The following is a 228,608-nucleotide window of genomic DNA, read 5'->3' as shown; positions in this document are numbered from 1 at the left end:
ATGGATGTCATGTCAAGCACCACATTCACACTGACTTTAAAACACCTAAGGTGTCATTTACCATGCTGTGAAATGAGCTGCTGAAGATTTTGCTATTTGTGTCTCGGTGAAGAATTAGCCGAGGAAGCATTACTCAAACTGAGGCCCTTTGGCTGTCATCAAGCTTTGTGAAACTTTGCTAAGAGCTGTAAATTACAGTTTAGGCTATACTGCTGCAATGCATTCTTGCCTCTGGCTTGGCTTCTTGCTTCAGTTTTATGGTTATTGTTAAGGCAAATCTTTTGCAATCAGAACCTTTTTCAGGATCTTAGTCAAAGCTGTACAGAAGTGATAGGGTATCACTTATTGTAGGGATTTGGTCACTGTAAGCTACAATCTAAAAACCACTTAAAGTTGTTTTTGTCGCACACAATCATCCAGACCAGTAGACGAAATGTAACAATATCTGTAATGGTTATGCCTCATTTCATGGAGTTTTCATTTCCAATCATGAAAGTTATTGAGAATAGTAAAGACTCACTCTTGTGTGAAATATGCAAAGCAGTTTACTGTGCTACGCATGTTAATTATATCTTATTTTAATGCGACCAAAGCATACACGTCCCAATTATTTATGGTTTATTCATACTGGTTAATGGTTAATATATTTGGGTGTTTTTGATGAGCATCATTAATAGCACACCTTTACCTTACATTCACTGGTAAGGAAGATCAAGACATAGGGAGAGGAGAGAGAGAGATAAGATAGAGGCTATTGTGACTGACATGGAGCAGAACTGATACACTAGAGACCAGTTCACAATGATCCCAAGATGTTTTTGATATACTGTATATAATGTAAAACATTCTTATGAATGAACGCGATGTAATATTATATGGATATTTAAGGTTAAACAGAGTTCAAACAGCCCTTTCATAGCCTTGGCAGCCATCATGTTGTGAAGCAAAAGCAATTTTCACTTCTGCAGGCAATCAAAAAAGTTAATGCAATGTCCAGACAAACAGAGCCACTGCTCTCTTTGATGAGATTCATGTATAAGCATAATGTGAGGGCCAGAATAATAAACCATTATGCACGTCAAGCCTCCCAGCTCATCATATTTACACAGTGGGTTTGCAAGTATAAACAGAATATCATACACCAACTGTCACTCTGAACCCAAGACCAATTTGTTGTTGTTTTAAATCTTCAGAAATTTGAATTAGTGTGGGTAATGTCAGGGCATTGAACATGATGAATCTGACCGTGTCCATTTTGCAGGGTCCATTATCATTGGACATTGGACATTGTAGTGTAATAATCTCTACTGAGAGAACACATGTATATCTGATACTCTTTGCCCACAAATTCAATGCTACATTGGATTAATGCGCAATAATGTCTTTTGTCAGGAAAACAATGTTCCTACACCCTTTGAACAACATGACCACATTAGTGAAAGTACACTAAAGTACGTACAGTATGGTGTTATTTATGGCAGTAAAATAGCACCATAGCACAGAGAAAGATTATTCAGAGGGTAAATGTGGCTGTGTGCGGTTGCTCACAGCTAGAATTCATATTGAAGTCAGAGAGGGAAGGGAGACTCTCCCGTCCCTCAAAAGCAGGCTCCAGGACTTGCGGTTCTGGCCTGATCATTGCTGCAGATTGCTCAAGGATCACGGTAACTTTTATTCTGTTGGACAACTTATTTCACTTTTGAAGGATGCTGCTATTATATTTTCATGTTTTTAGAAAGACTGTAAAAACATTATTCAAGATATTGATACGTCTGTTCTCATCGCTAGGTAACTCGAATGACATAATTCAAAAGTATATTAAAACATCAATCAAGTGTGAAATAATTAATTTTGGTGGAATAGCTCATTTCAGGAGGTTTCAAAACTTTGTCAAACTTTGTCACACATGTGATTGGCAGCCCAGGTTGATACTGCTGCTAGTTTGTGCACTCAACTGATAATTAAATAGCAGCAAGTGACAATCTCAGTAATTGTCACATTGCATTGTATTTTTTCAACAGTAGCAAGCAACCGTCAACCAATACAATAAATATCATTTAATTTAATGGAGCCCAACCATAACAAAATCACTCCAATCAAATGCAGTAGATAGGCTATATTCTAACCAATTAGTAGGTTGCAATCACATGATTGAATGGACAGTCAATAATGTGTGTCTTCTGTACGGGCACATATCATGATTCTATCAAATATTAGAGAAACTGGCATTCAAAAACTGGAAATCATGGTCAATAGAATTTAATGGGAGTCAACTAGAAAAAAGTCTGAAGGACAAGCTTTAAGGCCACAGCATGCTTGATGCATGCACTATGAGTTGTTGCTAGGGTGTTTCTAGGTGGTTGCTAGGGTAAATGAATTGGCTGCTAAGATGTCGCTAGGTGGTTGCTGGGGTACTACTTGGTGGTTGCTAGGGTGTATGGCTCAAGATTGGTGGGGAAATCCTTTGAGGGGAACATAGGGCTGAGGGAACAAAGGGCTCTAAATTGGGAAAACTGCATCGAAGGGACATTCGGCTAAAGAAACAATGGTCTGAGGGAACACAGAGATGACCCTGCTATGTCATGATGCTAGTTAAACAAACTTTTGATAAAATAAAACTGGAAAACTGCAATTGATAAATAATTAAAAATATATTTAAGGAAAACTATTAACCGTCATATTATCAAACTGAGCAGCCAGACTAGCTGAAAGCTCATCAGAGCTAATGAAAAAGGTTTGGTAAGGCTTAAAAACCAGTAAGAGGAGGTCCGTTTGAGAAAATTGTCACCGTGTCACATTGTTATTGGGGCCAAGTTTTAAAAATAAAAACCTATAGGGCCATTATTTTTTTTAATTACATTTTTAAATCTTTTATCTGTTATGTTCATTATATATTTCCATAACTGTGAAGCGTAGGAATTCTTCAACTAATTTTAAAAGTTTGTAAATCTAGTTTTAAAGCTGTAGTTGGACACATTGTTTAAAAATCTGATGTGGAATAATAATCTACGATCAGAAAATAGACAAGCCGACCAAACAATTAGAAAATAGACAGGTTGACTAATTATGTAGTAGAATACTGTCATTTTATATTATAAACATCTGTTTACTGGCATACGTTATAAAGGTCAAGTTTCAAGCAAGATTTACATCACAGCATCGACGGCACAGGTGGCTGCATTACTCTGAGAGACACTGCTAATTGGCCCAGTTTTCCTATATTTCTCTTGAGCTACTTTGTAACTCACAAGCAGACTAGGCACATTTCTTAATGATTTTCTTTTTGCGTTGTAATACCTCATTTTTTTGTTTTGTTGTGTTTACTTTGCCAATGCTGAAATGAATTAACAACATTTTATTTTATTTTGAGGAAACCTTTGTGATACATTGAGTCTGTTCTTCTCTTTACCACTTGCCCACCACCCCAAAACCCTGCCCCAACAAGGCCTCACCTCATCCCAGCCCTCATGTAAATTTTATAATTTATTTTATAATTTAAATTTATATTTATTTTATAATTGTGTCAATTAGAAACTCAGTTTCACTTGACTGTGCAGTTGAAGTGACTATGGGGTCCTCTGGAGGATAACTGTTTCAATGCAAGTTTAAATCCCTGCTGGTCACACCGTGGAGATGAACTAGTGAAGCTCTAATGAATAACTAATGAAGCTCTACCAGAGGCGTCACTAGGGGGGTGCGGGGGGTATGGACCGCACCGGGTGACACCATCAGAGGGGGGTGACACAGAAATGACTGGCAATAATTTTTTTGTCTAGTGTTTTGTGTAGCGCCAAGTTGAAACAGCTAATTTCTCAGATGCAATTTACTGCCGAGAAGTGCTTTGTCGTTTGAATGCATAACACGCCCTTGTGCCCACATCCACCAGCACCCCCCTCCCTGCGACAACATCGGGTGACACCAACGGTTGACCACACCGGGTGTCACCAACCCTAGTGACGCCACTGGGCTCTGCAAAATTCCAGTTTCCTCCGTCAGCCACAACTATGGATGTGCTGTCAGAGGTGAATACACACGGTGTCTCTGGTAAACAGAAGGCTGTGCGGGAGAATATTAGGGGATTGCATATGTGCTCCAAACGCTTTGCTTCCCCCATAGTTCATAGGCTTGTTTCAGGATTTGTCGCCATTTGGCCGAATATGTGGCAGACTCTATGGGTGTTCCTCTTGAGGACAGACAGATAATTGCCAATAAAGGCCAATACAACTCATATTTCACTTACTTATTTCAATTACTTTTCCCCATGACCGTGCACACCATGTAAATGGGAACTGTCTACAGTGGGATACCACACTGCTTTCTGCCTGCCAGCCCAGCTGATGGTTCCCTTTATATTTGCCTTTATATTTTATCCATATCTTGTGCTTCCCACAGAGGAAAGATTGGAATTTGTGTGAAAGTTTTTTGGTCCTGGACCCTTTCATTGACATTGTGTGGTCATCAGAGGCTACACATGTCTGATAAATCCGATAAAGGGTAAAACTGCTAAATCTGACTCAAGCTGTTGGGGACATATGGTGGGTTTTGTAGTATGGCGGGTGCATGGATGATGGCACTGTTGGCAGTGGGTGCGAGCTGCTTGTCTGTTGAATACAGACCAGTGAGGACAACAGAGGCATTGTAATGTGCACTGAAGCGCATGCGCTCTCTCAGACAGAGTTGCTGCAACAGTAGCTGTGTGGCTCCAGAACTTTGTGTTGTGCGGTTCACTCGAGGCACAGCTCCAGGGTTTGTTTGCATGCAGTTTGCATGTCTTGCCTGTGTCAGTGCGGGGTTTCCTTTCAAAGTCTACAAACATGCTGTCTAAGAGAAAAGAGAGAGAGACAAGAGATAGACAGGCAGACAAAGAGAGTGGCAGAGAGAGACAGGCAGAGAGAAAGAGTGGGTGAAAGAGAGAGAGAGAGAGAAAGTGGGTAAGAGAGAGAGTGAAAGTATGAAAGTGAGATTCTTGAAGATTCTTGAAGTTCTTGGTGCAAGGACGAGTTAAAAGTATGGAACTGATCTCTGTGAGGAACTGTGATAGTGCCTTGGAAGTGTAGTATCCAATCCAGGTTGTGGCCAGGTCCAGCTTCATGCCCCGTAATACCAAGATTTGGTGCTAACTTTATTCTTCAACAGAGTAAGGCAGTCATTGAAAAGGGGTTTTCATTACTTTCATAAAATTCACAGCCAAATGTGTTTTTTTTCTGCTGTAAAATTATAATCAGCCAAATGGCATCAATTAAAGGGTTACAAACTCTAATAAATGATGACGTTTATGATGACAACGTGCACTGTGTTTCACTTAAACCAGGAAAATGTAAATGGCTACCTGCTGGTACACTTTGGCTTTTACAGTAGAAGAGACACCTTAATGAAAATGAATGTAGGTGCCGCATCATTAATACATAACATATTCCAGGCCATTCTTCTCATAATTACAACCACATACAATTTTTCTCAGTCTTTTTTCCACCTCAGTCGTCCTCATGAATAACTCATTAGAGTGAAGAGGGCTTGCGTTTCATTTCCATAAAGAGATTTTTCTGATGGACCTTCTACCTGTGGAGGGATGACTCCAGATGAGCCTTTAATGAAGTTATCCGTATGAAACGCAGCGATGCGTGTGCGCAGAGGTGGAGCGGGGGAGTCGACTCAGCTGACAGGTCAATTTGTTCTTCTTTCTCTTCGCACACAAAATATATATCCAAGAATTTGAGGGTCAGGAGGCTTCGCCTGGTGCCGGGCCTATTTTAGAATCAGCCTCCGCACGTCCAGAAATAATGTGGCTTTGTCTGGCAGAGTCCATTGATTTCCGAGGTTTTTCGGTTCAAGCCACTCTCCCTGCCATTCTGATTTGAGCTAAGAGGACAACTGACACGTGGGATAGGTGAGGGGGGAGGGGCTGGGTTATAGTCATTATCGCCTATGGAATTTCTACAGTGCCAAGGGCAGCTGACACCAGGCTTTCACTGAATGAATAACTTTAATGAGGACATTAATGAACTGACCTCACATAGCCTCCAATCTGTATCGATGTACACGTCTGATTAAATGAATACAGTGAGGCTTATACTGTAGCCATTTTTTTGTCTCTGGTTGGAATTGACCCCCTATGCCATGTCAAATATAACTCCTCAATCAAACAGACCGAGTGGATAATTTGGGTAAGCCGCCTATGCCTGTCATCATTTAGCAGAACTTTATTTAGGATCAGCTTCGAAACCGGACAGAACAGAAGATGACATCTGGGTGATAAGGACCAGCTGTGAGAATGAATTGAGGATAATTATTTACCTGATGGAAGAGGACTGTGGTCAGTGGAAAAACAAAAATGATGAGCCTGACCATGCAGATGAACTGATTAGTGACTACACACATACACACTGTACATCTCCCTTTAGTCTTTAATTTAACCAGTTAATTAACAGTTTTTTTGTTTTTTTACATTTTATGTAATTGTTTGCAATATAGCACAATAAGCACTATATAAATGTATTCTTCATGCCATGCATAACTATTTCTGACATAATGTGGCATATTAATCCCTCAAAACATTGAATGCATAATTAAGAAAAATGAACAGCCTCTTAGAATTCTGGGATTGCGATTGTGGTTGGAACAAAAACCGGCATAAACTGGGCTCCCCCAGGACAAAATTTGAGAACCACTGGTGTACAATTCCATCAGAGAGACCCGCAAAAAACTATATGTAAGGACAGAGTCATCGAAAGCTACATTTAAACACAGAAGTATAAGACCTACAGGCAGGCTTACCCTCAAGCTGTTGTTGCTTGTACTGCAGACATCTGATCGCTGTTATGACATGGTGGAAGTTATCCACAAACTCATAACACATCCAAATCTCTACACCACCAGCAACACAAAGATTGACCATACATTGCAGTACTCGATGGCCATTAATAACAGTATTCCCCTGTAGGCTGTCAGTTTAGACAGATAATTTGCATATGAATATTATATTACAAAAAATTACAGATATTTGATTATATATATATTTTTTTGTGCAAAATTTGCAGAATTATTGCACTGCCAGAAACTACGTTTAGGTTCTTCCTGTTATGCATGCAATGTCAAGGTAATGTTCCACTCATAAATTGTTCATGGATGGTGAAAAAACAGAAACCATGTCAAGTCGTTTATTTAAAGTGTATTTACATGCTGCACATTTAAAACAAAATGAAACATAAAAAACGAAACAGTAAATGAGCAAGAAAATAACAGAAATAACAAAAACACCAACAACAGTAATAATAAAAACACTAATTTAAGGGCTGTTCAACTGATAGATGAAACCAGTCATGGTGGGCCATAGGAGAGACTAATAAGTGTCTTAAATGTTGTATAATGAATTAAATAATGCATAAGTGTATTTTAATCCTTATTTATTATATAGGTAAATTGACCGACTGTAATAACAATGACCTTACGTAAACAAAAATCTGGACTATCACGCCATAACATAAAGTCAGTTTAGTTCATGTATCAGAAGTCTATATCATGTATTTGAAACTGACAATTGTATGTTTATTTTATATTTTATTCTATCTACAATATTTTTATTGTGAAAATGTTCTAGGGGACAAAATAGGCTACACTGTAATGAAGAAGTCATGTATTAACACAATCATTCTTATTTTCCAAAAACACAAGTGGGTTCACTTGGTTAGCAGTGAGTGCTGCATGTTTTTATTGGGAATGTTTCCTGCACACTGCTTAAAGAGAAGTGCTGGTCTGCTCAGGTATTCTAAACTATCTGTGCAATGGTTGTCCACCACACAAGAGGATTCTGGTAAGCTGTTAGTTGTGCGTACTTTCCTTACATTATCATCTCTTGCTGCAGAACATTAATTATCTAGGATATCTGCAGCTGTGGGCCCAGCAGATTAAAAACAAGCACAGCAGTACACAAATTTACCACAAGGGGCTACAAAATTCCAATGTGAAAAACTGTTTGACATGGTCAGATTCAGCAGGATATTTCTGCCAGGGTACTGCTGCTAAGCATTCTGTTTCAGTTGAGAATTTTCTAGATTTAACAAATATTCCCTCTGTTCCATATTCAGTGGGAACTTCTGTTTCAATAGAGCTCAAATCTCTCCACTATGGTCCTTCAGGACCATAACAGGACCCCCAGTTTAGTAACTGCTAGATGTCCTCACAATTGTGATAAGGAGCTGAGCTTTTGCTTTATTACTAATTTATCTCCCACATTTTTATCCAGTGGGTTACGCCAACAAGTAACAATAGTTACTAGGCAGTCACTAGGCTTTATTTTGTCTAATTATCCAAAAAAAAAAACAATCTGAGGATGTTTTGTTTACCTCCTCTGATAAAAAAGTGGTGGGGGGTGGGCGGTGGGGACTATCTATGACTATCATCATTGGTTTATACAAATAACTTGAAGTTCACAGGTTCAAGCAAATTGTATGTCTCTTTTTATCCATCTTATGAATGCTTTCAAATGTGTGGCTGAAGATGTAAGACCTCAACCAAATGTTCAAGATTTATTGCCTTTGCACTTTATTGTGAAAATAAAATGCTCTTCAAAAGCCAATAGTAGACTGTGACATATTTACAATGCTCAGGTACACATGTGGATTATTTTCATAAGGGACTATGCTTATTTTTCCATTATACTGTCTCAGACCCAGCCACTACATGGGGAATTCAGTCATCATTTCACTTTGGACTATTTTTCCTTTCATTCTTTCAGATATGTATAAAAAGTAAAAAGTCATATTTTACTGATGAAGCTGATTTTGCAGATTGCTTTGTTTTTTGAATATTTGAAAACCAGTGACACCAGCGTATCAGAGGGGACAGAAAAAGTTATGTGCCATCGGTGTAGCAGTGATGAGACAGGATATGGGAGCAGGTGACAGAGCCAAGAGACTTACTGTAGCGAGTGACAAGAAGTGGACCGGGAACCAAACCCCATCTCGAGCGGTCTCTACACTTGCCCCTCCCCCAACTATATTTTCAGCCACTGCAAGAATATGTCAGAATATGTAGATGTGTACATGTGTATGTATATGTACGTGACATGTATATGTACTTTTGTATGCACATGTAAATGTGCATGTAAATGAGAGTTTTCATTACTGAGATATTCTGCTCATCTGTGAGTATATCTCTATTTACACTTCTCCATGTATTTTCCATTATTATTTGTACTGTCCAGAAAATATTGTTATATAATGCAATACTGCCCTCTAGAGACAGATAATGTACACTGTCCTCAGTACACTTGTAGAGTTCCGGTAATTTCTTTCTACTGCGATTTTACTGATTTTACACTGTAATTATTGGATATACTGTGCACATCTACTCTATTGTCTACATAACCCCTTGAACACTCAAAAGACCTTTCTGTTGGTCTGTCATGTCATGTCATTTCACAGTTTATGTAATGTCCTTCTTTGATTGTAAGGTAATCTTGCTACATATTGCATTTTTTTAGGATAGTAAATATGCAAATTAATGAATTCTGGAATGCATAATATTTATTGAAGTGACAGTGCAGGCAGCGCATGTTGTTATTTACTGTGACATGTTGTACCTGCTGTGCTGTTGAGCAGAATAACTTTTTCCATCATGTACATTTTCAGATACTGTATAAATCATTGCCACTAGGTTAAGCAGAGTTCCAGTTAGACATTATTTTAATGCAAAATAATTCAAAACATTATAACTATCATTTATTATTGTGCATATGCCTCTGTGAAGTTGCTAGTACGATCCATTAATGTACCTACCAGACCTGGGTAAAATACATATTTGTCCTGGTTTGGTTTGAGCTCAAATTAAAGGCCCAAATAAAACTGAATTTGTTAACTACAGAAAAGGAAAGAGGGGTGTGGCAATTCTGGGAATTGTGAGTGGAAGTATCACATTAATAACCAAACCATTAGCATTGCATGAAAATGTATGATAATGCATTGCAAAATAAATTAATAATGCAGAGTGGGGCTTTCATGCCCCACTAAGGACTGTTTACGGTCAAGTCTTCTTACAGATTTCTACCCTGTGATATCTCTCATCTCTCGTCTTTCCTTACTCTCCTTCTCTGATTAGATTTTCTGCAGGTCTGACATTTCAGTTTCCAGCAGAATCCGAGCCTGAGTGTCAGAGAGTGCTGATAGTCTGGTGGAAGTGATAGTGAAAATGGTAATGAACGTATTCATAAGCCTTTTCAGAAGGCAGATGATGTGAATTGAGAGATAGGCTGCAATATCATGCCTTATTGACCTTTCACTCTATGTCAAATATGACCCATTTTATTCAATAAATCAGTTAACTGCATCTTCATCTTACAACTAATAGATTTTAAAAAGTCACCAGGACAAGACTAACATGCAACCAGTTACATGGTTTACTGCAAAAATACAGCCATGCTATGGACTTGCTATGGACTTCCATGCTAGGGAAGCCAAAATATGGTCATTTGTTCACATTTATTTATTCAGTGTGAGAAATGAAATGCTGGTTAATGTATAAATTCTAATTAGAATGTCTAAACAAATTGTTCCTTTATTTCTTCTTTCCCGTTAGAATGAGAGAGTAAACCGCAGCCACTTTGAAATATAATCTGTTTTGCTCCATTACACTTAGACACTCACTCACTTCTGTATTTACATTCATTTGATCTTTTTCCAGTGATCTTCAATGGGCAGTTACCACTATTAGCTTTAATATGTATTCCTTCTATTGTCCTTTGGGCATAAAGCTTGAAACAAAATCCAAAGGCATTTACAATTGCTATAAATCAGTTGATTTGTAACAAACAAATGTAGAACATGGTTTGGGGTAATATCACTTACTGATAATATTAGAGACTGATTAATTGCTAATATGCTCCACATATTATGATGGGTTTCAGTTTAAATAGCTCCGATCTCCAAACAGGGTAATTCAATAATCAGTTATCTATAAGATGAGACCACATGACTCAGTTTGTAGGAAAGCTGTCTCTCAGCCCATATATGAAATCCCAGTCATGCAACCGTCTGTATGCATGTCGGATATTTCATTGTCTGTCCCCTGTGCTATTGAGTAAGCTTGCCCCAAACCTGCCCCAAATAATAAATCCCTTATTATCTAAAGCCTCCTCAATAGATCCTTTCTTATTTCACTTCATCTCATGCTCCTCATAGTTATGCATTTATCCTGAAAATATTGTTAGTAATTATTGTTGTATATAATGCTGATGGAATGCTGAATTGTCATACTTTGAATGAAAAATGAATTGCCTACTAGGGAATAATATTCATATCAGATATAAAGCAAAAATCCACCTAAATTATGCTTAAATACACTTGGAATATTAGAGAAAGCTGTCTAGCTGCTGCATCTGTTGCAAGTAGCTCAGTTACAAAGTATACGGTTTAAGGAAGAAAGAAGCAATGTTCAACTAAGGAGCTGTCGGCCTGTTTTTTTTTTTTTTTTTTTTTCCCAGAGAATATTTTAATTTCAGAGATAATTCTTTTGAGTGTATAAAAGCTAGATTGATAGGTCAAATACTCACTTCTCAGTTTGATTGTTAGGTAGCTGTAGCTTCTGGAAAAGATGCAAGCATGTCCTTTATATGTTATTATTTAGTTACAAGGCTTATTTTCCACTTATGTGGATGCAATATACCCGAAACAGGCAGACATTTAATTCACAATCAGAAATTATGCTGAAGCCTATATCAAATGACAGACATGGAAAATGCAATGATTTGCAAAATCATTAACCTATGACCTTTTCATAGGCTAAGAGCTATACATACGGTTATGGAGGTCTATATTACTAATTTCAATTCTGATCATTTAGGCCTACAATTGGCATTGTTCCCAATATGGAAATAAGGCAAACTCCTCTTTAGGGAACAGCTGATGTGCATTATCTGGCATAGAGTCAAACGTGGCTTACATACTGTGGTCAATTAACTGACGTTTGTTTTGTTTTGGCCTGAAACTGCAGATGGGGCGCCCGTGAGATGGACAGGCAGGTGGACTGCACATGCGTAAAGCACTGCAGCAGCACCATCAGGACCGGAACGCACGGAGAGGCTGTCACAGAGATGAAGTTACATGTGTGAGGTCTCTGTATACATTTTGCAAGCACATTCGTTGCTAGTACTTCCGTTCGGTTTTAATATTTGTGCAGGAATAGATGAGAGAATAGTTCGTAAGAAATTAAACAAACAGCGCGTAGATGATACGTTCAGTACCTATGTGTGTGCAGGAAAAGAAGGTGGCAATAAATCCATGCGATTTGCATCGCCATTTTCACTGACGTTGAACATTGCTGTATTTTGAGAAAGGATAAAAGCGGAATTTCTTTCCCACACCAATGTGAGGAGGTTTCTTGTTTAAATGGACGCTTTTGTCTAGTGGGATGCACATCAATGTGTTGCCGTACTCGCTGTCTGTCGTAATGGCCGCTCTTTATCAGAGCACGGACACCTCCTCTCCAGACAAATATCTGGCGCTCAAAGACGTTAGAGAGGTGAAAGAAGAGACGACACTGGACGAAAAGCTGTTTTTGCTGGCATGCGAGAAAGGTGAGTGATAACATATATTGTAGTCCTGCGTGTAGGAACGTTTTCTGAGATCGCAATGAAGTAAACATTCATAGCTGAGAAGCAGTTTAATCACACTATTGAAAAATGCTACTACATTCCTGCTACGTACACTACTGCTATTACCACAAGTTCTGCTGCAGCTATTATTATTATTATTATTATTATTATTATTATTTTATTTATTTATTATTATTTTTATTATTATTATTAATAAATAATAATAATAATAATAATGTTTGGTTTTTAACTTGAATAAATATATTGTGCTTTAGATGCCAGATAAGTTGATTTAATTTAAAACCATACAAGCAATACAGTGACATAAAACACTTGCCTAGTAGGCCTACAGTAAATGCATGTCTTCCATGTTTTTTTTTTTTTTTTTTTCTAGGGAGGGGGGTTCGTAATTGATTGCTACATTAAAACCACATTGCTTGTAATGTGTACATTCTATCTGAATATATGCTTAACTTTATGTGAGAAAGTTTGCCTTTGGGTGCTGAATGCTATACCCAGCTGCTTGAATGCTCAGAGGAATTTCTCCCAGAGGGAACATTCGCCAGTTACGTTAATAGTTCTCTTTTCAAAGCATAATATCTGTGCATTTTCAGATAGCTCCATTTTTTTTCTATCTCCATGGCAACTATGTCGAATTATTTCAGCCACCTGGCTTCAGCTGTCTGTGAGCTGCTGGAATAACTAGGACAATGTATTAGATTTCAGGTGATAACATATTATTTTTCTTTTGAGCTGTGTGAGTGGAGTAAACAAAGGCTGTCTATGTCTATCGTGTATAAGCCTTGTTTTAGTAAAAGGCACTGATTTCAAGGGGTTATTTTATTATGGTGAAACACAATAGGAGGGTTGGCTGTGAAGCAATATCAGTTCTTAGTTCTTGCAGCTACAACTGAGAGGTAAATCAGCGCTGTCATACCATATAAAGTCACACTAAATTCTCTGTGCAGTCTGTCCTTGCAAGGCGATGTTATTGTTTCAGTTGTCATTGCAGATGTGTAGCCTGGTTTCCTTCTCTTGCCATGTGTACTTGTAGATGTGTGTGTGTGTGTGTGTGTGTGTGTGTGTGCCTGCGTGTGTGTATGCATGTGTGTGTGGGTGTGAGTATGTGAGTGTGAGTGTGTGTGTGTGTGCATGTGTGCATGTGTATGTGTGTGTGTGTGTGTGTGTGTGTCTGTGTGTGTCTGTGTGTGTGTATGTGTGTGCCTGTGTGTCCATGTATGTGTGCTTGTATTTGTGTGTATCTATACGTGTATGGGTAAATGCAAAGGCAATGATGTCTCTTGGTGTAAAGGTGACTACTATATGGTGAAAAAGCTGCTGGAAGAGAAGAAACATGGTGAGCTGAACGTTAACTGTGTAGATGTGCTGGGACGTGATGCTGTCACCATTGCCATAGAGAATGAGAACCTGGACATCCTGCAGCTTCTGCTGGAACATGGCTGCCAGGTGCTGAACCCAGACAGACACACACGCACACACACACGCACGTAGAGTTGCTCCTGCCTTCAGGCATACATACCAAACCCTCTGTTTGGGAGTAACAGGACAGGCTTTGAAGGGTGAAACGTGTAGTATGTGAGTAGCACTTTACAATGAATCTGTGGCTTGTGGAATTTAATCCCATATTTGACATTGCTGTTACTATATATTTTATATTTATATGAATTAGCTACAAAATACAAAAATCATAAACATTCTTAATAGCCTAATGTCAGTGTCATCTGCAAGGAGACCTTTTTACTAACAGTTTCCGCCCCCCCTGAATTCATTTCCCCAGGCAACAGATGCCCTGTTAGTGGCCATAGACTCCGAGGTGGTGGGAGCTGTTGACATCCTGCTAAACCATCGCCCACGGAGGGCCTCCAAGCCCTCTATTGCGGTTAGCTTCCTTTCCAGTTCCTTTCCCCTCCAGCTCTCTCAAAAGCTCTTTTAATGTGTCTTTCAATGGCTCAAAGGGACAATTTTGAACATCAGTCCATTTAATTAGGATTTATCTTTTTCGTAAAAGATTCGTCATCATTCTCATTAGTGATTGGTCATTCTCTCTGACATCATAAAGGCTTTATTGAAATATCTGTAAAAAAAAAATTTTTAAAGACGAGTTCTTTTCAATTACTATGCGATAATGTATACTGGTCAGAAAAGGACAAATTGTTGTTCAAATTAATCACTCTTGTGACTTCCCTTCAAAATATTTCTTCTATTTTTGACAGAACAGCAGATCTGGAAAGCAGTATGTAATGTACAGTGAGCTCTATAATGTTTATGGTAATATTTATAATTCTTCGGTAATCAACTGTAGAGTTCTTCCTTTGCCTACCAGGCCCTTTGTGATTACTGAGCTCATCAGTGCTCTCTTTCTTCTTAATGATGTTCCAAACGGTTGATTTTGGTAAGCCTAAGGTTTGGCCCATGTTTCTGACAGTTTTTTTCCTGTTTCTTTGCCTCATGATGACTTCCTTGACATGCTTTAGTACAACTCTGCTCCTCATGTTGACAAATGCCAATAACAGACTCCAAAGGCAATCAACAGCCTAGAATCAAGACAATATACTGAAAGATCACGTATACCTGCACCAAGGAAGCAACTGAACACACCTGACTAATCAGAAAAGCCTATTAAGCCATTTGTCCCAACCATTATGGTGCCTGGAAATGGAGGGACTATGTATAGAAAGTGCTGTAATTTCTACACAATGAAACCAAAAGGTATACAAGTAGACTTTAATAAAAGCTGAGAATCTGCACTTTAAGCATATTTGTTTGATTACAAATTTAAAATTGTGGAGTACAGAGACAAATTAAGAAAAACATGCCTTTGCCCCAAACATTATGGGGCTCACTGTATATGAGAAGTATGTACTGTTGAATGCCAATGCGTTCAGTAACCCTGAATTTTGCAAGCTTACAGCCATGAGACTGACCTCTTCCCAGATTTTAATATAACATTATGTCTGAGAATTCCCCTTTCTACAAGATTACTGGTGATGTTTTGGCTAAAACACTCTCAGGTATTGAGTTTCGGGGCATGTGTTGAATGAGGTGCAGTTTGTGAAACATGTTGTCCTGTTGGGATTACTGTAGTCATAATTGTGAGGTCAGCAGTTGTTGTGTGCAGATGCAGTTTGGATGGACAACGCTGATTGACTTGACCTGGGTGCTGAAGGTGTTGGGTGGTCTCTCTCTCTCGCAGAAACTGATGCAGCGCATCCAGAACCCGGAGTACTCCACCACCATGGATGTGGCCCCGGTCATCCTGGCAGCCCACCGGAACAACTATGAGATCCTGACCATGCTCCTGAAGCAGGACATCTCTCTGCCCCGGCCACACGCCGTGGGGTGCGAATGCACCCTCTGCAATGCCAAGAACAAGAAGGACAGCCTGCGCCACTCCAGGCATGTGGCAGCCCCAAACCCCCCCCCCCCCCTCCCCCGTCCTCTCAGGCCCCTATCCTCACACCACCCGCAGTGCCTACAACTCCTCCAGTCTGTGGGTTGAAGGGTCATTGCTTGTAATGGGGTGAATCACTCCGAGACATGTTGGTTGTCTGTGGTGTTTTGGTTGTCTGCGGAATCAAGATAAAGGCAAGCATAAAGTACTGTGCTCTAACATGTCTTCAGTCAGTCTATTATGTTTAAAGCGGTCTGTGTTACTGCAGATGGCTGACCTTTAAACCATGGGCATCCTAAATCACTTGCAGGGATCTTTAGAAGGGATTTAACACAATTTTGGGATGTCACATACATTCATCACACTAACAAGATATACTGTGCAGGGTTAAAAACAACACATGGTATGTCTCTTTTAGATAATAGGAGTAAACACTTTAATCTCTCTTTGAAGCAATGCAATCGAGTGCCGTACAACACTTGAGAGAGTGCTGCTTTTTCTCTCACCATGGTATTTAATATATTATTCAAACAGAAGAGGCTTGTAGCACACAGCTTAGTGCATTTTTATGACATACACATCTCCCAGTGGAACAATGTCAGAGGACTGTGATTCAAACATGACACCATACCTTTGGAAGGACTCAGCATCTTCATGGAAAACACAATGAAAATATCACCCATCACAGACACCAAAAGGTCATTTGTTCAGCCTCCAGATTGACTCATACCTCAGGGTATGTGTTAAAATGTTATCCATTGGCTCAATCTGCTGCTTCACAGAGAAGACTGGGTCCAGGGGCCCTGCAGTATTGTGGTGCTGCATCCAGGGGGAGCTGTTGAACATTAAGCTACTTCGAACAATGAAAAGATCATGGTAATATCACAGTCATTGAGGCATCCAGTCTTGAACACAGCCATCCCTTCCACAGGGTTCCATAACACAGTTCCATTGAGCATCTTCAGACAGGAGTGACATCACTGTTCAGAGTGATGGTGTCCATGGCAACAAGAAAATGCGGCATCTCACCCACAACCTTGTACTCCTCTCTCTCTGCCTTTCTCTCTTCACTCACGCAGATTTCGCCTGGATATCTACCGCTGCCTGGCCAGCCCGTCCCTGATCATGCTGACTGAGGAAGACCCCATTTTGCGGGCATTTGAGCTGAGTTCTGACCTGAAGGAGCTCAGCCTAGTGGAAGTGGAATTCAGGTACCGGCAGGGCGGCGTGGGGACCCCTGACTCATGCCCACTGTCATGCTCTGCCCCCAGCTGAGTCACCAAAACAAATTTCCAGCCAGGAAAACCACACAAACTAGCCCTGTTCACAACCAAACAGAAGGGCTTTTCACCTCTCTTTCTGAACTGGAAAGAGCAGGCTTGGTGCATGTACATATATATAGTGTGGATCAGCCCTGAAGCGGTATACTTTCTGGTATTCATTCTTGGAGAGAGAGAGAGAGAGTGAGAGAGGGGGAGAGAGAGAGAACCATAAACCATGGGCCTAGAGGTCTGTTTAAAGTGGAGGAATGCTAGTTTTTCAGACAGCCAAAGGTTGCTGAAAGACATTTAAGAGAGGATCAAGTTTGGAGAATCATTTGAGTCATGGTAGCTACCTGGCTGGGACTGTATGGCAGGTCATGCTTTTTAGGCACAGATACAGAGCCCTCTCATATCTCATCCCCTCCCTGGTTTATCCTGTCTTATCTTTTGTCCTTCATTGGTACATTTTAATTATACTGCCGTGACAAAGTTTTAGACACCCTTCCCTGACAGAAAAAATGTTTGTTTTTATGCAGACTTACTCAACAACTAATGACAGAGGTGGGCAGTCCAGCAGTACGAAAGTCCTGCCATATGTTTGTTCTACCCATGGACTCAGCCAGCTCATTTCACTAAATAGTTCTACCTCCTGGCTGAATAATTGTGCCAATTAGGAAAGTCAGGTGACTGGAACAAAATACTGAGAACTTTTACTTTCTGAATCTGGATTTTCAAGCTCTGGTTAATGATACATGATTGCATTAGCCATGTCTATAAATACAGTGTCAAACAGGGACGTTTATAAGTCAGCAGCAAGTACCTGTCTCAGTTATCACATGCACAGACTTCTTTGAAGGAATGAAGGTATAAAGTGTCTGAAGGTATGGGAGAACAGCATGGCTTCTTAATCATGACTGAGAGCTTCTACTGCTGTTGTTTGCTCTGGAAGAAGCCAGTTGTGTTATTTTTGTCCCTGGACAGGAATGACTACGAGGAGTTGGCCAAGCAGTGTAAAATGTTTGCCAAAGACCTCCTGGCTCAGGCGCGCAACTCACGGGAATTGGAGGTCATCCTCAACCACACTTCCAATGATGAACACATGGACAAGAGGGGCCTGCTGGAGGAGCGTATGAACCTCAGCCGTCTCAAACTGGCCATCAAGTACAACCAGAAAGAGGTGAGGGGTTGTCAAGCTTGACACACTAGGGTCATCTCTGTAAGAGGGTTCTGGGAGCTTTTTTCCCCTACACAACTGATCCAGGATCAGCTCGTTTTATCTTAAAGTTAAATGCGGCCAATTGTGTGGGGTCAGGGACAGGGGCCTACATGTAGTTAGTTTGTCTCGTGTTCGGCCATAAACATTTTGTACACACAACTGTCAAGTGTTTACCACCATATGTCTGCACTATTTGTTCCTACACAGCTTTCGACCACCATTGGCCTTGGGTGATGATGTCTTTCCCTCAGAGTTACATGTCGACATCACTTCAGACATGGTTCCTTATGACACATCAGCAAGTTTAGCTGCCTTCATCACTGAAGCTTGTGCCAAACATGTCCCAACAATCACCCCTCTTTCAAAGTCACTGAGGTCTTGTCCTCTAGCCATTCTAGCCATAATAATAGGCAACTAGGCCTGCTCTGAATTTTTGTACATGAGCCTAAGCATGCTGGGATGCTATTTGCCTAAATAACTCAGGAACCACATCTGTGTAGAAGCAACTGGTTTCAATTTATATTGTGTCCCTCCAATACCTATCCTATGTTTCTATCTTTCTGGCCACTACCTGTATGTTACAATATATTAGGTAATTATGGCTTTGTATATTATATAAAGCAGTACGCATTCAAATCCTTTACTATGAAGTAAATCCTTCATAGTGAAGTATTTAGTATTGTACATGCAATCCATGGATTTGCTTTTTCATCGATGGAATTACTGTGATAGTACTAAATCTTCAACAGGAAGCTGTTTTTTCCTGTGTGCATTACTCAATAGAGCAGGGGAATAAAGCTCACCTGAGTTATATCCTCTTTTTATTCAAGATAGCGGGCTGATTATTTGTGACAGCTCTTTCAGCTCAGCATGTTTGGGGAGTATATCATCAAGCTGCTCATGGGGTCTGTTTGTCTGCGCTGAGGCAGATGGTGTGGCTGTTCTTCACTTCAATCAGATTTCTTACCAAATCACTGAGTATGTCCGCCTGGGTGTAAAATATCATTGGCAGGAAAAAGCATGTCATGTAGCGCAATTAGCATGTAATGTTATTATAGATGGAACTTGCTAGTTGGACAGGGCGCAGCTGTGCACAGCCAAATGACAAATGTTTGATGAGAATGTTTGTAGTCATCTGTAGAAATCGGTTTTATTGCTTGGAATGAATTGGACTGGGTTGTAAATTCTTTCGCTCACTTTCTCTCACTTTCTGTCCTATCCCTCCCCCTCTCCATTTATTTCCTCCTCTGCAATCTTGTTATTTTGCTAAGTTGCGCTACGTAATCCTATTGTATTTTCTAGTTTACAAGTCGATGCTAGGTTTTCTCATTTGTGGTTTCTGAGTATTTACCACCCACCTCTAGGGTTCCCGTTACTATTAATCCTGATTTATGCACTCACCTTCTCATTGTAAGTCGCTATGGATAAGAGCATCTGCCAAACTCCAGTAATGTAATGTAATGTAATGTATTTGCAATCCACCTTCATGCTTGTCACCCCCATCTGACGCCGTCCCCAGTTTGTAGCCCAGTCCAACTGCCAGCAGTTCCTCAACACCGTGTGGTTCGGCGAGACGGCGAGCTACAGGCGAAAGCACACATGCCTGAAGATCCTGACGGTGCTGACCGTGGCAATGCTATGGCCGCTCCTGTCCGTTTGCTACCTGCTGGTGCCCCGCTCCCGTGTGGGACAGGTCATCCACACACCCTTCGTCAAGTTCATCATCCACAGCGCCTCCTACTTCACCTTCCTTCTGCTGCTCAACCTCTACTCGCTGGTGTACAACGAGGGCAAGAAGAACACCATGGGCCCGCCCCTGGAGATGATCGACTACCTGCTCGTCCTCTGGATTATCGGTGGGTTTGTGCCGAGCGCCGTCCTCCCCGCTGCTGCAGGATTCCCCAGGCTGGAGCATTTCCAGAGGCTGTTTTCTCTGTCAGGGAATCGGGGACACACTAGCTCAGCCGCCCAGTTGGCTTCCTGGAACTGTGGCAGGGTTTTTGGTTCATCTCTCATTTCCAGTCCCTCAAGCCCAAAGATCCCTCCCTGGCCTTCCCCTCTTCTGTAAACATTGCAGGACTAGAGTTAACAGTACATCTCTCTCTCTCTCTCTCTCTCTGGGCTGTGGTTTGTGCTCTGTGAATGTGCAGTGGAATGGTTTGAGGGCAATAATGACAGACCATGTTTGGCGAGCAGCATTCATATTGGCATAAAAGAACACTGAGATCAATATCAATCCATTCTGCTCCAGATGAATGTCATGAGAGAAAGAAAGAAGCCATCACATTTATGCACTCTGTCGTCCAGCCTGGTTCCTGCAGGCAGAGAGGCCGTGCTGTCTGCTCTGTTACTTGTGTTGTTTTGTTCTTATTGTGCTGATTTTCCCCTACAGTGCATTTCACCCCTGGAGCTGGGGGCCTTTCACAATGACATAATTGCTTGTTTATATTTCCTTTTACGAAACAATATGGCACGTGTAATAAATCCCCTAAACAAACAAGTGTGACTGGAGGAAATCTGTTGGAGGTTGGGGTGAAGAAGCACTCTGTAAGCACTGTATGTCCAGCAGAACTCCACTGCCATGCAGAGTCTTATAAACCAGATTAAAGACTGCATATATCTCTGTCTGCACTGGCTGCCTTCCAGTCAGACCTCAGCCAGAACGTTAAAGTTAATCCCAAGCCTGGGGCTCTGCAAATGGTGGAGAAAGTTATTTGTGCAACCGGTCTGTGTAAAGATTTGATTTGCTGTTCCCTTTGGCAGTTTAAAGCGATGCACGGGACCGCTGGGCAGCTCTAACTTACCCAGTTGTGAAATGTATTTACCGACCACTGATTAATTAATGTCATTTTTATTCATGTTGGTTTAAAGATTGAACACACCACCGCATTGTGCACATCTGTTCTCATAATGCTGTCTGCATTGATTTCTACATAGGAACCTGCAGTATGCATAGGAACTTGTATCACACCAATGAATGTCGTAATGACAGGGATAAATGTTAAATGACATCTCAGCAGATCTGAGAGGTTAGTGGTGTAAATCTTAAAAATGCGCAGGCAGGAATTTGCGTCACACAGACTCGGGCAGGGCCCGTTTCCGCATAGCCGTTGGACCACGTTCCCCGGAGTCTCTCTGGGAATGCTTAGTGCCTGGATATTGAATCAGGGAGCGATTGTGAAATTCCAGACATGAAGATGATGGCTGACCAGCAGTGCTGGTGCACGTGGGCTAACTGCGGATTTCTTCCCTAGGAATGGTGTGGTCGGACGTGAAGCGGCTCTGGTACGAGGGGCTGGAGGACTTCCTGGAGGAGTCACGCAACCAGCTGAGCTTCGTCATGAACTCCCTCTACCTGGCCACGTTTGCACTCAAAGTGGTGGCGCATAGCAAGGTGACCGTGTGCAGGGGGTGGTCAGGTTCACACCAGGGGCTTAAAGACTGCTCACACTGGATCAACTAGTTAATGCTTGTCTATCTGCATGATTGCTACCCACTCATATTGTATGCTGTACAAAGTGCACAGTAAGTTCAGGATCTAGAAAACTGCAGAAGTTGTGTCTTTTGTATTGGGGGGGGCAACATCTGTAGTGTAGGATGTTGGAACTTAGCATGATATATTTGAGATTATGGCTATTGAGGTGAACCTATTCAAGCAGCATTCAAGGCCATATACAACCCACTCACATTCAGCATTTTGTTCTCAGTTCAAAAACGTGGAGGACACAGAGAGGAAGAACTGGGACGCGTTCCACCCCATCCTGGTGGCAGAGGGGCTGTTTGCCTTTGCCAACGTTCTGAGTTACCTGCGTCTCTTCTTCATGTACACCACCAGCTCAATCCTGGGGCCCTTACAGGTAAGGTTCCCTCATCATCCTCACTATCATTGCCAGGATCATCATGTCAGGTCATGCTTCTCGTTGATACCAATTACCAGTCAGTGGAACATTCCAACTGTTGTGTTGGTTTGGAGGTAGTTATTGTTCGCCTTAAAATATATGCCGCTAATGCAAACATGGTTGCTCGTGCAATGCAATAAATTGAAAATTCTCTTTGCTTTACTCACCCAAATGGATGACCGAAGGCTATTTTTGCAACTGGGATGACCTTTCGAAATGTAATGGTCACAAAAAGCAATGGCCTGCATACAAGGCACTTACCACCACGATCAGATTAGAATCACAGTCACCAGTTCTAGCACCCACAGCATTCCAGTAACCTGATCAGAAACAAAACCTCTTCTAAACCCTTTTTGTCCAAGCAGAAAATTGCTTTTTATTAGCCTATTCTTCCTTTTATTGTTTCTTATTGAGCCACCACTATGATCTGGCTATAATTTTCTCTCTTTCTGTCCTATCACAATCTGTGGTAAGATCTGATTCTCCTGACTATGCAGGCTGTGAACCCATTTTTATTTGTTTCTTTGCTTAATTCTACTCTCTGTCTTATGCGTACAAAACAACATCTTTAATAAATGATTTATGTGTTACATCATGGCTAAAATGTTACATAAAACAGCAGTACAAGTTGCAAATCTAGCAACTCTTTTTTCCATGATAAATTCCCTGCTGTTGTTCTACAGATGTTTCAGTTACTGCAGGTTATAAATACCACCTAGCACAGCTGAATTCTCCCAACACCTTGCTGCTGCTTTCCCCGTAGCCTCTGTCCGGGCAACTCTGACACACATGGATGGAAAGGCAATCAGTGACATCACATGCTGACACGCACCCACTGGTGCACTGTACTCCCACCTCTGACTGAGCAGTCCAGCCGCAGACAGGCTATAGAGTGGGTGGAGGAATGATAAACAGCTGTGGGATTGTTCCAGCTAACCCTCACTTGGGGGGGGCAGGCGGTGATTTCATTGGCTGTATGTGAAATGAGTCACAAACTGTACAGACAAGAATACAGGGGGGGTATGGGACATTTTGTATCGAGGGGTTGATTTTTGTGCACAAGGGTTTTGGGGTTGGTACGTCCAACCTGGTCCACTCCTTTCTGTGTCAGTGCCCCGCAGTGTCAGGGTGAGGGGAGACTGACCCCCTGCATTCCTGCAATGCTTGTACAGTAGACTGGGAGGGTTACGCTGTCAGTGAGCCCAGAAACACCAACTAAAACTAAATCGGTCAAGCACACACATTCTGATTTCTCCCCAACCATTCTCTTCATAGTTTCATGTAAAGAAACACTTACAGTTGTCCAGCTGGTTAGGGTTTCATTGCCAGTGTTGATTTTCCACAGGAAAGTGGATGATCAATCGTCGTATTCACTGTCCTACAAAGTCAGGTCTGTGCCTCACGCTGTGGTCAGGCAGTAAGGGGACTCATCCAGAGCCAGAAAGGCCACCATAGAGGGCTCTGTGGGTTATTTTTAGTGACAGGTACTGGGAACCCAGAACAGCTGCTCTGTCCTCTCGCCAACCTCAACTTGATCAATATTTACCTGGGAGTGTGGTTAAAGCGGAATTAGTCCTGAGCTCTGTGTCGTTTTCAGATGGTACAGCACACACTTCAGAAAGCATGAAATCAGTGAAATATTATATTACTTAAATTTATGTTACAATAATTTATGGTAAAAGAAGACAACTGAAAATTATTACAAAAATAAGCGCAGACTTGTGTGAAAACTTTTTAAGATGTCATTTAGAGTTTCTCATGTTTCCTCCCAAGACTCCTTCAGGGTCAGAAAGCTCAGGTGAGAGAGGCTATCCTGTTGATGGTTGTGCTTGTTTTGTTTACAGATATCAATGGGTCAAATGCTACAGGAGTTTGGAAAGTTCCTTGGTCTCTTTCTGCTGGTTCTCATCTCTTTTACCATCGGGCTGACTCAGCTCTACGGAAAAGACCAGAGGGACCCTGCCAAGAGTGTGGGCAAAGACTGCGAGGGCATTTTCTGCCAGCAACAGAGCAATGACGCCTTCCAAACGTACGTATCGCCCGCCGCTATTACAACCTCTATCCCGCAAACCCCCGATACATGTCATCACCCCCCATTTTTCTCTTCCTACTCCAGGTTCATGGGCACCTGCTATGCCCTGTTCTGGTACATCTTCTCGCTGGCCCACGTGACCCTGTTCGTCACCAGAATCTCCTACAATGAGGAGGTGCGCTCTTTTGTGGGTGCCCTCATCGTGGGAACCTACAACATTGTAGTAGTCATCGTCCTCACCAAGCTTCTAGTGGCGATGCTACACAAGAGCTTCCGACAGATTGCTGTAAGTGGCAAATAGCTATGTTATATCAAATTATGGTTCATTTGTGCATACAAATGCATGATATACCAGCTCCCAGTGTATTTCATATGTTTATTGTCATACCTGATATTAAGTGGAGGTGGCGGGGGTGCTGAAGGAGCAGCCAAAAAATTGCACTCGATGCCTTGTTGATACAGACCTCTGTAGCGAGGGCTTATTTACGATTCACTATGGCAGATAAGAGTTTTTTGTTTTTGTCAAGGACAAAGGTCAACAAGATGTGAGGTGGAGTCAGGGCTTATGAGGGTCAGAGGTCACAAGGATCACACAGGTGCAGAGTATGTGCCAGGCCTTGAGCTGGCTGTGAAGGCAGAACTTCCAGAAGTTTAAATGGTGATGTTAACTGGGGGCAGAACCTTGTGCAGGATGCAGTTGGCGGGTGTACTAAATAGGTTTTGACGAAAGAATTGCAGTTCAATCTCTGTAATTGAAGTTTAATGAAACTCTTTACAAAGACAATGAATTTTATACTTTATGGAAGCATTTGATACTTTTGAATCTACACTAACTGTACAAAAGCCGTTGAACCAAGTCACAGTCCACAAGCTTCGCTGTAATTTAACAGAGCTTTCTGAACACTCTTTCATAATTCAGAACCATGAGGACAAGGAGTGGAAGTTTGCCAGGGCTAAGCTTTGGCTTAGCTATTTTGATGACAAGTGCACCCTGCCGCCTCCCTTCAACATTCTCCCTTCCCCCAAGACCGTCTGCTACCTGGTGACCAGCCTGAGCAAGTGGATCTGCTCACACACCTCCACTGGCAAGGTCAAGAGACAGAACAGTCTGAGGGTGAGTGAGTCTCTGTTGGGGGTGAGGGGAGGGTGTAATTATGCCCCTTAAATCCTCCCATCCCCTTGCTGAAAACTCTGGTTTGTCTGCAGACACAGAGTTGTCAATCTGGATGTTCAACACATGTACGTACCAAACTCCTTCTTAGTCTGAACAAGCCTTGGCAACACATCTAGTGAATGTTACTCTGAGATGTATACGGGCCAAGAAGTAGTGTGCATTTCAATGAGCAAGCAGTTTGTTCCTCTTTACAAAATGGACTGGGAATGGACATTCCCTCTCGGTCTATCACAGTTTCAATTATTTTTTTAATTATTATGATTGACTTTAAGTCAACTCTTGCAAATGTTGACTGAGCATGTCTGTTTGCATCCAGGAATGGAGGAACCTGAAACAGAAGCGTGATGAGAACTATCAGAAAATCATGTGTTGCCTGGTCCATCGGTACCTAACCTCCACCCGCCAGAAGATGCAGAGCACAGACCAGGCCACTGTGGAGAACCTCAACGATCTCCGTCAGGACCTCTCCAAATTCCGCAATGAGATGAGGGACTTGCTGGGTTTCCGTACTTCCAAGTACGCCATGTTTTATCCCAGGAGTTAGGTCCCCCCTCTCGCCATCTTTCCCCCCCGTGGCTAAAATTGACTTAGCATGCATGGAAATTTCCACTGCTCCTGCTCCTGGTGCTCAGAAGGACAGAACGACCTGGAACTCCACTGGAACAAATATTCTCTATTACAGTATCAAAATGTCAGCCTTGTATGATATGTTTTCATTTTACTTGTTTTCTAAAACAACAAATAAAAACGACTCATAAAGATTTATGAATATGACAACTGGCCAACAGTTATTATTTTTTTTACACTGAAGTCTGTCAGAACAAAGAGCCTTCCCACTGCAATTACCAGTGCAGTACAAAACGACAAACCACAAAAAGCATGCAAAAGGCTTTCTCTCTCTCCACGTGACTGCTTTACATTCAAACACAAGTGGAGTGATACTGCTAGTGGTCATGTAGGACTGCACTTCATTAACATATCTGAAGCATGCTGCTTTGATAGTGGCCAGTTAAAAGAAAGTTGCCTGATAAAGCTGTTTTGCAGCTGAGTGTTCAGCCATCAGGAACCCAGCAATTGATTAAACACAGCCTCTATTGCATTCACTAAACTATTCTAACTAAAGTATTATTTGAGATATTCACATCCACATTCCTGTGCCTGCATTATGCTCATATGACTTTTGTCAAGAACGGATCTACCAGATTTCCATAGACAAAATAAACTTGTGATAAGTTTTATTTCAACTGTCCAAAAATCTTTTAATTTAAATTAACATTTATCACTGAGGTTTCATAGGAAAATAATGGCTATGTGTTTCTTAAAGCAAATTACATTACAAACATCAAAATGTTGATGCTAAAAGGAACGTAAAAGATAAGGAGTGCTTTACTTCCAAACACAATAAAAACAATTTCAAAGGGGATTTAACTAATTGTTATGCCAGGAAACAATACGTCAACTTATTGCACATTACATCACCACAAACAATACTCCCCTACATTTTGTTCATTCAACATTGCCAGGAAATTGTGACAAAAAGTAGTTTGTAAGATGAAAAGCTGTGACTGCAGTGAAGAGGAGATGGCACTGATGCATTTCTTAAGCATATCCCTTCTGACAAACTGCCCATGTTTGAAACGTTTGAACTCTGCCCACAGTAACAGGTGAACAGTAAGGATTGTCTGACAGAGCCCCCCCCAGAGTTTGTTCCTGAAAAGAGAAAAGGTCAGACAGCCAAAAAGGTCAGACAAGGTTGTACTGTGCAATTTGTGTCAGGGCCATACAGTATCTGACCCTGGACCTGCCCTTGCTCAAAGCACCATGCCTGAGGAAGACTGTGGGCAGCACTGAGATGTGCTGGGCGGTAGCTTATGGAGGAGGGCCTGGGAGGATTGTAGAGCGAGCTCAGCAGCGCTTGCTCTTCAGCACGTTGAGGCTTTTCTGGTTTTTGGCTTTGAAGGCCATCACAAAGTGGTGCGGGGCAATCTTCCCGCGCCCCTCCTCATCCGCCTGTCCCATGATGATGTAATTCAGACCTGTGGAGGTGGCACAGAAAGAGCCTGAATGCAACAGCGGAATGGCGGAGTCATTCGTGGGACATTCAGGAGGACCGGAGATCAGCATCTCAACATCAATACAAACTTGCTATAATTTTTTACCCTATTTACTGTGAACTGCTCATGCTTAATATTTCCAAAGGCATTATATGCAGCACAACGCAATCAACCTCAGATCCAGTGGAGTTTTCTCACATCGAGTGACTTACAATAATTTCTTCAATCAGAGGTCTTGCCTTTTTGAAAAAAGGAAAGCTCCAGAATCAGCAATAAAGAAAGAACCCCTTCTCTTTGCATACCAGCCTGAGGGGTTGTGCTGGCAAGCAGTGCTGTTTTTTCCTATGCATTGAAAGTGCATTTGGGGCACAGCTGTTTAAAGAGACGCCCCAACGGTGGTAGCTTTCATTCAGACTCTTCCAAACACGCTCTCGTATTTGCCTGAAAAGTGTTAACTTCAAAGGCAACTACTCAGTGTTAATTACCCTCTAACACAGTCAAATCCAGACTAGATGTACTCGATTTGAGTTTTAAATAAATTGGACTATTTTATTGTTTCTTTAACCACACTACCCTTCAAACATGAAGAAAGGTTTGGCTTCATTTGACTAGTCACTTTTAGCCATTTACCTGAGGGTCTTAAGCCCTTAAGTGTCATTGCACCTGCATAATACTGAGAGAATCAGTCAACTGAAGTACATCCCATCATAAGGAAGTAAAACAAGTTATGCAACCAATATTTTCTAAATATAAATTTGTACCACTCTTTATATGAAGCTGGCACTGTTATTCAGTAATGACACACAGCATTGTGCAACTGCTCAGTACACTTTCAGGTTAATTAGAAAAAGGACTAGTACTGTGTACTAATTAGAGGTAAATTTAGGACCGGAACCAGCATTGACATTCCATAGGCTTTGAAAAAGGTTGCCCATCCCTGAAACGGCTTCATTTAAAAAATGTCAGGCAGTCAGTCTGATACAAGAGTTTTTTTTAATCAGACTAAGTAATACTATACATCCATAAAAGGCTAAATCACTTAGCATTTAAAAAAAGAACGAATGCAATGATTATATACAATATAACACATGTACATATACAAATAAGGTGTACATATATACATAGAGAAAAGATCGCCCTACTCTTTACACTCCGTGAACTTAAAATTACAGGGTTCTGTAGGGTTCTGTCAAAAAGAAGTTATTAAAATGAGAATGCTTTACCCTGCCTTTTCGCCATACAACAGATTAAACACCTGAAATTACTTGTTTATTTATGTTGTTATGATACTTGTTTCTCAAGCATGATAAGTTCCTCAAGAATGGTGTCTCAAAACTAAGCTGTCAAGCTAGTTGACCTCACTAATAAGAGCCCAAAACCAAGTCAAACCTCAAGAGAAGGACGTAACCCTGCTAAGAAGAGACAGGACAGCTGGGCGGAGAGTAACTTGGGGGCAACGCCTCCAGCTCCTCCCAGACTCACCTCGTCGGATGAAAGGACACTTCTTGCAGAGGATGACGATCTTGGTGCTCATGGTCTTCCCTGCTTGCTGGATGGCGAGGTTCCCCTCCTTGTAGACATTGATGATGGAGATGGTGGCGTACATGCTGCCTCCCCGCGCCACCGCGGTGATGACCGTGCCCGTTATCACTGGGGGCGTAACATACAGAGATTAAGCATGATGGTGGCATCAGCAAGTGCTGCTAGCAGCCCTTAATGATACCGACCCACTACTATTTTACTAAAGCAACACTCAAGGAATTTAACTGCGAAAGAAGCACGCGGCCTTCGGTATCTGGGTCAATCTGAAATGAAATTCATTCATTTCATTACTGATTTACTAAAACATTTAGGAATAAAAAGCACAGTAATAATTTAACAATAAAATAACATATATAAGTGAGTATGTGTGCACATACATTTGTATATTTTATAGTAAAGATATGTGTCAAATTTTGAGAGCCATTAATTTATATTACATTATAATTAAGAACGAGCATTTACTGTGACCCATACTTCCTTATAATAAATATTTTCAATATTCAAGTCCGAGTAAACCTGCTGAGAAATCGCAATTAAATATCTCCTTCATTTCAAGATCTCCTGGACACAAGCACATAAAGTTGTTCCCAGACCAGAAGCCTGCCAAGCTACAGGACTGAATCAACACTTTCATTTACCAACAGTTTACCTACAGTTTAGCCCCGCTGGTTTACACTAAGGTAACTGTGTCCGATACACAAATTCACTGTTCCTTCTGAAAATTCTCAAGGAAGCTTTTGAGAAGCACTGAAACAAAACAGAAGGCCAAAGATAGTGTGGCGCGGGAACCGTGAAAACCAGCTCTTGTTTGAGAGCGAGGACCGTTTTTGGAGCGACGCGGGGGCAGGTCTCGGCCATTTCTCTCACACTCAGGCCCGCGTTTTATGTCCGTGCGGAAATGCAGGGGTTCCTCACCGAAGTTGCTGGAACAGTAATTGCTCTCAAGGGTTCCACTCCTCTTGCATTTCTGCTGGCACAGAGCAGCCGAATACTTCAACGCTGGCGAGACACACAGAGGTACACCTTCACTATATGTGGCCATTGCTTTTACCCTTCCTGCTAACTCTCTCCATTGGATATTCTCAAGGTAAACCTCAGAGGACAGCCCAGCATGTGGGTGGGCAGTAGTCGTGTTAAACTCACAGTGTATTCTGCATGCGTCATTTCTAGAGTAATCCAGCTAACATCTGTTTTAAATGTTATGTCAACTACTTGTACTCATAAGGACCATGCAGAACAGCTAACAGAAAAAAAAGGCAACAGAAAAATAAAGCCCGAATTCACATGTTATTCTAACTGCGAGAAAGAATAAAGAGAGAGAGAGAAGTGAAGCAGCAGACAGTGTGGTAGTGAGCTCATTGATAACTAGCCAAAGCGATTGCCCCAGTTTGTTTTTAATACTGCAGGTTTCGGTTTACACAAAGGGAAAACAATACAGAGAAGCTGACGCAGATAGGGCCCCATCTATCTGCCCAAGGTCAGCGGACAGGCAGATAGACGCACAGCACATTAATACAGCCACCCCTCTCTAAGCGTAACACAATGCCACAAAGCCACCAATATGAGAAGACTGCCCTCTCTTTGCTAGACCCCGTCAGTGCGTTGACATCAGCATCAGAGTCCAAGGACAGCATGAGCCGGGGAGAAAAAAGCCAGCATTTAATCTTCTGCTTTGTTTTATGATCAAATGGGCATTCCACATATAGTGCACAGCAAATGTAATCTTAATCACCGGGGGGGGGGGGGGGGATCTGCGCCTCTCAAATCTAGGACTTAAGTAAGAGTATGCATAGTTCAGGAAGCCATTCTTGCCCTCTTTTAATCAAGAGGGCAAGGATGAGACTGACTGAGAAGTACAAACAGGCAATAGAGAAAGAGAACGCGAGCAGAACCAGGGAAGGAAGAAAAACTTCTCCTACTTGCGGCTCTGGTTGTGGGCATCGGGGTGGTGGTGGTTGGGGGCACGGTTGTAGTGGGGAATTTCTTGGGCCTGAATTTGTAGTGGCCGATGAAGCCATCCGCAGTCAGACTCAGGTCTGACAGGAACTGAATTAGGAGCTGGTTCCCAGCAGAGAAGATTGGACTAATAAGATAAGAAGGGTGACAATGTACAGAGTGCAACAGCAAACAAAACATATATGCTTTTAATGCGCACAATAAGGCTGTTAAATACAGTATTCGGCTGCGGAGGTTCTGGCCAGTTTATATCATTGATCAGTAATTTGTTCGAAATTTTAAAATATGTAGTTGGACAGAATGGCTAACAGACAGAGAAGGGACCACAGCAGAGAAGGGGGATTGAAGCCCCCCACTCGTGTACGAGAAATCACACGGACAAGAGTCGCCACCCGATGGACCGTGCCACACATCTCCCCAAGGAAGCTTTTCAAACAATAAACCGGGATGTTGAGCTTAGCTTGTGAAGAGATTTGCAAGACATTCAGTGCAGAACACTAATGTGATCCATGTCCTCTGTGTTTAGAGCACAACTACAGAGGCAGATCTGCCACTAGTCAAACCACAGTTTTATTGCCCAAAGGAATTTGGTCACAGCAGCAACACGACTGTTCGTCAGCAACTTACTCTGGAGGACTGTCCCCACAGTATTTCCCAATTCGTTTAGCGTCGTTTATTTCTCCCCCATTGAAAAAGGCCACATAATCATAGCGGCAGTAGTTATCTCGCTCCACGTCAAATTTCTCAAACTTCACCTCGATAATCTGGGAGGGTGGGAAAGTCATTGGAAGGGAGAGAAATGCCATATTAATAAGAACCAAAGGCACAGAGAAGTTTTATGACTACGAGAAAAGGAACAGTATGTCTGAAGCAAATGGGTGCACATTTTACAATTAACCAATTTAGGAATAGAAGAACTACCAAGCTCGGCAGGCTGTTAACGTGATCAACACAATTACATTTCAAAGCTGAATATCAAATGACATTGTACTAGTAGGTTAGCAAGGAAATTAATGTATTTTCAACATATGCTCCACTTAGATACCTGACCATGTGCTAGCAAACATCTCACCTGATTTCGAGGAGCCACAATATGCCAGGAGCACGTGACCCCTGCTGGGTAATCCTTCTCTGGCCAATTTGGCGTCTTGAAGGATCCGGACGGCTTGTCTAAGCGACCTCCGCAGTACTGATCCCCTGTTGTGCAAAACCACACGGACAAACAACATCGACCACTGGAGACTGTTTCAAAGACAACTGAAAGCACAGATCTTCTGACAGCTGATGGGTTGATGGGCACGGCCTCAGTCTTCACTTCACATCAAATTAGAGGGTAATCATGGCTCTCTGGTTAAATGCTGATTTCTTTGTATTTGTGCTTTCATGCAAGCTCCTATGATACTGAATAGCGCTATCAGGCCTCCGTCTTTAGGTATGGTGTAATCCCCTGCAACGTGTATTTAAAAGAGGGAGTGCATGTTGCCGGTGTCATTAAGTCTCATGGTGAGAACAGGCCCATAATGGCAATAATTAGCTCGTTGTAAGGCTAAACCCACGACTGCTTCTCCTAAATCAATCAGTCATCTGAAGACACACAGTACACATAAGTGATATTTTCACAGAGCACACCAAATGCAGCCTGAATTAAAAGAACATATCTGCACAGCCCTAATAGGAGATGCAGACACAGACCCAGGCACAGCAATTGCATAAAACATGTACGATCACCACTGACACCAGTGACATCACTGCGAATAAACAGTATTACACTCTCATCAAAATTCCAGAAAATTTGTAGCAGAGGAGACATTCCCCCGTGAATGAGAAACAGACTGGCCCCAAGCTGTCACTCCAGGAAATGCTTGAGAGAAATTCCATGTCATATTGTGAAATGCTAGCGGCAATCTCTTTCACCCCTCCCCTGCCTCGGACAAGCTATGAGCAACAGTCCGGCAACAGACCCTAAAATCATTTTTAATGAGCGACAGCAAAAGCACTTTCTCCTTTTCACTCGACGAAGTGCCATAAAGCGCGCATTGACGATTTACTGTGCAGCGAGTATATCCTGGGACATAAATTCTGCCTGTCATCATTTGGGATCCTGCAAGTCCAGGCCATTTTTTCGCAGTACCCCCCTTGTCCTTTCAGACACGCCTTAGTTAGCATGTTGAATAACCAAAAAAATGTTCCTGCTATTCTATGCCATTTGAGAAAAAGAGGGCAAAGCTGGGGTGCAAGACTTGAGACTACAGTCCATGCGCCACCCCTGTGCCTCGGAATCCAGGTAGAGGGCCAGGAGCGCGCCCACCGCCCTACCGCATCGGTGCTCACCTCGCTCGTGCGGGTGGGCGGCGGAGTAAACCGCCAGGAAGCCGCTTCCGGCAGTGTTGGCATCGGACATCATCTGCACCAGCATCTTGTTGCCAGTGGAGACGAGGGCACCCGGCCGGAAGGTGCCGCAGAAGCGGCCCAGCCGCTGCCTGTTGGCGTGCCCGTTATACACGTCCACGTAGTCGTATCGGCACAGGTTGTCATTCTCCAAGTCGATGGAGCGGAAGGAGAGGACAACCACCTTCCCTTCGGGGACCTGTGGGCAGTCAGTAGAGAGAGCAGAACAATTAGAGGGAGCACAGTCTGCCCATCAGGGGAATAAACAGCACATTCCCAGAACATTTTACACAGCGTAATGCAGCATGTGCTATTTAATGCTGCATAGAGAAGGTACTGTTTAGTAACAGAATCCCTACAAGTGATGTGGATCCTGGTCAAGATGTGAATACTGCTCTCAGTATATAAGTATTCATGATGCATCACTGACACACTAACATAGAACTGAACTGACAGCCTGTCATCCGATTGGTATGACAGATCAAGACCCTGAGGGAACACTTAAATCTACAGCTTGTAAACAGCATCTTAAAACCTCTAAGAAACTGTCAGTCAACTGTGTTATCAAAATGCAATTACATTAAGATCCATTACTGACTCGTGATATCATATGTAATTACGCTCTACAATCACAGGTAGCTATATTTAAATTACTGAATTCCCTCTCAGTCCTTATGTTAAACAAGAGCTAATCCCATAAAAATGTGCAGATATTAACATAACTGCTGCGTTTAGTGTGTTAACACTGTAGTGGTTGCAACATCATCCAATAAAGCAAGCAGTAGCCTATGTATGTCTATTCTAAACATCAAGCAAGAAAAAAATCATGAAGGGACAAGTAAATGTTAAAATACTAAATACTCAGATTACAGTGTATGGGTTAGCAGATAAATGTATATGGCTTTTTTCAGGCATTCTAATTTTGGTACGCATAGTGTTGCAACAGTTTCCTTTTAAATCTCACGCTGTATTACTGTAAACTGACTATGGTCTAAATAAAGATAAAACAGCAACGTACCGTAATTGTCCAAACACATTTTGTATTTGGAGGGTAAACCCCGGGATATCCCTGGCTACCGATGACCCCAGAGTCCCCAGTTATATTTCCGCCACATGTAAATACGGGTCTGAAAACCAATATTGAGGTATAGTCAGGAAGACACTCGACTCATGTGCATGTAAGGTCCAGGGAAATACTCCAAATCACAACACATTATTCTATAATGCGCAAGTGGCACTGTACATCAACACATCTGTCAGTACATTGTTTATTTTTAAGTTACTCCAAATATTGTAGATTGATACTGTAATTTGGATGCGCAAATACGCGTCGGTTTCAGCCACTTCACGTGCTGGTGCAGTACGTTCTGCCAAAACTCCTAGAAAGCAAATACCTCTTCGTTAATCCAGGCACTGGTACATTTATATTGTTTACATCATAGGCCGAAGCTTCGACAGATCAAAGAAAATGTCATCAACATTAAAAATAGATATATAAAAACATGGAAATAGATTTGAAAACCAACTGTACCTTCGCTGAGTTTGTGCGTGGACTTCAGTTAAAAAAAGCAGACTCAAGGTACAACAAACGATACTCCTCATTTTCAGTGGAGAGGCTACTTTTTTAACGTCAAAAGAATTTCGAAGGTAATACTGTCGCTCGAGTGCGGAGAAAAAGTAAGATTCCTTGAGGGAGTTAACTTGGTTGCAAGCTGGAGCAGATGAATATAGCGTTTGTTCTGAGGGGAGGAGGGAGCAGCCGGCAGCTGCCTCTCCAAAATTTGGGATCAAAGAGATTGGACGTGACGGGGGCGGGGCGGGGGTCTCTCGCGTAGCTTCTTTGGATGAACACCTGACATACTTGGATTTAAGCACTCCAGTAGCAACATTCGTATAAAACATTACGGTTTCTGTCAAGATTGTTATAAGTGTGTGTATTTGTGCGTGTGTGTCCAAGCGCGTGCGGTCATTACGCCTATTAAATGTCCATTATGTCTCACTAGATACATCATCCATCGATGTTGATAGTAATTCCGAATTTAACCCTCTATGGTACCGCGTTGCCTCTAGGTAACATACCCATTTTTGGACTTCTACACTCACACAATACATCCTTATTTATGATGCAATACTTTTTTAAAAAGGGAGGGCCCCAAGGAAACTAATAGCAGTGTTTTAATTTGTCACATAACTCTCTAGAGGCCAAGTTGAATCCCTTTTTTGCGGCCTTCGTCACATGGCTCAGCTCCATCATCTCTCTCCACAAAATTGGTCTGAAAATGTCTTTTTCTGTCATTTTACAATCTGGAAAAAATTGGATTCACAATAATAGGATAGTAAAGTTTCATTTTTATTTGTTTAATGTACTTTATTTGATAATTAAGTAATGGAAAATTGTTAAAATGCAAATGTTGCCTTGAAGTAACACCATACCATTATGAATTCCTACCATGACATTTTTTGGTATTGTGTATTTAGATTTAAATACTGTACAAAAGCATAACAGTCATCATAATGTTTTTTTGGTGAGGAGATTGAATATTTTCCATTAGTATAGTAATAAATTTTATTCAAATTTTAAACAGTAACTCTCTTTTTTCATTCCTTACCATTATGGTACGGTGTTGCTTTAAGGTAACGCACCCCAAAGTGTACCCCAAAAAAATTATTTCTTGAAAATTTCTTTAAATTATGTTTACTTGATCTATTTTATGACAAGAAAACAGTGCAAACATTTTTTTATAAACTGGCATCATAATGCGTACCATAGAGGGTTAACACTGCGTTTACTATAAAATACAAAATGAAACTAATTGTGTGGATGTTTAACAGATTGTAATTTGCACATCAGTATTCCTCGGTCAGGAGGACTATTACAGTGTATTTATCGTTGAAAGCAGTGATGAGGATCACGATTGTTGATATGTATTTTATTAAATCGAAACGCACGCTATTCTTCAAGCACGCTTCAAGATGTTTTCACTCACTAACAAACTTTTTTTTTCAGTCGCGATCTTTGCCTAAATGAAACGCATTTGCAAGAGAATACAACGAAAAGTCACATTTTAAGCCATACTACATTTACTTTAGAATTAAACCCCAAATCTTAGCCTAAATGTATGAAAAGTTAATGAAAATGTACCATCATTATGTGAGTGGCCCCACACGTAAAACACAATATATTTACAAAGTTATTTATATAGTGAAGTTCGTATTTTGACAGTGGCATAGTGTTTTGGCTTTGTAACCCAGCACATTGAATTTGAAATGAATCGATGGATATGAGCTTTAATTGTCGACTGTCATCTTTTATTTGACGAATAAATATCATCTTAAATAAAGTCGTCATATCTAGTAATAGGCTGGAAATCGTTGCATTTAATTGCTACCTGAAGTCTGCAACATACAAACATCACCAGACACTTGGTATATTTCCTGGCCTGCTAGGCTTGTATTGCAGCCACTTTCAGGTCCTGTTTATTTTCTGTGCTTTTCGTCTTCAGTGTAGCAGCACGTGAAATGCATTTTCAGTTGGATTGAGGTCAGGTGATTGACTTGACCAATCAAGAATATTCCACTTTTTAACCCTGAAAAACTTATTGGTTCCTTTAGCAGCAGTTTGGCGGTCGTTGTCCAGCTGCAAATTGAAAGACTGTCCAATGAGTGCTGAGGCATTTGATTTGAGCAGATTAGATGTTTCTGATCACTTCAGAATTTATCCTGCTGCCATGCCATCAATGAAGACAAGTGACCCAGTTTCAGTGGCAACCATACATGCCCAAAACAAAACACTACCTTCACCATGTTTCACAGATAAGGGGTGAGGGGTGGGGTGATTTGGATCTTGAACAGTTCCTTTCTTTCTCCACACTTTTGTCTTTCCTTCACTCTGGTACTGGTGAATACTCATCACATCTATCCACAAGAATTTGTTCCAGACTTCAACAGTTTTTCAGCAAAATGTAGCCAGGCAGTTCTGTTCTGGAGGTTTGCATCTTGCAGTGAACCCTCTGGTTATGCTGATGCTGTCTTCTTTATTTCAGTCTTTGAGACATCTATGCCTGCATCCTAGAGAGAGTTCTTGATCTGTTTAATAGTTGAAAGGGTTTTTTTCCTCATTCTTTGGTCATCCACAACAGTGGTCTTTCCCTGTACTACTGCTGAGCTCACCATTCTTGTACCAAACAATTGATTTTGACATAGCCAATATTTTGGCTGTGTCTCTGGTTGATTTATTAGATATTATGCTATGAGACAAAAGCAAATGACACCAATTGTAAACACCACATCCAGAATCAATTCTAGACCTTTTGATAGATCTCTGGCACATATACATGCATACATAGGCCTACATACGTATAAGGTAGATCAACATGATATTAAGACATTTTTTAAAGTGGTAGTGACATCTAGTGGTAAAATCTATGCTATTCTCATAGAAAAGATTTTGTCATAGCAATTATTTTTTTGTTTGCTTAGCAAACACCCTTAAATTGTTTTACATTTAAAATTTTACCCTAAATATGAAAAGTAGGATATTTACTGACATAAATCATATTGTATATGAGCATGCATTTAACTGACTACATCTACTTCACTAACTGCTACATCACATTTTCACAATATCCAAAGGCGTTGGGATTATATTGAGCTCAAGGACATTTTGAGTGTTTGCTTGAGGAGACAATACTTCAAAATATGTGTCTGCATCACTGCACCCAAATGTGATTTTTTAATTAATTATTTTATTTTATTTTTTTTACTGCAGTGGAGTGGAGTTATGACAACAACCTATTTAGCAGGCATTCTCTTGGACATAATAAATTCACAGGGCAAAGATTCTGTTCTGACATTACAAAAGCTTATTTATTAATATCTCAATAGTTTTCTTTCCACAAATAAGCTTTAAAAGCCTTACATAAAATATGATCTAATTGCTTTTAGGATTAATCCTGACTGAAAGCAAGACTGAACTTCTCTTTGATCTCTTTACAGTGAATCATTTTTTATAAAGAATATACCCCCATGCACCCTAGTTCTGTGTAAATAATGATTTATGCAAGAAAGTTTGGAATTTGTATGAATATTGCATCATGAAAACTGTATTCAAATATGAAGTGAATTGAAATTTGCACATGAATAGCACATTTTCATCTTCCATTTCCCATGTGATGAGTGAACTGATGGAGTGTATGTAAAAGACTGATAACACCTCATCTTTCCTCACTGGTTTTTGCTGTATAGGTTAGCCTACATGCAATTCAACATATTTGTATCTGCCTACCAGAAACTAAAGGCTATAGCTTCATCCTATCTATCCACCACACCCAATCAGAATGATCTGTGTACAATTTAACCATTCATACCATCAGTTCTGTCTCTGTTGCAGGAAACACCAGAAGAGTTTACTGCCCATTGAATTTAATGTAGAAATCCAAGGTGATTTAGCAAGCAAAGAAAACCTCATCGGTCCATTTTTGTTATCATAAATTGTATTATGTGCAGCAGTTTCTGAAACAATGGTTGTTTTGGTGCATAAGTCTTGAAAAATATTTATTAAAATGTGTATATTTCATTCAGGCCTACATAATGCATGTGTTCAATCTGCTTTTCATATGAAACGTAACGGTCGTTAATCGAGTTTCAAAATGCCACCAAGGGCGTTTTATTTTGCCTTCAACGGCTTGCCATATCCGTTCTACTTGCCGGCTGCTTTGTGGGGAATCCAGAAATCGGCAATCGATTACATCACTGAACCCAGAGGCAAGATGGCGGACAAAACACCTGGTGGGGCACAGAAAGCCAGCGCAAAGGTGAATGAATATACAATTTAAACACTATAATTACAGTTGAAGGACGCGAAACCAAGTATTATAAACAGTATATAAATATTACTATAATCAATCTCGATATTGGTTTTTGTGTATTTAGTCTGCGTATGATCACGCGCGAGCTACCGGGAAAAGTAGAGCATTGTGTAGCCGTGTAGAGACATGCTAACACTCCGACTGGCTAGCAGTAGCTGGCTATTTGGCTAGTTTGCTAGCTATCATTGTGATATAGGCCGGGGTTAGGATTTCATAGCTAGTTATTTATTATGCAGACTATTACTATATTTTCTGAACTGATTCGTTCATAAAATGGTACACGATGTATACTAGCTATGACCACCGTAAGGTACTACTAAGCCACAATTGCAAGGACCGATCATTTTAGCAAGCTCGTGAACACTAGCTTCCTGGGATACAAACGGCAGATATGGCCATCTTGGCAGCTAAAGCCATGTAGATACTCATTTCGCTCTAAATAAAATTACTTGTGTTTGCCAGCTCGTATTCTGGCCAACATGGTCTGCTTAATTGATATGCTAGGTTAAATCTTAGCGACAATTACTGGGATGGCTGGATTGGCGCCACAGCTGGCTACGTAGATTGAAACAAGTAATGCATTTTAATCATGTGAATACATTTTGATCACGCATTCTACCTGGTATCCTGGCTAACTATTCGTGTTAATCGTGTGACTTTGATTCGCTTATATTAGCTAGCGGTATCAAGGTTTGCTTGTGAAAATGAAAGGGTACTTGGCGGTACGTTAGCGTAAGTTTCTTGCTTTGCATTACCAAACCCATTGGATGCGACGTTTCGCAATGCACCTTCAGAATACAAATGTTTTGGAGTGTAGTGGAGTGTTTAATTTGTCCGTGTTATATATCTTAAATGGTTTGTTTTCATTTTAGTCAAATATAGCAAAACTAGCTGCAAAATGCTGTTTCGTTTGACTGCCTGAGGTTCGTTTTGCGAAAGCGATATGCGACTAATTTATTTTTACGTTTTTAAAAACGTAAAAATATCTTGGACATATTGTCGCTGGCCATTTACAAACAAATCGGCAACAATTTTAGGGTTGCCGTTAACTCACCCACTTCTCCAAATCATGGCGGTGGAGTTGCTTGTATAGGTTGGGTGAACACAAACCACGATCCCGAGAGAATCTTTCGTGATCGTGCTCATTCGTTTTTGTACTTTTGTTTTAGCCCAATAGATTACCGCGATCAGAAATTATGTTTTGTGTCATGCGCCGAACTCACTTAGCTAGATTTTTAGTTAACTATTGACAGATCATTGGGAGAACCTGCAATGTTCTGAGCTTTTTGTACTCGTGTAATCTTTAATTGCACCCATGGGCCCGTGCATTATGGAAGCAGTAGTCTAATACAAGTCATAAGCTTATCATTATGTTGTCCTCATAAGAACGTGCATACGGAGGATACAGTGCTGCTTTAAGTCAATATGGTTTTAACATGTGATTCAGGCACTTCTGGAGAGCAAACTGAAGTCCTTCACCATTGGCAAAATGGCTGTAGCAAAGAGAACCCTCAGCAAAAAGGAACAGGATGAAATAAAAAAGAAGGTAAGACATTTTGGTGCAATTTACATTACATTTTGAATAGTTTTGATGCAGCAAACCTGCATGACAAATGCAGACTGCAAAGTTTTGTAATACTCCTGTGCTGGATTTAAAATCGGATCTTCCAAGTGAAGGCTTAAACTGCAAGTTTATGTCTGGATGCAAGGTGAGGAGTGACCATGTCATACGAGCCAGGTGATTTATTTACTATATAATTACAGTTTCTGTCCCATTTTCCCAATAGGAGGACGAACGAGCTGCTGCAGAGATCTATGAAGAATTCTTGGCCGCCTTTGAGGGAGGGGAGGGCAAAGTCAAAGCTTTTGTCAGAGGAGGTTTTGCCAATGCAGCAAAGGGTAAACGAGCAGCATGCACATCATATGTTAAACACTGGCTGGATTTGATAACAATGGCATGTCAAAATGGAATGGAACAGTGTTCTTCATCTTTGAATATTTTCCTTGCCTGCAGAGGAGTCTGCTTCTGATGAGAAGAAAGGGAAGCTGTACAAACCCAAGTCTCGCTTTGAAGCCAAAAGCTTTTTGCCTTTGGAAACCCCCCCACAGTTTTTACCAATAGATAAGCGGCATGTAAGTGTTTTTTATTATTTATTTTGTGCTTATCTTTGTGTTTGTCGAGTGGATTTACCTGTGTGCTCTAAACTATTGCTGAATTTTTTTATAGACAGTTAAAAAGACTGGTGAAAAGGAGAAAAAGAAGAGTAACTTGGAGCTCTTTAAAGAAGAACTGAAACAGTATGTATGGCGTCACCCTTGGTCATTCATTGCTGAAAACAGCTGAACCCGCTGTCACAATGTGACACTTACTGTTCATAATTGAAATCAGCAGTATGTAGACATGAACTGAAATGTCATCACCATTATTTAGTCTTGAGATACTATGAAGGTGTCTTAGAGATGATTCTCTTTTCTTGTTTTCATGGCACATTCTCTAGGATACAAGAAGAGCGAGATGAAAGACACAAGACTAAAGGTCGTGTCAGCAGATTTGAGCCCCTCTCTGGCATGGATGGAAGACGCTCCTGTGAGTTAGCCGTCGCGCCATAACGTCTGTTAGCCTAGCCTCCTCTAGCCCGTTAAGCGGAGCCCCTTGCTTTCTGTTGGTCAACCGCCCCTCAGTGCCCGTAGCAAACCTCGCCCTACTTATTGTGAAACAAAATTTACACAGATTTTCTGCTTCTTTTAGCGGATGGTTCTTCACGAAGAAACCGTCCGTCCAGTGGTAATTTGACTTTATATTGTGGCATGCTCATTACTTCAAGTAGCTGCGAGAGTGCAGAGATTGTGGAGGATGAGACGGTCACCTGGCTCCTCTGTTTTGCAGTTCTGGATGAATCCGCGCCGGGCTCTCACGATGTTGGAGACCCCTCGACCACTAACTTGTATCTCGGCAACATAAATCCCCAGGTAACGAGAAACGCCAAGTTTTTTTTTGCAGGGAATTAACGTACGTAAACGTAAATTTGATGAGGTTGATTCAGGCATCAGCATGTGGGTGGCTTTGCCGTTTCCACCCTTTGAGGTCTTAAATGCAATCTTAATCTCCCGTCTCGTTGGTTGTCGTTTACCAGATGAACGAAGAGATGCTTTGTCAGGAGTTTGGCCGCTATGGCCCCTTGGCCAGCGTGAAGATCATGTGGCCCAGGACGGATGAGGAGCGGGCCAGGGAGAGAAACTGCGGCTTTGTCGCTTTCATGACCAGGAGAGATGCGGAGCGAGCGCTGAAGCATTTAAATGGTAAGGGCCTCTGTCCTGTTGCATGTTACGAGAACCTAACCGGGCAGGATTTATGGGTCGGCTTTTCTGGGTTTATTTTTCTGCCAACTGCCAGCTGAGTAGCTCAGAAGCTGCTTTTGTTGATTCAGATACTGCGCATACCAACACAGTATCAATATAGTATTCACACATTCACACAAAACTTCAGTTCAGGTTTGTTTGCCATATTCAGTAGAAACTGAATTGGAATTGGGGTGTGCAGAGCTTAAAAGAGAAAGATACAAATGCTTTTAAATAATCTACAATACAGACATTACACTAAAGAGAAAAAACAGACATTGGACAAGGTAAAACCAAAGGGGAGAAAAATGCACCTCATATTAAATTATGGTGGATTAATTTAGCAGATGGTCTTATGTAGAGCAACTCACAATACAGATCAGCCCTTCAGACTCCTGAATTCTTTGAATAATGTTGTTTTGGGATTTTAAATAAACCCTTTGTATGAAATTATTATTATTCCAGGAAAGACGATCATGAATTTTGAGATGAAGCTCGGGTGGGGTAAAGGCGTTCCAATCCCTCCCCACCCCATATACATTCCACCCTCTATGATGGAGCACACCCTCCCACCGCCACCATCCGGGCTCCCCTTCAACTCTCAGCCCCGGGAGAGATTGAAGAACCCCAACGCGACCCTGCTTCCCCCTCCCAAAAACAAGGAGGAGTTCGACAAGGTAATTCATTGTGCCATGCACAGATCATTTAGTGTGACCCTAGATGCAGGAATGCTGGGATGGATACAGACCTATTTGCCTATAGAGCCTTGTGTTTTTCTTATGGAATATTTACGTAAAATTAGTGTTTTTAGGTAAAGTCAGTTTCTTGGTTCGGTTTTCCATCATTATTCCTCGGTTCTGCACTTCAAACATTTATCTTGACACAAAACACTTGAACAAACAGCTGTGAAAATTACTGGTTTTGAAAATAATGTATAAAAGATTGGCACCAAGTTCAGCACAGGATAACTGTTGTATGTAGAATAAAGGGTTGGCTGTATTGTGATGGTAAGTCTCAGGGTGTTATTGCCAAGATAGGACTGAATATTACATTTTCGTATTCTAGAAACTGAATAACTGATTGATATCACAAATTTGTGATAGTTTCACATAGTTTAACATGTTTGACATAAAACAGTAAGAATACTGTGTTGTGTTAACTATTTATGCAGTTTGTGACTTGAGCATATCATTAATCATAAGTTAAGTAGATCATTTTGTAGCGCCGTTGATATAAATTAAAGTAAGTTTTATATGTTAAGACGTGCTGTAAATTGAGATGGGGTTGTTTTAAGTGAAAAATAAACTACTTCAGTTATCACAGTTGTAGTAAAATTTATTTACTACTAAATTAAGCATAGGGTTTAGACACAATATTTTCTTTGTATGTCATTTTAAAGCTGACAGCAATATACATGTTATGCAGTTTTCAATGCATTTTTTTATATTTTGCTTGTTGCTTGTTAACAATACTCACATATTCTATGTTTATTATCTGATGTGACTTCATATACAGACTCTGTCGCAAGCCATAGTCAAAGTGGTTATCCCAACAGAAAGGTACATGTTTTTCTTTTTTAAATTGGTGCAAATTTGTAGAAAAACATCCCATAATAATTTTGTTAAAGTTTGAATCAATTGGCCATTGCATGCTATTGGAGGTTGGTTAGTTTGGGTGAGCAATGGTTGATGAAGAAACATGAAAGTCCTATATGCTTCTGTCATCCAGATGTCATTAAACACCTTAGTATGGAAACGTGAGCAGTGAATGTAGCAGTTGGACTGAAGAGATACAGATGATAATGGAATTTGTCAATAACTGTTAAATACGCTAAATATGTTCATTTTAAACTGCGTTTCCTTTACAGTAATGTAACGAAACTGCACACGCATGTAAACTATGGATATAGTATAACTATGCAGCTGGTTATAAAATGTGGCTATCTATACGTATAGCTACAGATGGTTGTAACAACATTTCAGTTATGTTGTACCATCAGTTTGCTGTCTTGTATACTGAATAATAACTGGAGTTAGAGAAAATGTTTTAATGGAACTACTTTTATTCAATCATGTGCCATGTCACATTCATGTTCTTCATCTGAAGTTGCATGCGCCATGTCTGTGACAAATAGTTTAGTAGAGCAGAGTAGCCAGTAGTTTCTGTCCAGTAGTTTTATCTGTCCATCCATTTTAATACTAATGGAGACTTTAGCATTACTGAAGTCAGGGTCTGTTGTGTGACTATTGCTCACCCCAACTGCACACCCCCTGGCCTCTGTCAGCCACGCACGGGTACAGCCAAACTCCCCGTGCCGAGAATTCCAATCCCCATAGTCTATGCGACCTTTGACATTGGCCTTGGTGAGCAGCACAAGTTGAACTGTCAGCGGCAGCGAGGGACCCGCAAAGCATCATGGGATGGATTGGGAAAGTATACTGAATTTTACCTGACATTGGTACGATCGGCTCCAATTACAAGTAAATGTGATTGTTGTTGTAAATGAAAGGCATCCTTTATTGTTTTGTTGGCCACTTTAGGCTAATTTACAGTATGCAGCCTGCACCCCTTGCCCTTTCTGAAATATCCTTAGATATCACTGTAGCTCTCAACAGAGTTTATTCTTTCTCCCTCTTGGTATTCGCATTTGTTCACTGCCATGTTGACTATAGATGCTCCACAATGTTGTAGCCACCTTTTAGAAAGCTGCAACCACCACAAGAGAAAGGCTTTGTTTAAATGAAAACCTATACTTATCGTATTATGCTTTGGTTCTCAGCATTTAGACTTATTTTTTAACGTTTTCCTAAATGTAAGAAAAGGCTAAAGTTTAAGTACCAGCTTAAAGTTTTTGATGCGTGTATTTTGGTGTGTTAATTTCAGATTATCTCAAATTTAAATTATAGGATAACATTTATAAGTAGCATTACTGGTCATAGACCATGCAGTTTTTGCTTTTTTAATATTGAGTAGATATCAATAAAAGCTGGTTTGGTATTTGATATGCGGGTGATAAGACATAAATCATTTAAGCCAGTTTCTAAAATGTGGCTTGCAGTTTTTTAGTTGTAGTATTTAGTGCAGTCCTTGGGGTATTTTGAAGATCTGAAATGCATATCATATAGCTGGTCTCCCATTCATCCATACAAGTATATAGCTTAAGCATTTAAGCTACCCTAGTTCTATAAGCCTCTGAATTGAAACATTTTGTTGTGAGAGAGGCTAACGTGAAAGGTGGCTACAACACTTAAAAATAGTAAGGACATAGATTGCAGAAGGGCAGTGCATTTGGAGAAGGGCGACCATTCTGAATCTGTTTCGCTTTAACTGTGTTTTTCTTATAGGAATTTGCTCTCTCTGATACATCGAATGATCGAGTTTGTGGTGCGTGAGGGCCCCATGTTTGAAGCCATGATCATGAACCGAGAGATCAGCAACCCCATGTACAGGTGCGTGCGTTTGTGCGCCTTCTCTCGCTGCAGGCGCGTCTCCAGACGTTATCATTGGTTGTTGTTTTAGCACAGCTACTGTCGTATGCCCCGCACACATTTTCATTTCTCTCATTCCTGTCTTTCTAAAACCACAGGTTTCTGTTTGAGAATCAGAGCCCGGCTCACGTGTACTACCGATGGAAACTGTACTCCATCCTGCAGGTCAGCGACTCCTCCCTCAGCGACGGGCATGGCGCTCCGAACGCCGCTCGCATCACCTCTCACGTCTGAACGTTCTTCCGCAGGGCGAGGCTCCCACGAAGTGGCGCACGGAAGAGTTCCGCATGTTCAAGAACGGGTCCTTGTGGCGGCCGCCCCCCCTCAACCCGTACCTGCACGGCACGTACGACGACGAAGAAGACGAGGAAGAGGAGGAGGCTGGCAAAAAAGGCTGCTTAAAAGAAGAGTGCGTTTCCTTCCCGTCCACTGGATCTTTTACGATCGTCACAGCAAGCAGCGTGTGTCAGCGTGTGCATCCAGTTACCATAAGATGGATGCTAGAGTATTTTTATTTGTACTGTTTAGCATTATGTATTTTTCTGTATCCTCAAAATCGAGGGATGGGTTGAGCGCCGTTGAGTAGCTGAGAATCAGGCGGGCCATTCTCACTGAGGTGTCGTCGATGAACGTCAGCTCTGGCATTCCTGCGATTGATTATTTCTGTCTGATCTGCTCTGTGATCGGCTGACTCTCCCTACAGTGAGCGAGACAAGCTGGAGGAGATGCTGCGGGGCCTCACTCCCAGGAAGGGCGACATTGCGGAGGCCATGGTCTTCTGCCTGAGCCACGCCGAGGCTGCTGAGGAGATTGTGGAGTGCATCGCTGAGTCTCTGTCCATACTCAAGACCCCTCTGCCCAAAAAGGTTAGACATGGGGACCACGGGACAGGGGGTTGTACCATTCATAGGAAATGGAGGACTTCATGAACTGTGCTCTGGTAGTCGATAATTTATGTGAACAATGTTTAGGTTTGCCAGTCATTTTTAAAACATGGTAGCTTCGCTAATGTTTTGGATTCATGAAACCTCCTCTGTCATCGCTTGATTATGCCTTTGGGTGAGCGTTGTCTGGCAGGCTGTCAAGGGCTTTAACCTAAACACTCAAGCTAGATGAATAATCAGGCAGCCCTCCACATGGCGAGATGGGTAAATTATCACAATGTCATGAAGTCTTAATGTATGTGCCTGAATCTCAAAAACTGATTATTCTCTGTACCGCACGCTCCTCTCAAATAGAAATGCATTGATGAAGCAGCATCTTGGTTTGTTTTGAATGTAATGTTTCTTTCCTTTCCCTAGATTGCACGGTTATATCTGGTATCAGACGTGCTGTACAACTCCTCTGCTAAAGTGACCAATGCCTCTTATTACCGGAAATAGTAAGTATGCTCTAAGTCTTGATTCATTGTTTGTTTTTGTGTATTACTGGTGAGGGCTGTAGTGCTAGATTAGTCCCATAAACAATGAAAAGGCTTTATATTATGGACATACTAATCTTGAAAGTTGCAAGGAGAAAATTTAGTAGAAGCATTTTAAGTAGTGCATGGACCGAAAGTGCATTGATTTCTTGTGAATGTATAATTCATACTGGAAGTAATTCGCGTGGACCGTTGTTCTGAAAAGAGTATAATTGACTTTAACATCAGTCTACCAATTTAATAAACTTTAGAGAGCATGTGAATGGAAGCAACCGTCTATCCCCTTAATATAATTTTCATTTTTAATGTTTACCCTACAGTTTTGAAACCAAGCTTTGCCAGATATTTTCAGACCTGCACGCCACATACAGGACAATACAAGGACACCTTCAGTCTGAAAATTACAAGGTAATTTCCCATAGTTTTGCAGTGATATTTGTGTTCAGAATTCAGTCAAGACTGAACTGAAGTTTTGGACTGATGTACATAAAGGTAATTTCTTTACAGACAGTATTTAGACGGCATGGAGATTATTGTTTTTCAATGGATGGTTCACATTTTAGAGTTTTTAAAAGTGTAATTTTAGTTTTAGGGTGTATAGCTTTAGATTTAGGCTTTATAATGGCTAGTATGGGGGCATTTGGTTTGTGGTCTAGGGCAAGAAAATACATGTGAAGTGACTCCAAAACAGCTTATAATGCTAAGTTTACAGGACTGCTATGATTGCAGTGATTGAAAGTGAATAATCCCTTTAACAGAAGACAAATATGCACTCTTCTCCTGTGGATAGTTTTAGTAAAAGAAGTGGACTTTAATGCAATTAGATGAATGTTTTTTTTCCTCCCGATTAAAAAAAAATGTGACTTTTATCCCAACCATCACAGCAAAGAGTGATGTCGTGCTTCCGAGCATGGGAGGACTGGACGGTGTACCCTGACCCCTTCCTGATTAAGCTACAGAACATCTTCCTGGGCCTGGTCAACCTGAATGTAGAAAAGGAGGCCCCTGCAGCCATTGTAGAGGTAAGAAAAGGACAAGTCCTCACCTCTCAGAGCAGGGACACCTGTATGCGCAAACTGCATTTGCATTACATTGGTGTGGCTGGGGAAGGCCTAGACCTCTATGATCATCAGGCCTACGCCCTTGTCTGTGATCAACAGGCCGTTCCCGAAGTAGACCTCGATGGGGCCCCCATTGCCGAAGAGCTGGACGGGGCCCCTTTGGAAGATGTGGACGGGTTGCCCATCGACGGGTTGCCCATCGACGGGTTGCCCATCGACGCTGCGCCCATCGACGGAGCGCCCATCGATGGCGCCCCACTCATTGATGGAGCCCCACTCGACGACCTGGACGGGGTTCCCATAAAGGCTGTGGAGGACGATTTGGACGGGGTGCCATGTAAGTATCTGGCTTCTTCAAGGGGGCGTCTTTTGGTCTCTCTGGACTTTGACCTTGAGAAATTAGTGCTTTTTTTTTGTTTTATTTAGTCCTTTTCTCAGTTGGAATTCTACTCTGTAAATCTTTCTTATTTGCATCATGTCAACCGAATAGTATTTTAGACTGTTTAGTGTTTAGGTGGTTTTCTATGGCATTTCCACATGTTGTTGTGGGAATTTAGTAAAGGTTAACATGTTGAAGCTTGTGAATGCGGGTTTCGTGGTGATCGGGTTCTTATACAGTGGGATTGGATTGGCCGTATGATGTCATGTTTCCAGGCGCTAGGTCTGGAGAGATGAGCCATGCAAAATTAAAAGAGTCTCTTGTGTCTGTTTCAGTGGATCATTCTGGGCAGAAAGAGCCAACATTTAAAGTGGCACCTTCCAAATGGGAAGCAGTGGATGAGGCTGAGCTGGAAGCACAAGGTGAGAAACCATCACTTTGAACCAAATGTAGGAAATTTCCATTCATTATGTGTTTTTAATTAAGGGATATTTTTATTCTGTTAATTGATTAGTATTCATTTATGTTTGTATTTTTCTCCCTCAGCTGTCACTACATCGAAGTGGGAGATCTTTGAACAGCCAGAGCTGGTGGAACAAAAGAAGTAAGTGACAGTTCTTGTCACAATACTTCAGCATACTGCAGTGCTGTTCTGAGCACATTCTCGCAAAGACTGTTTAGCACATGCCTGCCAGAACTGATGCTTTCAGCTTTAAACTATAATGACAGCATGTGTGAAAATGTGTCATTCAGTATAGGCAATCTTGTTTCTGAGCTGCCACTTTCCTCCACATTAGAGGTCCTGTCAATAGTAAGAGGGCCTTAAGAACAGACACATTGGATAGCCAGTCCAGTTTCATAACAACAGGTTTTAGGAGCATTGAGCAAGAGTGATCCCTGGACCAGTTATCTTCTCTTAAGAGCAGATGAACAGTGAGACTTGAGTTTGTTATATAGAATTATAATTAGTGTGATGATTAGTGTAATCTGTCTGTGGTATGATCTGCTCAGTTATTTGATAGTGTGTAAACTGTCAACTCTCAGTGAAAAATGCTCAACGTGATTGAAATCATGTTTCCAAAGGGAGGAAGAGGAGAGCGAAGACGAAAATGACACCAAGAGTTCTCAGTCCGAAGAGCAGCAGTCATACTCCAACCCCGTGAAGGAAGACGCATCGGATTCCAAAACAGCAAAGCATTCTGGAATGAACGAGGAGAAGCGCACAAAACTACGGGAAATAGAGGTCAGAGCGTTAGCCATCCACACGCCCAAACCTTCTGTCCCCAGCGCACTGCCTCACCTGCTTATTCACTGGTTCTCCTCCTTTTTGTTCTCAGGTGAAAGTTATGAAGTTTCAAGATGAACTGGAGTCGGGGAAACGACCCAAAAAGCCTGGACAGAGCATTCAGGAGCAAATCCAACACTACCGAGACAAACTCTTACAGAAAGTAAGGAGGTTCTCCCTCAATTCACAGCAACATTTTTAAGTTGCCTTGAACTTAAAGCAGTCGTCTTAAACCATTGGTTCCATCAGATCTCTGATCGTCACTAAGCTAGGCCTGCAGAGTACTGGTTTTCTGAGCAGCAAGCAGAGCTTGGGGCATCTAATTGGATTCGAAGCAAATTTCCACTCAGTCGGGATTGTGCTGGCTGAATGTCAACACAAGGGGGCGCTGATCTCTTGGTTGTTTTAAAAATCACATCCTCAAGTTACCCTAATGGCATTTAAATTGTCTGTGCCCACACCATAATCCAGACAGCATGTAGGTCTACCAAGCCAGTAGATATTTGTTGATATTACTAAACTGACCTTTTGAATGGCCTTTCTAAAGTTAAAATTCCATTACTTTTTCAGAAGAAGGAAAAATAGCTTGGACCACTGCATTTTCCTGGACCAGTGACGTGATTGCGTAACTGCGGCTTCTTGTGCTGAGTGTTTGTGGTGTTTGTTTTGCAGGAAAAAGAAAAGGAGAAAATGGAAAGGGAAAAAGACAAAGAGAAAAAAGACAAAGAAAAAACAGAGGTGCGTTCAAAAGAAAAGGAAAAGGAAGATTCCACACCGACCAGAAAAGACAGGTGAGCAAACTGTGCTTCGGTTAGTAAAACAGTGCTGGAATTAGGCTCAACATTCATTTATTTCCACATTAGTTGATTTATAGTAACTTGGTAAGACCCAAAGCCTTGCAACATCCAATTGGACTTAAACCAAAGGCGATACAGTATGGAAATGCAACACTTATTTTGTGTGGTACATTTTTAACTTATAATTTTAATTTGACCTGTGTTTGACTATCTGTTTTCATCAAGCCGTTGAATTCAAGCTGGAATGTAAATCAGAACACAAGTTTGACCTTAAGTTGTGCTCATTATTTTCTGTGGTATTTGCAAAGGACTGAAGTAGCACATTGAGTGGGTTGGGTGGGTACAGGAGGGTGACTGTTCTGTGTATATTCACTGCGTGTATGTATGTGTATATTCAATTGGGCCACCTGTGACAGGTGTGTGTCTCCCGCTGTGGTTGCCAGGAAGCGGCGGCACAGTGGCTCCCCCAGCCCCGCCCGGAGTAGCGGGCGACGGGGGCGGTCCCCTTCCCCGCGCTCCGAGCGCTCCGAACGTTCCGAACGTTCCGACCGCTCCTACACGAAAGACAGCTCCCGAGGCCGGTCTTCCCACAAGGACTCTCCCCGGATCAGCGGAAAGAAGTCCTCTAAAAGGTACTGCACGCGCCTGTGTGAGCCACAGGTCATAGAGTTTGAGTTCCCACCTGTACACTCTGTGTTTGTAGTGTTGGAGCACTTGCCTTATGCACTGTGTTTGTGGTGTTGGAGCACTTGCCTTATGCAATGTGTTCATAGTGTTGGAGCCACTTGCCTTATGCACTATGTTTGTGGTGTTGGAGCACTTGCCTTATGCACTATGTTTGTAGTGTTTTAGCACTTACCTTATGCACTGTGTTCAGAGTGTTAGAGCAGTACCTAAGGACTGACTGATGTTTCACTTCATTCTTAGGTCACCCTCGCCACCAAGGACACCGAAGCGATCCCGGAGGTCGCGGTCAAGGACACCCAAGAAATCGAGCAAGAAATCTAGGTCAAAGTCCAGGTCTCCACACCGGTCTCACAAGAAGTCAAAGAAGAGCAAGCACTGACAAGTCCTCCTTCAAAAGTAGCGTACAAAATCAGTCCGCTCTATAACAGTGGGCGTAGTGGGTAATTTCATACCCTGATGTTCCTGCAGTGCCACTGGTTACAATTCAAATTGCACTGACTTAATTCCTACTGTCACAGAAATCTCGTGCGCATGCAGTTATCCGGAGTCTCCGTTTCTTACCTGCCAGAATGTTCGTTAAAAAAAAAAAAGAAAATTGAACCAGAAGACACCTGAGCCTCTCACCAGATCGTGTGTACCTCCTACCGTACTGTGTCCCCATGAGTAGAGCCAACACTGTTTTATATTGTAAAATAATGAGCTTACCTTGCGTCCACATGGAGAATCTTCATGGCGGACCACACCTGTATGGGTATGATGACTAGTCGTTGTTTCTTTCCCTCCTTTTTTTGTAGTTCATATTGAGATTGATTCAAAATGAAACATTGCCAGATGTTTGTTTTAATTGTAAAGTAAACTATTTTTCATTAAAGTCACAGTGTGATGTGCTAGCTTTTAAAAGCGCATCCGTATAAATAAAAACATGTCTTTATTTGTCAGTTGCCTTCTCTTTGGATAAATGTGTTATTTCTGCACTGGTTTCATGACTTAGATCTCATATAATATCATCCCATACCCTAATGGTGGGGGTGGCACACGAGTGGAGCGAGGATGCGGCTCGGCAGTAGACCATTATAATTAAAAAAATAAATAAATATATATATATATATATATATATATATATATATAATGATACCTGCTGTTATTTGTGGGGAACACTCACTCTTTTTGGGGAGCACTCCTATTGAGTGTTGATATGACAGCCAATCCAAAGCACAGCCTTGCTGCTACCATGTGACTGACCAAAAACACGTGATCTGACCTTATGAAAGCGTCATTGCCTTGCTGCTGATTGGCTGTCAAACGAACGCCCAAAAGTAGTTAAATATTTCCCCAGAAGAATTCCATATGACCTCTGAAGAGGACCTCCTGCATTAGGTACAGTCAAAGAGAGGATGAAAAGAACGCCAGTAGGCTGCATTGCAGATGTTAGTGTGCTCAAAATTGTTATGGTTCATCAAGCAGCCCAAGGAAGGATGGTTTAGTTGTGCAGGGTGTCTCTGCCTGATCACTTATTAGGATCTATGGTCAATCAGCTCCCTGTTACACTAACATGAGCTAGTAGGAAATTGGCAGCCAGCCAAACACACTGGAGGGCATGCATGCCTGCTCTTCTGAGCTGAAGTGCGTTGCAATGCTAGAATAGGCTTAGAGATAATTGGATGTTCCAGTCTTTCTGATGAGTGATTTACAGGTGTGAAGATAATGTGAAAGTCATATTTTGTGGTTTTTGAAAGACTAAAAATGTATGTAATTGTGGAAGAGCACATTCATTATGGTTATGCGTGCATCTTAGCAAAATATATACATCTTGGAAATACCGGAGATGGATGCTGTTGCTAGTTGCTGTACATAGTTCTAGGGTAGGATTTATATTAAAATAATACTTGTGATGCTGTGTTGTCAAAGTGTTCTGAATCAAAGAGTGCATGTGTTCCTATTTAGTTCTGACACTTCTCTGACTTGCTTTCCCTAGAGAACTTTAAATTATAAAGAATGATAATTAAATTTGTCAGGACAGTGTCACAAATGACACTGCATATTTTAGGGGTCTGCATCACGGGCAACACAAAAACCCCATAGACATGGCATACAGTGCAAATAACTACAAATGACGTGATCAGACCAGGTAGAGACCCTCAAAGCCTGTACCACTCAACAGGCCTTAACCACACTGTATGCTAACTGATATAAAATTAATAACTCACTGTATGCATACTGTCAGTATGCAGAGGTTTGATGGGATTTTACATGGGATTTTGTGTGTATGGTGCCAAGCTAATTACATGCACAAAGCTGCAATTCCATTTCCAGTTAGTCTGGGAATTTCCACTGGGATTGAGTAGATCGCTGCTGACAGCCAATGAGAAATAGCCATTTACCAATGAATGTCAGACAGTCAATCACTTTTTCTAGTCAAGCAAAAGGAAGCAGACTTTGGTAACTATCAGTGGAGAAAAATGTGGTGAAAAGCTAAATATGGTCTGATTGTGGAGTTTCAAGCAAAAGAGTGTTTAAATTTATTTGATTCATACATATTTGCTTGTATTAAAGGAAAACATCAGTGCTGCTATGGCTTTTTTTATTTAAACATATTTTTAGGGAATGGCATTTCCCAGCACACCAATCATCTCCGAATTGCTCCAAAATGGTCTCATTTGTTTGTGCCATAAAAGGTGTCGTTTTGATGCTATGATTTTAGATAAATTACATTTTTGGGCTGTGACATCACAGCCCTCCAACCATCTGCAAATTGCTCCAAAATGGTCTAATTCGTTCGTGCTACATTTGTGCCGATTTGTGCTGTAAAAAGTTTTATTTGTGCCACTATGATTTATTAGATATAAACGTTGCATGTTTGGGTGATGACATCACCCAGCACCCCACCAATCTCCGAATCCAAAAATGGTTTCATTCACTTGTGTCATCTCTGCTAGTCTGTGCCTTAAAAATGTTAGTTTGGTCTGTCGTGCTTTTGGTATAAACATTCCATGTCATTGCAACAACTCTCGACATCAAGAACGCAGCTTTTTCCAAAACAAAGAAAATGGCTTTAGGTTGGACCCTGAAAAGAAACATTTGCGCTACATTATTTCTTGATAGGCCATCTGCATTTCAGCCAGACAACACACGATTTGAATATAAACCAAAATTATAGAGATTAATGAACTTTGACGTCAAGGCTCTGCCTCATATCACTCCCAGTTTGCATAACATTTTTGTAGCTATAAACCAGCCAATTTAACCTGCAGTGACCACTACAAACCCACCACTTCAAATCATTTTTCATCTGTACTGCTGATAGGCAATAATGACCTCTGACACAATTGCTCTTGTGATGCCATGGGTCTATTATGATACGCTGGCTTTGGAGTCCCAGTAGATTTTTTTACGTGATAGATTTAGTGGTTGACTAGATTCTGATATCTAAAATTGTCAAGCACAACTGCAGATCTCTGCTGGACTGTAATTGGCACAAGACTTTTGGTCTGTCACTGTCATTACATAAGAGCACTTTAGGGAGACAGAGCATGGCCTGTGTGGCAGGTTTGATATTCAGCAAGGCTGAGGACCTTAGTCTTTAAGTCCATTTGATCTCCCTATCTCTATTAACCCTTGTGTTGTCTTTGTATTATTTATGCTGTCCATCTCCGTAGCAGTGGTCACGTTAACTGCATTCTATACATGTAGATATTCCAAGGTATTTTTTAATTTTTTAAAAGATTGCAACTGCCGATGGTCCAGACTTAAAACACAAAATAATTACTCCTTGTTTCTTTGAGACAATCATCTTTCAATGACATTTGTGTCATCTATTGATCATATTTACACAGCCATTGGTAGCATTGTGAGATTCAAAGAATGAGCAATTTAAATGAAAAGTTGAAAATGAGATGTCATGCACTAGATAGCTTGCTCAATATCTATCCATCCATCCATTATCTATACCCGCTTATAATGAGCAGGGTCGTGGGGGGTGCTGGAGCCTATCCCAGCATGCATTGGGCGAGAGGCAGGAATACACCCTGGACAGGCCGCCAATCGATCTCAGGGCTTGCTCAACATGTGTAAATTAAAACAGAAATTGTTCTTGCAATTTTTCATATTATTAGCCTGTATCACAAAAGTAATTGGAACGCAAAGCATCTTATTTCATCCCGATCCCACTAATCTCACTGTATTTTCCTACTTCTGTCACAAGTGTCATAATACAATTATGAATGACATGTTCATTGTGTTATTATTCTGAATTGGCATATTATGGCAAAAATAGATATTTTATCAGAACGCAAGTGAGTTAGTGTACAGTGCTGATGTTGAAATGTCCTGCATTCCAAAGACATAGCATTCGATGGGCCAGCGCAACCACTGCCACAGGGTCAAAAATGACCCATCCTCCCCTGATCCCTTGTGATGAAGTCTCTTAATTCATGTAGAAACAACCTGTCACTCATCAATAAATCGGTGAATAACTGTTTTCCTACTTCACAGTCCAGAGAAATTGTATTTCTTCTGTCTACACCACTCATTTTTACTATCACAATAGATTTTTTTATTTTTTGCTGCAATAGATTTGTGATTCTTAACTTCTGATTTCATAACTGCAAGATAAAAAAGACAAATAAGACAATCTTTGTATCCTGATGGTGTACCACTTTTAAAAAAATGTTAAAATGGGTGTTGAACTTTCTCTAATGGTGGGGTCACTCCAGCAAATGTAATCAAATGTAATGCCAAAAAAATTAATTTAGAGTGTTTTCACTGCTGTCAAACTAAGATAAGGGTCATTTTTGACCCTGAGAACCGTTCAAACAGCAATGTCATGTATGATCAAACTGACTGCTGTTGTTGTAACTTTCCTGTGTATCAAATGTTTTACATTCCATTATTTCAACTCTTAGACCACAGGGAACATGAAGGCAGTTATGCATATTCTTTGAAGTGAACATCAAAGCTAGGATATTAATCTCTGAGGTAATGACGAGCATCAATCATTCATTTCATAAGGATTTGCCGGATCATGCTAAAACATTAGCTTACATCAGGGATACTCAAAATCTCTCCCTCAGGGCCAGTACTACTGATGGTTTTCATTCCTCCCCTCTAACCAGATTTAAACCTGCTGTACCAAGGGAGTGTAATCTCTGTCCAATGAGTGACATTATTGCATTATGGTCTACCAGGCAGAAGAGAAAACCGGCAGTACTGCTGACTTTGAGGGCCAGATTTGACTGTCACTGGTTTACATCTTATTTCAGCAGGCTCAATTCTAGTTGTGTCATCTTCGTATTTCAGCCTTTTTTCTTGATGAAAAATGACACTGTGCCTCAAGCCATTATAATGTTGCTATTACAAGTGATCATTGTGTTGGCCGGCAGCATTGTCCTTTTCCCGGTCCTTGGACACTATTGACAATGGCAATGTCATTGAGAAGTGTGATATACAAGAGGCCATCACCCAAGACCACACATGCATGTGCAAATTCCTGTGTACCCTAGAGTTTTCATGCTTGGGGGGGATGACTATTATTATTCTAGACAGAAATAGATGCTTCGTTAGCAGGATTGACTACTGTCAAGAAGGGGTTGGTAGGACCTGAATTACATTCCTGTTTGGATGGTTGTATATTAGAGACCTCCACAGTAATACTACACAGAGCCAACATGCTTAAAACATGATCTGATGCTATTTGCTGTTTCAGGAAATTATTGTAATGGTACATTCTTCAGTGATATTCTAATGCTATTTCTGCTATGTTCTGACCATGTTTTTTCAGTTTGTTGTACTTATAAGTGCATGTCTGTAATACCACTAACTTCTGCTTCAAACCTATTGTCCACCAACACCACCACCCATCTGAAACCACCTCCCTTCTTCCACCCAGTTGCAAATGTGTTCTGCCAGGGCATCACTGCCAGCCCACTTCCGGATCCTTTTCTCTCCTTCCTGCCACAGCTCATGCATGCTAACCTCAAACTTTAAAAATATTTTTTGTCCTTGACTTCACCTCACAAGTAGTGCTAATGCTACTGGCACAGAACAAGTTGCAGCATGACATGGCTGACAGACACACCACCAAGCAGAACTACAGCCCTGCGGTCTCAACTCTAATCTGTGATTCGCACTTTCTCCTTCTGCTGGAAAAGTAAATGGAGACCAAAATGGCCCTCTGTGTCTGTGATTGCTCCAGCCCCATGAAATAGGGCAGGGATGGAAAAGCACTGGTGGATATGCGGACGGCTCCAGTCTCCCGGACCACAGCCATGCAGCTACAGAGGTCCCATTTAGGGAAACTGTGCCTGAGGAAACATTCAGGCTAAGGGGTGGAGCCACAAAAAAGGGGAGGTACCTGCAAGTGTGTGTGTATGAGGTATCAGAGATACTCTCTGACAGTGCTAAAAATCCAAGATCATCCCCATCCCTGTCATTACCCTCAGTTTTGTTTGTGTGCAGGGCTTTTGAAACCATAGCAAATGGACTGAGTACACGCTCTATTTTTGACTGCTGCCCTTGTCTAAAAAACACCAATCCCCCATTCCTGCAACTGACTGTAGCAGGTTTTTAGCTGAAGTGAACATCAGGGGCTTCTGCTATAGAATTCATTCAGGGGGCTCTTGCTCCTTCACTCCAGACTATTAGAGACATATGTCTTGTCAGCAGTGACAGATGTCACTAAGTCTGGGTCACAATGTCACCATACCTCAGAGAGAGTGGCTGAAGCACAAACTACAGAGTGAAACCCTGCAGTTCATACTCTTTACAACAGCATAGTCCTGAGAATGCTACATACCTAGAAACAAGGAGCCAGAACAGGTACACTGAGATTGTATAGTAGAGATAACTCTATTGCTTAGCACTGCAGTGTTTCACTGAAGGAAATCCAGTCAGTGACCTTAGGGGATAGGTTGGGGATTAGCGCTGTTGAAAGTGCCACAGATAAAAACAATATCTTTCTATCAGGTCTAGTGTGTAACCTGCTAACCATGGTATTTATCACTTCAGGCTGCCAAGAAGGCAGATAAAGATATAACAGTTCACATAGTGAGTAATGGCAGTGTAAAAGCTTGACGAGCTGTAATGAGGGAAAACCCCTTGAAACAGCTAAGAGAGCCAAATGTCACATTGTATAGACTTATGTACCTAGTGTAAACACATCTGACCCTTACGTGCAGCCTTAGCATGACTAAATTGAGGTCATTGCGCTTGAACATCCTCTAGTCTATAGATGGTCTGTAAATGGTCTCTCTCATCACTCTACATAAGAGCATCTGCCATATGCCAGGACAATAATGTGATGTTAGAACTCTCAGTTGCTGTATCTGAAGCCCATACACCATTTGATTACCTGCTATAAAGTATTTTGTATTTATACTTTTTAGAGTTATTACTTTTTATAGAACCATAAATAATGACCATGACCAATCGTGAAGCCCATTAAATACCCAATATCTCTGGACCTGAGAGTTGCGATGTTCACTTAGAGGGTCTTTTTGCTGAAGTACTTCATTTGCTTTTGTAAATATCCAGCTGTATCAATGATGACTTATATATTATGTAAAACAATTTATGACATAACATAAACTAACATGAAATATAAAGCATTACGAATTCATCCTTAATAGGTGCTGGGCTCAGCACTGCATCAGCATAATGAAACATAACTGCGAGGCCAAGACAGAAAGTAACATAGTCACTTATGGTTTGAACCGGACTCACGGGTCCTCCATAAACTAGACACCTGGTAGCTCAGCAAATTAACGGTGCTTCACAGCAGGCCTCTGTCACGCAGGGCAACATAGTTTTCTTCCACTGAGCGGAGGAGGGGTCTGGCAGTGTTGTAAAGGTCAGAGCGTGTTTGGTATGGCGCTGGTGATGTGGCAACATGAAACAACAGCGAGCCTATAGCTCAGAATCAACAATTCATCCAAAAATGTATCACACCCAGCCCTGTGCTTTTATCCTCCTTATTTGCCACCCTTGTTCTCAGCTTTCAGCATTCATTTGTGCTTGGTTAGGCTGTTTCTGCGGATGCTCTGTAGGAGCACAGGTGTTTGACTCCACATCTGGAGCATGCTGCACGGCCCCAGCAGGGGTGTCTTACTGCTGCACGATGTACAACAGATAGATGTAAATACTGCACTATATCAGTAGTGTCAAGAACCTCAACTAAAAATTGCACTTCACCGTGTTCTAATACAGAGGCCATCATATCTCTACTCCAAGTTCTATGTCCATCTACTGCAGCTGATACTATTAATTATGTGAGATATTTTACAGATACGTTGTCTCTTATAAAATTCCACAGAAGCCATCGCAGCAGAATAAATGTACTGATAAGAAAGGATTTTAGGTATATTGATTAATTAATTAATTTTTTTAATTAATGAGTAGACCTGTGGAGTAACAGAGTAATAGAGGAGTTATTCATCTTATTGTATGTATTTTTGAACTACAGCCACAGGGTGGCAGTGTATAAACCAAGATTTGGAAAGTGATTTTCTTTTACATATGACATGTTTCGGCATGCTTTCCATGTATGTTTCCTTCATTTGTAATGCATGCTTTGACCTTCAGACTTTTAAAGGCAATATATAGAGCTTAGAGCCCAAGCTTTCATAATGAATCTAATATCCCTCCATGCAGGTTTCTAGGAAACACAGATGATGTACTGTACAGGCCAGTGATAAATGCCCTAAAGGCTGATTTATTTTCGGGACACAGCTGGAACATTAAACCAAATCAAATCAAAACATCAATCTTTCTTTGACTAATTAAACTTATGTGCCATTGACTATTTCTTCCAATCATTAATTTGACCAGAGTTTGCCAGAAGAGGATACACTCAGTGCTTATGTTCACTATCCCACAAAACAAAACAATGCTTACTTAAGCAAATGGATGCAGTTTCCTGTGTCTCTTTAAGACAAATCATCTTCTGCATCTTTGGAGATGTACCTCTACTGTTCTCCAGTAGATTTAATCTGATGACATGATGGATGCTGTGAATATTATGGGTGTTTTTCAATACTTACAATACTTCCTACAGTATCTACTTGTGCAATTGTTTTTCCTCTCATTTTCTATTTTCTGTTCCCTCTATACAATAAAGGAATCAACTGCATAGAAATGTGAGTATGTCTGACTGGTCAAGCCAACAGTACATTTTGTGACAGTTACATTGTTTTGGGATGCAGCTCTTCATGCAAAAACGAAATCAGATCTACCCAATCTAAACAGAAAATACTATTTTACCGTCACAAAACATAGGCTTTCAGTGTTTTAGACAGACCACATTTGCAGTGTATTTTCCAGTTTTGGACACCATATAATTAAGTATAGAAGTACAAGACAATATGTACTGCAGGCCAAACAAGATTGGTCCTAGATGTTGAGCAGGCAACTGACTACATGACGAGAGTCTGAGAGATTTCAATTTTCAGAGAGAGTGTCAGATTTGGATTATCTTTGACAACCTGATTAATAAAATGGATCATTGAAGGAACTGCAGATGAGTTCCATGAACAAAACCAGGGGTACAGGAAATTACTAGAAAGGTCATTTATCTCACAATATAAAGTGTTCTCAAAAATTGTCAAATGCATGGTGCAGCTTTTCAGGACTGGTGATGGAGTCAGAGGCCCTTAGATCCTTCAAGACCAAGCCAGACACAGTGATGGGTCCACCCTAGATATACAGCAGTCAGAATCTGCTTTGTTTTAATATCTGTCTCCAATCTCTATCTTTTCTAAGTAACATTGTATTGCTGTATTTGTTGCTTTATTGAATTTTTAAAGCACCATACATGTTTTTAAATAATTTAAATCTCATATTATAGCCACTGCTGGCTCAATTCCCTGGTGCCATTTGTAAAATGTCCTTAAATGTTATTTTGTGTCTGGTTGATTCATGCCTTTATCATTTTATAACATAATGAGAAAAGTTATTGCAACTGCTCACAAATAGCACTCTCAAATTGAATGAAAGTTTGTGGGAGCTGTTGCCTTTCCTGAGATGCCTGGTTGTGGATGGCTTCTGTTCACTCCTGTCCGGCTCCCAGAAGAAGCTTGTCTCTTTCCGGAGTGAAGTACAGCCTTTTCTCAGCACACTGCCCACTGTGTTCTCAGACGAGCAGTGGAGAGATGGGAGGTTTTTGTCGTGCACTTGAAAATGTGTGGAATTCCAACAGATAAGTGTTTTCCTCTAGCATTCTAGCCTTAATTTGTACCCTTTTTGGTTATTTTTCTTTCCCACTGAACCTAGCTATAAACTTTTTTTTTTTACAAATAAAATAGCACAATTTAAAATAATTTCCCCAATATTTTAGGGCTCAAATGGAAAATTAGATTAAATATGAAATTATTTCAATGTACAATATTATATCACTAAAAATTGCACAATGAATATGCAGTGTAGAGCAATATTTTTATTTGAACTAGCTGGTTTTTGTTGCTAGATTAGATTAATTATGGAATAGTAATGTTTTCAAAAGCTCAGTTTCATTTAGTTTGTAATAGAATATTGTCTTAATTTTCTTTTCACATTAACATTAATCCAGTCCAGAAACCCAATTCCTTGAATTTGGAAAGAACTATTACTCAACATTAACCACTATTTCAAATCAAGATAAAGCCCTTTTCAGTCATTTTGAATTAATTATATTTTTAACCTACAAATTGGTTAGTCGAGGTGTCAAAAACGAATGTGATGTGTTTGCTGTGGCAGAGGTTATGTAAGGTGGCAGGCATCAGTGTGTGTCTATAGCCGCGTTTCCACCAAAATTACCCGGAACTTTCAGTCCCAGGAACTACTTTACCAGGAACTAAAAGGTTCCTTCAGCCAATGGTTGTCTGCGTTTCCACCGGGGTCTAAAGTACCGCGAAGATTAGGCAAATTAGCCCACTGACGTTGTCGTCGGTCCATCTGTCATATGATTTCTTCTGTAACGCCATACTACCACCTAAGTAGCCTACATTATTTTCTAATAACCGGGACAGCCCGAAGGGGTTTATTCCACTTATATACAACGGGTTACCAACAATGACTATATATGGTTACTTTTGTATTTATTGATTTTCATATATCCTCTCAAACACATTCATTAACAGCAGAAAACATGCACACGTTGTAAACAATTTGCTGCTTTATTACTTTCTCGTCGTCAATTCCATATAGGCTAATCGCAAAATGACAAGAATAGAACGAAAACTCGGACTTGCGTGAAAATGTAAATTAGTAGTGGTACAGCCACCGTTTGCTTTCCTTCGAAGTTACTGCTAGCCGAGCAGCGAAGTGTGCCCTCCAGATGCGAACCATGCACCATAAATGAGTCCATAGTCTTCCTGGTCATTTCGTGGAATTGAAAAATGGCAGTAAAATTGAGTAAAATTACGGCAGTCTGAAAAAGCTAAAGGGAAGATTACTAGAATTAGTTATTTTACCCGGATAAAAAGTGCGGAAGGTGATTTACAGTTTGCTTGTACTGTATCACCAATGTTAATTATGCAGAACTACCGCATACCTCACATAACTGTATCAAACGTTTTGAGTCAATTACAACGGGCTAACAAAGAAAATCCGGAAGAAAATATTCAGCAACCGAATTAATCCGTTTGAATGTTTTGGTAGCCTACGTAATATGCTGTCCCAGCACGAATGCTTAGCATTTTATAAAACGAATACTAAAGCAAGAAAAGAACAGAAGAGCACACGTTACAATTCCAAGACGTTGACAGGCTATAACCAAAAGTAGGCTACTGCGCCGCATAACATACAAGTTTGATTTGAAGTTACTATGAAAATAAATTAGTTTTGCGCTGCATATTTTCAAACATGGCGGGTAATGGCGGAAAATAAATACAACACAAATGCTACGAGTACTCGACCAATCAGAAATGTTCAGCGCTGCAAGCTCCACCCAAAAGGTTCCTGTACTTTCGGAAAGTACTACCCCCCGAGCAGGAACGTTTTGGGGGGTAAAACAAAGCCCCCAGAACTAAATTTAGACCCTAGTTCCTGCGGTGGAAACGCACTGAGTTCCTCAAAAGGTTCCTAGTTCCGGGGTATAGTTCCTGCGGTGGAAACTGTGTACTTATGTGCGTCTGAACTGCTCTGTAGATGCTCCTCGGTTTGTGTGGCAGACCCAGACGTGTCCATATGCTGGCCTGCCCTGCCCTCTGTGTTGAGGCCACACGATGCCTCCATTTCAGACCCCTAAATCAAAGATGGATCCCAGCAGCCGGTCTGCAGATGGCCACCCCATCGCAGTGCAGGTAACGTGAAACGGACTGAGCCTGGTTGCTTTCTCCACTTTGAAGACCAATAAAACATCAAATACTCCGGGCTGAAGTTTAAAAATCTGGTCCCCACAGTGGAACATGTGCTACAATTAACAGATTGGTGTCGGGGCAGCGGGGGGCGGGATTGCACCACCCTGCCAAAGGCTTGGAGTAAATGAAAGGGTGGTATTAAATTTCAGCCTCCGGTATGCTGTCCCGGGTCTCAACAATGGAAATGGCCGCCACTGATTATGTGCACAGCATTGCAGAAAACCCATCCCCCTTTCTGCCACCCCCACTGCTATTGTACAGTATTAGCAGAAGGAATACTGGACAAGGGTGCATTTAGAAGTACAGTACATTTACTGAAGTCCAGTGCACAGAACACGCTTATTTGACTTTATATAATGCTGAAAGACACCAATCCAAAAACCTTACCTGTTTAAAAAAATGTTGCTTAAAACATGCTATAAGATCAAAAATAAAATTAGATCAATGGGAATGCTTTTTGTTGTTAAATAAGGATAAATAGTACATAAATGAATGTTGTCAAGAAAGATTTTTTTGTTAAAATATGTGATTACAGGACGAACTTCAAGTCATAATTATTGCATGGAAGATATTCTAAACGTAATACGTTTTGTAAGCCTTGCTTAAGAGAGTGCCTCCCCCACCGTATTGAATGGGAGATTCCATCTTTGAATGGGAGATTCCATCTTCGTGTTCATGAGCTGCATGAGGTCAATGTCTGCTCTGTTATTGAGCTATATTGACAAGTTATATAAGTAATGTTTCTCATTGATTGAAGCCTTGCAACACGGAACAGTACATTACTCAAATTGCACGTGTCCAAAAGGCTACATGAGGCTGGAGGTGTTCATATGTGTGCAAAAGCATTTGCCCCCTGTCCTGGTTTCCTCTATTGTTGCATATTTGTCACACTGTATGGTTTCAGATCTTTAGACAAAATAGGAAACCTGAGTAAACACAAAACAAATTTAAATTATTATTTAATTTATTTAACAAAAAAAGTAATCAAGCACACATATCACCCATGTAAAAAAGTTAATTGCCCCCTTAAATTTAATAACTGGTTGCACCACCTTTAGCAGCAAGAACTGCAACCAAACACTTCCTATTGATATCAGTCTTTCACATTGCTGCGAACAAATTTTAGCCCACTCTTCTCTGTAGAACTGATTTAATTCAGACAAACTGAGCATGAACGTTTTTCAAGCATGAACTGCTCATTTCAGGTCCTGCCACAGCATCAATGAGACGAGCATTGATGTTTCTCTTGGATAGCAGTGGTGCTCTCTCATGAATCCCATTTTTGCCCAGCCCCTTTCTTGCTGTGCAGTCATGATCACTGACCTTAGCTGAGGCTAGAGAGGCCTGCAGTTCTTTGGATGTTCTTCTGGGATCTTTTGTGACTTCCCGGATGAGTTGTTACGGCACCGGTTTTGTAACCCTTTCCAGAGTGATATATTTCAACATCTTGTTTTCTCATCTCTTCAGAAATTTACTTTGATTGAGGCATAGAATGTTTGTAGAAACTTTGTGGTGATTACTTCAAGGTTCAATATGAGAGAGGTTTATATTCAACAGGGCTTGCTGCATTAAGCCTGGCTGTGTTCAATTAGCTGAATGTAATTATCAATTTATTTTGATTTATTGGTTGATTGAGTAACTAAGGGGGCAATGGCTTTTTCACATGGCTGATATGGGTGTTTCATAACAAAATGTGTCTTGTGTTTATTCAGTTTCCCTTTGTCTAATTTAAAATTTTGTCTAAAGTTTTGAAACCATTCATTGTCACAAATATGTAATAACAGAGGCAATTAGGACGGGGGCAAATACTTTTTCAAGGCACTGTATTTTCACCTTAAAATCAGCAATCAGTTTAGACCCAAGAGACCAGGTGAGCTGAGATAACTCTATAATCACCCAAATTTGGGACCAAGGTGAAGACATGTCCATGATGTTATGAGATCTGGGATGGGATCTTCAGGTAAGCTGCATTTGAGAGATTTCTGTATGGATTGGACTACTCTCCCCTTTTCCCACATCCTTTGACACATGTCTGTGTGTGTGTGCGTGTGCCTGTGCATGTGCATATGTGTGAGCATGAATGTGCATGCGTGTAGGGAAAGGTGTTGTGAATATTGTCAGTGAGGCCTTGGATACAGAAATGTGCAGTTATCTAGGAGCAAAGAAGTGCGGTGGGAGGAAGTGTAACAATAGCAGTTTGTGCTCACAGCTGCACGGATCTCTGGGAGGGAGATGGAGATTGGGAAAGCACAGAGCACAGTGAGCTGGTTGTGTTCTCTGCTCCCTAAGCACCTGCAAGTGAGTCCGCTGCACAAAACTGCTCCCTGCACAACAACACACGGTGGTTTTCAATTCAGTTTATACACCAACATCTTGGCAACTACAATTCGCAGTCAATTCGTGAAACTGAAAGACACAATTGTGCAGTGACTATTAAATGTTTTAAGTGTTGAACATCTGCCAGAAAGATATGGGGCAGCCTATATCAGTGTCCTCATCCACACTTTATAGGTAACCTGCCATTTATGTGGATGAATTGACAGGTGTTGCAATAGCACAAACTGCTGTAAATTTATTTGAACGAAGTAGGCTGTACTGTGCTTTCCTAAAAGTCACAAGTGCACGCCCACTTGCTGTCTCGTGTCCTGCGTCTCGCCAGCGCACTGCCTGCAGCTAAAGTTCATCTCAACAGCGCCGCTTTCACTTTGCTCTGTCCAAGTCGGAGAGGAATGACTGCCTACTTTTTGCCACGATGAGGTTCGAAGCGCAAGCAGTGGTAGTAGGCTGTTCTGCCAGGATCATGGTTATCTTGTCCGCTTTATATGTTACTATAAGACAACGGTATCTTTCTTTGACAGTTTTAAATAAAAGTTGCAGTCCAAACTTTTAAAGTACCCGATAAAGTAAACGACGTGGAAGCTGTAACTAGGCAACCACTTATTTTGTTTTTATCGAAACTTTTTTTAATCCAACGTTCCAAAGCGGGATAGACCCGCAGACTCTTTGAAAAGCCAACAAACAAGACTTCTGAAAATCTGACGGCGCCCGCAGTTTAAAGACAGAGGTGGACAGTGCTTGTTGCCTATTATAATTATGTAGTTTGTGCAACAAACGTGGCTTGGGAGATGGACAATAACAGCGTTTACAGCAAGTCGGCTGAGGACAGCTGCGACTCCACTGCGGGCGGTGAGCAGAATAATAATAATACAACAGGTGGTCTGGACGAAGTGCAGATGTACTTAACCTGCCTACCAGAGCGGTACATGCAGGCAAAGTTCACCTTGTCAGCTTACATCCTTTGCTGGACAGTGCTTAAATTATGCCAGGTAAGAGAAAGCCTACTTAAATCCGACACATAGCCTGGCGCTCAGTCATATTACATTTAAATGTTTCTTTTTTTGTTTGTTTGTTTTTTAAATTGGTAAAATTTATTAGATTTTCGCTGGATAGCAAGAGAGAGAGACATCACATTTTGAACACATTCAGTCGGTATAATATGCATACTAACTCTAACTGAAGAAACTACTAAACCTTTTAGACTCTACAGTGTGGAGTCGGTTATATAATATGCAATATTGCTGGTATGAAACTTTATGTTTAGGCCTAATTGTATGTAATAATCGCCTGGCAGTGTCAGGCTTACGTATCTGACTGGCCACCATGCACTCTCTTTCTGAAGTGCCCTGTATTCACATGCACACAAAAAGTTGCTATGGAAACTCGCTTTGATTTATTTTGCTGGCCTCATGCTTTTCAGTTATTTTTGCGAGGGGCCATGGCCAAAATGCATATGAGCATCGCTTTCAACACACCTCTTATTAGGCGTTACATAATAACGCATAATGTGTAGGCTATATGAATAGGATACACGTTGAATGTTTATGGTTGATGTTATTAGCACCGGACGAATTGAACTTGATGTAAAGCTGAAATTGAACTGATTGTGTACCACCATTAGCACCTCTAGCTTTTTAAAGTTAACTCTTAATTTTTTTTTTTTTTTTTTTATTTATATATATGTAGCTACTAAAGCAACCTGCATTTCTGCACATGAATTGTTTTAGGCCAACAATTATGTGTTATACACATTTTTAAACTAAAACAAACTGTGTTCAAGGCAAATGAATGAATATCAAACAGTCTGTCCCCGGGTGCACCCTGTTTGTTATACCTGGCTGTACACAGTAACGTGAACAAGATACAAATTCTGCCTAAACGTCTGATATGTGGAAACACCACCAAGCTTGTTTTAAGATTTGCAACTGCTCAGTAAAACAAACTTAAAATGGGCTGAACTGATGTCAGTTTTCAAACACAGCAGCCAAGCTAATTTACTTGTTTGAATTTATATGGGAACCCAACACTTGTATTGACCAAGTCAGCTTAACGCTGCTAAAAGCCCCTGTTCCCAATGAGAGTCATCTGGCCAATTTTTCACAAGCGTGTGTGTGTGTATAAACACCGCACATTATTTTTTATGTGTAGCGTAAATGTGTCCTAATAGCAAATATCTGGACACACACCTTCATATGAGAGTGAATAATGCAGTATGGTCAGTCATATTACATCCTATCCCTCAGGATCCTATGCTTTAATGTTTTGCCTGTGCTCAGAGGAAATCTGCAAAGTTCATCAGTCCTTGACTCCCACTTGCCCCTACACCTGTCTATCCACCCCATCTCCCCACACTCCATACAGGGTGCACATGCTGCTAAACGCCGGCTTTAGCAGTTTAGTGGATTTCAGTTTGAGAAAGGGGCTACTCTCTCACCATGGTCCCACTTTTTCTGTTATGGTCTATGCACATGGGTCCTACTGTATATGAGTTACATGGGCAGACCACTTAAGTAAACTGCCCAGAATTGTGGTGCTTTGAATAGCTCCTCTGGAAAGGCCCGTTTCCACTGGAATGGCGCGCTGTTTGCTCTGGGGACACTGTTAGGCTGTGGACATCCATTGAAGTGGTGTTGTGGCATGGTCAGGAATGCCTGCCCAACCCTGGGTCTAACGTGCCTTTTCATTCGCAAAGGGTGGCTGCTCGAATGGTCACTGAGCTGAGAGAGACTGACTAAAACAGATTCACGTCAACAAAATGGGTCTTCAGGCCAGCCCAAACGACATGCAAGTTCAGGGCAGGTTAAAGCTCTTCGTTTGCAGCCGTTCAATCCAACAAGCTGCAGTTGATGTGACGGAGGTTACGCATGATGTCATTAAAATTTCCCATCACATCTCTTGGAGTTAAAGCATGTACAAGCCACAGTTCTCTCTGATGTTCTGGGTACTGTACTTTGTGTAGCTGATGCGTTAATATGACTGAAGCCCATTTCCTCCCCCGATCATCTCGCAGGCAGCGTATGGCATCATTTTCTGCTTATGCAGTCAAATAGGCAGTCTAATCTAAGAGATAACACAGATTAGCAGCAATTTATCTGTTCATCTGACTATAGATCATCTGAAGATCATGGACTGGTATGTCTCCTTCGGTAGGTTTTGAGTACCTCTTTCTGTATTTCCCTTCAGCTTTATTTGGAAGATCTCTGTGGTTTTACTGTCAGTGGTATGTGATTTTAAAGTGAAAAGGTTAAGTCTGCAATGGCATACATTACATTACGTTACATTACAGGCATTTAGCAGACACTTTTATCCAGAGCGACTTACACAAGTTTACATTGTGTTATGCCCCCCAAAACCTACATTAAGAATATGGATGAGCAGTTCCCTGTGCAGGCGCTATGTTGCACAGACAGATTAATCTATATAGAGATAGAGTGCAGGAGGGCAGCATCAGAATTCACGGAGGTGTGTCCCTTCAACTCCCTCCATGTGGCACGGCAACAAAAAGGCAAGCAAAGTCATGTTGGGGGAGTCTCCCCTGGGCTCAGCAGCTCATGAAGTAACTGCCATTACCAGCCCTTTGACCCCACTCATCTTTACCTGCCTACACATTCCCCGTTAATTGGCTTCTGTTCCAAGTATTTATTTATGTCACAGAAACCTACTTAAGCTTGTCATGATCCCATTACGTTTCATTGGTTCAGGGGTATGCATTGCTCAATGCACTGTGCTGAAAATGTGGCGCCAGTTTCAGAATGAGTATGGTGTAAGGGACTGGATGTGATGGTTTGGGTAAATAATTTTTTATTTTTTTTGTATTTATTAGCACAAAGTAAATGATAAAAACAGAAGTATATAAAAACAAACATAGCAGGAATTGTGCAGGAGAGGTAAGAAACCCCAAAGGGCTTATAGTAAAAACCTCCCCTCTAGGATTTACAATTTATCCTAATACTATGGAGTATTTAATGCACTCTCCATAGAACTGTGGTCAGATGGGCGGAGGGTCCTGGTCGCAGGGGGGCACACCCTTGCTGATGGAGGAATGTTTTTACGTGGGCGGTGTCTCCGCCAAGCTGCCGGGATTAACGCAGCCCCCCGTCAGCCTGCCTGGCCCCGACCACTCTCCTGGCGTGGCGCGTCACCCCATATGACCAGCTGGCAGGGGTCAGAGGTCATGGTGTCACTGCCCTCATTGGCTTTGTCGTTCAGAAAAGCTGCTGCCCCACGCAGGCTGGCTCCTCTGGGGGGAAACAGCAGGAACATAAACCCAGGCAGATCAAACACACACACGTGCTGTTTACGAGCCGCAGAGAACGCTGCTACCTTATGTGAAACTCCCTTCATTGTTTTGCTTGTGACTTTTAGGACTAACGAGACTCCAGCCATCCAGTTTATGTGTACAGGAGCTCTTAATGGGGCTTTGAACTTCCAACACTTTATTTTATTTGTTTTTATCTCAATGCAGTTTGATAAAATACAAGTAGAAACAATGTTGTTTTGCAAGTCTTGCACGCCCACCCATTGCAGATATCCACGGTGCAATATTAGACTTTTTCTGAAGTAAAAAGATCATTGGATTACCAATGAAAGAGTCATTTTTTCTTGTTGAGACAGGTATTTAGCCAGATCTATTGGGTCAGAATTGAATGTTAGTCAAATATTAGGTTAGTACTGCACTGATTAAGTTACATAGTGCTCTGACAACACCCAGATCAATACCTAACTGAATTCTGCCTCATATTGGTAGATACTGCCATTTACAGCCACTTATGTGAACAGAGTGCTGCCTGTGTGCCATTTTCCCACTTTATCAGAAGCTTTGCTATAATAAGTCCTGATACCTACTGTGATGCCACAGCCGTTTGGGGACCACTAACGAAAGTCACGGTGCTGCTTTAAATTAATTTGAAGACAGGCATCTACATATATGGCTGCCGAGAGCTGGAGAACATGCAGCTCTGGTTCACTGTTTTACAAACTTGAGGTAACTGATGCAGCAAAGACAGGCCTCATCAGAGTTTTCTTCTTTCCTGTTTTTCCAGAGGCTGAGATGCTCTCCTGTCCTGCAACAGGTAGGCCATATTTTCTCCTCTGAGAACAAAAAAACCCTCTCTGTTTTTATTTTACACTATAGTCAACATGCCGAACATTCTCTTCAAAGTTTCATTTGTTAAAAGTAAATCCAATACTTATTTTTGACATTCAGTGCTAATTTTACTTTTGTAGCTCGTATTTCTTTGCTTAACATTTTATAGAAGTGTGCTCTATTGTAAAATGTTTTCTGAAATATAGATCATGAGGACACTCCTCTCGAATAGCAAGTCTTAACATATCAAAGAACAGATCTTCAAGTGCTCTCAGATTCATTCAGTTCACTGGGGCAGCTGGCCTTGAAAGGCAACCCCAGCATTTCATCACCTGACAATCAACCCAATCCTCCATTATACTGTATATCAAAAAAGAGATCTTTCATGGTGGGGCAGAGTGCTTTAATTGCCTTTTTAGTAATTGTGTCAAATGGTCCTCAGAGGTTAAGGAAAGGGGCAGACATTGAAAAGAATGAGGGGCCCTCTTTAAAGACTATGCAGGATTTTTTACTTGAAAATATTATGAAATAACCATGCTAAGGCATATCTATGATGCACTGGCAATCCAAATTCCTGCACCTTTTACCTGTATTTGATATTATTAAATGTGATTAGTTTGGGACATTTATGGGCGTGGCATTCTTTTCTGTGTGGGGACAGGTGGGCGTGGCTACAGAGCTTGTGGTGTGGACAGTGTTGCCATATTGGGCGGATTTTCGCCCAATTGGGCTCCTTTTGATTACGTTGGGCGGGGAAAAATAGCGTTGGGCAGGTAGATGAAATTTGAGCTACTTTCGTCAAAATGAGGCGGGTTTTTGAAAATGTTGTGAAAACAATATTACCAAACAAGTAGCACAGAAAATACCTGTACCGGTTCTCTGATGCAGTTTACTGGCGGTTTAATTAGCGGTATTAGCAGAATGCATAACATGCAATTCCTCACAACCACACCCGCCAAACCCCCGCAATAGCATCCAACAGCACCCCAACCCCCCCCCCCACCCGTCAACCGCATCCATAAAGGCTGCGGCCTGATCCGAAGCAACCCGCAAAATAACTACATACCGAAGGATGTTAGAACAAGTACAGAACACAGGTCAGATACGGCAGCTACAATTCACATAAAGTACCAGTTATCCATAGCCATGAACATATACATATTATGTTGTATTTGAGAAAACAAAGAGGCCAATATTTGAATCTTTAGTGTCTTGACAGCGCTGCTGGATCTGTTGACGGCAGGTTCAAGCCTGTTCCATTCTTCCTCCTAATTCTCTGTATTGAGCTGTGGTTGCATAACTTTTAGCATTCTTCATTACATTTACACAACATGAACCAGTCAGTAAGGTCAGAGATTGTTTTCTGGCTGAATTGTGCTATAGGTTCTACTGATTGGTAGGATTTCAGTGGGTTCCGGTGGGTTTGTTTTATTAGTTTTCAACAAGTTCAAACATTAAAACTGCTCTTTTAAAATTCAAAAGACATGCACAAAACACAACAGGGCAGGGCTTAACTAAAATAACTTTAAACTCAAAAGTGCAGTTATAAATGAAAGAAAAGGAACCACAAAAGGAAAGCGAAAAACAATCACATAACCAACTGAAACTCAAAATTGCATTCACAAAGGCCAGTTAAAAGAAAACAACAATCTTTAAAAAGCAGTGGGTTTGACTGTCCCTGGGATTAAGGAGCATGCTTTTGGTCCCCTCCCCAGCTTTTCCATAACTGAGTTCATTTGGAGCCTTTTGAATAGGATGTACATCATTTAATTTCAATATGCAAACAGTTCATTGAGAATTTTTCTATGCAAGCAGATAACGCTGTTCATACTTCTCATAGCTTCTCAGAGCTGAATCAATTATGGAATTTCTGACCTAGGCATTGGGGTCACCACCAGAAAACCGATCTGGTGCATTATGCAAAAGAGACTAAATGTTTTATAAAGGTTTTAGATTCCAGTGTTCAGCATCCTTTGTTATAAAATGCATAGAAGAAAATGTGACATAAATAAGATAATTTATTAAAATGGAAGTGTCTCCTGGTGTGTTGACAAGGTCTTGTTTATATTGCTGACTTCTGTCAGTCCCTGTGTAGGCCCTTCCAGTTCTAATTGTGCCTTTTAACAATTTTGAAAAACTTTTAAAATGTAGACTTTCTAAGATTCTAAATCATGCTGTCTTTTTGGTTTATTTGTCCAGCAGCTATTTGTACAGACAGAGTTAATCTGTCTGTAGCCTCACGAGCCAGTCTCTTTTTTCACTTCGTTCAGCAGAGCCTGGCCGATGCCTTGACATTCTATCCCGGGATAGTTGTATTTTCCCAACCAATCAGAATATTTTGGCCAGGCATGGTCTGAAACATGCACCGGAAAACATTACCGGAGACAAACTTCCACAGACCCGCATCAATACGCCCTATTTGGGGAAAATGATTGTATTGATTGTAACGGGCAAACAATCAAAACCATTGCTTCTTCTGGCCATTTTTCTGGGTATTTATTCGAAAGCAGACTGCATACCGTAGGCCACGCTTGAAAAATTAAACTTTTGCCAAATCCTGTAGGCAAGCAAGCGAGTATCTCTGTTTGATAACAGCGAATCCAAACATACGTGCTGAAGGTCCTTCAATGAAGTCACGCCATGTATTTGGCAAGTCTATATAATCTATAACAGAATTAAAATCTTCTTCGAATTTGTCCATAATTCTGTTTTAGCAGGTCCATTCCCTCACTTATAAAAAAGGACCGTGAATCTTCAGTGTCGTAAGGAGGAGAGATGATGCATGTGTGTGTTGTGATTGTATGCTTGCAAATGTGTGTACGTGTGTGTTGTGTGTGCATGGGCGGAGGGTTGTGTTGTGTTTGTGTATTTGCATATGCGCATGCATTGTTGTGTAATTACGTCCTCTGTGGGGGCAGAAGATTGAGGTTTCAGATCTGGCATACACTGGGCTCTGAAAAGCATCACCATGGGCACACACTCTCTCTTTTCCCTGGGGGACTGACAGCACAAGGACATACTAATTGATTCACTTCCTGGAACGAATCGCATGTGCAAGTTGAAAGGACTGAAGTGTGAACGCCTCGTTTGTTTGCTGAGGAATTGGTGCAGAGTGGACTGTGGAGGAAAACATGATGGCTGATCAAAGGAGATGAAAAGAGGAAATTGAGCCATTCTCTGGCTCATCACTGCCCCTGTACCCATCAGGCTTTGCAATTCAACCGTTTTTCAGAAGCATTATGCAGCCTTTTAATATTAAGGTTTTTGGTTTCAAGTGCTGTCAACACGCGATTAGTGGCCGAGTTCCCAAAGCACCCAGATTTATCCACCCGTTGATGTGCTGTAAAGACAATACTGATCTCTGTTTTCTGGTACTCTATTTACTGGCTTAGACATAGGCCAGTCGTACTGGTTTCATGCTTGCATACAGATTGCTAGCTTCGTTACAATGAGTCACTTAACTCCAACTGAGGGCAGCTGTAGAATTGTTTAATACTAACATGCGGTTCCCTCACTGAATACCGAAGAAAGGGTACGTTGACAAAAATAAAATTAAGTGCTTACGCGAATCAGAGGCCTGGAGTACACCTTGTTTCACGACTTGAAGCATAATTGGAGAAGTTATTTGAACTGGCTGCCTTTGAAAATCCCTGCCATTGTTTTCTTTTACTTAGCGGAGCGTTCTTACAGCAGGGCAAGGGTGCAGTCTGCCGCAGTCTCCCTGACCCTGTGCTGAACTCCAAAGCCCAGCTCCGCCCTCAGATCTGTCATTGAGCAGCTCGTGGTTTTTTTTGAGTAGATAGAGACGTTCTGCCAACATAAACCTCAGTCCAATCTGGGAAAACTTTTTAAAAAACTTTTCAGGGTAAACAATGAGGAGCCTGTGTAATTTATACTGCAGTGACTCTGACGACAGCCGTTTGCTGCAAAGGGTTAAATTCAGTGGCGTTTTGCTCAAAATGTCGAGAAACCACATAGAAGCAGAAATAAAAAGACGTAGTCACACAGTATCAATGGCTATATCTTCGTTTGCAGTAATGATTTTGTGCATGGCTAGCTTTGAAGAGTACCAGATTATGGTTCAGATTTTTGTGTTTTTACAGAGTTTTTAGAAGAGGTCAAATGGCAAAACACATTAACTACTCAGCAAGACAGCAACCATTGTAATACTTTGGCAAAGTTAAACATAGGTTGAAACTGGCTACTGTTACTGCACAGTATGTGCAGTTTAAATCACAGTTGCCACAGTGACTTTTCTGACACAGCACATTTCCTGACACTTATTAAACTTTCCTGAGTGGTGGAGACCTATTCTGATTGCAAATATAAGTCACATGCCAGTGCTTGAGTAGCAGCCAGCCATGAGACACCCCTTACTGTGGGAATGTTTGCATTGGGATTTGTTGGATGAAATCAAAGGCACAAGTCATATGGTAGCTTGTCCAAGTGCTTTTTTCTCTGTTGCAGAATGCCACTGTTGACATCTCCTAACCAAGCAACACAGAGTAGCGTTTTTCTAACTGAGTGAAGGGAGCTAGCCGGGTACTGAGATTCAGTCTACTCTGCATGTAAGATGGTTTACCCAGACGTTAAATTAAATCCGGCCTAAACTCAGTAAAAATGTATATTCAGGTGGTTTTCTCTGATGATTTAATTTGTTAGAGTTATATTAGTCAGATTGCAAGATTCAATCAGTTCACTCAAGATGGCTGTATGAATCCATTTGCACTTTATTTCATTCTTCCAAAGGGACTAACTAAAAAATAAAGTGCTTATTTGATAGAAATGCTTTTTTTATTTTTCTCTGAATTGGTAAAACATTTGAATGCTCTGGATGAACATGCCATTTTTCTTGGCTAAATCTGTGAAAGTATATCTTCTGTGCTCCCAAGAAAATATTATGAAAGCAGATACTCCTTGTGTTTCTTCACAGACGGCCATGTTTTTTTTTTTTTTAATCTGACCTTTTTCCAACGGGTCTGTTTTCAGTTGCCTGTTTTAACCTCAGCTGAAGCATTGACTGTAGCAGTGGTCTTAACACGATCCATACCTGTCTGATCGGTCAGTCGTCTGGTCACAGTCACTCATTACTCTGGGGGCAGTGCAGACCCTGATTGGTCCTCCTCCTTCACATGAATTCTGCAGTCTTGCTGGGACACTTAATATCCGGACAGAGTAACTCCTCCTTATCTCATTTTTTTTTCTCCAATGTTCCCTGGAGACGAGCTGCTTCTCTGCCTGTGCAGACTGTACTGTCGTCTGTTTGTGTCTGCTTGGGAAGCTCTTGAGTGATGTGTGGATTTAGGAGTCCAATGAGACGGTGTGCGGCAGTGCAGTAGCGTTGCGCGGTCCCTGGCCCTCTGTCTGGCAGTCTGGTCTCAGCCTGAGCCATGTCACAGGTGAGTGCAGAGAGGAAAAATGCTTCACCTATGGAAACGGTGTCTGTACCACCAGATCAGTAGACAGACAGATTGATGCTCAGTAATACTTTCTCTGGTGTCCCAATGAATCATGTCTGGATGAAGTGCTGTAAATGCCTCATTGCCTGTAGTGCTTAGTAAAACAGAGGCAGTCTTTGGCTGTCAGTCAGCTGTTGAGTGCAAGCTTTTTTTTGCAGAGAGTTTCTCACACGAAGGACTTTTTTGTCAGCAGTGACATCTCCGTTGGCATTTTGCTAATGCTTAAATTATTTCTGTTTCTTTCTGGTTGTGGGACTTGGTGACACTGTGGCATGCATAAATACTGTAAATGAAAGGAGAAAAGAGTAAAGAAAACCAGAAAAGGACAGATGCTAATGACGGCATGCTGGGCTCTGAGTTTGCACATTTTTTCAGGCCATGATCAGGAAGCATATTTACTGTACAAAAAACATGCTTGTTATATGAGAAGGGAATGTTTAGAGCACTATGTAAATCATAATAATATGTGATATGTGTCCGTCTGTTTTGCTGTCTGTCTGAATAGCAGATTTATATGCTGGTGAAAGTTGAGAAGTTTATAAAATGAATGTATCTGAAAAAAAGAAAATGCTGGCAGTCCTTAAAACTATGTAAACATTGCAGTTGTAAGCCATGTTGTTTTTCTTCTGTCTTGGTGGACCATCTCTTGATATGCACTTCCATGCTGTAAGAGGGGTAGGCAGTAATGTATAGCTTCTGACACCCATATTGAGAATTTATGTGTGCGTACATGCATTTGTGTGTGTTTGTGTGTGTGTGTGTGTGTGTGTGTGTGTGTCTGGAAACGGACTTGCGTGCGCATATTCATGTATATTTCTGTGTGTGTTTTTTTTTCAGTGTGTACATGTACATGTGAGTGTGGTGCATGTGTCATGAGCCCTTTTTATTACCTGTCAGCCTGTCTTCAGAAAGTTATTATAGCCTTTCCATGCTAATGATCTGTAATTTAAGGACTAATAAAGTTATCCAAGTTTCACTAGCAGAGAACACATTTTACTACCGGTGACCTTTCACTGAACTGCTAACTGGTCAGTGTTGAAAATGTATAAATTCTTTTAAAAAAGTCTTTGCCTGCCATAATGCAAGAACAACAATGAAAATATTAGTGAAATGTTAGTGTTTTTTCACATGGTACATCAGTCCTTCGCCAGCTAGAGGTTGTGATAACCTCTTTGTCGAGTCCCTTCTCAAAGTTATCCCATTTTCACAACCTCAGTATTCTAAGTTGATAAAGTAATTGCCACTATTAAGCACAGCCAATGATTGACAGTGATGTTTACAAGAGACACATTCAGTTTGATTACTTCCTACCGTGGGCATGCTACAGTATTTTTAAATGTTGTACAGGGGCACGATACATTTTGTTAGAAGCAGTGGGAAGTGCCCGCAATAAAATGAGAGCAGTTTTTTTTTAAAGTTAAATACAAAAATGTATTCATGATTTAACTAAGTAAATATGGTCTTCAGTCAAGACCTGAAGTAGAATCAGATGTCTTATTGCTGGGCTGAAACAAAAACTTGCACCCACACCAGCCATTTTTGGATAAGAATGAGAATGACAAAAAGCATAATAATGCTTTATATGGATGCATTTTTCTGTTTATAGCACTGATACAAAATCCTGGTCCTGGAGAGCCACGGAGTCTGCTGGTTTTTGTTTTTCCTTAAGATCAGTGATCAACTCAGACTCAAGAAACCAGGTGACCTGAGTTAACTGTGTAATCAACTGCTTTAATTGATAAATTGCTGTGCTACTCATGTGCTGAGTTGCAACGAAAGCTAGCAGACCCTGCAGCTCTCCAGGACCAGGAGTGAGGACCACTGGCTCTAGGGCATGCTTTTCATGGCGTTTTAACTTCCATCCATGTTCTCTGTCCTCCCTGACTCTCCCCATATCAGATCAACTACCTAATTGTTTATAAATGTCTCAATTAGATACTCAGTTGTACGATTCGTCACTTAACTGTGCTGTTGGAGTGCTTCTGTGGACCGCTTGAAGATAACCAGTGAAATACAAGTTTAAATCCCTACGGGTCACATGGTGGAGACAAACTGGTGGCCCTAATCATACTATCATTCCAGTGTAGTCTCACAGCAGGCTGTTCAGATAAACATTTGGCTATGTTTGTATAGTATGGGTCATGGAAGAGTATGATAAATGAGGTTCATTTGGGATGGCTGGCAGATTATATTCTTCTGTGATAACTGCTTATTCCACATTGTTACATATTTTACATTCCATAATGGTGCATACCATACACATTTTGGGAGCGAGTCCTTTGTTTACTTGGCAAGGCTATTGATTGAGTCCAATCCCAGTTAGACAGTGAGGAATTGGCATGTGACATGACAGAAATTGCAGCACACTTTGTGACACTTTGTGTGCACGAAAGGGGAAAATGTCAAGTGCAGAAGGGTGGCAACATTGATGGAATGTGATTTTATTTTTTATAACCTAGCCAAAAAAAAAACCCTTTGGCATGGAGGGCATGCAAGAGGGTGTGGGGTATGCTAAAAGTTCCTTATGAGGCTGAGAAGAGGGCAAATTGAAAGCACACATATTTCTGCTTGCCTCACAAGCTTCTTATTCAGAAGTTGTCTCCAGAACTTCAGCATTCTTCAGATGAGGGATGAATGTACACATCTGCTTCTGTCACCATGTTAAACTGGGTCTAGGGTCACATTTACATGCAGGTCAGAGATCAGATCAGTGTCCTGGGCAAAATGCAAAGTAGAGAAGAAATGAGAGACCTAGCCTTAAGGTGACTGTAAAGGTAAATCCATGAATAGGACATTGTATGGGATTACTATGGTATGTATGTATGGCAAGAATCAACAATAGTAAGAGAAATCAATTGCATTGCAATATCAACTTATATCAGTCTAAACATTTCCATAAGTTCCTATGTGTGGATTAAATGGGTGGAGTTAAATGTATTACTTGGCTCTGACCTGTGGGTCCAGGTCCTTCATGATGTCATTAAGGCCACCTGACATAACGGCCAATAAATGTTTTAGCCTCATTGCATATCTCCTCCCATAAAGACAAATACATGTATTCTCTCCCACTAAATCAGCCTCTTTGAGTCTGAGTGAAACACTCTTTTTCCATAGAGACTCGTTGTCTGCATTATCAATATAGATAGAATATTCTGCTCTCTTCACAGGTTCATTTGTGTGAGTTAGTAGATAGTGAACAGATTCTATAAAGTTCCAGACTCGTAAAATGAAGTTCAGGTACTTTCTTGATCATTTCTTCTAAAACTGCACAGAAAAGTTTGTTACAAACTTGCATGGTTTCTTTTTTCTTATATCGATGCTTACAGCAATATATCGGAATAAACCCAGGTGATTGGAATAAAATACTGGGAGGACTTTTACTTTCTGAACCTGTATTTTCCGCCTCTGCTACATAACTGAGTTGAAACAGGAGTTAACCTGTCATAAAAGAACATTCCCGAAAGCACGGCAAAGTCATGATCAGGGAAAGCGTTGCCACTTGGCGTGCTGCTTTGGAAGCGCGGCGGCCAGAGATGTGAGCCTGCCGCGCTCCCCGACCCCACCGACATGCCGCTGCTGGACCCGGGGTGGGGCGTGAGCTTGCTGCCCTGTCACCAGGTGCCTCGAGGGCAGCCGTGCCATTGGCTTAACTGCGGATTCGTCCGCGTGAGCAAAAGAGAGAGAGAGATGAGGCTGGCTTCTGGCACACAGCTAGGTCTTCCCAGCCCGAAGGGGTTGTAAAGGTATATGAGCCACTGTGGAAAAGTTTTGGCCCCTCTTGCTCAGTTCTGGGACATCGCACTTCTGTGTTTATCGGTAGCAGGACAGCTGTTGCAGCGCATAGTCACTCCTCGTTTAAAACGAGCTGAAGCAACCGAGTAATGGAATGTGGGCAGGGTCTTAAAATAACAAACAGGCGTGTTATTAGAGGGGCTTCCGGCATCTCCCATTGGCCAGGGAGTGTGGCAGGCCTGCTGCTGCTGTTTCCAGTGAACAGTGCTTCCTCCCTCTGCTTCCTGTACTACAAATTTCCAAACCAAATCTCTTTCATCTGGAGCCAGCTCATTGGCTCAGAGGTCAGAGCAGACAGTGACTACACTGCCCCAGAAAGGCCCACAGTTTGGCCATGCTGATGGGTTGTCCATTTTGTCTTCACTTTACTGTCATTTAGCATGCATTCAGTTCTGAGTTTGTACTATTTTCATACTGTAGGTGGAAACAACATACTGGTATGTTAAAGTACTGTATTATGGATTTATTCTTCTTCTGCCATCAGCATACAAACATCCTCACTCTCAGTCTCTGTCTTTCTCTCTTTTGCTTGCTGTCTCTTATCCATCTAATATGTCCTTCTGTCTCAAAGGTCTATCTTTTTTGGCAACAGGGTAGTATAATGGTTAGGGAACTCAATGTTGTAGGATCAGTTCAAAGGTGGGGCACTGCTGTTGCTCTTCTGAACAAGACAATTGTGCCTGAATTGCTTCAGTATATTTTCAGCTGAATAAATGGATTGTATATGGAATATTGGGCCTCATTCAAAAACTGTTCTTAAATTCTTCTTACTTTTGTTCTTAATAAAAGGTTCCTATGAAAAATCAGTGTGGGATTCATGAAACATGTACGGACCTTCAATTTTGTGTGTATCCCAGGTGTATCAGAGGATGAATACCAATTGTTAAATTGAGTATGCGTGGCTGTTTGTGTTGATTTGCATAAGGAAAAACCGTTGCAATCACATGAAAGGCATGCCACCTGCAGGGTCATGTGCAAACATCTGCCGTTCATTGCTTAAACATACATATCTCAACCTCATATGTAAGGTCCCTAAAGACACGCCCTCCCCAAGGCATAATTAGCCAAGTAATCCAAAAGCAACAAATACACCGTTGCTAAGTGTTCGGTTTGGCTGTACATTTATGGGTCTTTACATACCACTATCAAACATCATAAATCACTTTTATTAATAAACAAAAGGAAATCCTTGTGTTCCCAGCAAGGTTATTTCTGTAAAATAAAAAGAAGAAAAAAGTGCAAAAAAGAAAACATTATGGTGAACTGAAATAAGAATAACTAAAAAAAAAAACTATACTAAAACTACCAAACCTGCTCTTAATAATAAATAAAGCTAAACTGAATTTGAAATCAAAAGCCAGTGAAAAATTTGAGATTTAGCATCTGCTTGCATCTTGCAGCTCATCTCCCAGCTTTTGGGTTATGACCCGGCTGTCATGGTATCCTTGCATGTAGCCCTGCTTGGAATGAGATGGGGATTTGTTAAAACAGGATTCCTTTGCATTACTTCAGTGTAGCCTCTGGGCCCTCACAATGATTTAAGAGGCGTTGAGTTGTGCTTGCTGCATTAAATCTGTGAATGCAGGTGGTACGGAGCACATCATAGAAGCCTTCAAACAGATGCTGGCTTCCTGTCTATTTTTCATTACTTTAAGAGTGTCAGCGTCTGGCACAACTGAGTCAGTGTAAGGGAAGCACTGCGCGTTCCACACTTAGGTGAAGTCCAGTGATTTCCAGGATTGGAACACCTGTTTTTCAGGGTTGTTTTACACTGGGGCTCCTCTAACAGCTGCCAATGGTTGACTTATGTCAACTGAGCATTCTACAGGAACTCAGAGCTCTGACCTCACCCGGTGTAAGAGGAACCAGTTCGAATGGGGCAAGAGGTGAGCTAGTCTGGGGAACGCTAAAGGAAACATGGTTTATTTTCCCACACCTACCTCCCCCCCATTTCTTACAGTTCCCCCATTCCTCACCCTCTGCTGTCCATCTGGAGTTACTCCAGAGTCCATCTCAGAGGAATGGAAAGGTATTATCTGAAAGAAAATATTCCACTCATCAGTGCTGAGCCATTTCCTTGATGTTCTCGAGGCCCGGTGCCCAAGCCGATGGCCAAGCCTGCCAAAGAAAATTCTTCAGGAGGGTGTTCCTTACAGTATTGTGACGAGGGAAAGGCAGAAATGAGAGGGGTGCCTGTAAAGACTGTCTGCCCTTCTATTTCCTGGTCTGTAGGTCATGTAGCCTGCTCATTAGGCTACTGTGTGTCTGAGAGATGGGCTTCAGAAAGATATTATGTGAGGCCAGCGTTATACACCTATGTACTGACTGAGAGAAGCATCATTCACCAGACCGCATGGAACTGGTGCCATTGCTGGCTCATTTGTGTGAATGTGTGTGGGAGTGTGTGTTTGTGAGTGGGTGAATTTATATGTACATTATCTATGTGCATGTGTGTGTGTGCGTGTGCGTGTGTTTACTTCAGATAAAAGTTCAGCTGTTTATTTTTTCCACTGTATGTTCACTGTGCCTTTTAAAGATACACAAATTCCTTTTAGAAAAGCCAGGCTCCCAGAATGGAATGGTGATTTTTCATCACATGGAAACATGGATTACATTTTGGTTTGGCACTGAGCTAAGCTCCAGCGAAGTCTGTTCAGTACATGACAGAATGATGAGACGTTCATGATAGCTGTTGGAGAGTACCATAGCTTGGTCCTGTCTGCATCGCTATGGTGTAAAGACTGGCCTGTCAGTGCGTGCGAATCTATGTTTTGTAAAAGGTTTGTAATGGAAAAAAAAGCTTTATATTGTATTTGGCTGTGATATTTCGCATGATTTATGGGCACTCTGGATTGAACAAAGTGATACCATCAAGGCCACAGTGCAGATATGTCCACATTGTTTAAAGATTCTGCAGTTTGGTGTGCGGTACATCGTGTTTTCATTTCATCTCTGCTTTAAAGAAACAAAAAGGAACATTAAGCTCTGTACGGAGGCAAAGGTGTTTTGCATAAACACTCATGCTCTGATGGCTTACAAGGACTGGCCTTGGACAGGGTTCAAGACCTCATTTGTGATGTAAATAGGGGAGCGAATCTGTAATTATTCCCCATTTGATGGGGTTACTGTGGAGACGCAAGAGCTCCAATCTTTCCGGACCCACAACAAAGATTTTTCGCACTCACCGGGGCCACTGCGCTGGCTTCTCTTCCCGGACCCCGGACCTCCCGGAGACCCGAACCCCGAAAAGGCGCCTTCCAAACACCTGCTCCCGGTATGTTGATCTCAGGTCTGGTCCTCAGGCCCTCTGTCTGCCCCTAGAGGCTAAGGTTTCACACTGGAAGCCTGCCGTTTAGTGCGATGAGATTAAAAGAGTTGTGCTTTACAGTCAGGGCTAGGAATGTTCACCTGGTTTGAGTTTTGGAGCATCTAGTTTGAAAAAACATCAGTGTCAGTATCTGTGCCTGTGTGCATCTTTATGCGACTGGGTTTCTCTTACACTAAATATGGCCATGGTAACAAGTGTGCAGTAAAGAGAAAACTCGACCAGTTAATCGATGGCCTGAAATTGCAACGTGGAGGGAGATACGTCACTATCTACGTAAGGAGCCTAAATCGATGAACTAGCCATTGCGGCTTGAGAAAATCAGTTCTGCAAAAATTGAGTGTTGCATCAGGAATGTGTACGCATTGAAAATGCTGGTTGTTCATTTAACTGCTATACTTAACTGTTACTGCTACACAGCGTAACCTGCCTGTGCTAACACTGTCCTCCGTGGTGCAATGCACAGTGTACTCTGAGCGTGCTGTGACAGGGACATATTGACTGACATGATACACGTGTGACATGTGGACTTGGCGCTCACGTGGCTGCTGTACTACTGCATGCGAAAGGAAGAGCTGTTTGTGTACCCTGCGAATCTATGTTTTCTTTGCACAATCCCTGCCTTGACCTGTTACAGTGGAAATCCTTTCAGCTCTCCAAACAGCCGCAAATCATGTAGCGAGCCTCCTTCAGGTTCCGATCTCCGTCAGCACGTATAGGGCGACGGAGGGGCAGAGGAGGGAAATGTCTCACCGGTGAGATGGAAAGCTCCCCCCCCCCCAAAAAAAAAGGCAGGGTCTCACGGCGTCTGGACCGCGCGCTCCACTCAAGATGGAGCCGTGAGGTTCCTCGCCAGGGGAAGAGAACAATCCGCCGTATTGTCGGGAGGCACGGTCCAGCCTCGGGCCTTTCTCACGCCCTCCGGCCCGACCGGGTCCCGTTCTCACGAAAGAGCAGCTCCGCGCCAAGTGGTCCGCTCCTCTCCACGGCCAGGCACTCTCCCAGTGTAGACCCCGCGGGCTGAGCTGCCTTTAATGATACTGTTACTCCCCAAATAATACATTCCACCCTTGAGAGGACTCAGGGGCAGTTGGGGAAAATGTGGCTTTTCACGTAAAGAAATACTAGTTCAAAAACAACAAAAGAGCGAGGTGATGTCTTGTGTGGGCTAGCTGAGCATGCATTGTGTTGAAAAGGATGAGGTTACTGTCTTATAGTGTCAGTGAAACCCCCACGTCGCTTTACAGTAGTTTGTGCTAATGCATTTTCCCTGCTAGCAAATGCAGGAGAGCATGGAAGGGAGCTCATTATGGAGTCCCCCAAAAGCAAGTCTCCGTTCAGTTTTAACTCCCGCTATTAATTAGCGGCATCGGTGTATTGTTTGTACAGCCAAGCTCAAATCAGCATTTTTTTTGTTGCATGGTGTTACCTTTGTTCTACACAAATTGCTCATATTTACGTGTGAGTGCGTAAGCGTAGGGTGGCTAATTGGAAGAGGGAGTTGGAGGGACACAGTGAAATATGTCCATTGTTTTCACTTCATTTACGTTCTTGTATACATTTATCTTCCTTTCTTTGAATGATTTCCCTTTTCTCATACAAAAGAGCTTGATTAATATCTACCTCTGGTTGCCATCCACCTTGCTGTTATGGCTTGTGAAATCTGTGTGGTTTGTCTTGCAGATTAGTATGTTAAATGGAACCCCTTTAATTTCACTTTGAAACAATATTCATGTTTTTGTATTTTTTCTGTATTGATTATGGTGATCAAAACTGCATCATTCCACATCTTGTCAAAGTTAACGGTGAAGCAGTTAAACAGCTTTTGGATTCGATGCATTGCACTGAACTTATTGAAATATGTGATTTTACAGTCCAGTTCAGCTGACATCAATCCCAGATGTGCAGTGTGTGGTGCAGGGCTGTAGTTCACTGCTGCTGTGAACAAATAACCATCAAATAAAGCTTCTGAAACAGCTAGCTGTCCAAATAGCTAGCCGATTTCCAGAAAGTTGCATTTTCTGTCTTTCTCAGCTTACATGAATGTGCTTGGATAGTAGTGATCAATGGTATTCTCCAGGCATTATTTTTAAAGGCAGCTTATATGAATAATGAGTAACCATATTGATAATGTTAGGTGACATTTTTAAAACACTGACTGATAATTTGGTAGCTTGCTCTTAATTACAGTAAAATATTTTAAGATATACTCAACAATTAATGACATCATTATCATATAATTGATTTTTTCCACGTGAAATTGTTGAACAATTGTTGAGTATCCTAATATAATTGACAAAGAAAGATCATAACCATGTTTATATCTCAACCCATTGTCTCAGAATTTATGTTTCCTGTGATAGTACTATATGGACTATGCTCATTTCAGCCAAATCCCTGATGATGAGTATTAATTTACTTAGCATAAGTGGCAGCCTTTACTCCACAAATAATCATATCTCCACAGAAGTAAATGCAGGCTACATACAGTGCAGACCATGGTGACCCCAGCTCTTCAAGCACTGCACTTTAGTGGTTCACCAGACCTGGGTCAAATATGTATTTGTTTCGAATTCAAATACTTTTCTGTGCTCTGTTGATCTTGCCTGCAACTAAGCCTGCCAATAGGACCAAAAGGTGGGGTTTGCACTTTTTGAGAGAATGTCATAGGTTCCAATACACCAGACAAACTTAGTAAAGTGTAGAAAAGTATTTGAATCCAAAACAAATACATGTTTGAGCCAGGTCTGTGGTTCAAATAGAAGTTTCATGAGTCAGAATCTCACTGCATTAATTTAATACTGCGGTGGGGTCAAAGCAGTGTGACGGGAGTGTTATTTAATGTTCAGCTGCAGCGGTCTCACAGAGGCCCCTGTCACATGGCTGTGGGGGAGAGGAGGGCTGTTATCAGGATGTAATTGTTTGGCTGTAGCTCCTCATTATAACAGTCTCCACTAATAGGACAAGGACACCCTGTAGTGTGGAGACAGACAGAGATGAATGCAATTTTTCTGTTTTTCATTGAATTTCTGAAGTGAACAAAACATCTGAGTTTTGTGACACATAGAGTTTGTCCTTGCATTATCCCTTTTCTCTCAAGATAGTAAGAAGTGGACTTTTTGGAAGTGTTATCTGTATATCTCCCTACCAGGGGTTGGTGGTGAGGCTGAGAAGACCAGCACTGAAGCATTGTAAACTCATGTGTGAAGGATGAGGTTAGACCTGAGGTTATCACAACCATCCACATCCTAGTTTAATGGCAGGTTAGCGCCTGCTGTCCTGCCTCATTTAGCCCGTGTCATATCCGCAGCAAGCTTCCCCCGCAAGGCCTCCCTCTGCTGAACCACCAAACCCTTCCCCCTCCCAGTGATCTCAGAACAGAGTTTACTGTATAATGTCCTGACTGCATAACTGGGAAGAGAGGAAAGTACAGTGTATGACATATTAGAATGAGATGACCTGAGCTGTATTTTTCTTAGGAGGACAGCAAGAACTCCAAAGGGAGCACCTGAAGTCTTCATACCCTGAGTGGAGCATCTAAGGTGTTTAAAATTTCTGAAGAACATTGGTGTCCTAACCCATTTTCGTAATTGAAAAGATGTGTCCATGATGTTTAACTACTGTCAGAGAAACAGTGGTTGTTGGTGTTCAAACACGGCAGTCAAAATCATAATTTTCAGTACCTATGTTATGAATAACGAACCAAAGAATATAAGTACTATTACATTTTGAATAAATTTCTAAATCCTAAAAGGAAAAAAGGTTCTTATATTGTTTGTTTCTTTTATTGTTCTGGGGGATTTGCTATTGGTAGTAGAACACTATGTTTTTGGCTCCATTAACAGGAGCTTCACTCACAAAGACTGCTCAGCTGGCTAGTGTTTCAGTAGGAACAGTGACTAAAGTGACATTTGCAGATCTATGGGAAAGACATCAGTAAATAGGGTCAGATATTGTAGTTGAAAGCACACATTTGATGACTGTGATGCTTGTGCATTAATGTAATATGTAAGGAAAAACAGAAGAGCAATATTCCTCTGATGACTGAGAATGTCGATGGAGGACATGATCAGACTGTGTTAACATGAACAGTCCATCAGCAACTACATAGAGAGGGATGTTACAGTAGGGTTGAAGTGCATAAACCCCTCATTACAAAGGTGAATGCACATTTGAGAGTTCAGTGGTACAAAAACTATAGGCCCTGGTGTACAGAGATATGGAAAAAAAAAGTGATATAGTCAGAAGAGTCATCATTTACCATATTCTCAACAAGTGGGCTAGTGCATGTGTGGTGTACACCAAGAGAACGGTACAGGCCTGAATGCTTGACCCCTACAGTGAGGATATCTGGTGGCTCTGTTATGCTGTGGGGGGCATTTTCCTGGCATGGTTTGGGTCCACTTCACTCTTTAGAGAGACGGGTCACTGTAAATCAATACAAAGTGATCACCTTTATCCTATGTTGAAACATTTCTATGCTGATGGGAGTGGTCTCTTTCAGGATGCCAGTGCCCCCATCCACAGGGCACGATGGGTCACTGAATATTAGTTATGAAAATAATGTGAATCATAGGCTATGGCCTTCGCAGTCACCAGATCTTAACCAAATTGAACACCTTTGGGAGATCTTGGACCGACGTGTTAGACAGCAGTCTCCACCACCATCATCAAAACGCAGAATGAGGGAATATCTTTTGGAAGAATGCTGTTTCATCCCTCTAGAGTTCCAGGGACTTATATAATCTATGCTCAGGCACATTGAAGCTGTTCTGGCAGCTCTTGGTGGCCCAACACTTTACTAAGACACTTTATGTTTGTTTTTCCTTTTATTTAACACCCGTCTGCATGTTTGCTGCATTATTTTTCTGACACTGAAAAATAAATGACTTGCACTTAATGGCTATTTTCAGTGGAAAGTATACAAAGGAAAGGTTGGTCTCTGACTTTTTCACAGTGCTGTACATTTATTGTGTTATTTCTGTAAGTTGGCATATTATGGCAAAAATAGCTATTTTTATCAGAACACAAGTGAATTTGTGTAAAATGCAGATATTGAAACGCCCTGCCTTCCAACGATGCAGCATTCCATGGGCTAGTGTGACCACTGAAATTGGGATATTGATTGAATTTTCTCCTTGATCATGATACTAGTCATTGTAACAGTAATTTATAATATAATGTACTAATAATAGACTGTGTGTTTGAAGTCATTGCACATCAACACTCAGCTGTGTTCTTTTTTAGTGTATGTTTTGGACAGCCTGCTGATATTTCTAACCTCTGTCTCCCTGGCTACCCTGTCTGGGTTCAAAGTGGGAGCAATCGTGTGATAGCGCCTGTCATCAGCTACATTGTGAGAATGCTAAAGCCCATGGCAGAGGCGTGCAGAGGTCAACCCGAGGAAAAGTTGGCAGTGAGAGACAGTTGGCGGGGGGGATGGTTGGTGAGAGCGTTCCTTGGTAACCGTGACCTACCTGAGGGAAAAAGATTTAAGAGGGAAGAGCGAATTCAGCGTTCCTTTAACCCAAGGCGGTACACACAACAGGAGCTGTCACCGGGCTGCATGAGAGAGAGCCTTGACTGCACTTAAGATCAATTATGCGGTGAAAGAAAAGGCCGTGGCCCTCGTGAGAGAGCTGGTCTGGTGCCAGCCCGCGCTGATAGGCAGCGAATCACCACTGCGCTCAGATAATAACCCAGGGTCATTGTTGTCTCCCTGGGAATGGGAAAGAAAAGGAGAGCAGAGGAAACGCAGGGACTGGACCCACACTGTGAGAACGCTGAATTGTCTGTTGTTCCGGGCAGCGGGGGATGGGGTGTGTGTGTACGTGTGTGGGCGCTTGTGCGTATCTTTCAGTGCGTGTGTGTTTCTGTATGCACATTTGTATATGTGTGTGTGTGTGTGTGTGTGTGTGTGGTGCAGTTGGTGGGGGGTGAGGTTCTATTTTTGTCTTTTGTTCTGAAATGGCATGAATAAAACCAAAGCAAAGGGCTGCATTTAGTACACATGACACAAATTCACTCTCCTTTGGGCCCAAAACACAAAACACCTTTTGGGCTGGGTTTGGTGCTTAACAGAAGTGCTCCAGAATGAAATGTGGAGGTTTTGTTAGGATGGAGCAAAGGGGCTCTAAAGCAACCAAAGATTTTTGAGTGCACAATACTGTCTCTATGTGTTTGTATCTGTTTGTCTCTCTGTGCTGTTGAAGTGCTTATGGTTGTCTGGTAGGAGTTGTACATCTGTGCCCTGGGCTGCAGTCTGGTGCCAGGGCACTCACCCGCACTTACACATTAATGCTAGGATTATGGGACTTTCGGGAACGTAGTTGGAGTCTCTTTCCGCGTGTTACTGGCTTCTTCCCCCTCTTTCCCACACGGATAAAAAAAAACACAAAAACTGCAGAACCAGCTTGGCAGCACACAATCCACTGCTCCTGGCATGGAGTCCCCCAGCCTTTTGTCCGAAGGGGCCACAAACAAACCGGTTTGTCTACTGCTTTCGGAAGAGACACAGTAAAAGCCTGATTGTTTCAAAATCTGCCCTCTTAAAGGGTCCAAAGATGTAAGACTTCCACATGTTCCTTATAATGGCACAGTTGTAGTTCTGAAACAGAGCACAAAAGTTGCATTTTATCTGATGACTTTTCACTTCTTTTGATTCAGATTCAGTTTTCACATCTTGCTATAAATACCTTGGGATCTGCCTTGATGATAAGCTTAGTTTTAAAATGCATATACTGTAGATAAATTAATTAATGAACAGAGGACAACATTAGGATTCTATTTTAGGAATCAATCTTGTTTTAGTTATAAAATCAAGAGGAAACTCATTTTAGCTACTTTTTTAAACCTGTTTTTAGCCCATAGAGACATACAGTAGTTTACATGCATACTTCCAACTCTGCTTACATTTAACAAAAAACAACCAGAATTGTAATAACAAGTGTAAAGTGTTCAATCTTGTTACTGGATAAGTTTAATTAACCTGCACGAGATTAGATTTCCCTATTAGGTTCTCTCAAGTCTTAGTAGCCTAGAATGGTTGAAGTGATGAGAACTCACTTCAATATTCGTATACAGTTGCAAGAAAGAATTTGTGAACCCTTTGGAATTACCTGGATTTCTGCATTGATTACTCATTAATTGTCATCTAATCTTCATGTCACAATAACAGACAAACACATTCTGCTTAAACTAATAATACAATCAATTGCACTTTTCAGATCTTTATTGAACACTTACAACTGCCATGTTTATGAATAAAACCTCTTAATGGCTTAATGAAATAGTTACATCCGTAAATAAGCCTCAGTATCAGAAGCATCAGTATCGTTGTGCATCATGTCAGTCCAGAGAAATTAGGATTTCAATTTGGCATTAAAAACCTTGTACAAAACCGTGCGGAAACCTCAATGCTCACGTAAACATAGATGAAAAGAAAATGGCTCCCAAATTCCCAGTAGAAGTTATACCTTATGTTTAATTTGGTTTTCGGTTTCATTCTTTGCGCTGTACAGTTTTCACTCTTTGCCAAAATGAGAATACACACTGTTATATATTTTCTGACAGATTCTCAGCTTGCGCAGGCTTTTCTGTGACATTAGTTCCTAAAGTAATTTCTTGTGTAGATTGCACCAATGTGAGAAAGCTACGGGCTTGCCTTGTAGTGACGATGTGCCTTCTGCAGTGGCACTGGTTCTGCAGACAGCTGTGGATATATTAGCGGGTGAGATCAGGAGTCATCAAAGTCAAAGTGTTTTTATTTGTCAAGTGCACAGTATAACACAGGTCATTCTGAGCAAAGAAATTCTTATGACATGGCAGGCAGCAACTACGTAGAAGCAGAGCAAAAATATCAAAACATATCTAAAATATACATAATATTAAACATAATATTTAAATATTAGCAGCAGTACCAGCCTGTACAGATGGGGGATATGGACAGTGAGAATTGGAGTATTAAATATTTAAATATTAAACATATAAAGTGCAGGAGTGCTGATGAATATGTGCATCCTTTATCTCAAGCATCTGTTTGTCTCACAATAGGAGAGGTCATTGGAGAGCCCCCCCAGTGCCACTTTATGAATTCACCAGTTACACATTCAAAAATTTAGCCTTAAATCATCATATGCAATCTCTAAAGGTTTGATATTTAGGTTGTCTGTCATGTTTTGAATGATAAGGTTATTCACAAGCTAATTTTAAATTAGTAACAGGGATTCAATATAGAAAATTATAATTAATAATGATAAATTATATAAAATTATATAAAAGCCGTGAAAAGGTTGAAGGGTGTTGTGGAAAATTTGAGTGCAGTAGAGATTGAGCAGGGCTAGCTGGGAGAGTGTTTTTACTGACAAAGGGAACTTGGGTAACCGGACTGATAAGTGGACCATTGAGTCTTTCCTCCTAATTAGCTTAGCTACGCAACTGCCGCTAAAACAACTCTTGGAATTGTTCAATTCAAATGGAAGCAGGGTAGCACTTTGAAAGGCATGCTTTGACTCTAAAGTGAGAATGTTTTTTTCCCCTTTTTATGCTTTTCTTCTGGGAAATTTGGGGACTGACTCATTTATGGCTTACAGAAAGATATGTGAGACAGTATGCATGTGCCTGGGATGATTCAGAACATTGCATGCCCTGCAGGGAAATTTAAATGATCAAAATTTTTATTTGAACCACATGAAAGAGTGAAAGTAAAGTCAACTGTGATGCATTGCGGGTTTTAACTATTTCACACAACCTAAACTGGGACTGAATTTACAAAGCACTGTCTTATAGATGCACTACCATTGTTACACAACAGGGGGTGACATACAACAGAAGTCACTGCTGTTCCTGTACACAGTATGGAAACTGTAGTAATGGAAAATGATATAACAGTCAGGTAATTTAATTTGAATGTTTTTGAATACTTTTTTTTTTATTGGATGGTACACTTAGAAAAGAAGCATTTGGGCTTACATGTAAAAAGAAAAAATAAACATAAAGAAATTGCAACCAGCATTTAATGTCTGATGCTTAACATTTAACTTTCATCTAAACCTTTTCTCTGTTTACTGCTTTTATTTAGATTTTTCATTCTGTTATTTACCCTACATGTATACTTCTTTGTTGCTGTCAAACCTCCACAGCTGTCTGCTAGCCCTGTAATTGCTCCATTGCTGTCGTTTTTCTGTTGATAATCTATTTTTAGTGTATGTGTCTGGAATGTGTCAGGACACTGTCCTCTTTTGACTGTCCAGTTGGGAGTTTTCAGTTTCTGTGTTTTTGTGCATTTAAATAAACCAGGCTGCGGGTGACAGTAAACCAAATTCTGCAATCACTATGTCTATGTGTTAGTGTCTGCGTATGCAACAAAAGCCAGATTTGATTTGCTTGTTTTTCCTGGAAGAAATTAAATATAACTACCTGTGTTGATACATTTTCAGAAGTGCAGTTAATTATTCTAGTTTGTAGGTACAATCTTCTCTTATTTTTGGCATTTCTGTATGACTTAAATGTTGTGTCACCTAAAAGTCATCGCTAAATCTCTTCCCCTCACTGTTACTTGAAACTTATCCTCATCCTCACCCTCCCTCCTTTTCACTTTCCCTCTTCCTCTGGTTTTTAAAACTTTGCTCTTCACCACGTTATGCAACTGACGGAGAGAGGGAGCTGAGAGGAATGGCGTTGTAGCTTCTGTATGTTTGTGGTTCTGTGGGTCTGGACCGAGTTATCTGCAAAGTGGAGCAGGGCTGCGCAGATAAGCCCTCATTGCTATGCACCTCCTTAGCATAAGCCGCGAGCACGGCTCCCTCGCTCCCTCCCTCCTGCACCCTCTCCGGTGCTAAGACTGTCCAGAATAGCAACAAGTACTCTGAGCATGCGTCAGTGGTCAGAGTGGAGGCACAGCAGGGCCCAGGAGTAGACCAGGAGAGGGGTCTCCCCTACGCCACTCAAAATGTTGAGTGTCATGTACTTCCTTCGCACTTTCTTCAAGGTAAGGGCTATCAGGTTTCTTCACCATGAATCAACATAGAAGGGATTGCTTTTTCTGTTTCTCTTCTTCTGTTTTCTTATTTAACTTTTTACCGTTAATCTCACGGTGAGCCTCTCTCTCGGTCTCTAGCTTAATTATGCTGTATGATGCAAAGAGATAGGGTACCTATGCGGTGCATGTTGCGGTATTAGTTACTGTGTCTGCAGGACAAAAGCAGTTATTTAGAGTAAAAGTGGAATTGTGGAATTAAAGCTGTGATTTAATGCTTCACAATGTCATGGTCTGTGGGATTATACAAACACCGTTCTCTTTTATCTCAGTGTGCTCCACAAGCTCTGTGTGTCCCCACGCTATCTTTCAATTAAATTGTTACCAGTGTGTGCCTCTTTAAAGAAAAAAGGATCTAAGGGAAAGCTTATTCCTTTTGAGTTGTTGTATTCGTATTATCACATCTGTGATTAATCAGTTACGCTGCTGAGAAGAATTCTTGGAAATTTTTCCCACTAATATGACCAGTCTTTGCGATGGTGCATCGGAGGGAGGGTGATGCTTAGGGGGCAGCGTGGGTGCTGAAGATCATGGGACTCTGTGCCTATTCAGACTAACTTTGGCAAGGCCTGAAGGGTTGCCATGGTTTCCAAGGTCTTGTATGAAACTCTTTGAGTAGTTAAACAAGGAGGGGTTTCGGGCAAACACAGTATAGGCACAGATAAATTCATAAGTGGCGGGGAAATTGAGTCTTTGATGTGTTTTGATTGGTCTATGATTGGCCAGTACGAGGATGAAATGCAAAGTACAGCAGATTATTAAGAGTGGGAAAAAATCTTCTAAAAAGCATTAAGAGTATTTTTTCCCAGAGAGTGTCATGGAAATATCAGCCATTTTTGGAATCAGAGCTCTGCTAAGTACTGTGAAAACCCACAAAGAATGTTGATGGCTAGTGATAACTGCGCAATATTCACTGTTATTACTGTCAGTAATGGGCCGGTGATAAAACTCACAAAGGGCTAATCTCAGACATGGGCCATGATACACCTGTAGCTTTGCCAATGGATGGATCTCATTTTAAGGAATGCAGAGCCCGTCAGCAGGCAGGAAGTTGGGGCCTGACACAGCCGATTTGGGCTTCATCTTGGCGGAACAAGGCATGCCTCTCATAAGAAAAAATGCTTGAACTCCTGCACAGGGTCCTGGAGACACACACTCACTGCAAGCCAGTATCTTGGGCTATGCATATCATTTTTATATATTAACAGCTTTCAACTGAGAGAAGGAGCACACCTGAAAGACATTTTCCAGGATAGTGCTAAAAATTCTCTTTGCAATGAACATTTATTTTAAAGTCCACTAATTGTAAAGGTCATTCTTCATCTCACGTATACACAGGCACACATGCCCGCTCTTTTATTCCTTTATGGTTTTTAGTCTGTTTGATTCACTGTGTTTTAGAGTATCTCAGGGCCCTGTCCCTCATGGCCTGGTGAATCACATTTGGGCCTGAGAGGTAGGTCGGACAGGATCCACCATGCTCTGCAGATCCTAATCTCTTCAGCCCGGGCACAGTCACACCCGCTGGCCTGGCATCGGTTGGGCAGCTGGCACCCCGCTCTGCTGCAGGAGGCGCTAAACCATCCTCATCCTCATCATCACTGATCGCCGATCATCTCTGACAGTCCATCTGCCCACCTGGAGCCAGCGTGAACAACGCCTGATACATGTGCTGTGGTCAACCTGGCCTGTGTTGCCACAGAGACGAGTCGCATGCTGCCAGACAGCTGGCTAGGGACAGACGGGTGTGACAGACAGGTGTGAGAGGGGTGCAGGCGGGGCTACGCCAGGGAAACAGAGTAAGCAGAGGCTATCCTTCTGAGTGTTAATGAGGGTTCAGTGTCTATGACTTTGGGGCCGTGTGACTCCTGTCACTATCCCAGTCAGAGGATGATGTGGAGGCTGCACAGGACAGACTCTTTAGTAGCTGAAGTAACAGCAGCTGACTGCTGTCAGTGCTGGCTCTGACACTCCACATGACATGGCAGCACGTGCTCCTAGGTTCGCAGCTAGGGCCTGGAAGCCATCAACCCTGCCTTACTGCAGCCGTCATACTGTACCTTCCCCTACCTCTGGACATGTGTGTGTGTGTGTGTGTGTGTCTGAATGGTCATGCCTGTATGCGTGTGTATGTGTGTGTGTGTGTGTGTGAATGTGTGCACCTGTATGCATTTGTGCATGTGTGTGTATACTTCTGTTCTAACCCCACCATCACCTGTGTCCTTCTGTATTTCCCCTAGTCAAGCTGCTCCACACATGCTCTGCTCTCACACACACAAACACCCCCCCCCCCCCACACACACACACATGCACACAAGCATGTGTACACACACACATGCACTCAAGCATGTGCTCACACACAAACGTGTACACAGACACGTACACACACACATAGGTGCACACACATACACAGTACAGTAGCCTTGCTTGGGTGTGGGAGATGTCTGTCAGTCAATCATGCCTAACTTCAGCAGGCATGGAGTAGATGAGGTGGAAAACTGGCAGGGTGTGACAAGCGTGTCGGTTTCCTCCAGTGAGCCGGACACACCTCCTGATTTCACACTTTGTGCTGGAGGGAGGTACGATAAGCATGACGCCCTGCACGAGGAATGTGGACATTTCTGTCGAGCCCTGTGGCTCCATAAAGAAGCAGTCAAGGCCCCGAGGACACCTGTGAAGATAAATACTAGTGCTTTAATTAGGTGTTCTTAGAAGACAGAACAAATCAGAAAATTGACATTTGTATGTGTGTATGCCTGTGAGGGTGTGAGCTTTAGTCAAGATTTTCTAGTGTTAGAATTGATAGAATCTTTTTTTTTTTTTTTTTTGAAGTCCAAGACTTGGAGATATATATGAAGCAACATCCACCTGCATGCCCTGGGGGTTGGCACCATATGAGTGACAATCTGAGGGCAGTATGTTCCCATGACTATAAGCCATGACTGTAGGATGACATTTTGTCACTTTGCATTTTACCAGGCAGACATATTTTGAATGAGATACTTATCTCAAGTGCTAAGTATAGCTTTAGTTCATGTGGGATATATGAGTTGTTTTTAAAGATTGTGACATTTTAAAGAATCAGCATTTTATAATTAGAAAATGTGCTCATAGTCCTTTACCCCAAGAGAATTACTAGGCTGAAGTGTGAGCATTTACAATGTGCCTTGTAAATGTCTTGAGTCTTTAAAATGTCACCAGGCACAGACCATCGCTGAATGTAGCTGCAATGGCTGCTGGGATATGGAGCTGGGGGTAGTGCAGCATTTGCTTTAGACAAAGGTTTTTGGACCTATTAACCTGTGAACTGACAGGCAGATGAATATTCACTTAACAGTTCTACTCCTGGGAGTCACTTTCCTGGAAAAATCCTTCAAGATTTAGGATTTTGTTTTTTTGGATATGTGCACTGCCCTTCCCCCCATCCACCCTTGCAATAACTCACTCCCACTGTATTTTCGGGCCACTCGGATGTATGACTTCATGGGTCTCTCTAGATGCTGTTAATATGATTTCACTTTATATTTGTCACAAAAGTGAAATTTTCAGTTTTTCTCCAGAATATGCAAAAATAATTAAATTAAAATCTTTGTGTCACTGACAACAGTGGCTGGCTTCGTGTTACTTATGGAAGGTAAAGCTAATAATTATGAGAGTGAAAATATTAGTGTTAATCACGAAAGTGAAGACTTGGTTGTGTGAGTGAAGTTTGATAGGACAGAAAATATACTTTAATGAAGAGCGAAGGTGGTATTGGGATTCGTGCTTGGGTTTGGGATTTCAGGGAATGGGCTGCTTGACCACTGTGGTCCTGAATGGAGGGAGACATCAGGCTTAAGAAACTCCCCCTGCTGGCTGAGGTGTGTGGGAGCATATTGGACCTGCACGTTGCACAGATACTCAACCCCCAGATGTCTTTTGCATGTGATCATGGTTAACCGCTGAGACTGGTTGACCACAGGCACATCTCGGTGCAAATCCCTTCGGACTCCAGGCTACCAGAGGTCTGGGGACCAAGGTCTGTTTACTGTCTGCAAGAGACCATACAAGTAAACAAGCAGCTCCACTCTGCTGATAATAGCTCCATGGTTTATCCATATCGAGCTTGATAGCTTGTGTTGTAGACCATTGATTACAGAACACATCAGTGGTCCTATAAATAGATACTTCTGGAGACTGGCAGGCCAAATCTAAGTGGTAGAAACTTGAAACTGGCTCTTATCATGTCATGTTTTAGATGTCCTATAAAAGTTACCAGGATTTGTGGTGCATAGCTGCAGTGAAATGAAATGATTTTGTCTTGTTGGTAAAAGGTTTTATTGTGTAATGGAATTATGGCTGATTAAATGTATGGGTCTGGATCAAATAGCAGGGAGGGATGTGCTGAATAAGGAGGCCATGTGTCTGTGTGTGCATGCGTGTGTGTCTTCCCAAAGTGTTGAAGGTTACACAAAGAACACAATGTAACTGGAAAGTCTGTTGGATAATGACTTCAAAGGGGAACACTCCATTGCGTCCTCTTTTCCCAGATAAGATGGAACTTATTGGCCGTGGACCGAGCCTACAATTACTGGGGTATGGGAGATCATACCTGCTTTTTTCATTTATTTATGCTGCACATTTCAAAAGCATTTTTGTATGTGTTCATGCAAGTGTGTGTGTACATCTGTGTGTGTATGTGTGTGTGTGTGTGCACTTCTGTGTCCATGTATATGAACTGGCCATGCAATCATCTTCTGTATCCATATATAAACACACCTTAACTATATAGCAATCTAAACAGTGGTGCTAACAGAGTAGATAATTAATCACTGACTGCAAATTTAATGTATAGGATGTAAATTATTATAAACCATACAGTATGCTTTGAGAAAAGGCACTTGGGGCCCTACAGGAAGAAGGTTCTGGAGGCAGGTTTTCAGGGAGGGAAGGGAGGTCCCACACAGGGGGATTCCCAGCACCCCCGCACTCAGATTAACCTTATGGGGCTGCACATCCTCACCGCATGGTGTCCCTCACATAACCCCCTCAACAGCTTCTGTTTGGAGAGGAGGTGCTCGTAAGGCAAGACAGGGCTCTGGGGAGAGCCAGCGTGGAGGCGGTTTTGGGTGTCACTATTGCATGACCTCTGTTCTGTAAGAATACCGGCCCCGGCTTGTTCACACACAAAGGTGGCAGAAATCTGATCCTTAGAATTTTACTTTTGTTGTACGCACTGTGCGGAAAAACAAAGCTAAACAGATCTTTTCAACACAACCTGTTTTTCCTTGGCTGTGAATGTCCATACAGTAAGCAGCACGTGGTAGGGGAAGAAATGGGCATTTTGTGCATATTTTCATGTAATTGTGGACAGGTACACATAAACTGGCTTATTTCATAGTGAAATATTCGGTACTGCATCTCCACAATTCACAATTCCCCTGGTTTTCTCCCATTTTCGATCAAATTTTCACATACGTTTTTGTTGTTGTTATTGCAACCAGTCTGCAGTGTATAGGCCCTAAAACTCGAGAATTCTACCGTTTCCACCTGGATGACAATGCAGCTACACTACATGTGTCATCTCCATAGTTACGTCTACAGGAAGAGAGCTGCTGTGCTGAGTCACCATTACAGTTCTGAAGTGACCGGATAGTAGCATTTGGTATCGTAACTTCTTTGGAAAACAGTCAGCTTTTAAGTAAAGTTATTTTTCATTTGTTATGTTATTTAGAGGGTCTGAGCCTGAAAACAGTAGCATTGACTACCGTCCCATAGGTGACCTAAATTGACTAATGTTATATCATGAAGTAGCTTCAGTGTAACAACTTTTTAAAAGTAGCTTTAGTTTAGTTAACTACATTTCTCTTACTGGTAGCTGTGCTGTAGTTTAACTACTTCCAGTGTTGTGTAATTGGTAGCTTAGTTTATTACATTTTCAGCAGTAATTTTCATTTACAGTGATTATTTCACTCTATTTCAATGGTATATTTAGATGGATTGTAAAACATGAGTAGGCACCCTTAAATGAGATTTTAGCTAAAACTTGTTTAATTGAAAAGTAGGCCTATTTCACATTAAAATGTTGTTGTAGTGTGCTTATTATTTTATTATTTTCATACTTTAAAAATCACCAGAATCCAGGCAACGAAGTCCTTGAAACTCAAAATTTTCTGGGGATGAACCCCCACACCCCTGTACTGTTATTCATTAAATATCCCTTATTTCTCAGGTTCCAAGGTTGGCAAGTATGGTCACTACAGGTGTCCAGTTTTGAATCTGTCACTGTTTATTTTATTACATGACAGAATTTCCAGCTGAACTGAGAAAAGAAAAAAATGTATTCACAAACGGGGGGTGAGTGTAATTATGATTATTGACAGCACCGGGGAGTAAATCCGGTCTGGAAGCAGCTGGCTGGGTGCCCAGGCAGGAGAATAAAAGGCGGTCTTTATCTCGTGCTGGCTTTGTTTTCACTGGAATCTCAGGGCAGGATGGCAGCTGAACTTATCTGAGTGGAATCGTAAATGTTGACCTTTTCAGTGAGTCCACTGGGGATCGCGCCGCGCTGTTGAGTCGACAAATCCACCCCCCCTGCCCTGGCCGGGCCCCGGCTCCTCGCCCGGCCCCTCGCTCGCCCTCGGAAGGTCGGGCGCGTCAGACGCGCATGCGCCGTCCTGGCGGTGGGCGTACAATGAGCCACGTTGTAGACCCGGTGCCGTGGGCGGGGGACCCCGCCCCTGGCTCTGCCGGCGCTTGGTGGCATTTTCTCTGCGGTTCATCCGCCGTCACCCCTCGTCCCACGCCGGCGGACCGCGAGAGAGGGTGTGGGCGGGCGAAGCGGGTCAAAGCGCGAGTGGGACGGACGGGCTTCACACAAAGGCGGTGCGGATGTGAGCCATATTTGCTCGATTACGTGTGCACTTGCCGTCTTTGCCACGCCCTTACAGTGCCCCTCCACTTGAACAGTTTACTAGATTTGTGATCTGTCCTGAGACTACTGTCTGTAAGGCCTCAGTCTCAAAGCTGAACCTCAAGGTTTAAGAAAGAAGGACAGCAGCAACACACCAACACGGACAGCGCTTGGCAAGGAGGTAATCCTCTTAATCTGGATGCTTTACAAGACTTTCCTATCCTCCACTTGCTATGAGTGTGAAAATAGGAGGGGAGAGACGAAGAAAAGAGAACAGAGAACAGGTGTTAAAGACATAGAGAGGGACAGAGAGAGCTGGCTAAATTCATTTTTCATTGAACTACTGGTTGGTTCATTCTGCTGACTGTGACTTGTAGCTCCACAGGGCAACGTGCAATTGCGATTGCGTCACCTAGGATGTGGGAGGGTTCTGTCGGTAAGTGGTCCTCTTTTCATCAATGTCTAGCGACCCCCGATGGTCGATCGGGCACCTGTGGGCTACATATCAAAGCTAAAATGGTCTTCCTCTGACTATATTCTGTGTAAGCTTGGCTGTAGTCTGCATTGTGAAAAGAAATAGCTGGTGACACCATGTGTTGCAGAGGAGAACTGTGGATGTCTACACTCACCTGAATCAGCTGTGGGGTTCGCACATGAACATGGCTGCAGGTGCAGATAATTGGACATTTCAAATGAGGGTGAGAACTGGACATGTTCAGCCCCACGTTGGGTGCCAAATTGTATAAAAACTAATACATTTTTTTTCTGAATCTATATATTACCTTATAAGAAATACTGGCACACACACACATACACATACACATGCATGCATAGAGGAGGTTTTATTTAACTGCTCATTTTTGCTTACTCTTGATTTCCAAGAAACATGCCTCTTGTGAATTATCAATAGGAAGATAAGGTAACAGTGGTGTGGAATTTCCACTTGAAACGTGCGCTCACGAAGGTAGGCCTAACAGACTTCATCATCAGTTGCCAAACATGCTGTTGACCTGATATAATGTGCATGTGTGTATGGAATGTATGTATGTACTGTATGTTATACCGTTATAGAGAGAACTGTGTTGCAGAGGTTCATCTAATCAGTGATTATGTACTGGGTAACATTTCCAGGTCTAAAGGAAATTATTGATATTTGTAAATTACTTTTCTTCCTTATTTGATATTAGGAAATCTTCCATGTGTTGAAGATTGTTAAGGCTTAACAGGTTTTATTTGCTCTAGCACATGGGTGACAGACAGTAGTGTTACAGGTACCATGACCTTGAGAAGGATGAATTGAGACATAGAGTGATTGTATTGATACAGTCAGTTGGTACTGTAGGTCTGTGTGGCCTGTGTTTACATGCGTTGCATCAGCAAGTACAAAAGAGATTATCTTCCCTTCCTCCCGCCCCTTGATGAATATTGCAGTGAAAATGTACAGCGGAGAGGAGACCGGAAGATGGAAGAATACTTAAGAAGGAGAGCTGCAGTCTACAGCGTTAGTGATATCGGATGCCTGAGAACTCCATATGGTACAGGCTTGTTGCGTGCAGTCAGAATCCATCATGGATATTGATTGAAATCCGGATTTTTTTTGTACAATTTCAACCGTGTTAGAATTGTTGTTTGCATCTTCTCCTTCTGTAACGTTCCATGAGTGTCCATTTCAGCTGTGTCCCCCTCAGCCTAGTTTGACTGCTTTTGTCCCAGCCTCCAGAGTATTCTTCCTGCCCTGAAACATTGAACGACGGGAGGGAAGGGTCGAGGGCGGGCGGGGCGGGGGATTCAGTGATACAGAGTTCTTTGGCTCCTTTCCACCCCCGAGCCCCCACCCTTCCGTAGAGCAGGGATTGAATTACCCCCCTGAAATCTGTGTCGCCGGAGGGACACTGGGAGGCGGGGCTTGAATGACCTCGGGGTGTGACGGTAGGAGAGCGAGGCTCGAGCCTCGGCATCTCGAGTGGCTCCTAAAGTGCATCTTTACGTCGGGACTGTATCCCCGTCACCACCACAGGTGAATAGGAGGCTTCTGACTGCACCTAGCACCGGATTTCTGCTGGTTCTTTTGCACATCGCAGGTAGTCAATGGACGTGAGTGTTTTATGTCTACTTTAATAATTTATCATCAGCCAGCTGTCAGTCTTTGGTCAGCTGCTTCTCCTGCATGTCCTGCATTTATTGTGCCATGAGATGTGCTTAGTGTTTGACCATTTTTTCCTCGCGTTTGCCAGTTTTACTTGTGCCTGTCAGAACATTATTTTACAGCTGTATTTATGGCATCATGATGAAAGGAAAGAATGGAAGATATTCTTACACAAACACTCATTTTGGTGGCGGTTGCCTGTGAAATCCCTTCTGCTCTCTGTAAACTGAGCACACCAGTGAGAACTGAGGCCTCCTCAGATGACAGCGGGCACTCCCTTTTACTGTTCTCTTGGTCGTACTTCATTCCCTGTTGCAATTCTGTCTGTCCTTCACATTTATGCTTTTATTTCCACTCTGCTATATTGGCTCTATTGGCTCATGGCTCTATTTCTCCTCTGTCTACCATTTTGGCTCTATCCTCCTCCCCTTTCTCTCATATGTCATTTTGACTTCCCTGTCCACATGGCTCTGTTTCATATCTGTCATTGTCTCTTCAATTGTCTTGTTTTTTTCTTCTCCTGATTTACTTCCCTCTGTTTTCTCACTGGATATTTTTTTGTTAAATGAGGTCATGCGAATACTCACACACCCACAATTAGGATATTCCCATGAATTACATTGTAGCCCCCCTTGTCCAAAAATGAAATTGAACCTCTGAATATCAAAATAAATCTGCTATTTCAGGTTTGATAGGTTGTAGATAATGGTGGTTCCCCAAATTAGGAATAATGTTAGGGTTTGGAAAAACAGACCTGTGCTAGCGGTAGCTGTCCGAGAGCTTGTGCCGTGTTTGGAAAGGCCCTCTCTGTTGACACAGCTTTGGTCAGAGGATCCCCATCTTCCTGCTTCTTACCATCGATGCACAGTGGCCCACACCTGAGTCAACAGCGCCCCACTGTTAAGCAAGTGATCAACATACTCTTTTTTTTTTGTTGCTTGAACATTTTGTCTCCGTGTATGTTTTATTGTGGGGTGAATACATCGCACATGGTAGCGGAAACAGCTCCTGTGAGCTTTCAGTCCCAGGTGTATTGAGCGCCTTTCCCCCCTGTGGACGTTTTGATGTCACCCATCATTTGAGCTCGCCTGCACGCTCCTGACTTGCGCAGAAACTTGCGGAGCAGCTCATTAGGACCACCTGAGGGTTTGAGCGAGAGTTGCCCTCAGGCAGTCAGTGCACCATGGACACGAAGGCGGAGTCAGTACGCGATAAGTGACTGGAGGGGATTGCAGTGTAAACTGAAGTCGGGGAGTCACAAGTCCTGTGTGGCTGGTAGTAGGTGGATGGTGCGAGGAGAATGAGGACCGACTGGTAATCGTGTTACAGTCCTGGAGTGGTGCCCGTACAGTGCAGGTACAGTGCTCATGTGTCTGTCTGGCTGTTTGTGTGTGTGTGTGTGTTTGTGTGCTTGTGTGTTTTAATAATGAGTGGTGATTGAGCAGACTAGGGGTCCTCCTCATATACCGGGTGTGCGTGTGTAAATAGAACACTAACCCATCTCATTAATATATTACATGCCGATTGAGACTAATTGTCATCTTCATGACATGCAGGTATCCAAGAATAGCTGTGGAGAATTTTCCAGTGTTTTTACTGAAGCCTTGCATATGCCCAGTAAAGTGGCTGTTATTGTAATAGTGTAATTAGGACCAGTTTAAAACCCCTTCCTCTCTTTCTCAGGCGGGTTGCCAGGTCATAGCACGGAGGTGAGGCTGTTGTTCATGTAGGTACGGTAGATGTGTAATGGATGTCAACTGGCTGCAGTGGCACATTGCTAGCCTGACCACTGTCCACCAGGTCCCGGGTAGGCAGCCACACTGAAGCACCAGTGCAGCGATCTGTACTGTAACTCTAAATGCACAGCAGGTTTAGCAAGTGTTCCAGCCACCTTGCAGCCTGACAGCCAGGTGCACATGTTTTTGAATAGTTTAAATAACACTGGAGAGGCACTCTGAGCTCCAAATGTAGAGTAGCCATACATTCAAAGGGAGAACCACTGTTCTGTATCGTCTTGAGCTACTGTTTAAATAACAGTGAGAATTGCTCTCTCCCAATGCATATTAAAAATAACATGTCTACAGTGTTTGAATCCCCACTGTTGATGAGCTAAGTGTGGGGAAGCAGGAGCACACAGATCCTAAGTAGTTGGGAATCTGCCTGAAATCCCCTAAAACACTCCCCTGCAACATCAAAGAGACTTCGAATCCCATGAAGCAGCTGGGTTTCCACCCCCTGACAGAGCTTGGCTCTCACGGAGTCCAGCAGAAATAATAACACTCTTTTAGCAAGGGGCGATAACATCAGTAAATCATCTGGATTTAGATGCTAGAGATATATTCAGGCATTCTGAAAGGGATTTGGAGAAGTTGATTGTAGAGCACACGGATTGGTTCCCAAGAGATTATCTGTAAAAGTTCTTCTTTAAAAATTATGTGGGAACTGGTTAGCAGGGCAACCTGAGTGAGCGAGCCACAGTGGTGTTGGGGTAATGTGTTACTGAAGAACCAGCTCTAATTCCTTTTACCTTGACCTGAACTTGTACTCTTAGTGGTAGACAGAGGTGGTTACCTCAGCTGTTAGTCTGTCTCTCAGAGAGAACCGAATAACATCTAGGCTGCAAAGAATTGAAGGAGGAAACACAAGCAATGTTTTGCTTTCTGTTTGGCCAAATACCACGGCACGGTGAAGCAAGTCGTTCTGGGAAGAGAACATACCCCAGGTGTCTGAGAAGGTTAGCAATCCACAGAAATGCTGTTGAACAGGACTTGTTCAATGTCCGCACGGTCACCGAGTCTCGTCTCTGTCACCCTTCATGATGTCAGGGAACAGTGGAGTGTAGGGGCGGGGAATGATAGAACCAGTCGAAGGGTCGATGAATTCCTGCAGGTCACGGCAGTGCTTACCCTGTGTGAATGTATAAAATGTGATCATTCTGGATATGTACTGCATTTTTTTCTTTCTTTGATTATAAAGGTGAATGTTTAAATGTAGCAAATGGCTGTCTGTATTACTAGACTGTAAGCTTTTACTGATGTAAAATACCGTAATGTGAAGAGCTTGCAAGTCTAATATAGCCATCATGCGGCAGGTGTTGAAATCCATAGCTTACAGCCCTTGTGCTAAAGCACTTCTCCGAAGAAATATCAGTGACGTCAACATCAGTGACTTCACAAATTTCTGATCCCACAGTGTATGTTCTTTTAGCATACAAATATGATGATACAAACCGGTTTTTCCCTAGTGTGTGTGTGTGTGCATGTGTGTGTGAGAGAAAGAGAGTGTGCACACACGTGTGTGTGTGTGTGTGTGTAAGAGAGGGAGAGATGCTTAAAACATGACTGACATCTCAGGGTTCAGACTGGAGTTTGTGGCACGGTGCAGCACAGCCTCTCCTTTACTGCCCTCCTTTGCTTACAGGATGTTATAAGGGCCCTGGGCTCAGTGCACTTCCCTCGCTGGTGGTGTACGTTCCCTGGCTGCACGTTTGCTTGCTGTTTGTGGTCTCATTATCGTGGCTCATTTCAGATTGACGGATACCTAAGCCGGGTGCACAGTTTTCAGCACATTTACACAAAACACTGTGGTAGAGTCCTGTACCCTAGCCGCTCTTTCACACCCCTGTTCTCTGTGTTGCACACATCACAGGGGAGTTTCTGAGAAAAGTGCTCAATCCTTAAAACTTGATAGGATATACAGGGAGGGAGAACTGATCAGATAGCATGCTCTTATTTCCCCAAGGGTTCCATCCCTCACCTCCTCTGGCTTCCTGTGACCTGCATAGCCTCATCCATGCCAAGTGGAGCAGGGCAGCGAAGGTCAAATCTCAGATTTATCCCCGATTTAGAGCCAAACAACGCCTGGCTTTACTTGGAGTACATATGCACAGTAGTAAACTGGGGCACAGCTTGATGTACAGGTGTGTCTTTGTATACATATTTTTTTGTAGGAGATAACAGTTATCTTCAGCCTTGTTTTCTGATGACACTGACCTGGCACATGATTTATATAATATTTAACCTCCCCTAGTTTCCTCTGGACCAATCCAGTATCTACTGTAACCTGAACAATGCAAAATGTTCAAATGTTCTATTTTCACTGTGCTGTCAGTGTACAGAATGGAGTTGGCTTTTCTGTATTCTAAATTGTGGGTATACTACGTGCATACTTTTATCCACCTATTCAAATGAGAGTGCATACGCTTTTATTTTACTTAGATGTTTCGGCCCTGACTCAAGTGTGAATATATTTTGTATAGGTTGTTAGAAGTACAGGAATATGCTGTGTGATAAACTCGCTTGCTTGATAAGCAATCCCCAGATTGATTCTCTAGAAAGTTTACAGAAGTTACATGTCTGTTTGATTCAAGTGAAGGCCTGGTTACTTGCTTGAGCTATTAAAGACCTGTTCTACAGTAAACCATGTGCTCAACGATGTGTTAAATTGAACATGTATCTGCAGTCCTGGAGCATATTTAATGCTGTCTCAGGAAGAAAGAAACTCCCCGGGTTCCATGTTGACAGAGCGGCAGTAAGGCATGAGAGGATTGACCTCTTGATGCTTGGTCACATGACCAGGAGCTACTTCAGGTTGCGTGTCAGGAGGAGGTCACCACCATCTGATCCCTCCCATTACAGATCCCTTTATGTGACAGATCTGCTTCCATTCTGGGTGTCACACAGATGAAAGGATGGGTAATGGCATGCCATATTACTTTGGTCATGATATTTACTGGGTATACTGTATGTGCATACTGTTTGTGTAAGTTTGTGTTGAATTTTGTGTATGTTTTTTATTACTTTGTCATGCATGCAATGTGTTATTAAAATTGATGTGTATTTCAGGTGTAGAACCAGTAAAGAACTGAATGTGTTCATTTTTTCATATTTAATTTTGTTGTATAATATTGTATTTGACATTATAGATACCAGTATTGAGAGGTGCCATATATAAAGAAAAGTGAATGTGTTATTAAAATAGGTTCCTCACCCTTGTGCCTTTACCCATGTGTACTGTAATCATCGCCTAGTGTGAATCCGCCTGTCAGTCATTTCCTGACATTAAGTTGTGAGTGTGTGGTCACATGACCATTCGGAAGCTGAGTCAAAGACGGGATGACCGCATAGATGAGGGCCTGCTTCTGTTCCCCACACACTCTCTCCTACATCAAGACATGTGCTCGAGGCAGTTCATTGTTAAAGACTGTCTGGCTGCATCAAGTGATTCACCTTTTCTTATTGTCTGCTGCAAATAGCTGCGGCTTTAAGCACTTAAGCCATTTAAGTAACTGGGATCTTGATAATTTGGAGAAATAAGAGCAGCTGGAAGGTTTCTGAATGGGCTGGCAGCCAATGCAGACCCGCCTCCTCTATCCGCAACTCGTGTGAACCTCAGCCGGCTGAAGCCTTTCATTCAGTGAAATATGACTCAGCACAGTGTGTATATGGTATGTCACCCAATCGGAACATAATACCCGCACTGAATATAAACACATTCTCAATGTGGGCAGCCTGCAGACTGGTGACTTGTGATTGCAATCAGATGGGTGCAGGTTTGAGTTCCCAGGTGAGCTGTTGGCTGTGTACCTTTGAGAAAGGTTATAAGTGGGAATCGTCTATTTGTATGTAAAAAAATTTTTAATTTATTTGCCATAATGGCAACTGCTAAGCAAATGCATTGTAACAATGATGAAGGCTGTGAATATAATTCAAAAGGACCCTTTCTGGGGCACCCTGGCCAGTTTAGCCAGGACACCCTTTGGTTTCGGTGCCCTGAGGTGACCCTCAGTGATGGCCAAGGCCCTCCTCTCAGCGTCTCCTGCAAAAAACATCAAACATCAAAAAAAGACATCAGCACGCACATTATCCTGTTATGGAATACTGATGCACATACAGACAAAAGCCTCTCAATACTGCTGTGGTATTGTACATGTAGATGTGGATGTGGATGCCCATTGTTCATGCTGTACCCGCTAATGATTTATAATGGAAAATAGGTTTGGTCATTTTTGTGACATTTCTGGATTTACTGAGTCACCCCATGAGCTGTCCAACATGAAAACAGTGGGGTTTTTTTCCATGGAGTGCCACTTTAGCCTGATCATTGTATCGCACTGGAACATCTCGAACGCTGTTGTTTCTCTCCTCTGGAGAGTTTTGCTTATCACACTGTTACTGCTGCAGTCACTAGCACACAGCCTTCTATTATAGTAATTAAGCCCCTTAAAAAGTCTACATGCTGGCTTTCTATTTCGGCTCATATGATAATTGACCCCTTGCCGGAAATGCCCTGAGATCTGGACTTTTCCACCTCACTGTGACGGGAGTTCCTGTACACTCCCCTGTTTATAAAGCCGGGCTTCTTAGTGTCTCCCTTCATTGATGTGACTGGATTAGACACTGAAAAGCACTTGAGTTTCCAAAGAAGAGAGAGCAGAAATTATCCCACCTTCCATCTCTCTCTCTCTCTCTCTCTCTCTCTCTCTCTCTTTCTCTCACTGCTTGTGGCTGTTGTAGGGTGTGTGTTCATGCAGGTAGCAGGGCGTTGACAGGATGGGAAGTCCCTGTAATTCAAGATATATCCCCAGCGGGACACAAGCTTGCCACAGAGGATAAGCAATAGCGCATAAACTAACAGCCAAAGAGAGAAGAAGAGTAGGAGAGAGCTAGAGAAAACGGAACTGAATTGACCTGAGAGAGAGAGAGATAGGAAGAGGATGAAAGGACAAGGGTCGGCATTATAGCCCAGAAGCCCCAGTACGAGCGTGTCGCCCGTGTGTGAGGCAGTATGGGAGCTCTGCTCAGCTGGGTGCTCGTACGCACCTGTGACCTGGTCTCTGACGCAGCCGTGTTTTCGGGACTCTGGAGTGTAAGTGTCACCAGGGGGAGCGCTATATCTGATGCAGTTTCCGCGGCATGACCGCGCTCGATGTGTTCGTGTGCGGCTATGTAAGAGCGGCTTTGCTGTGGCTTCAGTCACGTACTGCTGTTTGTTTTGAAAACATGCTTTTGGTTTTGGAGATTGAGGGCTGATTTCAGAACAGTTCCTGTAGGGACTGTTTTTATTGAAGGTTTGTTGGCTATGGAACAAAAGAATGATTCATTGCAAAAGCATTTTTTTAAATGTGTGTGTGTGTGTGATTAATGATCTTGAAGATAAGACTGCAATGTGTGACTGTAAGCATTTACAATGTGAATAATGTGCGGATTTTAGGTACACTGTTGGGTAGAGTAGTCTTTTGTGGGAAATCTTTTCTAGGCACCTGAAAATGTAAATTAATACAACCACCTGTTGTCAACTCATAAATATGTTTGTTGTGACTCAATCAGAGAATGACTCACTCAAAAGTGTTTACTGGACTGATCGGATTGATTGTGTGTTTTTTTGGTCTAAATGTTTAATTTCATCCTCTGTAATGCTGTTACATTTAGGTCATCAAATGTTCTTTCAGTGTTGTTTCTGTTCTCATTCAATATGGCCCTGTGCTTGCATTCTGCAGACCCAGGAAGCTCTTGAGGACTCTGCGAATGACAGCGAGCACCTAGAGGACGGGGACGTGGGCCAGAACCCTCCGGAATGGGGCGAGCAGACGCAGGACGCCGTGGACGAGCGCTGTGACTCTCGCCCGTGGCGCAGTGACACTTCCACCGAAAGCGAGGAGGACTGCTTCAGGACTGCACAGCTGGGAGCCGAGGACTCTTACCTGGGATGGCGTCTGGAGAAGAGCTTCCACCCCCCGGAGTGTAGATCACGGCCTAGAGAAAGGAGCCCGCGCGTCACATGCAGCACAGAGACGCACAGCGGACGCGGTGCAGAGACACAGTCCACAGAGAAACGCAGCGGACAGAGCACAGAGACATACTGCACAGAGACGCACAGAACGCCAAGCACAGAGACATACCGCACTGAGACACACAGAAGACAGAGCACAGAGACATACTGTACAGAGACACACAGCGATCACAGCACAGAGACATACTACACAGAGGCGCACAGTGGAAAGAGCACAAAGACACAGTCCACAGCAACCCACAGAAGGCAGAGCACAGAGTATCCTGCAAGAACCAGCACAGAGAGGCATAATACAGACATAAACTACACAAATACACACAACACAGAGACACATTGTGGACACAGCACACACAACATTAGGACGCACTGCCCAGATGTGTGCAGCACAGAGACAAATCAAATACAGGTGCACAGCTTACAGACACAGAGCACAGAGATACACAGTGCCCAGGCACACAGCATAGAAAAAGATAACACAGAGACACTCAATACCAAGACTCACAGCACAGAGGCGTATATTACAGAGACATGTAGTTCAGAGAAGCACAGACCGCAGACCACAGAAACACAAATCACAGACAGACACAACACAAGAACTCAGAGCACAGAGGCATTCAGCACTGAGACTATCAATACAGAGATATACAGGGCCGACAGTCCGGAGATATGTGAGCGTCAAAGCACAGACACACACCTGCAGATTCATAACAGTCTCACAGAAACGCAAGAGTGCTCTACTAGCCTCCTGTCACAGGTGGTGAGTGAGGATGTATGTGCGGGCAGTGTGCCAGAACAGACTGAATTCTCCAGGCCACATAAGAGTGTGAACAGGATAACCCTCACAACATCTTTTGAGGAGGCGGGACTTCCTCCCTTCAAAGACGTTAGTATTCCTGGCACCTCAGAGGAAACCGAGGCCTGCTGTGACCGTGACGGGGTGGGCTTTGCTGTGGAACACAGAGACGTGGGCGTGGTCTCCCCTGACCTATTCTCCTCAGCACAGCCCTGCTCCCGACCCCCCCAAGACTTTGGGCTCGATGACGAAACAGAAATCTGCCAGCTTATCTCCGAGGTGCTGGGGTTGCTGAGTGACAGTGCTGAGGAGGAGGGTGGTGAGGGGCATGCCCCAGTGAGGTCACCCTGCTCTAATCCCTGCAGACGGGTCAGCGCTGACAACGAGCAGAAGGCGAGCCCGCTATCCCCCCAAAGGGACCATGCGGTCAGTCACCCTGAGGACACCAGGCCTGCAAATTCCTCAGTGCTGACTTCAGAGGCCTCTCTTGGAGTGGGGAGGGCAGACCCTGCGCTTGACCCGCTGGGGCGACAGTGTGACCATGGCTTCCTTTCTGCACCACAGGCACTCTGTGTAGAAAGTCCTCGCTCTCCCCTTGAGTCACACTCAGATGCATTCAAGGTTTCTGATGGTCCTCTACTGAATGATGAAGACGGTGCTCACCCTTCATTCAAGTTAAAGACAGATGCATTCCAGCTTTCTGTTGGCTCTGTATTTCACAATGTAGAAAGAGTTCACCCTCCTGCTGACTCACACACAGGTTCATTCAAGCGTTCAGATAGTCCTCTATTGCACAGTGTAGAAAGGGCTCACTCTTCTCCTCTGTTAAACACTAGCTCATTTGAGCGTTCTGATAGTCCTTCATTGCACAACCTATGGAGTGCTCACTCTTCCACCGAGTTAGACACAGGTTCATTTGAGCTTTCTGATGGTCCTGTATTGCACAGTGTAGAAAGTTCTTACTCTTCTCCTGAGTTAAACGCAGGTTCATTTGAGCTTTCTGATGGTCCTGTATTGCACAGCGTAGAAAGTGCTCACTCTTCCCCCGAATTAGACACAGGTTCATTTAAACTTTCTTATGGGCCTGTATTGCACAGTGTAGAAAGTGCTCACTCTTCCCCCGAATTAGACACAGGTACATTTGAGCTTTCTGTTGCCACAGCACTGACATCAGCTACAGGTGAGCCATCGCCTCAGATCCCAGAGCATCCAAACGAGTCCAACGGTGACAAAGACACTGACTCTAATAAGGGGGACACAGCAAGCACCAGTGGCTCAGATCTGGATGATATACCAGTGAGGAGGATAGAGATTACGCTAGGGACCAACTCCACATTATGTAAACAGGTGCAATCCTACTTGGTTCAGCCTGAACTGAACGGGGTGCCCAAGGAACACTGTCATGCCTCACTTGACTGGCACTCTGACTCCAACAACAACACCAAGACCCCAGCAGAGTCCTGCCACGGTGGTCCCCTCACTCACCTGGAGGTCACATTAGCAAGGCAGTCAGCGAACATTAGATCAGAAGAGGCAGGCGGTCGCTCTCGAAGCAACGCCCTTTGGGGGGCCCCAGACAGGGATGCTGGGTCCTCCAGCAGTGCTCTAACAGTAGAAGACCCACCTAGAACTCTAAAACACAAACTCAGTTGGAGCAGCGAGAACTGCAACGACCTCAAAGGCATCTACTGTGAGCTTGACAAGTCGGAGATACAGGAGCTGGAGAGGCTTCACCAGCAGGGGATGCTAATAGATGAAGTTAGTGCAATTAATCAGGACCTGCACGCACACACTCCCATCCAACCCCCACTCAGAGGCCCTCTGCTTAGTGATTTGGTGGATGGGGACAATGTGAGCACTGCTAAAAGGGTCTTGGGCTCCCAATCGCACCTGCAGATCAATGATCCAGAGAGACTTGAATCTTTAGCCTGTTACTTGGAAAGCAGGGGCATACTTTTGCACACAGAATCAGAGGAGGAGGGAGACACTTCAGATTTATTGTCAGAGACGTTGGGTGACTGTGTTCTCTCAGGGGAACATACTGAATCCAGTGCATTGCAGGGGGTAGTGACAGACAGCGCTGAGCCTGTATCTGAGGACAGGCCCTCTACCCCCTCTCATCTGAGGGGTTTTTGTGAACACTCATCCAGTGTATGCTCTCAGCAGCAGCTGACCCTCACTTCTGACCTAGATGACCAGAAGTCTATGACCTTGGTGCCCAACGGAGACATGGCTAACGAGAAACACTGTAGCCCTACTATCATCTCACAGGACCTGGACACCACCAGCACCAACAGCGAGGAGACGTATGAAAACCCCTCCTTCCTAGGCAGCACCCTCAGCCTCCACAGTGCCACAAAGGTCAAGGGGACCAAGAATGGCTCTGGCAGCAAGGGTTCCAAATTCTCTGTCTTCTCCAAGATGTCTTCATTTAGGAAGGGCAAAGCAGCGGTGCGGGAAAGCAAGGGCAGGCAGGACTCTCAGGATGGGGCTGTGGAGAGAGGGGAGGACGGCACTCCTCTCTACAAACTGCATGCCCCCTTCTACAGATCGCACTTATCCTCCAATGCTCTGCAGCTGAAGGAGGCGGAGCCACAGGTTGAGAACTCTGATGATGATGTCTTTAGCAAGGATGACATTCTCAACCAGACTATGGAGAGGGCATTCGAGGTTAGCAGTCATAACCATGACGCAGAGGATCACGGTTTCTGCCCATCCACTCCACGCACAAGGCACGTCCGACAGCTTTATGAGCAGGGCGCAAATGACCAGGACCCGGGGAGCAGCCCCGAGACACCCCCGCCACAAGAGAGTGTAAGCTACAAGAGGAGCAAGAGCAGCGATAGCTTGAACCTGCGCCTCAGGTTTGCCCAGGCCCACAAGTCCCTGTCGAGCTTCTTCGAGTCCAGAGCCAACGATAAGGAGATTGAGGAAGAGGAGCGGCCCCAGCCTGAGGGCGATAAGGCGAAGGCCAAGCATGCTCGGAGGAAGTTGAAGAAGGCTAAGGAGGCAGAGCTTCTGAAACGAGCCCTTTCATTGTCGGAAGCAGACGGGGCCAAACCAAGCTTCCGGACCCAAGGCTCAGCCTGGGATAGTTCAAGCCCTCAGGACTCTCCCTCCAGCTTGCGAGCCACATGTCACACTGACCCCCTGAGTAAGAGGGGAGTGCTGCAAGAGACTGCAGGGGACTCCCCTGGGGAGAGCCGGCTCGAAAGCAGGTGGAGGAGGGGTCTGCCTAATGGACTGTCGGTCCCCGGCCAGTCGCCCGACTCCAGCCAGCACTCCTCAGACTCTGAGACTCCGACCCTGGAGGACTCTGACCTTCTGTCATCTGTGAGCCCAGGTGCCACAGCCACCCTGTCCGACCAGCTCACCCCCACTTGGGACGGCCCGCTCAGACCCATGAGCCCTAAGCCCCAGAGCCCCCTGCCAGGTGGCCAGCGCAGGATTTTCCGCTACCCCTCTTCACGGGCCAGTACCATGTCCCTCATCATGTTGGGACAGGGAGCTAGTCCAGAGGGGCTTTTCGACCCCCCAAAAAAGCCAAAGTCTCTGAAGCCCAGAGCGGCCCCTTGCATGTCCCTAAATCCCCCGGATGCAGAATGCCACCATGAGGACAGAATGAGCAGCCAGTCCCAGATCAGTCTGGTTACCTCTATGTCTGTTAACGAGTTTGAGGTAAGGAGATGAACACAGCAGGCAGGACATTCTGTATTTTGAGTTTGAGTAACTATTTTAATCATGCTCATTTACGCATTTTGTAACTCCTTAAACCTGGGTTGTTTACTTGTTTATTTATATATAACAGACATCCTTCACAATACATTTCATAAACGTGAGGGAAACCAGTGAAAATACATGCAAAATACAAAATGCAATAAACTTCTATAATTCTTAGACTTTGTATAAGCTTCATGGAAATGTAACAAAAGTGTCCATATCTGCAGTGTCCCAAGATCTAAGATATTACAAAATTCTGAGCAACATGCCATATGACAAAGTATACACTATGGGTGAAATATTACAAAAGAAAGAAAATCAACAGAGATGCCCAGTAGACACTCTGACAATAAAATGTCTGTTTGCTATTGAGAATAAGTACTGTGGAAACCCAAACATCCTATTGAGGTTTGGTTTCAGCAGTGATGTTTTTATATGTGCTTTTCTGGGCTTCTCCCTGGCCCGGTGCAGGGGAGGAGTATAAATAGCTGGATCTTGCTTTTAATCCTTTGCTTCGTGCAACGTCAGCCTTCCAGCCAGATCACAGTGTGTGCCTACTCAGGGCCTTGACAGTAACTCTCTGCAAAACAGAAATCTCTTAATCCTATACTCACTTTTCCTCTGTCAAACAGGGACTGATAGCAGCAATTTTTTTAACCACTGTCTACTGCTTGATTTAAATTCTGTGACTTAATCTGCTCAGTATTTAGCCTCGCCAGGGCTGTGCCCTGGTAAATGTATTGGCAGCGCCTCCTAGTGGTGTTTTTATAATACACAGACGAGAACTGGAAGAAAGATTTGCTTCCTGATTATATTTATTTCATCCATTACATTTTTGTAGGCTTAGGCAATAGTCCTAAAATTATGTATTGTTTGTTTGGAGTCTGAAATTCTGTAGCTGATGTATTCCAGTTTTTTGCTCATGAGTGTTTGTTTATTGCATCTGTTTGCGTTCCATGTAATTGACTAATTATTACCAGGCAGCTCTTAATTCAGTGTGTTAACATGTACAAAGTGTGGTGATTTGTGATTGGTTGAATTTGTGCTGGAAGCTCATACAGGAGGCTAGTAAAGCCACCAGCCTGGACCAAGGGAAGAGACTACTGCCTGAGTCGGGCAGCTCCACTCTGTTCCAGCGTCAGCGGGCGGGGTCCTGTCCCAACCCGGGGGCCAGGCGAGGAGCGGGGAGGCGCCGGCGATGCTGCTCGGATGACCTGTGGATCGAGGAGGAGAGGAACCGCAAGAGGAAGCTGGCCAGGGTGGCCAGGGCCGGCCTCGGCCGACTGAGTGGCCAGCTCCAAGGAGAGCCGGAGAAAGTAAGGCCGCGTTTAAATATGGCCGCCTGAACCTCTGCGTGATCAATCCTCCGACCGATCCTTCCTGGCTGCTGTCTCCACTCACTCTTCAAGGCTTTCCTTCTCTACCTCCTCCTCTCTTCCACCTTTCCTCCACGCTGGCCGCTGAGTCACTCCACTCCACAGTTCGCTCAGATTAACTCCTGTCTGTCACCTGAACTCTAACTGTGACTCAATGCTTTGCATGCTCTGATGTGCCTGTTCACAATGAACAACATTTTCTTTATGCAATATTTTATGGACATATGCAGAATATAGGATCACTTTTTCAAACAATACAAACAAAACTGCGACATAACACAGTGAGCTCTATAATGTCTGGGTCAAAGATATTTTTTCTTGATTTGGGTTTTGGCTCTTACAATTCACATGAGTTTAAACAGCAGATTCTCATCTTTTAATTAATGGGAATTTTATACATTTTGGTTTCACCACCTAGAAATGACAGCATTTTTTATCCATAGTCCCCCCCAATTCAAGGTACTATATTTTTTGTGACAAATGCCATCACAGTTGTTTCTGATGTGTCAGGTATATTCACTTGCTTACTTGGTGCACGTATAAGAGAGTTTTCAGTATCTACTCTTGATTCTGTTATTGGCATTATTTTGTCAACATGAGGATCAGAGCTGTGTCAATCAAAGTCAAGGAAGCTGTTATGACAAATAGGAGAAAACCAGTCAGACCATAGAACAAACCTTAGGCTTGCCAAAATCAACTGTTTGGAATGTCTTCATGAAGAAAAGGAGCACTGGTGAGCTCAGTAATAAGGTCCTGGTAGCCCAAGGAAGACCTATACGGTAGATGACCAAAGAATTCCCACCATAATGAAGAATTACCCTTACACACTTGTCCAAAGGATCATAAACAATCTTCAGCAGGCAAGTGTGGATGTGTCAGTGACTTTTGCCCACTGAAGACTTCACATACAGAACTACGGAGGCTACAATGCAAGTGGACGGCGCTTTGTCCTACAGCAAGGCAGTGATCCAAAAAATACTGCTACAGCAGAAAAGTTTTTTAAAGCCAAAAACCGGAAAATTCTTCACTGGCCAAGTGATTCACCCGATCTGAATCCAATTGAACATGCATTTCTTATCCTGAAGAAAAACATTAAGGCAACTAGCCCCCGAAACAAGAATGAGCTTGGCTGCAGTACAGGCCTGACTGAGCACCACCAGAGACGATACTCAGCACCCGGTGATGTCCATGGGTCACAGACTTAAAGCAGTCATTGCATGCGAAGGATATGTGACAAAATACAAAACATGGGTAATTTCATGTGCATAATATTAGTATGTCCCAAACATTATGGTGCCCTGAAATGCAGTGACTATGTATAAAAAGGTGCCTTAATTTCTACTCAGTGAAACCAAAGTATATAAAAAATAGCCTTAAATAAAAGCTGAAAATGTGCACTTTGGCCACATTCTAATTGTTTGATTATATATAAAAAACTCAGCACCAGGAGCTTACTGACATAGACTACAAGTGTCCTACACACTTCATTCATATACACAGATATCTCCTCACTGAATTAAATGCATCCAATACATATGTAGAGCAATATGTAGATCAGAGAACCTAAGGTACAGTATCTTGTCTGATTAAGTACTTGGAGTATAACATCCCATGCAGTGATAGTAGAGGGTTTAGCTTTGTTGATAATTGGCATTGATCGCTCTATTCTAGCAATATCCCTTAGCAGGCAAGCAATATTTTACTGAACGAGAGTCATACAAATATAATTTTCTTTAGAAATGAAGAGTTATAGAGGCATCATCAAGGAACAAAAACAAAACTGGATCTTTCAGTATAGTGTCCTACCAGCTTAGAAAAAAAGGTGAAGCATGGGACCAGAACAGAGACTCCAATGAATGATGTGCTGGGTTCTTCAAAGTTGTAAACACATTTTCCCATTTGGTATTCCAATCCAGGTTATATCCTGTTTGGTTCATTTCATGTTCCCAAACATGGGTCACACCTAGTGTCTTACATTTTAACGAGATTAAATAATTGTTAATATCTGAGACGAAACCCTCAGGGTCTATCAAGAGACTAATCCACATAATCACTGGGTTGGAAATTAAGGGTGAGTCCAATGCAATGCAGTATTTATGAAGTGAGGATATTAACTGGATATAAAAGCCAGAAGTAACCGGGAAGTGAATGTAACTGTTTCAGTTCTGGAAACAAGATCAGCCCTTTTTCATTATAAATGTCCTGCAGGGTGTAGACTCCCTTAGCAGAAGATAGATGATATGTGCATAAAAGGCTCAGCACCTTTTAAGAGGTTATAATTTTTCCATAGGGAAGAAGATTTTCTGAGCTTTTAAAATATTTCATATCCAATGTATTCTTCTACAGTTTATATATTTAAAGAATTTTTAATTATTGGACCAAACTGTTAATAAGCAAATTTCAGCTTAATGCCAGCAAACAGCAGATCTTCCAACCTGTGTGTGACTAGGGCAGCATGGTGGTGAACTGGGTAGCACTATTGCCTCGCAAGAAGATCCTTGATGCATGGAGTCCGTATGGGTTTCCTCTGGGTACTCCGGTTTCATCTCACAGTCTAAACACATGCAGGTTATGTTAATTGGAGAGTCTAAATTGCCCCTAGGCATGAGTGTGTGTGTATGGTGAGTATGCCCAGTGATGGACTGGCAAACTGTCCAGGGTGTATTCCTGCCTCTCACCCAATGCATGCTGGGCTTGGCTCCGGTACCTCCCGCGACCCTGACCAGGAAAAAGCGGGTATGCATAATGGATGGATGGATGGATGTGTGGGACTACCAGAGCCTCTTCAATTCACCGCCAAGCAGCTGAAGAGGAACCATCACTTCATACCCTCAAGGACTTAATTTGGAAGGACATTCGGACATTTTAAAAGCACAGAATTTTCCAGAAAGTTGGAATTTTGTGCACGGCGAAAGTCCAGTGTCATTTTTGACTATATTCAGTTGAAATATGAGATAATTATCTAAGAAATGAAAGCAGCAAGGCCCTGTGAGATCCCCAATCTTTATCTTCCCCCCTCCCTGCAGGCACGTGGACGGCTCTCCCTTACCAACATGGAGCCATTCCCCTCACTACCCCTGAAGGCCCACTGTTTCTCCAAGAGCACCCCCATCGGCCTGGACTGCCTGGGCTGGACGCGTCGGATCTCCTATCCCTGTGAGTACCACTCAGCTCCCTGGCCGTCAGCAACACAGCGGGCTTTACTCCAGCTAATACAGGCCTTTGTAGACAAGTTCTCACTGGCATACAAATGAGCTCTCCTTTCAAATAGGTTTGGTGACATCATCAAGAGGCTGGTTTTGAATGCCATTTTTGATACATATACATGGTTTGCTTGATTTTGCAGTCTGCACTGATTTATTATTATTTTTGTTTTTAGCTACATTCTGAATAGATGCCTGTACAATGACATGTCTAGAACTACAAATGAAGAGCACTGCTTTTGCAATTCCCTTCAGTCTCCAGCAGAGGGCACTGCCTTAGTGCAGTAACACTTGTTTCAGACAGACGGAGTGGTTGATTGACAGCTCCATTGAACAGTACCAGCATCATCATTACTTCTTAAATCCTGGCAAAGCAGCTCTGGAGGGGAAAGTGGTTTCCTTGGTGATTTTTCTTTGTAATATATGCCGAGTCAGGAGCTTGCAGATCTGAGTACTTACTGCCTTTTCTGTGGTGCATTTAAGCTCTTGTATGCCTTCCAAGAGGGACACAGTGGCATACAGAATTTCATCTCCCTCTGCTCTCCCTCTCTCTGTCTCCTGAATGACGGATTCATTAGGCACTGATTAAGGGCCTCTTTCAGGCCATTGATGGGTCTTATTTCCTCTCAGCACTGTTTATGAGTCTGAGGCTGTGGAGGCCAGAAGGGGCACAGAGGACATGTTTCTACTCCTGAGACATGGTGTGGGGGTCTCCCAGGCTTGCTTCTCTGTCTGAGTCACTGTAATATGATCCCATGATTCCACTGGCTCTGTCTGACCTCTACACCAGCCGTCTGTCTGGACCCTGCTGCCGAGAGATTTGCCCCTAATACAAGCCACATTCTGACCACACACACAAAAGCATGAACATACACACAGACACACAGACACATGTGCTTGCGCAGACATAGGCACACACACACTAACACACACACACACACATACGCACACACAAATGCACGCACACGCACACGCACACGCACACACATGCACACTCATAGAATATGCAGTACCCAGTCTCATAGCATGGTCTGTGGTCTTGCATCAGATGTTGCCATTGTAATTACATTACATGTTTTGTTAATTAAATACCTAAGGGCTGAATCAAAAGACAAGTGAACTCCCCCCCCCCTCCACCGTGCTATTTGTCTCTGCCATTATATAATGTGTTAACTGTCACTAGTTCACCTGCATACTGTAACCAATGTTCCTATGCTAGCAGAAAACAAAGAAAGATGACATGTCTCTAGCCATAATTAGTGTGTTAGGCCAGCCTGTTTTGTACTGGAGTATGAAATTCTCTCTCAGGTTTAGGTATGCACAAAGAAGGTATCACATCAGATCACATCTCTGGGATTGTTTTTCACTGACCTTGTGAATGTGCTCATGGTGTTGTGTGTGTGGGTTCTGTTTTGTCTGTTTTTAATCCGCAACCAATCGGAACGTTTTCTGTTTTGCTTTCCCACACCTTCAGTGCCAAAACATTGTTCCTCCCTTATCTTTATTTAAATTCTCAAAGCAGATGCTCAGCAGTTATTCTGAATGCAGCAGCTGTTAGCAACAGCCAGCGTTTGAAAGAATCCAGGGATGACTTAGTCATCTAACTTGTCTTATTAGCCTTAAAGTTAGCACAGTGTGTACTTCAGTGAAATGTCTAATTTCACACGGATCTTTCTTCATCAATGCAAATTTTATTCAAGTCTTAGGCTCAACTAAATTTGGTTCAGAGCTTCCAGGCCTTGATCTCAGTTTTGAAATGAGTCGTGAAGATTTTTCTTGTCAGTATGAGGGAGCTTTAATGTGAGGTCGTTCTGGTTCAGGTTTGGGAATGTAATTACAGTGTGCAGCTGCTCGGCAGGCTGGCCAGCTGACGGTTAGCTATGTCACAGCACAAACCTCTGGAGTTTTCTCTTCATTTTCCTGCTTCCTGTCTGCTTTCCCACGTTTCTGCATTATTGATTTCATGGTAAAAGTCGAGTTGCGACAGCAACAATTTGCTTTTTAAATCAAAATATTTGTTCAGGCTTTAATTATGCCTCAATAAATCAGTGGTTTTCAACCCTGGTCCTGGAGTACACTTGTATATGCTGGTTTCTGTTCAGTGTAATTCTTGAAGCTTTATAATTGCTTTGAATTAACTTTTAATAAAAAAAGCATTAGTTGTCTAAAAATGTACCTGACTGGCTGAATGTCCTTGAATCAATAAGGAATATTAATTCATTTTAACATGAATATCCTTCTGATATGTGTCATTGAGAGAGTAATCATCCCGTTAAAGTCTCTAATTAAAAACAGTTAACAACTTGTGATGCTTCAGGACACAGATACTCCAGGACCAGGGTTGAAAAATATAGCCTCAAATCATGTTTTTATACTATATATATTATACAAATTGGTGTTATGTCCTATGGGAGTTCAAGTAACACAGTGAAGTTAGTCAGGGCTCTGTGTGTCATCATATGCAGCCTCTGGTCATCAGGTGTCACAGGGAGGAAGACATATGGCACCATTTCCTATCTGACAGGTTACATTTCTAATTACTCTTAGCATGTACTCTGTTACAAGGAGCTCTGATTTAGCAACAGCCGAGAGAAGGTAGAGGCAGAGAACATGGGCTGGGGGTAGGTGAAGGGGACTCTTTTCTGGTCTAAAGACTATTAAGCAGTTAGAGATAGTCCGGCAGCCGTGGCTTTTGAGTCATCTGTAAAGGCAGCCCTTGAGTCCCCCCTCAAAGGAGCCCCAGTGATGTCAGTCTGTGGCAGCGTTTATGCGTGTTTTTACTGTATGTGAATGAGCAAGAGAGGGTGGGAGAGAGAGAGAGCACAAATGAGAGAGAGAGAGAGAGAGAGAGAATGAGGGAGAGAGAGTGGAGGTAGAGAGAGAGCCACCGAAAGTGGAGAGAGAGAGTGAGTAAGCGAGAGGAGAGAAAGGGAGGGAGGGAGGGAGGGAGGGAGGGAGAGAGGTGCTGCTGCAGCCTGTGAGAGAAGCAGAGGCGAAGTAAGCACTCAGTGACTGAAGAGCAGACAGCTCGCTGGGCTGTGCTGACAGTGTTTTTGCCATGCGGACGCATCAGAGCACAGAGACGGCCGTCCCGCTGCCAGGGGGAAGCTGCAGCAGCGGCAGCGGGAGCTCGGGTCTCTCCCCCGGGTCTGACTCGGACAGCAGCCCCGGAGTGGGACTGGGAGGTGGGGTGGGGGGCGGTGTCCGCGGGTTCCTGTCCCATTACTGGAGCCTGGAGAGCCTGCACTCCACCACCGGTAAGAGAGCCCCCACGCGAATTACTGCACCCCAGCGTCCAGGAGCTCTGTCCGTCCGTCTGGATGTCTGTGCCTCTGTACAGAGAGAGAAGCTTATCTCTCAGGCTTCTTGTTTGTCGCTGTCATCGCTGCAATATGTAAATGCAGCAATGACTGCTAGTCTGTCTCTAATGGGCGTAATTATTGTGTCTGTGTCCATAACGCTGGGGCTTTTTGGAACAGCAGCATGCTGCCTTGGAGAGTGTAAACACTGGCATTAGCAAAGATACGGGGCTCGTTTACCGCTTAACTGTCGAAAGAGAGAGGTGCTCATTGATTGGTTTAGTTCATTTACAAGCAGCTTTTGTGAGAAACAGAGCCAATGTTTATTAGAGGGGGCATTAGTTCCTATGCAGGTGATATCAGGGTGTCTGTATGCTTTAAAAAAAACAGACTTCAATATATGTGTCTATACTTTCCTCTGTGGACACTTTGAGACAGTTTAGAAACTAAGAAGGGTATCATTTAATGGTATCATTTTGAATAAATTATACATCAAGTTATAAATTGCATCTGCTGGTGCCATTTTAAGACTCTTGATTGTTTTTTCACTTTGTATGCTTATTAGGATTGATTTGTTGTTCTATGTTCAGGCCAATGAGTGTGTGTGTGTGTGTGTACTTGGGTGCTTGTGTGTGTGTGTGTGTGAAATTGCAAGATTGAGATTGAGCTTACTTAAATGATTTCACCCATTACACTCATCACTGTAAAGATCAGAGGATAGTGAGTGTTTTTCTGTATTTCTGAGTTCACTTGGTGGATTACATTCACTGGTGTACCATAAGAAGACTTAATAGTGGAAGTGAGTCAGTGTATCTGTGAGTCCTGTCTCTGAAAAGCCTGTTGAAACCTGAGGCTGGATAAACAGCCAGATCTCACCAGCAGCATAATTGTTGTTGAGAATGTGCAGCAGTCCAATGTGCAGCCTCTTCTGAGCTGAGTGAGGGAACTGGCAACATCCCACTGAAAAAGCTGGGATCCTTCATAGTTACAGATGTCAATTAGAATTGACGTGCCCCTTACTCTGTAAGACCCATGCAGTATGCTACAGCACAATGCCTCTTATACTTTATTTCCTGTTCAGCTCACTCAGTGCCTCTGTCATTGTAGCCTTAGCGATGGCTCTGTTTATTGAAGATATGCTTTCAAGTAATGCAATTTCATCATGAAAATTGATTTTGGTGTTTGCCCATTGACCTTTGAATAGAGGGACTCAGATCAAGGGTCACAGATTGTTGCCAGGAAGCCACAAGGTTAAAGGAACCGGGGACCAAGATGGTAATCAGGTCTGCCCTTGCAGGGGCGAGCAGAAGGGCCGCGTTTCGGAAGCGGAAGGGACAGCACACAGGCCTCATTAGCCCTGACAGGGGTGAGGGCCATAATTGAGTTTGCGCCTCTTGGTTCTCAAGCGTGCTCCATTCAGGGTTGGCATGGTGACAGAGAGCCCTGTTCCACTGAACACACGTAGCCACTGTGGCAGGAGGTGTGAGGAGATGCTGGGCTGCCTGACGACGTCAGCGTTCTGATTTCACAGATGTCTCTCCCAGGCCTGGAGACGCCGAACCGCAGCGAGCTCCCGCAGAGAAGAGCGTGGGCCGTTTCATTCCGGTGCCCAGAACCTCGCAGACGTAGCTCCGCCATGTAGCCGCGGCGTTGCTTCTTTGTCCCTTTCCAGACTGTGACTTTAAAGTTGCCTTTAAACCTGCAAACCTGCCATGTTACTCCAGAGGAAAAAAAGCAGCGCTCGTCTGATAGTCTGGCAGTAGTGTAGGCTACATTAAAAGGGCCAGTCAGCCTCAGCAAACCCTCTCAAATCTCCCTCGTGAGCTCAGATTGGGGAGGCGGAACAAAGGCGAGACATGCAGATGTAAATAGGATGTGTTTACGAAACTAAACAGCCCTGAGCGTCCTTGGCAGTTGTCTGTCTCTGATACAGACAGAGCCCACAGGGGGAAATGGAAGTGCGTAGCACTGTACAACATGCAGAACTGAAACTACCAGAGCTGGTCAAAGTGATAACATTATACCGGCTTGCTAGAGTCTTTTCACCAAGTACAGAACTCTTCCCTGTGTCGAAAATTCTGTTTTAGATATCAGAAGGAGAAAAGACAGCAAGGATTTAGAAAAAAGACTAGCAATCAGACTGGCCTTCTGATTAGTTTGGTCTGAGGGCAAACTCCTTCTTGGTCTACTCATTTCAGTACAGCATTGCCTGAACAAATGGGAATGTAATTAAGCAGTGATGCTGAGCAATATGAGTGTTTGTTTTAGGATTTTTTGCATGCTTTTGATCATTTTAGGACCTTTCTGTGTGTTGCTGAGGAATATAACATAGATGTATGCTTGAATAAAATGGCGTGGTTTCCTTGTTAGTCTTGTGAACATTGTTTTCAAAAGCATCAGAAGGAAGCCAAGAGCGCGTGAAGACACCATTGTGGTACTTTGGCAGAATTAACACCCATAGGTCATCTTTATAATGAGGTGAAGAGACAACCAACAGACATTTAACCGGGATGGATCTGTGTATGCTGGGTGCAATTAACCAGCTAATGCATTTGTCAGAACCCAGAGGGGCTCTAATCTGGGGAGGTCATCTTCCAGCAGCATTGAATATGCCATAAAATTGATTACTGTGCTTTTGAAGCAGCCGTAAATTATCCATGTAAACAGGTGAATGTATCATATACAGTAGAGGCAGTGACAATGGCATGCTGGTGCAGGTATTTCAGCTCTAACAATTCTTACAACACCTTAAACTGCTATGTTTCGATAAATTGCATACTGAACATGCCTGACTTTCGGAGTTTTTTTATTTATTTTTGTTTTGCTTTTTGTATTTATCATGTCATTGGCTGTCATTAAAGGCATCCTGTGCAAGATTTTTCCTTGAACTTATTACAATATAACCACGCTAAGGCATATCTATGATGCACTGGCAATCTCTGTCTTTACACACTTTTGCCAAATTCATGCACCTTTACCTGTATTTGTTGTTCTAAAATGTGCATTTCTGGCATGGCTTTCTTTTCTGTGTGGGGAGGGGTGGGTGTAGCTAACATTACAGAAACAAGTAGTTTGGGATCAGATTTCAGCAGTGTTTGTTGATAGCTAGTTAGATACTGTATCTAGCCCAGATACAGCAAAGCAACAAGACAAGCTGACAGGGTTTGTTCAAGTACTAGAGTTAACCTTTGAGAGAGTTAACCTTACTTTTCCTCTGTGGTGTCAGCCGAAGTTTGCCAAGGGGATTAAAAGCGACATGGAGTTGGCTTGTTTTCTGTTCGTTACCACTAGCATTGCCACTAGCTATCCAGCTAGTTGCTAAGCTCGTCAAGTCTAATCCTGAGTGTCAGTGCAATTGTAGAGGCCTCGTGCTATATATTTAATCTGTAAACTGTCGGAACACCCTAAGTATGAATAGCAGTAAGTCATTTCTTTTGTCTTGTTGGCAAAATGCACTGTCTCCGAACCCCAGAGTAGCTGAGATTCTTTCTCCTTAAATAGACATCCTGTAAGAGCTCCCCTAATCCCTCGCCTGTGTGCAGTACCAGGAATGCTTCCCGAAACAAATGATATCTGAAATGCCTGTCTGAGGATCTGAGTTTATCTACACCCCCCACCTTGCCTTCCCCTGAGAGGGGAAAATTGGGATAGAAGGGTGATGACTGCAAACTTTCCTGATCAATTTCTACACAGTTTCTGTACACACACACACACACACACACACACACACACACACACGCATGCATGCACACACACACACACGCACACACACACACTCGCAAGTCGGCCAGTTCCTCTTCTGTCCCTATTGTTCCTTTAAGATGCCGTGTGAGAGTTCCATATACACAGGTGTGCAGTGCTGTACTTGACCACATCTGGTCTTTGCACAATTTGGAGCTATTGGTGTGCGAAATTCAGCTGTTGTAGCTCTCGTTACGCTGTCTGTCTCCTCCTCTCCTCTTCCTCCTCTCACTTTCTCTCTCTCTCTCTTTCTGCCCCCCCCCCCACCCCCCTCTCTCTCATTGGAGTCCCTCGGGGGAGATTGGAGAGTGCTGTGCCCGGTCACTGATGGCCTCTAATGTGTATGACTCAGCCCCTCTTGCGTTTGAATGTTTATATTTCTGTATTTTTTATCTCCTTTTTCACTTCCCTCCAGGTGTGTCTCTGTATTCCCCACAATTGTCATGACATGTCATTACCACAGCAGTTTTCACAGAAATAGATTTTCTCCTGTTTCTCCATTTTCACATAAGCAAAACTAAATTTTCGATGGATCCTTTTGTTTATTTCATGGACTGAGAGCACCTGTTCAGATTTGTATAAAATTCTTTAGTCATTTTTGAGAATTCCAATGACCCGCCCAAATGAGAAATTTCTTATTCTAAAACAGACACCGAGAAAGCATTCCATTCTGAACTGTCAGAATGTGTGGTATGTTTGATAAGGATGCAGTCATGTTTTTCTTCATAACTGAGTTCTTCAGCTCTGACCTCACTATACAGAAAAAATGGAACAAATTCAGGGTCATTGACTACATGAAAGAAATACATTCTCTAATGTGTGTGTGTGCGTGTATGCCTATATCTGTGTGTATGTGTAAATTTGAATGTGTATATGTGTGTGTGTGTTTATATATGTGTATGTATGCTTTTGTATATATGTGTATGTGCCTGTGCATATTTGTATGTGTAAACATGTGTATGTGTGTATAAGTGTGTGTATTTATGTGTGTACGTGTGTGTGCGTGTTTGTGTACTGTATATGTGTGTGTGTGTGTGTGTGTAACCCCCCTGTCTGAGTGATGGTTCCTTTATTATCAGCACAGAGGACACCGATAAGCCTTCCCTGTGAACGTGACATTTGGGATCTGGTCTTTCTCAGCATGCAGAGAACGAGGGGAGCTTCTGGCTTGTGGGGGCAGATAGATACGGGGCGAGAAAAAGAAAAGGAGAGAAAGAGGGAGGGATGAAAGCACGGCACTAATCGCACGGGCCCGCAGACGAAATGCCACAGAAGTTCAGCCCCTCCAGCGAGCTCCACAGCCGCGGGCCTTATCAGCAGCGCCAATAAGGCGATGCGGTCTGCCCTTCAGTTCCCTATGGATGTCATCAGTGTGACTGACGATGATAACCCGCCTCATAATGACTTTGTGCGTACTGTGACGTACGCCGTAATGGAGAATGCATCTGTGCGCATGTGACAGACAGCTGCATCCGTGCCGTGTTGCGTCCTAATGGTGAGGTGGAACCTCATATCCCGCAGTGCTCTGAATAGATTTGTCTTGCTGCGCACCACTTCTCAGTTCCTCTTTGCTGGTAAACTAGAGCTTGTGCAGCTCTGTGGAGAAGAGAGAATCACTGAGATTATGGTGCTATGTGCCTACGGTGTCTGCAGCACAAACATGTGTTTGGCACGCTAATGTAATAAATAGAGAATGGGAATGTGACGTCATAAACAGCAAATCCGCCATCTTTGGAGAATACGGTGCATAGCTAGCAGTCTAACGTTAGTCTTTTGTTGACAAAAAAACTGTCTCTCAACTTCACACCATGGTCGGCAAAACTTGCTGTGTAATTGGCTGCAACAGTCATTCACACGACCAACTAACGAAACTTAAACTGGACAACGGAATAACATTTCACACGTTTCCTACATGGAAGTTAAATGAGGGATAAGATAGCGAGATAGATTAGGTAAATAGTTAGGATCTTAGCATACAAGATGGTACAAATGTCTACAAGGATACAGTGCCATCCACTGGTTGTTTAAATTTTACATTTTACTAGCTATGTATAAGGTGCTACGTCGCAGTATACACGTATAAAAGACTGTGATTGTGATTTGTGATTCTGACATTTAGCTAGCATGATTTAGCTAGTTAACTAGCATAAGTAAACACATAATTTGTAGACCACTTGGAACTTGGCAACTCGTACTGGTCAAAAAAGTTTTTGTTGATACCACTCCCTTGCCTCTTTCGTGAGCTTTTCCCTGCACGGACATTTCAGTTTTTCACATTCTTTATTCATTTATTAAAATGTATTTAATTGTTTAAAACGACTGGTGACAGTGACAGATAACAGCTGACAGATACAGACTCGTATTCTCCAAAGATGCGGAGCGTCCCAGAATGCGCATTCCATCTATAGGTCGAGATATAAGCAATCTGAATATATCAGCAATTAAACAGACGAATAAGAATCTTCTTTTCTCACACCACGACTTCCACGAAGTGGACTGGCGTTAAGCTGCCGTGGGACACGGAGCCACTGCAGAGGGTTCTCCTCATCCCTCCTCAACCCCTCACACAAACCCTCATGCCCCTGGTCTTTATTGTGAATGAAGGGAGAGAGGAGCAGTGACCTGCTTATTTTCCAGAATGTTCTTCCAGAAACCTCTCTGCAAACTTTGCTCTCGTTTGCTCCCGTTTTCCCGCCGCGGCATGCGCGTCAGAAGCAGTCTGAAGCGGTTAGCGTCAGAGCGCCACATGAGATGACAGCCGAATTAGCCTGCACTCGGAGCAACATGCTCATGCTTCCCCTCCGATGATGGCCCTCAAAGAGTTTCAGAGATGGCCTGGCGAGTTTCAGAGGCTGGCACCACCTCCGTCCTGACAGCCGAGGCGTCACGTCCTGCGCTGTTCCACTTTACTCGTGGAGCTCTCCGAAAACATACCACCACTCCTCACTAGGCCAGAACAGACCCAGTATAGAGGGTGCCCCCATGAGTCTGGTGGCGGGCGCTTACCGCCAACTTGACCTGAGTGCGTGTGGAAGGGTCTGCTGGGGTTAAGAGTGGGGTGGCCAGGAAGCCTGCTTCACCAGATCAAGTGAAAAACTGCGGTAAATGCCCATTCCTCTCTCTAGCCAGGGCCAACTGTTATTGTATGTCTCACTGACTTAGCGTGCCGTTCATCCGACCTCACATTCCTGAGCCACCAGCTTCTCGTGCTGTGGAGAGCCTGGCCTGGAGCCTTGTGAAAGAACATGGTCCCTCGGAGTGCGCGATCTCCGCGAGTCCCTTATCTCCAGCGCCACTCACACGGGTTAAAGACCTAAAGGGAATCATGAACGTGTCCTTGGAGGGGAAGCAGCTGAACTTGTCCCAGGCCCTTTGCCCCCCACACCCCCCCTCTCCCCACGGGCCTGGCCTGCCCCCTTCAGGAGACATGGCGAGTCAAAGGGGCTGGGAGAGAACAGCATGTTCCGCTCTAACTATAAACACAAATATTCCTCTGATCAGCTACATTGTGAAAATATTCCCCACCAGTAGCAGGGAAACCCAAGATATGCTTGTAGGAGCCTGTCAGCATCAAGGGAGGGAGGGTGGTGGGGGAGTGAACTGGAGCTCTTCACTTGTCTTGGGAATTATCTATTCTCGTACCATTAGGAGGGGGCGGGGTGGGTGGGGGGTGTCTATCCCACACCCCTGGAGCTGCTCTACGAACAATGACAACAGCACTTGTTAAAGACACAGTGCTCTTTAGTGGAGAACTCGTGGATCACTTTGATATTGTTTTTTATTTGTTTGTTTACTGTTGGTGTCATTGCATGGGTGTTTATGTGTTATATTCTTGTTCCTCGGGCTTGGTGCTTTCCTGAATAATGAGCTGGCAAATGAATGGGAGGAGGTCCATTCACCAAGAAGCCAGACAGTCGCAGCTCTCATTAACAAGAACTACTCCCGCCTCCTCACCGTCAATACCTAGAATTGCTGGATGATGATGTCATGGCCGGAGGTGGCACGGTAGCGGAGGATGTGGCTTAGATCAGGAAGGGGCAGCAGGGGCAGCGGGCACAGACGGCACTAAGGGGAGAGCAGAGATGCGTCAGGCGGTGTCCGTGTGCTCCTGGCTCTCAGTATCCGGGGAACGTTCTGTACGAGAGACTCTCAACAGGCTGGGACCTAGTGGGGGCCGGAGGAGAGGCAGGGAGGGGGGTGAAGAGGAGGAAGTGACTGTGGGTGGAGAGAGAAGAGCAGGACAACTCCTTTAATGAAGGTGGAGGAAGGGGGTGGAAGGTGAGGAGGTGCCAGGAAATGGAGGCTTGTGCCAAAAAAAAAAAAAGAAATCACGGAAAGAAATTACCTTTTAAAATGTTCAAGGCTATTCAGTTTCATTTTTGAGGTGTTCTTGGATATACGTTATATTAACTCAAGTAACAGTACAATGCCAAATACTTTTGGCGAGTGCTCAGAATTCTGTTATTTTGTCATATATCGGTGCAAACTGTATAACTGCAGTCACACACTGCAGTCACTCTGAAGACCTATAGCATTGACATGCCAGTAACTAACATAGGCCTTACGTACTGATAATTAGCTATTGTTTTAAGGGTGGAATGGTGACGCTGTGGTTAACACTGTTATCTTGCAAGAAAGAGGTTCCAGACTTGTGTTCTCCCCACGTTCATGTGGGCTTCTTCTGCATACTCTCGTTCCCTCCCACAGTCCAAAGACATGTAGCCCAGGGACCATAGATGAATGTGAGCCGCTCTGGTATTTTCACAGAAGTGTTATTAGTGTGCATTGTCCCTGTGAAATAAATTGAAACTTCTTTAGTCACAATGCTGTGAGCAGATCCCTAGATACCTAAGCCTGCATCATTGCTATATTCATGTTCATGTTGCTGTATAAAGGCATTAAAGAGACAGAGAGACTTGGTATTAGTTTTGATTAGTAAAAAAAAAAAAACTTATTAGCTTATATAATAAGCATTACCTTAGTTCTGGTCAGAACATGAGAATTTATACACAGTAAGAAGCAGCCTTCAAGTACTGTTTAACAACTGCAGTGGGTAGGTGAATTATTTTCCAGGGCTAACAGGATGTAGTATTTCCAGAGAAATAACCAATCATCCATCTATCTTGTTTGAATCGATAATCCTGGGGGATGCAATGGTTTATTGGTGGGGCTATTCATTCATTGGTTATAAAGCCTGACTGTTGCACAGCCATAATTAAATCGGAGGGATGCAGAGGTTTTATTTCCTGTTCCTGTTATGTACCTCTTTATGCTTTGAGTGTTGCAAAAAAGACTGCATTGTAGATTCCTATAATGGATATGTGTGTGTGTTTCCCTTTTTACCACTGAACTGCTCTATGAAATAAAGGCATTTTCAGGATCAAAGTCATTGTAGTTGTTGTATTCAAGTTGCTATAATCACATGGTGGAAGGATTTCTATATTGCTATTAGCATAGACAGTATACACATAATCATAAACAAGCTCATCAGAAATCAGGAAGAAAGCAATTTATTAATCATTCCTCCACATCCCCTCCATCTCTCTCTCTCTCTGCTCCATTGTGGCTGTACTGATACCCCCCCCCTCCCCGCTGGCTTTGGGGTTTGGCCCGATGATGATGATGGTTGTCACGTTTTGCTTCCCACTCCCGGAGCAGCGTGCCAGCAGCAATGCGACACTGCCCGCTGCCCCGCCCCCCAGCGCCGTGCGGCTAATTATAAACGAGGCCTTAACGCCCTGAATAATACAGCTCGTTAGTGAACTGGCACTGACCTCTCCTCGAGCACTGGGCTACTCCCAGCCTGAGAGGAGAGCCCCTCTGCTTCACTCCCGCTTGTGCTCTCATAATTAAATCAAACACAGGCATGCGCTCAAATTTATCTTCATCATGTTTGTTTGAATGCTATTGCACATGCAGGTCAGAATAATATTAAGTGATGTGGCCCAATAAATAATAACCTCTCTGGTCGTAGTGACCGAAGTCAAAAATAGCCTCTCTAATTTTGTCTGTTGTCTTCCAGAAACAGTCTTATATGTGAGCAGGAAGCCTGCAATTTATCAAGTTTCTGCAGACTCCCTGAATTCTCAGCACACTGTCCATTGGGAAGAATGGGGTGTCATTTTTTCATCGCGCTCTGGCTGTGGGGGTTTTCTGTGTGTACAGTCTGCTGTTTTTATCCCCTCGCTTCTGTTAGCCTGTGGCTGGGAGCGGTCGAAGGGGCCTGTGTTTGTTTTTGTGCTGGTCTGTTGGAAGGAAAGAGAGGAGAGCACAGAACCAGGCTTGCTGCAGGAGCGAGAGACACTCGTTCGTATCCCCTTCTCCTTGTCTGGCTGCAAAGCTTGTTGTGCACAGCAATGCAGCAATGCTTCTGCAGCACTCATTTATGAACTGCAAGCTAATAATGACTGTATTTCAGGTCATATTATCCCGATTCAACCACATTTATCATATCATCCCCAGTTATTCATACAGACATACAATGCCTTATCCATTTCAGTCCAGAATGTTTGTGTGCCTACTTGGAGGCGTGACCCAGGGGCACCCTGTGGGGGCTCTATGAGAGTTTATGTAACCAGACCTTGTCCTGACCCTCTGTTCACCCCATGGAACATCCTGGGATTTGGCTTTTCCAGACAGATGGCTGCGAACAAAGGTCACCCCACTCGCAATTAAAAGGATGGCGAGCCATCCCATGTCCTGACGGTTGCATTTATTGGCCTTCCAGTTGTGTTTTAGGTTTTTTGTGAATCCAACGTAGCAAACTTGCAAATGAAGTGTAGGACTGTGGAGATTTTTGTGAGAGACTAACTGGAGTCCAACTGTGGTCCACAGAATAGAAAATTGCACCTTACACCAGCCGCTGCCTTTTAAATTGAATGTTTATAACTGAGAACTCAGGACCGTACCTGCTGCTGTGCAGTGTCTATGGACTCATGGCTTTTGGGGGATGTCTTCATTTCAGGAGCTATAGCTCCCAGCTGTTTGTAATATTCCACACTAATCAACCCCTCCCTGTTCTTCTTAATACCACACTGGCTGCATTTACTATTCCATTTGTTGCTCAGGATTTTTGGTTTGGTTTTCCGTATGTTTGGAGAACTTGAGTTACAGAAGTTCAAGCTGGGTGCAGGTATGTTCCTCGAGTGATATTTGTTAAAAACAAAGAGGATTTTAGAGTGTTCATAAGTATTACAGGCATTGCAGTTATTTCAGAATTCATATAACAGAATAGCGCAAGGTCTGGAATGATGCTGGATTAAATAGGACAGCACTGTACCGCAGTATTATATTTTAGACTCCTCTGTCTTAGCTGTCCGGCTTTGTTTACTGCCATTCCATTTAATGTTTTGGCTGCATGCTGTCTGTTTTCCTTTTAATGGCTGTGTTGTTTGGGTTGTGATGGACAGGCTTTGTTTGTTTCCTTTCCCTTTTTTTGCCCACGGTTTGTCAGGCTTGGTTGGCGTTGGGAACTTGCGGATGACTCACCTTTTTATTTCTCAGAAGGGAAAATATTTGTGAATTGGGTCGGAATCTGCTGGCTCCGCCCTGACCTGCCCACTATTCTGCACAGCCCAACACCCTGCACCTATGTGCATTTATATGGAGATATAAAACATTTTTTTTTGTGTTTTGCTATATTTATATAATTGGCTGTTTTCAGTTACATTTGGGTTTTTGGCCATGCGAGCTGACTTTCTGGTTTTGTTGTTTGCTTTGTTGAGTTATAACTGTAGTTGTTCCCCAGTTATTATTGCGTGAGTGGGGTGTAATAGACATGATACCCAGTAGTGCCACCAGGCCTTTGTTGTGTAGAAAGGACCTATTTATGAGGGGCGTTGGAAGCGAAGGTGATGAAGCACTAGTCCCGGGAGTTAATCTACGCTCTAATGCATGGGTGTAACCATTATCTGAGACAAACAGCTCTGCACCCCCATGGGAGTGTGCAGTTCAGCCACCTCCCCGGGCCCCTGACTACTGGGGGCCGGCGGTGTCCACTCCCTGGTGAAATGAGTATGTGAGCTGTGCTATTTGGTAATGCTGGGACAGGGGCCTCTTGACTGTCTGTTTACAGCACTGTCCATGCCTGTGGCTCCGTTCTGACATGGTGCTGGAGAGAGTGTTTTAATATTATTATTCATTATTCATTATTATTTATGATTTATTTATCTTCCTGTTTGTGTTTTGCAGCAGTGGGGAGAGGGGAAAAAAAATTGAGGCACAGCAGACGGGTTCTCATTGGCCGGATTCAACTCTGTCTGATGCTGGGATGATTCTGGATTAGATAGAATTCATCTCTGTAGCAGATGCTCTGTTCAGCCAGTCTTTCAGTCTAGACATGCTCTTCATATTAGAGTTTGGAAAAAAAAAAGGAAATTAAATAATAGAAAGAAGATTACGGTGAATGGAACAAAATCTGTATTTATAACAGTTCTGCTGCTCCAGGTCTGGGTTGTATTGGTTGGTTGCCTTTTCTGATTGGAGCAATGAAATGTGTTTTTGCATTATTTGTTCCCCTGTTCCAATCCAAAGCACATCTAGGCCAGTTGAATCATAGGGCAGTGATCCTATTGCATTTTGCAAGGGGTGAGATTGAGGATATCTCTCAGACATCGGCACAACTGATTCAAGCCAATTTAATTAAAGTCCCTTTGGCCCAGCTGCCATGGCTGTCACCCAGGTCCCCAGCGGTTTGGGGGTGGGGTGTGTGAAGTGGGGGGGGCTTTGTGAGAGAGGTGTCTGGTCCAGACAGGCCAGCGGCTGTGTCACTGTGATGATGGAGCCGCTGAGCGTCTACAGTGGGGGGGCAGAGTCAGGAAATGGTGTCTTTGACATTGACGTCTCCGACACCAGAAAGGGTCACCAGGGATAAGTAGAGCTTTCAGGAACCGCCCAGGGTGCTCCTGACGCCTGTTTAGTCTCTGCTGGGCCCTTATCTGATGTTTTTTTTTTCTGTGTTGAGGTGAGGCAGAACCAAGGCAGATGCTATACATAGGTTGTCTGTGCCACAGAAACTTCACTGTGCATGATAAAAATATAAAGCTGTATATATCTGAATCCGTATGTTTGTTTGTGTGTCTATATGTGTTTGAGTGTGTGCGTTTGTGTTCCTGTGAGCGTGTGTGCATGCTTGTGTGCCTGCATGTGTATGAATTTATGTGTGGGTGTGCTTGCTTTTATGCATGTGTGTGTGTGTGTGTGTGTGTGTATGTATTGTGTGTGTGGTATGGCTTGAACTAATAGCATTGTCTTGTATCCACCTTAGACCAGAAAGATCTGTGTATACCTTCAACAGGTGAATGTGGGTATATGTAGCTAGAATACCATACTTTTAAGCTTTAATGGATTATATTAAATACACTACATTTATAAAGGTATGTGTATGTACTTGTTGAACATCTCATAACAGAATCACGGGCACTAATAAGGAGTTGGACCCCTCTTTGCTGCTGTAACAGCCTCCACTCTTCTGCGAAGGCTTTTCAATAGATTTTGGAACATGGCTGCGAGGATTTGTTTCCATTCATCTTCAAGAGCATTAGTGAGATTGGGCACTGATGTTGGGTGTAAGGCCTGGCTTGTGGTCGGCATTCCAGTTTATCCCAAAGGTGTTCAATGGGGGTCAGGGCTCTGTGCAGGCCAGTCAAGTTCTTCCTCATCAAATTCTACAAACCATTTCTTTATGGACCTTGCTTTGTGCACAGGGGCATTGTCGCTGAAACAGGAAAGGGCCTTCCCAAAACTGTTGTCACAAAATTAGAAGCACACAATTGACTAGAAAGTCATTTTACAGTATGCTGTAGCGTTAAGATTTCCATTCACTGCGGCCTATCCCAAACCATGAAAAACATCCCCAGACCATTATTCCTCCTCCACCAAAATTTACTGGCAGTATTCAGGCCAGTACAGTTGGCAATATGCATTCTGCCAAACCCAGATTTGGCTGTCAGATTGGCAGATAGTGTGGCATGATTTGTCACTCCAGAGAACGCGTTTCCACTGCGCTGTGCTTTGGCGGTGTGCTTTATACCACTCTAGCCTACACATGGCATTTTGTGTGGTGATCTTAGACTTGTGTTTGACTGCTTGGCCATGGAAACCCATTTCATGAAGCTCTTGACAAACAGGGTCCTGAGGTGACATTGTTTCCAGAGGTACTGTAGTTTGGAACTCTGTAGTGAGTGCTGCAACCAAGGACAGATGATTTTTACATGCTACATACTTCAGCAGTCGGTGGTCCTGCTCTGTGAGTTTCTGTGGCCTATCACTTCGCGATTGAGCTGTTGTTGCTCCCATACATTTCTAGCTTACACTAACAGCACTTACAGTTGACTGGGGAAGCTCTAGCAGGGTAGAAATTTGACTATCTGACTTGTTGGAAAGGTGGCATCCTATGACAGTGCGACGTTGAGAGTCATTGAGCTCTTCAGTATACTGCCAATGTTTGTCAATGGAGATTGCATTGCTGTATGCTTGATTTTATGCACCTGTTAGAAATTAGTGTGGCTGAACTAGTCAAAACCACTAATTAAAAGGGGTGTCCACATACTTTTGGGAATGTAGTGTATATTTAAAAGTTTATCATTTTAAGTTTCATTTTTAAGTTTCACTTTACAATTTTCATTTTGAAATGTTATCCATTTACTCTTTACAGACAGTTATTTACAGAAGCTATTTGGGCCAAATACTAAAGGTCAAAATCTGTGCTTCACTTCACTAATGATGTCACCCTACTTTACAAGTTGTTGGAGATTGTTGCACAGGAAAATGTATTAGTGAAACGGAAGAAACTCTTAAGGCTGAGGATGTTAGCGGGCTGGCGGTGACCTGGATGGGATGGATCGTGGTGCGGCGTGTTAGCAGAATTCTCCGGAGCTGACAGATGAGGGTCAGGGCACTGACTCACTCTGTCACCTCCCTCCAAAGTACGGCTGATGTGCCAAGACACGCTGCCTAACTCGATCCTGTCACGTCTTATAATGCTAAAAAGGAGCATTGAGGTGAAGCCTTAAAGTAACTTTCTCAGTGCCCTGCTTTGTTGCTGAGCATGAGAAAAACGTGCCGTTAAGTGGGACAACATTACCCAGCAGACTCAAGGGTTCTGGCTACTGATTGATATTGCCTACCTCTGCACCTCTGGTCGTAGGATGTGAAGAGTAGTGTGTAATTTGCCAAGGCATACTTACTACCTTTTGTCTGTGGGACTGGAGGGCATCATGGGGGTGAGGGCAGAAAGGCACAGCAATTGAGCACGAGTTGAGCTGGTAGGAACGGTGTTCTTCACCAATCTGTTTGTCTGAGCAGCCCAGCTCTTTCCAAGGAGCTCTTTTAAAAATGCAGGCAGCAGCTTCAAAAGGTGCCACAGTGTTAAACATTGAAAATGAATAAATTACCACCGTTGCACAGGGGCAAGCAATTTATTCTGCGTCGTCCTCGATGCCCTTGATGAATATGCATATTGTTGCCTCTGTATATCGAAATATTTTGGAGGTATAAATGAAAGATTTTCACATGGCAGCCAGCCAGCGAACAGTTTCAGTAGCGTTGGTTTGTGTGCCTCAGGCGCTGAGGATGATGGGAGTGAGAGACACGTGAGAATGTGTGAACGTGAGAGGAGGAGAGAGTGAAGGGGCAGTATTCAATGGGGTTAGTAGGCTTCGGGTAAACGCTTCTTCTGCTCTGTTAGTCCGAGCAGTAATTCCCAGTGCGAGGCAGTGGAGAGGAAGAATGAGCACGAGCATGGGTCTGCCTGGAGGGGAAACCTCCATGTCCACCACAGAGCTCCGCCCCCTAGAGGGATAGATAACTTTATTTGAACTTATTTCATTTGTTGTATGGCAGAGATGTCATTTGAATGAATAAATGGAAAAAGTACTGAGAGATAAAATATAGAAAATAAAAACCACTTTGTGTGTCTGACATACTAAAATAACCTGTTTTGCTTATATGTTTATAAACAAGTGCAGTAGGGTAGGAAAACACGTTTACAAGACACTAATTGTCTTCATTTTCATTTCACATTAATGGTCTGGGGGAAATGTTTATGACATCAGGCCACATGAGTATTTGTGATAGCTGTTTGTCTACCATTACAGTAGCAGTCTTTCCACACTCCCTCACATTATCTTGATAAAATCATTGTTTACAGCCTGTGGTGGCCTATGAGGTGACTAGCAAGTGGTTAAATGTCTTCTGTGTGACTCTTTCTGTGTCACTGTTGAAGCCCCAGATACGTCCGGGCATTGATGAAGGATAATTTCTGCAGTGGTTTGACGCCTCTCTCCCAGTGACCTCACGCTCCTCTCGATCCGGGGGATCCTGGACGGATTAAAGTTTCAGGCATGAAGTGCAGTTCGCATTGCCCCGCAAGGCATTCTGCACGCGACTCGGCACGTGGCATTAGGGCCTACAGAGAGCAAATGAAATAATAACCGCTTCAGTCCACCCCAAGCGCCAGTGGGTAGAGAAGGCTCCAAGCAGTCTCTCACCTACTAACTACTAACTTACATAGAGAAGCTCAGGAAGATCACACCCCCCCCAAAAGCCCCATCATGGGACAACTACACTTGAGAGAACCATGGCACGTGCGATGGACTTTTATTTTAATGTGTACCTGCTTAATGTGGCTGGCATTAGGAAAATGCAGAGACTTAATGAATAAGCATAGAAATAGCTTACTTAAGAAATCAGTGCCAGGTATCGCCAAGCCAACAAGGGCATCACCCAGATGAACACAAGCCCAGACTGAAAAACAGTCACTTGAGGGTGCTCGTGGGAGTTAAACCATTGATTGCTACTGTGTGTTTTCAGCCTTGAATACTGCAATATAAGGTTACCGGAGCATTGTGGCAGGTCCTGTTTTGTCCTGCTTTGGCCTGTAAAGCTAATCCCACTGTAAGTAAATCTCTTCATGAGAGGATACAGTGGGATGAAAAAAATCTTTGGGATGGAAATGGTACAGTGTGTCACTCCCTAGTGGCGCACTACGGTATGGCAGAACTTCAGTTTAAACCGAAACAGTCCTGTAGCTACCGTGGAGAAAGCTGCCATTCAGGTGGGATGGGGCTCCATCAGAGACACCCAGATTCAGAGCTTTAACAGTAGTTTTGAAGGGGCATAGATAACTACCTGTTTTCTTCTGTCTTTTATGAATGAGGTAATAAGGTGTACATCCATAGATGCTTGATAGTCTCAACCCTGTGTTTTTACTGTGCACTAATACGTAAGCACATTTGAGACCATCCAGCACTGAACCATGTGCTATGCATAGCCACCCTGCTGCGCCATCAGTCAGCCAGAGACGGCTAATCACTCTACACAGGCTGGTACCAGGGTCGTAGTGAAACAAACAGCATTGCCTACTTTTTTAGGGTTATCAATCCCAGCCCGTTTCTCCTGTCCAGTGAAAGACAGGCAATGCATCTTCCTGAAGTCAGCCTTCTTTCCCTAATTAGTTTTTCTCTATACCTGAGAGAACTGAAACATTCTGTCAGGGTGTATTTTGCCAATCGCCCCTTAGATTGGGACTGTCACAAGGCGCTTTCCCGGGAGCAGCAGGGGACGTTGATAGCGACGGCAATTCACTCAGCATAGACAAGAGATACCATAATGCAAAAAACCGGATTGGACACGGACTGCGCAAGCGATAATATAAACAGATAAAAAAAAGACTAAACAGACTTGTCATACCCCAGAGCATTTTGCGTTTCGGTTATAGACTCCAACCTGTGAGAAATAACACCAGTGCTAAAAGCGAAACAAGAGACAGACTTTCAGGTTCTCAGACGAAGTGCGTGCTAAGAAAAGGTGTGACAGGCCATTGCGGCAGTGGAACAGACCTGCAACTGACATTTCAGATTTGGGATATACAAGAATAGGGCATGAGAGAAAACAAAAATATGAAATGTTAATGCGATGCAGCAACAAAATAATGCTAAAATAACAGGCAGTTTCGAGTCAATTTCAGGTCCAGCACTTAGTACTTGTCACAGAATTGGTGAATTTATGTAGTCAATTCATTTGTTCAGTTAGTGTGGTGTCGTGAAGGCTATTAAGCTTTCATACGGGTTAGATTTCCCAGTTGACTGTTGTGAATTGTGCTGGTAGACAGCAGCAATCCCTTAGAAGGACCACAAATGCTGAATTGTCTTAAAAATACTTTCCTGCTGCAGGCTCTATTTATAAAGATAATAGTCAAATGATTTACTGAATCAATTTTCGCCCCGGTGCTTGAGGGGGTGTGGGTTCTATGCTTCCTCGTGGTTCTCTGTCTCCATGGCAATTTGTCACTGAGGTAACGCAGCTGCTTGAACAGATGCTCAGACCATATAGATCAGCAGTGCTGAGATACTGCAAGTACGATATTTTTAGCCAATATAGCAGGTATGCATTTTCTTTTAGGGAATCCGTGATTATATGCATAATTATATACTTCTATTACTGTGAGGACATAGGTGTGTGTGTGTGTGTGTGTGTGCATTAGGGTGAGCATGGTGTTTGCACAGTCAAGTGTGGGTCTAATAGTGCATTCTCTCAAATTCTGTTACACTATAATGCTTTCTGAAGCTCATTGTTAACACTAAAATTAAGTAGGATAGCAAATTGCATGTGGGCTTTCTGCACTTAGCTTGTGGTGAGCCACGAAACATAAAGATGCGATAGTGCTGACATGCTTTCACACGGAAACTTCTCACCCTGTCACTAAATACAAATGTGTGACAACGCAGAGCTCAGGTTCTCTCGCACTCAGCTCCTAAAGCAAGCAGAATGACTGTGCTGATGTAATGCAAAACACACAAAGATAAAAACAGATTAGCCCTGTCTTTTCCCACTATGCGTGTCAAAACCATACTGAATTCCTAAAAGTTCCAAAACGATGAACATTAAAACCAAAAACTTTATTAAAAAAAAAAAACAGTGAAGTAAGCACTTGTCATCTCTTCATTCAATTTACTTCACTACATTCCACTATATTACTACATTCAGGACAAAATTTTTCCACCACATGTTCTGGCATATGGCCTCGACCTTGTTGGAATGAAGTGTGCACACACTGCAAACTGCTGTAGTAGCACATGTACAATTTTATCATAACAGTAATAATGATTTATTGTATTCTCAACTGAACGGATTTTCTTATAACAACTACTACTGCAACAAAGTGTTACATTAAACAAATGTACTTCACCATATGTTTTGGTAATATTTTAGATCCTAGCTCATAAATGGTTTTCAGGTCACTGATATCAGGTTTTTATGTCCTTTTGATTGGCAGTAAATTAAATGCTGTTTTTTTAAAATATCAAAACTTATAATGTTAGATATTTCAATTTCATAAAATTTAATTGGATATTGAAACATAATATGACATTCACACATCCCGGTCCCCGTTATACAGAATACACAGGGGCTTTGGCCCCTCCCCAGTTGCTGTTCTGTCCCAGGTTTCCTGTGTGCTGCTGGGAGATGTAGTCCAGGTCTGTGCACCTGATGAGAGGCCCGCTGAGCTGCACGCTGGGCTGAGCGACTGCGGCAGCGTTCATTTTCATCAGAGCCAGATCTGTGCTCCTCTTGCAGAAGGGCGGAGGGGTTTCTGATGCTGCAGCAGTTAGTGTGAGAGTCACAATGCTCCTCTGCCTGCCTGTTTTGGGGGGGAGCCCGAGTGTGTGAATGTGCGCCTGATCTCTCCCCCAGCGGTGGTCATTCCTGATGGGGCGCCAGATAAGGCCTGTCTGGGGGAGGACCTGGAGAGTGAGGAGGACCTGTACGAGGAGTTCCGCAGCACTGGCCACCGCTTCGGCCACCCCGGAGGAGGGGGGGAGCAGCTCGCTATAAACGAGGTACAGAACCCAGCTCTCTCTCTATCTTTTGTGCGGTTCCTCTCTCTCTCATTCTCTCTCTCTCGCTCTCTATATTCATCGCTCTTTCTCAATTACTCGTTCTTTCTCTCGTTCTCCATCTTTGCGTCATTGCAGGAAGAGTGTTTGAACACTAGAGGGTGTTGAAAGAGTGGCTTTGTGAATCTTTTGCTTGAGTGTGTGTGTGTGTGTTTGTGTCTGTGTGCATGCGCATGTGTGTGTGTGTGTGTGTGTTGTGTGTGCTTGTTTGTTTCAATGTGAGGGTGTGTAGGTGCAGCACAGATTAATTAAAATCTCAAGATTAATTATAATCTGAAGTCCTGAGACCCTCCCCTGCTCTGTTTGTGATGAGCTCAGGGAAATCTTCAGGGGCATTCTGGGAAGGGTGTTCAGGGTCCTGCAGCTCATGTTGGCAGTGCTGACCTGTGATTGGCTGCTGTTCAGAACCACCCCCTTCCATGGTGTTCCACAGAAATATCATGACAGATAACGGAAGCCACCTGGTGGGGAAACAATAAAGATGCAGTGGAAAAAATTATTAAGCCTCTGTTGCCTGCAGTGCGGACTAGAGGAGGAATATATTGCATCTGGCACCCAAGATAAAACTACAGATTGATTTACTGTCCATCATACAAACATAACTACCCTCCATCTGACTTCATATTCGGAGAGGAGAGCCTTAAGGCTGTGTTTATAGAGAGGACAGATGTTGAAGTCAGCAGCCCCAGAAACAGCGTGTTTTGTGCTGTCTAAATAATGCTGGCTGGCGTATTTCTGCTGTGTGCAGTGTACGTAAAATTGTCCGTAAGCATGCGCAGGATGAATGCAATGTTTCTGAGTGGATGATGTCACCTCCGAGACCGTAAATTTCAGAGAATGTGCATCCTGTTCAGTTGCAGCTGCTCCATGGCTAATAAGATAGGTTGCTGGTATGGCATATATTGGGGAGGGGGGTGGGGTTATGAAAGGAAGTTAAAGGGCTTCACTAATCCCATTAGGCCAGCAATGAATCAGATTGTTCCAAAGTGGAGCCGATGCATGAGGCCCTTGTGTTTGAACCCATCTCTGTACCTCCGTGGGCTAAAAATGAGATCACCCAAGGCACGCTCGCAATATTTGTACCCGTAATTATCAGCAAAATGGGAGCATGGAACTGAATGGGGGGTGGGGAGGGCTAACAATTAGACGGTTCGGCTAATAAACAAGCAGGGCTCTGACAGACTGGGAGCTATTAAGATCTATTATACTGCATCCTCCTGCTGTCTCCTCCCCCTGCGCTCCCTTGGGTTGCTATGGCCGGCCTCAGCCACTCTGGTATCCAGGATACGGTGCAGAACACAGCCAGCCGATTGGTTGCTAGTGGTAAAAAAAGGAAAAGAAAAAAAAACAGTAGAAAGCAATTCTACGAGTTAGATAGATGGCTGTGCCTGTGCAGCTGTAAGCAGACCTGTCCACCATTTTTTTCTTTAGTATTCTGAGCAGGCAGAAATAACGGCTGCCAAAGATTTATAGAATTGCTACCTCCTTCAGCGTAGGTATTGTAGCTAAGTGGGAGCGAGGGAGAGAGAGAGAGAGGGGGGGAGGAGAGAGAGGGAGAGAAAGAGAGAGAGGGAGAGAATGAGAAGCATCAGGGAGCACTAATTAAAGGAGGGGATGCCGAGTCAGACAGGCTCTGTCTCCGTACAGCGAGCAGAGGAGTGGGACTGTGACCGAGAGAAAAGAGAGGGAGTGAGGAAGGGAGAGAGGAGGAGAGAGCGCTAAAGCAGAAGGGGGGAAAGAGATAGAGAGGGAGAGGGGGAGACGAAAGCGACGGACGGGCAGCGGCGGTACAGCGGTAGCGGCGCGCGGAAACAGGCGGCGGCGCAGGCGGCCCTCGGGCCGGTAAGGATGGCTCGCAGCGCCCAGAAGGCTCGGCAGCGGCTGGGCCTGGTCAACACCCTCCTGCGCTGCAACCTCCACCCGGAGACGCAGAAGGTGGTGGTGTTCGTCATCATGATGCTGCTCGTCATCATCAACGTGGTGCTGATGTTCCTGCTGGCCTTCCAGTAGAGAACCCCAGAAACGCCGAGGAGGGGGGGGGGACTTCGCTCGCCGCTCGCCGCGTGTCAGCGTGGATGGGCGTCCGGGATGCGGTGACAGGCGCGCAGGTACTGGGGGGGTGGAGGGTGGGGGGAGGTGGAACGTGTCTGGCTCATGCTGCTGCCCAGCCAAACAGGAGCGGCTGCTAGTCAATTATTAACAGCAGCCTGGCGGTAGAGTGGGTACGGTTGGTCGCCGGCGACCAGTGCTTCCTGGGTATAAAAGCCGTCTCTGTTTACTGACCGTTGAGCATATGCTTTGATGTGGGAATGTTTGCATCTGTGTGGGAGGGAGGGACAATGTATGCATGTGTGCTTATCTGTTCGTGTTTTGTGCTTGGGCTGTCTATGTGTGTGTGTGTGTGTGTGTGTGTGTGATAGTTTGTGTCAAGTGTTCTGAAACATGTAGGTATAGCTCGTCCCATTAGCTTATAGAAAAAACACATTTGTGTTTATTTCTGTTTTCTGTGTGCATGCATGTGTGTATTTGTGCTTGTGTGTGCATGTGTTTACCTGTGAGTGCCTGTCTGTGTGTGTGTGTGTGTGCGTATGTGTGTCTGTCTGTGTGTCCGTGTGTGTGTCTGTGTCCATGCTCCTTGACTGCACATGGCCAGTAGTTCAGCTGAGCTGTTTGTGTAGTAGCAGACAGAGATGTTAAGGTATGTGAGGTTATCGCGTTTGCCCTGTGTGAGCCACATTCGGGCCTTCAGCAAATCGGCGCATCACCCAGCGACCTGGCATCGCAGCACCTCAGTGGAGCCAGAGAGGCCCAGTCTATCTGACAGCTGTGAGCTTACACTACCCTGAAGGGAGAGATAAAAATGCAAAAGTGCATCTCCACTGCCCACAGAATGTGGGGGTTGTCATTGCTTACAGATGCATCGACACATGCACGTGCACCACACATTCTCACCAACATATGCAGACCCAATCTACAGACTGGGGAAGTGTCTTGTGCAAATGTGGAAAACCAAGTGTGAAGTTCAGACAGAAAGACTGAGGCTAAAAAGTAACTTAGGATGCTGCATCTGAACTAGCTCTTGCTGTCTGAGTGACCCTGTTTGATATGGAGGAATGTGCTCCTGTGTGAGTATGCGTTTATGGAGAACCGTGGTATTCTGGTGTTTACTGTAGTTACATAACGGCACAGGTTCTGGAGCGGAGGCAGAGGAGAGGCAAGCTTCCGTGGGTGTGTCGCTTAGCAACAGGTTTTATTCCCCGTTCCAATGGCAATGATGAGGGGGAGTGGGGCGTGGGACAGAGGGACCTCTTGCATTGCATTGGTTTTCCTCCCCTCTCACCTTGCACAGTCCTACACCTGCTCAGATGGGCGTGTCTAACCCCAGCTGAGACTCTGCTCCAAACGAGGGGCATTTCTGTGTTTGTGCACGGCCAAGAGGAGCCAGCTAAGAAGCCAGTAAGCTTCGCTCTAACACTGCTGCAACCGTGACTCTGCAGCAATGAAGAGCTACTTACCATCTAAAGGGATGACGATGCAATTATTCTCCCAATCTATTCCCCCGTTGACATCCCCCATATATCTCTGTCACTACCACATCTTTAATTATGCAAGTCAATTCAAGAGGCACTAGCAAAGCAATTACCACCTCTGATCCAAGGTACTGGGGTGTCCATGTCACACAGAAAAGGATGCCGAGCTTGTATGACCAATCTTGAAATCATTGCTGTCTACCGCTACTTTTCTTAAAAGTTTCACAATTTTGCCAAGGTACCCAGTGCATTTATAATAGAATAAGCCCAAATCTGTTCTAAAGCTCAACAACCTTCACAGATTCTCTGGTTTTGCAAAAACCATCAGGTGCACCTTACTCCAATGAAGGCCTGAAAACGTATTACTGGTACAATAAGGAGAGGACGCCTGACTGAAACTATTTGAGGATGCTCTACTCTTCAAATGCCATCTAATGCAAAAACAAATCTCTGGATTCTGAATTTTAGGATCTTTCTGTCTTATTTTGGCACTTAAAAATTAAAAACATGGAATCATTCATTTTAGTTCTTTTGTCTATCTCGTCAACAAAGAAATTGTAGAGAATGAAAAGACAGGCCAGATTTTAAGAGTTATCTCAACTGTGTGCTGAGTGTACATTACAGGACTGTTGGGGGGGAGGGGGGGTTGACCCCAGACCTGTTCTTAATGTTGGGCTGCTTAAAGTGTTGGCCACTGAAGGACCCCTCCCCCCATCCCCTTGTCCCTGCAGCTGATCAGCGATGGCAGTGTGGTCTACGCCGAGGCCCTGTGGGACCATGTCACCATGGACGACCAGGAGCTGGGCTTCAACGCCGGCGACGTCATCGAAGTAGTGGATGCCACCAACAAGGAGTGGTGGTGGGGACGGATCCTTGACAGCGAGGGCTGGTTTCCGGCCAGCTTTGTTCGGGTGAGCAACCCTCACTTGTTCCCCAGGTGCTCCCAAAGCACACCTGTGTCGTTCCCGCACATATAGCAAGGGCTAATGCTTTAGAGTAGGGTTTTCAACATGAGCAGTACCACTCCCCAGGAGGCGTTCTGAGATTGCAAGGGGTGCTGGAAGCACAATGGATGAGAGGGATGCATTAGAGATATTATCTGCGGCATAATAATGTTCAAGCCCATAATCTTGTTTTGCATTCAGACACTCCTCTTTGACTCAGCCTTGTGTCACTAATATGTTGAGAGTTGGTGTGACTGCCCTAGTACTGTGAACTGCATCTCTCAGGCTGATTCTTCAGGAACAGGTTTATATAAGGTCGGTATGTTGTAACTGCCACAGTTTTTTACCATATTTTCAGTAGATTCGCTAGGCTAAAAATTTCCCTTTGAAGTCTTGGTGTTTGAATACACACAGTGGCTTTTCCCTTTGGCATTCCGGCATGTTTCTTTTAACTGAATTTTCGAGAGACCAGAAACCCACTTCAAAAAGAAACTGGAGTGCTGAAATTGTAGACCAGCCTCACTGAGAGAGACGAGGAGGGATGGTGTCTCTAAGGGTGCCTCCGTCCCACTGTCCGGCAGTTACGCGTGAACCAAGATGAGCCGATGGAGGAGTACATAGCCAAGCTGGAGGACGCGCGGGAGGAGGACAGCGCCTCCCCGGGGAGGCTGCTGGGCCCCGGCCTGCCTTGCAAGGAGCAGATGAGGGCCAACGTCATCAACGAGATCATGAGCACCGAGAGGGACTACATCAAGCACCTGAAGGACATCTGCGAGGTAATCACAGCCAGCCATCCCAACTGACCTGTAGCAAAGTATGACTGACACTTTAGGCCCCCTGTTTACAAATGACTGCTATGTATGACATCCTCCAATGTTAGCATTCCAAACTAATAAATATTAGACCCCTAACCTCAAAAAAATGCTTACCTACATGCAACGTGTCGCAACTAAGGTATTTGCTGGATAAAACCGCTTTTTATCTGCAGATTTAATCTTCACTATTGGTTTTGTGAATCAATTGTAAAGACCTGTTACTATGGTTACACCTAGGAGCAGGCCAGGCAGAGCTGTCTGATAGTTCTAAAGGAAGCTATTAGCTTGTGCCTTAAAAGCTATGTTACGTTAGCTGTATCACTTGTTTAATTAGCCAGAATAATGTAAGACAGAGCTAACTAGGTAGATAATACAATATAATGCAGTACATAATAAAGGCTTTAAATAACTCTGTGACTATTGAGCTTGGGATGTGCATTGCAGGCAGTCAGTTTTGTAGCAAGAGTTAAGAGCCAGTTGGCTGTGTATCTCATTCTGCATAACCACCTTACATTTATATCTCCAAAAACTTAAAGACGACACTGGGCAGCACAGGCTCCTCAACACAAGAAGGTTCTGGGTTTGAATCCCAGCTTGGGCCTTTCTGTGTGAAGTTTGCATGTTCTCCTCATACCCATGTGGGGTTCTTCCGGGTACTTTGGTTCCTCCCACAGGGTGTATTCCTGCCTCTTGCCCAATGCCCATGAAGTAACATGGAATTTGTTAGTCGAAAATGTATTTTGTTGAGATGTAAATGGCAACTAGCTGAAGAGTTAGAAAGAGATTCCTGTTGTGAATATACCTTGGAAAACGCTGCAGACACAAAGACAACACCTTCAAAGGTGCATGCATTTTGCATTATCATTTTGGGGATAGGATGCTCCTTGCACATCTGAGAAATCATTATTGCAAAGGAGTGGTGTGAATGGCTCTCACAGATTTAAGGTATTGACTGCTGTAACTGACTGGCTCTTTGCAGGCTTCTGATGCCAAGTGACTCATTTCTAGTTCTGGAGGGCAGTATTGTTTTTCATCCTCCATCTTGGTCTCAGCTGAATCAAATTATCAATCACCCCATTTGTGAGGGTTTTAGGATTCACACAGACCTGAACCATAAAACCAGCTGGACTGTAACAGTCCAAGGTTGAGTTGCCCGGTTCTCCTACAAACCAATTAGGGGCAAGAAACTGTAATATGCTCCTCTCCTTGATGATTAATTGATATCTTAATGCTGAAGCCATCATTTACAAAGTGTCAACATTGATTTATGATAGAATATTAATTCATTTGCGGCTAAAAGGATTCTAATAAAATTTTGGCGCTTTTTTAGCTGTGGTCATTATCTTTCTGTTACCCTCTCTGATTTACACCTGTCTGAGTAAAGCAAAAAACATAGAAATGGAGAATGGACTATCGTGCCTTCCTTTAAAAAAACAATTGGGAGGAAATTGTCATTCTCATTTGTATGCATGAACATTTGAATAAAAAATAAAACTGGCAAAACTTATTTGAGCTGCAAGTCATCTGAAGAGCCAGTTTGGTCTTGAATAAATGTAGCCATGTTCCACACTCTAAATACTTCCTTTAGCACTGAGTCTTCTGCTGTTCCTGGTCCAAGTCCTAAAGTAGGAAACTATCCTTTATTCTAGGGACAACACAGTTGATAAATGACATTAGCCCTGATTTCTGCAAGCACTGAATTTAGAAACCTTAGAAATCAGTTCTGCCCACTTTCCCTTCCTTTTCCTCATATCAGTATTTTATTGGTATTCGCCACCTGCTAGTGTTTGTTTTTAATTACATTGCCAGGCATATCAAATTTCTACATTTACTTTTACAAGTCTCCGCTTAAATTGCCGCAAGCCAGATAAATATGTAATACTGTACTGCGGGGAATTGTGTCACCATCCGTCTCCCTGTCTCCCTCAGGGCTACATCAAGCAGTGCCGTAAGAGGACGGACATGTTCACTGAGGAGCAGCTCCGCACCATCTTTGGCAACATCGACGAGATCTATAGGTTCCAGAAGAAGTTCCTCAAGGGCCTGGAGAAGAGGTTCAACAAGGAGCAGCCTCACCTGAGCGAGATAGGGTCCTGCTTCCTGGAGCACGTAAGCAGCCTCTGTTCCCAGTCCTGTGCTCAGTCCCATTCTGAAGTGTGTCTAGGAATGTACCACAACTGGAGTCTGTTCCAATGAGTTTCTTTTTTTCAGTGCAAATTTCAAATGTTAAGAATGTCATATATAGCTGTGCTGAATATATGAATGGAGAAGAGTGAAGACCTTCAGTGACCTGAGTTTTCTCTCACTCTTTCCCTAGCAAACAGATTTCCAGATCTACTCCGAGTACTGCAATAACCACCCCAACGCCTGCGTGCAGCTGTCCAAGCTAATGAAGGTCAACAAGTACGTCTTCTTCTTTGAGGCATGTCGCCTGCTGCAGAAGATGATTGACATCTCATTAGATGGCTTCCTGCTCACCCCGGTGCAGAAGATCTGCAAGTACCCTCTGCAGCTGGCCGAGCTGCTCAAGTACACCAACCCCCAGCACAGGTATGACTGCTACCAGTCAAGGGTAACGTCATTATTTTTTAATTTGAAGGTTACGTCAACAGAGCATGTTGTCACGGTAACCTGCTATGAGACCTTCAATTTACCGCCCCTTTTACTGTGCTTCACTAGCAAACTAGCTGAGATACTTAGCTAGGTACTCAGGTACAACACACACCAACACATATACCTGCACACAGAAACACATATACCTGTATGTGCACACAGAACAGACATAAAATATGCAGAGGACCTCTGTCACAGGTTTTCTTAATTGTGGAACCCAATTTTTATTGTGGCCACTGCAGTGTGTAGAGTCAAAGGGGCTGACTCTGTAATGTGGCTGGTCTGGTCTTTGCTGTGCAGAGATTATAAAGACGTTGAAGCTGCTTTAAATGCTATGAAGAACGTTGCCCGGCTGATCAACGAGCGGAAGCGTCGACTGGAGAACATCGACAAGATCGTCCAGTGGCAGAGCTCCATAGAGGACTGGGAGGTATGGAAGATTAGCCTTTCACAGTTTATTTGTCTGTGTGTGTGTTGGTGATTTGCTGAGAAAGCGTGTGTCTATATGAGGCAATTGCAGAAATGTACAAGTACAGTAGATATGTGTGTGTGTGTACGTACATAAAACACCATCTTATGAGCAGGCATGTGTCTCTTAGGGTGAAGATATCCTCAGCCGGAGCTCAGATCTGATCTTCTCGGGGGAAATGACCAAGATCTCACAGCCCCAGGCCAAGAGTCAGCAACGCATGTTCTTCCTGTTTGACCACCAGATGGTGTACTGCAAGAAGGTGAGTGGGGCCAGTGTCCAGGTTAAATGACTTTCAATACCTGGATCACTTCTGCTATTGATATTGAAGTTGGTCATTGGGCGACCATTGTTATGCCTCTGTTTAGAGATTTTGTGTGTACTGTCAGGTTACACTTATATCTCTGTGGGTGAGAATCCTCAGGTCCCCTGTGTGTGTGTGTTTGTGTGTGTTTGTGAGATAGTCTCACATGTAGCCTTGATTTTGTGTCCACAGGACCTGCTGCGCCGGGACATTCTTTACTACAAGGGGCGGATGGACATGGATCAGATGGAGGTGTTGGACCTGGAGGACGGCAAGGACAAGGACCTGAACGTGAGCGTGAAGAATGCACTGAAGCTGCGGTCCGTCGGGGGCGAAGAGGTCCACCTGCTCTGTGCCAAGAAGCCCGAGCAGAAACAGCGCTGGCTGCGCGCGTTCACCGACGAGCGAGGGCAGGTGCAGCACGACCGTGAGACAGGTGGGGCTCGCCACGCTCTCCACACGTGAGAGATGCTCCAGACCCACTGCTGACAGCAGATAGATGGGAAAATGCACCAGACACAGTCATCAGACACACTGCAGACAGACAACAAAACCATACCGCAGTCATCAGACAAGTCAGGCTTCATATAAAGACACTTCATATGCAGCTCAACAGATGGGCTCTTCACATGCAGCTTGAAAGTGGGCTTGCGGGTGTCTGATTGACTAACAGTGTTGCTGGCATGATGAGACACGGTCATCCTGGCCAAGTGAAACCATCCCTGGGTGACGCTAGAGCCAACTGTCCATCGCCCTGTGGGTCTGCCAGCTGCACTCGGTACTAGTATTGTCAGAATTTGATAACAAACTGTAGGGGCCATCCATGCACTATAGCAATGACTCAATAGCATGAGCCACCCAGCACCCCCTGGCTGTGTTTAAGTGCCATCTATAGCTGGATGCAGCTTAAGTTTTTTCATCTACCTTCGGAAAATCTGAGCTTTTACTGATTGGTCCAAATGGCATGCTGAACAAAATGGACGCATTCATCCTGTCCTTGGTAAAGAACTCATTTGCCCAGCTTCTCTTGCCAAAATGTCTGGGAGTGATAATTGACTCCAACCTCTGATTTGAGGCAGACTTAAGAAACATTATAAAGGTATTATTTTCCCAGCTATGTAATATAGCTCCTCTCTGGCCATCAATCTCGGCCACAGACTCTAAGGAATTGGTGCATTTATCACATCTCGTTCAGATTACCGTAATGCTCTGCTGGCAGGACTTCATCCTGACTCCTGACACAGTTGCTGATGATTCAGCAGTCTGCAGCTAGTGTCCTCACCCATACCTCAAACAGGGGCCAAGTCACACCCATACACTACAAGCTCCATTAGTTTCCCATTTAGTACTGTAGTGACTTCAAGGTCTTACAAAGCCCTCCACAACTCTGCTCTAAATTACATTGATCATGCCACCAGCTAAGATCATCAGACCTCAGTAGCTTTGCTGTTCCAACCGCTTCCATGCACTCCACGAGTGACAGGGCACTTGCCAATTGTCTTTCAGGGTCTGACATTTGTGTTGTTTATTGACCATAATATCTGCCCAGCCATTGGTAGCATTGTGAGATTCAAAGAGAAAGAGTTTAATTTGAATGAAAAGTAAAAAATTAGATGTCAGGCTCTAGCTAGCTTTTTCATCATGAGTAAATTAAAAGAGAAATCGATCCTAGGTTTTTATATTATTAGCCCGTGTGTTTTTATCAGAATGTCTAATTATTTGTCGCTTATTTCTTCCTCCTAATTCCACTATTTCATCCCACTTGGTAAATGGTTCTGTTACTAGTGTAATAATGCAGTCATGAACGACATACCTACTGATTAACTCGAAATGGACTTTTCATTCTTGGCTCTCCTATCCACATTAGATGGTGTATCTGCCAAAAAATATTGTTAATTGTCAAACAATGTCTTCTAACTCACCCTTAAAGAGTGAGGTGTATGGGCGCACGGAGGTGTCATCCGGATGTCATCCGGATGTCTTGTAAACTTCCATTCTGGCCACTCAGGAGATGTCCCACAGACAACACGGTGACATTTCACAAATGTCGAATGGATACGATTTTGCTCTGGGTGACATTTATTGTGCTATTAGTTGGCAAATTATGGCAGAAGTTCCATGGGCTTGTGCGACCGCTGAAATTGGTCTAATATTGAATTTGTAGCGCAGTTCCTTTCCAGAGATTTCTGATTTCTGTCCATTTCTACCTGTTGAGATGTGGGACTTTTGGTCTGGAGCTGTAGAATGAAGGTTTTAAAGAAGTGCAGGGAATCCACTTTCAGCTTCTATTTTGTTTATGCACTAGTTCATGAGTGCATAACTCTAAAAGGTCTAAATGTTCACTTGTTTCTGTCACATTAATTACAGAGGCAGATAAAGGAAACATAACAACACTCATTGCACTAAAACACAAGCTTTCCTCATCATTCAAATGAAACTGTTTGACTGATCAAAGCCATGTACCACTTGGTTTGTGCGCACAGTAATCAGAGTTAGTATGATGTTGTCTGAGTGGTCCCTGGACTAACTATCACTACTCTGGAGGTCAATCTAGGATCGCTCTTATCCTTTTATTTTGTTCCTCTAGCACATTCACGTTACCCTTGTATCTCCATCCAGCACTTACATCCTTATCTTGATGTTGTAACTCATGCCTCCTAGTTTGACGTTCCATAACTTTCTGACCTAGCCAATGCTTACTGTGTCAACTGGACTTGATGTCCATGGCTATGGATAGCTGTTACATAATGAGTATTGTACCCACCTGTGTTTTGTAGTTGGTCCAATTACTTTCGGTATGCACTTATTGTACATCGCTTTGGGATAAAAGCGTCTGCCAAATGTAATGTATGAATGCCCTTGATCAAAGCACTTTGGCTTACAATTCCCGTGGCAGACACTCAGTTCTATTAATGCACAATGGGCAGATTCTAAACTTTAATCTATAACCTTTTAAAAGGACATTTGGCACAAAATTAGAATTGTGGCTGTGTATGAAACCTCTGCAAGCACAGCCTGTCCAGTGGTGCTGGTGCACATAGGTTCAGCCTTAATAAAAGCTCTGAGCTAGCAGCGATGACATGTTTTGCTCTTGATTTTCCAGGTTTTTCCCTAACAGAAGTCCAAAAGAAGCAGGCCATGCTGAACGCATGCAAAAGCCACCCAGCAGGGAAGCCAAAAGGTACTTGCACCCTGCACTGTAGTATGGGCTGGGGGTGGGGTAGCATGCTGGATTACATTAGAATAGTGGCCAGTACCTGTTCACCTTTATCCCTTTATATGAATTTACGTCCTCTCTGATTTGTCTCCATCTCAGATGTTGTATACAACATCCCTGTCTCTCTTTAAACTATATCTGTACCTGTCTGTCTTCACTTGCTCATATTTCGCACCCCTTCACCTTTGTTCACTTCCCAGGGAGTCTGCTCCTTCTCCCACTCATACATCCTCTGATTATAATTGGTATAATAGGTAGTCATGCCCACTCCTCACTCCAGGAAATGGAGTGCAGGCCCCTGATTGGTTGAAATTCCTTGTGGCCATGAGCACTCTCATACTGAACTGGGAGTGGAGCTTGAGTGTTACGCATGACATGTTGGCGATTTTTGGTTAAACTGATCTTGGTCCTCTCTCTCCCTCCCCCTGCCTGCCCCAGCGGTGACCAGGCCCTACTATGACTTCCTGCTGCGGCAAAAGCACCCCACCCTCCCTACCGCCCTGCCCCAGCAGCAGGTCTTCATGCTGGCCGAGCCCAAGCGCAAGTCCTCCAACTTCTGGCACAACATCGGGAGGCTGACGCCCTTCAAGAAGTGAGGAGGGGAGGGAGGATCCATGTTTGTGACTGAACTTTCACTTCCTTTTTCATTACCTGCATTGGTTATTGATATGGTAACTATCACAACGATTATGATGTTTCTTTGAGAAAGCACTTTATTGGTTGGTTACAATCAGACTTTGAGATTGACTCCCGGACTCTGTATATATATATTGGGAGGGACATTACAGCTTCTCAGCTCCAGGACTACAAGGACACCTCCTCTACTGCTTCAGCTGCAGCGCCCACCCGTTAGTGCTAATACTACTACTGCTTCAAGTGATCGCCTAACACTTCTGCAGCGTCTCTTTTCTCAAGGGACCTCTACTGAAGGATCAATTTTTTCAGTGTTTCTTTTTTTTTCCAAAAAATGCCAACTGTTCACAGTGCCAGATAATAGTTTTTGTATTTGTTTTTTCAAGTGAACCGTGTTAGCGTTCGAGATGAAAAAAGGGTTGTGCTTAATGCAAAGCTCCATCTTTGTGGGACGATCTACTGAACATGAGCATTTCAAGCTGGTTTATTCTCAAGGGATTTCAGAGAACTGGTTGTCGTATTTGTGTCTGTGTGCAAATGATTCAGAGGGTATTGATCCCAAAGATTTTGTCCCGGAAACCCACTTTGAGGTTCTAATGTCAAGCATGGCAGACCATTGACCCATATCTTGCACAGTTCCCTGTCCTTTAACGCATTTTTTGTTTGTCTCTGTATTTGCTTAGCCTTACCCATGAATCCTGTTTAGTTTTAGTGTCTGCAGCTAACTAATTTTCTTAAGTGCCATTCAATGCATCAACAGGAAATGTTAGGTGGTACTTGCATGGATTGTTTTGAAACAAGGTATTAACATTTTTAACATATTCTTTTCATCTTATTAAAAGCTCACTTTCACTCATGTGGTCAGCTCATCAAAGGTTGAGGACGTAGGTTTCTTGTTGCCATCTTGCTGCATCAAGCAGGTTCTTGTGAAAAGATAAAAAAGTCAATGTTTGGATTTTTCTTATAATACTGTACCTATAAATGCAGGTCATTGATCATGAAATACTGTGCATGTCTATGAAATAGAGACATTTCACTCAGCTAGATGATTATTTTCATGAATCAGTTTAATTTTTACATTTAGCATAGCATAAACAAGCTTTTTCTTATATGTATACATGAGCCTAAAGCCATGTCAGACATATCAGGACCCTTTGACGGAAACGCATCATTCCACAGAGACTCAAACCAGTGCCCAGACAGCCTTTGTTTTTAAAGACGTCCCGTGACGTTTGAGCTGGTCAAGTCTGCCTTGTGAAGTTGGCAACTAACCAAATATTTAATACAATATATTTTTAAAATAAAGAAAACAAAGCAAGAAAACCTACGCTCAAACATGTAGAATTGTAGAAGGAAATGTGCCTATACTGTAATAAAGATTGAATCCATATTTTTATTTCATAGCATGTGTATATATAAAAAAGAAAATGATAGAAAATAGAGAGGTACATCATCGCAGAACATTGTGTGCATCTTTTTAGACATGTCAAAATCTTCTAATTTACTGTGGAATATTCATTTGGTACTGCAGGAAGTATATTGGTAATTGTGACTAAAGTGTAACTTTGTTTTGCCTCTGAAGAGGAGCCTGAAGATGAATGGACAAGTTTAACAAGACCTGCCACGCCGTTCCACTGTTTGTGAAGTGGGAGAATTGCACATTGTTTTGTTTTTGTCTTACAAGTGCTGTTGAAAGTATAAGGCTTTAAATTCTATTTTTAGAATTTAAATTCTATCTTTCACCTTTCACTTTTTCTTTTCAGTTCTAGACGATACTGACTGTTTGGGTTCTCTGGTTCATTGTTGTAAGCGGTGGATGATGCACACCACTGTTTATTTGCATTATTAGTGCAGGGATGAAGTCATCAGGATCGTAATATGAGAAATGCTTCGTTTTGTGAACGAACACAGCAGCATTTGACCCTGTAACCCCGGGTACTTTATTCAATCCATAATGTACTGATTGGAATATTTCATCATCTCTGAAATGTAACATGAACTTTACCCCACTTATAGCATATGAGAGGTGCTTTTGCTAAAGTGAAACATGCAGGAAGATTAGGGGCCTTGTGAATTGGACTAAAAAGTACATTTTAGGGAAGTGAATTTTAGCTAGTAAAATAAGAAAATTGAGAACCTTATGCCTGTTTTATTATTCATATGTGGAGTAACCAGTGCATTGGTTTTTCTGCATCAGCCTAGGAGGTGGTCCAGAATTAAAGCAAATCGGAAAGGGAAAACCTCCCTTTAAACATGCAAAACACTCTGAACTCTGTTAGGCTGAACCAGGGGAGATGACAGAGGGAGAGAGGGACAGAGAGAGAGAGAATCAAAAGAGGCGCCCTATTGGGGATGACTGGAGACAACTCTTTTCTTCCCCTACTTTTGTCAGATTTCAGGGCAAGAGTGAGTGTGCAAGTGTAGTGCCATTTCTGGTTCTGTCACATGGACATCATTTCAGATGCCCAGGTCTTCACACTTCCCAAGATGATTCTTGGCTGCATTTAGATTTTCTTTTGTAATTCCAACTGGCAAATAGTTATGGAAAATGGTTTTAAAATGTTGTGATATAGTTTTGGATTCTGCATGCAGTGATCACAACCCATTTCTGCTTTTCTGAGATGGGAGCAGTTGTCAAAGCTTGATCTTTTTTTATCCAAAAAATATTGTATTACATCATATAATACCCATAAGTAGGTTCAGCATAATATGCATGTAAAATACCTAAAGATGTTTCCGAACTAAATTAATGCTTGTATGAAGTGTGTGATCTGGCCTCTGGGTCCTTGAACAAACATCATCTGCTCAATGACGCAAGTAATACAGCGCTGTTGGATGGGCAACAATCTCTCCGCACTGGTTACTGTCAGGTAGCTGAAATTAAGCTGCCTTTACTGTATGTGTTGCTTAGGCAACAGGCTTTGTGAAAAAAAAAGTAATCCTTTCATGCATCGTTATTCAAGGGCAGAGTACATGCACTGAACTCCAAATGGCACTGTGCTGTGTCTCTGGGTAAGAAAATGCTTTACCCAAGCAATCGAATGCTGTGCTGTCATTACAGAATGATCATTTTCTCTACAACCGATAACATTTTGAGCAACTCCTAAAATGAGTTTAGGGTAACCCAATGAAATCCTCATCGTTTCCCGACAAGAAAGATGAGGTAACTTTCCACGTGTTTTATTTATTTTTTTGAAGGGCAAAAATAGCAGAATGCATTCTCCTGAGGTGTACATTCTGAGCAATCTTCTGTCTGCTTACTGATGAATATTTAAAACATTAGTCAATAAAAAGCAGTGGTTCTCGATACATTGTTGAAACCAAGTCTCTGGAAGGCAAAGCACTGAATTGGGGAGAATGCCAGTGATTGTGGGCTTGCAGCAACGTTTTCTATCTTGCCGTGAGCTAGGCACTTGTGAAATTGCATAGTTTGTGTAAAATACAAAAAAGGAAAAAAAAAGTGTTTGTACATTACCTTTGTATGTGTATGGTTGTTTACATATGCACTCAGATCAGGAGAGAATAAAATCATTCAACATGTACTTTAATGGGCAAGCTCTTTTTGTTCATGACGGGAAGCAACTCAGCTACAACGAACTTGACGGCCAGTTCAGACTACTGATGCTGTTGGTCATTTCAGATCGGTCTCCCTCTTCTCTGTACACAGAATATTGAACCTCTATGTTACATTGGGTCCAATTCAGATTTTCAGACCTACCTTATGCTTTTTTCCCCCCCCCCCAAGTCAAAATGTTTTCCAAGCAGGTATCCAGAGTCACCTTGCACACATGCCTATCCCTGATATTGCACACTGGAAAACATACTCTTACATTGGTTAAGTGCATGTCCATTAGTGGACAAAAAATACAGGTACTGGAATTCTACTTTCCCATTTCTACCATCTCGGACTCCTCTAAACACTGAGATAAATATGAAAAATTATATAAAACTAAGAGATCATTTACTTTCTGGAGAAGAAAACCCAATGTATGACACGAAAAAACATCTGTTAATGCTTTGCAGACGTTTAAAATTAAACGTTTTTGATATTTTCATTTTTGGTGTATGTTTTTGATTGGCCATGAGTTTTGTGAGTTATGAAGGATATTTTAGATATTTAGAGAATGTTCTCATATCCTGCTGCCTTCACAATAGCTGGTATAGGGGCACTGATGGGTCTATGGTTTAAAGCAAGAAGATATATTTCAAGCAACTCTAAACACAGCTTGCACAGAAACGTAAATCGGTTCTACACATGCATCTAAGCTCATTGAAACTGTTTCCTATGATGAATCCCTGTGCTCAAGAAAATAAGTAAATGTGAGAAGTCATAACTCAACAGGATTAAAATCATTCCTACTAGTGCAATTTCAACTGATGAGGAAAAGATAAAAATACCAACTACCTTTAGACGACCCAGATCTGTTGAAAATGTGGCCACTTGTCTCTAAACGGGGCATTAGCACGCCAGTTCACATTCTCTCTATGACCTCTCAGCACCTACCTGCTGCAACTCCTTATAAATATAGCTGAATCTTCCTTTTCACAGTTGGACACAATCCTAGTTTCAGCTTCAAATTGTAAGGACCTCAGATAACTCTAGGCATGCAAGAACACAGGCAGTGCAGTAGCCTTGGCCCAACCAGCTAGATCTAAAATGCACCTCTCTGGTCCTTAACATCTCATGAACTGAAAAGAAAAGAATTACAAGCACAAAAATAAAAAAAATTACATTCATGAGAGTGCATTCTTCTGGGTCTCTCTGTGAAAGGTTTATGCGTTGAAATTGGGACAAATTGGTCATCAATTAATCAAGTTTTATTTTGGGGGGAAATAATTAAATGCCCACATTTCATTTTGTATATCAACTTTATTTAAAATGCTGTAAATACATCTCCGTAAACAAAAAACACACACGCGCACACACTTCCTTTGATGCACATTTCAGATCAAGACATTACGCCACCTAGTGGATACCAGCACAATGACGGGACTCGGTGGCGCTTGCCACGGTCCATGCGTTTCCCGGCAGGCAGGCTGGCAAGCTGCCCCAGACGGGCAACAGACTGGCGTCGCCAGACGGGCAAGCTTGCCCACAACTGAGGTAACAGGGCACAATCAATGTCATATCACAGTTCCTAAAACACGTTGCTATAAGCAGGCCACAAAGAAGTGTGATGGGTGCCTTGTCCTTATGTGCTGAGCATTACTAAATCATATTGCTGAGACTTATACAATAGACAAAAAAAAATGAATGAATTTAAACACTGCATTCAAACCAATTATGAATTCCACTTTGGACAGCAAATTTAGCAAGCCTAAGATATGTAGTAGTGCTTTTTGGTCGCATGAAGATCTTGACACCTATTGCACAAAGCAGAGCTGAATGCTGGCCAGACCAGCACTGTAGCCTCCTGTCCAAGGTATAATCAGCCTTTCAAAGCTGTATCGAGCCTAAACGATTAACAGGAAGAAGCCTAACGAAGCCTCCCAGATCAGCCTGCCTCTTGATCAATTCCTCACTTTGAGAGTTTAATCTCTGCCTAGGCTTCTAACACTAGTCCCCTATCCAGAAAAACCTGCATTGGTTGGTATTAATTAGTACAATTTGTTTAATCAGAGACTGGACCAATCATAAATTTGGAACAGAGCATCCAAAACCATCAGACCTCTCGACACAATATCGCATCAGCAACAGCGCATCAGCACCTCATTGGGCTCAGAGAAAGCAAAAACCAAGACTCTCTGGCATGAGGCTCTTGACTGAAAAGGATCGTTGCCTTCAGTGACGGAGCTTTCTTTTCATAACAGCTTCTGGCCTTGGGCTTCTAAACTGCATCAATGACAGCAAGCAGCCGGCACTGACCCCGTAGAGCAGTGATCTTCATTACCGGTCCTGGCGGGCCACAGGGTCTGCAGGCTTTTGTTTGTTACTCGGCACTTAGTTGATCAATTAAAGCGGTTAATTACAGGGCTAACTCACCTCACCTGGTTTCTTGGGTCTGAATTGGTTGCTGATATTAAGGCTAAACAAACCAGCAGACCCTGCGGCCCACCAGGACCAGGAATGAAGGTCATTGCCGCAGAATACAAAGCAGAAATATTCTGTCATTCTGGTGTGAGGACGTGCTCTCCGTACCAAACCAGAAATACAGGAGACCAGCACAAAACAAATGGTTCAATCCAACGAGTTACTAACAACAAATTAAATCTCCAACAACTTTGTGGTTATGATACATTACTCCCATCTGCGTGAAATAGGGAGACCAATGAAGACATGCCAGAGGTTCACAGAGCTAGTCCGAGTGGCAATTTCCCACAGCCAATTTCTGAAAGAAGGGACAGACAAACATGAAAACCAATACTGGACTGCAAATATAATTATAAAACCTTCAGTAAAAAGAAATATTGCTAGCCCTTGCAGGAGTCTGTAGGAATGTTCATTTTATGACCTTCTAGTTTTGTTCTTGTTTGACATGCTACAATGAACTGCATCTGAATTGCTCATAACTATGGACTGAACTATTTGAACGAATGTCTCAAAAAATTAAATAAAACGATAAAAGTCACTGGCATAAAAAAGGGGGAAAAAATAAAAATAAAAAATAAGGCTCATTTCAAACAGCATGGTGGAATATGTGGGCCCAGACCGACAGTCACTTACAGCAGGGACAGAATGACATTTCAATGCCTGTGAAGGACTCTTCATAAATTGTGCTGTCATAACCATACATGACATTATGCGTGCATATAAAAAGCTTTTGAATACTGTAGTTTCAAAACACGCAAGCCCTACTGGTATAAACTGGTGCAGTTCTCAGCAATGCTGATTTAAATGCAATTCCGCCTGCCTGTGTTTATTCAAAGCTTTTAAGGCTTTATTCTAGGATTCTATACCAATATCTAGGGTGGACACAAACATCACTTCAATTCTAGCACTGGTGGTAATTTTTAGTATAGCACCATAATCGCCTCATACTGCTGTATCCTTACTGTGTGCACATTTTGACAATTTTAGCATCATCATATTTTAATACGTTTACTTGAATAAAAGCGGTAGCTGACTTCTTCCACTGTATTTTTACTACCCATTTTTGCTAGACAGAATATATTCACAATTGGGTTTTATTTATTATATTGGTCTCTTGAAAATACAGTACAAAAAACATTAACATTATTTTTAACATCTTAGACATGTAAGGTGGCTTCCATGAAAAATGTAGTGTATATGAAAACCGATGAAGCCAGCTCTGGTGCACCCTAGGGGTGGTCCACAATGATTCAGTCTAAAAACTGAACAAACCAGGATGATTTGGCTGATAAGCTTTTTACTGCATTGTAACTACATCTCTCTAATTCCCACCACATTACCCTGTTATCCAGTAACTTCCATAAAATAACAGTGCATTTATAATTTAGCAAACTTATACTAAAGTTTGAACTCACTGGAGGACAAAAGGACATCTCACTCGTTTAAAAATGTCTCGAGTTAAATACTTTTTTCCTCCCTCCCCCATCTGAATTTTTACAATTCATATGCAGGGGTAATATAATACAGATCCAATCACAAAGCTCTGCTTGTTTTTGTTCAGGCCTTCCCAGGCACAACTTAACAATGAGAGAGCAAGGCTTAATGAACACTATAATAGGTGGAGCTTCCGTGTCCTGTCAATCACTTCATTCTAGCCAGTGAAAATCCTTTTCTCCCCACAGCAGAACACCATGTTTAGTCCAAACCAGTGAATCACTGATAACATACTACAGATCCACTTGACTGGAATTCATAAATCCTGGCTCTCACATCACCCCAACCTAGAGGCACCAGCTCAGCTCAAGAAGCCACCATCCCAAAAATGCACTGTTGTAGATAAAAGCTCTTGCAGCATCAGCCAGTGAAATAAAACCATTCTGATAACATCAAACAAAAAACTTAATTGATAGAAATTGTTCCAAGTACACTGCGGTCAGTAAACCTAGTTTACATATCTCTTTGAAAGAAGTACATTTTTAAAGTCACATTAAGACATTAGTGAGGACAGAACTGCAGTTTTTTTTTTTTTTTCTCCCTCTGCTTAGGGAGGATTTCTGCTTAGGGCGATTTTGCATCAGTCACTGTGGGTAAATTGAGCAAGCTTTTTCTGTAGTCGTTGAATTGAATATAAACATGCATTCAACTGGATATGAATCCCAAATAAAATCAGTTCAAACTCCCTTTCCATCACTATAAAACTGCAAGATGGTCCACAAAAACATGAGCTTTGCATGGAGACCTTGTTATGGGCGGTGAGATGTGCTGCAGACGGCGTGAAGGGTGTGGGGCGGTGTTTCCACATCGGGTCCAGACAGGGAAGATCCTCACTACACCTCCTCCATTTTTAAATTTTTTTAATTTTTTTTAAGGAATCTTTCCATTTGGACTCTAATTGTCTGGAAGAATGAAATCCTGTTGGGAGACATGACATCAGGGCTTCAGCACCAATCATAAAACACTGGTCTGAAAATGATTCAACCTGATTGGTAGACAGGGATGGAACAGACAGGGATGGCAAGCAGTTCTCCCCATTTTGCTTCATATATCATAACCTACTGTACAAGTTTTCAAGAAGGGAAACTGATGAGAGCAACAAGTCTTAACAGAAAATGAGAAGATACCTGGTTCGACACCAAAGCAAGAAGTACGTGGAAAGCTAACCTTTCCCAAGTTGGGTTTGATCCAGGCTGCTGGCTTCTTTACTCTGACCCAACGATGTCACTTCTTTTCATTGTTCTACAGACCAATTTAATGACACCTCAGAGAGTGTTCTAATCCAGCGACCACACTTCATATGCTCAACCCTGTTTAAACAAGCTTTTATAATGTCACGGTCTATCTACTTCTATTTTGGGAGGAAAAACATTTTTTTTCCCCCCACAACTGGTTTCATTACTGCTGCTTTAATTACCACTAATTATGTACCAATTACCACATTTACATGCATGCCATATTCTGAATAACAATCCTTATACAGGATAGGGTCATATTTCTATCATGCCATTCCAATGCATCATGAAAGAATATCCCAATGTTTTTCCATGTACTGCACAATGTTTCATTATTTCAACAGAGAAATTAAGACTTCAGTCTTCTCATCGGTCCTGAAGTGAGTGCTTTGTGCTCACCGTGCCATTTGTACAGTAAACTAGCTGGCTGACATTACCCATGACAGCTTGAGAATCTGTACCAGGTCATGTTGAAGAGTTGTAAATGGAATAAAGTGTTCATATGATTTTCATTTGTGGATTATTATGAAACTTCTCTCATTCCGATTTCACATATTTGGAATAAGGGCTTAACCGGGTGTTAATTTTTCAAATAAGGCATTTAAATCAGCGTTATAACTGGAATGATCTGCTATTCCCGAATAAGATCAGAATATTGATGTGCATGCAAACATGGTCACTGTCTTTTCTGTGTGGATAATTTAAAAGAAGAAAAAAAAACAAAAAAAAACTTTTCAACGATTTAAAAGAAATGTGTTATTGTACTTACACAGCCAACGGTTCACCACTGTGAGGGCACATAGCTGTAGGCTGGCGCGCCAGGGGGTCTGTACGTGGGGATCGTGACTTGGTGCGGGCCTACTTGAGTCGGAGAGTGGGTCGTCAACAACGTCCCTGCAGGGGAGGGGTTAATGAGATGGCGTGAGCGTGTGCCTGCTGGGGAGGAAACAAACAGGTGCGATGATGAGGTAGACTCTCCCATGTGGCATGCGGCTTACCGGCTGACATCGCCATAGTGGTCCCTGCTACCATTCCCATGGAGACGCCGTTGCCACGGGGCTGAGGGATGGGCGGGGCGAACATGGCGGCTGGCATCCCGTTGGGCTGCACCACGGTGGTGTGGTGGATGACGTGCGGGGGAGCCGCATACAGGGGCTGCGTGTAGTAAGTGCCTTGCTGCCGAGAGGGAGGGAAAGGTCGTATTGTTTAACAAATGTGCAACTTAGAGGGATTTAACTGTGCGCCAGTATAGTGAAGAGACGTCCGCACATTCAGCCCAATTATGGCTCTGGTGCTACAAGAACAAAAACAGATTAATAAAGGAAGAACTTTGCACACTAAGTATATTGCAAATCTAATTTAATTAGCTGAGCTTTTGGTCAAAATGACCTTCTTCAGAGCATCCTGTACGCCAGTATGAAACTACACGTGAAATTTCATATATACGCATTATTATATTTTTAAACAGGGAATAACAATTTTGTAGATGTGCTTTAGCATTCCTGCTAGCGTGTGCATTCCCGCTAACCAGTCAGCTGTAATTCACCGATTGCTTCTATATGGGGCAGAGTGGAGTGCTGCACTACTGAGGCCTCACCTGAGCATAGGGGTTCTGCTGGGGGTATGAGCTCCTCATGGGATACACTGCTGCCTGGTACGGATTTGGGGATGAGGAGTAGGGCGGGACAGCACCAGTGCCAGGAGAACATGACATTTTGTATGGTGTGCCCGGAGTGTAACCTGAAACGAAGAAACAGGGTCAAAAAAAATTGACAATGGTGAGGTGTACTTGAACTAAATTCAACATTTCAGGAATTACAAATAACTTTTATTTAATTGATTTATTTATACTTGTTAGCCATCCCTGAGCCACAAAGGAGATGTCATGTACTGGTAAACTGTGTGTGTGTGTGTGTGTGTGTGTGTGTGTGTGTGTGTGTGTGTGTGTGTGTGTGTGTGTGTGTGCGGAAGGGGGGGGGGGTGTAGCATTCAATTATCTGCCTCAGGAGAGTTGTCACATATTGAATAAAACACAGTAGCACTGTAATTATGCAGTTTGCTTAATTTGAATTAATTCAGTTTCCTGTTTCTATTATTGCCATGCAGACTTAATTGAGCTGCAAGAATGTGCAAGTAGATTCCCTGCGATCACTCTGAAAGAAACTAAAATTTAATGGGTTTCTAATGTCTTCCCAGTCTTTCAAGTATGCACTACTTGTCTTGATGCAGTAGAGCCCTAATAGTCTAGAGCTTGAGCTTGAGTCTAGAGCTTTGTGAGATTCCTGTTGTAGGTAAACCTTGTTGTGATTGGAAATGGAGGGAGTTCAAACACACTGCAAAGTGATGAATTTCAGGGGTTTGGAGAGAAAAGGACAAGGAAAAGGAAAAGGGGCCCTTACCTGTGGGAAAGGCCGTGTTGGCTCCAGGGTACATGTTAGGGGAGTATGCAGGTGTAGCAGCCGCATAGCCAACGGGGAAACCCGCTGCACAAAAACCCACAACAGACAAAAACGTAAATCAGAAAAACAGTACAGTTAATGGGCACACAGACTTAGCATGAACAGGCGTTCTCCTTTGCATGAACAGGTGTGTTCCAACTATGTGATGCCACAGGCCTAACATAGGGAGAAAATTTACAGAGTATGTGTTGCTTTAGTTATTTGCGGTCAGGACCTGAAGTATGCATGGCACATGAAGGCACATAATACAAACAGGGCTAGTGAAGGGAAGTTCTGCTCTATTCTTACCTGGGTACCCTATTCCCTTTGGGTTAGCAAAAGGGACCCCTGATGGAGCGGGGCTATATGCAGGGTTCATACTGTAGTTATTACAGTTGCTGTAAAAAGAGAGACAGAGTAATTATTAAAGAAATCTGTTAAAGATAGGCACTACCAACATTCCGGTTCACAAGCAAAGCTCCAAATTTGCACACACTTGTAATGGGGCTACTAGCAGCTGCATTATAATGGGCCCGTTTTACTAGCTTACATTTCACACATGCCAAGTTTCAAGCACGGTTTTTCCAGTCACATTTTTTTTTAAAAACAATAAAAAACACCAGTGACAATTACAAACGATCTGTGTATTTATTGGTACAATTTGGTCATGAATGATACTGCATTTCAAGTTTAAGTTTGGACTGCTTTCAAGTTCACGTGCAACCTTAGACTCACTAAATTAACTACAGTAGAATCCAATTAATTGTATAAGTGGCAATTTCGTGTCTTTATCAAACAATTGGCGGTTTATTTCCCATCTGCTGATTTTTTTAATGTATATTAATAGATCATTCATAATTCCATGAAAGTATCCAACATGCGCTAATGGTTTGTGCAAATATGCAATCTCTTCACAGTAATGAATGGGAAATGGTTCAGGATTTGGCAATTCTATGCAAATACTGAATCGTGCGATAATCCGTTATGCAATTCAGTGGATTGTACTGTGTTATCATTAACCCCTTAAGTCGCACCAGTCCATATTCAGGCCAGAGTGGATTTGGGTGTATTCATGACATTTTCTTAATGGTGAATCTGGTCACACAATATACCGTTTTAAAGTGTTAGTGGAGAAACAATGCTTGTAGTATCTACTGCATATCTGGCAGCAGCACAGTGGTTTGAGGCTCATTTGATACCTTGGACCCTTGATGACTTACAGCCATTTAGCCAACAAATGTGTTCCATACTGTATCAGCATAATTTACAGCTGAATCTAGTCCCACCCCCCAATTCCCATAGAGATCCATTCAAATGCAGAGTTTTTGTCTCGCTTGTAGGACAACCTGAAAATAAGATATCCAGACTCTGATGATGTTGATAGGTCACAGACATCAGGAAGTCATGACATGCAAATAATATGCAACCAAATACAAAACATGACTCCTTTATTTGACATTATGTTACTTTGTCTACTGTATAAGTGAATTCCCCTGTTTCTAGCTTTCCCCCAAACAGTTCACTGCAGCAAAAGTAAACGAGCAAATGGTGGAGTGCATTTGTTTAATTCTTGCTAATTTTCTGACCAATGATTTTTTTGTTAAGACCATTAAAAGCTTTTTTTTTTTTGCCATTTTGAGCTTGGCACATTTTTTATTTTATTTTTTTTTTTTACCCAGGAGTGTACACACGCGTATGTGTGTGTGTATATATATATATATATATATATATATATATATATATATATATACACACTCGCCGGCCACTTCATTAGGTACACCTGTTCAACTGCTTGTTAACGCAAATATCTAATCAGCCAATCACGTGGCAGCAACTCAATGCATTTAGGCATGTAGACATGGTCAAGACAATCTTCTGAAGTTCAAACCAAGCATCAGAATGGGGAAGAAAGGTGATTTAAGTGACTTTGAACGTGGCATGGTTGTTGGTGCCAGACGAGCTGGTTTGAGTATTTCAGAAACTGCTCATCTACTGGGATTTCCACACAACCATCTCTAGGGTTTACAGAGAACGGTCCGAAAAAGAGAAAATATCCCGTGAGCGGCAGTTCTCTGGGCGAAAAGACTTATTGATGGCAGAGGTCAGAGGAGAATGGCCAGACTGGTTCGAGCTGATAGAAAGGCAACAGTAACTCAAATAACCACTCGTTACAACCGAGGTATGCAGAAGAGCATCTCTGAACGCACAACACGTCGAACCTTGAAGCAGATGGGCTACAGAAGCAGAAGACCACACCCGGTACTAGCAAGTAACCTAATGATGTGGCCGGTGAGTGTATGTGTGTGTGTGTGTGTGTGTGTGTGTGTATATATATATATACACACACACACATACATACACATGCGTATTTATTTATTTTTCATTTTTTGTCGAAAGCTGTAACTTAGCTGTTCCTCAAACCATTTAACAGGATAATACATTCCATCCATTCTCAGGGCGCAGAGGCGGTAGAGCCGACTGATTGGTATGAGCATATCAAGATCTTCGGTTTCCTCTTATTTGACCATTCTATACTCTGAATAACCCTCACAACGACGACAGTGGTTCGACAAATCCATGTAACGTAGTAAATATGCAAACAGACTCCAATATGTGTAATGGAGCGCAGAATGCATAATTCATACTGTGTTCATTTAAATGCAATAGTTTACTTGTAACCAAGCATACAAGCATTATAGGCAAACAACTTCATTCAGACTTTACATGAAATTACTTCCAAAATCCATCGAGTATAATCGCACATGACACCGTTACTTACAAAGCCCACGAATTGAGCAAACTGATTTGCGACTGCTATTTTGCCACTAATATTAGACTAACGTTACGATCGACTGCTTACTGAGACCCGAACAAACCAACGGTTAGAAAACGCGTTTAACACTGTACAAATTAATACGAACACCGGTATCAGACTAGCGTGCCTAGCTAGCAAGCTGTAATCTAAATTACAGCTTGCTAGCTAGCAACGCTTAATCCGATTCAGACGCAATTTCTCCGGACCTTTCTTCGAGTAAATACTTCGGGCAAATTAACGTTAGCCAGCTGGACTACGTCGTTCAGGTAAACAGGCTAAGTTACCTAGGAAACAACGCGAATCGAAAAGATCTCACATTAGCTAGCTAGTGCGCTAGTTTCTGAGGTCCCAAGCAGCATTCGTGAGGCAATGTGATTTACCTTGCTAGCCAAGCACCTGAAAAAGTCAAGTTAACTTGCTTCCTTCAGCTAACATACTAATGTTAAACAGCTATAGAATAACAGTTGTATACAAACGTGACTATTTGTCGTGAGATGCCCCGCAGTGACCACTCAGAAATGCATAACAATATTACACAGGCCGCAAGGAGCACTTGCAAGACTGCTTTAGCATTTCTCATCCCCAGTGAGTTAGCATGCTTGCAATCCCATTCGACCTTCTGCCCGCTCCTGTCTCGAAGTACTCGTTGCAACAGGTAAACGACGATGATTCAGTAAGCATTACCACGAACCACTTGGTACAAGCTTCCCTGAAGTTCTTCCACCTTACCTCACCGAATTTAGCCTTTCTTGTCTTGAAAAAAGCCTTTGTGGTTTTGATATTCCCCTTCGCTGTCTCTTCTCCTGTCTGGACTTGCGCACCAACCAACCAAACATTCACCTACGAACGTCACTTCCGATTATGAGGCATCCCAGTAGCTGGACTTATATCACGTGACAATGAAATTAACGGTCTATGTGGCTTCAGTCTCTGGTCACAGTTTGCGTGATCTGGCATTCAAAGACCAGGCATTGAAATGGACGAAATCAACCTGTAATGCTTTTTTCATTGAGAAGTAGTTTGTCACTGCAAAAATTTTGTGTTTATAACGTTTGTACGATGTAAATGATTAGTAAACTTCTTTAAAACCCAAATTCGATTATCTTTGTGTAATGATAGTAATAAGCACATATCCTGAGATTGAACCACTTATGGAAGGCAGTGAATGTCATTATTTGTCATACTTGTCATGCATCGTGTGTGTGCAGCTTGTAAAGTAAGAGTTCAGGTAAGAGGGAGCGTTGTGCCTTATCAGCAGAAAATTAGCCTTTAAGGAACAGCTATCCAAAAGTTCAAGAGTGCCAATGTTTGCCTAATTTCTTTCTTTTTTTTTTTCTTCAGAATTTGAAATGGATTATCCCATGTCTGACAGCATCTAACATTAACTTTAAGATATTTGCTTTGGGAAATCAATGAAAAATTCTAATTTCATAATATATTGAAATAACGTTGTGGTGTGGAGGCAGACAAGTATGGAAACTTGAGTGGTGGTTGGCAGAATGTGACCGTTGTAGTTTCAATATAGCAACTTGTAAAAGCAACTCACTTTTTAAAGCATATAACAGCTTCGGAATTCACGCTTGAGTTATTAATGTGTGTAATTTACATGAAACTCTTAAGCTTATGTTAACTACAGACCTTATTTTATGCAGAAATCAAAATCCCTATGGGAAAAAAAAAATTGGAAATCTGCCTGGGGAACCCATGGCTCAAAAATGCTAACTCACTTCCATGTTTTAGGACAACAAACTGTGGTAGATACTCTTCTCTTCAGATGGTTAAAAAAAAAAAAAAAAAAAACGGGGTCTGGTCGTCCTCCCCCAGGAAACATTTGCATTTCGTTGGCTTCTGAGAGGCTAGATGACTACATTAGAACAGAAAGAATAAGATATACGCTACTTTATATCTTATACCTGCCACATATTTGTTAAGCCAAACTTTCACCTTTCCTTCCATATCTGACCTGTCTGGAAAAGTACATCAGACTGGCGCAGTCAGTGCAATTTTCTATTCTCTTTGGTCTGCGATTTGCGCTGTTCGCCACCTGCCTATTCAGACCACGTCTATTTGTAAATCACAGCCCATCATAGGGCCGATTGCTGATTTCGGGGCTTCTCAATTCAATGGGCATATGCCAGTTCAGTCAAAAGCCAATCAGGAGTTTTTGTGGATCATATGCTGTACAATTTGATTTTGATATAAATCCCACAGGCAGGAAAAATGAATACTTTGCATTTATTATTCAACAGATTTTTTATCATTTGAGACAACACTTGTTTGCAATAAAAAAGTAAGTTGCTAAAAAGTTGCAATATTGAAACTACATCGGCTGTCGTCCGCAGGCGGACTAGTGTGAAAACTTGACCAGCAGTTGCCAGAAATGCGACCATTGTTGTAGTTTCAATAGGCTATACTTTTAAAAAGCGCATAACGGGTTCGAATTTTACGGTTGAGATATTAATGGGTGTAATACATTTCGTGAAACTCTCTTAGGCGTACATTAACAGCAGACCTTATTTTCGGCAAAAAACAAAATCCCTATGGGAAGAAAGCATTGGAAATCTACTGAAGGAACATATGGTGGGAGAAACGTTCGGGTTGGCCTACAAAAAGACGTCATCACTGTAACACGCATCGAATTAAATACATTTTATAGGCTGAATAATATTACTTTGGTGGGGCTGAGAAGAGAATTCGGTCCCTGGAAAGTAGTTCGGCGTGAATACCTTTTAGAGCTTAAAAAGTACTGCCCAAAATAATATAATGCGGCCTGGGTAAATTCGTAGTTCTGAATGGAAATTTGCACTCCCTGGTCCCCGGATCCCACCCATGTTTACGCTACTGGGCGGTCTTCCGTCAGGTCCTAAAAGGAGTATAAATATCATATTCTGCATAGCAACATATATATTTTCAAAAAATGGGCCATACTCATATGAAAAATATAATTATGTATGACATATACATCTAAACCAATTTACAACGGCAATGTGTTTTGTATACACACAGTTACTTCATAGCCGAATCTCGTTTTGCTTCCAGGACCTTTATTTTCTCGGTTCTTTTCTTACGCCTGCCCCTTGTTTGAAGCGAGCTAGCAAGCTAGGTCCACCTTGACACATCTGCAATAATTGTGGTTCCAGCCAGAACAGAGACGAGTTTTAGAGCAATTTGTGTTTATCCTCTTCATTTGTTATTTATTAGTTTTTGCGTACAATTCTTTCGTTGTCAGTTTCTAATAGCTGCTAAGCGGGATAGTTTTCCGAGAATGTCTGGTGCGGCCGCTGGTGGGGCGTCTCCATGCATCGGAGCAGCCACTGCAAGTGGTAGCGTCGTCGGATCTTCTGCTGTTGGAGCTGGTGGAGGCGCAGGCGTGGCCGGCAGGCTACCCAGTCGGGTTTTGGAGCACATCTTTTCATATTTGGAGTTGCCTGATCTTATGCGGTGCTCCTTAGTGTGCTGGCACTGGAACAGCTGTCTCGCCGATGAAAATAGTGAAGTCTGGAGGAGCCTCTGCAACCGCACTCTGAGCGAAGAGGCACTGCGCTCCGATATTCTTTGCAATCTGCCCACCTACAAGGGAAAGGTAACCAGCTTGCTAAATCACTGCTGTTTGTCTGTTGTTAGTAGCCGCAAGATCGAACCCGTGATTGTTTGTTTTTTAATCGATAGAAAAGATAGCTGTGCATGTACAATAGTCTAGCTATTGTGTCTCAACCAAGTTTGACGTTTAGGCTAGCTTAGTTGCTGCCTAATTTGCTTTATTTTTAGTAGTCTTTCATACCCATAGGTAGACAGTATGTGTAATATTCAAAGCTCATGTTACTGTGAGTTGAATATTGTAAGATAGCTCCCTATCAATTTGAATGTAAACGCATTTGACAGTGACGTACTCCTGTTCGTTGCACAATTCATTGCACGCGAAATTTCTATATAAGCAGTAAATTAAGTTTAAAAAAATGATTGATTGTAGCAAGCTGGTGTACTGCAAGATAACCGTGTTCGCGCTAGCTAAATATGTCAGTGTTGTAATTTGAATTGTAGAATTGTCAGTAAATAACTAAGTTGCATGCGCACCTACCTATTGTGTCTCTTGGTGTGTTTTCATGGATCCCCCTCACATACACACTGTTCAGTTGACATTGTATCTACAGACAACGATTACCGTGTGTTTGCATATCTGATATCTGTTTTTTTTTCTTTTCAATACTCCTCTTCGTAGCTGAAATCCTACCAGCATGCCCTGAGCTCCCACGACTGCTCACGTAATGTGTATGTCAAGAAAAATGGCTTCACCTTACACCGCAACCCCATTGCCCAGAGCACCGATGGTGCCCGTGGAAAGATAGGCTTTTCAGAGGGCAGGCATGCATGGGAGATCTGGTGGGAGGGTCCTCTTGGAACTGTGGCTGTCATTGGCATAGCCACTAAGCGGGCACCCATGCAGTGCCAGGGCTATGTGGCACTCCTGGGCAGTGATGATCAGAGCTGGGGATGGAATTTGGTGGACAACAACCTGCTTCACAACGGAGAGGTCAATGGGAACTTCCCTCAGTGCAACAATGCACCCAAGTACCAGGTATACTTGTTGGTTGAGAAATAATGGACAGCAGGGATGGAAATAGCACTCTGGATTCATAGTAGTTTGAGCCATTCCAGGTCTTTTTTGAAGTATGTGTGTTCAGCAGAAGCTATGGTAAGTTAACTTGTTAGCCTCTTAAGTTCTGTGGCAGGTGGTAGTGCTATGAATTGGTGATGCTATTTCCATTCCTTTTGCTGAACTCGATAACTGTAAACACCCACATAACTGTTCATGGTACTACACATCCAAGTATTACACAAACATTGCTCATCAGTAATTTAAAACAATGCCTCTAAAATGAGGTTTGGATTATAATTCCTGCCATTCTACATGCATGTTACCTTTTTACCATCTTACAGGAGTAAACAGAAGGAGAGTTACAATGGAAATTTTTCATCATTGAAGGGTGATCATGGTGTGTGTGATTTTAATTTTAATTTTAATTTTTTTCTTCCAGATTGGAGAGAGAATACGTGTTATCCTAGACATGGAGGACAAGACACTGGCTTTCGAGAGAGGGTTTGAGTTTCTTGGAGTGGCCTTCCGAGGACTCCCAAAAGCTTGTCTCTTCCCTGCTGTTTCGGCTGTTTATGGGAACACTGAAGTGACAATGGTGTATCTGGGGAAACCGCTGGATGGTTAAAACCCCCTTAGGATGCCACTTTTGTGGTGGTAGTGTGCCAAGGAAACTGTTTGTTGGCACGGAGAGTACTCCTAACATTCCTTTTGGGAGTGCAACCCACGCCCTGTGAAGAATTGCAGTTGGGCATGATGGGGGCCTTAGTTGGAGGAAGGGCAGGGGTCTCTCCATTGGTCACAGTGCGGACTAATGAACTCAGCTGCCTGGGCAGTTTTAACTTATATATAGTCTGAAATGACTTTTTACTGTATTTTATGAAGTGACATTACTTAAAACGTGTAGAGGACATTTTATGCCAGTTCAGATGAGGCCAAATGAAATATAAAATGTGGCAAATATATTCAATATATAATAATGGATGCATAATAATTAACATGTTTAATTATTGTTGCCATTGTAGTTAACAGAGTGGATGTGTTGACGTAAACCTCATTTCTATAGCACAAATTAACTGAAGTGGGAAGCGTGAATGGGATGTGTTGAAGCCAAAACTCACTGTTGCGTACCTGTTACCAAATTCTACGTGTGGCCAACTGGGACAACTTTCTGAGTCTGGGCTTTTTCTTTTGAGGAGCTAGTTATACAAATGCAGATAATTGAGTTTGGGCTCTTTCTTAGAAGAGCTAGTTGTACGCATGCAGATAATTCTTACTCCCTTTTCCTGTGCAAATATGAAGTGTTAAGAACTGGAGAAGCTACCATCAAAATAATGTAACTGACCACTTATTGTGTTGTTGGTCTAGTAGAACTTCACAAAATGTGTTTGTTAGGTTTTATCCTTGACATCAATGACATCACATTGCCTCAAAATAAAGTCTAAATGAGTAGTCTGCAAGTTGTCAGTTCAATATGTATTTATGTTTCGTTATGGAACAAGAATTCCTGGGTTCCTTATATTGATCTACTGTATGAGGTTAGCTGGGTTCTTGTGCCAGACTTCTTTTGAGTTAATCACTTCCCATACAAAATGTATTTGGAAAATGTGTCTATCCACTAGCTTTATTGAATGTGGTAAGACTATATGGAGGTGTCATAAATGATTGGCAAATAATACCTCCAATTATCCTGTCAGACTGTGAACACTGACACAAGATTGTCTTTCAGGTAAAAACCAAGGGCCCTAACAAAGGGGCTGCTCGGTGGTTCATTCAGGTAAAGCACCACACTGTGGTGTAAGGATTCGATCCATATCCGGATCATGGGGCTCAGTGCAGTCCATGGCTCTTTCGGTTAAGGCAGTGGTTCCCGGCCTCTGTCCTGGGGACCCCTGGTATGCTGAGTTTGAGTGCTTCAGGCCTGGGGGATAAAGGGGGCGCTATTGTGCTACAAAATATGTCAGAATATAATTAAGCCGAAGCCTACCGCCAATTATATGATGAACAATTTTGTACATAAGAATGACCCCACAGCTGACTTTCAAAAAAAGATTCTGGATTAGACTACATCAGCACTTAAATGTACCTGGATTAATAAACATGAATTTGAATATCTCAATTCTAAATATCCAGTGACCCTGGATTTTATATGCTGCCAAAGATGCATGAAAGCTTGACAAAAGCAAAAGGAAGGCCAATTGTGGCAAGTATCGCCTCTTTATTAGAGGTCCTCTCCCTTTATTAAAGTTCCTGCCTATATAAGACACTCCGCTGATGTTATAAATAAAATTTACAAACTACATGATTTAGCACTGGTGACATAACCACCTTATGAATTTATTTTTACATTGGCCTCTTTTGTGTTGAAACTTAATTATTTTTCCTTTGATAAAGATTACTTTTTTTTTTTTTTACAGATCTAGGGGACAGCTATGGGCTCTACTTTCACTCCAAATTAAGCTAATTTATACATGGGGCATTTTCAGCAGAATTTTATATATAACCCTTTCTTTAAAAAAAAAAAAATCCAAAAGTGGCATTAATATTTGGATTATATTCTAAAGGAACTCCAGCAGAGAATTAGTATTATTTTTAAATGCTATTAAAAAAGGATACAAATAGTGTTTTTTTTTTGTTTTGTTTTTTTTGGGGGGGGGGTTCACCAAAAATTCACTTCTGAGGATTGTTTGTACTGTTTATTAAATAATTTAATGGGCAATTGAGAGTTGAAGATTCTAAATTGCCCATAAGTATGAGTGTGTGAGTGAATGGTGTGTGTGTCCTGTGATAGATTGGTGACCTGTCCAGGGTGTATTTCTGCCTCTTGCACAGCGTAATGAGCATCGGCTGTGTGTCACTTTGACATTGGGGGAAAAAAAAGAACAACTAAATACAAAGAAAAACTTTTTGGCCACGTGCAAATTTAATTTGCCATGCCCCCTAATAAATTCAATGTATGGGGAACACTGCTTAGTTCTACCTTCTATCAAAAAGAAACTGGCTGCAATACTTTTCTCCTTTCCAGTAGGGCACATCCTAAAGCGCTAAAACAAGGTCTCCCTCTACTGAGGATTTCATTGAAAATGAATAAAATGATTCTGCTATAAAACAAAGATTTCTAGAAAGAGGCTATCCCTCACACTGTATAGAAGGTGCTTTTAATTCAGCTTTACATAAAATATGCCAGTATTTCTTAAATATTTCAGTATTATGTATTTTGTACCTTTACTCCTCAGTCTTATAACAAATACTGTACCTGCCCGATATCCCATTCAGGTGGTCCATTTGTTTTTTTAGAGGAATCAAATAAGTTTTTTTTTTTTTCAAAAGTTTTTCTAAAAAGTTTTCATTTCTGTCATTGTTGGCGTTTACTGTTGTTCACATATGGGATTTTAAAATATTAATATATATTTGTCTTTTATACAAACGTGAATCACATATCTTGTGATGCACTTGGACACTTCATCAGTGATGTAACCTGGGGTCATGGGGTGTTTCGGGTCTTTCAGCAATCATACACTCTGACCCAGGTGACCCATCCAGGGTTGATCAGGCCCTAGCTTGTGTCCGAGTAGCATGTGTTGTCCACGGATCCCCCCTCTTGATTCATAGCCATCTTGACAGCCTCTCTGCAGCCTCAGTTGTGTTGTTGATGGCTTTCCTGCTGTGCAGTCCTGTAATGCCAAGGAGTTTGAGGGCCCTGTGGAGAGAATGGCCTAACCAGGTCCACATATTGGCCCTCTTCTTCTTGTAGACCTCCTCCATTTGGTCTTCGCAGGGAACAGTCAGCTCCTGCAGGACCACCTGTCTTGATATTTCAGACATCAGGACCATGTCTGGCCTGAGCATGGTCACTGCGATAGTGTCTGGGAACTTGAGCTGCTTCCCCAGATCAACCTTGAATTGTAATGTGAAAATAAGATCTAAAAAGGGATAGTTAATAAGTTGATTAACAGAGCTATTTTCCATAATGAGTGACCCTTGCCTTATAGGCGTGATAATAGGCTATAAATGTTTTGTGCATCTGTGTGTTTTTTTTAATGCTCTGGCGAAGGTTCTTACTGCATGTGAAATATTGCAATGGAGAAAATGTGCGAATGTCTTTCTTTTTGAAGGCCCGACCTAAGAGCTGATAATTTACTTATAAAAGTGACCTTATGTTGTTGAAAGCAGGGCTAGGCACCATGATATCATTATTAAAAGATGTATGGTTTTAGCCTCTTTTTAACAAGACCAAACATTAATATGTTAAGAGGTAATTCGGCTCAGCTATTGAATTCCTCTACAAGATGGATATTTACTCCTGCTTTTAAAAACTGGTGATGGTTGTAACAAGAATTGTTAAGAAAATTCCAAACTAGCAGGCCTCAGCAACAATGTCTACATAGACATTAAGACTTTCAATTGATTTTTTCAATCAAATGTTGCCGATTGGAATTCAAACCCAAAATGGAAAAACGAAACGATTACCCTTGTGGCAATGTGTGGCCATGCTGGCCTCTGACACCTCGTAAATAGCTTTGCATTCTAGTGTCAGTTAAACTTTGCAGGAGAGGAGACACCATAGATTGTATGCATCGACCAGGGCTCATTGTAACTTTTAATTGCCTAAGGACATTTCCTTTGATATTTGTGAGGGAAAAAGGGACAGAGCAGAAAAAAAGAAGGCTACTCAGTAACAATATATTATTGTATGGACTATGAACAAGTTTGCACTTATTATATTCTCTCTCTCTTGAAGACCGCAATCTAATCACTAGAACTCTGACAATAGCTAATTGTTTCTTCATTTTGGCTTAAAAGTCCAGGTGGGTGCTACACAATGGTGGTGGTTCAGAAGTTGAAGTTTCACTTCACTGAAAAGCAGTTTAAGATCCTGAGAGGAGAAGCACTGGTTAAATGCCCTCTGTTATGATGTTGTGAAATTAAGTATTTTCATTGGTTGATACAATTCAAATTGACAACATACAGTGGCTTCATTTATTATGCGGTTCATGAAGCACTTACATCACAACTTAAAATCATCTTTCCATGGAAGAGCACTACAATAATGTCTTGGTTCTTGTAATAGGTATCTCATAATGTTGCCACAAGGGAGTGCTGTTGGTTTTGTTTTTGATTAATACTGTAATCCCCTTGGTTAGGGTTAGTATCGCAAAATGACAGTTCCTTGGTTTCTTCATTAATGTATGGTAATTTGTTTATCAGCATTTGCTCAATGGAAATATAAGGCTCAGCTTCTATTGCAGGATTTCTGGTTAACCCCAGTTGGGAACAAAATGTAACCTGTTCAGTCTCCTTGTCGCAATCTGTAATGTAGTCATGGATTGTAGGCAATCAGGGCTTGTGAAATTGGGAATTCATAGATTGAAGGTGGAGTTTACCTGTTCTCCCCATGTCTTTGTGGGTTTCCTCTGGGTACTCTGGTTTCCTCCCACAGTCCAAAGACATGCAGGTAGGCTAATTGGAGAGACTGAATTGCCCATAGTGTGGGCAGTGTTGCCAACTATTTTCTATGGAAAGTAGCTAAAGCCTCCTCTAAAAGTCGCTAGAAGACGTCATATGTTAATTTGTATATGTATGACATCACCACGTAATCATTTGCATATTTAAAAAACGTATGTTAAGCCATGCACGGCGATAGGCATAGCGCATGTTTTGTGTCTGCCTGCCCTCCAATGACGTTGGCCAAGTTGCGTAGTACCTGTTAGATCTGTAGAACATCTACTTCCCTGTAATTACAGCAACTGATTCTACATAGGTAAATCATTACTTTTATAAACATGGGCAACGCTAGAGCACTAGGAAAGGCAGACGTCATTTACAAATCGGTGAAAGGTGATTTCTGCTGTTGCAATGGAGAATGGAGGTTGCCAAAGTTGCAAGAAGTCGCCAAATTTGTCGCTAGTCACCAGATAAGATTTTTACTCGCTAGGGAAGGTCAAAAAGCCGCTAAATCTAGCGACGAAGTCGCTAAATTGGCAACACTGAGTATGAGGAGTGTGTGTATGAGTGAATGGTGACTGAATGGTGTGTGTGCTCTGCGATAGATGGGCGACCTGTCCAGGGTGTATTCCTGCCTCTCGCCCAATGCACGCTGGGAAAGGCTCCAGCACCCCCCGTGACCCTGCCCAGGATAAGCAAGTATAGATAATGGATGGATGGATGGATAGATTGAAGGTTTAGTCAACAATTTACTCCTGACAATTTATAACACATAGTGTTCTGGAACCCTTGTGATGCAGGGTTTGGGGGGATCTACAGTAGATTTTTAGATTTCATTTTTAATGATATCTCGGTTCAGACCCAAAGGCTGAGATATGAGCCATGTATCTTTAATAGTAGCACAGTTTCAGGTCTTTCCTTGGTACAAAATTGAAAAAAAAGTTCCAAATGTTATAACTGAACTACAGTGTGAAATTAGCCATGGGAATCGTATGGAAGGCATGTGCCATTTAAAGCTCCTAGACTGTGGCGAGTGCTTTCTTAGCAGATGTGTCTCTGTGCACTCTGTGCCACTCTGCCAGTATGTGGGACTTCCTGTGGCAGCTGGAGAACCACATTAAAGTTTCATGTGGGATTGAGAGTGACATTGCACCCCTGCCACACTCATGCATCAGATGCCCCATGCTTCCTTGGTCCTCTTGATCATGCCAGGGGGTTATTCAAACTGTTCATTCTCGATCATGATAGTTCAGCTGAATGGCACACTCATTGCATAAATGAAGTATAAAGATTTGCGGTAAGTAGAATTATTGATCTATATTGGGTGTATATTCCACTTCCATTTTAATGGAAGTGAAGGATGACCAGAGCTCCACATGATCTATCAGTCTTCCACTCACTCCTGGTCTCCTTCTCATCTATGATTGCCTCTGCTAAGTCAGCCTTCTTTCACTCACAAATCCAAACTGCCGTTTCTAACCCACACAATCAGTTGATCTCACTGGTTAAAAATTTTGGGAAGTAAATGTGGAATATTTATTCTTCATGTATTCAGACGTTGCAATTACGGCAGAAACAAGCACAGTAGGTTCCGATACCCTAGTGTCCATTTTGAAAACCTCTGGAGGCCCTAGTTGAAATTAGATATTGCTAATTCATACTAGTTTACCCTTTTAACCCTGATACCCATTCTCCATAATTTGCTCTTTTTAGTCACACCATGAAAACTCTTAATGACTCAGCATACGTTACATGACACCGAACAGGAAAATGAAACTGCTTATGAATAAACGGCCACTCCAGCATGCAATACATCGTTAAGGTCTTGTGTCAACCACATAACAACAAAATAACTGGCATCATCACTTTAAATGTGAATCAAACCCCTGAAGTGTTGCAGATAATGATGAGCCATCTGTACGATAAATCTACTTTTGTAGTCCTCGCTCTCTATAGTTTCTTCACTTCCTTCAAAAGAACAGTAACTCTTTGGCTTTTAGGAACTTGTTTGCATGTACATATTAAAGTCACAATTAAAACCTTTTCACCATAAATGTAATGCGAAGCCCTGTCATTTGCAATAACTCCTACAGTGCAATGTTGTGAGACTGGGCAGGTTATGTGGGACTCTGGAAGGCTTTGGTCAGTCACTAGGCCTGAGTTGTTCTCTGAGCTGAAGTGACTGGGGAGACAAAGTCACAGAAGCCCAGGAAGTCAACAGTGACAGGCAGCAAGCCTCTCCTCCAGAGAACTGCACTCTTTTTTCCTTATTGTCATTTCCAAGTGTTGCAAAATAAAACATCACAAAACGTCACACCACGCAGTGTGTCAAAAATTGGGCGGCTAAAAAAAATTAGATATCTTATGTCAACTACTGATGGCCTGTAGTTGATAACCAAATTAATGAACTAACTTATTATAATATTATTATAAGTATGAGTGTACAAACTGAGCAATGTATAGGCTACTGTTAACAGCAGAGAGAACAGGAATTGGCAGCACCAGCAAAACATTATACCAAACTAGAGAAAGCGTTTTCCAAATTGAAGTTCGCTTACTGTGTGTCAAAGTGTTGTAGTGCTGAGTATGTGCTGTTTAAGGAAGAAAGAGCAGCAACATCTTGCAGATGTGTGAATAGCACAGCACGACAGGAAGGGCGTTAGCATCGAGTGGTTTCCTCTGTAATAGTATCTGTTGATCAAACCAGCAGTGAAGGGAGCGTGTGTGTGTACCACGCAGGTTTTTGTGGTCCTGAAGCTCTGTGTTTCACCCCTGCAGGTTGATGTAGTAAATGGAAACAGGTTCCTCTAGGATGCATGGTTTTTCCGATATTTTTATTTGCGATGCCAAGACAGTTCAGCGAAAGCTATTGTAATAAACTCTGAATGTATGCAAGTAATTAATTAAACGAACAGAGGATCGATTCTCTTATGATTCTTATAAGTTGCCAATTGGCTATAGCCTACTGTAACATAGTTCCTGTGAGATATTTCTAAGTATAGGTTATTTCGAAGGGAGGATTGCCTCATATTGTGAATCTCATTTGGGCTGCGGCTGGTGAGAAACTCGACAGATCTGACCTCGCTTTTGGAGCTTGCATGATCTTGACAGTTCATGTGACTTGGTTTCCGCTGCTTGCTTGCTTCCGCAAATACTAATCCCGGCAAGAGGCAGATAACGATTCCCTGCACATCTTCGAACAAGCACCCTGCTTTAGCGGTCAATTGGGGATGCAAGCCAGCGACATGGTTGCGGGTTCAACCGTCGGTGGTGTGGAGCTTCCGTACCAACACGTCCGCGTGAGTGCACTTGCGATTTAAAGTACATAGGCAATGTTAAAAGTTAGCAGTTGTATGTTTACTAACGATACGAAGCTGCTATAATCTTATTTGTAAATTAATGCTTGCATCATGATAAGTGTAATCAAATGAAAATATATAAAGGAATAAATAAAAAACGAAAGTAGATTTAATATACCGGAAAGTTAGTGTTTGCGATGTGCATCCACAGATCATTGCATTAATGAAACTTAGGGTATTTGCTGTGCAGCATCCACGCGTGGTTTTCTAAGATACGTTTCCAACACTCACAAAATCGACAGCAGAGGTGTATGTTCATCCTGTTACTACGAGTTCACATGTGCACCATTAAAATAACTGGATCGTTTCATTTGCACTGACTGATGGGCAATTTATTTGGCGTATTTATGATCAGATTACAATGGCCATTTATATAGGGCTGGGGTTCCCAAACTCGGACCTGGGGCCGCCTATGTATGCTGGTTTTCGTTCCAAACTCTCGCAATCTCAGAATTTTAACACGCTGTTATTTTTTTTTAATTAGGTGCTTTTCATGTTTAGTGGGATTGCTTACCCTCTTATGCCTCATTATTTCAGAAATAGCTATGCATTGCCATAAATAATTAATTCCCTATGTTTGTGTCGTGCTAATTGTGTTATATTGCATAAAAAGAGGTAAAACCTCAAATTAAAGACGATGGCGATCAGGCTCCTAATTGGTGAAAATGTGGACACCTGCCACTAAAACTAACCACCTGGAAGATAATGAAGATTATGAATTCAAAGACAAAGAAAATTACAACGAGTCAGATCTGCAATGTGTTCATTATATTAAGGTGAAAAAAATATGACATAAATTAAACAAGTGTTCAAAAACTTAATTAGGTGCATATTGATTTACCTTTGTCTTTTCATTTGATAAAAAAACGTATCTCTTTTTATGTAATTGTTTGCAATGTAGCACAATAAGCGCATTGTAGCACAATATTTACATAGGAATTGTATTCTTTGGGGAATACAAAGCTATTTCAGACATAATGTGGCTTAAGAGGGTAAATAATCCCTCTAAACATGAAAAGCACCTCATTAAAAAAAATTAGCAGCTTGTTGAAATTATGATATTGCGAATGTGGTTGGAACAAAAACCGGCATACGCAGGGGGACCCAGGACCGAGTTTTGGAACGACTGATTTCGGGTAATTGTTAGTGTGGTCCTGTTAATAAAAATAAGGAATACAAACCCTATAGGCTACATTTTGTGAACCAAATAACTGTTTTAGTTTAAACAAGTATTCAAATTATTCTTATTACTGGAGTATTCAATAATAATTCATATCAAATTGCATAATTGCTACCCTAACTAGTAGAAACGCTACAATTAATAGTAGAGGCCTTGCTTGTTCTACCGTCTGATCCAGCTGCTTTCAACTGAAGGCAACTGGTAACCAGTTCATTTCATCTTTAATTATAACTTTACAATGGTTACTAGCTGCACTTAATATTTTACTCCTGAGTATTTTTCCTTTGTCTCTAAGTTTAGAGAAATCAACTGTTGATGTTCAATACTGGAGAATTCTTGTTGGAACTTTTCGGTGAACAAAACAAAAAACGAAACATGGTCCACTTTAGAAAATGATACATTGCCATTGCTGTTCGAGGCAGTTGGTTTCTGCACAGCTGCCACCACAGCATTTCACTGAGGTTGAGGTCTGGACTTCGACATTGCCATTCCACAACCCTGATTCTTTTCTTTTTCAGCCACTCAGTTGTAGATTTATTTGTGTGCTTAGGATCATTGTCCTATTGCGTGATCCACTTATGGACAAGTTTTTGCTGTTGGACAGATGGTCTCACGTTTTCCACTAGAATGCGATCGTACAGTGGAATTCAGAGCAGACTCAATGATTGTGAGGCGTACAGGTCCAGTGGCTGCTAAATCATCGCCCCTGTACCACCATTCTTGATGATTAGCATGAGATTCTTGTGGTGATACATGGTTTCACAAAACATGGTGTTGTGTATTATGGGTAAACAACTCAAATTCGGTCTCATCTGTCCAAATGACTGTGTTCCAAAACTCAACTTTTGCCTAAGTTGTGCTCAATGGGCCTCATTCACCAACCGTTCTTAAGAAAAATTTTCTTCTTAAAACCCACTTATGCAGTTTTCACGAAGATTCTGATTCACAAATGTTTTCTTATTTGGGATTTGTTCTTAGGTAAGAACAAAATCTATGTACACTCAAGAGCACACTTACGCACATTTGAGTGCTGACATGTTTGTGCAGAATACTTAGTTATTGCGTTTTCTTCAATTCTACAGTTGTATAATATAGGATTTAGATTACAATAATATTTTTATCATTTATAATATTTTTAAATAATTATTTTCATTATTTTATAAAGTATTAAGGTGCCAGGTTCTGCCTCAGATGGTGGTTGCCTCAGCGCAAGTTCATCTGTAAATAAATGATACATTTTTGGGGGTTTCAATTATGCAGTGTTTGGTCTATACTGAAAAAGCAAATGTTTAAAAATTTTGAATACAAACTAAGCACTTAGGTAACACTTTTTAAACACATGGACATGCTGAAATAGAGAACTATTATTCAGAGGCGTCACTAGGGGGGTGCGGATCGCGCCGGGTGACACCAAAATGACTGGCAATACATTTTTTGTGCAATGTTTTGTGCAGCGACCGGTTGAAACAGCTAGTTTCTCCGATGCAGTTTACTGCCGGGAACAATTCTGTGGTTTAAGAACACGTCATGAATCTGACGTAGACTTTTCTTAGGACCTTTCTCAAGAACAAATTTAAGAAAAAACTTAGGAAGATATTGGTGAATGAGGCCCAATGATCCTTAGCACACAAATAAATCTACAACTGAGTGGCTGAAAAAGAAAAGAATCAGGGTTGTGGAATGGCCAAGTCTGGTGAGCTCAGAAATCACTAAGGGCCTGGTTGGTCAAGGAAGGCCTCAACATTAGATGACCGAAGAATTCTCACCATAAAGAGGAAAAATTCTCAAACACTTGTCTGACAGATCAGATACTCTTGGATTCCTGGTTCATTTTTACAAATTTTACTAATAGAACATTTTCAGTCTACACCTGCAGTTCAGTATGACAGCACATGTTCCGTATCAAGCTGTTAAATCTTGGAAAGAGGACCATTTTTAAAGCTGTTTCCCTTGCAAAATATTTTATTTCTTTTATTTTATTCACCATTGAGCTGGGTTTTGCATGGCATAAGGGCATATATGCATTGAAAATAGAGTCTTGGGAGGTGGGGTAGACGTTTGATGGTGATGATTGTCTGCAACGTGTCATTCTGTACAGCTGTGGCAGAGCGTAGGAAGAGCTCTCTCTCACTCTCGTTCTCACGTCTGCTCATTTTTCTTTTGTTTGGCTAGTAATGGTGTTAAGATGCCCCTCACCGGCTTCTTCTCCCTGCTGTTTTTCCACCTATGGCTGATGTGGAACCTCTTGACTCCAACATCCTGTCAATCACTGCAGAGACCGTGCAGACTGGTATGTGAGCACCTGACTTTACATTATGGTTCATTCCTGCTATTACTAAACAGTGGTGCTGGTCACTTCGAACAAGAATATTTTTTGTTGTTTAGTAAAATAGAGCTTTTTCAGTAAAATTAAGGATTTTAAGTAATTAAGTAGATATTTCTATTTTTTTTCATTTTGGCTATTTGACATTTTTTGATCAGACTATTTCCATATTCATGAGCTGATTTAACATAATTTGTGGGCATTGTATTTGAATATTGATGTACCCGTGAGATTGCATTGCTGATTCTTGCACGCAAGTTAAATTCTGTATCAAAGAAATTGAATGAATTATAATAAATAATGAGAGAAACCTTTCAGGAAGAGAGTGAGGCATGGAGGATCTTGACCTGAGACTTAGGGCAGCCTGACAACAGAGAGAACTGAGCTCAAGTGTTGCCGGGGCATGAGCAAACTTAGTCAGATGGTGTGAAAGTATTCTTTGAGGTGCATTTATTAACCAGAAGTACCTGCACATTTATTTATGTGTGGTGAGACAAAAAACAAGCCACAACACAGGATGGACATAAAAAGCACACATAGACATGTGAATTTAGAAGAGGATGTTCAGTGTTTGTTTCCATCATAGACACTTTCTTGTAAAAATGTCATTACTTTCTTTCAGTGAAGATGGCTTACTCCTCATCAAAAATAGGCATGAGTGCCACTAGCTTTTTACTTTGTTTGCAGATTTGGATATAACTTGACACCAAGAAACATTTTTTATAAAAAAAGACCTTGTGTCTTGGTCTTGTGCTTACGTATCATTTCTAACTGTGCTTGCTAACTATTTGAGCTTGGTTGTGCAGTTACTTGGTCAATACTTAAGTGAATCAGCAAATATGGCATCATAGCATTCGTAGCGGTTGCACAATAAGCAGCACAAACTACGCTTGTATTTTTTACGAGTGGTTCTAAGCCTATTCAGAACAGCTAATGTAATCGAAGAAATTCAATTTAATTCCTATTCAGACTTCATATCCAGGCAATCTAAGCTACTTTCACCTACTAATTCTGAGTAAAAACTTGTTTAGCAGTTTCCAAATTAGGTATTTTGTAGATTGAATAGTCATTTTTAATTCAAGAATTAATAGTCAAACTGACTGTATATGGAACGTTACATTAACAAAACTAAATACTGAATCATCCCAGTCCGAGGTATGCTTCACATATAGATTTGAACAGCAGTGTCTCAGTGTCTCTGGGCTGTTGTAATACCTCTGAGAGCAAAATATACATAATGCATGTTGCAATGTGTCTATGCTTTCTTTTCAGGCTTCACAGATTGCCTTTTGCAACAATTGTCAGCTTTCGTCGGTGCCAAGAGACCTACCAGGCAACGTCGCAGAGCTTCAGCTAAACAACAACAGCATCAGAATGTTGCAGCGTACACATCTCTCTGGTTATCCTGCTCTCCGCATCCTGAGATGTGCAGGAAACCTACTGCACACTATCGAGTCAGATGCGTTCCTCAGCACAAGTCATATAGAGAGCCTCAGTTTGGCTGATAATAACCTTTCTGAAGGATACTTGCAGACTGCCCAGGCCTTGCGTACACTGACCCAGCTGAGGACCTTGGATCTTTCAGGGAATGGGCTTACAGAAGAAAAGGCTTCCTTTGTTCTGGAGAACTTGACCTCGCTAGAGTACTTGTCTCTCTCCAGGAATGTCATGCTGAGACTGGACAAGGACATTTTCCGTGACCTTCACCAGCTCAGGGAACTGAACCTGGAGAGGAATATGCTCTTTGAGATAGATGATGCTTTTGACCACTTGCAGAAACTCCAAAGACTCAATGTGGCCTTCAACAGCTTGCCTTGCCTGGTGAACTTTCAGCTTACTCAGTTGTTGGAACTGAATGCCAGTCACAATGCTATCGAGTGGTTCACCTCCCAGCAGGATATGGAGGAAATGTTCCACTTGGAGACTCTTGATCTCTCAGACAACAAGCTTTACTTCTTCCCTTTTCTGCCCACCCACAGCCACATTCGGAACTTGCTGCTGTCCAACAATAGGGTGAACTTTTATGAGCACCTCACAGACACTGGCACTACTAATTGGAACACCACGGTTGACTTTTTTAATCTAAAGGACAATGCAAGCAATGTGACAGTCAAACTGTGGGATGAGAGTCTTTATGGGGGCATCTCCTCTATGGACCTTCTGGACCTGACTGGGAACCAGGTAAACTACCTCCCTCCGGGATTCCTTGGTAAAATGCAATCTTTGTCAAGACTGAAATTGGGAACAAACTGTTTGGAATCCTTGGACCTGAATTCAGAGGAATTCCCAAGTTCTCTTTATGAGTTGGACATGAGCAATAACAGGCTAACTACTCTCCAAGCTAACCAAAACACATTGCATAAACTGAGCAACCTGACACATCTCTACCTAAGTCTTAATGACCTACAAGTACTCCCTCCCAGGTTGTTCTCTGCCCTGCCTAACATTACGACAGTGGATTTGAGTTATAACAGAGTACGAGTCTGCTCCTTCGAGGAGAACAGCACCACTCCTGAATTCTCTGACTGTGCAGTTTGGAACAACATTATGTCTCTGAGGCAGCTTTACCTGGCAGGGTGCAGCCTTGAACACCTGCCTTCCGCTGCCTTTGAGAGGACACCCATAACACACCTGGACCTCTCAAACAATCCAGAAATCCTCATACGGCAAGATGCATTGGGGGGTCTTGGCAAAACCTTGCAGTATTTAAACCTTGGAAACACAGGTCTTCGCGACTTTGACTTCACTCCATTCCGCCACTTAAAATCTTTAAACATTTCTAGTAATAACATTGCTCAGCTCCCAGGTTCTTTGGTGAGACTTGACCTTAGATTGCTTGACCTGAGGAACAACAGGCTGACCACCATCCCATCTCAGCAGGCTAACATGATTGCCGAAAGGGTTCAGACTCTCTTCCTTGGAGGAAACCCTTTCAACTGCTGCCTGTTGGACTGGTACAGAGCATTTGAGGCAGAAGATGTGATAAATGTCAAAGACTGGGCAGAAGTGACCTGCCATTATTTCACACCTGATGCATACAGAGTGGAACTTATGCATGGGCAGGTGTGTGGAAGCAGCTTTAGAGACCCCAGTGGGATATATATTGTATTTCTTCTCCTTGTGATTGGCACTTCCATAATTATCTTGAAATATAAAAAAGGCATTTTATTTGGTAAAATTAAATATTGCTCACACACACACATACGCACACAAGCATAATGTATAAATAAAGAATGAAGTCTGTGTACAACACATAATTGGATGTATCTGGGTGTTTCTCTTTATTTTATTTTAATTTGATTTAACAGCATATGTGGTTCACACCATGATGTTCCCTAGAGAGGTTTGTGAGTATGTGGCCAAATGTGTGTGTTGCGGCATGAGTGTTTGCACGCAGTACGTGCGTGTGCCATTGCAGAAATCTTGTGATGCAAGAGGTTGCTAAAAGCAAAGGGGAAACATGAAATTTCCTGTTTTGCTTCTCAGCAGTAACTGCCCAGGGCTGTACAGTACCTCAGAAACACGGGTGCAAGGGTTTTCCCTCAAGCTGGATTCACAAATACAGCTAAACCCAAAATAGCACGTTCAACTCTACACTACTGTAGAAATTTTCACTGTAGCATTAATGTACCCTTTATAGTTTTCACATCACGATGCACAAGAACAGCCTGTTCTCATAGCAGCAAGCAAACTTCCTGCTTTATGTTCAACAGCAGTCCTGAAGTAGTGGAAATTCAAAACTTTATCACGTACATGTACTCTGACAGTAATTCCTCTGGTAAAGGATTAGAGGAATGTTTCGAATTTCCAATGATTCAGTCTGAGAAATTGTGACCAGAAAGCCTTGGTGGTTCACCGCGTAAGGTAGTCCAACGTGGTCAGCTTCCGTATCCACAGTGACTGTTCTGAGGCTGCACTATTGAACAGCAATGAGACCAGTATTTCCTTAACCATAATGTAATCCCTTTGTGCAGGTTTGGGGGAGAGGTGGGGAGGGGAGGTGCCGGATGGCTATGTAGAGCAGGTGTACTGGGGAGAACCAGAACGTGCTTGCTGTTTTGCAGGGCGTGCTGACAATATAGCACTCAGGCAAACCAGAGTGTAACCAGAATACCACTGTGGTAGTGTTCTGGGTCATGGTGGTTGAAACAGAGTGACAGAGAAAGAGAGAGAGAAACTGAGGAACGCTGAAAAGCCTCTGCCGTGAGCCACAGCAGGGTCCTCCATAGGAGAGTATTCTCATTTTAAACTTTGAAGCTGGAGCTGAAAAGATCTGATCGACACACCCAAAGTGGTATGTCCCTTTCACTCCCTTTTGAGATAAAGAGTCTCTCACACAACCATATCTCAGTGAAGGTTTTGCTTAATGGGCTATTCAGTAGTGCTGCCTCTCACCATTTGACATCAAATCTAACTGGAGCTTGAATTCTGATTTTACGTTTGGTATGAATAATGCCATACTTTTCTATGTAAACAAAGAAAAAAATCTTAAAAGTGAATTTTCAAATTAAAAGAAGACGATTTTAAAATATAGAAGCTGTCTAGAAGCTGTGTTCATGTTTCTTTACTCACATACACTGTAGTCTGTATATGCACTATGGCACAATTTTTGTGGTTTTGGCTCTGCATTCCAGCACAGTGGATTTGAAATGAAACACTGACTATGAGGTTAAAGTCAGCTTTAATGTAAGGGTATTTACATCCAAATCCTGTGATCCAAGTAGGAATTATAGCCATATGTATAGGTAGTCCCCCATTTTGGGGGACCAGTAGTAATTGGAAAAATTAACACTAACTTATTTAAAGTCATCATATTTACTACTTGGTTGAAAATCCTTTGCTTTCAATGACTGCCTGAAGTGTGCAATCAATAGCCATTGTTAAACGCTGGGTATCTTCCTTCATGAGGCTCTGCCAGGCCTGCACTGCAGTCATCTTCAGTTTCTACTTGTTTCGGGGGATTTTTTCCATCCATCTGGTCTTCAGCAAGTGAAACCCATGTTCAATTGGATTCAGGTCTGGGGATTGACTTGTGCGGTCAAGATCATTCCAGTTTTTGGCCCTTAAAAACTCCTTGTTTACTTAAGCAGAGTGTTTTGGCAATGGAGTGTTTCACTCAGACTCAAAGAGGCTTTTTTAGTCGGAGAGAATACTTTTATTTGGCTCAGACTATGGGAGGAGATATACAATGAGACTAAAGCATTTATTGGCCGTTACGTTCATGATGTCATGAAGGACCTGGACCCAACTGCTCAGAGCCCAGTAATAAATTGAGCTCCTCCCATTCAATCTGCAAAAATGAACTGATGGAAGTTTTTAGGCTGATATAAGTTGATAATGCAATGCAATTTATTTCTCATACTGTTGTTTATGCTTACTACATACCTTAGTAGCCCCAGAAAAACTACTTGGAAGAATTCATGGATTTACCTTTGCAGTCACTTTAATAAAGGCAAGTTAGACAGTTCCAGTGTCTGACATACATGCCTAAGTCATAACACTATCGTACAGATTAATACTCATTTTATCTGTTTGTTAAGAGTTTGTTCCGGAACTCTACTCAACGTTTTTTCTTAAATGTAATTTTTAGCATACTCTAACCGGTAACATTTAAGAACTGTGCTCATTGAATAGGTAAGAACAATAATTTGGGTCATATGAATGTTACTTGGACTCCCAATAAAGGTTGAAACCTAATGCCCACTGTATAGAAACATTGACAATAAACTTGCAAATGTTGGTAAATATCCAGCTGGAGGCAGTACAGTTGTGTGTGGACTGCTAGCTGGCGGAAGCTGGTTGGGGCCTGTTTCTCCATGATTGTATTGTTGGAAGGAACTGAGGCCCCATCATGTGCAGATGAGTAACGGGCAGCAGCAGCCTCCTGCCCACAGCACAGGAAGTCAGCAGGTCCCCATGGCTCTACTTCCACTTAACCCTTAACTCACCACACAGCATCAGCCCAACCTAAAGCTCCGAGTTCAGTATCCAGGCCCATATCGAACTGGATTTACATACAATCTACTACAGTTACTACAGTTTGCATAGGTATATGTTCTCCTTCCAATATGTTTACAAATTAAAAGGGTAGAAAAAGTTCTAAATGTATTTGGTTAGTGATTCAATTTCATATAGACCTCTGCCACGATTCGGGGCTGAATATAATGTAGTCAACAATTCCTAAAGTCAGTTTTTACAAGTTTTATTTAAAATAGCATTTTTGTGCAACAGCATTGTTGGTGGTTTTTTTTTTCCACTGCAGAGTTCACTTCCTCTGATTGATTTGCAGTGACCCTTCCCTCTAAGAGGAACAAGGAAAATGCCCCCCACAGCATAAGAGCCACCGGACCCCCTCACTGCAGGGGTCAAGCAGGCCTGTGCCAGACATGCAATCGCCTACTCGTCAATCTTGATGTACGCCAGACATGCAATCGCCTACTCCTCAAGAATATAGTGACGGATGACTCATTTGGCCATATCACCTTTTTCCACATTTCTGTAGATGAGTGCCTATGGTTTTTGCACCACTGAATTCTCAAATGTGCATTCGTCTTTGAAATGAGGGGTTTTATGCACTGCAACACTACTGTAATAACCCTCTCAATGTAGTTGTTGATGGACTGTTCTGGCTGACAGTCTGATCACGTCCTGCATTGACATTCTCAGTCACCTGAGGGAAAGTTGCTCTTCTGCTTTTCCTTACATATCGCACTAATTCACGAAAATCAGTCATCGAATGTGCACTTTCAACCACAATTCCTGACCCTATTTACCGATGTCTTTACCTTAAATGATTTAGTCACTTTTCCTATGAAAACACCAGCCAGTTGAGCATTCTTTGTCACTGAAGCTCCTGTCATCCGTGCCCCAATAATATACCCTCTTTCAAAGTCACTTAGATATTTTCTTATTGTCATCTTGACCCAAAATCAATGTCAACTGGACTGCTCAGCATTTTTATACATGCCAGAGTATGATAGGATGTTAACTGCATAATTGTGTCATGCAGTGCACCTGTATAGAAGCAGATGCATTTGTTATGTTTCTCCACTGATTTATTCAGGTTTTTCTTTAATTTGTCACCCATCTCCCAGTAGTGAATGTCGGATTAACTCTGACCCCTGCTGGCCAAAAAGAGAAACTCACAAAAGAAAGAAAAAATCTAGATACATTTATCATTAACAAAATGTTAAAATGCCCTGGGTTACTAAAATAAATCTTTTTTTTCTCCCTTTTTAAAAAAAAAAATTCAGATAACTACATAATTACGCGGTCTGTAATTGGTATGTGAAATTACAATTAAAACTTATCAGAAATGTACTTTTAAAAAAATTCAGTTATTTAATCATAATTATGGCAACTGGCATGTGAAATGTATTTTCAATTTTCAAATTCAACCCTCATCAATAAACTCTATCACAATATATCCCAATATTTCTCCAAAGGACACAAGAGACGTACATCTTTTCTTTTAATACATCAGAATGCATACGTTCTTAACATTTCCATAATAACTGAACAGACGTCAGGAAGGCAGAATTAACCTGGTTCTTAGAGTAAATCCAGCTCCTCTTCACAAATGTGGCGAGTGAAGAGCAGGGAAGTAAAAACACTGTTCAGATCTTAGAAGTGAAACTAGTGTTGAGCCACACAATTCAGTTGCAACCTTTTGCTTCAATTCTCATTTTAAGGCACTGTTACACATCAATATATTGCATAAACAACTCCTAAGCAGTAAACTAACAATTAGTTAAACTCTTTACAGGTCCTCTCTAGGTAAAACATTTGAAAAGTATTTGGCAGGGGAAATGTGCTCTCTTGTAGGTAAGGCCAACGGTGAAAACATCACTCCCTAACTCAGTCTAAAAAGGGTAGCGTTGTGGGGCAGCTTTTATAAGCTTAGACTTGTTCACAGAAACCCCATTTTCTCAGACATCTTTGAGATAACCATTTTCTCACTGGCACTTATCACTGGACCCCATAAGTTCCACGAGGAAATCGTACACAGGTAAAATGAGGACAATGTCTGAAGCATGCATACCATGCCCACGTCTTTACTAAATTTTAGTTTTGACTTCTTGATCTAATGATATGTATTGGAATACTCTTCACCCAGTTTTGTTATCCTCGAGGTTCCTCTGGTGAGAACACACAGAACTGTTCTTATACAATTCTATGGGAGAGAATCATGAAAGGGAGAGACAACTGACAGTTCATATGACCCCAAAACCCAATATCCTCTCTGAAAGGACAAATCAAGACCTCGTGGCACTATCAAAAACAAGCTCTTAGCATTGCATAAAAAGGAAAGTTAAAGTGATCTTCAACTTAAAAATCAATGTTTGAGTGCTCTTTGTACACATTAATAAGGCTGTAAAAAGTAAAAAGATATAAACAGAAGCGACCGACGGTGAAATGTAATCGAAGCACTTGAGCACAACGGCCACGGTCTTGAGTTAGTCAAATACGTTAAAAGGCTGGAACATAAATGTTGAAAGCCGTTGTAAGCTCTTGAAGGTCTTGAGTGGCTGTGGTCGTTGGCATGGCAGCTTTTGGCCACATGACCACACATCACAAAGGACTGGTGGGGGAGCCGTCCGTAAGACATGGCAGTGTGGAAGACTCCAAAGCACATCATACATAGTTAACTGCTTAACTGTATAAATATGGAAATCACAGCTGGAATACATTTTTGCTTTTTCCATCGAGCCTACATAGAACTCAGTTCAGCAGCTCCAGATAGGTGATAGGCACTTTTCCCTTCTGGCTCCCCCGTTCGCCCATCAACCAATCAGAGTCCATTCCCGGGACACTGGACACCATGATCACCTGCAGGGACGAAAGACAAACGTTCACATTTCCACAAAATACTTAGTTGAGATTGACTCAAACATTCACACCGGATATAATAAGACATTGACTCGGCATCAGTACACATACATGGTTTTTGGCTGACACCTTAAACGAGCACTACTTTAAACTTAATACTAACATTAAACTTTTCATCTTCATAGCAGACACTGTTACGGGTGAGTTGCGAAGTCTATACACTTATGCCCATTTGCACACGTCTTTCTGTCACTGCGGCCCATTCATGCTACCGCATTATATTACATTACATTACAGACATTTAGCAGACGCTCCTAGCGCGCGCGCCCCTCGGCTACGCACCTCGTCCGCCAGCAGGGACAGCTCGCTGCTCCCGGCGGCGTCGTAGTCGTACAGCACCCGGGCCTTGCGGCTGCCGCTGGAGTTGCGCAGCTCGCTGAAGCCCGAGGAGGCCCGCCCGGCGACCGGGGCCGGCAGTGAGGCCGACAGGGGGATGCTGGGCACGGAGATGCTGGCCCCCGCGCTGCCGGCCCCCGCGCTGCCCGACGACTGGTTGTTGTTGGAGGAGAAGGTGGAGGGGAAGCTGTGGTTTGAGAAGGGGGGGGGGGCCCCAGGGGGGGAGGGGGAGGTTAAGCCAAGGACGGTTCTTGCACCTTGAGGCAAGCAGACTTTTTTTTGCATGGGGGGAAGCTACACTGCAGCCGACGCGAACCAGACATTCGTCCTTTCATAATGCCAAAAAAATCACGTGTACCGTTTTAAGACTTTACCTTAATTACAAAGACATATCTATAAATACCACTGCAAAGGTCTCAAAAGGACAGGCTTGACACAAGATCTCGTGAGTTTGCAAAAATGATCCCATACAAATTCTGTTGTTAGCCAAATGCAAAGCTAAAACCGAACAATTGCCCTGTAGTGCTTAACTTAACCACTAATGCATATCATGATTGCTTTATGAAGGTAACCGACTAACTGGGCTTCTGCCCTTGAATTCAAATAATGTCAATGCATTCGTTTTTTTTTTTTTGTTGGAATAAAAAAAGCACATTCTGAAGATGACACTACCTTCCCAGCTGTTTCTGCAGGTCCACCATGTACTGGTAGCACTGTGCATAGTACGTGGTCTGGGCTTCCACAAAATCGGTCAAGCAGCGCAGGTGGTGTGCCTGAGGAGGAGACGAAACGGGTATTTAGGGGAACAGCGCCCGTTCCCATTTCAAAGCCGGCAGAGTGAAGCGTGGCAGGGCACGTACGTGAGTGCTGCTGACCCCCTCCAGCAGGAGCCTGGTGATCTCTGCCTGCCGGTCAAACTCGCTCTGCGTTATCCTCAGCTCCTGCTCCGCCTGCAGGGACATCGAACACGTTAGCATGTTAGCGCACGGCTCGGGAGGCTGCCGCACTGGGCACGCTCAGAACATGGCAACATCTTTTTTTATTTTAGAAAATAAAATAAATTAAATAAGAGGATACAAGTAAATAAATAGACAAGGCAATGCTCTGTAGCAACACGTTTAGACCATGATCACAGCACACACACTGAGCATGCTCAGGAAACCCTCAATCAGGGAGTGTTCAGAACACTGCCACACTGAGCACTACCACAGTTGTCTAAACACTCTCATATTGGGAGTGCTCAGAACACTTCCACACTGAGCACTATCACACAGTTCTCACAACACACTCATACAGGGCAAAAGAAAAAGAACTTTCTAAATGCATAAGAAACGCACTTCATCAACAGTTCTGACACAGGGAAAAAGAGTGAGTCAAAAGCAGTCCTTTTTAGGAACACAATGACTGAGAGAAAAATAAGGAAGGAAGTACTGGAAAACAAGGTATATTCACTCACAATACAAGGAATAATTTTACTTATGAATGAAATCCCATGTTGACTCTGGCTCCTTCAGTGTAACCCTATTTAAAGTAATAATACAACACAATACAACTACGGTGACTATAAAAACATTAATTACGCTCCTCTTGCATCACTGACTCCACCCTATGTTTAAGACATTAACAAGACATAACAGATGCCCAATCTGCCTTTTAGCCAACTGGAAAATGTGTGTAGATACATGGTGAGTTACAGCCAGTGGACCTGTGTGCAGTGGTGTTAGGAGTAGGTCTGGCTGTGTGCCAGTGTCACACCCTATGTCACAGGAGAATATGGTGCCTCCCCACTACTGCCAATGCCTGGCTCTACAGCACAGTCAAAAACACCTCTTACCTTTTTCAGCTCCTCCGTCCACATCTGGTAGCATTAAAAAACCGTGACACAGTGATTAGGAAATCGCAGAGGACAGCCAAAATACCCGTTTCCCTCCGTCCACAACAAGCAAAAGTCACCGGACATATTTTCACAGGAACGGGAATAAACGGGGTTGTGTGACAGAAACTGATAAAAATTCAATTCAGCTGAAGGCTTTGATCTGGGTGGCATTACAATTGCTGGTCTTCATAATACAGTGACGGTCTAAACATTTTTTTTTATGCCTTCAAAATAAACGTGCATTGCATATGGCGATATTTTAAGTGTCTTTGTGCATGGCAAGTGAAGTGAGAAAATGGCATCGATGTCAGTTTAACATTACTTTGGCAATCTTAGCGCAGGCTATTGCGAAAGCTTTCCGTTCTCTGCCTCTACAACGCAATCGCAGGGCTAGCATGCTGTTCTCTGAACTGCAGTGCTAGTGCAGCACGCTTTGATAGATAAAGTAACACGAGAAATATACGTAGTGCAGCTCTTCGGAGCAAACTGCTAAAGCTAGTGCATTGGGTCCTGCTTGGTGTCACGCTCACACCCACACCATGCAGATTATGAGATGCTGGACATCAACCACAAAAACAGAACGACCATCATGCTCTGAGGCCCTTCTATGTGTGTGTCTGTGGGCGCGCGTGTCTATTTAAACTACATTCACAAATATACTACAGAACAACACATGACTACGGACAATGACACCAAACACAGTATCATGAACATGCCAGCTCTTGCTGTCTGCAAAGGCTGAACTTCAATCAGTATTAAACCCAAAGCAATAGAACTGTGTATTTGTTTGCGGACATGGCTCCCATTTTAAAAATAACTTTTTTGGTTATAGCTGAAAGCCAGAACATGGTGCTGAAAAAGGAGATTGAAAGAGCGACAGAGAGAAAAAAAGCACCGGAAATGAATGTGTCTTTCTGTTAGCCCTATGTTGAGGAACCCATCATTCTTACAAAGCAACTCTTATGTTAGTTATTTTTTTCCCCAGCTTGCTAGGCATAGGTCAAGAACAGTCTTACAGCTATGCGAACGTCTAACCTATTAGCACATTGAGGACATGAGTCTCAGTATTGGTACTTATATTGAAAGCCACACAAAGCATAAAGCAGTTTTACAATGGATGTCAATTAAGTAGAAATAGCAAAAGCAAAGTGAAAGCAATAAAAAAAAGAATATGGTGTACATGACTGAGAAGAAAGTTCTACAGGCCTGGAGAACTAGGTGACTCTGTGATCACCTATAAAGGTGGTCTATAAAGCATGGCATAGAGGGATGCCTACTGGGAGGCTCATGCTGTTACGGCACTGCTCTAGTGCACGGCATCCAATTCAGACCGGGCCACTGGCAACCGTTGCTGGCAGCAATATAGGGCAACGTGCAGTTGGATCTAGCATAGCATATGGATGGGAGGGTTTCAGTCAGCTGGGGTGACCATATCCAATTATGAACCAGCGACCCCTGGTGGTCGATCAGGCATCCGCAAGTCCACCTGTTAAACAGCACAGGTAGTGACTCATGTCTGCTAGTCCCCACGTAAAACACTCCCCAATCGCTAGCAGAGGCTAAAGGAATGAGAAATGATACACTTACAGTGAGCACCATAATTCATTGGACAGTGACACATTTTTTGTTATTTTGGTTCTGTACTCTAGCACTTTGAGTTTGAAAGGATACAATGACAATAAAGTTGAAGTGCAGACTGTCAGCTTTAATTTGAGGGTATTTTCATACATATCGGATGAACCACTTAAAAATTATAGAACCTTTTGTACATAGCCCCCCCCATTTTTTGGCATTAAAAAATATTGGACAGTTTAACATAATGTAGAATAAAGTAATCATTTTTAACATTTGGTCGCATATCCTTTGCATGCAATGACTGCTTGAAGTCTGCGACGCATAGACATCACCAGACGCTGGGTATCTTCCCTGGTGATGCTCTGCCAGGCCTGTACTGCAGCCACCTTCAGTTCCTGCTTGTTTCAGGGACTTTTTGCCTTCAGTCTCCTCTTCAGCATATAAAATGCATGTTCAATTGGATTCAGATCCAGTTATTGACTCAGCCAGTCAAGGATTTTCCACTTTTTGGCCATCAAAAACCCCTTTGTTGCTCTAGCAGTATGTTTTGGGTCATTGTCTTGTTGCATGATGAAGTGCCATCCAATGAGTTTGGAGGCATTTGGTTTTATCTGAGCAGATAAAATATTTCTGTAGACTTCAGAATTCATTGTTCTACTTCTGTCTGCAGTCACATCATCGATGAAGACAAGTGAGCTCGTTCCACTGGCAGCCATACAGGCCCAAGCCATAACACCCCCTCTACGATGTTTCACGGATGAGGTGGTATGCTTTGGACCATGGGCATTTCCTTTTTTTCTCCACACTTTTAGGCTCTTTTAGGTGCTTTTTAGCAAACTGTAATCTCGCCTTTCTGTTCCTCAGGCTTATCAGTGGTTTGTATCTTGTAGTGTACCCTCCGTAGTCCTGCTGGTGTAGTCTTCTAGGTATGGTAGACTTTGACACATCTACACCTGCATCCAGGAGAGTGTTTTTGATCTGTTGGGCTGTTGTCAGGGGGGTTTTCTTCACCATAGAGAGTATTCTCCGGTCATCCACTACAGTGGTCTTCCTCGGTCTACCGGGTCTTTTGACCTAATTGAGTTCACCAGTTGTTTTTGTTCTTGTTAATGATGAACCAAACTGTTGACTTGGGTATGCCCAGGGTTTTTGCAACGTTCCTGATTGATTGATTTTCATTTCTGAGCCTTATGACGGCCAGCTTAATTTGCATCGACACTGCTGTCTTCCTCATGTTGTCACACCCCAACAACCATCTCCAAAGGCAATTGCAAAGTCTAGAATCAAGACTAGACATCAACAGCTCTCCTCTGCATTCACTAACGACACAAATGAATACACCTGCCTAACGAAACACATCTGTGAAGTCAATTCAACAAATACTTGTAGTACCTTAAAATGGGGGGACCATGTACAAAAGGTGCTGTCATTTCTAATGGTTCATCCCATATGGATGGAAATACCCTCAATTTAAAGCTGACAGTCTGCACTTCAACCCCATTGTCATTGTATCCTTTCAAACTCAGTGCTAAAGTACAGAACTAAAATAACAAAAAAATGTGTCACTGTCCAATGAATTATGGTGTCATCCCAATACCGAGATGAAAGGAATTCATTTCTCATTTCTTTCATCTTAGTACTCATTGCGGAAACCTCCACTATAAATGCACTATATGTATAATTGAGCATTCTAAATTGAGGAGACAAAAAAGGGTAAAAAAACAAAAAAAACAAAGGAATGGCAGAAAGGGAAACCAATGCCCTGTGAGTCACAGACTGCCGATAAGGGTGACAGCGAGAGAAAGCAGGGGAGACTCTGATCGAAAGGCCACAAACCTTCAGCCATTTCACATGCAGGAAGTTGAGCATGTAAGAGAAATGTACCGCATAGTCAACATCTCCTGGCGGAGGAGAGCTGTTTAGTTGCTGGAGGGTTAGGAGACAGAAAGAAAAAGAAGAAGAGAGAGACACAGGGGCAGGATCGGAAACAAAAATATCCGTGACAGTGCAGGCAAACGATTCAGTGCAGATTAGCTGGACAAGAGCTGTGTGCGTACGTGTGTTTGTGGTGTTCATAAAGCATACCATAAATCAGAAACGGATGAGGCACATTTCCTCTTCAGAAAATGAATGCATGCTTTCACTCTGTATTCCAGCACCGATGTGTCATGTGACTGGGTTACGACTGCTCTTGTGTAACACAGCATTAGTGTTTATTGACCTTAAATGACCTAAACAGTGGAACTAAAAGTGAAACTTACTCGTAACAGGTAGGTGAAAAACACAACCTGCTGATGAATCATCACCTACTGTGCTAAAGAGCCAGAGATTTAAAGGCATACTATGCAGAATTTTTAGCCTTGCTGTAGTCCTGTTTTAACAATCAAAGAAGTCACCACCTCCATCCTGAACCCCGCCCACCCACCTCCATTTTAATATTGTATATCTGCTTTATACCATTTTTATTTTTTTATCTGTTTTGTGATAGCTGTCACCATCGCAATTACAAGGTTGACTGGTTTTTGAACAAGACCTGTCAGCTTGTCATTTCACATCACTGTACTTCTGCTTCTTTTCTTCCACGATTGCAGTAGCTAGCTACAAATGCTCCACTGAAAATGTATGCAAGACAGAGATTACCAGTGCATCATAGATATGACTGAGCATAGTTAATTTATAATATCTTCAAGGTAAAAATTCTAGATAGTATGCCTTTAAGGTACCACAGCAAAATCAATGGCTGCAGTGAGCATCTACATGTCTTTGTGAGTTACAGCCTTACTTTCAGGTTACCATATATGGCATAATGACTTATGACCTACGAAATGGACCCTCCAATAAGGGGGTTTTGTCTAAGAAGTGTCTCATTGGATACAATTGGAACACCAAAGTCTGAGCTGTACTGCCAAGCGCTTGCTTTGCGATTCCAAGTCTAGTGACGGTGTGCATTATAGATGACTGACAATGACTCCGAAGAAACATTCCAAGGTAAACCAGTGATTGTACTGCACTCTGTGAGAGCAGTTTTCTTGTTGGCTGTACCGCAACAGCGGGGCCAGCCCTACAAACGCGAACGTCTGTCACTGAGTGATGAAGTTACACCATTGGTCGGTCGAGTTATGCAGTTACTCCACTGGTCGGCCGGTCCAGCCATATACTAGGTTTTGACCTGGTCTTGTTTTAATGAGTATTTTACCTAATTCATATTTATGGAATAAGCATTAGTTAATATTAGGGATATTAAGTTAGCTCATTAATGGTTATCAGATATCACCTTTAAATTTCCCATCCTGGTTGTATTTCTAAGTAGCTAGGCAGCAAAGCAACATCAGTTAGCAAGCTTAACTTCAGCGAACTAATGTTAGCTATCTTGGTATATTAAGTTCTGAACTGATATTGACTGTAATTGGTGAAACTCAGTAAGAGTTGTTAATTAACAATCATCAGATCAATAGACTGAATAAAAAACCTAGGGCAAACACTGCCATCTCATTCGTCAAAAGAAGGGAACAGAAAAGGGTGCCTACCACTTCCTAGCTATGGATATTAGTAATATTTTTTGTGTTTTGGCAAGTAAGCACTACTCCCAGTACGTGTGTGCGTGCATGAGTGAGTGCTCACGCATGTGTGTGTGTGTTCGTGTGAGTGTCTGTGTGCGTGTGTATGTGTGCGCGTGTGTGTGCGCGTGCGCATGTGTGTGTCTGCGTGCATGCGCGTGTGTGTTGAAAATACCCACCGCAGCCCTGGCATCAGCCACCCTGGCTTTCTTCAGCCTGGTCTTGGCAGCATCCAGGTCCAGACGCTTGTTCTGCAAGAGCTTCCGTTCTTTCTGGAGGCAAATGTGGGAAAAACATACGAATCAATGCAAACTGAGAGCTTTAAGTAGCATGAGAGTTTAAATGACCGGGGAACTGTTTTTATTCTTATCTCAACTGCTCCTGCAAGAATCAAAATATTAGAATGCATAACAGGATACGGAAGAGGTCAGATTGTACATTGTCCTAGATAAGGGGTTTTTCGAAGTAGATATGCAATAAGCTGGTGTATGCAATGACCTCTGAGAACAGAGCTTGGCAGAGGTAATTACATCATAAATCCTACGTAACATTCTCATGTGCAGCAACCTTTAAGGACAACACAAAGGTTGGAATATTAAGAAAGCAGACTTCTTTAACATGGTCTCATGAAAACAATGATGATTTGAACCTTCAAGTCCTTGTATTTTTGTTCAGCTTGCAATAACAGTAATCATGCTGCATCTTCACACATTTTTCTGAGAATTCCGCAATGACTACATGCATAATATGAGAATAAAGAACATAAGCTACAAGTATTCTGCTTGCAAAACCACGAGTATTAAAAAAAAATATATATATATATGCATACTGCATGTCAGCTATAGCTAGGTAACCAAATTATGGAAAGGAAAAGTTCTTTGCATCTTTCTAAAATTATACAAACAGGAATGGTAGCTCTCAGACTATCCAGCAGCTAACTCCGGTATAATAATGAAGATGTGACTGAAATGGGAAATCATAATTACTGAGACATTAAAACATAAAAAACAAAGGAGAAAAAACATTTGCTGTCAAGTGACTATTATTTAAAATGAATAAACTGCATGAGGCAGTCACTTAACGTTTTTAAAAAGCAAAGGAGGGAATTAGGTCATAACTAGAAGACGATATAGTGATTTACAATCTTATATATCTCAGTCCATTAGTGTCGAACCATACCCAGAATGTACGCTTCAGCAGCTTTGAGAGAAAGGCCAATGGGAAATAATGACAGGGTTTTAATGTAATATTTGGAGATTTATGTGACCTTTGGGATACATTGAGCATCTTTGCATAGAACCAAACAAAAATGTTTTGATAAGAGGTATGGGAATTTTGACACGGCTCCTCTGTATATTAATGGACCAAGTAGACATGCTATGGAAAACAAGTTTTACACAAACAGGTATACACTAAAGATCAGGTAACTTAAAAGATAACAGCTTTCATCCAAGGTCGGCAGAAGCAGAAAGGGATTGTGGGTAATGGATCATGTAAACAGTGGGTCTGGTTTAAGGAAACAGGGCTTATTAAATATTTCATTAATAATGTACTGCCATTAATAATAAGTACTGCCATAAAAAGGGAATATTTATTTGTTGAAATTCAGCAGAATATAGTGTGCTTTCAAAAGACCATGTACTGTAGTGGCAATTTTAATATTTTATCTGCAATTAAGAAAGTATCACAGTGCATTAGTTGGAGAATATTTGTGCGCCAGAAGAGAGATGACTTACCAAAATAGTTTTGAAGTCCCCTTCCAGAAAGTTCCGGAAAGGTGTGAGAAAATTTATAGCCGAGCTCTGAATTAACTCTCGCTCTGCACCTCCAATCTGTTTCTCTGTCTCCCCACATTTTATAAGCGCATTTCCTGCAAAGAAAAGTGCTCGAGATCACCATGGTTTCCGTCATCACCACTGCAAATTATTTGAGTCTTCCAAAGGTTTTTTTCTTAAAACAACCTTGCCTGTTTACACACTGCATGGACTTGTATAATGAATGCGTGTGCAAACTGAAAAAATTCAGAAGACAAAAAAATGAAATATATACAGGGAGTGTGGAAGGCAGTGCAGCAGTGAAATCCTGTGACAGGCATGCCCACCCTCGGGCTGTATAGCAGACCGACGAGACGCTCACCATAGGCGGTTCCAGGCCCAAACTCGTTCCCCGAGTCGATCATGGACTGGCCCAGCAGCTCATGGTTGTTCATTCGTGTTGGAGCTTTTTTCTCCAGCTTCTCGTACAAAAATTCCTCTATTCTGACATCTGGAAATTGAAATGGGGTAAACTCGATTACGACAGAAGTGGAGTCATAAGACATCTGCCATGCCAATCTACAATGCGACTCATCCCATACAAGACAGCAGCAAGATAACTCAATGGGCATAGATACAAACCTCAGATCTCCGCTTCAACTTGGTGAACGTTCCAAGACCTCTTTTTGTTTTGTTGATTCCGTCCTAACTGATAATACTAACTTATAATTTACCCAAAAATGTAACATATGCTAAATAAGAAGACCAAGGGAATACACTGTAACTAGATATAACACGGCAGCATGTATTTAATGAAGAATTTAATGATAGGTATCTTGCTGAAGGGTACGATAAATCCCGAATATCAACCTTATGGTTAACAGACCAAGCGTCTTAATTATTTTGGCACAGGGAAACATTAAGAAAGGTCTTAAAGCAGCAGGATCTCTCAATTTGAATCTATACATTAAAATACAGCTGATTCCTCAATGATTTTATGAGCATAATTATAGAAAGTAATTTTGGAACTGCAATGCAGGACCACATTACTACTGTACTTTAGATTAAACGTACAAGATTAAAGAGCAACTTTAGAGAAACCAACAACTATAACCATACGGTGACCATACATACGCATAACCCCCAACATACGCATGGTTGTAAAATACCAATAGGCTAATTCACAGTTTATAGGAACTGACCAGTGACAATGACTGGCTTTTGCATATTCTATTAGGTTATCTCTGACATGGAGGTGAGTTTACGGTGAGGATGTTGGCGGGTGAGAGGGTGCGTGCGGGTGTGAGTGTGTGGGAGTGTGAGTGGGTGAGTGTGTGAGCGCAACCTCACTTGTGAGGCTCTAGGCCTACATGTGAGCACGTGTGTGACGTCGCAAGGCTTGTTGCACTTTTCTGCCCTCAGGCTGCGGGTCACCGCAAACAAGCAGAACTCACACGCGTTATTCAAAAAATAGAAAAGGGGGACTGATCAAAATGGCCCCTGCTAATGTTTCTCAGTTTGGCAAATGTGGCAAGTTTTCTCTTAATTCTCAGAAAATGGTTTCTCGCACAGGGATTAACAGCGCAATGTTATTTTCCGACGCTTGACACTGAAGTGGGTTTTCAACTACAGGTTTGTGTGTGTGTATCTGTGCTTTTTTATTTATTCCTCTTTTTTTTTTTTAGCAACTTAGCAAAAAAAAAAAAAAAGGAAAGAAGAAAAACAGTTAATAGCAACCCTGGTTCACAGACCTAGCCTAATTTTTTATTTAGCCTGTTCTTTATTAAAGTCTTTCTAACAATATGAAAGTCTTTCCTTCACAGCCTCTGTGCTTAATCAGGTTATTCTAACTTTTCCCCCCATTAGGCATGAAAGCAAATACAATCGCATTCAATTTGATACACAAAAGAAAAACGATGGAAATCAGATTTTATCTACCAAGTCTGCAGGTGGTCTGATTCCTGGCAACTGCGCCAAGTGAAATTGGGATGATCTGACATCACACATACGGGTCAACGGCATTTCAGGAGCGACTGGCTTGCACTGAGGTGTGCAACAACTTGCAATGAGATCCAGGTGTCTATGTCCATGCACTTTATCACACTGACAGTTTTATTCAATTCAGCTTTTTAGTTCAGCAGTTCAAATTTATTGAAGAAACCATAAAATCAGAGAATCTTTAAAAGGCTCCGCCACTACACTATTCCAGGTGTTCCAGACTATTCTACACAAGGCTGTTGCATTATCTGTGGCAACTGAGCCTCATACGGTACTGGAAAAGGCCATAATATAAAACCAGGGGGAAGCCCCATTTCCACAGCCATGATGTACAGGTGTGGGACACTGACTCAAGTCTTAATAGCACGGCCGTATTTCAGTAAAATCACAGAGTTAGCACAGGGCACACCCTACACGACTGTGGTTTTCACATTCCGATACCTTTTCCTGCACCTGCCTGCATCTCTGTGTGATGAATGCACCAAATGCGAGATAAACACGCAAAGGCCACGAAAGCTGCCCGTCGTGGCTCTACATCCCAGGCCAACCACCCTATGGCCGCAAAACATGATTCTAACATGACTACTCATGGTACTGGCCGACATATCTGGCACGTTTCTGCAAAATGTCTGGATGTGTGTGAAACCTTATTCGCTGCTCAAGCTTCACACCTCTGAATATGGACAGCAAGAGCACTTTTCATGTGTTAATAAATTTGGCACATTTGGCAGCCATATCAAAGAGCGCGTCTCCATGTGAGTGACACTGGTTTCGTTACCATTTACCCACTGGCAACACACAAATTAAGGAGTTTAACCACTGTTTAAGTGTAATTGCATAGGTTCTCATTCAAATAATATTTGCCGGTAAATATAATTGTGTATTTAGGACTCAGTGTGCTATACAGTACTTGGCAAATTTAGAAAACAAACAAAACGACTGAGGCCCAAGCTGCTCAGATTGAAAGCTATCTCTAGTTTAATCCTCATCACTGCTGAAGAATTAGTATTTAACTCGTTTACTTTTAATGCACCGTAATGTACCTACAATACTTGACAGCATGTGAGGAGAAGTTATCTAAAAAATAATACCATGTCGTCAAAATGCCTGCAGGCTTCTTATTTTTAAGTAATCTCACGTAGCGTAGCCTTAGTACACTTGTTATTGTGCAGGGTATTTTATGACTGCCAGGTTGACAGAGTCAGGGACGGGGCTGTGGTAATTACTGGTGTGTGCTTAGTGTCCCGACTACAGATTTCAGACTGCTGACAGACAACAGCAAGAAAGAAGTGGACGACAACAATAAGCTCAACAATCCAGAAACAGAATGCCATTAGACTATTCATCGGTCTGTACAGGGAAGGGCATTAATTGACAACAGACATTTACATTTCAGTCAGTTGTGGGGAAAAAAAGAAAATGCCATAATTACATTCTGATCGTTCTGAAACACCAATGATGTCTTCACATTGTGTTGAAATTGTATTGCAGTTTTTCTGTTCTGCAATGCTCTTCTGAAATAGGAAAAGCTCTATTGCAGCTCTACTGAATACAACTCGATTGCTGCGGGCACTTAGAAATTATAATTACGTCTCAAAAACAAAATGGTTATGTTCCTCCACAAACATCTGCTTGCAAACATTTACTAAGTGGTCTTGAATACTGAAGGCAGTAATCCACAAGCAGCGCGCTGAAGAGGAGTTCAAAAGGAGAGCACCAGAAACGGCTGCGTTGAGGTGTGGTGTCTGGCACCGCTAGTTACTCCCAGCATGTTGTGTGAAACTTGTTATCAGAGTGCTGCAGTAAACAATGCCTAAAAGCTGCCTGAGCATTTGGGTGGGGCGCACACTGTGGCTAAGACTGCAAAGATGTTCGCAAAGGCATGAGGGACTCTGCTGCATTAAAAAAACCCCATCGGCTGGCTACGCAGTTAACCCCCCAGCATTAAAGACATATAGGCCTATTTGTTAAGTGTATGATTTCGATTGGCCTAGATAGTTTTTGTGCGCGATTAAGGATATGTTAGATATTTTGAAAAGTTTCTGGCAAATTGCTGGCTTTATGGCAGGTATTTGAAAGCCAGAAAACACACTTCAAATAACTGCAAAGCAGCTTGTATTGTTTATGTCAGAATGTCATGTTTTTACCTGAAGCCAAGATGCTTCTACTCCCATTAGTGACTTCCTGCAGACCTAAATAAGTACTCCAGGCTAGGGTTCAAGCATAACATTTGCCTGGGGCAAGTAAAATGAGGTGTTGAACAAATCTGACAATGCAGCCACTTGCCCAAATGGTACAGCAGACTCTTGACCAATATGCCATGAAGTCGAAAAAGTGTTTCTAGTCTTGTAACTTAAAATCTTTTTTTAAAGCTGAAAATATAAGCTTGTTTAAAGTTGCTTTTTGTGAAATTGAAAGTGAAATTTTCTTACCTAACTGGCAAATTTTTAAATGAGTAAAAGTCTCACCACATCTTTTTTATCTTACTTAGCAAAGAATCAATAGAAATAAGATTTTAAATCTAAATATGACTAACATATTTTGTTAAGATTTACTTATTTTTTTGTTTTTTTTCAACGTACAGAGGAAAATTAGCCCTACAGCTAGACTAATTCTGGTACATTTACATGGATGGGAAAACTGAAATGTTGACCAATATGCATTGTCCCTGTTAAATAAACTGCAAAAGTAAAGTTACTGAACACAAAAAAGATTAATAAAAATACAACCTTCTGTGTCGCCATCACTATCATATGGAACATCATATGGACACAAGTGAACGGCAAATAACAGGCAGGCTTTAGGCCAAAATTTAGCTTAGGTGAAAGGTGCATTCCAGTACTAAATGTCTCTTTACAATATCCCAAAATAAAGCATGGAGATATTTCCTGTGACAAATTCCACTGAGCTTCAGCTAAACATACGTACGTGGGATGGAAGTGCCAAACTGCTACACGTTCAACCCTGTGGTGTCCAACATAATTACTTTTCATGTGACTAGAAGTCAGACACAAAGCTATCGTTAGAGACCACTCGATGAGGTGTGAATGGGTCCCAGATCTTTTCTACGCTACCTCCGAGTGTAGTATGGAAAGCTTGTCTCGTGAAATGCACATCTGATGTTTCACTTTCGACTGCAAGATATATGTGCCCTTTGTTAAATCTAGACTCCACAATGGACATTCTGAACAGCCTAGTTGCGGGCTTTCTGTAAATTAATTGGCCTGCGCTTCCAGCATTCTTAGCTCCTGTATTAAGGCTGGGTTGCAAGTGTCATGGCTAAGTTTGACTGACACATACTACATCAAACACTGAAGCAGTCAAAGTACTCTTGGTTGTACACACCAGGAGAAAGCGTGCTGCGGATTGGCTGCAGACCTGGTGCAGCAGAACTATACTGCCTTTCTGCCTTACATGGACAGAGTGGGGTGACTTGACAACACACAACAGCAACATTTATCAAATAGTGTACAAGTGAATGCACGTAGTCACAGTTTTTGTTGAGCTGTAAGTATAGAAGACTACCCAGCTAACACAAAATGCTCTCAAAATGTTAATGGAATGTTTTGCGGGTCTTTGCAGTGATCATGCCTTATATTTGTCAAATTTATATTCATTGTTTTCTTCTGAATTGCATCATTCTTCAGAAACAGAAAAAATGACACCATAATGTTACCTCATCCTCACTGTTTGTGCAGCCAGGAGGGGCACACATACTGGGTAAATTCTGCATGCTTGCAATGCAAATGGAGACTTCACAGGAAAATGAAATGACGAAAACGAAACAAAAACTATAGCTCTATAGCTCTAGGGGTAACACAACAAGCCTAGCTAACTAGCCAGACAACTAGGTAGCACCACCAGGATATTGAATGCAATAATCATTTAAGCTACACGGCATGCACAATATCCTGGTCATAAAGGAAAACTTTAGTGCAGGGGTGTTCAGTCTCATCCGAAAAGGGCCAACACGGGTGAAGGTTTTTGTTTTAGCCCAGCACAATGACACCTGATTAGTGCTCTGCTAAAACAAAAACCTGCATCCAGATTGGCCCTTTTAGGATAAGATTGGACACCCCTGCTGTAGATCTACAAATACAGTTATCACATATAATTATGTAGTAAACAAAGGTCATTGCCTTTTCAAACATGAGTAACGTATGCAATTTTGAGACAGGAACCAAATGAGAGATATTCATTAACTGGCCATTATTGGTATCATGTCAACGTATGGAGATACACCCACTGTCTAAATGTTTTCCTTTTTACAACAAAAGTTGTCTTGAATTAGCAAAACTCTTGAGAAAGGCTTTTTATAATAATTATATGATAACATATTCAAGCGCAGTTTAATTCAAAATAAATGTGAAATACTAGCAACAGAAGATCGCACAAAAGCCATTTTTTGCAGGTCAAATTATAATTTCAAGTAAAAAAAAACGTTTCTTACTTGGGTTAGGCTGTAGTAATACTTCAGTCTGTTTCATTATTTTTTCTGTCCAATGTTTGGTGCATTCTGCTCTGCCAAGAAGATTCTCCAAATGGGCATCCAACTCTGTCTTTTCAGCTTGCCCCAGCTTTTCTTCTGTGAACTAATTAAAGAAACATATTCAATACATATTCATGATCACGCATTGGTATTCACTATTGTTGATGTGCATGATATTATAAATTGCATTAAGAGTATCACGTAAATTACATATTCAGCTGAAAACACCATAGTTCGGTATAGATCACTTAGCAATTGACCAAGTTGTATAAATATGAACAATGACTATTATACTATTGACTATTAGATGAGAAACACAGATCGTGAATTGACATTTTTGCTAGCTATATTCATAGCCGGTGTTAGATTAATTAGCCAACATTTGGACATTTCCATTTGATGAATTAAAATATTTTGAAAATTAATATATGAATAGCTATGACTGTATGAGCTCGTGAACACCAAAGTGGTAGCCTGCTGTCCTGGCCTGAACAGCGTTAGCAATAATGCATCAAATCACAAACATTTCAGCAGTTGTAGTGTACAACTTGTAGCTAGCTCGGTAGCTAACTAACTAAAGTTAGCTAGCCAAACTAGCTTACGGCTTAGGAACTCAATCACAGGCTAGCGACAAAGTGAAACCGGATGCCTTTAGACTACTTTTCGTTACTTCGAATGGGGACATTATTGGTTCAGAAAGTACCATTTAATAATGGGTCTATATAAATCCACATTTTTATCATCAATTTAAGTTTATAGGTTCAACAAAGCACTAAAACCAACGCCCAAAGGCCCGCTTCCTCTAACCAGCACAATCCCGTGACAGTACTTTCCAGGTCTCTAGTTAGCCTAGCTAGTTAGCCAAGCAGGCCTAATAGAGCAGCACAGGAGGGCAAATTATAAACATGTATGCAAATCACAAACATAATCTGAAATGACAAAGATTATCGCTCAATAGCAGTTAATTTCATGAATAACTTGGGCGAATAAACGCATGATACATAGTTACTTACCTGTACTGCACGACTAAGGAAAGTACCGGCGTCTGCTGCAAATCTTTTGACGTTGAAATCCATAGCTAACTTGGCTAACGTTAGCTTACTATTTCCTTAAAAATAACAGAATAACAAGCTAGTTATCTAGTTATCCATACAGCAAAGGCGGATACGTCGGAATTAAACGATAAGTAGCTTACAATGTGTCACCGATTTTTGTCAATTGGTTGACCAATTGATAACATGGGAGTGTACAGTAAGAGCTCCTAGGTTTTCGTCGAGAGGAAGAGCTCAGCCCTGGGCTGCATGAGTTCACACAAGTGCGTGAATTACGGTTTATGGGAAGTGCGTATTTTCGAGCTAATCCTCTGCCACGAAAGCAGTTGGTAGGCTGTTGTTGAGTACTGCCTGGCCGATTCAATACTTTTCTAATTTGTACACCCATTCGAATACAGTTTATCAATTCGATAGAGGATTACATATCCTTAACATATGCCTAAAAAGTTAAATCAATCAGGTACATTATTCAGGTGAAGGATTTACGAATAAAATGACTAAAAAAGAAGAGAAATATTGTTACAAGACAGTCACACTGTTTGGGATATAATGGATTGATCTGTTGAGTAACATACGGCAAAAGGCGCAGGATTTTGGCACAAGCACATAGAAAGAGGAAACTGACAGATCTACTGTACAGTTAACCAAACATTGCACTGGAGTGGCTTGACACACCAAAACAAGGTAGAAGGTTCATCATTCAAGAATGAGTTTGGGTCAACGATATGATCCCTACTGAACTTCCCGAAGGATTCTAATGCTAAAATGCTGATGAGAAATAAAAAGAAAATTGTGTGTTGGAGATGTTTGTTTGGGGTTCATTTTTATAGGCCTATAGTATAATATTTCACAGACTGCTTCATATCAAACCTGTTTTTGTCAGATAGTATATTGCCTGGGCCTGTGCCATACACTCTAGTTAGCCTCATGTCCCTAGCTTTCCCCCCCCCCACTGTAGGCCTACTCCTACTGTATGTAGTGACTGTGTTCAGTTTTCTGTTCCCCAAAGCATGTTGACAATAACGTACTATTTGTATATTGTTCAGTTTGCATTTTTTCATACCCTGGAAACTAATTTTAAGGCAGTGAATTGGCTGGTAAGGCAATCATTTTTATTCCTCAAAATCAAGGTCATGAAGGTGAAGGAAATGGTAGGCCTAATGACAAACTATTTAGATTTATGGACACAGAATTAAGTCAAGCTACTGTATGTGGTGTCTAATGCCATTTCCTTAATAATCTCATTCTTGTACTGCATTGTATTTAGTAAGGCAGTAAAATACAAAACTTTGCTGTAAATATTGGTTAAATATGCAATTAGTGATGATTCCGTTTTAGTAATCCAAACAAATCAGACATTTATGACTTCAAGTATTCTAGATAAGTGTTTCTTAAACTAGCTATCTGTCGGAACCCAAATGGGTCAGGGAGTGTATGAAGTGGATCCTGGAATGAGTCAGCAGCCCGCTAAGATGTGCCAGTATGCCTAGGCCTATTTGGTGGGTCCCAGAAAGGTAGGCTACATTTCTAATTTGTGTCCAGATATTTAAAAAGCATTTCTATGGTGGGTCCCGTAGGCCTATATTTAAAAAGTTTAAGAACCATAAGTGCACTATAACAGTGGTTCCCAGCCTTTTTTTCTGATTTAATTCTTAACTCATAGGCCTAGATTTTGCATAGTTGTGTATAAGACAGAAAAACACCTTTGGCCAAGGTAAAAGCATAACAATAAATAAAGAATGTTAAGTTTCAGTTTATTTGCATTTATTTTTTTATCTTCTTTTCATACAAAATTATTTAATGAGTCTGTTCTGCCTCTATCAGCTGTTCCTCAAGATCACCTGCCATATCAGGGGGCGACATAGCTCAGGAGGTTGGTCTGGCAGCCGGAGGGTTGCCGGTTAGATCCCCACCCTGGGCATGTCAAAGTTTCCCTGAGCCAGACACCTAACCCCTAACTGCTCTGGTGAATGAGAGGCATCAATCGTAAAGCGCGTTGGATAAAAGCGCTATATAAATACAGTCCATTTACCATTTACCATATCAGCAATCCTGCCAGCAACTGGCTGATCAGCGACCTTATCCCCACAAACAGTCAAATCCATCTCCCGAGCGAGCTGACAACCGAAGTCCCGCCGTCTGGCGTTGCCTTGCAAACAGACTGGTGCCTGGCTACCGTATCTAACAGAACAGCAGAGAAAATAAAAAGTAAAATAAATTATCGTTATAATTTCAAATCATAACCCAAGAAATTTCTTACTTTTATTTTGTCTTAGTTATTTTTATGGTCATTTTCAAAACTTTGAGTATTCAGCTTACGTTAGGCTTATCTTTATCTATACGGTCTATGGATCAATGTCTGGCCCACACTAGGGGGCGCGGGCGCCCCCAGGTGTGAAAAGCTCTGCTCCAAAATATTCATAAATGCAGCTGCGACAACAACTGTAACACTAGATGGCAGCACATGCCTACAGTTTTAGATATGGAATCTACATTCTCTTTGAATAGATTGTACCTTTTCCACTTGAGCTTGGTATTTTGTTACACAAACAATTTGAATTGGGCCCATGTGATTTGAAAGACTTTCCATATTTTCTAAGTTCATGAAATGAACTTCTTTTGGGGGGGCTAGGCTGTGTGGAAAAGGATGGACATTTCCCAAACCTAATTAATTATAGTGTAGTAATATACACATTTTATTTGAAGCCTCCAAATACAACTCTGAACAGAGTGTACAGAAATTTATTTCCATGAATTGAGTGAAACAACTGCATATATACACTGGAATCATATAAAATATGCTAATTTTGATGTGTTTTTCTATATTACTTTTTAAAATACTAAAACATAAAATACACGAAAACATAACATTAGGCCCAATTATTTTTCCAGTCTATTAATATGTGCTAAAAACAAACCAAATATTCCAGCTCAACTTCAAATAAGTCTCTGTGAAACTATGTGTCTGTGGATTGTGCAATTTACTTAGTATTGTATTTTACTTATGGTTGCTGTCTTCGCCAGGTCTTCCTTGAAAAGGGTCTTCCTGGCTATATATAAAAATAAGTAAATAAATAATAAGTGTGTTGGTATTTTAAGTTTGGATTTTTCCTTTTTATTCGTAATCATATTTCCCTTCCTTTCTCACTGAGCTGTGAACAATCTCAAGATACCACAGATAACACTGATTTCCCCCTTGATTATTATTTTTATTATTATTGTTATTATTATTACTGGAATTTCCATTAAAAGTCAAGGCACAACTGAGTCATCCAGCTATCTGTAGGAGCATGCATAAGACCTGTCTTACTTATGGTATTTGCTTGCCCATACTGAATCTTTTCCTCGTTGTGAACTGTGCGTTTGCCCATTGTGAAATGTATTTCGACTTATTTCAAGTTTTAATTGAATTTCGGTCCCATTCCCCATTCTTCCATATACACTCAATGTTTTTTTTTTTTTTTAACAAAGTGGTTGTAAGTGCAGAACACTGCATGGTGTATGAGTTTACTGTGAACTCACTCATTCTATTTTTGGTCTAGTGAATACAATCAACCTAAAATTTCCAATATGTATACAGTATATTTTCATGTTTTCTATTTAACCTCCTGCACTCAAAGTGTATGTGCATCTGCCTGTATTTTTCTGTAAAAGTGATATTCAGACCTAGACATGATGATCCACTATGTATGCTGTTTTTAATTAATTGGATTTTATGGAGTTTTTTTGTTCAATATAGATTGAGATTTAAGATGTTTTTAGGTTTTGATTTAGATTTAGTATTTTGTGCTTTTTTACTGTTTGTGCTTTTAGAAAGACAAATAAAGCTTGTTAAAAATATATATAGCCTAGTTGTCAACTATGTGCTATTTCGGAGCTGTGCCTAGTCTTGGGTTGGTTTGAGCACTGTCCTCTCCCATTTCCAAATAATTGATATAACAAATTAGTTTTTAGTGCAAATATACAAACAGTACGTTGTGGTATACACTACCTCTATGTGAATACTTGCGCCTTTTTTAGCGTAGTCCTTCTTCCATGCAGGACATACAGCAGGTAATTGTCAAGACATTTAAAATCCAAGTCAGTGTTTAATTAACAGCTCAATGACACACGATGAAGGTCAGATGGAGCTCAGTCCAGCATGCATGGTGGGACACCAGAGTTGAGGATGGCCAACACTGATCCATTATGCAGATTGCATGAAACTACAAAAATGGTTGGATATAGACGCAGGCTGTAACCATGTGATTAACCTTCCGAGGTCTGCAGGACTGCAAAGCTCATTTTCTCCCTGGTTTCATCCTTCTGCCTTACAGCAAGGGCCACCAGAGAAAAAGGAAAGTGAATTACCAACGAGCCAAGTTGGATACTGAGCTGGGACATTAAGGAAATGTGCATCCTTCACACCTAATTGTCATATGGGCTATATCTGACTAGTGCCCAGTCATTATCACGTAGTACCACACCACATTAGTGCCTGTTAATGGCAAGATAATGAATTTATAATTAATAGTTTAATTCATCCTCTATTCACAGGGCAACTGAAACCAAGGGGGCTAACAGCAGCTGTTAAGGGGTATAAATCAGCAAGATGGATGAAGATGGACAAAATAATATGTCAATATGATTGGTATTGCAGATGTGTATGCCTCTTGAGTGGCTATGAGCTAAGGACATGGAGGAGACCCCTGTAAAGTTTATGGCTCATAAGCAGGTAGGAAAACCTTGCTAAAGGGAGGGCCATGGGGAAAACATGCCTCTTATGTACTGGGGAAAAACGAGCGAATGAAAACAGTTTTGTTGTTGTTACTGCAAAATCAGAGCAGAACAAGAAGACTCTTAATGATCTGGCGAGTGATTTATGTTAATGAAGGTGATGGACCCTAGTTAAATCGTCCCAGAGCTTCCATATAGGACTGGGGCTGTGTTAAGGGGCAGGCCCCAAGGAGTGCAGCCACTCATCCGTTCCAGTTAGTGTGAATCAACCGATGTCAGGAGCAAGCTGCCATCTAAAGCACTCTCTTATATTCAGACTATTTCCATCACATTAAGTAGAGCGGAATACTGTACATAAGGGCTGTCCCTTCAGCTCTTTTCCAGATATGTCTTCCTTCATTCAGGCTTGGCCACAAGCACTGATTTGTTCTCAAGACACTGTACACAAACTACTGTTTTTTAAAGGAATCAGCAAAATTCTAGTTTTAGGTTACAAGGGCGATACTGTGAAGGAGGAGAAATGAAGCATTAAGCACAATTTCATTTGCGGAGAACATAAAAGTATAGTAAGCCCATCCTTTTTTAAAAAGTTTGGCAATTTGCTATTTCATATAACTTTCACTTGTCTCAGTGCTTCAGATTTCCACTGGATAACTCTCAATATTTTTCTGAGAATTGGTGGCAACAAGTCAGCTTCCTAATGACAAATTAAGAATATGACAGGCAGAAAAATTCATCTTTGGCCAAAGAGGCACATTTCCTCTATGATTTCCCTATCTGATCAAAGAGAGCATGACTCAGCATCTCTGTGCAAGAGGCCCAGTACATTTCTGAAGAAAGTTTCTTTTAAAAAAAAAATGATTCAAAACATTCAAGCTCCACAAACAGATCTTGAACAGAACATAGAGAAAACATTTGTTTCAACATTTTTCAGACCCTAGTGAATAAAAAAAATTCTACCTGACATGAAAATGTTTCTGTAAAATTACATCATTAGTAGAAACATTTTGGTGCATTATATTTACATGCACACTAAGATCATGTGAGACTCAATATATCAAATCCATATATTAAAATTCAGTTGAATATGTTAAATATAATTAAAACAAATATAAAGTAGCAGCCCGGGAACAGGCTTCGAGCTAAATATGTCTTAACCTCCAGGATAGGAATACCAGAAATGACAGGGTTACCCTGTTGCGTGTGTGTATATCACTGTAAGGGGCTGAGGCATTTCCATCATAATTTAGCCACATATTGCCTAATGGACAGTTTCATGCTGTGAACAAGTGGCCTCTTATGTAACCAGCTGAAATATATGATACCTGTGTAACATTCATGCCTCATGCCGTTCCTCGAGAGAGTTTCAAACCTTGCCATTTTGAACCGAAGTGCTCGGATACACATGGAATTCATTTCATTGGTGTAACCCTGGGAGCTGCATGCTCGAGCCCCGCACGAGGCAGCCGCTGGGCCTTCGAGCAAACGGCAGATTGCTTCAATAAATATGTTACAGAGCCGAGGTGCTCTGGGTTCAGGAACCTGTTAATCACATAAATATGTTTTCCTAGTTCCACAAGTGTACCTTGTGGACTCTGCCAGAAAACACATACAGGGTAATTGGGTTATTTAAAAATCACATTCAGTGTGGAAGGTGCCTTTGAAGCCTTTTGTTGTTGTAATCAAAGCCTTCTGATGTGCGATGCTTAAAATCTGGAAGTCAGTGCATGTTCTAAAATAACAGCATAGCCCCTTGGAGGAAGAGATGAGTAACAGCCCCCGTAATTGGCTAATAATTCATCATGCTTATGCTATTTGATATAATGTGCCAGATATCCAGGACTCTGCTTCTCATCTCACTGAATTTCACTTCTCTTTATGCAAAGTGTGCCCATGTTCCTCATATTATTGTGAGTTCAGTTTCTATTACCAGACCAGAAGTTACACAGGAATGTCATGTGACATACACATAACTCATAAAACCACTGATACGTCAGGACTACAGTACATATCCATGTGATTCTATACAGAAGTTAGCAGATACCAAACCAGACATAGAAACACCTACAGAAAGTGTGTGTCCAGTGCTGTGGCAGAGTGTCTACCAGCATCTGGAAGTCTCTTCCACAAGGAAGTAAACCAACTCACCTTTAGTTGATAGATAAATGATAAATGTTTGATGGGATTCGGATCTGGTGACTGGGAGTGCCATGGCATATAGTTAACGTCTGCGTCATGCTCATAAAATCACTGGATGACTACTTGTAGATAGCGGCATTGCCACCTCACAGGACACCTATTACTGCATAAAAGGTGTGCCTTCCTTGCCTTCTAAGGGTATGAAGGCACAAAAACCATGGCAGGAAAATGCACTGGACACCATTACAGAACTACCAGACCCCTTCACTGTTGAAACAATTGTGCTTTTATCAATTTTATTTGACTTTACGGGATATAGTATAATGTACAAGCAAACACAGAATGTAAAGGAGCTTTATGTAACACCATACATCAAGTTCCAGCTCTATTCTTTAAGCTGGAACCTTCATTAAGTGTTATGCAGTCTAAAAATACAAGTGTGACACTGGATGTTCGGACAGTAAGCAGGCTTCTTTAAAAATAAAGAGAAAAACCAAGGCATGTATTCACTGATTCTAGCACTTCATTGTTGAGTAATATAAAATGTGTGTGTGTGTGTGTGTATGTGCATGCATGTGTGCATGTTTGTGTGAGTGTGTGTGTGAGTGTGCGTACATGTGTGCATACGCATGCATATCCGTGTGAGTGTTCAGATTAGTGTACGCTGGCAACTTTCTTTGCAAGCTCAAGCAGAATGGGATATCTGAGGGTCCTACTCTTCCAAGAATCAGGAATCCCCTGGAGTCCGATCTGTTGGCATAAAGACAGCACATTTTCAGAAAGAACTAAGCCACATAGTGAGCAAGGTCAAAGATATTAAAATTGAAAAAAGTTGTGTAAATCATAAAAGGCTATAAATGTCCCACTGTTTCCTGCAAAAAATACCCCACTCTTTTTTTCTATTTCAACAAAAGACAACCACACAATAGTAAACGTCTGAAACAGGAACACTAAAAAAATAGGAATGAATGAATCCCTATCTGTAAGCAACAGCGATGTTAACTCAATGATGTGGCTCATTTTGCCAGTTCCATACCTGAGCCCCCAGACACGCCCCTATGAAGGAGCCTCTGCTACTGATGCAGCCCCCGCAGCGCATGGTGTCCCGGATCGCCTCATCGAACTCGCCGGCTGTCAGCACCCCATGTAGCGCTGCCTGGAATGCACCAGGCAAAACTGGCCAGGAACCACAATGTACCAGAGGAAGATGAGGGGCAACATTAATGGGTAACACAAATTTACATAAAGTAGTCAACTACCACTGTAGTACAATGACCAGGGCCCTGAAGCAGAATTTCTGAGTTAGCTGGATAACTGAGCTGTGTAAAAACTGGAACCCTCCCAAATCTGGAACATAGGCTGAAGTAGAAAGAGCTGTTCTGGATTTTACTTGGCACAGCTATCTAGCTAACTCAGTAATCCTGCTTCATGAAATACCCCAAGGTGGTCTTTCCAGTGGCTTATTTTACATACTTGCATACTTCCATCATGTCCTTTCCTCGCTTCCTTAGCTCCTCCTGACGAAGGACGCAAAGCAAGGATGCGAGGAAAAGAAGCGAGGATGGAGTAATCTAGAAAATGTGTATTAGGCAAATGAAACGTCCTTGTTCAGTCAAGCGTCAGTTGGAAGCCATGTCAATTACAGACGTGACAAATGGGGGGAGGTGGATCCACAGTTTGATCATTTATAAGTCATGTGTTCCAAAAAACAATTCTGCAAAGGATGCACTTGTGTTTCCTTGCCAAGTGTCCTTTGGGAGCCCCCTAGCTCTTTGCTCCTAGCTACTTCAAGGAGCATTTAATGGGTTGGAAAGGACTGCTTAAAGATGGAGGACCTCGATTGATTACTGGGTCAGTCGAGGACCGAGGAGAGAAGGACAGATAAAATAAGCGATTGGAAAGAACCCCATATGCATAGTAGCCATTAGTGGCGGGACATGTTGACCAAGCCTGAATTAAGAATAGCGATAAAAGCACTGACTAAAGGTTTTTTTATTTTATGACTAAATCACTTAATGGACATCCCAGTCTTTCTAATTCAAGTGATTTATTTGTAAATTTGCACTGCTGCTGTTACTGCTACTCAACAAGCATGTTGAGGGCTTCACACATTCTTGCATTGTTTATGGACGAATAAGCGGATTTATGCTGGATCAGAATGGAGAGCAGCTTTACAGACTAGATTCTACTGGTTTGATGAAGATGATATTTATTATCTGGTTGCTGCTGAGCTGTAGAGATGTAATGCCTACCTCATGTGTTTGTGAAAACACTGGGAATCAGCTCTTTGGGAGCCTTGGATAAGTTTTGCTTTACATGGTGAATGTGACCTACATTAAAAAAAGAGAAAAATAGTTTGACATGTCAGATTCCACAATTAGTGGGAGTACTAGTCACAATAAAATAAAAGTGTCTTTCAAGCTCTTGCTATTTCAAAAGTGTTAAGACAATATTCTTCACCAGGAGACTAATTTATTCCCTGTGCCTTTTAACTGCTTTTAAAAGCTTTTCTACAAGCATTAACTTGAGTTTTCTGTGCAGTCTGGAAACTTAAAATGAAAACTGTCCTGAATCGATGCACACACACACGCACACACAAACGCACACGCACACACGCACACGCACACGCACACACACACATAAATATCTAAAGTGCCCTCCATAACATTTGGGATGAAGACATATTTTTTCTTGATTTGGCTCTGTATTTCACAATCTTAAGATTTGTAATCAAACAATGCACATTGTGGAGAACACTGTATATATAGGCATGCAGACACACACACACACACACACACATATCTATATGTATATAATATATATACAATATATATATATAATACATAGACACAAACACACACATACATATTCCCTGCTCAGCATTTCCTCAGAGAACCACTCATTAAACAGGCCTAAAATTTCCTGGGTGAATTCTGTGTGTATTAATGCAAAACTAGCCTGTGCGTCACATACCGACCACAGCTCTGTCCAGATCCTGGGGGTTCTTCCTATACGGGTCATTGAGTTGTTCTAACACTGAATCCAGGGAATTTTGATTTGGACCATTCAGGATGTAATACTCCAGGAACCTAGGAAATAAGATGGAAGGTTTCTCAAATCTAACCATCAATTAAAATATAAAATGCCAACAATTATGTCACACTGCATACACTGCAAAGCAGGACCTTAATGCAGCTATACTTCACAGTTGTATACAGATTTGCTATATGGCTTATTTACTGTAGTATTGATGTGACCCTCCTTGCTATTGTGCAGCACATATGTTTTGTGCCTGTCTTTTGGAAGACATGCAAATCTAAGGTCCTGACTCACTGTGGTCAGTAAGTAAAAACCAATGGCTCTTATTTCAAAGGGTAAGGGGGTCTATATCCTGGCTATACACCAACACACTCTCACTCTGCCCACCTAAGCTTTTGCCACACTGTAATCTTAGCAATTCCCTTCCTCTCCACCTCTTCAGTGCTGATGTATGGCCAGCATTCTGTTGAAAAGGCCGCTGTGGGTGCTACACAGTGTTCAATGTGCGGACAGCTGTTTGACTTAAGGTGAGCTTCTCCACTTCATGGTAAAGAGTTTTGAGACTGTGAAAGGCATAATATGAATGTAATCCCTTATTACTGTCAATCATAATTGTGTGCAACCCCTCTAAAGATTTCAGAACATAACAAGAAAATAACAATTTGTTTAGGTTCATATCCTTTGAGGGCACATTCACTGTTGGGGTCAGTTCACCACCTGATAGCACAAAGGTAAACAGGTGTTCAGGCACTAATGCTCACCGGGCTGCAGCCAGTGTCACCACCACGCACAGGTCATTGTTCTGTGTGACACGGATGGCAGCCTCAACCTTTTCCAACATTTCTGGTTTCCCAGCATACAGGGCCACAACTGGAGCCAATTTTGCGATCCCGTCAATCTGATTGTCTATGTCACATCCTAAGGGGGAAAGACACACTTTGATATTGAAAAAATATTGTACAGATACAAAAAATACATCTAAGGAAAAGAACACTGAATACAAAAAAGGACATCTTACAAAGGACATCTCATGTTAAGTTTTGTTGTATTTCGAGCAAGGTGTACCACATGAATTGCTTTAGTGCATATTCAATGGTATAAATTAATACTACATAACTAGTACTTGTTACAAGCTCAGGTCTCTTAACCATTATACTTCACTGCCATCCCTTATATAATTTCTGTTCCTTCATGATCTTTCCTTGACTACTTAACTTGATTCCAAGTGCCCCTCTACAATCAAGTGAAATATCCTCAGGGGTAAAACTGTAGATTTTAACCAACAATGGCCATTTTTTTGTATAAACCCAATTTATAGCCAGTTCCTGTACCATAAATAAACCTAGTTACTCATGTTGTACTTGCGCAGTTACCAGTCTCTGTCTTGCCCGCATCCATATTTTTTAGGAAGCTCTTGAGGCTTGCATGTCTCCAGGGGCCCTCAATGGGTAACTGGACTCTTGGACCTTATAGTGATTAAATAAGAATATTTACATAAATGCTTAATAATAATAATAATAATAATAATAATAATAATAATAATAATAATAATATTTTTTTTTTCAGAACATAGTTAAGCATCTTGTTTATCAGTCAGAACACTGCTATGATGATTTAAAAAATTCACACATTTATCTGTGGAAGTGTCAGGCTTACCTCCTCTGGCCCTGTAAGGGTCATTGACAGGAGTGTCATATTCTGATCCTGGGCCAAAAAATTTGTAAGTACGCTGCTGTAGATCCCCCACATCTAGACCTGATGAAATGGCACACAAAACATATGGTCTGTCACTTAACTACTACACTATTTAAAAAGGTAGCATTAAAATGTACATTAAGCAGTCATGCAAACTAGCAGCTGTTTGCAATCAAAGAATAACATTTATCCTAGCTCTGCCAATATCAAAGTAAACACACTGACCCTGCAAATGCAGTGTTCACCTAATGTTTCACAATTACCATGTTTCATGTTCACATTTCATACTGAGAGCATGGGCCCAGAGGGTTTAGAACAAAGCGGGTTTTTACCTCTGCATTCACACAAAGACTCCAAAAGCACAAATGCCTGGTCACCATAACATGTTTGCTGACCAGTCTCCCTCCGGTAGAAAGGGTTAGCAGACTGAGGACGGAACTCTGGGCAGGGCCCTTCTTGTGCCAATATGGTGCTAAGCTTCTCGGGGTTGTATATCCAATGGAGTGGCTGTGCTGCAAGTGCAGATCATGGAGAAAAGGACCAATATTACATTGTAGTCTGCAAAATAGGCATATTATAGATGAACACACATGCCCCACGTTGCAATGATCACTAATGCTTCTGCACATTGTGAGAGCATTTACCTGAGTGCAGACCCACTGCAATTTATCACACTTAACATGACAGGCTTTGACAGATTACACAGTAGCCTACAAATGACTCTAGCTTCTAAGAAGAATGTTTCACACAAAAAATGACTTACACAAGCAGTAGAAAACAGAATGGTAAGCAAGTTATGCAAGCTGAGGCAACGCCCAAATTTCATTGCTTATCTGAGGTTCAGAAGAACATGTGCTCCGTTGATAAAGAGGGATGCTCTGAACTCCAGTTTTACAAGAATCGTACATTTAAATTTCAGCCAGGTTATAATGTACCACCTGTAGCATAGCCTACCTGCCGCATCTGCTACAGCTGCTCCAATAATCGCCCCAACAATTCTGTCAGCCAGAACCACTGCCATCTGCAGTCACCCCAGTAAACAATCAGCATAAAATTGCATAAGTAAGCCGTTAAAAACCGCTTAGAAAAATACCGTGTACTTGTCATCATGAACCTAAAAGAGTTGGAAAATGAGATACATAGGCTGCAAACATCAATTACCAGTTACCTACTGTCTTAAACTGCTAGATGCATTGCTTATTTGCGTACAGTACCATTTGGTTAATTATCAACAGCTGATAAGTGTGTCAATAGCTCTACGGTTAATATTGTACATCAGTACACAATAAAAGTTACTGTCATAATATCAAGTACATTCACGCTCGTACAAAACTGGTTGGGTAACTGTCGCAAATAAGGCAGCCTTGCAAAAAAAATGTAAGACTGCCAGGTAGCTGTAGCTGTTAAGAAACCCATTTAATTCAGCGGTATGACTATGTTCAGAAACGAAACTATGCTGTTTGGAGTAAGCCAACTAGGCTAAATAAAAAAGCCAGTGTAAAGGCATTCCTACCTTGCATTCTAGTCGAGCTCAGACCACTCTCCTATGGAGTTTCTCACTCGGACATTATGAAAGTATAACTTGTTACTGAACATCGCCTAGATGTTACTACGTACTCCTTTGGTATCTCAGACCACAACCATTATACACGCCCTCTTCTACATCTGGATGTCGTCCAAATATGGAAGTCGTCAAATAATACTATATGTAGGCTAGCCTATAGTTTAACCAATCGTTAACAAAAATATTAGAATATTTCAGCTTTTTGTAATTTTCAGTAAACGCATAAATCCATTAATTTATAATCGAAAACAAATTATTGTTGCTATTTCTTGCTGTCATTATTATTATTATTATTATTATTATTATTATTATTATTATTGTTATTATTATTAGTAGTAGTAGTAGTAGTAGTAGTAGTAGTAGTAGTAGTAGTAGTAGCTACTATATAGGCCTCGGCCACAGCAGACCCTCTTTTAACAATGCACTATCCCATGAAGTAGCTCCTGTTAAACATCTTGTCACACTCCACTGGTGTCGGCACAGTATGCAGAGCTACCTGATAGGCTTATCACCGACTCGATTCATCTAGTGGTTCAGCAACTTCAGTCAGCTATTCAAACGTAAAAATTTACTTTCGCTTGTGCACGATAAGCATACGGCGTCATTTAATTCTATTACTGTATTTCACAAAGCGGTCCCCTCGAGTTCTACCGATTAATTCCGAAAAATTACGGAAACCTGGCAGCGTTATAGAGCAATGCCTTCTGGATGATGTTGTTTTATTCTCTGAAATTCCGTATGGTTTTATCGCTTTTTAGTATGCAAAAATATGCAGCTAACGGGAATTTATTCAACTACGATTAGCCATCTGGTCTTCCATTAGTTGCAGTAGCCTCGTTTTCTATGCCGTTTGGCTGAGAAGTTTACGCTTTTGGGGCTGTGAATTCGCATTTTCTTGACTAATCGACAGTGCTATTGTTAGCGGACAAAATCATTGCTTTGATGGACTAGTTCAATTGGCAAGAGTCAAACTGTTGTGCTTGCTAAACATTCATTTCGGTCCTGTTCTGGGCATATCAGTCTGTTGAGATTTCGACTGAACAGTAGGTTACAATCAATGTGTGTTTATTTTCATAAAATCAATGAAATTCTGAAAAGCTGCTGATGTTGTGTTCTGTGTATGACGATGTGATATCAATAGTAATGTTGTGATAAAATTAATATGAAGTTAATGCTGAAAAACTTCATAAGTTCAAAAATGACAAATATCAAAAATAACAAGACACAGATTCTAACATAAAAATATGAATGCACCAGTAGTAAAGAACTCAAAAGCCATTCATTTAATCTAACCGACAATCACATATTTATTCAAGTTCCAAAACAAACAAAAAAAAAAAAAAAAGAGAAAGAAACACTGTGAGATTGACCCTGCACTGCAGTCACATATTTATTATTAGCTGCGCCCGCAGCTCTATAGCTCTGTCTGTTGGTCAAAAATGGTAAATGGTAATGTAAATGGACTGCATTTATAAAGCACTTTTATCCAAAGTGCTTTACAATTGATGCCTCTCATTCACCCATTCACACACACACACCAATGGCTGCCATGAAAGGTACCAATCAGCTCGTTGGGAGCAATTAGGGGTTAGGTGTCTTGCTTAGGGACACTTCAACACGCCCGGTGCAGGGGATCGAACCGGAAGCCCTCCAACTGCCAGACAACCGCTCTTACCTCCTGAGCTATGTCACCCTGTAAACACAAAAAGTGTCCCACCCTGTAGCGGCCACAGTTTTCGCCCCAGGAGGCTGAAATTTGGCATGGATGTTGGTCATGACCGAAGGTAGAGCTGAGTAACTTTCAAGGCCGATTGACAAAGAGGGGGCGTGGCGATGGGAGTGGCCTATCACAAAAAGGCGCATAACTCCCAAATAGATTCACAGATTTGCACAAGATTTTGTGGAAAGGTTGGCCATGAGCCAAAGAAGAGGTCACGTGTTTGTGTGAGGGTGTGTGAGGGGGTGTGGTGATGGGTGTGGCCTATCGCGAAAAGGCGTATAACACCCAAATGGATTGACAGATTTGCACAAGATTTTGTGGAAAGGTTGGTCATGAGCCAATGAAGAGGTCACGTGTTTGTGTGAGGGTGTGTGAGGGGGTGTGGCGATGGGCGTGGCCTATCACAAAAAGGCGCATAACTCCTGAATGGATTAACAGATTTGCACAAGATTTTGTGGAAAGGTTGTTCATGAGCCAAAGAAGAGGTCACGTGTTTGTGTGAGGGTGTGTGAGGGGGCATGGTGATGGGTGTGGGCTATCACAAAAAGGCGCATAACTCCTGAATGGATTCGCAGATTTGCACAAGATTTTGTGGAAAGGTTGGTCATGAACCAAAGAAGAGGTTACATGTTTGTGTGAGGGTGTGTGCATGGATGCATGCACACATGGATGCATGCGCGTGTGCGGTCGCAGCAATTGCGGATTTGCGCTTGTTTAAATCCAAAATACAGACATCTTGAGATTGATGTAATTCTGAAAACCTATATCATGGTTCTGTTGAAATTAAACTTACATCTACATGTAATGTAATGTAATGTAACATCTAAATTTGTATTTAATAATTGTCCCAGTCCCAAGAAAATAAGAATACTCTTACACCAAACTAATATTCTTTTAAATTATCTCTATACTGTGACAAACAATGCAGTATGGCAGGCCGTTTAAGCTTTTATCCAACTTGAACTCAATAATTAAATTTTAGCTAGTCACAGCTTGAATAAAATATAATTTTAACTAGTATAAATTAAATGATTGATATTAGGAATAGACATGTAAATAAAAGGCAAATTATTTTTGCATAGGCCTGGCCCAATCCAAACAATCAAGGTTCAATGGTCAGTGTTTCCCATAGCCTTGCTGCAGTCGCCTATGAATTTTACTGTGGCGGCTCATCACAATAAGGTTACCCGCCACATGAAAAAATAACAGTTAAATAATTATATTTCAGTTATATTGGTGAAAACACATGACGTGGCCTGGATTCAGACCCTGAATCGCCATGTGTGCATTATAGTATTTTTTTTCTGGCGAGAAAACGATAATACAAATATGGCGATTCGGGTTCAGAATGATCCAGGCAAGGACGTTGCTGCTTCCATGAAAATCAGACTCATTCGACTCTTTCTCAGTTGTTAGTTGATATCGTTCAATGACAAAACTAATAATCTGCTAGCTCATTGTCACCAATAAAGTTGTGTTTTCAATTTGTTTTTCAATTTATGTGCCCCTGGTTTCATCTTTTCTTTTTGTGGCTGTTTCCCACCTTGTCTGTACATTACTTTAGTGGCATTAAAAAATAGTCTGGAGTTTTTATTCCACTTCAAGCATTGCTAACAATGAACTAAAGTTATTGGTAGCTGAAGGTTTGCATGTCTTAACATCATTTGTTTGGTATAAATGTAGCGGTTCTCCATGATTCCACCGATTC

At 42.1% G+C, this 228,608-nt stretch overlaps 9 protein-coding genes across 21 annotated transcripts; 5 read left to right on the top strand and 4 right to left on the bottom strand.

Moving 5' to 3' along the window:
* Positions 1-12,025: 12,025 nt before the first annotated feature.
* trpc1 (transient receptor potential cation channel, subfamily C, member 1) lies at positions 12,026-26,825 on the top strand. The gene is made up of 13 exons (XM_064332289.1): positions 12,026-12,568; positions 13,899-14,053; positions 14,385-14,486; positions 15,801-16,003; positions 17,078-17,209; positions 18,242-18,437; positions 19,996-20,332; positions 21,731-21,870; positions 22,184-22,333; positions 24,220-24,404; positions 24,492-24,693; positions 25,327-25,521; positions 25,898-26,825. The coding sequence occupies exons 1-13, from the start codon at positions 12,403-12,405 to the stop codon at positions 26,123-26,125; spliced, it is 2,391 nt and encodes a 796-aa protein (XP_064188359.1). The 5' UTR covers positions 12,026-12,402; the 3' UTR covers positions 26,126-26,825.
* Positions 26,815-35,362, bottom strand: pcolce2b (procollagen C-endopeptidase enhancer 2b). Its single transcript, XM_064332290.1, has 9 exons — positions 35,053-35,362; positions 34,540-34,648; positions 33,465-33,720; positions 32,206-32,330; positions 31,761-31,897; positions 31,097-31,260; positions 30,093-30,176; positions 29,118-29,285; positions 26,815-27,617 (listed from the first exon to the last, which is right to left on the bottom strand). The coding sequence occupies exons 1-9, from the start codon at positions 35,121-35,123 to the stop codon at positions 27,487-27,489; spliced, it is 1,245 nt and encodes a 414-aa protein (XP_064188360.1). The 5' UTR covers positions 35,124-35,362; the 3' UTR covers positions 26,815-27,486.
* Positions 35,363-39,182: 3,820 nt separating this feature from the next.
* On the top strand, positions 39,183-52,782 carry LOC135253238 (U2 snRNP-associated SURP motif-containing protein-like). Of its 5 annotated transcripts, none has more exons than XM_064332288.1 (26): positions 39,183-39,334; positions 40,836-40,934; positions 41,176-41,287; positions 41,403-41,521; positions 41,616-41,686; positions 41,887-41,975; positions 42,138-42,173; positions 42,276-42,358; positions 42,523-42,688; positions 43,193-43,404; positions 44,243-44,286; positions 46,072-46,176; positions 46,314-46,380; positions 46,464-46,624; positions 46,919-47,081; positions 47,517-47,596; positions 47,956-48,043; positions 48,520-48,657; positions 48,796-49,033; positions 49,411-49,497; positions 49,622-49,679; positions 50,159-50,318; positions 50,413-50,523; positions 51,033-51,151; positions 51,601-51,789; positions 52,085-52,782. In XM_064332288.1, exons 1-26 carry the CDS (start codon positions 39,290-39,292, stop codon positions 52,221-52,223), a joined length of 2,979 nt encoding a protein of 992 aa, XP_064188358.1. In that variant the 5' UTR covers positions 39,183-39,289; the 3' UTR covers positions 52,224-52,782. The 5 variants fall into 5 exon arrangements, with proteins under 5 accessions (XP_064188358.1, XP_064188355.1, XP_064188356.1 ...); XM_064332285.1 differs by having other exon boundaries at positions 51,574-51,789; XM_064332286.1 differs by having other exon boundaries at positions 48,793-49,033.
* Positions 52,783-66,891: 14,109 nt separating this feature from the next.
* LOC135253234 (rho guanine nucleotide exchange factor 4-like) lies at positions 66,892-159,129 on the top strand. Of its 5 annotated transcripts, XM_064332275.1 has the most exons (15): positions 66,892-67,496; positions 71,550-71,579; positions 110,742-115,505; positions 116,600-116,863; positions 119,950-120,079; positions 142,860-143,005; positions 147,324-147,503; positions 148,118-148,312; positions 150,281-150,460; positions 150,669-150,901; positions 151,265-151,394; positions 151,564-151,695; positions 151,930-152,173; positions 154,841-154,918; positions 155,393-159,129. In XM_064332275.1, the coding sequence occupies exons 1-15, from the start codon at positions 67,296-67,298 to the stop codon at positions 155,548-155,550; spliced, it is 7,065 nt and encodes a 2,354-aa protein (XP_064188345.1). In that variant the 5' UTR covers positions 66,892-67,295; the 3' UTR covers positions 155,551-159,129. The 5 variants fall into 5 exon arrangements, with proteins under 5 accessions (XP_064188345.1, XP_064188347.1, XP_064188346.1 ...); XM_064332277.1 differs by lacking the exon at positions 116,600-116,863; XM_064332276.1 differs by lacking the exons at positions 66,892-67,496; positions 71,550-71,579 and adding an exon at positions 94,051-94,157.
* A 1,308-nt stretch (positions 159,130-160,437) lies between these two features.
* LOC135253237 (myelin-associated neurite-outgrowth inhibitor-like) lies at positions 160,438-170,477 on the bottom strand. Of its 2 annotated transcripts, none has more exons than XM_064332282.1 (7): positions 170,330-170,477; positions 167,095-167,183; positions 166,747-166,830; positions 165,945-166,087; positions 165,346-165,523; positions 165,117-165,241; positions 160,438-164,030 (listed from the first exon to the last, which is right to left on the bottom strand). In XM_064332282.1, exons 1-6 carry the CDS (start codon positions 170,434-170,436, stop codon positions 165,129-165,131), a joined length of 714 nt encoding a protein of 237 aa, XP_064188352.1. In that variant the 5' UTR covers positions 170,437-170,477; the 3' UTR covers positions 160,438-164,030; positions 165,117-165,128. The 2 variants fall into 2 exon arrangements, with proteins under 2 accessions (XP_064188352.1, XP_064188353.1); XM_064332283.1 differs by having other exon boundaries at positions 170,335-170,435.
* Positions 170,478-172,557: 2,080 nt separating this feature from the next.
* fbxo45 (F-box protein 45) lies at positions 172,558-175,649 on the top strand. Its single transcript, XM_064332280.1, has 3 exons — positions 172,558-173,183; positions 173,820-174,176; positions 174,637-175,649. The coding sequence occupies exons 1-3, from the start codon at positions 172,866-172,868 to the stop codon at positions 174,820-174,822; spliced, it is 861 nt and encodes a 286-aa protein (XP_064188350.1). The 5' UTR covers positions 172,558-172,865; the 3' UTR covers positions 174,823-175,649.
* A 6,687-nt stretch (positions 175,650-182,336) lies between these two features.
* nrros (negative regulator of reactive oxygen species) lies at positions 182,337-189,763 on the top strand. Its single transcript, XM_064332269.1, has 3 exons — positions 182,337-182,938; positions 186,351-186,468; positions 187,774-189,763. The coding sequence occupies exons 2-3, from the start codon at positions 186,364-186,366 to the stop codon at positions 189,718-189,720; spliced, it is 2,052 nt and encodes a 683-aa protein (XP_064188339.1). The 5' UTR covers positions 182,337-182,938; positions 186,351-186,363; the 3' UTR covers positions 189,721-189,763.
* A 4,196-nt stretch (positions 189,764-193,959) lies between these two features.
* sh3glb1a (SH3-domain GRB2-like endophilin B1a) lies at positions 193,960-212,342 on the bottom strand. Of its 3 annotated transcripts, XM_064332272.1 has the most exons (11): positions 211,989-212,342; positions 210,937-211,078; positions 204,871-204,999; positions 204,471-204,604; positions 202,914-203,006; positions 201,014-201,103; positions 197,561-197,584; positions 196,587-196,676; positions 196,399-196,499; positions 195,673-195,913; positions 193,960-195,330 (listed from the first exon to the last, which is right to left on the bottom strand). In XM_064332272.1, the coding sequence occupies exons 1-11, from the start codon at positions 212,049-212,051 to the stop codon at positions 195,223-195,225; spliced, it is 1,215 nt and encodes a 404-aa protein (XP_064188342.1). In that variant the 5' UTR covers positions 212,052-212,342; the 3' UTR covers positions 193,960-195,222. The 3 variants fall into 3 exon arrangements, with proteins under 3 accessions (XP_064188342.1, XP_064188340.1, XP_064188341.1); XM_064332270.1 differs by lacking the exon at positions 201,014-201,103 and having other exon boundaries at positions 211,989-212,337; XM_064332271.1 differs by lacking the exons at positions 197,561-197,584; positions 201,014-201,103 and having other exon boundaries at positions 211,989-212,329.
* Positions 212,343-219,145: 6,803 nt separating this feature from the next.
* Positions 219,146-225,354, bottom strand: LOC135253233 (crystallin J1B-like). Of its 2 annotated transcripts, none has more exons than XM_064332274.1 (10): positions 225,130-225,354; positions 224,571-224,730; positions 223,949-224,128; positions 223,578-223,676; positions 223,295-223,387; positions 222,683-222,839; positions 221,856-221,971; positions 221,135-221,212; positions 219,919-220,058; positions 219,146-219,632 (listed from the first exon to the last, which is right to left on the bottom strand). In XM_064332274.1, exons 2-10 carry the CDS (start codon positions 224,635-224,637, stop codon positions 219,537-219,539), a joined length of 1,026 nt encoding a protein of 341 aa, XP_064188344.1. In that variant the 5' UTR covers positions 224,638-224,730; positions 225,130-225,354; the 3' UTR covers positions 219,146-219,536. The 2 variants fall into 2 exon arrangements, with proteins under 2 accessions (XP_064188344.1, XP_064188343.1); XM_064332273.1 differs by having other exon boundaries at positions 224,571-224,637; positions 225,130-225,342.
* Positions 225,355-228,608: the final 3,254 nt, after the last annotated feature.

The sequence above is a fragment of the Anguilla rostrata genome, chromosome 4 (assembly GCF_018555375.3).
Source record: "Anguilla rostrata isolate EN2019 chromosome 4, ASM1855537v3, whole genome shotgun sequence".
Taxonomy (NCBI): Eukaryota; Metazoa; Chordata; class Actinopteri; order Anguilliformes; family Anguillidae; genus Anguilla; species Anguilla rostrata.
Note: the sequence above shows the minus strand (reverse complement) of the source record. Positions and strands in the feature narration are given on the sequence as shown.

What these genes read in the sequence shown, in the direction of transcription:
- trpc1 (XM_064332289.1), top strand. Translation starts at nt 12,403, where the DNA reads ATGCACATCAATGTGTTGCCGTACTCGCTGTCTGTCGTAATGGCCGCT. An exon ending in TGCTGGAACATGGCTGCCAG is followed by an intron (nt 14,054 to 14,384) that starts GTGCTGAACCCA and finishes TCATTTCCCCAG; the next exon opens with GCAACAGATGCCCTGTTAGT. An exon ending in GCTCGTCCTCTGGATTATCG is followed by an intron (nt 20,333 to 21,730) that starts GTGGGTTTGTGC and finishes TTTCTTCCCTAG; the next exon opens with GAATGGTGTGGTCGGACGTG.
- LOC135253237 (XM_064332282.1), bottom strand. Translation starts at nt 170,436, where the DNA reads ATGTTTGGTTGGTTGGTGCGCAAGTCCAGACAGGAGAAGAGACAGCGA. An exon ending in GAAAGGCTAAATTCGGTGAG is followed by an intron (nt 167,184 to 170,329) that starts GTAAGGTGGAAG and finishes CTCTTTTTACAG; the next exon opens with CAACTGTAATAACTACAGTA. An exon ending in AAAGGGAATAGGGTACCCAG is followed by an intron (nt 166,831 to 167,094) that starts GTAAGAATAGAG and finishes GTTTTTGTGCAG; the next exon opens with CGGGTTTCCCCGTTGGCTAT.
- pcolce2b (XM_064332290.1), bottom strand. Translation starts at nt 35,123, where the DNA reads ATGAGGAGTATCGTTTGTTGTACCTTGAGTCTGCTTTTTTTAACTGAA. An exon ending in AATGTGTTTGGACAATTACG is followed by an intron (nt 33,721 to 34,539) that starts GTACGTTGCTGT and finishes GACTGCCCACAG; the next exon opens with GTCCCCGAAGGGAAGGTGGT. An exon ending in TGTGGGGACAGTCCTCCAGA is followed by an intron (nt 31,261 to 31,760) that starts GTAAGTTGCTGA and finishes TTATCTTATTAG; the next exon opens with TCCAATCTTCTCTGCTGGGA.
- sh3glb1a (XM_064332272.1), bottom strand. Translation starts at nt 212,051, where the DNA reads ATGGATTTCAACGTCAAAAGATTTGCAGCAGACGCCGGTACTTTCCTT. An exon ending in TGGCTGATGCCAGGGCTGCG is followed by an intron (nt 201,104 to 202,913) that starts GTGGGTATTTTC and finishes CTAACCCTCCAG; the next exon opens with CAACTAAACAGCTCTCCTCC. An exon ending in TGTCCCTGCTGGCGGACGAG is followed by an intron (nt 195,331 to 195,672) that starts GTGCGTAGCCGA and finishes TCGTCCCTGCAG; the next exon opens with GTGATCATGGTGTCCAGTGT.
- fbxo45 (XM_064332280.1), top strand. Translation starts at nt 172,866, where the DNA reads ATGTCTGGTGCGGCCGCTGGTGGGGCGTCTCCATGCATCGGAGCAGCC. An exon ending in TGCCCACCTACAAGGGAAAG is followed by an intron (nt 173,184 to 173,819) that starts GTAACCAGCTTG and finishes TCCTCTTCGTAG; the next exon opens with CTGAAATCCTACCAGCATGC. An exon ending in ACAATGCACCCAAGTACCAG is followed by an intron (nt 174,177 to 174,636) that starts GTATACTTGTTG and finishes TTTTTCTTCCAG; the next exon opens with ATTGGAGAGAGAATACGTGT.
- nrros (XM_064332269.1), top strand. Translation starts at nt 186,364, where the DNA reads ATGCCCCTCACCGGCTTCTTCTCCCTGCTGTTTTTCCACCTATGGCTG. An exon ending in TGCAGAGACCGTGCAGACTG is followed by an intron (nt 186,469 to 187,773) that starts GTATGTGAGCAC and finishes CTTTCTTTTCAG; the next exon opens with GCTTCACAGATTGCCTTTTG.
- LOC135253234 (XM_064332275.1), top strand. Translation starts at nt 67,296, where the DNA reads ATGGACAATAACAGCGTTTACAGCAAGTCGGCTGAGGACAGCTGCGAC. An exon ending in GCTCTCCTGTCCTGCAACAG is followed by an intron (nt 71,580 to 110,741) that starts GTAGGCCATATT and finishes TGCATTCTGCAG; the next exon opens with ACCCAGGAAGCTCTTGAGGA. An exon ending in GCGTCGGATCTCCTATCCCT is followed by an intron (nt 120,080 to 142,859) that starts GTGAGTACCACT and finishes TCTCTCCCCCAG; the next exon opens with CGGTGGTCATTCCTGATGGG.
- LOC135253238 (XM_064332284.1), top strand. Translation starts at nt 39,290, where the DNA reads ATGGCGGACAAAACACCTGGTGGGGCACAGAAAGCCAGCGCAAAG. An exon ending in TCGGCAACATAAATCCCCAG is followed by an intron (nt 42,359 to 42,522) that starts GTAACGAGAAAC and finishes GTCGTTTACCAG; the next exon opens with ATGAACGAAGAGATGCTTTG. An exon ending in ACAAGGAGGAGTTCGACAAG is followed by an intron (nt 43,405 to 44,242) that starts GTAATTCATTGT and finishes CTTCATATACAG; the next exon opens with ACTCTGTCGCAAGCCATAGT.